The sequence below is a fragment of the Sturnus vulgaris genome, chromosome 1 (genome assembly GCF_052056855.1).
Source record: "Sturnus vulgaris isolate bStuVul1 chromosome 1, bStuVul1.hap1, whole genome shotgun sequence".
Taxonomy (NCBI): Eukaryota; Metazoa; Chordata; class Aves; order Passeriformes; family Sturnidae; genus Sturnus; species Sturnus vulgaris.
This window is the reverse complement of record NC_142243.1, coordinates 121,921,139-122,177,266: the sequence shown is the minus strand read 5'-3', so window position 1 is coordinate 122,177,266 and position 256,128 is coordinate 121,921,139. Positions and strand designations below refer to the sequence as shown.

Genomic DNA, 256,128 nt, shown 5'->3' with positions numbered 1-256,128 from the left:
CCTGTGCCGCCTAATAGACGTTCTGTTGTGAGCCAGCAGCCGTGGCCACGAGAGGCAGGATGTCATTTTGCCCAGGTATTTTGGCAGGATTCTACCTTTCCAAGGTGTGAAGCGCATGTGGTTACTGGAGAAGACAATAGGAGCGATGGCTGCTCTGGAGCTTGAACACTTCAGGGTGTAAACACCTCACCACCTTGGAAACCAGATAAACAAAATTGCCTGCCTATAACTGGGCTTAAGTTTGTGCCAGTAAGATTTTGGTCTTAGAAGCTGTAACATAAAAACCCAACATGATTATTTGTGCCATTAACTCCATGGGCAGGTTAAATATGCATGAAAAACATTATTTGAATTTCCTGAGGAGAAAACCAGAAGAAATACAGTATGAAAGGCTTTCATTTGTGCTGCTAGAGAATAGGTACTAATTGTATATGCTCTCTCTCCAATAGTTTAATTCAAATATATTTTAGTTTTGGGCACTGCTGTGTTTATATCTGTTTATTAGACACTGATATCCCTTTCAGCTTGGCACTTGTTCCAGAGTTATTTTTAAAATGACAATTTCCCAGATAATTTGTGACATGTGATGCCTGGTCTTAAGGGAAAGCCATCTGTGCTTCTACTTGCCAATAATTTATCACACAACTGTACAAGCAATAAATATCTCATCCTCAAATTTAAGCCAAAGTTCCTGCATTACTGTATAAAATCACTTTGCCACCACACTGTACATGTAACCAGAATATTTTCTTGTCTTTTAGTCAATAACTACAATACTTTCTCAGTTCGGTGTCCTGTAGAAGACTTTAATGTTTATTCTGCCTTATGACTGTATAGGGCTTGAATGTGAAAAATGCAGTAGAGCAGCTGAGTGTGTGCCCCAGGCATCCAGGGGCAGACCCGAGTTCTAAAGAAGGTCCCTCAGACTGCATGCAACACCAGTCTGGAAACTGTGCACTTCAGGAAAATACAAAAGTGAAGGATTTCATGGATTTCTGCGTGGAAATGAATACTATCCTCTGCATGCAATTGTTATAAATAACATTAAATTAAATGTATTATTGACTGTTTTATTTTTCAGTGTCTCACATGCTTCTTAAGTGTTTGAGTGAACTCCTGTACTCATTTGCAGCCCACCGAGCTGGAAATTCCCCTGTGTAAACTTACACACATTTGTCAGCAGTCCCATAGAAACAAATCGATTTTTCTAAGTCTTGCATTCATGGGAAATTAGTCATAGCTTAGTTAAACCCACTTGAAATCACACCTTTGCTTCGATTGCCTGGTGTGGACGAGAGCCTGGAGTCCAGTGGGAGAAGCTGCTGCAGCAGCTGAGCTGTGGACAGCTGGGGCTTTTGGCAGGGCTGGCAGGGAGCCTTCCCTGGCAGCAACAAGAAGATATTTCTCTTCTTTCCCTCCCTTCCATAGCTGGGTCAGAGGTGACTTGTGCATCTGGAGGAATCTGAGCGCCTCATTCTTGCCCTCCTAACTTTGAGTCAGCTGCCCCTTGCTCACAGCAAAACCTGCTTCTATAAGGGGCTCTGAATTAAATGAAGAAAACCATCCTCATCTGGCAGGGCAGGAACTTCCACCTTACTGCTCGGACAGAAACAGAGAAATTCTGGAGGGAAAAGCTGAAGGCTAGCACACAAAAACATCTGCATACGCTGATTTAGGGAAGGGGGCGTTGATGGCATGCAAAAAAAGCCATGCTGGCCCTTTGGAGAATGAACTGAGGCACCTCTCAGAGTGTCATGTGCCTCTGGGATGTGATTATTCCGGTGAGTTTATACCTACCCATGGTAAGCCTTCTGTTAAGTGAGAGGGTAGGACATCTGATACATCTGCAGAGGACATCTGGTGGCAACAAGGTGAGGGACAGTGTGCTGCTGTTTTTTCCCCTTTCTGTGTGCTGAAGCATGCTAACATGGAACAAGTAACAAACAGCACAACCAATAGGAGGAGTCAACGAAACAAAGATAAACCCACCTTCTGCAACCAGGCCTGAGCTGAAATATTTTTCTGTCAGGAACGTGTAGTCCAGACATGTGAAAAATTAATACAGGTTTTTCTGACAAGGTATTACGAACCACGGCAATAAATTATAGGTAAAGAAATGCAGAGGCTTGACCACACTTGTAAAGGCAGGATGAGAAGTGCCAGGAAAGCCACACATTGTATGACCACTCTGCAACAAGGAGGAAGAAAAGAGCCAAGTCCAAGACACTGAGGAGAAGCAGGTAGATCCTGCAGCTGGTCTTCAGCAGGGACTACTTAGGATAAATTTCAATTAACTCGCACTGAGAAAGAGCCTGGCACTCTCCTGTCTCTCCCTGGCAGCCCTGTCCCCCTCCGCTTCCTCCCCTTCCTCTCCTGCAGGGGAAGACCACCAGCTCACACAGCTGTCCACCTCTGAAGAGCCACCAAGTCAAGCCATCTCTCAAAGGACAAACAAAGGGCAAGAGGACTTGCTTTAACACTCCTCCTGGACAGAAAATCTGGATGTCTGCCAGCCATCACCAAGAAGAAATAATTTTATTTTCAGTATTGCTTGTCTGGGAGTGTTACCTGGCTTTGTTTACATAACCAGAACACTAATTCCTAAATATAGGCTTGCTTTTACAGACATTACTGTTAACTGCTCTATTTTGCAGCTGAATAATATCTTGTGGCCTGTGGAGCGATTGCCTGGAACTTGGAAAGCTGGCTGCAAAGCAATGGGTTTAGGAGAGGGATTTGGAGGAGGAAGGAGAGGTTGAGTGATGTCCAGGTTCAGGTTTCAATGCCATAATGACATCTCTGGGTTTTGCATTCAAAGAATTCCCCTCTGCAACCTCTTATCTTGTACCAGAGCTGTAAAGCTCTTGTGTGTCAGTCAGAAAATCAGCCCTGTGGCTCTCTTGCATGACTGGAAAACAAAGAGAAAAATCATATTTTGGCCAGAGGATGCTGACAAAAATATGCTCCCACATGACTTGCTTCCCCAACGAGCCTGCAGAGACAAAGTGCACTCTGCAAGGAACAGGCTCCTTGTCAAGGCATCCTGTCCTGGACATGATGGGTGGAGAGAAGCATCTCAGTCCATGGGGTGACAGTGCCTTGGCCTGCTGCCACCCCACATTCTGCCTGTCTTGGGGGTGAGCAAGCACCCCATCACCCAGCCCAGGAGTAGGCAGACCTCTACAGTGGCAGCTGCCTAAAGCAGATGGGAGCTGCCCATCTTTCCCTGGGCAGGGATCAACACCCACCCCCACCCCGCTGCCTCCAGTAGCTCCCCACAATCCTGAGGCTGGTGAGACTCACCTGGAGGCTTCCCACAACAGCCCAGCTGCTGGAAGAAGACAGAGCTGGTGGGTACCTGAGCAATACAACGGCCTAACAAAAATGAGATTGCCATCTCCAATTCTGCTCACCCAAATGCGAGACTTAGGGCAAAATGATGATGTATCCTTCCCCTCTCCCCATACCGCTAGTTCTGCTTCTTGTTCTGGCTGAAAAGATTTGAAATTTTAGCCAAGCATCCCTCAGGGAGGCTAGGAGAGGTCCTCCATCAATCTCACCTTTTGTCTGTGCCCATTTACCCTGCAGTGAACAGTCCCTCAGGAACGGGTGGCAAGCACCGGCATTCCCACCTACAAGACAGCTTGTTGCAGGGACTCAGATTTCACTTACATTGGCAACAACTTACTGAGCCGACAAGCCAGCTTTAAGATGAAGCCCTCCTACCTATACAAGTGCAAACTGCAAATTATATTTTGCATTTCATGATTTTATTGTGATCGATATGCATTCCATGATAAATACCGAGACTACCCTTGTGTGTGACTCAATTTATGCAGCCAAAGAGAGCCTTGCAACAGAGACAAGTGCTTTCAAAAACAGTTGCCTTTTGAGACTGACATTTTTTCCACTCAACACATATATATATATATATATATATATTTGTCTTTGTGTACCTCATATGTGATGACAGGCCATATGCGGTCAGTATTTGGAGACCTTCTAAAAACAGTCTGGGGGTTGGTTTCAGATCTCCAGGAAAACAAAGACCAGCACAGGAGAGAATGACATCTTTAGAAAGTTTCTTTTGCACATATGAAATCACAGCAGAAGAGGAAAGCTCAAAGCATTTCCAAGGGTGAGTCACTGGGAGCGCATCAAATGTATGGGACATGAGATTTCAGGAACAAGCTACAAAGACCAGACAGAGGGAGGATGTCTGCCCTTTCCTTTTTAATAGAGGATGGACACTGCCCTGAGTTGAACTGTGCTCAAAAGCAGCCTTCTCTGGGCTTATCCACGCTCAAGGACATTCCACAGTTTGCAGAAAACTGGGAGAAACATGGGATAAAAGGGCATATGAATTAGATAATAACTTCTGTTCCAAATTAATCAGTGATACCAACATAAGTTATAGCAGACAAATCTCAGAGATTTGGAGAGTCTGTGGACAAACTGCATCAAAGACTCATCCCTGCATGCTGTGGTTCTGCCATCATCGTGATACCAAGACATAAGGTCACTGCCCCACCTGTCTGCCTGGGAGAAAGAAGATCCTTTGGCTTCCTTCTGCCCTCCAGCAGTACCAGCAAGCCAGCATGAACCTGCCACCCAACATTAGGGGACACAGGGAAACAAAACCCTCCTGAAAGTCCTGGTTTCCTCAGAGTCCTCAAGGTCAGGATGAGAAACGGTGGTCAGGCCATACCCTTCAGACAGGTGGGGTGACCCTGCGAGGTGATTAACATAAGGCATTTATCATAACCTTGCAGTTAATTGTATTGTCTAAAGTCTCAAAATCAGTGAGCCTGGGAAGACTGGATGTAGGATAACAAACATGAGATGAACAGTTCAGCATCTGTCCAAGCCACATGCAGCTTTACAAACCTGGAGATTTCCAAACCATTATCCCCTCCACACATCACTGCTAGAAAGAGATCCATATTTCACAGCCAAGGCATAAAAGTATGTCCAAAGGACTGGAGGAAGTATTGCATGTGGGAAAGGAATAGCACTGCACTATTGTCTATCTAAAAATAGGTTCTTTCCAGGGCTAGGGACAAATTTCATAGATAACAGGAACAAGCTTGCTTTTCTACACCCCCAAACATACCCTGCAGTGAAAATGAGACATGAAGGAAGAAAGGATATAAGTAAAACAAAAGCAGTTAGAAAAAGAGGAGAGCACACCAGTTAGAAAAGTGGGAAAATCCCACTTCCTTTTGAAAAGTAAGCAAACAAGTACTTTACTATTTTAACATAATCCTCTGCTTTTCAAATGCACCCCTGACCCTTTCCCCTCTATTTTGCATCCCACAGCATCCCATGAGAGCCTGCTTGTAAATCATGGCTTGATGTCTCCCCTGCTAGCAGAAAGGTAGGAATGGTGAATCCTCCCCAGATACCTACATTTTGTGGAATAACAGGGATGTTTGATTCTGGAGTGCAGGAGTTGGTGCTGTGGCAGTGGGGAGGAACAGAGGTGGCACAGAAGGTGCAGTGCTAGGAGGCCTGCTAAGCATACCAGAATTTAAGGAAAAGGGTACTGAAGAGCTTTAACAACAGGAATTTTGACTGGGTGACAGATTTATTTTCTGCTCTGGATTTAACAGGCCATAGCACTCCAAACCCCACTGCTGCAGCCCCAGCTCTGTCAATAGGAAAGAAGAGTGATTTTCAGTAGAGAGGGACTTGTGTTTCACAGCACAGATCCAGCTCAGGCTTCCCAGCTGGCATCAGCTCATCACTTCACAGGGATACAGCCCTGTCCCAGTGTCAGGTTTCTCCCTAGCCTTGGTCTGCTTGACATAAACCACTCTTGATGCTATTTCAGTATGCTTTCCATTGCTCAGCTGGCAGAGCAGAGGACTGCAGATTTTTTTTTTCCGGGACAATGCACAGGTCCATAGTTCAAAAGAGAGACTGATTTTAAGTTTGTACTCAGCCAAACTTTACACCACTTCAGAGACCTGCTGAGACTCCGTCCCAGCTCCCCAGGATGGTCTAGGTTATGTTCTCATCCAACTCCATCTTGAGTGTCATTCTTTCAGGATAGAATAGAGATTCAGTGCTTGAAGATAAAGGGTCAAATATTTCCATATTACAGCTAAAGAAAAATACTGTGTATGGGGGCAGGAAGGTTTTCACACAGTAAGTAGCTACCAGAACCAAGGAAGTATCTCTTTATCAAGTGGCTGGTGTGAGAGGTAAAAAATGTTCTTAGGGTTTGTGTTGCTTTTTTGGGTTTTTTTTCCCAATTCTTCTGTTTTCTTTTTATTTCCTTTTGCTATATGCTGTGCAAATGCTTTCAAGGCCTATAGCAAAACCAGCATGATTCTTCATTCCTGAGTACCAATGCCTTTTTTTCCCTTTTGAAAGTCAGATAAGAAGAGAAAGTTTCCCTTTTGGCCATTTTCCAGTCAGGTTCTTTCACCCACTCTTTCACATGAGATTTTTGTGAGCATAGGGGAGCACAGCACTTGAGAGAGATGCAGGCATTTTCAAGGAAAACACTGGAAAAACCTTCAAGCCAGGCACTTTTAGCTATGATCAGGAATGCCATCCACTGTGACATTGTGTTCATTGTACCAAGCAGCAGTTTATTGCATTAATGTCCTTTTGAATTATCACTTCAGGAAGCATTTCAAGCACGTCGGCCCATGTCCACACACGTGGTGTTGCATCACCCCCTCTGCACACCAGGCTGCTCCCTAGGAGTCAGCCCTTCTGATTCTGGCAGAGTTTAGGGAATGCAAGGGAAGAAAGGGTGCACAGCAAGTCCTTTCACCATGGAATAACTCAAATTTTGTGTGTCTCCTAAAAGGCCTTGACCTTGCCACGGAGGGGACAGCTTTGCAGTAAGATTTGTATTGTGCCTGTTCTGCCTGAGGATGCACATCTCTCACTACACAGTTCTACCCTCTGCAGTCAGAATTGGGCAATATGAACCAGTAGTTCATGGCAATAGACAGCACCATAATAGTCTGATATGATGATGTAGGTTGAAGACAAAGAGTTGGAGCTGGCTGTCTTCCTCTCCTTCCAAAATTCTCTCCCTGATGCAGTCAACAGAGCTGGTCATCAGCCTGGAGGGTGACCCCCTCCCTGTGACCCCAGCCATCAGCACTAAGGGAGGCTGCTCCAGCATTGGATGTAAGGGAAGGTGTGCTGCTGTGAGCTGAACGTGCTCCTTTGTCCCACCACTGTGGTCAAGAAGCTGGGAAAAGAGGGCACCACTGACCCCACATCCCCTGTCACTGCCACCCTTTGGATCAGGAGAAGAAAACTGGGGGAGAGAGCAGGCATATGCAGGGCACAGGGAGGGCTGGGATGTGGTGGCAAAACAGAGCATAGGATCAGTGCCAGAGCTGCTGTGCATTTCCATTGTTACAGTATTTAGAGCTGCACTGCTAATGGAGCCTGCAAACAAGGAGGGCTTCTGATGGATCTGCTTATTGCAAGTTTTGATTCCTCATGTCGCTTGTGTTGCTCTTTTTATACTGCTGTGGGGGCAGCTCCCTTCATCTCTATCTTGTTATAGGGGTGCAGACTATCTTACTTCGGATAATCCTCGGGTGAGAGGTGACAAGCTGGAGAGGTACAGGGCCTTGTGCTGATGCTTCTGTTAATTCCAACGCCTGTAATGCAAACATGAGAGGAGTGATAATAGATTTATGTAAGAGTAGACTACAAATCACATCTCTTCCAGTTACCCACGTAGTATGGCCTTGGTGCTATTTCCATCCCTAATCAGTGCTATGAAGCACTTCACAGCAAGCCAAGAGCTTTGCAGCAGCATTGTTTTGTGTAGAAATTTGTATTCAAGGAGCCTTTTAGGCCTTGGTTCCCCATATCCCACAGTGATGCATCTGCTACTTGCCATCATACTGCTGGGTCTGGGGCTGCTGTGAGATCCTGCTGGGAGTTTCTCTCAGGACTGCATCTCTCATCTTTTGATAGCTCAGCTCCCAGGGTAGAGGGCTGCAGTGCTTTCAGAGTAATCCTTAGTCACTGATTCTAATTACAGCTCAGAGGAGAGGGGATTTTGGCAGAGGGAGAAAGGTTTCTACTCTCACTAAACTTCTTATTGGACCCTTGACAGACATATTGAGGAACCTCAGCAGTCACACCCAGAGCCTTCGTCCCATTCCACACCAGTGTCCACAGCTGCTTTTGCCAGCAGAGGATGCCTCTGCCATCCCTGACCTTCATCAAAGGTACTCACCAGGGACCTCATTCCTGCAGCCAAAATAGGGCAGGCATGGCTATCACTAACCTTTAGCATTCCAGAGAGCATGGCAAGGAGCTTGACATGAGCTAGGTGGCCAAAGGGGCCAGTTCACTGTCATTTTCAGCTAGCAATATCAGTAGGCAATCAGCAACACTGAAATCCCACTTAATCCAGAAGAGATGAAGTAAAAATGGAAATAAAATAATTCATCCATGACAAATCCGTTAATATCCACCCAAAATAGATTATATTTATGGAATACTTGAAAAAAGATACAGGCTCCTATCCTTGCTGATCTAAATTGGCAAGACCTCTTACCCATCACCAAGTATTCAGGTGATATTCCTGAGAAGGGGTGATGCTTCCTTAGAAGCCTCCTCTGCATGTAATATCTCAGGTTGCATTCACTGGGATACTCCTGATATGTCAGGTCTCATAGCTAGTTCCTTGGGCTCCTGGAATGTGTCCAGACAGGATGCTCATTCCCAGAACTGAAGTCATCCATCGTTCCCTTTCAGGGAAGTATGTCTCTTTAATAAGCCAGGTGTCATCCAGTCAGGCAGGAAGAAGATGCCAACTTCTCTTATCCTTTCTCTGGTGATTTGTTAATATGTTCCCATGTGAAATATTCTTTACACCTGACCTCACAAGGTACATGGAGATGGAAATTGAAAAATAGAGCTTCTCAAGGAGCCAATGGAGAGATCAGGAAGCTCCACCTTTCTTCATCTTGGTGTTCTAATTTTTAGCCTTTCTTTCAGTTTACAGCTTTCTTAGGGAAGCATGTCCAGCATGTGGGAGGCAGGAGAGCCTCTTGTCTCTGACCCAAGTCTGGTGTTGTCCCCCACTCCTCCCTCCACCCCTAATGCTGTAGGAGCCATGCAGGAGGGCAGAAAGGTGCTGAACCATTTCCTTCCAGTTTAGGGAGGAAACCGTGCTGCCAGCTGGCTAATGGGTATCATCTCTGTGTCGTCCCTGTGTGAGACCACTTTGGCAGGAGAATGTTTGCTGCGGGAAGTGAAAGATGCAAAGGGAAAAAGACACAGGAGGATAAGGAAGGAGACTGTGTGTGCATGTGCAGCAGTAAGTCTCGGGATGTCATCTGCATTGAACAAGTACTTTAAAAGTGATTTCTCAAGCCCAGCATAATGCCTTCACCTCCCCTGCTACTTCACAGCACCACAGCAATCTGCTTCTCCTGCTTCCCACATCAACCTTCATCTCCTTTATCCTCTTCCATGAAGGGGTGAACTGTCTGGCCCTCACCCTGAAAAGACAAGTCCCACAAACCAGGGAGCAGCTTCTGCTTGAGCAGGCAGGGACTGCTCCCCTTGCTTCTATTCCCAGCGCTAGCTTGAAGCAACACATCCCCTCCAAACCAAGGCTAAGTTCACACACTTTGCTATGCCCACCAGAATAATGATAGCAGGCAGGGCAAAGAAAAGATGTTTACATTATTACAGAAGAAAAAAAAAATAAAAGAGAGAAAAAGAAAATGGTGGTATTGAGACATCAAGCCAGTGCCTTTCCCATGACAGCACTCAGACTTAGCACTGGAGCCAAGGTATTGTTAGCTGGCCAGGTAATGCTAAAGGAATGAAATCATTCTTATTTTTGCCAAGAAGAAAGGTCGTCCTGTCTCTTGAATAGGGAAGAAATAGGAAGAGCTCTATACCAAATTAGTGAAATTCACAGGATTGGGAGAATTTGGGGTTCTAGAAGAAATTTTCTTAGATCATGAGAAGTGTTTTGTTCCCCCACAAGGAAAAGCTTCTTGGTCAACATGGCCTGAGGCATAAGGTGTGGACGAAGGTAGGCTGTCTGCTCCTTACTGTATCAGGAGGGCCTGCAGCAAAATGCCTGGATATGAGGGAATAGCCGTGCTGATTTAATCTTCAAAGCCGGTAACTGAAGCCTGGTTTTCTCTCATTTCCTCGCCTACTTCTTTTATAAGTTTATCTGTCTTGGCAACGGTGAGTATATGTTTTTATTTTCTTTTTGTCTTAACCTGTCTTGCATTAAGTATGATTTCAGTGTAATTGGATACTAATGACTTGTTCCTTGCCAAAGGATGTGGTAAATCTCCACGTAGAGCTTGGGGCACCTTACCAGCACCCTGGGTTGCCAGCTTGTTCTCCATGATACCCTCAGCATTGTGTGCAAATATCCAAAGCAATGTCCCTTCCTTCAGCTGCAGCCCCCCATGCTCTCCCTCAGACAATAGTCAGGCAAGGAAAAGTGTCTTCTAGAGATGTATTACCCCTTCTCATTTCTAGCTCTTACATGTATTCACTCCCTTATTGGTCCACCAGCCTGAATTGCCAGCTCTGGCTCCAGCTTTCTCCAGACATTTGAATTGTTTGCTACTTGACCAAGGCTTTGTCTCAAACCATTAGTCTTGGTTGCAGCCCTCTCTGTGGTTCAAGCAGGGCCCATCTCACTGGGTCCTGCTTTCTGAATTGCCAGACACCATGATGCAGCTGTTTTGGAATGCAGAACATGCTGCATTAAAGCAAAACAGAGCAGCCTTGCTTGCTCAGAGAAATTCTATTGGAACTACACAGAAATCTGAGAGACTGTCCTGCTCTAACACCATTCTTCATCCCATCACTGCAGGAGGGGTAGCATTCTTGGGATCTCTGAGCTCATACATGGAAGCCCTCTATCCTGCCTGGCCTAGGCATGCAGTGGATCATCCCATTGGCTGCCAACTGGAGGAATAGGTGCAAGTCTAAGATGCCCAAGTACAAAAAGCACCACCTCCATCCCTGCAAACTCTTGTTTGCAATTACACCCTTCCTGTTGTTGTACACCCACCACCCATTTGGACATGCTCAGCCACTTTCACTCACTTTGTGGTTTTTCTGGTTAATTCAGGGAAAAAAAAAAACATTTGCAAGAGAAAAGCTATTTGCAAGTCTTTGCTTATGAAGGATCTGCTCCTCCCAGTTTATCCCCTTGCACCAGCCTGAGGCAGTCAGGAAGAATTTGGCCTCATCTTCACTACCCACCTTATTTGGACCTGCACAAAGTAAAGTGAGCAAGGACAAAAATGAAGAGAGATTGGAAATAACAGGTATAAAGTGAGCTGTCTGTGGACACAGACAGTGGCTCTACCTCTCACCTACTGAACACATTCCCCACTTCTCACTTCCTTGCTCCCATTCCATGCCTTTTTCTTCATTACCTCAGCACAACACTCCTGTAGGCTGCAATTTTGCAAGCACCTGCAAGAGGCTGAGCTGCCCTGGCCAGCAGGATAGGGCAGCCTGGGCCCCTCACCTACCTTGGTGCTGGCCCTGACTGCAAGGTCTGGTCCCCTCATTAGCATCATCTGAGATCATTCACTTCACTGACCGTTGGAAAATTACCCATCCCACCCTGTTGGATTATCAAGCTGACTCAGGTGCCTGGAGTACCCACAGACAACTATAGCTAGGACAAGGCAAACTCTGTACTTGAGAGCAGTGGAGAAGAGGGGAGGAGAAGTGGGACCTCTTTACTTTGGAGTAAAGATCTGCCAAACTGGCTCATCCGCCTTTCAAACTTCATCCTCGGCTTCTTTATTATTATCCAGAACATAATACCTTCAGTATGCCACAATAGTCCATGACTTGAAGGAGCACTCAAGCAAGTCAAGCCAAAAGCCATCATTTATCACAGTAGTCAGGCAAAATCATTGCTGCCAGGAAGGAACAGTAGCAGTTCAAATAGAGTTGTGCTAATGAACATCTGACTCCAACAGCTCCCAGCATTTTCCATGGCAGCAGGTTGCATGAATCCCATCCTGCTTCTAAGGGATGGAAAAAAGCACCATTCACGTTCTTTCCCAAGCTCCCTAATGTACAACACTGGTTAACTGAAATGAATGAAACTGAAATGAAACTAGGGCTGAATATGCAGAGTTTTTTTCCAGTATCCTGGCTCTCTCTGGTACAGACCTGTTTATAAAAGCCTGAATGGACAACAGTCATGCCAGAACTCATCAAACAAAGGCTACCATGGGAAAGAAGCTTGCAGCTCACTGACATCAAGTTATTATCAGTGACGGATCAACAGATTTGACTGCCACAAGGTAAGCAAAGGGCTCAGAATAGCAGGGAGCAAATGTCAGCAAGAGGTCCTGAATCTGAATCCAAAATGTCACAAATCCCTGTTTCTTCTTGGAAAAGCAAAATCTATTTTGCATCTGATTGATGAGTAAAAACTGGAAAACAAGTTCTGTGACCTCATGGCCTCTGTGGAGCATATCAAGTGACCAAGACCACAGTTGCTGAGACATAGTCGCCTTTGTGAAGCACCAATGTGATTCTCTGTATGAATTCAGAGGCAAAGCCTGTTTGGACACTTCAAAGGGCATCGTATTTGGCAGCTGAGCTGCAGGAAAAAATTACGGGGTAGAGACCAAGAGTAATTCAGAGGTCGGGCCGACGTGAGCCAGGCGTGTTGTAACGGGAGAGGTATCGGTGTGACAGTGGCCTGGAAGATGAGGTGCTGATGCTGTCTGACTGCCTTCAGAGACGTCCTTATCTCTCGGAGCAGATCAGCTGTGTGTCCGTTCCAGCCCCGCAGGCCCTGTCTGTCTGGTCTGGGGTCCTTCCCGAGTGTAGAATGAAGGCTGCAAGTCTCGTCTGCTACAGAACCATGGAAGCAGCAGATCCCGCCTCCTTCTCCCACCAGCTGGGATTCCTCCTCCAGACACCAGGGACAGGCTCTGGTAGCCCAAATGGCTGCTAGGGGCAGGGGCACAGCAGGGTTTATGAGTGAATTTTATGACATCTGCCGGAATTTGGGAACTGGATGATGTTTTTCCTGTTTTCCTTTCAGCATAGATATGGCAGCAGGTGACACAATGGGACTTATTCTCAGTTTGCACTTGCAAAGCTCTTCATCACGGTGAAGCAATATCAGACATGGAACTTGGACACAGATATTGGGATTTCCACTGTGCAACCTCTGCATTTTGGCGGTGCTGAGCATCAAAGAGGATATTCCTGGGTCCCTATGTGAAGGTACAGCACCACCCTCCTGTAGCCCCCGGAACAGCTGGGGGCCAGTGGCGCAATGGATAACGCGTCTGACTACGGATCAGAAGATTGTAGGTTCGACTCCTACCTGGCTCGGTCTTTTCAGTTTTATACTCCTCGCCTTCCTAACCCTGGTTTTCACAGAGGTTCCCACCCACCCCCCATGCGTAGGTGGAGGGAAAACTGGGAAGCTTGGGTAATTACAAAAAAAACCAAACCACAAACCCCAAACCAAAAACAGTGAAGCGGTTCATGAGCTGGAGATGTCAATTTGTTTTCCTTTATGTTGATACTCACACATCCTGCTCAGCATCCTTGGGAATTTTCAATTGGGTCAACTCCACCTCCCAACAATCTTTTAAAAAAGATTTTATTACATGAATCTTTCCCAACCCCACTGGGAACTTCCAATATTCAAGCCTATTCCCAACAGCTTCCAGTCTTCCACTGTCACGTTTCAGCTTGGCTGACTCTGGAGGATGCTCATTTATTCAACTCCTCCTGCTGAACCAGGGCAGGGGAATGTCCTGAGGAGATAAAAATCATGCCTTAAGTGCTCAGGATGAGAGAGCTGCTGATAGCTGCTCATAGGGGTGACCATGAAACCCCTCACTTAGGTGAGGTGAAGAGTAGGTACAAAAAGAAGCATGTGTTTACAATATTCAAAATAGATACACTGACAAAGAGTACCTCAGTAAAGGAATAATACAGTTTCACGTACTAACAAAATCAGGAAAGTGGTCTCTTGTTTCCAGTGGTTTCCCACCTTTGTGATCAGCAGAATATCTTGTCTATGCATGTGCCACATATCTCACACTGCATCCGTCACATCCAGCTGTGCAGGAACACTTTCACCATCTCTCCTTTGAAATCCTTCAGGCAGACTGAAACCTTTTACCCTCATACTCCCATGAGATTTATTCTGTTTTCCTTTTCTCCAGCAAAAGGGACAGCTTTTGTTTGAAATACAAACAAACCATTTCTTACTGACAGGACCTGAAAATTTCCTTTCTGTTGCAGCAGATGTCCCCCCTGTACCCATCAGGCTATTTAAAAACCCCTCATCCCTTATTTGCCTGAAGTGCCGTACTCTGATAATCAAGCTAGTGCATCAGAGTGAAATGTTGTATGATTGGGGTTTTTATAATCTCTGGCACATTTCATTATTATGTGATACAAGTGATTGAATAGACTGTACAGACAGAGCTCATTCTTGGCCCTTGCTGAAGACCAGATACAAAAATAATTATGCACTTGCAGGTGACTGTCACTAATAACTGGCACGCATACGAAGTATTTCATAAGTTACACTATTAAGCAAGCACTGAATAGTTTGCTACTGTAGTGAAAAAAACATTTAGTACCTTTAGATCCATGAGCATGTCCTAGAAGAATGGGAAGCTGAGCCAAACAGCCACATGAATGGAAAAGGCCGTAGGTCAAGGGGCAGATTAGTTGCTTAGCATAAAGTAAGTCCTGATACCAGGACATTTTGTGAGGGTTTCTTTTTTCTTTTTTTTTTTTTTTTGTTTGTTTGGTTTGGGGTTTTTTTGTGGGTTTTTTTTTGTGTTTTTTTTTCCTTTCATTCTCCCTGAGGTGTATTACACTCTTACACAAAAATCATGCATGTCAATTCTTTCTGAGTGGGTGGGAGAGAAAAAAATATCTTAGAGATGGAAACAGAGGGAGAAAGGAGATGATCTCTTCCCTTGAAGTAAGTCTGTGTGTGCTTTTATTTTGTAAGCTATCCTTTAGGAGAAGTGAAAAGAGGTGCCACTTAACCAATGAAAAGGAACAAAGGAGTTTAGGGACGTTTATATAGGAAGGAGTGAATCTTGGGAATAAAATAAATCTTTGGTCCTAGATAGAGTCTGTGCCCTGCTCCATAACAGGGAATGGCACAGGGATGTGCATCTGGACTGTGGATTCAGATTTGACTGCTAGTGAGTACCAAGTTGTGTGGATAACAGATAGCTAAGGAAATTGATGTCTTTCCTCAGTTTGTGCTCACTGAGATGCCTCTGCTCCTTAAAAGGCAGGTTTTCATGCTTGGGTTCCTCATGGGACAGTTCCTGAGAGGAATACACTGCACCATGCTGGAAGAGAAGGGAGAAAAGAGTGTTGTTGGTGTCTCTGTGTGTGTCCATACACATGCACAAAAACATACTGATTAATAAAGAGGTGTCTGGGGCCAGGGACGTAATGCACAAAGAGAAGCAGTGTGCAGGTCTGACTCCTGCTGAGCTTCATGAATCTATTTCCCTCCTGATAATCTTACTTGTACTATATTCCCACAGAGAGTGGGTCTTCCTTGCTCTCATATCTGAAATCTACTCCAGAGAAACACTCCCACACAGAGAGAAGACTCACTAGGGGTTCTGTTGAAGGAGAAAACTTCACTTCCATTCTCCCCCTGCTATGCAGACAGATTTGGACACTTTCAGACACGTTTACCCTCTCCAAGCCAAGAGCTGTTGCCGAGCATGTTTTTCTGCACCCCACGTAGCACCTGTAATGGAAAAGAAGACTTGAAAGAAAAAGGAAACAATAGAACACAGGAGAGAAAAAAGGAGAGTATGAGTTCTGGCTCTCTTATTAACTATGTCTTAAGCGAGCCCACGTTTGTCTGCATTAAACCCCTTCTGTGACCCCTCTCCCTCTGCTCCACATTCTGCTAGAACATGCCATGTCACCCTTTTTGGCACATCCAAAGGACCAAACATCACATCTGTTGTCTTAAGAGAAGGTGGAGGACTTTTATCCACTCCTGTCAGCCAAGGTGCTCACAGCTCTCATTTATAAGGATTATCTGGCATTACAGAAAGGCCAGTTAATACAGATTGTTTGGCATCACATAAGGCAACATAGAAAATGAGGAGAGACTGTCTAGAGCGGAACACAAAAGATCACCACGGGAAAGAGGACCTAAAAAGATTAGCTAAGACTGAAATAAAAATGCTTAATTATTTTTGGCTTCACATAGGAGAATGCCAAATATATATTATTAAATTGAGAGGGGATGTCATTAAGTCATATAAGTATCTCAGAGGTGGGTGCCATGAGGCTGGTGCCAGACTCTTTTCAGCAGTGCCCAGTGACAGGATAAAGAGCAATGGCCAAAAACTAAAGCACCAGAAATTTCAGCTCAACATGAAGAAGAACTTCCTTACATCAAGGGTGGCAGTGCACTGGAACAGGCTGTCCAAGGAGGTTATGGAATCTCCAAACCCACTGGATGCACTCCTGTGTAAACTGCTCTAGGTGACTCTACCTCTCCAGAGGTCCCGTCCAATCCTAACAATTCTGTGATTACGATAATATATTATTTATTAAATCTCATTAAATGATAATTAATTATAGTTTTATTAAACACAATTATATTATTATGAAAAACAGCAAAGCACTTCCAAAAGCATCGCTGCAACACGTATTTCAGTATTTACTGCAGGGCTGCCACCTCTTTGAGGTATTTTCTTTTTTTTTGCTTCCCCTCAGGAGATTAAAAAAAAAAAAAGTTAATTGCTTGTGTATCACCCGTGTTTGTACACGGCTTTAGGAGCGTCTTCCTGAGCAGTAGCGAAGCCGCACTCTAGTCCCAGAAAAAAAAAAAATTTGGCGTCTCCTTCGAGCCGGAATCGAACCAGCGACCTAAGGATTCCCGCGGGGCGCGGCCTCTACAGTCCTCCGCTCTACCAGCTGAGCTATCGAAGGGACACGGCCGCCGCCCCCCAGCGGCCGCACAAGGCGCCGCCCCGCCCCGCCCCGCGCGCTCCCGGCAGCCTCGGCCCGCAGGGGGGCCGGAGGCGGGAAGAAGCTGTGGGAAGCGGGGAGCGGCCGGGGTGGACGAGCTGTAGAGGCAATGGTGAAATGGCTAATGGTAAAATGGTTATCTCCTCCAACTTTAAATCCGAAGATTGCACGTTCGACTTCTACCCGAGCCTTATATATTTTAGCGCAGCCGTGTGTCACGAAGCAATGGCAAAGTCCTTCACAACAACACGCACACAATCGCTTCCAAGTGTTAGCAGCACTCATGAGCTGCCGCAGTTATTTATCATCCGCCGTGAACCACTTCTTTGGGGACATTTGAATCCACTCACTGCTGCGTCCAGTTCCACAGGCCTCAGCACAGGACAGACATGGAGCTGACAGAGCGGGTCCAGAGGAGGGACACGAAGTGATCAGAGGGTAGAAGCAACTCTCCTGTGAAGTCAGGCTGAGAGAATTTTGGTTGTTCAGTCTGGAGGTGACTCCCGGGAGACCTCAGAGCTCTTTCAGTACCTAAAGGAGTTCCAACAGAGCTGGAGAGGGACTTTTTCCATGGGCATGTAGTAACAGGACAAGGGGAATGGTTTTGAACTGAAAGAAGGGGGCTCAGACTGGATGAGTAACAAATCTTTTACAGTGGGGTTCATGAAACACTGGAAGAGGCTGCCCAGAGAGGTGGTGAATGCCCCTTCCCCGAAAACATCCAAGGTCTGGGCCTCTGAGCAACCTGATTGAGTTGTAGATATCCAGTGTCCCTGCTCATTGCAGGAAGGTTGGAAGTAGGTGACCTCTAAAGGGGCTCTTTCAACCCAAACCATTCTATGATTTGATAACTGGTTACTCTGAAGTTGTGGTGTGCTCTCAAATCTAATCATTGGGAATGCCTTCCTCTCCTTTCCTGCTTGCAAACTTTTCTTTATACACTGCATAGCCTTTATGTAAATGAAAAATGCTTGGGTTTTGTTGCAAAATCACACATTTCATGCAACTGCACAACAAGGATGTCCTTGCATTTCTGAAGACTTAAGGGATAATTAGAATGTGAACAACATTCCTAACCACAGCAGCGTTGCTTGCTGCCTTCAGAGACCTGGTTGTTTTTCTTTGATGTCATCTGTGGGAGTAGAGTGTCAGGAGAGTGTCAGGCCAATGTGGAGTACACTGCTCCTTTCCCAGGGCCAGAAGGTTTGTTCCCTGTGTAATGTAACGGTGTGTTAATCGGGTTAATTTGGGGGAAAAAAATTTGAAAAATTTAAGCCTACAGTGGTGTTTTGTTTTGGGAAATACAGCGCTACCAGGCAGACAAACGGGGTTAAATCATAGAATCGTAGAACTTTAAGGGGTTGGAAGGGACCTTACAGATCACTCGGTCCTAACCCGCCGGTCAGGGACAGGGACAGGGACACCTCCCACTGGGACATGCTTACCTTGTTCAGGCTTTATCAGACCTTGATCCCGCCTGGTCCTGAACACTGCCAGAGTTGGGACCCCCACAACATCCCAGGGAAACCTGCTGCGGTGTCTCACTAGCCTGACAGCAAAGAATTTCTTCCTAATCTCTAATCTGAATTTCCCTCTCATTTTGTACCTTTTACTCCTTGTCCTGTCACTCCAGTTCCTGACGAAGCCAGGATGATGAGATCAGATGGGAAAAAGAAGAGAAAAAAAAGAGAAAAAAAAGAAGAGGAATGTAGGAAACCAGGATGGGGAGATCAGATGGAAAACCGTGCCGCCTTCAACACACGACGGGCGGCGAGAACGGAAAAAAAAATGAATGCGAGCCAGGCAGGAGTCGAACCTACAATCTTCTGATCCGTAGTCAGACGCGTTATCCATTGCGCCACTGGCCCCGCCTGAAGAGCGGGGTTCCCCGCTATCCTCTATACCCGAGACCGAGCTCGCGGCGCGCCCCGCACAGCCCCGGGCTCCCCTCACGGCCCCGGCCCCAGCTCGCCCTCCCGGTAGGGGGCGCCCTCGGCGTTCCCGCCCCGCGACCGGCCGCAGGGCCCACCCGACTGCAGTGCGTGCTGCGCATGCGCGAGGCGAGCCGGCTGCGGCCTTGTTGCGCGGCGGCGGGGTGAGGGGCAGGTCCCTTCGATAGCTCAGCTGGTAGAGCGGAGGACTGTAGCGGTTACGCCCCACGGGAATCCTTAGGTCGCTGGTTCGATTCCGGCTCGAAGGAGACGCCAACTTTTTTTTTTCTCTCCCTCCTATGCAAAGCGCTTTTATAACAATTCCTCTTTAACCTTTTGCAGATGCGGTTGCTTTTCTCAAAGAGTTCCGACCGCACCGCAAAACGAGCCTGTGCGCTGTGCCTCGCGCTCAGGAGCGGCTGTTCCTGCGGGAGCAGGGAATGCTGTGCCCAACGCAGGACTGCCAACACCTGAATTTCTAAAGGAAAACAAGATGTGTGTTCATACTCCAACTGCCACAAAGCAAGTCAGTGCAGGAGGATACCGGCTGAGATCTCTTTGTCTCATCGCAATTAATTAGGATGTTGAAATTCTGAGGGTCATTTTTCCAAGTCTCCTCTCTTCCAAATGTCTAGACGCTGTTTTTACAGCATAAGGCTGTATCTGTGCATACTGCCACAAAAGGAATACATTTTCTTATCCAGCCGACTGAAGTGTTCAAGTCCAGGCTGGACAGGGCACATCCCTGCCCATGGCCAGCGGCTGGAACTGAGTGATGTTTAAGGTCCCTTTCTACCCACCTCAGAATTCTAAGATTAGCATGTATTGACTCTCTCCCTCAGTCGAAAATTGCGTGTCTTTACCAGTGTTTATCTATTATAGGTGTCAGCCACCACACAGCTGTCCCGTCTTACTGCCTTCCCGACCCTGAAATGGGTGAAACTGGCATGGAGGACTCAGTCCTCTTGTACGAAACTCTGCACCCATTCATCTCTCAAAGTGAAAGAAGAAACCGGATGTGATGACTGAGCTGACTTCAGTTTGTGGAGGGAAGGAAGGGGGTTATGGTCTCTGGGGTCTTTGTCCCTGGTTCATAACAGCACACTCTTTTCTCTTCTATAGGAAATGATAATATAGAAAAAGAAATCAAAAATTTTAACTGTGCTCCGTTTAGCATGCTTCTTCAATTCTTTTTAATGATTTTATTCTACAAAGAGGCAGAGATGTAATTCTTTTGACTGAAATCATATCGGTATTCATTCTTATTCAATGTAGGCAATCAAATTAAGTGTCATACAATTACTTTTGAAGTTTTTTGTATTAAGCATTGTGGCTTATCCCACAAATTTGTTGTGGGGAGTAAAATGCACAAACTACCTAAATAACTAGCTACACGGTGGTACACCTGAATTGTCTATGCTGCCTCTTGTGTTTGGTGTTTTGAGTGAATCTGTGTTAATACCTAAGCACACAAAGGAACGGATCTTTGAGAATATACATAGCCCAAACAGTTGCCCTTATCTATTTTTCAAATGCTTGGGCTTTTGTGATCACAGAGACTGGATATCAACCTAGTGAGAAATATTCCTGTCTTGTAGCAGGTCCAGATTATCTGGCACTGTGCACTGGCTCTTGAACAGATGCAAAACTCCAGAGTGAGGTGCTGGAAGTCCCAGGATGTCTGCTGTTATCCTCAGCAGTGCCATGGTTCCACTCTCTGCACACACCTTTTGCTGGGAGAAATTGTTCCATATAGATGCTGGTTCCAGTGAAACTACTGTGTTGCATCACTTTGTCACACTGATGATGTTTTTTACAAGCATTCTGCATTAAGTAAAGGACTTAGAATGTGTGGCCATAGCTCTGGCTGCTTGGCATGGGCAGGCACATCTGCTGCAATCCAAGAGCTAGTTCCTCTTAGGGGAAACCCTGAGTTGCTGTTTGACACTTGCCAGGGTGCAAAGCCATAACTGTCTCAACAGCTTCTCTAGTTGTTACTGGAATGAAGTTGTTGATAGTGAGGCAAGGTAAAGGGAGTGCTACAATTCATACATACAACCTTTATTAGTCAGAGTGATTGACAGCCAGGGTAGATTTGAATATATGAAAGTTTACATATAAATAAATGTAGCAAAACAGAAAAAAAATGAGAATCTGTACGGTTTGAGAAGATTTCTCTGTGTGCAACTGAACTGTACACAAAACCATATAATGTTAGCATGTGTTCATGTTAGGAACTTTCCTGAAAAGCAAACAAAGGAGTGAAATCACATTGAAGAGCTAAGTCCTGAAATCCTTATTCATCCTTTCTCCACATGTCCTCAGAATAGCTGATCTTCGCATCAGTGAGAGACACAAATGCTCTGGTACTTTAAAAACTAAGTTTCCCATTTAAAATTAAGCCCTGAGTTCAGACACTCAGATCTTTAAGCTGCAAGTCCTGGACAACCTCCTCAGAGGCTTGGTCACTGGTTTGTTCTGTGGTTTTTTGCTACCTGAGATAATGTGTTATGGTTCTTCTATACAGAGCCCTGTGTCTGTAAAAGGGATTTGCAAACATGCAGCAGCTTGTCCATCTTTGCTTCACACTGTGAGATCGAGTTATAAATCTTTCCCAGGAAAAGGTTCTCGTTTAGAAGGTTTAAATAAGAACCATGTGACTTGCGGTACATCTCAAGCCCATGGAGAAAATTTCCTTGATTTTGGTGAACTTTGGCTCTGGCCCTCTATACCCATCAGAGGTGTTGCATGTGAAAAAATTCCCCAATTGTTTTTGCTATTATTGGATTTACTTCTTCCTCCCTGGCCTTTGGCCTGTTCTGTAGCTGTTGTTGAAATCAAGGGTGCAATTCTCAGTGATTTCCATAGGAAAAGGAGGATGGATTTCACATGGGAAAGGAATCCACGTATAAAATGTATCTTTACACCGCCTCTTTCAGCCTCTGCTGGAAATAGTCACTAGGTAACATTTGGACGTTTTCACACTAAATTTCTCTACCAGAAAATAAAATTTAGGAAATTACTTCACCTGCAGATTTGTTATGTACTATGTGCTCTCCCTACTCCTTCACTGGGGATAACATCCTACGCCAGAACAAGCACCCTGAAAAGGGGAATAGTGAAGAAAACCAAAAAAGGAGTGCGTGTGCTGGTGTCCACAGCACATACCCAGTCTCTGGGTGATGGCTCTGCCCATCTCACAGCACCCCAGTGCTGTCTGATCCATCCCCTTGACGGGAAGATGTGCAGCACTCACTACCGGTGGAAAGACATGCTCTGGGGTCATGTCTCCTCAGTGGCAGGGTGGTGTCACCAGCCCCCCTCTCCTGGCACCACTGGGTTGGATGGGCATATCATCAGTGAGCAGGTAGGATGGCAGTCTGGAGTTACATACATACGAGTGGCTTCCAAAATCATTGCAACTGAAGACAAAGAGGAGCCTGTGGGGTAGGAGGGAAGCGAGTGCCTGTGCACAACTCTGGCCATGCCAGGATCTTCCCTCTTTTCTGAAGCAGAAAACCAGGGCCATTTCTGAGGGCAATGTGCATGTTGGCTGTCACCAGTGCCTGCATCCAGAGAACAGATATATAACCTGAACAGGAAGTAAAGGTTTTAAAAATATCCTTGTCTTATGGAACTTTTAAAGAAACGTTGCAAGTAGTATGTCTTGACTTTGAAGTTACAGCTGGTTCTATAAAATATATTATTTTCCCATATATTTAGCTGAATGACTTTTGATGTCAAAGGTGAGATAATAATGTTTCACAACTGTGGGATCGAATTTTAAGCAAGGGAACAACACTTTCAGCTAGTTATATATTCACCAGTTTGTATAATTTAGTGGAACATTGTGTCCCCCAAAAATAGCATCCAAAAATAGCAAATACACAGAACTGACAATGATTGATGCAAAATTATCAATAAGGAGAAATTCGGTTGCCTCAGGCTTAAACCCAGTCAAAACAGTGAGGTGCTAAGCTTAAGATCTAAGAAGTATTCCTTTAGCTCTTACAAATTAGTGGCCTAAGTTTTTAAAGCCTCCTTTAGCCATACCTACATGTATCTCCACTGATTTGTGCAGTGGTACACCTGAACATCACCTCATTCCTGCCTCTTTATTTAAAATCATGCCTGGCACAGAAGGGAGGTTTCAGTCTTACCCCAGTGAGCTGGTGAGGAGGACGGTCACTCCTTTGCTGCTCGCTTTCCCTGCCAAGTCCTTGCTGCTCCCACAGCCCCAGTGCTGGTGTGATGGCTCCCAGCCCAGTGCCAGCAGGGCAGTAGGGCCACAAGCCAAGGGCATGGCAGAACAAGCCAGCTGGCAGAAAGCTGTTGGCTGGGAACCAAAAGGAGGAGCTTTGCCACAGGCCTGTGGGAGGAGGAGAGAGGATCTGGGACAGCTCAGGGCCAGCCTTCCACTCCCCATGGTTTTTGCCCACTCTCTCGAGGGTTTGCAGCTTTTGCAGGGGAAGACACAGAGCCTACATGTGCTTCTGGATGAGGCTTCTAGATTTGGAATGACCTACACTGTAACAGCCATTATAAAAATCTCCGAGCACTTTGTCTTGGCTCAGGATTTATAATTTATAGTTGCCGGAGCTGGGTCCCAGCAAGTCACTAGCCTGCCCTCCAAAGAGCACTTCTTCTCTGGGAAGGAGAGCCCCATCTGTCTTGCCACCAATTTTCTCCCTGAGACCTGCTAAAGAGCACTTCTGCACTCCCTCACAGGAATGTTTCGCATCCAGCAAAACTGCTGCATGCAAAGAAAGTTCCTGGGGCAGGGAGAGACAGCCAGTGTGTCCACAAAGGGACTAAAGACTGTGTCTGGGAGGTGAAACTACAGATGAGGGCAGGGAGAAGACCAGCTCTACCAAAGGGAATATTATTAGAGAGAAAGACAATTTGAAGCTGTGAGAGACCAGCATGCTCTGTACATGCCATAGGTATCTCCACACACAGTGCAGGTATCAACGTATTGGAAGAAGCATAGGGGGAGATTCTGCCTTGGTAGGAAATTACTCTCAGGTTACCCTTGATTAGCTCAAAGACAGCTATGAACACAGGCTGGAGAACTTATCACATGTTTTCCTCACAGTGAGACTCAGTGGGAAGCACCAGCAGGTCGCTGTCCTGCTCTAGGACTCCGTGCGATAGCTCCGATGGCTGTCCCCAATCAGCTGTGTCTTCTCAGTTACATTAGTCGGCTGGAGCATAATAGGAGTTTCTCCATCTAAATTAGAGAGGACAACAAAGATTACTTTAAGAACCCTTCACTTGCTACTGAAGTCAGATTTCCTGTTAGCACCACATTTCATTCTCTGTTCTGGTTACAGCTTAATTTCGTTTCAGACAGCTGTGTGGGTACCAACAAGGTGGCCCTGCCCACACCAAGCCTACAAATGCTCTTAGTTCTCATACAGTGGCAGATTTCTGGGTGTTGCTGCTGCAGTTAGACTGGACATTTGCTGTGCCTGGTGCTTTGCAGTCTAAAGGTTCCTGCCTGTTCTAAAAGCAAGTGCTTGTTCCTACAAATGGCTGAATATAATCAGTGCTGTTATGAATCAGCAAGCACTAACCTTGACAGTGTTTGTGAGAATGGGACAGAAAGGAGTCTTGAAAAAGGCAAAGTTAACAGTAAAAAAGAGGAGAGTTAAAAGGAAAAAATGCATGAGCAGTAATAGTAATACACTTAGAGAAAAGAAATCCTCTCTCAGGATATATATCCTGAAAGCCAGCTAGTTAAATAAAAATCTTAAATTGAATTTGAAGTCTTATGTAATGTATGTGCAATAGGACTCTGGAAATAACTATTTTAATAAATTTGGAACTATCAAAAACTTTATATTATCACTATATAAATCCTTACTGCTGTGTACTTTCTCACTCCTTGCAATTTTCTGTTTGCTTTTCCAATATAGCTATAAAAAGTGCATTTGTTGTAGAGTGGAGGAAAGTAGAAGTGAAGTCTTTACAGAGTTCCTTGATGGCTAGTGTGTTCCATCTGATAAAGAACAAGGTTTGGTTGCCCTTCTCCTGGGCCCTTTTCCAACCCACATGTTTTTTGGAGGGGGGTGGAAATACTCGGGTCTCAGAGACTGACTCTTCCAAGTTCAGCCATCTTAGTGAAGTGTTTCATATGAAAAACTTTGGATTATCTATATCTTGATACTAACACAGCCTTCACAATAATTGAATACAAATTATGACTTTTTTGCCAAGTGACCAAATGTTCAGAAAAAAATCTCGTCTGACATTTCCTTCTGTTTACATGACAGTTGATGGGATGAATCATGGGCAAAAGATGTAATGTACAGGAGTAACTTAACCCAGAGCAGGAATCTAATTGCATGCCATACGGCTTCCACTCAGTGGGGGTAGAACAACTTTGACTCTGTCAAGGTGAAAGGCAAGAATGATTAAATGACAAGCAGCTTCTCTGTATGGGCAATTCCATATTTAGATACAAGGTCAAAGATAGACCTGTTTCATAACTTCTAAAAGTATATGAGTAATTAATGCTTTGAACTCAGCTCAGGCTCATATTAGTTTGGCAGTTCCAATCCATTTTTAAGTTGCTCTGTGTTTTCTAGATTTCTGAGCAGCATTCCCTCCCACCCACTTCTGCCTCCAAATTGTTCATTTTCTGGAAGATTTTTGATGGAGGGCAGAGATTAGCAGTTCATTTTGCTGTGATACCCAGGTGTGCAACAGGAGAACAGGACCCACTGCAAATCTGTCACGTTGCCTCCAGCTGATCTGCAGACAGCTCTTAGCTGACACCCTCACCAAGCATTTTGCTGCTTGCACCCTTCTAAGATTTATGATAGGGTTTTTTAGCAGAACAGGGACCCATGGCATAATAAACCTTACAAATATAGTCTGCTAATGGCAAGCTGCAGAATGGAGGTGAGGCAGAATTCACAGTTTAAACTGCTTTCTATAGATAGCTCCTGCTCACTGTTCGCCTACATTTGTATCATATGGAGTGTGGAGGAGACAATGAAGTGATAAAAACTTATTGCTTCTGAGTTGGGAAAGTATTTCTCTACTCAGATTCTTTTATTCTTTTTCTTTTTTTTTTCTCTCCCAGAATTCATTTTCTGTAAAATAAAAGTTGGTCTAGAAATGCCTTCCTTTGTTCTTACAATGATAACCGAACAGGAGAGAACAGACCTGCCAAACTGCTTTGAGTGCATCGTTACAGCCTGAAGTACAAAGGCAATCCAAATTCCAATGCCACCTCCTCCGGGAACACAAAAGTTAACAAAAATTTTGCCATCAACTTCAGTGGATGCAAAATCTGTCAACCTGCCCCATGTGTGTGGGAAAGTGATGAAGTGTTGCACGTGTCTGTGCTGCAGACAAGCGAGTGATTCTTCCCTCTGCCAGTGCATTTTGACAGGTTACCTGTAACATCATGGCATGATACCATAAATTACCTTATTTTGCACCTTTCTAAAGTCATGTTTGATCTGAAACACTAAAAAAAAATCATGTTTAAAATGTAATAACCGCAATATAGCATTTAATTGTTGGTCTTTTTCTATATCAGGTCAGAGTCTTCTGGTACAAATCAATAGCTGTGAGGAGAAATCCTTGTAAGCTATGTGCCAGGGCTTGCAAACCCCTAATTTCCTTTAGTTCTGATATTCATGTTACCCCTGGAAGTAGATGCTGTAAAACGAGGCTCTCAAGGGAGACATTGAACTAGTTGAGCACTAGAACTAGTCAAATTTATTTGACTAAAACCTTCTTCTAGAGGAATATAAATTCCCCTAGAAATTCTCTTTTTCTAGAGAAAGAGCATTTCAACAGAATTGAAGCCTTTGGCATGACTGTGTTGATTTCAGTGTCAACTCACTTTGCTCTTACATTTTAGGGAATGGATCACTGAATTTTTGGCCTTACACCTCTTTCTTTTTCACTAATAATTATGTTTTATGGTATGATAGTTTGAGGAATGGAATCGACTGTGTAAAACTTTACTTTTGTTAATGAGAAATGTGAGGAACTGAAAAATTATTACAGTCATGTCAGTTCAATAGCTGAAGTGAAAATCTCAACTCTTTTGAGCAGTTCAACCAGCACCAGGCAGCTCCCACTGAGCACAACTGCTAAGGGCTCAGTCCTGGAGGTTTTTTTCATTAGGAATTGTGATGCTTTATCAGTGATGCATTCTTCAGAAAAGCAATGACTGATTAAAAAATATTTGGATAGTTTTTTGTGTGGTCTTAGCTTGAAAATCTATATTTTGACATCAGCAAGAAGTTCTGGTTAGCAATACTGTAGATGCTGGGGATAGCAGGAAGCAAATAAATTAATTACTGGCTAGAATGCTCAGTCTGTGCTCAGAGGGCATGCAAAGAACTTGGATCCTAATAGAATCTCCTCTTCCAAAATTAAATCTGCTGCACAAGTGATTACAGTTTGTTTCTGAATTACATACAGGAACATTTCTATTGTTTACCTAAATGAAGGCATGTGTATTAATTTCTATAGCTCAACAGTAAAAAATGCACAGTCTTTGCTATTCTAAAAGTCAGCTGTGTCTTTTTGGCCAGCATGCCTGAAGTTGGTACGACAAGGGAAGAAGCACACTTTGATCTGGTTGTCATACTTTTTTTTTTCCTAAATGCATTGCCTGTTTTCCTTTCAGCTGCAGAAAAGATGCTCATTTTACCCTTTGTCATAGTGCTTTTATTTTTATTCCTTATACATTGCTCTCTTTCAAAAGAAAGAGGATTCTTCTTTACTGAGACTTGCTGATTTTGATTAGGAGGAAAATGTGGTAAGACTGAAGAGGAGGGTAGGAAAGATTTAAAGATCTAGTTTTCTTCAGACCCTAACTATATATTTAATATTGTCTTCCAAATACTTAAAACATGAAATTCCACATTATGTTAATTTTTCAGACTAGTACTTTGCTAAGCATTTAAAATTAATTTTTAAAATTGGTCTCAGTGGGGCTCGGTGAGAGTGAAGGGATGTCAAGGGGGCCTAAAATTAAATTCTCGTACCTGTGCCAGAAGGAGAGAGCAATTATTTTTCTGCCACTTAGGAATTTTGTGCTGGATTTTGAGAGAGAAATAAAATTAAAAATAAAACTAAATAAACAAACATTAAGAAGAAACAAGTGAACAAAACGGGCAGAAATTAAACATTGTGATTCTTCAAAGTTCTACTTCAGACTTGGCTTTGGTATCACAGACTCATGAAGAGCAAGACCCATTTTCAGATTTGCACTTTTCAGGTGCCTAATGTCATAGAGTTTATTAGATTTGTATCAGATAAGGTATTGTGGTTATAAAGTTTTCACTAGTAGTTTTTATTGCCTTTGCAGAAACTAATCAAGTATGATCAATTTTTAAGCTGACTGTGTTTACCTTGATATGCCTCTAGGCAAAATCAATTTAAAAACACCACCACACGTTGGCGTAACAGTTATAAAAATAGCATTTGTTTCAACTACTACAAGTGTTTTGTTACATATTTATGGAAGGGTAAATTTGTGTGAAAAGTTGGGGGGGAAAATTTCTTACTGCTAAGGGAACATGACATTTGCAATCTGGCAATGCTATTTTAAGCATAATAAACGTAAGAATGTAACAGTATAAGATCTTCCAGAACAATGGAAGAGAAAAAGAGTGAGCTGACTTCTTAGGTCCTTCCTCATAAAAAAAACATAATTTTAATCATAGTTTATATAAATTTGCAACAGAAAAGTGTCCTCAATCTTTCCCTGGTACCTCGGGCTCTTATTGCTGGAGCAAAGGTCACTGCATCTCTCACCCTGTACATATCCATCCTGTTTGGGATGTTTCTACTTCCCCTGAATATGAAGGCAAAGCTGCCCCTCTTTGGCACACTAGGACAAAACTCTTTGTTCAAAGCATGTATCCTACACTAGTGCCAAATTAGGAAATCACCTCCATCATCCCTTGGCATAGCCAAAACCTGAATGTACAGCTGGGGGAATGCAGCAAAGCCAAAAAAAGAAGTTGACCTGCTGTGAAGGTCATTCTGCTGCCACAGGCCCATGTTTCTGGCTCCTAAGTTCCCTGTTCCTCTTGCCCCTAGGTTAGCACTTGCCTACTCTACCATGAAGCACACCAGAGAACTAAATGGGCCAGGAACTACACACATTTTTAAGAAGATTACTGTACACCTGGATTTTATCCAAGGCCTGGGTAAGGTAGAATTGCTACTGCCAGTGCAGAAGAGAGTGAGCAGCTTGAGGGCTGGATGGGAGGGAGACAGGACCATGGTAGCTCCCATGCATACTCTCCTGGATTACTGAATAACCTCACTGTTGGAAACTTTGCATCTTTTCTTGAAGCCTTCTCTTGAATGGGTATGATGATCCACCACAAGCAGGGATAAATTTTGCAGAAGTAAAGTCGGAATGACAGCTTATTCAGGCCAATCAGATATGACAGGCACCAGTCTAGCAGAGCCTAATGTATGAATGTAGGATCTAGGATACAAAGGAACATGAGCATGGGGGCTACAGGGTGAACATTGTCTCTTAAAATAAGCCCTAAGACTTTTATTGTGTGTCTCATAAGAGATACAGGAGATATTTAGTTGTGAATGCCATAAGTTTGATTTTGCATTAATACATAATTGGGAAGTTCACTGGATCGTGGTCTTAGCTAGAGTGAATTGGCACATCTCCACGGAAGTCTGGAAGCAGCCTCAGCGTTGTGAGCAGAACATCTGGACTACAGGCTTTAAAAATTGTTTTGAACAGCTTTGCCACATGGTAAGCCCCTACAATACACACCTCTTTCCATGTCGTTCTTAATTTGCTCTTCCAAATCTTCTGGAGACACACAAAACTCCTGCTGTTCTCCCTCGGGTGCCTTTGGTTTACACTTTCCACAGCAGCAGTTGAAGCAGCAGCAGAGGCAGCAGCAGAGGTAGCAGCCCGTCAGCAAACCACAGACTGCAAACAGGCCCTGGGTTAAACACAGCAGGGTGAAAATCCTGTCAGCACTGACCTTCCTCAAACTTGTAGCTGTCTCTTACAGCTGAAGGCAGAATATCAGAGGAACTCTGGTTCCTGACTGCTTAGCACTCAGAGGAGTCCACCTGCTGTCCCAGTGACTGAACAAGGCCAGATCTTCCAAAGCCCTCCTCACCCACTTGTCACTAAGGACCACATCCACAAAGAAGACACCAACCAGCAGGTCCCTACATGCTCAACATATGAGAGTCTCTTGTTCTGCTGATGGCCCTCAGAAAAGCCCTCCAGGCAATATGCAAAACCCCACCCACCTTAAAATGACTCATTTCCATCTTTAAAATGACTCATTTGCCCAAGATCATTTTTGCAAACACTTATTTACTGGCAAACTCTTGTCAATAACAAAGCTGAGAGAAAAAGAAGCAAAGACCCAGATGCATTCCACATAATTTTGGGCACTGAACTAAGGCATCCAGTTTAGGACTGTAGTGCTATGGACTCTCCACATAGTCAAAGAGAAGTTAAAAGCCCTTCCAGAGGGAGATTCAGCCATAAGAGTATTTGAATTGCCTATTGTGGGTATCTCTCCCTCTCCCCATTAGCCTGTGCAGGACCACACGGTGACATCTCCTGTAGTCCTCAGACTATGGTTTCTTGATCTGGGGACTCAGGTAGCAAGAAGTTCCCACCTTTGTCACTCTTGTCCCTATGGCACAAGGCTAATAAGCACAGAGGCTTCAGGAGAGCCAACACAATTGCCTGGGGCCAAGACCAGAGATCTTAGTAAGAGTCAGGAGTCAGAAAATTTAAATTTACAGAGCTTTCTTCCTGCAGATGAAGTCAGTGCCTGGGTCCACAGCACAGCTCCCCAGATGTTCAAGTGTGTGCAACAATGGGATCTGTGAGAGGGGAGCCTTTAGGCTGGCATTGCCAGTTTGTGCTCCATGGGGATGTGACAGCAGCCTGGCTCCTGACACGAGGTATATCCAGCACTACATGGAAATGTTTGTGACACAGAAGAAATCTCCATGGACATCTCTTCATGGACACAGTGGTATAAGAGCAAGGAAAACCAGTGACATTCCTGGAAAGCAAATCAAAGCTGATGCATAGAAATAAATGGGAAAAGAGTAGATTTATATTAGATATTAGGAAGAAATTCCTCATTGTGAATGTGGTGAGGCACTGGAACAGGCTGTCCTGAGAAGTTATGAGTGCCCCATCCCTGGAGGTGTTCAAGATCAATCTCTGAGCAGGCTGGTCTAGTGGGAGCTCTCTCTGCACATGGCAGGGGTGTTGGAACTAGATGATCCTTAAGGTCCCTTCCAAACCAAACCATTCTCTGATTCCCTGAATGTGTAGGTAAAAGCAGCACAGCTTTGTGGCCACCAGGTATATATGTATTGGAGGTACAACTAGGCTTTAGCATTACAGTTATCCAGTCTGCCCTTTGCTAACTATTTGTTATATCCATAAGACAACATGCTGCTGAGGAAGAAAGTAAGCACAAATGTCAGGATATTGTCAAACTTAGACAACGGAGCTATGCAAATAATATTATGTATGCATGTCTGAGCTAATGTTAGTAGGGACCGACTGGAGCATCTTTGAAAGTAATAAGACAATTTATATGCCTAATATTAGTATAAGCATGTATCTAGAGTGAGCAAGGTGGTTTTAAATGAAGACTTCGACTTTTAGTCATAAAATGCTTTCCTTCTAACAGACACCTGAAATGGTCCATAATCCCTGAAATAAGTTATTTGACTATTTATCATGTATGTCATAATGGAAAAAATATCACCACAATGTATAGAATCAGGAAAAAAAGACAGAATGAAAGGGTATAGAGGGGGAAACACATTGAGTTTATTCATGATACCTTTAATGTTTCAACATTTCTTGTGCTTATATTATCATAGTTGTTAAATAAAAAATCAGTTTATTGATGTCATCAATAAACAGTCTTCATGGCAGAGTGTGGGTTGATTTTTGCTAAGACAGTTAAACAAGCAATCCCTATGCCTGCCAGTGGAGAAGCAATTCAAGTTCCCATTACCCATGTCTTTATGTTCCCAGTTTAATATGCCTGCTAAAAAGTTTAGCACTCTGAAAATGAACCGTAATTTTCATTTTTCATTTCTCCTTTCATTTGAGTCCCTTACTTCTAATGATAAAACTCGCAACTGTCAGATTTTCCCAGTATGAGTGTGCTGGGAAGAGGAATGTTTGCAATCAATGAGGAAGATAACAAGTCTGTGGTCCCTACTGTCCTCCACCAGAAGGGAGGAAATCAGGGGTCTAGAGGTCATCTGCAGATGATGCCTCAGACTCAAATAGTATTATGATGACCAATATAAAAATTTCAAATTGATCCAACATTTCTGCATGAGTTAAAAACAAATGAGAAATAGCGAGCTCATCTTGCAAAAAATGACCCCAAAACACTTGGTGGCCTCTTTATACTCTGGGGGTGGCAGAATTTTGGGCTGGGGGAGACAAAGAGAGACCATCAATCCTCAAATGACTCTATACACATATTTTGGATTTTTTGTACAAAATTCTTGAAAACCAGGAAGGAGTGATTACTTTGCTCTTCAGCATGTCTTATCTCACCTCTGGGATACAGCTTGCTTGAAGCAATCCTCACATTTCTCCTTTAGTTGTTAGGGACTTATTAGCTTCTCTCTGCACTCCCCACTGCTCTCTTTATGAGTCAAAGCCATAGTGGTTATTTCTGTACCTGGTTTTATGACCCCAGAGGATTTTATACTCCGTAAAATCTCCATTAAAGATCACCAAATAAAAGAAAAATAGAAGAAAAAAAATCAACTGTGGAGAAAATCTATTTTACCAAAAACTGTTAAAGGAGCCAACACTGTTGCCCTTTCAGTGCTAAGGCCACCTAACTGTGACAAAGAGGCATGAGGAGAGGGTAGACAGCAAAGACAAAGGGAAATGATCCATCAGGAGATGACAGCAGCTATTGTGGGGTGTCTGACCTGCAGCAAGAGGCAGCTACAGCAGCTGTAAGCAGGCAGCATCCAATCAGCCTCTCGGGGGCAGCACCTTTGCAAGTTTAATTTAACACCAGTACTTTATTCATTGGTTTCATGCACTGTTCTGCATTTCAGCAGCTTCTGCCTCATCCTGATTCAGAAGTCAAATTACGGCTTCTCACACCCCCAAAGTGCCTAAGTGGCTTAAACGGGGAATGTGAGGCAATACAGCACTGGCCTGTTCCTTGCTGAACAGAGAAATCTGTGTTCCACAGTCCTCAGATAAAAACTGTCATTGAATGCTTGCTTCAAACAGTACAGATCACCTTCCCATGTAGTCTGTCACAGTCCAGCAGAGAGCTTTCCTGTGCTTCTGTGGCTGGAAACAGGTGGGGACTGCATGGATTTTGCACACTTGCAATTCTGTTTGCTGCATATCCATAACATTTCAGGATTTGCAGAAACACTTGAATTTGATATATTTAAACATCAGAAGACACCAATGTGATAAGGGAACAAATAAATCCAACTCCCTCATGACTAGAACAGCCCATTATGTGTTTTTTCTTGAGCAGTATGCAGGGGTTTGATGTACCATTCTCTTCCTGTTCTACTCTCTTCCTCCATTCCACTCTTCTAAGCTTTTATTTGAGTTGCTTTCTCTCACTCCATCATCAGGGGACATATATAATGCCATAATCACAGTGTTATGCATTATTATTGCTTACTTATGTTGTGTGCTATATATAGCAAAAAAGACAGCTGAATTTGTACCATAATAATTTATTAATTGGTTGTCACATAAATAGGACTTCTTGTGTTTGAATAATGAGTCATTTTTATTTAGTCATTACAGAAAAGAAAGTCAAAATTAACCTGGAGCAATAGATTCAAATCTAATTAACGTCTGAAAGTGTTACAAAACATGTACTATAATTATATACCAGGTTAAAAAAAGGGAAAACTTTCAATATTAGTGCTACTCTGAGCTTATGTTACATTCTGCCACTGTCGATTTTCCAAATAATATTGTTTTATTAAGTTTTTCATTTAGAGTCAGATCATACTATTTCTTAAGCCTTTAGAGAGATAACGTTTTTCAGGGGGTTCCTTGTGTGTGTAATTGTGTGCATTGTAACATTTGATTTCCAAAAGAAAATAACAGCTTACCTTTGCCCACCAGCTTGAGAGCATGAAGTAGGTGTTAACATTTTCCTCACCAAACTGTTCTGCCACATAAAGCCCTAATGATCCATACTTGTCATATATGTTTCGCTTGGACAGATCAGTCAGAGTTGCATGAGCACTGTTGATCTCTTTAAATTTTTCTGCAGCCTCTGGATTGTCTAGATTCTTGTCAGGGTGATATTTCAGAGCCAGTTTTCTTAAATATGTGACATAAACAAAAAAAAAAAACAGAGGGAAAATAAGTCATCTGTATATGTACATGTATACAGACACAAAACATTTCAAAATATATTTTCATAGCGTTATAATAATTCTGAACTGTGTGTTCAGCCTTCTTTTTTCCAGCTCTGATGTACTCAGTGGAAGAAAAGTAACACAAAGGAACCAAAGGACACAAACCAACCAACATGAAAGTTTTGATGAAAGAGGTGTGCCTATTACACTGAGAATGAACTTTGTATATTGATACCTAGTCAGCTACTGTGTTAAAGTAGACAGTGATATAAAATGAAGGCACAGATTGCAACATGATAATAAAACACAGGCATTTGTTGTATTATGATTGCCAACTCATTTGCATCATTTAGCAGGTTTTAGCAAAGATAAAGATTTTTTAAAGGTTGTTTAAAAACATGATGATCACACTGCTTATCCAGACAAGATTATTTTCTTTATAGCAAAGGAAATTCTATGTTCACTTGCCTATCAATAGTAGGTACATTAAAATGTTGTAAACAGTGTCTGTGTTTGCAGAAGCACAGAGAGTGATGATGGAGAACACAGTTAGGAGTTGGAATAGAAGGGAAGCATCTTTTTGAAGCACAAGGTGGAAAAGCATAATGAGTTAATCCCTGTTTCAAGTGCTTGCCTTTTGGCCTAATTCCCCACTGCTGCACTTCTGAGACAATCCTTAAAGCAGTAAAAGGCGATTGCCATGGGATCATCATAGGAACCATCATAGAATGGTTATTTTCATAGGACTGTGGAGTGGTTAGGGTTGGAAGGAACCTTAAAGATCATCTAGGTCTGCCACCCCCCACCATGGGCATAGACACTTCCACTAGACCAGGCTGTTCAAAGCTCCATCCAGCTTGAGAACTTCCAGGGATGGGACATCCACAACTTTTCTGAGCAATCTGTTTCAGTGCCTCATGACCCTCACAGTAAAGAATTTCTTCCTAATATCTAATCTAAACATACTCCTTTTTAGTTTAAAGACATTGCCCCTTGTCCTATCACTTCATGACCTGGTAAAAAATTCCTTTCTGTCTCTCTTGCAGGACTGTTTTAGGTACTGGAAGGTTCTCTAAGGTCTTCCTGGAGCCTTCTCTTGCCAGACCAAACAACACCAACTATCTCAGCCTGTCTCCATCTCTCTGATCATCCTCGTGTCCCTTCTCTGGACTTGCTCCAGCAGGTCCATGTCCTTCTCATCTTGGGGTGCCCAGAGCTAAATGCAGTAATCCCTGTGTGGTGTGAGAGTGGAGTAGTGTCAACTGGTTTGGGCTGCTTATGCCATTGGAAGCCTTTACTAGGACAGGGTTTGCTTTTTCCCCCTGACTGTACTCAGCACTATGGCATTTGAGGACAAGTACAGCCTGAATAGTTCAGTGTGTGACTCTTGGCAGTGGAGAAGCGCAGCATCGAGAAAAAGGGGTTTGCTTCCAACCTTCTTGAAGCACTGGTAGCATGAACTCACCCACACTTGCAAAACAAGCATAGATAGAAGTATATATTTTCCAAAATCACCACTCCCTGTAAAGAACTTGCAGGCTCCAGAACATTTATTTAATAACTAGTGCTGACCTCTAGTGGCACCAAAAGTGATTTAGTAGTGTTTTAAGCAGATTCAATCACAGCCAAGCTATGTTTCATTTTGTAAATATTCTCTCCAAATATTTTGAGAGCTAGCCATAACTGCTATGACCAAAAATAGCATTTGTGGTGTGAAGGCAATGTGCCTACATTTCCTCTAACAAATTTAACCTCGGAGTAGAGTCCCACTTGATTTCTTTCTGAAGTCCCAGTACAGGTTACTCCTCCAGTAAAAAGTAACTGCTTTGTTCCGCATGACAGTTCCTGCCTGGAAGACATTTTGCCAATATCAAGACTGATATGAGCCTGGGAAAGCTTCTCCCAACGATCTCTTCAATTCTGTTGAACTCAAATCACAGAATCATAGGTCATAAATTACTCCCTAAACATGTGTCTAATAGCATGAATAGGTTCATGATCATTCATATTTAATACACTGTGCATATTGCACCTTAAACACAAAGTTTTGGTCATGTTTAACATGTGCCCTAAACACAATAAAAAATTAAATACAAGAACTGAAAAAAACAAGCTAAGTCTTGCATGACTAATGACATTGTCATCCAAGTACTTAACTAAATTATGCAATCTATCTCTTCTCTTACGTGAAAACAAGCCCCAACAATTAGGAAATTTTAAAAAATGAAAGAGAGAAAAAAAAGGGAGAAGTATTACTTTCGAAAACCCATGCGTGTTTGCAGACATCAGACAATTTCCAGCCTTTCTTTCTTTTCCCAGAGACCCAAAGACATCTTCTGTCTGACCTACATCCCAAACAATCTTATCAAAATAAGAATTTGAAGAGAATGTAGGTTTTAAAAGATGAAACATATGCATATATGCACTCTCACTTTACCCAGTATTGTTTTAGACCACTAACAGGATTACTTTCAGCAATTAACAAATGATAATCTATGTTCTTATTTTGATTTTTGGACAAATGTTATCACTAAAAAGACTACATTACCAAAACAACTCTCTGCACACTGAGATGACATATACTAATTAGAGATGATTTAGCAATGGGAAAAAGATCTGTATATTAGCAGTGCAAGTCATACAAGTGAGACAAAGGACTCTGTTAGGATCAAGCCAAGAAACCATAAAAGTAAGGACAAAAAAATTATGTGACATAACACAGAGTACTAGCTATATGGTACTGTGGGTACCTGTGGGTCCCTGGAAAATTGACATTCCTAGCTATGTAATGAACTTGGCTCATTATGACAAAAAAGAAGAAGATGAAAAAGTAGAGAGAGAAAAGAATAAAGGAGTTTGGAGGCTACTTCCTATGCCAAAACCATGGGTTTATGTCCATTCATATTTTTCTCATGGTGAACGGCCTTCTCCTTCACCGCCTTAGGATCACTGCTTGCTGCAGCTCTCCACAGTACCAAGCAAACTTCGGAGAGAAAAGTGACAACAAACAGAGAAACAGCTATCCCACAAGATGGATAAGTGTGCCTTAGATGGATAGAGCACTTATGGAAATGAAGTCAGTGAAATAAACTCAAGACCTTGGTCAGTGGGAGGCTTAGGCTGAAAAGTTAGACCAAGCCAAACTCTGACACAGGGATGGGTCTGATGAGGGTGCTTCTGAATAAAAATACCAATGTTTTGAAGACAGGAAGGTATGCTCTATAGGGTCAAATATGACAACATTATGAAGTATCAGAGGATGTGAGCAGGTTGCCCCATGCTTCCTGCAATAGCTCAGCTGGTAGAGTGGAGGACTGTAGGCTCTCTGCACGGCCATCCTTAGGTCGCTGGTTCAACTCTGGCTCGAAGGAGTCACCTTTTGGCTCTGACACAAATCCTGCACTGGCACCACTGCTTTTTTCTTGTCCTGCACAGGGAGCTCCCCTTCAAAGGTCTGTCCAGGCATGAGCTCTTGCCCAAGGCTGGGAAGATGATCAGCCAAGGCATTTTTGAGGGCATTTCCCAAGGGCAAGGGAGGGTGATTCTGATGATGGAGTTATCAAAGATCACCTCCAACAGGAAGGTGAGTGTGTGGTTGTGTGAGAGTGAAGATCATTAAGAGGGGCTCAGGTTTTCTATGCAGGGCATCCAGGCTCAGGGCTGGGTGTCTGGGAGGGGAGAGGACCTTGGTCAGAGGCTGCAGGGTGGGGAATTAGCTCAAGTGGTAGAGCGCTCGCTTAGCATGCGAGAGGTAGTGGGATCGATGCCCACATTCTCCAGTGCTTTTCATTCCCTTGCCTGGATACAGGACCCTTTGGCAGGGGTCCATGTATATGCTGGGGGCTGTGGAGAGATACATAATGTGCCCTGGATTGACAGAGGAGGATAACATCCAGGGCTGTATCAAGACTACTATGGGCAGTTTGGCAGAAGAATTTAACTTCTCCCTCTTTCCTCGACAATTCTCAATTATCAAGTGAAGGACACAAATGGAATGGAGCAACCTCAGTGGAGGGCTACAAAAAATCTCAAGAAATTCTGTTTAAAAACAAGCTGAGGAGAGTAGGTGTTTTCAGTTTGCAGAAAGAGATGTTCAGAGGAGTCACACCTGATGTTCCAGCAGTCTATTACAGAACAGAGGGATGGTTGTCATTTTGTTTTTTCTTACGCTTGAGCAGAGGGCTGAAGACAGCAGAGTGAAAGGGAATCAAGGAAAAATGCAGCAGGATATAGGTAAGCTCTGTGTGGCTGTCAGGAAGCTCATCTGTAGAAGCTGATGTCCAAGGAGCTTATGGAACATTTCTGTGGTTTGCATGACTGATGGATTGAACAACGTTCTGTGATGTCTCAGCTGAGGCTGTTTGAAGCAAGGTGTGGTAACAGAGGCATGATGGTGCACTGTCACTTGGAAAAAATGCTGAGTGTATCCTGGGCAAGGTCTGCCTGGGATGTCCCCATGCTTCCTTCGATAGCTCAGCTGGTAGAGCGGAGGACTGTAGGCTCCCTGCACGGCCATCCTTAGGTCGCTGGTTCAACTCCGGCTCGAAGGAGTCACCTTTTGGCTCTGGCACACACCCTGTACTGGCACTGCTGCCTTTTTCTGGTCCCGCGCAAGGGGTTCCCCATAATGAGCTGCTCAAATATGAGGTCTTGCCTGAGGTTGGGAAGATAAGTAGACAAGACATTTTTAGGTGGGTGCTGGCCATGGGAAGTTGATTCTGATGACTGGGCTTGCTTGCAGTCACGTCCAACAGGAAAGTGAGTGCATCAGTTGGTGGTATGAGAGTGAGATTATTGGGAAGCTCAGGCTTATGGTTTCAGGGCATCCTGAAATTTGGGTCAGGGCTGGGTGCCTGGCAGGGGAGAGGACATCAGTTAGAGGCTGCAGGGTGGGGAATTAGCTCAAGTGGTAGAGCGCTCGCTTAGCATGCGAGAGGTAGTGGGATCGATGCCCACATTCTCCAATGCTTTTCATTCCCTTGCCTGGACACAGAGCCCTTTGTCAAGGCCTGGGGGTTCTCAGAATGCCAAGGGTAGGATGACATCCAGGTCTGCATGAGCAATTTAACAGAGGTTTCTCCCTCTTTGCTTGATAGACATCAAATGTCATCCAAAGTATTGTGTCCAGTTTTGAGATCTTCTATGCAGAGAAACAGTGAAAGAGAGAAACCTCTGGAGGCCACCAAGAATCTCAAGGAATGGAATCTCTTTGTGGATGGGCTGAGGAGAGAGCATATGTTCAGCCTAGAGAAAGAGATGTTCAGAGGGCTTATACATGACCTTTTGACTTAGAAGAGGTTTCAGAGTAGAATGGCTATATATGTGTCATGTGCTTGGGCAGAGAGCAAAAGAGAGCACAGGGAATTCAGGGAAGATGCAGCAGGACATGGGTGAGCTCTGTGTGGTCATGAGAAGAGTCCATCTTCTCATGAAGAAAATGATGTCCAAGGAGCTTATGGAGCATTTCTGTTTGTGGTTTGCATGACTGATGGGCAAAAGGGTTGAGCAAGGAGCTGTGATGTTGGAGCTGAGGCTGTTTGAAGGAGGATGTGGTAATAGAGGTGTGATGATGCACTGTGACATGGGAAAAGTACTGGGTGAGGTCCTGGGCATGTCCCCATGCTTCCTTCGATAGCTCAGCTGGTAGAGCGGAGGACTGTAGGCTCCCTGCACGGCCATCCTTAGGTCGCTGGTTCAACTCCGGCTCGAAGGAGTCACCTTTTGGCCCTGGCACACATCCTGTACTGGCACTGCTGCCTTTTTCTGGTCCTGCCCAGGGGGCTCCCCTTCAAAGGGCTGTCCAGCCATAAACATTTGTCTGACCTTGAGAAGTTGACCAGCCAAGTCATTTTTGGGTGAATCTTGGTCAGGAAATTGTGATTTTGAGGGCTGGTGTTGTCTGGGATCACAAGCAGTAGGAACATGATCAGTTGAGTTGTTGATGGTGTGAGAGTGATATGAATAGGAGGTCCAGGCTTTGGTTTCAGGGCATCCTGGGTGCCTGGGAAGGGAGAGGACCTTGGTCAGAGGCTGCAGGGTGGGGAATTAGCTCAAGTGGTAGAGCGCTCGCTTAGCATGTGAGAGGTAGTGGGATCGATGCCCACATTCTCCACTGCTTTTCATTCCCCTTGGTTGGATACAGGACCCTTTGTCAGGGGTCCCTCTACTCACTGGTGTTTTTAGGAGCTGTTTGTAGCTGGCTGCACAGATAACTAAAGGAACTTGAGTTGTACCAGTAGCAGTAAGTGCTGTAGACTGTGGTATCTGAATCTTCCCATTTACTTGGGATTAGATCAATATCCCTTGCCTACCTTTCTGCCTCCTGAAGTGAAGTCCTCTGTTATTGAGAAAAGCAAAATATCAATGTAATTTTTAAGTATGGTAGAAAGAATGACTCTGGGAACCACCAAGCAGTGAGTGTTACTCTACTACGATCACAGAAAACATCGTCCTGCAAATTATGTCTAGACACGTGAAGACAGGGAGGTGTTTAGAGACAGCCAGTATGGCTTCTCCAAGCACAAATCATGACTGACTAATCCAGTGGCCTCCTACAATAGACTGATTGCCTCAGTGGACAAGGAATGAGCTATGGATGTCAGCTACCTAGACTTCACTGAAGCCTTTGACATCATCCCACACAACATCCTTTTCACGAGATTGGAGACACGGGGTTCTGATGGATGGACTATTCAATGAATAAGGGATGGGTTGGATGGCCACATTCAAAGAACTGTAGTCAACAGTTCAATATCCAAGTGGAAACCAGTATCAAGTGGTGTCCCTCAAGGGTCTGTATTGGGACCAACGCTATTTAATATCTTCATCAATGATGCCATTGTGACTGGGATTGAGTCCACTCTTAGCATCCTTACAGATGACAAGGGGAGCAGTGCAGTTTATATGCTTAATGGAAGATATTCCATCCAGAGGGACCTCAAAAAGCTGGAGGGGTGGGTCCATGTGAACTTCATCAGGTTAAACAAGCCTGGTGCAAGATCCTGCACCTGGGTCAGGGCATTCACCAGTATGAGTACATGCTGAGGGAGGAATGGATTGAGAGAAACTGTGTGGAGAAGGACCTGGGGGTGCTGGTGGATGAAAAACTTGACATGAGCTGGCAACGTACCTTTGTAGCCCAAAAAATCAATCATATGCTGGGCTACATCAAAAGTAGCATGGCCAACATGCTCCAACAGGTGGAGGGAGGTTATTCTGTCCCTCTATCACCCTCTTGTGAGACCACACCTGGAGTGCTGTGTCCAGCCATGGGTTCCCCAGCACAAGAAAGACATGGTTAGAGCTGGCCCAGAATAGGGACACAGTACACAGATCAGGGGGATGAAATACCTTTCCAGTTAAGACAGACTGAGAGAGTGGGGACTGTTCAGCCTGGAGAAGAGAAGGCTACAGGGAGACCTAAATAGCAACCTTTCAATTGATAAAGAAGGCTTATAAGAAAGACAAAGACACTTTTTAACAGACTTTATTGTGAGAGAACAAGCAGAAATGGTTTTAAACAAAACAGGGTAGATTTTGATTATGTAAAAAAAAATTCTTTATGATGACAGTGATGAGGCACTGGAAAAGGTTGCCGAGAGAACTTGAAGATACCCCATTCCTGCAAAAGTTAAAGTCTGGTTGGATGGGCCTTTAAACTATCTGATGTAATGGAAGAGGCTCTTGTCCACAGCAGGAAAACTGGACAGCATAATGTTTAAAGGCCCTTTTCTACCCAGAATATTCTATTATAATACATGAAAGACAGGTACAAACTGCAGGCTTTGGATGAGCTAAGCAGAAGGCTTCTAATGCCTGTCAGGAGTTTATTGATTCAACTGTTAGACCTTTTACTGTGGTCATGGCAAGAGGAATGAGACACAGTAGGCCACAGCTGAAGCAGGACAAATCCCATTTTTTTCCTCCTCAGGTCAGACAGGCAGGAGAAAAAGGGTGTCCTGGAGTGCTGTGCAGTCTCCATGCTTGGAGGTTGATGTAATACAAATGGTTGAATCCTTGAGTCAGCCACAGTGATCCTTGAGCTCAGGCTGCTGCAGGAGATTTGAAAAGAGGTGTCCTGAGGCCTCATCCGAGCTGGTTGCTTTGACTGCCCTGTCACTAAAGAAGATCTTGTTTGTGTCCCTCCATTAGCTCTGCTGGTGGAGTGAAGGGCTGTAGGCTCCCTTCCATGGATAAACATCAGAGCTGTCTGGGTGCTGCCTGCCCTAATACATCTGAAAGGCCCTGAACTGACCTCATGTGCAACCTCCATCTCCACCAGTGGGTCCAGGAGCTCTATTTACATTAATCTCCCTTTCCATGTTACACCACAGGAGTCTTGGTCACTAGCTAAGTTAGAGCCATAACTTTGGATATGTCCAGCCACAAAGACTCTTCATGCATGCATTGATGTGCAGATGGATGTTCTGGCTTGGCTTCAACCCTCTTTTGTCAGTCTGGACCTCCCTGGAACACTGGACATGATCATCATTCTGACTTCTGCATTGACTTCCTTCCTTGCAGTGCCTGGTGGTGCCTTCTTCTCTGGCCTCTTACCTGGAATGAGCCACCATGGCTGTGTCTGCCCTAGTTTGGTGTTGTGGACATGAGATTTTCTGAGCAATGTGAGTCTAAGGCAAGGGTTTCTTTTTTCCTTCTGGACAGTTTCATGAAAGTATATGTACAGTGATATGAAAACTGAAAGGTTGTTTGAGTGTGTCATGGGCGAGGTCCAAGGCTTATCCCTGTAATTCCTGCAATAGCTCAGCTGGTAGAGCGGAGGACTGTAGGCTCCCTGCACGGCCATCCTTAGGTTGCTGGTTCAACTCCGGCTCGAAGGAGTCACCTTTTGGCCCTGGCACACATCCTGTACTGGCACTGCTGCCTTTTTCTGGCCCTGCCCAGGGGGTTCCCCATATTGAGCTGCTCAAATATGAGGTCTTGCCTGAGGTTGGGAAGATAAGTAGACAAGACATTTTTAGGTGGGTGCTGGCCATGGGAAGTTGATTCTGATGACTGGGCTTGCTTGCAGTCACGTCCAACAGGAAAGTGAGTGCATCAGTTGGTGGTATGAGAGTGAGATTATTGGGAAGCTCAGGCTTATGGTTTCAGGGCATCCTGAAATTTGGGTCAGGGCTGGGTGCCTGGCAGGGGAGAGGACATCAGTTAGAGGCTGCAGGGTGGGGAATTAGCTCAAGTGGTAGAGCGCTCGCTTAGCATGCGAGAGGTAGTGGGATCGATGCCCACATTCTCCAATGCTTTTCATTCCCTTGCCTGGACACAGAGCCCTTTGCCACGGCTTGTGGGTTCTCAGAAAGCCAAGGGTAGGATGACATCCAGGTCTGCATGGACAATTTAACAGAGGTTACTCCCTCTTTGCTTGATAGACATCAAATGTCATCCAAAGTATTGTGTCCTGTTTTGAGATCTTCTATGCAGAGAAACAGTGAAAGAGAGAAACCTCTGGAGGCCACCAAGAATCTCAAGGAATGGAATCTCTTTGTGGATGGGCTGAGGAGAGAGCATATGCTCAGCCTAGAGAAAGAGATGTTCGGAGGGCTTATACATGACCTTTTGACTTAGAAGAGGTTTCAGAGTAGAATGGCTATATATGTGTCATGTGCTTGGGCAGAGAGCAAAAGAGAGCACAGTGTCAGCACAGGGAATCCAGGGAAGATGCAGCAGGACATGGGTGGGCTCTGTGTGGTCATGAGAAGAGTCCATCTTCTCATGAAGAAAATGATGTCCAAGGAGCTTATGGAGAATTTCTGTTTGTGGTTTGCATGACTGATGGGCAAAAGGGTTGAGCAAGGAGCTGTGATGTTGGAGCTGAGGCTGTTTGAAGGAGAATGCGGTAATAGAGTTGTGATGGTGCACTGTGACTTGGGAAAAGTACTGGGTGAGGTCCTGGGCATGTCCCCATGCTTCCTTCGATAGCTCAGCTGGTAGAGCGGAGGACTGTAGGCTCCCTGCACGGCCATCCTTAGGTCGCTGGTTCAACTCCGGCTCGAAGGAGTCACCTTTTGGCTCTGGCACACACCCTGTACTGGCACTGCTGCCATTTTCTGGTCCTGCCCAGGGGGTTCCCCATAATGAGCTGCTCAAATATGAGGTCTTGCCTGAGGTTGGGAAGATAAGTAGACAAGACATTTTTAGGTGGGTGCTGGCCATGGGAAGTTGATTCTGATGACTGGGCTTATTCTGCAGTCACGTCCAACAGGAAAGTGAGTGCATCAGTTGGTGGTATGAGAGTGAGGTTATTGGGAAGCTCAGGCTTATGGTTTCAGGGCATCCTGAAATTTGGGTCAGGGCTGGGTGCCTGGCAGGGGAGAGGACATCAGTTAGAGGCTGCAGGGTGGGGAATTAGCTCAAGTGGTAGAGCGCTCGCTTAGCATGCGAGAGGTAGTGGGATCGATGCCCACATTCTCCAATGCTTTTCATTCCCTTGCCTGGACACAGAGCCCTTTGTCAAGGCCTGGGGGTTCTCAGAATGCAAAGGGTAGGATGACATCCAGGTCTGCATGAGCAATTTAACAGAGGTTTCTCCCTCTTTGCTTGATAGACATCAAATGTCATCCAAAGTATTGTGTCCTGTTTTGAGATCTTCTATGCAGAGAAACAGTGAAAGAGAGAAACCTCTGGAAGGCCACCAAGAACCTCAAGGAATGGAATCTCTTTGTGGATGGGCTGAGGAGAGAGCATATGCTCAGCCTAGAGAAAGAGATGTTTGGAGGGCTTATACATGACTTTTTGACTTAGAAGAGGTTTCAGAGTAGAATGGCTATATATGTGTCATGTGCTTGGACAGAGGGCAAAAGAGAGCACAGTGTCAGCACAGGGAATCCAGGGAAGATGCAGCAGGACATGGGTGGGCTCTGTGTGGTCATGAGAAGAGTCCATCTTCTCATGAAGAAAATGATGTCCAAGGAGCTTATGGAGAATTTCTGTTTGTGGTTTGCATGACTGATGGGCAAAAGAGTTGAGCAAGGAGCTGTGATGTTGGAGCTGAGGCTGTTTGAAGGAGGATGTGGTAATAGAGGTGTGATGATGCACTGTGACTTGGGAAAAGTACTGGGTGAGGTCCTGGGCATGTCCCCATGCTTCCTTCGATAGCTCAGCTGGTAGAGCGGAGGACTGTAGGCTCCCTGCACGGCCATCCTTAGGTCGCTGGTTCAACTCCGGCTCGAAGGAGTCACCTTTTGGCTCTGGCACACACCCTGTACTGGCACTGCTGCCTTTTTCTGGTCCTGACCAAGGGGTTCCTCATAATGAGCTGCTCAACTATGAGCTCTTGCCTAAGCTGTGGAAGATAACCAGCCAAGGCATTTTTTGGTGAAACCCTTGGCCAGGGGATGGTAGTTCTGACCACTGGGCTTATTCTGCAGTCAACTCCAGGAGGAAAGTGAATGGGTTAGTTGGTGGTATGAGAGTGATATGAATAGGAGGTCCAGGCTTTGGTTTCAGGACATCCTGGGTGCCTGGGAGGGGAGAGGACCTCGGTCAGAGGCTGCAGGGTGGGGAATTAGCTCAAGTGGTAGAGCGCTCGCTTAGCATGCGAGAGGTAGTGGGATCAATGCCCACATTCTCCAATGCTTTTTATTCCCTTGCCTGGACACAGGACCCGTGATTGAGGGTCCCCCCTGTACTCTGAAGGGAAACGAAACTTGGGGAGCAAACCTGGGAAGTATAGTAGAGGACAGCATCCAAGACTTCTCTAAGATTAGGAAGGCCTCTGGATTGAGAAAAGTTATTATCTGACTTTTCTCTTCATTGGATAGATGTCTTTTAGAATAGTGTACCTGTTCTAGATAGGTTTATCTAGGTTTATATAGCTTTTGGCTGCAATAGAGGTAATTTTCTTCATAATATCTTTGTTTTGGATTCAGATGTGAATAATGTTGGTTGCACATTGCTGTTATTGTTCTTGGTAAGCAGAGTTTATGCAAAGCCAAGGACTTTTCAGCTTCTTATACCATCCCACCAGCAAGAAGACTGGGGGACACAAGAAATTGGGAGGAGACACAGCTGGGACAGGTCACCCCAGCTGGCCAAAGGAATATTCCATTCCACATGACGTCAGGCTCAGTATATACCAGGGACAAAGATGGCTGGGGGCCCCTGCTTATAAACAGGCTGTCCAGGCATTGTTCTGCAGGTGTTGAGCAATTGTGTTGTATGTCACTTATTTTGTATAATTTAGTTCTGTTATTATTGTTTTTATTGATTTTTTTCCCCCCTTCCTTTTCTGTCTTTTTGAACTGTCTTTTTCTCAATCCACAAATTTTGCTCTTTTCTCCCATTTCTCTCCAAAAAACCTCTTGGGGGTGGAGTGTGTGAGCAGTTCTGTAGAGTTTAATTGCCTGCTGGGTTAAACCAAACCAGCCCTTTTTGGTGCTCAACATGGGGCTTGAAGGATTGAGATAATGACAAGTCTGACTAGAGTATGTTAAAACAAATTATTGTAAGCACTCATATTAGTTTAATAGTAGTAGCTAACCCTGATGTTGATTTATTTACTCTGAGTTGTTCTCTGTTCTCAGGGTTATGTAACATCTTACTTGCCCTGTATGTTTCCTGTTGTGCTGTTTATCACCTCTGGGGACTGGGCTAAGATTATCATGTTGCTGTACTTTGTAACACTGGCTTATGATATAATAAAACTGATGGTCACGAGACTAATTTATTTGTAATCAAATACTGTTATCTTCTCCATACTTCTAGAGCCATCTATTGGAAACTATTCCTAATTACATCCTATATCTTTCCTCGAAGAGCCCATCTGTGGGGCATACACTTCCCACATATTCCCCTTCTCCTCTAGGGTAATTACAATAGCTCTTGAAAGTTCTAAATATAATCAGGATGTTCAAACCAGTATGTTCTTATTGCTATGTCTCCTGATTGTATTTCAGGCCTTGTTTAGACTTAAACAGCTCTTTAAGGATACTGCTCAGATAACTCTCCTGAGCCTGAGCTATATAGAGGCAGGATGTGTGGAATAGTATAGGCAAGTATGTATGACAATGGGCATCTTGAATATTTTGGAATTTCACCTCCAAATAAGTTCAGAATCCTGAAAAACTAGTAAAATATTTGGAAGAAGTATGCTGCCAATCTGGTTATTTCAGAGAGAAACAAATTACTGCAACTTGCTGGAGCCTGGCCCATGCCTAGCAAGTCCTGTTCAACACTATTAAGTGCCCTCAAGGGGACAAGAAGGTCTTTGGATCTGATGACAAAATGTCGGGCACCCAGTCCCAACAACACAGTCCACATCTGAAACAAAGAACCCTCTTCTACTGATATCATCTTCACTAGAAGAAATACTGGAAGTAGAAGCTCCTTTAGTAAGGGATGAAGGAGCCTCTTCTAAGAGTCAGCAGCAGGAAAAAGTGGGCAAGGCAGACTACTCCAAAGCAGGGCCATTACAAGAACAAGAGGAGGAAGACAGGCAGCTGCAAACTGAGGAAGAAGAGGAACAACTTGTAAATGAGGTGATAACCGCCTGATCCCTATATCACAGCAACCAAGACCCCCTGATTCCCATGCATAAGCTGATTTGTCAGCTGGAAAGCCCTGGAGCAATCAGCAGGACTCACTCACCCTGTAACAGTTCATATGGCCACTGTGAAAATCTGATCAAGAGTAGAGACCAACAGTAGATTATAGCACCTTTAATGAAGCCATTCTGCTGCTAAGTGCTGCCATGCCAGACAGGCTAGAACTGCAATTTGACCTGGAGGCAGATTGTATCAAAGGCAGCCAAGTGGCCTGCCACAATCAACATCACTAGCATGTTTTTCTCAATCCCTTTGGCAGCAGGGCACAGGTCACAATTTGGTTTCACCTGGAGGGACGTCCAGTACACCTGCCCTAGAGGTGGAAATCCAGCCCTAGCATTTTCCTTTGACTTCACCAGACAACACTAGAACAGGAACACCTACAGTACATTGATGACATCATCATTTGGGGAAACACAGCCGACAACGTTTTTGAGAAGGGGAAGAAATTTGTCCAAATCTTCTGAAAATCAGTTTTGCCATAAATCAAAGTAAAGTCAAGTGACTTACACAGGAGATCCAGTAAAATGGCAAGATGGATGTCATTGTATCCCAATGAATGTGATCAACAAAATAACAGCTAGGTATCCACCAATTAGCAAAAGGGAAACACAAGCTTTATTAGGCATTTGAGGTTTTTGGAGAATATTTATTCCAAATTATAGTCTGATACAAAGCCCATTCTATCAACTAACCTGGAAGAAGAATTATTTAATCTGGGCCCTGAACAATGACAATTCTTTAAACAAATTGAAAAGGAAATAGTACATACAGTAGTCCTCAGGCTGCTCTGGGCAGGACAAGATGTTGAACATGTGCTGCAGCTGGGGAGAATGGTCCTACTTGAAGCCATTGGCAAAAAGCATCCAGGGAAGGCTCAAGGCTGACTCTTAGGGTTTTGGCATCAGGGACACTGAAAATTCAAGGCTGGCTATACTCTAACTGAAAAAGAATTATTGACATCATATGAAGGAGTTTGAGCTGCTTCAGACATGATTAGTATTGAAGCACAGCTCCTCTTGGGACCCTGACTGCCAGTGCTCAGCAGGATATTCAAAGGGAGAGTCCATTCTACATATCATGCAACTGATGCTATGTGGAATAAGTGGGGCACACTGATGAAACAATGTGCTTCAATAGGAAATCCCAGTGGCCCAGGAACTTTGGAAGTTATCGCTGACTGGCCAGAAGGCAAAGATTTTGGAGTACTGCCTGAAAAGGAGATGATGTGGGCTGAGGAAGCCCCATTATAAATTAAATGAAAATGTAAAGGAAATTGTTGTAAAGGAAATGAAAAACAACATGCCTTAGTGAGTCCTGTCATATTTTGGGAAAATATCAGAGGTGGAAAGCTGCTGTGTGGAGTCCCATATACATCACAGAAACAGCTGAATGACAAAGTGAATCTAGTCAGTTTTCAGAGGTGAAAACTGCTGGTGAAAGCTATCTAGCTGGCTTTAGACATTGCTGAAAAGGAAAATGGCCAGTCCACTATCTCTTATACAGACTCATGGATAGAGGCAAATGCTTTGGGGGGGGGGGGGGGCATTGAAATTGAAGTAGGTCAACTGGCAGAGCAGAGGAAAACTCACCTGGACTGCTGGATTATGGCAGGATATTTATGCTTGGATAGAGAACTTTGTTGTAACAGTACATCGTATAGTCGTACCCAAGACTCAGGTCACCGAGTAACATCAAAAATCTCAGCTGATGGGTCAGGATGCTAAGATCGAAATGGACCAGGAGATAGACTGCTAACATAAGTGTGAACTGTTCATAACTAAATGGGCCCATGATATCTCAGGCCATCAACGAAGGTGATGCATCATATGCATCACGTTCTGACTGAGGGTTGGACTTAATCATGGAGGCTATCCATGATGATCCATGAATGTGAAACGGCTTGAAATAAAGCAAACTAGACAGTTAAAGCCTCTTTCTAATGGAGGACAGTGGCTGAAATATAAACATTGGCAGATTGCTGGTATCACATTCCCACAAATGTGCCAATGCAAGCACCAGATGCTTACACTCACAGAACCATAGAATTATTTAGGTTGAAAAAGACCTTGAAGATCATCAGATCCAAACATTAACCCAGCCCTGTCAACTCCGTTGCCAAACCATGTCCCTAAATGCATATCTACACATCTTCTAAATACCTCCAGAGATGGTGACTCAACCACTTTCCTGAGCAGCCTGTTCCAGTGCTTGACTACTCTTTGCTTAAAGAAATTTTTACTACAACCTACAACCAGTTGGCTGGAAACATATTCTGTGCCTCATGCCATTAGCTGGAATACTATCCTGTGCCTTGAGAAACAAGGTAAAATGAACCCCAGGAAGAATTGAGTCAGTCAGACAGTGGTATTTATTTCAGAAGCAACCTGTTAGATACTTGGCTCAAACATCACAGCATTGAATGGATATATCACACCTTCTACCATGCAACAGCATCCAGAAAATTGGACAAATGAACTTTAAAGACTATATTTTAGTGAGCAATGGGTGCTGGGACATTTTAACACTGGAATACACATTTAGCAAAAGTCGCATGGTTAGCCAACACCAGAGGATTTTCTAATCAAACTGGCCCTGCCCAATCAAAACTTTGATGTACTTTTACAAAAGGGAAAAGTCCCTGTAGTGCACATAGAAGTGCTGTGAAAGACAGGCTGGGTTATTCCTACTTCAGGCAAAGGCAAACCCATCCATGATACTTTTTTTGATCAAGAACCTGGGTGCTCTTGGTGAGTAATGCAGAAGGATGGAGAAGTATGATATATACCTCAAGGGGATTTTATTCTGTGTGAGAACAGACAATGATTTGAATTGTATTACATTAATTGCTAACAACGTGTAAGTACAATTAATTGCATAACAATGTGTCACATTTTTGCTATTGTTGCTATATGCCATATCAAAATTATTACAATAAATATTTAGATTTATTAATCTATGAAAAAATAATTTTGACTAGACCAGGCTAAGTGGAGCAATGATAGAACCAGAACTGTCTTCACAATGCAACAGTCCAACATCACACATCACCTCCCCTGCCCAAAGGACTACTATTGAAGAGGAGCCCAAAGTCATGGACTAAATAAACTCAACTGACATTTTAGAGCCATGGTCCATAGGCTAAGGGAATGATATCTGCCTATGTATATACAAAGACCAGAAAAGGCACATTGGAACATGTGGGACCTTGGCATGACAAAAATGCTGTAGAATAAGGCATAAATATTGACCTGGTTTCAAATGGATTGAGTTAATTTTTTACTAGTAGCTGGTACAGTGCTGTGTTTTAGATCACGGAGGAGAATAATATTGATAACATTCTGATGGTTTAGTTCTTGTCGAGCAGTGCTTATCATAAGTCAAGGAATCTTCAGCTTCTCACCATCAAGGAGGCTGGTGGGCAAAAGGAGTTGAGAGGAGACAGCCAGGACAGTTGCCCCTGACTGGCCAAAGGAATATTCCATACTATATGGTGTCATGCTCAGCATATAAATTAAGGGGAAAAGACAACTGAGAGCTGCTGCTCAAGAACTCACTGGGCATCATTCATTGAGTGTAAAGCAAATGTGTTGTGCATCATGTGATTTGTATATTTTAGTTCTATTATTATTATTAGTTGTTATTATTATTGTTATTATTATTGTTGTTGTTATTTCACTTTCCATTTATTTTCTGCCCTATTAAACCATCTTTTTCTCACCCTGTGAATCTTACTCCTAATGTTGTGAAGGAAGTGAGTGATCAGCTGTGTGATGTTTAACTGCCTGTGCCCAATGACAGTGCCCAACTTTGTGCCTCTGTGTAGAAGACATGTGGACCATGTGCAGTGACCTCAGAAAAAGGCCATCAGGATGCTTGAGAGCAGATGATCCCACAAACAGGAAGGGACATCAATGAAATGGAGGAATCTCAGTGGAGGGCCACCGAGAACCTCACAGAGTGGAGGGAGTCCTCTACATGGATGAGCAAAAACAGTGAGAATGTTCAGACTGTTGAAGGAGAGAATCAAAGGGCTTAGGCATGACCTTCATGCTAGTAGGAGATTACAGAGTAGAGGAAATGCTGTCCCTTATCTGATACTTGAGCAGAGGCCTAAATACAGCACAGTGAAAGGGAATCAAGTGAAGATGCAGCAGGATGTAGGCAAGATCTGTATGGCCCTAAGAAGAGTCCATCTGTAGAAGAGGATGTCCAAGAAGCTTATGGAGCATTTCTGTTTGTGGTTTGCATGACTGATGGGCAAAAGAGTTGAGCAAGGAGCTGTGATGTTGGAGCTGAGGCTGTTTGAAGGAGGATGTGGTAATAGAGGTGTGATGATGCACTGTGACTTGGGAAAAGTACTGGGTGAGGTCCTGGGCATGTCCCCATGCTTCCTTCGATAGCTCAGCTGGTAGAGCGGAGGACTGTAGGCTCCCTGCACGGCCATCCTTAGGTCGCTGGTTCAACTCCGGCTCGAAGGAGTCACCTTTTGGCTCTGGCACACATCCTGCACTGGCACTGCTGCCTTTTTCTAGTCCTGCCCAGGGGTCTCCCTAGAATGAGCTGCTCAGCCATGAGCTCTTGCCTAAGCTGTGGAAGATAACCAGCCAAGGCATTTTTTGGTGAAACCCTTGGCCAGGGGATGGTAGTTCTGACCACTGGGCTTATTCTGCAGTCAACTCCAGGAGGAAAGTGAATGGGTTAGTTGGTGGTATGAGAGTGATATGAATAGGAGGTCCAGGCTTTGGTTTCAGGGCATCCTGGGTGCCTGGGAAGGGAGAGGACCTCGGTCAGAGGCTGCAGGGTGGGGAATTAGCTCAAGTGGTAGAGCGCTCGCTTAGCATGCGAGAGGTAGTGGGATCAATGCCCACATTCTCCAGTGCTTTTCATTCCCCTTGGTTGGATACAGGACCCTTTGCTAGGGATCCATCTGACCTCTGGGGAGGCTGTGGAGAGATTCACAGTGTGCCCTGGATTGACAGAGGAGGATGACATCAAGAGCACTATGGGCATTTTAATGGATTCATTGATTTTCTCCTTCTTTGCTTGTGTCCTGGGTAACCCAAAATGTTATCATATTCCATATCCATCTGTGCCCAGAATTGTTTTTGTCTCTTGAAAACCATGTGTCTGGAAATGGAACTGAAGTGCTGGGGCATTGCCAGGCCTTTTAAAAGCCAGGATCTCTCAGGCACATCTCTCTTTCCTCTTGGTTTTTGCTCTTTCTGTTTCGTTCTTGCAGAGAGAGAGAGCTGAGGAAGCGTGGGTGGAGGCTCCCCTTGGTTTCCTTTAGTTTTCTTTCCTGAGAGGTTTGCTTCAGGTTTCCAAGGAGCTGCATTTTGTGGTCCTGGACTGCTTCAAAGCAAATCTCACCTGTCTACAGTCACATCATCCCACCAAGAAAAGCACAACAGCCCCACTCAGTGTGGTTGCTCCAACCTGCCAGCAGTGCCCAGTGGAAGTGGGAAGGCACGGAGTCTGAGTCGTCCCTGCTAGCTGCTTGCTATTTCTCTGTATGAGAAGGGGAAATCCCTCTATGAGCTCCAGCCGGATCGAGTTCCAGCTGCTGGAGTGCCTTTTTTGACAGAGCTGCCACCATCAGAGTGATAGGAAGGGAATTTCTCTGGTTTTGGACTCTAGGTTTTCTTTTTGTTTTGCCCTTGTTCTCTTGTTGTTTAGGAGGAGTTTCTGTAATGGTGGAGGTTTGATATCTGTGTTGTTTTGGGGGCCTTTTCTCTCTGTTCTCTCTGTCCACATGCAGTTGAAAGAGAGGGAGGCTGTCACCATCTTTGTCTCTCCACACACAATCCTTCCTGGAGGGCATCATCTTGGGCAAAGGGTTTTCTCTGCCACTTTTAATTTTTCCTTGTTCCTAGGGGGTCCGTGAGATTTAGAAACTTTGTAACTAGAGATTATAATTGTTATTTTTCTGGCCTGTTGCTATTTCACATTTTTGGTAAACTGTTTTTTTTTCATTTATATCTACACTTCATCTGTGTAGATACACTTCTACAGTTCATCTCTACTAATTGGTGGAAGGGGATTGACTAAAACTAAATGGAAAGTAACTCATTTTAGAGTGTCTACCTCCTTAACTTGACTTAAAACAAGACAGCATAGCAGTTCTCAAATATCAAGCCCAGTACTGAAAAGGATGTCAATGAAATGGAACAACCTCAGTGGTGGGGCACCAAGAATCTTAAGGAATCACTGAATTGCTCTTTAAGGATGGGCTGAGGAGAGTGGGCATGTTCAGTTTACAGAAAGAGAAGTTCTGAGGACTCGCAGAGACCTTGTGGTACTTAAATGTAGGTCACAGAATTGAGAAATAGCTGTAATTTTGTTTTGTCTTGTGGTTGGGCAGAGAGCAAAATACAGCACAGTGAAAGGGAATCCAGGGAAGATGCAGCAGGACATGGGTGAGCTCTGTGTGGCCATGAGAAGAGTCCATCTTCTCATGAAGAAAATGATGTCCAAGGAGCTTACGGAGCATTTCTGTTTGTGGTTTGCATGACTGATGGGCAAAAGAGTTGAGCAAGGAGCTGTGATGTTGGAGCTGAGGCTGTTTGAAGGAGGATGTGGTAATAGAGGTGTGATGGTGCACTGTGACATGGGAAAAGTACTGGGTGAAGTCCTGGGCATGTTCCCATGCTTCCTTCGATAGCTCAGCTGGTAGAGCGGAGGACTGTAGGCTCCCTGCACGGCCATCCTTAGGTCGCTGGTTCAACTCCGGCTCGAAGGAGTCACCTTTTGGCCCTGGCACACATCCTGTACTGGCACTGCTGCCTTTTGGTCCTGCCCAGGGGGCTCCCCTTCAAAGGGCTGTCCAGGCATAAACATTTGTCTGACCTTGAGAAGTTGACCAGCCAAGTCATTTTTGGGTGAATCTTGGTCAGGAAATTGTGATTTTGAGGGCTGGTGTTGTCTGGGATCACAGCCAGTAGGAACATGATCGGTTGAGTTGTTGATGGTGTGAGAGTGATATGAATAGGAGGTCCAGGCTTTGGTTTCAGGGCATCCTGGGTGCCTGGGAAGGGAGAGGACCTTGGTCAGAGGCTGCAGGGTGGGGAATTAGCTCAAGTGGTAGAGCGCTCGCTTAGCATGTGAGAGGTAGTGGGATCGATGCCCACATTCTCCACTGCTTTTCATTCCCTTTCCTGGACTATAGATGTGGTGTCCTCTTGTGGCTGTGGGGAGCCTTGGGTGGACCCAGAGGCTCTATCAGGTGTAGAACAGGCCATTGGCATAGGCATGAGTAAGCCATTATCCCTCCTTGCTTGATAGTAATTAAATGGTATTAAGAGCACTGTGCACATTTTCTAATAAAATTCTTAATCACCAGTGTACCATCACACAGGTGTTGACCTTTTGGAGCAAGTCCAAAGGAGACACACCATGATGTTTAGCAGGATAGAGCTCCTTTCCTAGGAGGAAAGTCCAGAAGAATTTGGCTTATTCAGACTCAAAAAGAGAAATCTTTAGTGTGACGTAATTGAAGCTTCCCAGTACTTAGGGAGGGTTAACAAGAAAGCTGGAGCAGGGCTTTTGACATGGGCATAGAGTGATAGGACAAGGAGCAATGGCTAGAAATTGAAAGAGGTAAAGTTTAGGTTAGATATTACAAAGAAATTCTTCACTGTGAGGTTGGTGATGCACTGGAATTGGTTGCTCAGAAAAGCTGTGGATGACCAATCCCTGGAAGTGTTCAAGGCCACACTGGATGAGGCTTTGAGCAACTGGTATAGTCTGAGCAACCCTGGGCAGCGGGCTGGAACTAGATGATCTTTAAGGTCCCTTCCAACAGAAACTACTCTATGATTCTATGATTTTCTTATAAGTAGTTTATCAAACAGGATCTTTTGAAACTTCTGAAGAAAATAAATCCAGTATTTATCTCTCTGCATACTACTTCACTGTTGGACAAGAAAGCATAAGTTAAAGTACAGTTTCATTTATTACGCCAAAAAAAAAAGGTTCTAAAATTATTTTTTATTATATTGAAGATAAACAGATCTCCTTTGAAATTCTGCTGATTAAAAGCGCATTAGCTTTACTCCCTGATAAATTAGATTGTGCCAAACTCCAAATAAAATCACAGAGTCATGTCTGTCATGTTTATTAAAAAGCAAATTTTGCCCTGGGCTGTGGTAGTATAATTAACAGTGACTTAATTAATAATGGCAGGAAACTTAGAATCAGGTATGGCTGGTTTTATACCTTCTACTAAAGAATACCATTTCAGCAGCAGATTTTTGGATTAGCATATATTAAATTATAATTAAAGCAAATCTATGAGACTGACTCATCATTTTATCTTGCAAATATTTACAGCTACTCCATTAAAAGTGAATCCTCTGACATTTCCACTTTAGTCAGAAGCAGCCTTTTTTTTTCTCTAATTACTAATAAAGATGGAGTAAGCACCACTGTTACTTTTGCCATAGATCACTATGTAAATCATTCATATTCATGCTCAGCATTAAATAAAGTTAATTGCATTCTACATTCTTCCATGACAACTTTCTCCTTTGGGGATTTCCAGAAAATTAAATGGAAAAGCAACCAGAAAACATGAAGTTTGAGACAGAAGATGATTTCTACAGCCAGGCTGTACTACAGGGACACAGAAGGTGCAAGTCATAACTGAAATTGATACCATAGTATACTTTTTTCTCAGTGGTGTAATTATGTAATTATCCCAGAACCATGGGATGTCAACAGTTCTCCTTCCATTATATGAAGAGTTTGGACATTCACTACTTTTGCTTCCATTGAATATGTGCCTTTAGGAACAGAAAGCAGGAGAAATGCAATTTATTCAAAAACATGGAGGACAGAGTCCTGCCAAAATTCAAGCTAAACAATGATGCAAATAGATCTATTTCATAAACCTTTTTGAGTTCATATAGATTCTTACATTTGATAGGAAAAGCAAGCTGTGTTAAGTTTACCTGGTACAATACAGTGCAACCAACAATACCCTGAATGATGCTGTAATAAAAGTTTTACAATATTTATTAAACCTGCAAGTACATGTCTGACATATTTCAGTGTCAAGAACATCTATTTCACACATGACATTGAAATGTCTTTCTCTTTCAACAACAGCTGAGCACATTTAAGGGCAAAATTGCCCATAAAATCTTCTTGTCTGACTTCTAGGTCTTGTTACATCTCAACAATAAAATATTTGCCACCATTTTGATAACTTGTGTTTGACTCAAACTATTCTTAATGTCCTCTCTCCCTTTTCAATAGAGAAACTATCATTCCTGTCTGTGCCAGTAATTTTCAGTGGTTGGTTACACCCACAGTTAAAACCACGTATGTGTTTTTCAAAGAGGTATTATTCAGCTCAAATAATTTTCACATCTCAAGCACTGCTTTTGCTTATGCCTGCCTTCATAAAGTGAACAACTATCTCACACCTAGCAATTTTCCCCTTCAAGGACGTTACACACTATAATCAAATAATGTATATTTTTTTCTTCTAAATCTATCTTTTCTTCTAAATAATCTTTTTCTTTTCCGACAAGATAAACTGATTGAACTTCTTATGTCTCACTCTAAATCTCAAATTGTCATTACAGCACTTGCATTGGCTTTGCTTTTCAACATACTTCAGGAAAGATACTAACACAAGAACTGGGTGCAGTATTCAAAGAGCCCAGATTAGTTTATCCCAACAGTTTATTCCAACCTCTCATTCCCTTAGATTAAAACATTTCAGATGAATCACAGACTGCTTGTGCGATGAAATCAGTAGATCCACATTGCATCATCTCTGATTCTTTTCAGGCTCACAAATTAAAAAAAAAGAAAGGATTGTGACAATGAATGTCTACTGTGCAGGTAACCCAAAAGGTTTTACCATCATAATCATGCCAGACAAATAAGCGTTTTTAGACCTGTTGCAAAGCATATTTTACATACCTGTAGGACTTCTTAATCTCATCATGTGTTGCTCCCTTCTGTAGTGCCAGGATTTCATATAATGCTTCACCTGATGTTGACAAAGCACGTTGCCTTTGCTCAGCCATAACAGCAGTGCTTTACCAAAGCTGCTAATGTAGAACATAATTTAAAGTACCAGGGACTGCAAGTATATATAGATAGTATTTCTTATTGTTAATTCTAATAGATTTCTATCAGGCAGGAAAAGGTTAAAAATACAAGAAAGTGATCTAGAATAAAATCTCCTCTATATTATCCTCTGTTTTTTAATATATTTTACTATTTTATTTATATTAGCAAAAAATGAGAAAATGGAAAAGCAAAATCCAAAGAACAGAAGCTTTTGTGTTGGATAGCACTGTTCATATCAAAGTCTTGATGTTGCTGTCACTGAAATGAATAGATAAATTTGCCATAGCATTAATACCCAAACATTATATTTCCACCAAATTTTATTTGTGTTTGTTCACATTTATCTTTTCTAAGTCTTAGGAGAATTATTCCACTATTTGCTGAGGTTATTGACTTCTAACAGAAGGGTAAGAGCTTTGTATCTCTGAGTATTACCTAATGCAACAAAGTGGAGAATTTTTGCTTTCTCAGCGCAGGGTTCAGGATCAGCCTAACCAATTTTAGGTACTTAAATTGTGATTAAATTTGACTCTGAATCAAACTAGACTCCTTATATTGTCAACAGACGTACAGACTCCAAGAACAACTGGCCAAGTACTTTCTCCCTATTATCTCTACAGTGTGCTCAGGATGACTCTAGTGCTGAGTCCAGTTCTGGGCCCCTCAATTCAGGAAGAACATTGAGGTGCTGAAGCAAGCTCAGAAAAGAGCAACAGAGCTGGTGAGGGATCTGGAGTATAAATCTGATGAGGAGCAGCTGGGGGAGCTGGGATTGTTCAGCCTGGAGAAAAGGAGGTTCAAGGGTGACCTTACCACTCCCTACAACTCCCTGAAAGGAGATTGTAGCCAGGTAGGGGCTGGCATCTTCTCTTGGGCAACCAGTAACAGGACAAGAGGACACAGTCTTAAGGTGCATGAGGGGAGGTCTAAGTCAGACATAAGAAGAATTTATTCACAGAAAGAGTGATTAGATATTGGAATGGGCTGCCAGGGAGGTGGTGGAGTCACATCTCTGGAGGATGTGGCACTTTGTGCCATGGTTTAGTTGACAGGGCGGTGTTCAGTCATAAATTGGACTTGATGATCTCAGAGATCTTTTCCAACCTGATTGATTCTGTGACTCTCAACCTATGAACCTGAGAACCAATGGAGTGAATCTGGACCCAAGTGATGAGACTAGATACCAAGAATTGACCCTGGTATTATAAAAGTAATTTTATCGAAAAATTCTTCATGGGAAATACTGACATTGATCAGGGTCCTATCTTATTTGAGATACAAGACTTGGGGCTGAATTAATGATAAATTTAACATGGTACCCTTACAGTATAGTGCAAGCACAGACTGACAGATTTAGTCCACTTCAGATCTAACATTTGTTCCTTCCTTTATCACTGAAGAGGAGCAGACAAACCAGTGATTCTTCATTGAGTGGCTTGACTAGCTCCTTAGAGTGCACAGTTCACCCTTTTGGATTTGAAGAATGAGAAATGTTTAAACTAGACCTAGCTAATGCTAGGCAATGACACAAAGAAACTCAAACAGCAGAAACTCCTTCTAGCAGCTTTCCAGTACTTAGAGGGGGACTATAAGAAACCTGGAGAGGGACATTTTACAAGTACATCTAGTAATAGGACAAGTGGGAATGGCTTTAAGCTGAAAGAGGCTAAATTTAGATTAGATATTAGGAAGAAATTCTTCACTGTGAGGGTGGTGAAGCACTGAAACAGGTTGCCCAGAGAAGTTGTGGCTGCCCCATCCCTGGAGGTTTTCAAGGCCAGGCTGGATGAGGCTCTGAGCAACCTGATCTAGTGGAAGGTGTCCCTGCCCAGGGTAGGGGGCTGGAACCAGATGACCTTTGAGGTCTCTTCCAACTCAAATCATTCTGGGATTCTACATAAACTATAATCTAAACCACAAGACAGAGATAACTATGATTCATAAGAGAAAGCTACAGCTCACTGATGGCAGACTTGCCACACAAAATTCTCACCACAACTTTATTTCTTTGAATGTTGGATCCCTCTCCAAATGTTGAAAAGTGATCCCAGAAAAAACCTAAAAGTGAGCTGCAACCCCAGACATAAGAAAAATTTCTGTAAACCTGCTTTGTTAGGTAAGACTACTCTCTCCTTTATTCCACCCTTCGCATTGCTGAGCTAGAAACCCTATCATGGCATTATTAATATATTATTTACTATTATTTACATTTTGGTTCAGAACCAACCATGCAACACTTTAACGTTCTTTGGCATTATTCAGTATGAAAAAGAAAATCAAATACCATGTAAGTACACAGAGAAACATAATCCACATAGTTATTGTGGCACATAGCATTTACTTTGATATTTTCTTTTTCTGATCAACCAACTCACAATTAAGGGTTCTTTGACCTGCTGAAAAAAAACCCCACTTTTAAGTGTTTATAAACAATCCCTCAATTAAAAGTACTGAACTTGTGGTTTTAAGTTAACAATTAGAAAATGAAATTGCATGTGAGTATCTAGATTTTACTTTACCACCTGCAGTAGTTACCATGCTTTTCGTTCATGATGGAATGCCTAGGGCATATTTAGCATAATCCTGGGATCTATCCCAGCACTGGAATCATGCAAGGCACATGAAGCCTGTTAATGCACAAGATAATGGTAGTAAACATGTGAAGTCACAGATATACAGCATTAGTTCAAAAATCTTTGACATAATGCTGATCAGCTACATGACAGCCCTGAAGCATAAACCAAAATTAAAGTTATGAGGGATTTCATTTTGAAGAACTACAAAGTCATGTAATTTGTACTTTCTCATGAAATAATTTTAATAACCTAGTCAGCTATGGGGATTTAGATTCAATAGCCTATTCAGTCTTCTAGTGATTAATCAGCTTGAAGCTTTAACTTCAGCTATTCAAAATTATTTCTTACTTATTTAAAGCAGTCCTATAAAATACTAAAAGTTCAATGAGACAATATTTATCTAGAAAAAGTTAAACTCTCCTTATTAAGGAAGATGTAACAGCCACAATTTTAGTACTAGATACATTCCTAATGGCTGAAATTACATTAGAATCCTATATTTGACCTATGTATTTTTGTTCCAGTAAAACAAAGTCAAGAAGATGTTTTCTTCCTCGAATGACAATGAAATTATTAAAACACAATCAAATTCTGGTAACAATTCCATATCTCCTAAGAAGATGGGACCCCAGTTAACTTCAGCTCTTTCTGTGCCAATTTTATACTACCCAGCATTAAGTATCTTACACAGAGGTTGTAATAATATGCCTTTTTTTCCTTACAATACCCATAGTTCATTTGGATTTGCACTGAAAAATAAGGCAAAGTTATTCAAAGAACATACCTGCTTCAAAAAGAGATGGAGCACAGTCTGGCATGTATAAACTCAGAACATTTTGAGTCTTGATGTCTTTATGCCAATATCATCTCAAAGGGAAGAAGCAAGTGCCACCAGAAGCTCTGTGCCACAGAAAGCAGCTGCTGCTTTTCATCCTTCACAATCAGGGTTAAACAGGTCAGTGGAGTCTGATTACTTCTTTTGTTGTCCAGTATCCAACTGGTTATCTCTCAGGAAGATCTATGAAAGAGCAAATAAAACATTAATGAGTCTAAAAGCTGATATATCCAAGAGTTAATGACACCAAAAAATTTGGGACAACTGTGCATTTAGTTAGCTGTTCTTCTGTGCTTTATTCTTGATGGGGTATTGAGTTTGTCTTTTTTTTTTCTCCCATGCAAATATATGAAATTGTTTTAAATATAGACCAGTCTCTTGCTCTAAATTTCACTTCTTTAAGACCAGCTGTGTCTTAGGTTTACTACATAATCTCTTCCAAAACAGTATTAATCAAACAAGTCCCTAACTGGGACTTAGTCCTGAGTTCTTGTAAATTTTTATATCAAAACAGAAGATGCAGGATGTATTTTTTTTTTCTGATGGAGTTTCTCCTCTTACACCATGAAAACCTAGAGAGCCATTCCTTTCCATTTGATGTAGAGAAGACTATAAATGCTAGAGACTTTAAAATCCCAATTTTTCTTGGTATATCATCCTTGCAACCAAATAGTTCATCCTTTGTACTCAAAAATTTCCTAGATCACCCAATTCCAATTCCTTTGTCCTATGTTGACTTTGGCCGGCTGCCAGACCTCTACCCACCTCACATCATCCACCATCCCCCCTTCAACAGAATGGGAAGAGAGGATAAACTGAAAAGCTCATAGATCAAGATAAAGATAGGGTGATCCCTTACCCATCATTGTCGTGGGCAAAACAGACGTAACTTGGGGAAAATAAATTTAATTTATAACTAATTAAAAGAGATAAGGATGGTAAGAAACCAAGACAAAAATCAAAACACCTTCCCCTCACCACCCTGTTTCCAGGCTCAAATTCACTCCTTCATTCACATCTATCCCCCACCATCCATGAGCAAAGCCAGAAGGATGGGATTCATGGGTTGTATAGTTATGATCATATGAAGTATATATCTACAGATATAAGTATATTTATGATTCTATATACATGATATTATGATCACATATATGATAAAGTTACTGTCATATGCATAATAAAATATGCTCACACAGTTATATACATATATATGTATATAAAGTATATTTATGATTATATAATTATGACCACATAAACCCAAAACAACAACATGAGAGCTGATAAAAAACTGTTAAGCGGATGCTTTTTAATGTGAAGCATATGATTTTGACATTTCTCTTGTTCTTAGGTATATTCTTAATTTCAAACATTCCCTCGAATTTCAGCTTTGTATGGGGACAACACAAGGCATATCTCAATCTAAAATGTAACTGTTTTTCATAGTTATGAGAAGTCAAAATAGCCTAGTCAAAGTACCTTTCCCAGGACAATAACAACAGAGTAAGTATAGCTAATTCTATTGCATTGCATGAGCACAATAAATCAGATTATTCAATCAGCACGCTCAAGCTCTGTCTTTGAAATGGCTTTATCATTCTTGCAATACAAACTAAAACAAAACGCAAACTTTCTAATGGTAAGAAGAAATTTAGGGGGAAAAATAGAATCAGGCAGAAAATAAAACCACTCCCAGGTTATCCAAATCCCTTGTATTTATACCCATCCTATTACAAGATCCCTGTTCTGCATTCCTGGCACACACCGGCACTCGCAGTTTCGTGTGGATACAGCTCCCTCTGGCGCGCAGCGCCGGCACCGCTCTGCAACCTGTCCTGCTCCTCCTACAAGCACTCCTTATTTCTTTGAAGGAAACGGACACAATCCCAGCAAATCTAGGGAGTTTTTTCATTTTGGGAATTCTTAACACATTCTGAAGAATCTTTAAAGACTCAAAATTAGCTGAATTATCATAACTCTTTTGTCAGATCAGCTGTTCAATTTAGAAGAATAGCCAGATAATTTTATACCTGTTCACTATTCTCATTAATTTTTATTTTTTTGTATTGTAACAACTGATAGTGCACCACAAGACCAAGGTGGCAGGCAATGCAAAACTAAAACATGGTTCTAATCCCAAAGGCTCTTCTATCTAAAAAGTCTGGCTTATACTTTACATTTAATGTATCTATTGCATGTATTTCAAAACAGGCAAATCAGAACACGCCTGGAAATTCAAAGTTTAATATCAGACATAAAATTTGAAACATGGCCCAGACAAAACAGGAGGTCTGGGATTGCTTCAGAAGCCTCCAGTTACACATAACCAGAGCTAAGGACTGAAGAACTCTGAGTCACTCCAGTCCTTCCTCCTACCACTCCCTCCTTTTCCGGGCTCATAGCAAGTTCAAGAATTTAAAGCCTGGAGCTGAGAGATATATATGCATAAAGGTACTGGCGTCATTGCTTAACAGCGGTGTGAATTTTACCTTCCAAGGCAAGGAAAGACAATTTCTAAAAGCTGAATTATGTTCTTAGCTTGTTGAATCTGGTAGGGTTAATACTGACAACATCAAATCATGTAGGAGATACAAGTGATCAGATAAAGCACTCCTGACCTTTATGGAGAACCTACAGCTTTTGACTCTTTCTTCTAGTTGTGGCAGGGAAAGAAAATCTCAGATTTTCCTTTGAGAAACTTGGTAATTGAATTGATCGCTGACATGCTTCAGTAAAGGCAGCAGGTTAAGGGAGATAATCCTTACTATCTACTCAGCACCGGTAAGGTCACATCTGGAGTGCTGAGTCCAAATAAGGGCCTCCAAGGACAAAAGAGACATGGATATACTGAAGAGAGTCCAAAACAGGGCCACAAGGATGATGAAGAGAATGGAACATCTGTCCTGTGAGAAAAGGCTGAGAGAAATGGGACTGTCCAGAATGGAGAAGGCTCTGTGGTGGGAACTCACCAATGTGTATAAATGCCTGAAGGGAGAGTGCAATGAGGACAGAGCCAGGCTCTTTTCAATCGTGCCCAGTGCCACGACCAGAGGCAATGGGCCCAGACTCCAAACTCCCAAACATAGGAGGTTCCCTCTGAACATCAGGACACACTTCTTCACTGTGAGGATAACCCAGCACTGCCACAAGTTGCCCAGAGAGGTTTGGAGTCTCCATCTTTGGAGTTACTCGTGTCCCTGAGCGCTTTCCCCAAAACCTCCCTGCTATGATTACCATTATCTCTTCTGTGCCTCGTTCTACAAAAAGGTGGTCCACAAGGATGTTAGAATTTATACTGGTGACTGACCAGACATGTCAAGAGAAAGAAGGCAGGTGAGGATACTGGAACAAGAGCTCTTGCTAGCTGATGACTTTTCACTGGTGACTGAATGGCAGTCTGGAAAAGAAGACCCATGTAGAGCATGAGGATATAAGTGAAGTATGGTGGGCTGATGAGATAATATGTGAATTCAGAAAGGGTATATACAAGGGTAGTGTGTCCTAGTTTTTCACTCTCTGGGCAGGATTTTTCTTTTGTTTTATATTTTAATATTATGCTGTGGTGATGTCAATATTCGTAACATCCAGCTAAGCAAGATAGTCAAAAGGCAAAAGATAGAGACAGTAAAGAAAAAAATAATGCTTCTGCCAAGATGTGCTGGGCCTCTGGCTAAGGCATGGGGGTTGATTTTTTTTTTAAGAAGGAAGAGTACTTCTGAATTGCTATGTCCGCAAATACTCTTCTTGTAATTTCTTTTTTTCCAGTTATGTTTCACATGCTCCTGGACATCTAGTGCCCTGTCTGAATTTTACTGCATGCTGTTAGATATTCAAACAATCTCCCAAAGAAAAGAGCATTGGATTAAGGTCCCTTCTTCAGAGAGAGACTTTGACATCAGTCAAGGCCAACAATTCTACAGCAAGATGTTACATTCCTATTGCCACATTTCTCTGTTACAGAATAGTTACTGTCATTATGGCTTCAAAAGCAATAACAGAATTGATTTAAATAATATGATTGCATTGCATCCATTTTTAAATACATGGAACTATATTTGAAGGAAGGTATTCCATCTGGTAGCCCATCTGCAACTCCATCTATACGAGAAGTAAGTATTCATAAGAGAACATTCATATATTTGAATTCTCTGAACATATTGTGACCTTCTGTTACTATTCACATAGAATATCTCAATTTAAATATATCTTGGGTTTTTAATATCTTTAACTGAAGTACTGGAAAAAAGTAGCAAACTCAAGTAGCAGGAGCCTTAAATGAACAGTCAGTTGCATATTTAAATTTCTCATGCCTTTAGGTGGTCACTTGGATACAAAGAAGCAATAGAGACCTATAATCCAGACCTTCCTAGCTCATTCAAGTAAATTCAATTCAAAGCCTTGGCAGACCACCTAAGTGACGTGATAGAAACCTTTTTTTTTCCTGGCAATTTAAACTAGAGCCCCCTAATATGATGTTTTAAGTAATAGGAATAGATTTAACTTTTTCAACAGGAAAAACACCAGGTGTTTCAGGAAACACTGGGAATTTTATTTTCGTCTGTGGGTTATGATAAAATGAGTTATGGAGGTAACCTTAACTAAGATGTAAATCACAATAATCTATCTTTAAATTAAATTACTTTCTGAAAAGCAAAGGCTAGGAAGTTTATTTAGCTTTGACAACTCAGAGGTGAGTTTTCTAGGTCTTTCAGTAAAAGTGAAGTAAGAGAGTTCCCAAATTCTTTATTTAGGCAGTCTCTTGTTAATTTATTTTGCAAGCAGCTGTAGTTCTTTAAGACAGTATTCTACTACCTCTTATAGTAAATTTACAAATCCACAGTTCTGGTAGCAAGGTTATTCATTTTAGCATGTCCTAATCAGCTACAGCTCAGAATCAGGAAGATTAGCTTGAACAGTATAACTAAGTGCTTTGACCTATTTCTCAAGCTATTTTACCAGAAAGAGATTAGGAAACAGCAGTACCACATCTTTTCAGTACCTGCTCTTTGGGAACCAAGACTTGCTTTTTGTCATTCCCACCAAATACATTTCTTCAGCACCAAACGGTTCTCTTCACTTGCTCCTCCTTCACACAGTTTTCATAATTCACCCTCTGACATCTCCTGCAGTCTTTGTCTACGCAATTTCTCTTTCTTGAAATCCCCACATAGTCCTCAGTTCTACCCTGCACCTACCACTCAACTATTCTCTCCAAAATTCCTGCAAGCTGGCTGCTTACCTACATAATTCTCAGGAGGGAGGGGATGCAGCAGGGGAGATAGCAGGCAGTAGCCATTTCTCTCTAAAGCTTCATTAATCCCCACATTGGATTTATTGCCCTGCCTTAGAAATGCTCACTTAATTGATGGCTGAGAAAGGTAAATTCTTTCTAAAGTGCTGATGAGTAGCTATCTTATCTAGATCCAGAAAGGAATGCCTGTTCAGTGGTTGAGTTGCAAGTCAAAGAATTAAAGCAAAATTCAATCCCAGTAGAGGAATTACAGATTAACAGATGAGAAGACAGAAATCTAATACATTTTCCTTTCCTGAATGTTACTTACTGTCAGAAAGTAAAAATTCAAAAGAAACTATTTCATTAGCATAAATATTTCACCAATAAAGTAAATAAGCAAAACCATAAACATGAATGCTGTTATGCACATAGCCACTGGAAATATTTTGCAATGGCCAGAAGACTAACATTTCAGTAAATTAGTAGCTTCATTGTTAACCATTTATCACAGCTGTTCTTAAGGGTTTTTTCCTTACCTTGTTATGACAAGACCTTTCAGCTGGAAAACAGTCAGAGCTGAAACTCAAACTCTGAACCCATGGCCTCACAGTTGGTTCAAATTAATCTGAGGGCTGCCAGCAAAGGAGCAGTCCAAACTTTCACTGATTTTCTTTCTTACTATTGTTTTTTTCCTTAGTTTTCAGCAAAATCAGTTTTCTAGTCTGACTCACTCGACAACTGGCATCATTGCTAGAGCTGATGCAATGGAAGTGGTGACATCACACCTTCTCAGCAGCAGCAAAGCTTTCAGCTCACCACAGAACTGCACCTTAAAAAGGATATAGGGGTCAGAACACCATACAAGCATAAAGCACAAGCAAATTCTGTGAAAAATAGTAAAAATAAGGAGAATTAAGACTCCTCTGGACTAGTCTATGGCTAAAGGACAGGCCAATGTTTAACTATGTATTAAACACATTGGAGGACTCTGCTGCCAACTTAACACTGCCATGGGTACGTGACACAAGGTGCTGTTCCAGTTGAAACACACTCTGCCAATTCAATTTGTTCTAACAAAACTTTGGCAGGTTACCTTTGCCCCAGCAGGACTAGTGCTGCAGCAGGTATCCATTGCCCACACGGCCCTAACCCTCTGTGGTTTGGGCACAGTGCATTTCCTCTGCAACCAGGATAAAAGCAGACAGGCGGCAGAAAATCCTCACCAAGCGCTCTGCTAATTTGACAGAAATGTAATCATGTGCCCACACCTGATCCAGATCAAATTTGTACTGCTGGGTGATGTGGCATGGCCCAGAGCCAGCGGTAATGATTGTGGAACCACAGCGCTCGGCTACGGCTTCTCCTGCAGAAGGAATTACCCGTGGAGGAGACTGCAAACACAGAGTGTGGCCTATCACTGTGGAAACAGCTTGTGCAGGCTCCCCTGAACATGCCCCGATCCGCACAAAAGAGACATAGCACAACCCCTTGCCAAACCACCTTTCTTTCTGCCCTCAGAGGCAGGCTGCTGGGTTAGCTTCTGACTGAGAGCATGAAACACGGGAGGGGTAAAAAAAAAAAAAAAAAGGAAATTACATGTCTGAGGTTTTTCTTTCGGGCAAGTCTCTTATAAAAATAAAGGAGCGTACAAATGTCTTTGTTTCCCTGCCAACTTTTATAAGAACTAATTAAGACCGAGAAGAGCTTCACTTTCCTGTTTATTTCATAGAGAGAACAGCTAATGAATTTAACCTATTGATGATTTTGCAGCTGCCTGCTTTAATTTGCTTATGATTGGGGAACAAAAAGTTAGTGTAACAGCAAAGAGCTGCCAAAGCCGCGGAGCGGTCACTGGTGCATGACCAGTGATCCAGCTGTGTGATCAAATTTCAATTAGGCAGCTGTGACAACAGAGCACGGGCTGTCCTTCTGAGCAAGAAAACAGTGTTAAAATTATGGCCACTGCTTAGTACTTGCTTATTTTCAAGTCGGCTGTTTTGCCCGTAATAAGGTCAATATAACCATAAAGGTAGAGGCTGCTGGCATTTATTCTCTGCTAAAGAACATTCTGAACTTTTCAACTTTATGATTTATCTATTGATTGCAATAGAAACTTCAGGCCACAAAATGCAGTGGTAATTGCTATCAATAAATGAGAAATTACACTTCACCTGAAAACAATTTTCAGAGGGAAATATTCACAGGCCTTAACATTACTCCTGTTTCTTAGTTCAGGCAAGTGGATTACGAGGCATTTATTAGATCAGGGAGTCCTGTGGACTTTATGGAAATTATCCAGAATTCAATAAAAAAATTTATGATTGCTATAAACTCTACAAAATAATTTTTAGCGTCCTTTTGATTCTGAAGGTGAGATCTCAACCCTCTACAAATCAGTGACAGAACTCACGATTGAGACTGTCAGAAAATAAGCACCCAATAATTTGCAACTCTTATTTATAAAATTTTCCATAAATTTCTGTACATGACTGGGGAACCTAACGGGTTTTATATCACAATAAACTTTACAGTGTGGTTTGTTTTTTGTTTGTTTTTTTTCAAAAGTGGTGAGGGGAGAATGATTCACTTCAGAGGAAGTGAGCTACTTAATTTTCTTGCTTTCCTTAAAAAACATCTCTTCAAACTTTTACATGTTACTTCAAAATACTATTTCAAAACAATTTGCAAATATAAGCCAGGGATTCCCAAACTCTGGTATCCAGACTACCTAAGCTACTTAAGAAGGCCTGGGAACTACTCCTGCCCTGCTGCACCATCAGTCCCCAGCCAAGGTTAACCCTGCATCAGCTTCTGCATGATGCTTTGTACAATTCTAACAACTGGAAATTAGACTACCAAATAACAGCTTACTGTCCAGATTTCCACTGATAATTTTATTCCAAAATCATAAGTCTGAGGATGTGAAACTTTTCCTGGGAAGCAGGGCAAAACCCCTTCTTAGAGCAAGTAGAAATCAGCTACCAGAACACTCTGGCTGGAAGGTAGCAATATTATAAAGATTTATACGGCGTGCATGGAGTCTGTGCCATAGAAAGGGGAAATGGGTTGCTGCAGAATGCATGTCAAATCCGAGCAGAACAGGATCCATGTTATGAATTATTTGGTAACAGTCAGTATATGCTGCTATTGTTGGTTCACATCGCAATCTCTTTTGCTGGTGCCAGGCAATAGCAGATTTCACCAATTTTCCTTTTCCTATTTTATTTGAAAGTCACATGAAATTTAAATCAATGTATTGTTACAAATTGCATACAAAACAATGCTTTTTCCTACATTTGATAAGTAGCAATTATGAATAAGTTTGCATGATGAACATTTGTTTATTTTTTTCCAAGTAGTGTTTAGAAAGATCTATTTCTTCAATTGTTTCCATAAATGGACATTCATGCATACAGACATAATAAAGCGACAAGAAAACAAAAATATAACTGAAAATTGAATTATAAAGCAGTTTAAGCTTTCAATTTATTTGCTGTTTGGGAGCACAGCTTCACACTGTACAGTTTTTCCTCATCTTGCAATAAACCAGGCACTTGTAATACAAATGGTATTGACGTGCAGTATATTAGTATTAATTCTGACTTCTAACAAATTAAAGTAAATTCTTCCATTATCTGGGAATTGATTATTTTGGCTACAGCTGCAATGACATGTCATTTGCCCACAGATCATCTATTTCAAGATCACAGCAAGATAAGCAATCTTTCGCCAAATGAAGCTTTTTGGGCCTGTTCTCAATTCTTTGTAGTCTGCAGAAATGTCAGCATTTCTATTGGGGTTTTACACTCATTCAGTCTTTTAAGACAGGGCTTTCTACTTACTTTGTGTAGTCAGAAGTTGGGTGTGTAAGTAAAACCTCCTGCATGGAACTAAGCAGACGTCATGCTTTTTGCTGGTTTTAGGTGCTCTAAAAAACACATTGCCTTGCAGGTTTTGAACAATTTGCAGACTAGTACATTTGTTCAGATTTTATACATTTTAGTAAAACATTTCTTACTAAAGAATTATATTTACAAACATTCCAAGTCCAAGGTAAGATGAAATATTATAAAAGCTGCTTATTTTCTTAGGCCTATGCTTCTATAAAAGCAGTCTACAAATTCCTAGTCATGTAATTTAATCTAGAAAACTGCTGACATGGTATTGATTTATGTAGATTTAACTGATGTTCTGACACGACTAGAGGGTGCTCTCCATAATCCCAGCTCAGCAAAGCATGTAAGAACATGCATAAAATTGAGTATATGCTTTGTACCACTAACACTTTGTGCCACTTAACCCATATTTTCCCCACAATTTCTGTCTATCTTGTATCATAAATATATTACATAAATATTAGGCATATGTAATATATTCCATCCATACATTATGTATTACTCTTATCTTTATATATTTCAATGTGTTGGTCATATATTCCAAGAAATATATTTTTGTGAGATTTTAAAACTAGATTTTCTAAAATGAAACACTTTTTGAATTACATAGTATCTCAGTAATTCCACACATAATGCTGATTTACACCATGTAGGTGAGTTTTTATGATACAGATGATGTGCTCTAACGGGGGCTGACTCCCATTGCTAGTTACATACCTGCACCTTGAACCAACTGTGCTGTTTGGCTGGTCCCACATTTTCTGGGGGGAGAGAAAGGGGGGGTGGAGCTAAGAGTAATTTTTTTACCAGCTTAATGCTCTAAAACTCTCTCGGCTTACCCTAGAAGTGAGCACCAGTACTGGTAGGAGCAAACAGTGAGATGGAGGGGCATGGCCTCTCTGCACAGCAGGACCTAGTTTAGCACAGTGCATATTAGCAAAATGTGTATTTTGAAACCACATTTCCAGCGAGCTCCACACCATTATGGGGCTCAGTCTCTGTGTTTTACTGCACTACTCCCCACTTCCCCACCCCCTCTCCCATTCAGCTTTTAAAACATGAAACTTGTCTCTAATTAACTGTAAAACTGCTTTTAAGAAATTGGTCAAAAACTGTTCTCCTAATACTCAGACTTTCTTTTATCTGAACATAAAAGTTTATCAGATCTAATCCCTTTAGTATGCTCTTGACTTACAAGAACAATTTTCTTTCATTTGGTCAAGACAAAGGAGTTCAGGAATTTCTATAAACTAACCCTCCCATCACTTTGTTGTATTTTGTTGATATATTGGCAATATTACTTCCAGTTTTAATTGCATTAAGCACATAGAAATTTAGTGAGTTGTAAATGTGACAGGATGCCAGTTACCTTTTCGCAATTGTTAAAAACAAAAAGTCTGGCAAAAAATAAACCTAAACAAAAGCAGAGCTAGTCTCTTGAAAGTAATGAAATCTTTTCGCTCAGGTACTTAATGGGAAGACTGGCAGAATGACAGATGTTTTTCCAGACTTGCAGGAAAAGTCATGCTAATGCTAACCCTGACACATTCTTTCCTTCACAAAGAAATGTCAGGATGCTACATGGTGGAAAAACAAGAGTGGCTTCAAATATTTAATCCTCACAATTCTATTCCGGAATAGGATTACGTTCTATTGATGTAGGTTTTGACAGAAGGGCAATTCCACCAATGAGATGAAAAGGAAGAAAAAAAATGAAAATCCTGATTAATTTCGGAAGCAAGTTCAAATTTAATGGAAAAACTGAAGTAGTATGCTTAAGCATTTTTTGAACAGGCAAAAAAATAACTGCTTGGAATATAATGAAGTAATTTTATTTGAATACTAATTAGTATGCAGTTTTACTACTAATGTGATCCTCTGAATGAGATTGTTAATTCTAATAGTAGTTAATATTTATTTCAACTTAACTCTTTTGTGAGGGAATAATTGCACACAATAGCCTTTCAATAAAAATAAAATTGAATAGTAAAAAAGCCAAAATACAAGAAGAATGTAGGTGTAAAAGACTGTAGGCCCCTGTACGTAGTCATCCAAATTATCAGAAGTGCAAATGCTGCAAGTTACTTCTGTTCCCTTTTCTGATTTGCTGCACACACCAAAGGGAGACTATTTCTAAAGTGTCCTTTTGTTGCTAGAAATTTTTCATTAATTTTAGCATATATAAAAAAGCATCTAGTCTCCATTTTCATACAAATAAGCTTCTGCTTACAAGCAGAGTGTACTGCAACAAGGGAGCATGCTCATCTTTAATACAACCAGACATAAATTAAAATGTTCTTTGTCTGAAGAAATTCTAGTGTTATTGCCAGCACTGGTCCTATAAAAACCAGGACTAGTTAAAGCTCATGTTTGATTTATTTATTTTTTAAACAGGAATTGCATTAGCTGTTTCTTCTGTGGGCTCATTTCTCTACAGAACCTTCTGCAGAATGAATTCAGAGGAAAGTCCCTTCTGCTCTAGAAGGCAGGACCCCAAGAAAGGTCTAATTTTTGACCAATAAACAGCAAAGTGCTTTCCTTTGATTTTTAAGGACATAACACAATGAGATTAATAAAACATTGTTGCCTCAGCCTAGCTGGTAAGCAGCAATTTTAGCTCATTATTTCATTTCTGTCAGTATTTTATAGTCTCAGTTTCAATATTACACAACATCTTTAGTCTATATCAATAGACTAGTAAAGCATCAGCTGTAACATCGGGAATCTTTTGAACTTAAACATGACTTCCAAATCCAAACCTAACTCTTATCCCTAATTATGGAAAAACTAAAAAAAAAATAAAAGTCAAAATTGCTTTAGAAAATCCTTGTAAAGACTGTGCTAAAAATTACACCTTCACGTACAGAAATTAAAAAAGGATGTCCCATTTTAATGAGGTACTGAGGCAGTATCTAAAACATCAAAAAAAAAGGCTGCCAAACCAAATAAAAATAAATCACTAGATTACCTAAAGATAGAATAGGAGATTGATGCTCTACAGTTTATCATGGAGGCTACCAGGTACTGTACAGCGAGTGGCATGCTAAGAAATGATTCAGCTGGTGAATGTGCAATGAATTCGTTACATCTGTTCATGGGGCTCCAAACCCACCTCCATTACCAACATAAAAAGCTGCACATTTTCAGATTCTAATAACACCATTAAACTTGTAAGCTGCACCTCAGAAACTGCACCTGGGGTTCTCATATCCTCCCACTCTGATATTAAAAATATTCTGCACGTCAGCTGTAATTATTCATGTAAAAATGACACAAAGAGAAGCTTTCTCCACAGGCTTATACTGACAACCAATGCCCTTAGTCATTTAAAGTGTAGTGTGAGGATTTTTGTCCAGGTAACCCTAATCATTGAAAAACCAGAACTCCAGTGGCTGAGACCAGTTAAGCTGTTTGCACTCTAGGCAAAGCTTTTTAGAAGTGTATTTAGAAAGAATTATTCCAAATAATATCTTCAATGGGGTTAGAAAAAGCTGGCTTTGAACACATATCAAACTTGTGACAGTCTGTAGCTGGGTTTAGAACTGACTTTTGTTAGCCAGTTTCCACAGACAGTCCTGTTTCTGGAGGCTATAACTTGTCAGTAAAACTTCAGTCTTAAATTAAGCATAGAGGATGATTCTTAGGGCTGGAAGAAAAAACTTGAAATGCTCTGGGATCACTCTTCAGCTTTCTGCTCCAGCTTGCTGGTATTAGCAGAGAATTGGTACATATCTATTAGTTGCTGTCAGTTTAGTGAAACTGAAGTTATTACAAATATTTAAAATATTCTGAACAGGTTTCAATATAATATTTAAAATACCAGAAACTGAAGCAAAAGCAAACAAGCAGTCTGCCCAGACAAGTCAAACCGACTTTATCTGCCTCTCCAGCAGAGTGACAAAACCTGTAGCTAATGGGAACAGAGCACATGTGACTTAGCTTCTCTTTGCTGACACTGTCCTTTTCCATGGCCCACCCTGACACTGCCATAAACACCATCTCATATCCCACTTCATCTGATTGAGTTCACAGACACTAGCTGAAGCACACTTAAATTAGGAGAAAGGTTACACCATGTTCCCTCCTTTCAGTGAAGAGAAAGGCAACTTCAAAGTACAACTTGAAGGGCCTGCTGTCTTTCCCTTAATTATTGACTAGGAAATTAGCCTTAGGCAACTGTTCTCCAGGTTAAGCCTCTAAAGTCAGGAATGATGAACCTGGGACATGGAAAAGATAAAGCCACTGCAATATGGGTGCAAAAAATGACTGTAAAACATTCCCAGAGGAGTTAGCATGAGTTGACAGGATATACTAAATACCATTCTTTAGATCTCTTCCAGGTCTTAGACTAACTCATTCATGGAATTTTAACTGCTGAGCAACTGTTTTGAGAGTATGCTTATTAAAACTGCAGATGACAGAGAGCTAAGAAAGTCTGGAAGTATATTGAAGGACAGGACTAGTATTCAGTCTTGACCAACCGAAAAAATGGGTTGAGGAAATCACAATACACTCAGGCGAAGGCAAGTGCAAGTTACTGCACTCAGGAAGAACGAACACACTGAGGGGACGATGCAAAGTTCTGCAGAAAACATCCAGGGTACAGGGGATGTCAAAACAAAGAGGAGACAAGATAGTTGTATTGCCCAACAATTCAAACAAGCCCAGTGCAGACCCAGGGTCAAGCAGAAGAAAGGGACACACCAAACAGGGAGAGAAGTACATTTCAACTGAGCTGCCAGATGTCTGAAATTCCTATGGAAATTTACAGTATTCACTCAGACAATAACTCCGGGTAGAAAAAAAAGGACTATCTGGTCATGTGCTAAAGAAATGCCAAAATCAATGTCTAAAAATTAAGTCACTGGGGATGTAACAAAGAGACTTTTTACTTGCTTACAGAAGAACTCTGATTTTTATACCACATAACACCTTCAGGTAAGACGAAAAGTTAAGGTGTCTTGTGCTTGTTTTGATCATGTACCTGTACAAATAAATATTTCCTCTGTTCTTAAGATGTTTTCAAAGTACAAGCACATTATGCCTTTGAGGATCTCTATTTTCCATTTCGTACAGAGAACATGGGAAAAGCATCCTCTCCTGTTCAGACTGTTCAGTTCTGCTAGTGTTAGCTGGGTGTGCCCCAGAGAGGCACTCCATGCCATGAGATAATCCTGCAGAATATCTTGCTGGAGCACCTGTGTGATTTCATCTTCTTTTCACAGTGACCAGGAAACTAAACTAGCTCTGATTTTGTGATCTACCATCCCTCCAGTTTCACAAGTGCTGTTCTTTGTGATAAATCCAACCATCAGTAATACTTCTTCCTTGCTAGACAGCAAGCACCCTGAAAATAAAAATGATGTGTAAGAGACATTAACTGCAAATGTGAAAAGAAACACTGAAACATTATTAATGCTCGCTAAATTTGAATATTCTAATTAATAGCTATGATAAAGAATTCACAAGACACAGGGTTTGCATGGCTGAAGTTTGGCACGTCACGATATCCTATGATGCATTTAAGACATGCACCACCATGGTACACAAAAAACTCCATGGCTGAAATTTAATTCAAACAAAATGCTCTGGATAAACACTTCGGTGTTGTTATACCTCTATGACAAAAATCAATAAAATCCTTTTTCCTTTTCTACAAGCTCTTAAGACTGTGGCAATTGAAGACAACAGACAGAATCGGCAGGATGTAAGTCACAGAATATGCATTCTTTTTGCAACAAATATATTTAGGCTGAAAATATGTGACTTACCCCATAATTTTAAGGCCTTGTCTGTCATCTTGAGGTAAGACTGGGGTTTGGAATCAGATGATATTTAGGGTCTCTTCCAACCCAAACCATTCTATGATTCTCTAAGAGTCTTCCTTGTAAATTCACTCAAGAAATCAACATAATATTCATAACTTTCGTATTTGTGTCCTGAGAATATCACACTTATGGAAACAGTCACTGCCTGGAAAATCTATGTTTACTTCATAATAATGTATTTCAGTTTCCTTAAAGGTGTTTATGTAACATTAATTAGAGATTAAAGATAACCTGAGGGACAACACTGGTTATGTTATTTAAAACTGTGCTGTCTCAGACTGCAAATTAAAGTGTCTTTAAAGAACTAATTTCAAATAATCAGATGGAAAGTATGCAGAGGTGATAGGAACCATAAACACACTATCAATAATCTTCATTTATAGTTTGACCATATCGGACTGAAAAATACACTACTTACATTGTGAAAATAAGAATATACTTTTTCCCCCTAAAAAACATGACGTATTTTTTATGAATTGAATTTCAGATTGACTAGAATAAAAATCCATCCTACCTGAGTACAGAAAACAAATTCATTATTAGTAGAAAAAAAAATTTTTGGAAAATTACCGGGAGAGGGAAATCGTGACACCAGTGAAGCTGGTGGAGCTCTATCAGTAACTCAAATGTGCTGCTGATTTAATGTAACCAGGCTAAATATGAGTAAACTGTCAAAGAATGCAGAAGAAAACCTGACATGTGTTAATTACTGGGGAAAAAAAAGCTGAATATGTTATTTTACTTTGAACTACCATGTGCTTTTGAATTTTTGCATGCATGCATGATAAAATCATACTGAGAATGCTTGTGAGATTTTTATTTTTTAAAAAAAGGAGAAAAACAGCTGAAAAAAAGCTATTAAGACACAGCAGTTGATCCAGTGTCCTCCTCTTGTGTCCATATGTTCTTGTGGCTATCCATGAGACAAGGTGGGATTACATTTCTGCAAAAGAAAGAGGTGCATTTGTTAACTTCACAACTCAAGGTTACATGGCCATCAGTCCCCATCTATAAAACTACTTGCTTCTAGAACTAGTTCAAACAGATGAAAATCCTCCATACAAACCACCTATTCTTTCCAAATGGGTTCCTCCAAAGCTGTGTCATTGACTATAAATAACCACTATCATGTGAAACCTAAACCTTTCTGCCAGTAAGCAAGCACTGAGAAGAACAATGTATTATGCAAAATTAAATCATATGAATCATTTTGCAAAATCTGATTTTTAAGTGGGTACAGGCACTTCATATATTATTCAAAGAAACGTTCCCTTACCTATCATGCTATATTTAGGATTTTTTTTAATGATGGAGAAATAAAAGAGAGAAAGGATGGAAAAAAAAGCCAATGCAGAGAGACAAAGGGAGGCTTAGTCCTAAAAAAAAAAAAAAAAAACAAGCAAAGTATATTTCTAGGTGTCCCAGCTAATGTGATGATGTGATGTACATAGCTATGGATAAGTAGATCACATCATGAATTACTCCTTTTCTCCCTTAAAGGGCAATTCCCGGAATTTTGTGGTCTGCAGAACTACATAATTTTTTATGTTAACAAAAATTACATGGTTTTACCTCTTTGTCTTGCAAAAAAATCCCAGTTCTTCCCACTCTAAAAATGAACCACAAAGGTTCAAATGCAAATACAAACTCCCTAGTGCATTGCATTTGATTAATGATGCATTTTGAAACAAAACTATCTTTCCATGTTGGATTTTCAAGCAGCTGCCCAAGCAGGGTGTTCAAGGCCAGGCCGTAATGACTGGTGCCCAGCCTCCTGCAGGAGCAGCCAAAGAATCCGGATCTGGCCCTAGCGACACCACAGTGCCTTCAGTGCTGCTCCCCCAGCGTCAGGGCACAGCCTGCGGGGACAGGGATGGGGAATGGGGAACTGAGGGCTGGTAGACACATAATTGGAGTTGGAAGGGATCCTCATAGTCCAACTCCTGTCCCTGCTCGGCAAGACCATCTGCAAGAGTCACCAGGTGGCTGAGAGCACTGCCAAACACTTCTTGAACTGTTAGTCTGAGGCTGTGACCGCTTCCCCGGAGAGCCTATTCCAGTGCCCAACCAGCCTTTGGGTGAAGAGCCTTTTCCCACTATGTGACCTAAACCTCTCCTGACACAACCTTAAGCCATTCCCTTGGTGATGACATGTTATGATGTGGGGGTACTCATTCAAACCTCACATACCACCTTTCTGACCTAGGGGTTTCAGGACCCCTTGGGTCTCACCCAGGCAGTGCTGCATCTTAGGTATTGAGTCCAGTTTTGGGCCCCTCAATTCAGGAAGGATATTGGGGGACTGGAGCAAGTCCAGAAAGGGGCAATGGAATAGCTGAAGAGTCTGGAGCACAGATCTTAGGAGGAACAGCTGACAGAGCTGGGGATGTTTAGACTCTTGGGAGAGAAGGAGTCTCAGGGGTGACATTATAGCTCTCAACAGCTCCCTCAAATGAAGTCGTAGCCAGGTGAGGGTCGGCCTCTTCCCCCAGACAGTCAGCGAGAGGATGAGAGGACATAGACTTAAACTGCATCATAGGAGGTTCAGGCTGGACATTATGAAGAATTTCTTCACAGAAAGGGTGACTAGATACTGGAAAGGGCTGACGAGGGAGGCGGTGAAATCACCGTCCTTGGAAGTGTTTAAGGAAAGCCTGGACGTGGTGCTTCGTGCCACGGTCTACTTGACATGGTGGTGTTCGTTCACAGGTCGGACTCGGTGACCTCCAAGGCCTCCCTCAACCCCATCTGTTCCGCGATTCTGCGACTCTGAGAGGAGCGGGAGGGAGGGAAGGACGGCGGTGCCGCCCCTCGCCCCTGCGAAGGCGCGAGGGGGAGGGGGCAGGGCGCATGCGCGCGGCGCGCGGGGCCCGCCGAGCCGCCCCTGCCTGGTGCGCGCGGACGGGGAGAGTGTGGGCAGCGGTGACGTTATGACGCCGCTGTGCGCGTGTCGCCAGCCGCGCGACCCACGCACGGTCCGCCGGGCTCGTGCCTGCTCCTCCAGCCGGGCCGCCGCGCGCGGGCGGGGCGGAGGCGCCATCCCTCCTCCTCCTCCTCCTCCTCCTCCTTCTCTCCGTTCTCCTCCTCCCCCTCCTCCTCCTCCTCCCCGGGTCCCCTCTCTGACGGCCCGGCCCCTTCCCCTCGGCAGAGCGGCGCCTCCTCCTCCTCCTCCCGCTCCCGGCTGTGCCGGACAATAGGGGCGAGAGCGGCGCGTGTCTCCCCCAGCGCGGCCCCCGGCTCTCCATGCGCGGCACCGGGCAGCAGGGCTGACAGCGGCTCCCGCCGGCGGCAGCGCGCCTCAGGGAGGGAGCGGCGGCGGCCGCGGGCTGCGGGCCGAGACTCGCCGCCCCGGGCGCTGACAGAGCCGTCCCGCTCCGCCGCCTCCCCCTCGCTCCTGCCGGCGGCTGCCGCCGGGCTTTGGCGGCGGCGAAGCACAAAGGCGCGGGGCCCGGCGCGGCCCGGCCCGGCCCCCCGGGGGGCGCGGGGGCGGCGAGGAGGCGCCGGGCCCCCGCGGGGCTTCGCCGCCGGTCCTTCCCCGCTGCGGCGAGCCCTGCGCGGGCAGGTGCGGCGGGCGAGGCCGCTGCCCCGCGGCGGGCCGGCGCACGGAGGCTTCGTCAATGGAAGTATGTTACCAGCTGCCCGTGCTGCCGCTGGACAGGCCGGTGCCGCAGCACGTCCTCAGCCGCAGAGGGGCCATCAGCTTCAGCTCCAGCTCCGCGCTCTTCGGCTGCCCCAACCCCCGGCAGCTCTCGCAGGTAGGCACCGCCGCTGGGCCCGCCGCCCTTGTCCGCCTGCCCCCGAATACCGGCGGCGGTGGCGAGAAGATGCAGCGTTTAATATTTTTATGGCTAGTTATTGCCGAGGTTATCTATTTAGCATCACTCGCGATGCGAGCGGTGAACTCTCTGGGGTTTAATTCCACAGCCAGTGGGTTATTTGTTTCTCCTGTAATTTTTAAGCTAGGGCTGTTTTTTAGGTCTTTATTAGCTTGGGCTTTCTTTAAAGGGTCCAGATTTCCTATGGGGTTGCCAAAAGCTGCAGCGACTTTACTGAAATGGTGAACATGCACTGCAGTGTTTTATTTGGGATGCTCTGCTTTTTCTCCCTCCAACTATTGAGGCTTGGCAATTTGTCTAGAAGGAGACAAAGATCCTTGGCTTTTTCGTTTCCACGGTATTGTTCCCAGCCCATATTACATCAGTCACAGTGTGAACTGTACTGTATTTTGTTTCATCTGATCGTGTTGGAAATACTGTGAAAAAGGTCATTATAACTATCAAGACAAAAGGCAGGTTTTCCTTGTGAACACTGCCCTAAATTTCTGGATGTGCGTTAGTATGGTTTCCCAGCACCCAGTGATAAAATTATATTCTGGCGGAAGTCTCTGGAGAAAATCTGGAATTATGGTGGAAAGCATATGTTTTGGTGGGGAGTCAGCCCGTTTTGGCTTCGAGGGATTTCCTATGTCGAGATTGAACGGTCTGTTTAAGTGCTCTGAAGTATGTTGTCCTTATAAAAGATGTTGTCTTTGCATGTGTAATGGTGATTTTTTTGTTCTGTACATTTTTGGTGTATCTTATTAAGTTATTCTACTTTTTTTTTCATGCCTTGTGCTACACATACGTCTTTGTAGAAAGTAGAGAGCTGCCAGTCGCTTTTGGCTTTGTCCCCTGTTTGGTAGCAGTGAAGCTCTGTGTGTGAGCATTAGGCACATGTATGTTTGGACAGGAAAAATCAACAAAATACTCTGTTAATGATCAGGAACTTGAATGCATGTGGAAATAATTATTAGCAAGCAAATGAAGATGAACATATGTTGACAATGCTTCCTTCTCTGAGTATAAAGGTAATAATTGACAAAAACTTTGGTTTTATGGCAAATTAATTTTCCATGTAGCAACCGGGTTAGGATATTTTCCATTTGTACTGTTTGTTCTGAGCTGTACTTGATGATGGTGACTTTTCCATATGTATAAGCCGTCTTGAAAGTCCAACCTGATATAGCACGCTTTGTTCTGTGCAGATAACAGAAGAGTCTCCCTTGTTTGAAGCATTCCCGGTTTTCTGAAAAGGAATAGGCAGAATGGTCATGATGATACATAGTATTCCTTTCTTTATGGGCTCTCGAGCAAGCTTACCAAATTAGATCTGGTATTGACATTTAAAGTGCTGTTTTCTCTTTCAAGCTTCTCAATGGATTTCTTATTTTCTGACCAATATGCTGTAGGTATATTAGTGAGTTCCAATAAAAGATAGTTGAATAACTTGTAAAAAGGGAAACTATATGTGCTTGACCGAGTAGTATTTTGTCTGCATAAACCAACAAATAACGAAGTTTATGCATTAATAAAAAGGAATTAGGATATTTAAGTGAGCAAGCCTTTGCTGTTATCAGACATCTGATTAGAGTGCAGCTTTACTATTTTTCCCCCTTTCCCTCAAATCTCCTGCAAACAATAGGATGAAAATAGGTCTACCAGACCTACAATCACAGGTTGGTGTAAATGATGGAATAAAAAGCATCACCAGTGAGATTAGTGATCCTGTGCATCTCCTAAACTCAACTTTGCCTTACAAATCTCCTGTAAGACATTCCAGTTTCATTCCTGTCCAAAGAGAGCTGAACCCTTAGCAGTTTGTCATTTTCAGTCTTCTGCTCCAGCTAGGTTTGAGCAGTAGGAGTAACACTGGAGATATGTACGTAAGGAGCCGGTATGTACAGCCAGTATTTTACAATTAATATGCTTTTAGTAGATTTTCTTTAAAAATGTAAGGTCTTGAAAATTACATTCCCACTTAGAGATTAAAAGTGACATGACTGAGTCATAAGATGTTTTAGGCTTATCCTTTCAGCAAGAAGGTATTTTACGTAGGAAACGTACATGAGATAAATGCACACTACATTAGACATACCATTTAACTGGAAAGTCCTAAGCAGGCAAATATTTATCCCTTAATTTCTTAAGTAGAATTTCAATTTTGTTGAAGTTTCTCTACATGGGTTCAAAATGGGCCATATGTTGCTTTTTTAAAGCTGAAATAAAGTGGTGCTGGAAATGACCTCGAGGATTCTGGTCTACTCCTCTCAACCCCAGGAAGGATAAATTGTACTTACGGCATTATTGGCAGATGTTTGTCTAATCTGTTTGCTTAATCTATTTTTTCAGATACAGTATTATGAGATGCACTGAGTTGACATAACTCATTATTGCTGAAGGTTAAAAGCCCTGACATTGGGCACGTGTTATTACTGCTTCCTCTATGCCATCTCCGATGCTTGTCAGGTGTTTGCTCATTCAATTCACTAAGACATCAGAAACCTAACACAAGCAGGAAACTTGGTAGCTTCCTGCCATCACTTTGAATAAAACAGGCTTATTGAAGTTTGACAGAATTGATTTAAAGGAAAGTATAGTACCACTAGGCTTTTGAAAGTCATAAAAGCTTTAAATAATAGAAATTATGCAATCTCACTAGTCAGCTGTTCTTAATAGTTCTTAACTGTTCTTGTCATAAAAGAATTATTTCTTAATGCTGAAATTAAAGTCTTTCTTGTGGTGATTTGCACCTTTTACTATACCCAGTAAATGCAGAGAAAGGCTTATTCCTTTTTCCTTGTAGTTTTCTTTTATGTATGAATTATTTCCCTATAGTCTTTATTATTGTTAATTTTTAAGTTTTTACAACAAAAGTAATAAAGGTAACATCTAGAGGTTATTCGTGATATTTATTGTTCAAGTCCAGTCAGGGGAAAAGCTGCTGTTGAATGGGTATATATAAACGTTTCAGTTACTAATCATTTTATATATGAAATATTTTTAAGTGCTAATGTTAATAGCTGTTTTTAAGGGTGTTTGATTGTATAAGTGTTGAAATTACCAGGACATTTCACACTGATGAGATTTGAATTTAGGTTCACTGTGAGATCAGGTGGATAGTTAACTAGTATCTTGGATCATATATTCAGGGTGTTCATTCCATGTGTTAGAAAATTATGTTTTTCAAATTAAAGCTGGGCTTTTGGAGAACAACTTTTGATTTATTGCCTCAGCTAGTTTTTAACTTGGGTTGTTAATAGCAGTAAAAAAATTTCTGTACTTAGTGTAAAAATTCTTAGTCTGCGTTTTTATGAATAAGGGTTTATAATGAAAACCACTTCACAAACGTGGCTGTGAGCTACTTTTAGATTGTCCTGTGTTGCACTCCTCCTCACCCCATGTTGAATTGACATAAACATATCACAAATGAGTAAGAAAACTTTGGCCTAACCTGCTATTTTTGACTCATTTCCATCTCTCTACTTTGTAACTGGTTCTGCGGCCTCTTCAGTTCCTCCAAATGGCATCAATGGTATCTAGTAGCAGTGTCTAAATAGAAGTAAAGATCTAGCTTTAGCCTTTATGCATTTAAATGGTTGAAATTGATGATGATAAAGATGTCTCCTAGTGACGAAATTGCATGAAGAGGAAATGGAGCAAATAATAGAAGACTCCATTTGAATCTCAGAAATGTAGGTGCCATCTCCACCTGAAGTACCAAGTACTGCTGTGTACCAGGCAGTACCATGTCCTGCTACCTGGTATTTGATAGCCCAGTTCAGGATCCTTCTTCATTGCATCTCCATTTCATGCCTTTAAGCAATGTAGTGTCAGACTTGGTGGCTCTCATGCCTGAACAATAGATTGTAGATCACGCATATGGAATCCCAGATTTGGCTTGGGGGATGAAGTGGGGGAAAAAGTCACCAACAGCACCTGGAAGCATACTGCATTGGTTACTTCTCCAGTGAAAGGTGTATACTTCTCTTTCCACATTAGCGAAGTGCTTAGGTCACCTTTTGCTGTCTATTTCTTCTTGTTGCTGTCACCTGATGTGATCCAAACGTGTTTTGCTCTGCACATTGCATGGTAAATTAAAAGATGCAGTTGAGAGGTGTGTTTGTATGGTCTGGACATAGACATCGGTCTTTAATCCCATGGTTGCACCTTTTTGCTGAGAGAAGTGTTGGCATGACCTATTTTTCCTTTGCAGCTGCTCATTTCTAGTCCTGCATCTTCCTCTTAGTTGTGTCAACTTCTTTTTTTTCTTTTTTTCTTTTGATCAGGTTATTTTTCAGCCTTGACTGACTCATAGTACAGTTTCATAAATGATTGTGACTGTTAGTAAGGAGGAAGCAGCACACCGCAGTGCTAGACCAGGAATAACGAGCAGTGGAGCAGCAGAGGGAATGCCTTGCATTGGCCCTACTACTGAATGCAATACCTTCCCCTAAACCCCTTTCTTTTCTTATCCACTATTTTTCATAACTTTTCTTCTATACCTTTCTAATCCTCTTCATCAGTGCTTCTCAATTGCTGGCTCTTTCATTAGATTTCTCCTGCCATTTCCCGTATCTCTACTGCATGAATAATTAACAAGTTAAAATAATGAAATAATTTTCATGTTGTGATTCCTAGCCTCTGGAATTAATTCTGTGTTGCTGCTATGCTTGCCATTCCCTTCATCTTGTATTTATTGTGTCTGGTTGCTGAGATTGCATCTATTCATATGAGAGGGAGAGACTGACGCTGACTCTATGCACGGCACAGACAAGTTCTGATTGAGGCTTTCATACGCTACAGTAATTTTATGTGGCAGTTCATTTTTTAAATGCCCTGAGTTTTATGACCAATTAACTTTTTCATATGTTCTAGTGTAAAGCAACGTTGGTACATCATTCAGCAAAAAGGTCATAGCAGCTTATTTCGTGGCCTATAATTGTCTATGTAAGATCTAAACAGAATAATAGTTTAAAGTCTCCATTAATTAGATTGTCTTATGTCACCAAAAGTCAATTTTTCTTCGCCCAGATGGTGTAATAGTATGTTTTGTGCTTTGTATGAACCTCAATTTTTAGATGCTATCTTTAAAGAGAAATTGATTTGAAAAGAGAGATTATAGCTATGTGCCCAAGTTGAGAAATATTGAATTTTAACCATAAAACCATTTTACAAGAAGCCAGCATTAGTATATGAATATTCAATATTCTATATGAACTAATTATGCAGCAATAGCATGCAAATACAGGTTGTTGGAATTCAGAGTGTTTTCCGTAGGTGTCTGTTTCAGCAGCTTTCCTGAAAAATACCCGTATTTGCTAGGTAAATCTGTTTTTCTAGGTTGCTTGAGAAAAGCAACAGTATCCAAACTTGATGAATTCTGAGTCAATAAGCTCAGTTTTGAGTCATACAAACAATGTAGTTTTTCTCATGCATCTGTTCTACAGTTTTGTCATGTGGAGAACAATGCTGAGAACATCTGCATTTCGAATCTTTATTTCTTCAGTTCTTCCATTATCTGAATAGCCTACAGTGGAAAAAATGCTGGTAATATAATTGGTTAGACCAGTTCTCTATCATGTCAATGACCATTGGCTTCTTGTTTTGTTGTGTTTCCCTCATCACTTGGTATCTGCAACGTTTCACTGGTTTTCTGCTAAAATTGTAGATTTCTACATCTACTCAGTAATTTTCTTGCATTGAAGATCTCAGATTCATGACTGAATTTCCAAGTCAGGCCAGGTTATGGTCCACATATATCAAGCGTCTTTTGGATTCCCCTAAACCTGCTGCATTCACTTTCATTCACTGCACCTGCATGGGAACAATGAGTAATTTGACAGCTCAAATTAGTTTGGTGGTTTGCTTTTTTTTTTTTTTTTTTATTCTCCCAGAAATGTGAAACCAGAGTAGCTTGGTTGTCCTTTACTGTGTAAATTTTTGTTAGCACGTGTCAGTATTTTCCAAGTGAATTTATACAGTTGTATGTATGAGATACAAATTCATGTATCTTATGATTGAAGGAAATGTAGTGTGTTCTACTAGAATGCCTTTTCTTTGTAAAGGAAGGCATGGACATGCTAAAAATTTGAATCTTAATCTCGGTAATCATACTACATAAAGCATTTAGTGCAAATAATCTTTTGTTTGCATTCACAGCTGAATTAAATGTTCAATTCTGCTTGAAAAAAGTCTTACATAAGCAGACACAAATGCATGCTGTGGGCATGCACATGCATGTAGGGTCTCACAAGAAGCATGTGTCTGAGACCAGGAATTGAATACAGACCTCTCAAGTTCTAGTTCAGACTTATACACAGGATCCTCACAGGAAACCTTGAAAGAGTTTGAGTTTCATAAGATTTGAAGTTTTCTTCAGTTTGTTCTGATTATGTCATTAACAAGTAACTGCAGTGTAAATAAGCACCCTGTGTAATCCAACAAGGCAGCCTGCCAAAGACAAAATATCTTATTATAAAAATGCAATTCTGGGAAACTAGATTTAGGGGTTAGTTGGAGTGTTGTTTGTTTGTATGTTTGCGTCCTGGCTGTATTGTAAGGAATTTGTAGCCAAATATTTTGTTTTCTTTCTGGTTGAAAATAAATTTGTGGCTGTTATCTTGCCTTCCCTGCCCTCCTCCCTTCCATACCCTGAGAATTTTTTACTTCTGTTACAGAAGCCTGACTCCGGTTTTCCTCCCACTTCCCCCCTCTTTGTACACCTTTGATATGGCAATCTGATTTATTATCTTCCTGACCACACTCCCACAATAATTATAATTAGAGATTCTTCGAGTCTGCTTTTTATCGCAAGGTAGAGGGTGAATTCTTTTCTCAGCTCGTAGCTGAAGTTATAAAGGAGCCAAGATTTGCAGTAGGCCTTCCTTCTCTGTCTGCATGAGCATCAGAAAGAGTATGCAGCAATGAGAATAATAAAGAAATGTCTGTGTTAGTAGAACAGTTTACTTTTTCTTCCTCTTCTTTTTTCCGGATGAGATACGTGGAAAGACAGACACTGTTTCCTTTACCAGTCATAGGGATTCTTTTCCTGTTTCTCCCCCCATGACAGACATAGCTGGAGGCTACTCTGACTAATAAAACTGGATGTTTAGTACATGTGAAATACAGCCTGTTGCCCCCTTTAGGGCAAGGGGTCAATTCTATCCCACGGGGTAAAGAAAACCAAAGGAAAATATAGAGAAACCTATTCCAAGGCTGTGAGGGAAAAAGTTACAATGGGAACTCTTGAGCCTTCAGTAGGTGGATCAGCCTTGGAACAGGAAGGATTTAGAAACTTGGTGTGAAGTTTCTGTCTGATGTGATGGTTCTTAGTTGTCTTATAAGAATGGAGGTACATATGGTGTTGGGATGATAGCAAGCAAGTAATTTCCTGAGGGACTCAGTTATATCTAGATCAGAAAAAGTTAACACTCTAATAACAAAAAATGCTTTGAATAGCATAGTCTGGTGGTGGAAGAACTGTAGCTGTCATGGCAGGAGTGGCACTGGCCTGTGTTATTTCTTGCTTTGTGTTTGTAGCTAATACACCTCGTATATTGATGCTGTAGTGGATGGGGGGGGGGGAGCATACTGAGGAGGAGATTTCATGCTTAGTCAGGCATGAACTTGCACTTCCATTTTCTTAAACTTTCCAGTAAAGTTCATGTGCCACAGTAATCTGAAATGTGTATGTGTGGCAGGGGTGTGTGTCTTATTAGTAGTGCCTTGTCTTTTCTTTTGCAGAAGTAAAGTCCTGTAACCAGTTTTCAAAAAGCCTGTAACATTTGAATTTCATTGATTATTACGTGTGGAATTTTAGACTTCAGCTGCAATAAATGGGCTTTTTCTGGTGTTGGGCAAAGAAAAATCTGTACTTTTTTTATAGCTGCAGAAATAGTGTGAAGCTGCTAAATAATTAATGTCTATATATGGATAGTAAAGGTCAGGTTTTTTTGATGCTCTTGTTTATGATGAGATGTAGACTGTGCATTTGTTATGGAGTTCTGCCATTGTTCTGTTTCTTCTGTTGTGAAGTCTGAGTTACATTTCTTTTAGCATGGTGATAATAGGAATTTCTGCACTTTCCTCTGAATTTATATTTAATAAGCTTTTCCTAACTTGTTTTCATTTGGACAAAATAAACTGATTACATTTTTGTCCAGATAAAACACTTAAGTATTTAGGTCACAAATTGGCAGACGAAATGGTAAAGCTTTATAACCTGAATTAAAAACAAAAAATAATCTTGAGTTTTCAATCTTGAGAAGCTCATAATGTCCCAAAAATTAAAAAAAATTTGTTGTCTCCTCAGTGTTTTTTCCTTCTCCTTTTAAAAAGGATAGTGGTTGTCCTCTACACCTAGTCCTTCTGCTTATATCTTTGTTACTTCAGATTACTGCAGGAGTTCTGCAACCTATCGTAAGTGAAGACTAGAAGTCAAACCTAGCAAACTTCAGGTACTAAATTCCTGAAGTTTTGTGTTTGGCTTGTACTTTGTGATCTGTCTTGACTTTTAGGCTCTTTTAAGGAGGAGAAAGGCTACGTCTCCATAAGAGTGTTGAATGGCTGAAGCTATGGTTACCCTGTGTTTATGCTTTTTCTTGTGCCCTTCCATCTTAAGTTGAGACCTGAAGGAATTTTTTCTTTTTTTGTTTTAATCAAAGGCCGTTGGTTAAAATTCTCCACCTATCACCTTTTGATACAATAGACTGTAAGTGAAACAATCAGCTGTGCACTACAAGGCTAATCCATTTTCATGAGCTTTTTAGGAAAGATGATTTGAGAGGATTAGACAAGGAGCTATTATTCATGATTGACTGAATAAATAGGAAGACAATTAAGACTAATGAAGTTTAAGACATTTTTCATAATTCTTAATATTGTTGTATTTATATGAGAACATGGGAAAAAAGCTACATGCTGAAAAATATGATTGTGTTGGAAGCAATTTCTTCGTCAGGAGATCAAATTTTTCTCTTATGCTGAGTGTGGGTGACAAAGGGTCTGGTTAAGGTGGGAGAAGAAAAAGGTTGATAAGGCTAAAAAAAATCTTAAGATCATTTCTTGGTGTAATAATCCATGTTACAGAAGGTTTTTGTTTCTGACATTCCTAAAATTAAGATTGTTAAAGTTAAGAACAATGATTTTTGTGTTTAATGTGTCATGAAAAATAGGAGGGCAGTTTTTAAATTCTGCTTTGACACGTAATGCTGTGCTTGGTGCTTGGAGAGGCTTTGTGGTTGATGATTATTGTTGACAGGAGCCATAGTTTTTATTACTAATATTATTTTAAATGGAAATTCTTTTTCAGGTAGTAGTTTTATTTAATGTCTGCAGTCATAGTTCCAGGGTGCTTTTGGTGTTAAATATAAGCAGTATTGCTTGAGCGGTAATTGCTTTTAGCTGCCTATCTTTACTCCTGCTCTAGTGCTGACAGTTGCACTCTTCTGACCCTGTGGAAAGCTGGTTTGCTGAGCTGCAGCAGTAGAAAGCCCTTTAATTTTTGTAGCAGTAATTTTCTGCTCATTTGTCTCTCCCTGGTTTTCTTGCAGGATCTGAGGAGCGTTGCTGCAAGGGAAGGAGCAGGGATATGCAGGCAGAGGCCACCCAGTGTGTGGCAACACTGACTCAAGTTGTTTCCATTGCAGCTGGAGGAATGTCCAGAGCAGCTGAACTGTGTGGAATTATTTTATTTTCTCAGCAAACAAGAGTGGGCTGATTGATTCCATGGTGTTTTTCACATTAAGTAATGCACTGTATTCAGGTATTTAGTATTTCCAAAGAGGTGTTGTGCACCCTGTGTCTTTTATATATTACAACTCACACAGCTTCAAAATCTGTAATTTCATCTTTATTAGCTGAGTCCATGGTTCTGTGTGTTTCAGATATTAGATAGACTTGACTTGATAGCACATTTTAAAAGGACTATTGATAACTTTTGAACAAATGCTTGATTAAGTACATGAAGTCAAAAGAACTTATTTTTTTTTTACCTGTAAAGCATCCAATTTCAAAATTTGGGTTTTTTGACTTCAAAACATGGAAGTTTTTAGTTTTCTTGTCTGTATGAGTAGTGGTTTAGAAATAATGTACAAATGAAAGGTTATTTTAATGTGAAATTGAAGTTGTTTTTAATGAAAAGTAGCTATGGGTGCTACAGTTTATAAACGAAGTGTGTGAGAACCTGAGGCTCAATCCTGTCATTTGTCTTTTGGAGAATTGTTTAGCATACTTTAAAGGCTTGCCTAGTGTGTGTTTGTATGTGGGAGTGCATGTGTATATATAAATTTATAGATATATGTGAAAATGTGGTAACTGAATAAGTATGTGGTGGGTGCTGCATTGATTCAGAAAAGTGTAAAAAACGGTATTCATTGTAGCATTTCCTTCCATGTTGTCCTATGTCCATCAAGTCATGAGACAAAATAATATCCTAAAGTTAACAATTTTGGGAATATTTGTTGCTCTCACCTGAATTTCTAAATAAGAAATTTATACTTATTAGATTTATCATTTATGGTGAGCTTTTAGAAGCTTTTGATCAGAATGACACATTAGTTTTACAGTTGGGAGTACTTCAGGATGATGTTAGGTAACTCTTGGGATTCTTCTTCTTAGTCCTTTTGGTTTTCCTGTTTCCAGATTACATGTTGTTAGATATCTCCTTCAAACTTTGTAGAGCTTGCCCTGAAGCATATCTTAGGCCAAGGGCAGTCGTACCATAATAGCTGTTCTTTATGTTACTGAGTTGCCAAGTCAAACAAATCTGGATTGACTATGTATGTGTGTGCGCAGTTGTTCAGCCATCCATTTCTGCTGAATTTAGTAGAGCACACAGTATGCCGATTATGTTGATTGGCAGAATTATTTTGAATCGTGTCCTGAAGTGCATTCAGTCCTGTGGAGATATTTGTGTGTGAGTTCATTAGGGGCCTGTGGGGAACTCAACCCCTGGCCTAGGAGTAGTGGCCTTGAGCAAGTCGGGATGCCGTACGCTGTCTGCCCAGAGCAGCACCAGGAGAGCATTCCTGGAAACTGTCAACAACATACAGGAGATAAAATAGCCTGTACTGCTGATATGTTTTCTGGATCGTGATGGAAAAGAAGAAGCTGCAGCAGTAAATGTATTGGCTTCCATTTCACGCATGCTGGCATTTGAGAAGAGAATGGGTCCGTAGTAGATGATGACCCCACAGTTGAAGTAAAACTTGAGGATGGAAAAGGTGATGTGCATGGATCTCCTCTCTTACTAGCTCTTCATCTTTGCTGTAGAAGATACCTCATGAAGGTTATGCCTGAAATCTCCTTTATAGTACTTGTGAGAGCAAAGACTGAGGGCTGACAAAAGGCAGTATAAGAGATGTGCCACCAGTACCTTTTGAGGTTTGTGCTCCCCTTGGGAGAAGGTGAAGATCAGATAATTGTGTGATGTGCGTGATAGGAGAATATTACCCCTGCATGAGATTGTTATGAAAACAATATGGTTTTGTTGAATGCACATTGATCTGCATTTGTTTCATCCATTGTATCCTCTCCCCTCTGCTGCTTGCTTTATAACATTGCTTTCTTAGTGTTCCTACATGGTGGCTTAAGCCCAGATACAGTCTCTCAAAAACCTTCTATGAAAGTTTTAGATGTCTTTATGAGGTCCGGTGCTTTGCTTCACTCTAAAAGTGCCAATGGAAATGTTTGGTAAATAAAGAAGATTTATCTGTTGTGCAAGTATAAATTATTTGTAATATGTATGTAAAATATACATACATATTAATATGTAGAAAGGTTTTAAGCAGGTCTCTGCTCTTTAGGGCTTCCACTGATCACTGCTTTGGGAAACAGGAAGAAGTGGCTCTTGTCAGGAAGAGAAAGCTGTGAGCTTTCAAGTCATCCGCAGACACCTAGTCGTGTGTGTTATGTAATGGTGGTGTATGCTTTCATCCCTGCTTCTCGTGACCCAATATTCTTTGCAGGTGGGTATGGGCTGTGCCACTACTCTGCAGGGAATGAAAAAAAAGATTGCATGCAGAGTATGGCAGCGCCTACACAATAGAGGCCTCCAGTGAGGCAGTAGTTGCTGAGTTACGGTTTCCAGCATTGAGCTTGCTTCTCAGTTGCTTCTTCAGCACCTCTGTATTAATTTTCTCACCTGTGTTGAAACCGTATAGTAGCCTCTAGCACTTTCAGAGCAGTGTGACAGATTTTACTCTTCTGTTCCAGTAGTCTTTTAGGCCTCTCTTGGATCCTCACAAGGATGTGAACTGCTTCACATGTGTCTGGTCCATGGTGATTTCTTATAGGTGCTGTTATTATCTGTGCCTCCAGTTTGGGCCCCTGTCTTGAATTGCAGCAGATGCAGAACTGCTGCCTGCATGCAGCTGGGTTAAAGGGGCCATAATTCACCAGCATCTTCAGCTGTCCTGCTTCTGAATGAGGGGCTGACTTTGGGTGAGTGCAGATGTGAGAACTGTGCTCTAACTGTTGAGCGACAGCATCTTTCAGAGTGTGGTTGTTAAAGTGCTTAGTAATTTGGGAGGAGGGGTAGTTTTTACCTGGGGTTGAAGTGACTTGAAAAACCAAGGGCACAGGGGAAGAGAAGCAATCTTGGTTTTGGAATTGGGCCACATTCTAGTGAAGGTTCAGATGGAGACTTTGTTTACAGTTTCTATTTTCTGTATTTTTTTCTGAAACCGTACTCTTCTATTGACTGCTGTCTCAACATCTAAGTCAACCAGTAGAGAGTACAGACCTGAAATAGCTTACAAAGGGAGACTCTGAAAATGTCATTTTGTCCTTAGTCCACGGATCAGTGATTGGAAAGGATTTGGTAAAAGGGCAATGATATCCAGGGGAAGCTTCTGGTACAGGTTAATTAGACCCATAACAAACTAAAATAATTCGAAGTCAAGTTTCATTGTTAACCTGGCAAAACTTGGTTATATGAAGAAAGGGAATTAATATCATATCATGTCACTGCAGTACTTTTTCAATACCTTCTCTTTTTTTATATTCAAATCTAGGCATCCTGCAAGTTTTCGCTATTTTACCAGTCCATGGTCCTACATATTCTTTCAGGAAAATGAAATACATAGTGAAAATTCCTTGGTGCATTCAAGAATGTAATGTTTGGGTTAAACAAAGATGGGAGATTTGCAGTTTGCAAGGCAGATGAAATGGTTTTGCAGTTACAATAGACAATTAGTGAAGTGATTATGTTCTTTAGTTTTCTAGTTTGCAGGTCTAAACCTTATGTATCTAAATACTTTTTTTTCAGTTTGCATTTCTGAACTAGCTAGTTACACTTGGCCAAAATGTACATGGGTTGTCTGCATTTTAAATCTTTCTCAGTACTATTCTGAAAAATAATGCTGCAATAAAATTAGAAGTCAAAATACTGTTAAACCTCTGTTCTATGGCTGAGAAATTGTACAAGGATTGTAGGTGAGATAAGGGACTTAATTTCCTCTGCCCCAAAAGAAGTGATCTCTCATGTCCTGTGTGATCTGGTTGAAAGGCACTGCTGAAGTCATCTTCTCCAGCATTTCTGTTCCAGCCTCAGCTGTGCAGACACACAGAAGCATATCCTTTCACTTAGATGTTTCTGCAATCTCTTCTCTTTCATAAGTTCCCTTTCCTTTTCTTAATGTCTCTCCTATAGGTTCTTTTGTCTTCCACAGAAAATGACAGTTCTGCTCCTATACTTTTGAGGGAAAGAGGGACTCATGCTTAGGGAAGAACGGTCTGATTAGTCTGTAATCCTTGATTTGATGCTGCTGTTTGAGATGGAAAACGGTTGAGAATGAAGGTAAATTCTTTGAGTCTGAGCATGGAAATGGGGGTCTAGAACCAGTAATGCAGAATTACTGGTACAGATAGTGCAATAGGCATTAGTTCTGGCCTCTTTGGTGTTGCTTTCACTTTTAACTGCAGTGTATTGCTTTTTCACTGAATGAAATGAATATGTTTAGGCTTATTTGTGAAAAATTGCTGTTAGATAAGGACATGTCTTTGATGATAGCTTTTTAATGCTGTATCTCCGAGATTTATTTAAGCCTCCAGCAGCAATCGTGGGTTATTCTAATTACTGGGAATATTTTTTGCTATGGAGAGCAACATGATATCTTCTTCTGTTTTAGACTAGAAAGCATCTCTGCTTTTAAAACAAAATGTTTTCTTAGTATTCCATAGACATTAAGATACTGTTGGCATGATAAGCAACTGCATTTATCTTTCATGAACGTTCACCTTCCTGTGTATATTTCAAGTATTTAAGTATCAACTTATTTTTTGACTTATTAGTAATCATTTTGAGGACAGGACTGCGAAGCTGCTTGGTCTTAAGGTTCTCAAGCAGTGTTTGAATGAAACTAGCTAGCGGACAGATGCAAGGTCTGTGCTTGATAATGCTTCATTATGTGTGTGAAAACTCCAATAATTTGTCCTTCTTATTCACAAGATGAAGCACATAAATTTAACATCTCATACTTTCTTGTCTAAGAATGCTGGTTTGTCTTTTTTTTAACTTCACAACTTCAGCTAGAATTCATCAAGCAAACATGGTTTTTAGAAGTGCGAGCTGTACTTTTTGATATTAAAAACACAGAGGTAAAATATTTCAACAGCAGTGTGAAGGAAAAAAAAAACTGAATGTGTAAAACTAGTAGGAAGGCCAAGCAAAAGGCATATCTGAGCGTGTCATTTAAAAAGAAAAAAAATAAAGGTATGGAAGACGATTTTCATGGATAGATGTTTCATGTATTTGAGATGGGAGTTCCTGTATAGTGATGTTGAAGAACTATGCATTCTTTGCTTTTGTCCTTTAATTCACTGTAAGGGTACAGAGGTGGCCCAAGTGCAGCCCTCTGGTTTCTGTTGGCGGTGGTAAAGGGACAGACAAGGTTATTTATTAATTGTCTCTGTCAGACACACACTTCAGCAAGAAATAAAGGCATTAAAACATGGTATATGTGGATGGACAAGTGTTTTTTTGTTTTTTTTTTTAATTAAGAATTTTCAGGTTTGCTACTTTAAATTGTCTTACAATCATGGGTCAAATTATGGCAAAAAGGTACCTTCTAAAAGATGATTAAGGAGTTTTAAGTATTCCAAGAGCAGCTCTTGAGGCTATAGGGCACAAATTAATTCTAATTAGCCCATGGTGGAATGTGTCATTGAGGTTTTTAAAACCTGTTCTATATGGTAGATACACCAGCATGTTTTTCGAGATGTTTCGCCATGTTAAAATCCACACACCACCTGGAGCGTTCTTCTTTAAATTGCCAGTCTGCTTTGTGATGTGTATCTCCAAATCCAGCTGACAACTCAAAGTGTCTGAACATCTGCAGTGACCACATTACATAAATGTGCTGGCACCGCTGTCAGTTCCTCCCACGCATTCAAATGAAGCTGGTATGGATGTACTGTATCTTTTTAATCAGCTTTGTCCGGCCATCTAGGTGATTTGTCTTTGGGAATGATGTCAGTTACTTAAGAATTTGTGGTACCTCATGTATAGGCAAGGAAAGTGCGATTATAACAGACTGAGCAGGAAGAATGAAAGCTGAATAAGCTGGTGATTAAGGTATTTTCTGGCAGATGAGATCTACATGATGTTTTCAGTATTGTCTCTTTCTGAAAACTATTTTCAGGGTATGCAGGTAAGTAAAAAAAAAAAAAGAAGATTCTGAAGTGAACTTCTAGGCTGGTATTTTTTGGTGGTGTCTGTTATTTGTTGTTTGGAGAAGTGAAATAACTGATTTTATGGGTAGTACTATCTCTGTTGGTGTTGTCTGGAATATAAGTATGGCCGTACAGTGAAAGTTTACAGAGCAGCATTCCAGAAATTGTATCTGGACTGACAAATGTAACAACTCCAGTTGCAACTTGAATTTTTTTTTTTACTAAGAGTTTCCAAAGTCACATAAATTAGTTAAATGCTTTCCTTTGAAGTTAACCCTTATACCTGTTATGTAATATGATGAATACATTATATTTGCAGATGATAATGATGTAAATAATTTGATTTTAAAAATGCTTTGTGTATCATGGCAAATAAAAATTATTTTTGTATCCTGTTGCTTTCATTCGAATACAATAGGTACATCATAATTGCAGCTTTTGGAATTTACCTTTTTTTTTGTGCCTAGGCTGTTATTCATAGTAGTGGAGGTCATAGTTTTTATCCAGTTCCTCGTTTTTTACCTTTCATTTCAAGCTTGCATGTTTTCAGTAACTTAATACTTCAGATAAAATTCTCAATATTTCTGTAACAATTAACTTTTGTTAGTGTTTTTCTGTTGATTAAAAAAGTGGAAGTCAAATGCCTTTAAATTGCAAATGTTGATGTTGTGTCATAAAATTAATGGATGATTATTATGTTTTCAAATGTTTTGTGCTTTTAAAAATAGGTTTTTATCTTAGCCATTCTGTTATGACCAAGTAAATTATTCTGATAGTATTTTTTTCATGGGTTGGTGCTATTCCTGAAAGCAGTCCCTTGACAGGAGATTTCTAAGAGACTTTAAGGATCTTCACTTTCAGGGGTGGCCAGGGGATGGAAAAAGCCTCACTAATTAATGCCTGACTACATTTTTTCTGTATTGTAATGAAAAACTTTTTGTGGGTATTAATAATGTCAGTTCCATCTGTGTGTCAGCACACAGAGTGTTCTTTTGCCAGCACAATGAAGAACTTAATGTAAAGTCATCACACACCTTCAGAATCTGGCAGCCTTGACATCTTGGAGGCCTTCATTGTGTCATATGAGTTCAGCTGTGGGCTGTTGATAGTTGCAGAAATCTAGACAGGAATGTGAGAGAAAAAAGTTGATGCCCTACTTGAGTGGGGTTTTGTAGATTTAAATGGCAGCTATATCAAGATACTGAAGATAGTTTTATCAGTTTTGTTAAAGATTAAACTGTCTTTATAGGTACTGAATTATCCTTTTACATCAACACATGTAATGGCCATGCTACTTCACTAGTAATAATTACAGAACTGTTTTGCCTTTTTAGAGGTATTATAGTTCTTGGCTATTTGCCAAGCTCAGGATTCAAATCTGTGTAATGCTTGGCATTATGCATTTTTAAATTTTTTTTTCTCTTGATTTGGTGATTTTTTTGAAACTTGAGTGTTGAATACTTTTTGGTAGCTTGCCTGTCACTATTGACCATAGATACAAAAAAGTGTCCTAGAAAGCAGGATTACCTTCCTCCCAGCTGTTTTTCCATGTGTCTTCCAACCCACTCCATAATTTTTTCAGAAACGTGTATTGGCATCAAATATGCCAAGTTATTATTAGCCAGACTGTTTTCTTTTTAAGGGACATCACTAATATGACATTGATTTGGTCTGATGGAGTTTGACACCACCTGCATTTTGGAAAGAAAGTCTCATACCTACATTGAAATCATGCAAGTGCATATCAAGGAAATGAATCACCTGGTATTCTCTGCCAGATAGAGGGGTTTGGAATCAGAGCAGCCTCCTGCACATGTGTAGCAGGCTTTGACATGCACGGATTTAACACATACATGGAGGCAGTTCCCCTATTCTTAAACTGAGAGTCTGTTCTACACTTTGTAGTATCAAATGTTCTCAGTGCCCAGAACTTGCTGATGTGCTTGGCATGATACCAAGTTGCCCTCTGAAGGTTTTTCATGTATCTGGCACTTCAGATTGATAAATACAGGAAAATTGGATAGTTACTTTTAAAAAACTTTTCCCAAACTGATGTGCTGTTGCATATGCATGCCAAAATGGTAAATCAGAGGTGGAAAAATTTCTGCAAGTTGCTTGTTGAGGGAGGCAAGAGTATGCCTGTCTTCACTTCTGGTTCCATGTTTGTGTGAGCTGTGGAGCTCAGGTTTCTTCTGGATTAAGCAGGTGGTGGTGGTGATGCTTAGCTCTGACCCACAGGTAGTTAATTGTCATCAGCTAAAGAAAAGTCATGTATGTCGTCTTCCCTTTCTTAGAATACATGTGCTGTTGACATTTATAGATTTAGGAATTCAGTCACTTCTCCCAGCTGCTGTGAAGAGGTGAGTTACTCTTCTGGCTTTGCAGAACGCTTGCTTCTCATATTTCAGGAGAAGTTCTTGTGCCTCACTACAAGCCAGAGGTGGGCTTCCCCTGCTTCGACAATGATGCAAATCCAAATCTGGTTCCTTGAAAATTATATTTCTGTCTCAAAGATGTGTTCAGACTTCTATCATCTCCCTTTTTTTTTTTTTTTTCTGTCTTAAGAGCAAACAAAATTAAGTAATGTTGGTGTTAAACTTTCTCTGCTACTTTTATCCACATTGTAGCAAGGAGGCTTTCTGTTCAGTTGTTCATTGGGTTTCTTGTGTTTCACCCTTTATGATTTAAATAATAAAAATACTGGCAGTTATGGAAATCACCACCCTTTCAGTTTTAAAGGGAGATTATCAAACTGTGGCACATGATTTATACATAGTCGTTAGGAGAAAAAATAGCAAAGTATTCTATCAGGGGAGTTTGTTAGAATGTATTTTAGGTACAGAATGTCTAGGAAAAATTAAAGCAAAATAAATAAGTATTCTGTGATATTTGTGTAGAGAATAAAAGCTAAATTCCTCTTTTGAGGAGTTTGTGATGTAATTTAATTTATAGATAGGAAGGGTTTGGGTGTTGCTAAGCCACTTGCATAATATCACCTATGGAATTCCATTTTATATGGAGTGATTACCATGAAAATATTGTGAGACTTTCCAGTAATCTCGTCTGGAAAAGTAGCTTATTGTCCCTTCATGTGGTTTTGTGAGGGATATTGTTGTGACCTTTATAACTTTGCATTCAAAGATATTTTTTAGATTCTAGTTGTCTTTATTTTTTTCCCTACAAAAAGGGAAGGTATTAACATAAAAAAGTACTGCTTGATGCAAGCTAGAATGTATCCCGTGCATTTCACAGATGTACACTGCTTTTCAAACAGTATTTTTCTGTAATAGAATAATAAACTTGCCTTTCTAACCCTTATAGAAGTTAAAATTCTGATTTCAAAGCTGTGTTTTTGTGGTCTTCCAACATTAGTTGTAGAAAATATTTTTTTTCCTCCAGTTCCTCATTTCAGGAGCCTTGCATTTGTATGAGCTTGTCCCACTCCTCCACAACATGTCTGGATTCAGGAAGAGGTGGAATGATACATATTGCCTTAGGACAAGCTATACTTCAGTGGAAGACTGAAAGGTGTAGAGCTGAAGGGCAGCGAGCCTCCTGTACCGTGTGCCCATGGTATGGGGGAGGTTGGATCCAGGAAAGGAGTTCATCTTATTAGTCATACTTCTGCTTCTCTGGTGTTGAGTGTTACATTGAAACCTGTCTTGCACAATTCGGAATGAAGATACAACAGTGTCCATGCACTGAGGTGCCAGTCAGTGCCAACCTTGGCTGTTGTGCCCCATGCTGCATAGCAATCTCTCAGTTCAAGGTGGGCTGGAAGTACTTACTTGAAGCACTCTTGTACCACTAAAAACAAGCTGTAACCTGAGCATGAGAGGCATCAGTTTTTCAGATGAACTGTGCTATACCTGGGGATTTTTAAGACATCAAGCAATTACTTTTATTAAAAAAGGAGACTTAAGCAGTGTTCAATTATAAAGGAGGCAGCTCTTGAGCACTCTGCAGTGCTCTTGTGGCTAACCTGTTCAAAGCTTTGTACAGTGTTGGATTTTCAGGCTCAAAGGCATTTTTGGCATGAACTCTCCACTTGAAAACTTACTGTCATCATTAAGGACAGATTGCTTTATGGCTAATGCCCTGTCCACACTTAGCCCTGATTACTACATTACTTAAAACCCTAGCCGACATTGTGTGCCTAGAGGAAACTGCTTCAGACTACTTCTAAATCCACAGTTTGAAAGATTTTTAATGAACTATAGGGCTTGTAGATAATAGAAACAGCCAATCCAGTGTTGAAAGTTAACTTGTTCCTGGAAAAGTGTAAGTATCTCAGGTCTAGAAGGATAAAAATATATCAATTTACAAAGCTACCTTAATTTTTTTTTGCATTGTAGTATTTTCTGGAAAAAGTTTGTACTCACTGATTAAGAATGATTGATTGCTTTAAATTTGTGCATTTGGTTCCAGCTTACATGCTGAGTGTATTTGTATATATCTATATAAAGACTTATTTTTATATTGCTCAATATACATTTTAAATGTGTTAGTTTTTTAAACAGATTTTTGTTTTCTATACTTAGAAATTGAATTATATATGTACTTTATATCTTAAAGCACCAGAAATGGTCTCTGAGATGATTGTAGAGTTTTTAATTTCTCTCTTAAGTTGTATGAGTAAAGTATATTCTGACCAATAGTTTCATAGTTTGGTTGTTGGTTTGGTTTTTTCTGGGTTTTTCTGGTTTGTGTTGTTTTTGTTTTTTTCTCCAATTGAAGTAAAACAGAAGAGCTGTGAAATAAGTTTTCTTCCCTTTTGGATGTAACTCTACAATCACAGCATTTAGGAAATACGCATTTCAATTTCCTCTGCAATCCATGTTAACATCCTTACATGAATGCATTGTGAGATTTTAGTTTTTAAATGTTTTACAGGAAATCTCTGTGTCCTTTATTGCTAAAAATGCACTTGCTTTTCTTGTGAAAAGCGTTTTAACCACACCTTGTGTTTTTTGTCTAAGAAAGAAGGATTGGATGTATTTAAAGGACAGTTAAATGCCACTCTGGAGAAAAAGATGCTTCTTAAGCTTCCATCTTGTAATTTCTTATTAGTATAGACATGTGCATCATGATTGTATGCTTCTCATTTGTTGAATGCTTGATGTGAGATCTTGCAGCCTGATTTGCCTTTCCTACCCTCTTCCTCTCCTCTACCCACTCAAAAGAGGGAGATGCTTAGGCTGGGGAGCCATGCTTATGTGTAGGCCATATGTGATTAAAAAAAAAAATTAAAGAATACAATTCTAGCAGTCTTAAATTGTGTACCCAGAAGAACTGATGTCTGGGCTCTGATCTTGATGCTGGGCTGGAGTTCGAGGATGGATACTTATCATAGAATCATAGCATGGTTTGGATTGGAAGGGACCTTAAAGATCATCTAGCTCCATCCCCTCTGCCAGGGGCAGAGACACCTTCCGCTAGACCAGGCTCTTCAGAGCTTCATCCAACCTGGCCTTGAACACTCCCAGGAATGGGGCATTCACAACTTCTCTGGGCAACAACTTGTGAAGTGCTCTGATAGTTTTGATGAATGCTTTAGAGAAGCCGCTGAAAAAATTAATTCTTCCTTTGGAGTTAGAGCCCTTTGCATTATGTGAAGCCTATTTCCATTTCAGACCTTCCATTTTTTAAGTAAAGGATTATGACTTAGTTATGGGAGCAACAACCTGTGTGCATAAATTGACTTGGGAACTCTGTGAAAAACTGGAATGGAGTCTTACTCTGGATCTGTTAAACAACAGCAAGTGTATGCTGTTGGAGAATTGCTAGTAATTCTTTTTTTTTAATATATTTTTGAGGCGAGTTTAAAATTAAGGGCATCATAAGTACGGATTATAATAAACAAACTGTTTTGGATAATTATTTGTTGCCAAGTATATCTTCAATGCAGGATATTTTCCAAAATGTTTGTATTGCTTGTTTAGAAGGACATGTCTGAAACTTCCTTGAAAGACATAAAAACTACTTAATAGAAATATTTGTGTATCTCAAAGCAGAATAAAAAGTTCAGTGTTGAAAATAAATTGATTATTTTTAGGATTTGAGAATATTTTTCTCTTCACAGTTTGGAAAGGAAATGAAAGACCGAGAGTTGGGCTTTTCACTGGTGATTTCAAGGAATTCTCTGGTGTGGTATGTTATTGGACTAATGGGTTAGCCACAGTATGTGCTACTTTCTTTTCCTATTCTCCTACACTATTTGGTGAAATGTGATGCAAAAGAGGGGACAGTAGTATGAGAATGAGTTGTTTGGAAAATTTTGATTAGAGGGATGAGGACAATTTTTCATTTTGTGTAGGAAGCAATAAGGAAGATATTGAGGTAATTCTGGTGGCGGTAGGTTGATTTATAGCATGGGAAGTGAGGTTCTGTTGTGTGTGTCACAGGTTGGCTCCTCATGGCACCTCCAAAAACCCAGAGATCTTGAACTGCAGGCTGGGTTGCATTTCTTTCTGTATTTCTTAGCTATGTGTTTGGGAGTAGTCTTTGCACTTCCAGTACTGTTCCCTCTAGGAGCAATAACATCCATATTTAGTAACTTATTCTAAAGCAAAAAAATGTTTTTAATGTTTTCTACTATTCTTTTGTTCTGCATAATCATCTCTATTTCCATGAGTCTTAAAGTTCTGTCAAAATGAGAAAGGCTTTAATTATACTGAGGTCCTGTGTCTGCCTTCCATCATCTTTGGAGAAGTAACTGACAGCAGATCCTCCTCTCCCCTGGAGAACGGGGCGTGTGGTGCTGTGTGCCTTTTGATCTGTGACAATGATGAGAAGCCTGGAATTTTGCTGCAGTCATACAAGCTACTCCTCTCTTTCTCATACCTCATTTTCCAAATGTGTTTCAGGGGCTGCTTGTCTAACTTAATTGTTTTGTCCTTCTGCTCCTTTCCAAAAGTTCCTCTGTAAAATTAGTTGACTACATTAATAAGGTAATTATGATCCAATATTACAGATTTCCCCTTTACTGCCTAAATCATGTAACATTAAATAAATTGATTATGTCTTGATATTTTTAGTTTGTTGTGCAGACAGCACAAGTTTAGTCCTGCAGATAATCCCGTAGCAAGCTGAAATGGCTTCTTACAGAATAACAGATGATTAGTGGTGTGTATGATTAGTGATGCCAAATTTGAAGACAGCACTGGGATCTGGTATTAAAAATGTCTGTGATTTCCACATACCTGAAATACATACTGAACTACTGGTCATAATTCTTGGTTAAAATGTAAGATTTTGTCATTAGCTTGTGTGCAGTGAATACAGCAAGTGGACTAAACCCCAGAGTTTAAATAACAAATTCACCCAGAGTAGCTATCTGTTGCCTCAATTAGATACAGCTTCAAAGTATATGCTAAGATTTTTCCACTACAGCTTTTTATCTCTTCCACAAGTTCAGCATGCCCTATACAGATGCTTAATTTGTATGCTGGGCCCTGTGATAAAGCTATTTCTGTCGATGAGATTCCAAAATTGTAGGCACTGATGTCAATGCAGATGAGGTTAGCCTAATTTGGTCAAGAGAGGGCTATGCCATGCAAAATCTTCTTTACATGGGCACATAAAGGCCAGTGCCAATACTGACAGGTGTCCAGTGGGTGGCAAGGAGCTTCAGAGATAAACATTCTTGTTGGTACTGCTACAATTCTTGCTTCTTTAAGAAACAATGTAATAATTATATGGCTGTTTTGAGCATCACGGCAGGATAGCTAAGTAAAATGGAAATGGAATGTAATTTTACAAATGTAAATCTTTTAAATCCTATTGAAATAACTTCTTTTCTATGCTTAATTCAATTTCTATTTTGTATGAAAATCTTGACAATTAAAGTAGCTTTTGTTACATTCAGAAATGGCATATTAAATTCAGAGGTGTACTTCTGTGAATTCCCTGTAAGAAAAAAACCCTTTCAAGTAGTTTTAATTTTAGGAGGTCTTGGAATGTTGCAAATGTGATAAAGTGCACACTCAGGTTGAATAATGAGGTGTACAAGGACATAATACTTGAGAGAAGGCTGTAGAAGGATATTAGTTGTAGTTGGAGAAGTCCCTAGATTTTCTCCTCTAACTTTTCACCTTTTCTTTTCTATGTCAATGTGTTAGCAGTGAAGTGTATCAAAAATTTATTAATCTATTAATAGAACACTTTCTTTGTATCCTTATTTCCATACCTTCTTCCATGACTCCCCTAACACGATTGCAATCATACATATTTTTTTGCCTTGAAATTTTTTGAGTTTTGAGCCTTTGTCAGCTACTTCTTTCTTAGTACTGACCTTTTAGAAAAAAACAAACAAACAAAAAATCCTCTTTCTTTATATTTCTTACACTGACATCTCCTTAATGGAATGCTGAGCCTTTTCAGTGTATTTCAGTCTCGAGCACAGTAGCCTTTTTCAGTGCAACACCTGCAGACATGAGGCACAACACTACTGAAAAGCTCTCTCTGTTTCAGGGTCAGCTTTATCTGTAGTGGGTGAGAAGCTGAAATAAGTATATTTGGATTTTGATGAAAAGTGTTTGGATGCATGGATTGCTGACGCCCACATGCTGACAGAATATTAATGCAAGGCAATAACTACATGTTTAAAGCTCTGTAAATGTCTATAAAACATAAAATTTGCATGAAAATACCTTTATTAAAACTTAATTAGCAAGTTTTTAAAGCATTTGCTGTAAGAAATCTGCATTGGCTACAGGTCAGAGAATGAGGGTTTAAAAGTATGTGAAAAAGGGTTGTATAGGTAGCTCAATAAAATGAAAAGTGGGAAGCTGGCAATAATATATTATGGCCTGGAAAGTGAGGGAAGGTGTTGAAATGGCAGGTGTGTGGCATGGGGAAGACTAGGATTTTCAGCTTACTGTCTTATTAGAGCTTCTTCAAGTTTAAGGGGTTCAGGTGAAATTGGTCAGTTTATCCTTAACTGGAAAACTAAAAACATTTTTGAGTATGGTGGGCAAGCAAATTCTGAAATAAATATTTAGTGCAGATGCATCTCTAGATAAATTTCCTCTAGGGAGAGCATTGTAGCAGAAACTGTAACTGCTGTGGTTTGGGTTTGTATACAGTGTGTGGGGTTTTTTTCTTGTTTGATTTTTATTTGTTTTAGGTTTTTTGTTAGTTTCATTTGTTTGGGTTTTCTTTAAGCTTGAAATGTTAGGATTTCTGTTTTTGAGGTGAAAGAAGTTGAGTGTAGTTGGTCAATCTTTGCTGTATTTCATATACTGTACCACGTGTGACTTCTTACTTTAGTGCTTTGCCTTTTTGTGATCTTTCTTTCACATCCTTTGTTCTTCATAAACTCTGTGATGACTTGAAGTTAATTATTATTTTCATATTCTACCGTATTGTAAATTAAATACAATATTGATTTGTGAATTTGACAGCAAATGGTGTAACCAGTTGCAGTGTTTGTCCTCTGTAGTTCTTCAGTTACTTTAATGGGAATAATCAAAATAGAATGAAAGCCAGACTTGATTCATTTCAGATGTTCTGTTGCTGTCTCTGCTTAATTTGTGAAAGTGAATCTTCCAGCTTTCCCCTTGAAATTTAATCTTTTTTGACAACCTCATATTTTTGTGTGATGGCTAGCAAGGAAACAGAAACAAAGATGATTTTATTACTGCCTTTCTAATATTTAACATACTGTTGAAGCTTTAGCATATGCCAGTGTGCCTAGGGGGCTGCTGAAATGTGTTAGGTTTTGCTTTGTTTCTTTTTTCCCTGTGGTAATCGTTAGTTTTTTTAAAATGAGATTTGAAAATTGAAAATCCTTGCTTAAAGTAAATGGTAGCTGTGTTGCCTGGAGAGTCTCAGCAAGCGTGAATATTTTAATTTTGTAAAAACTGTTCTTTAAATGCTTTCTACAAAGTGAATTGTGCGTGAAGGGGTTAAAGGTAGCTTTTAACAGTGCTGGATTAGGAAAAACTTGCTAGACAAGAACCAGGCAGGAAGATATTACTCTAGGCTTAGAGAGAGGTGAGCCCTCATAGCTATGGGAGTACCCATCACTTAGTCAAATAGAGGCTTAGTTGTTACTATAAATTTTATTTATTTCCTTTTCCTTTTCATGTGTGAATGAGAGAGAAGCCCAGGGAGCAAGGGAAAAGGAGTATCTCACATTGTACCCTGACCCTGTGTCTTTCAGCCTTCATTTATTGCACTGCATTGCTCTCTTCTCTGAGTTCATGAGCTGGACAGACACATCTGTAGGAATTCATACATGAGCTGCTGTGTGGGGAAGGCCCTGAGTGCTCCCCCTTTCCACACACGCACTTCTGGAGGCTCTGAAGAATCGTGGGTGAGCTAGTAGTGTTCACATAAGTATAAAAGTTATTGGGAAAGCTTCTGTCTAAGGCAGAATGCTTAGACCTTGAATTTAGAAGACAGACTTGTTGTGTCCTTTGTGTCTTCCGTTGATAATTTTTAAAGAATTATAAGATACAACTTCTGTGACTTTAAGTTCTGTAATTTTCTTTGCTGGTTGTTGTGATGTGTTGACAGTGTTGCTGTGCCTTTCTGTGAGATTGTAAACTTCAATGTTTTTTATTTAGATTGCCATTTAAATATAGCACAGTAAGATGATCTTTCACTGTTCAAAGGATATGCTTTAGAAATAGAACATAATTTTTTTTATTCCAAAGTCTAAAACATTGGTAGCTTTTCTTGTCACATGTTACTGTTCAACTGTTCTCACTTACATAGCCGGGTTACTTGGAGTATGTGAAGTACGTGGGAATTGAAATTGCTGTTTATTTTCTTTCAGTATACCATTCAGTCTTGGCTGAAGGTGTATTTAGTAGTGAAACATAGTAACTTAGAGCAGCTAAAAGTCAACTCCGTGCATCTCAACTTCAGAACAGTCTGCCTCTACTGAGTGGATTGCATTCTTGAGACCCTGGTGGAACTTTGTCTTGTAATAATGGTACAGTTCTTTAACTCTTTGAAATCACAGATGAAGGCATTTGTATTGAACTCTAAAACTGGCCCAGTTTCTTACTGTGAATGAGCAGGTGGCAGTACCTGCCAGCAGGCGTGGGCAGGTACAGACTGCCACAGATCAGTCCTGACTGAGCATCTGTACAACTGCTAGTATGTTCTCTGTCCAAGGTGATAAGACTCGCTACATCCAAGCGTTGAAATATGAATAGTTCCTAAAAAGTAAATGACAAATACATGTGTGTCAAATTTGTCCTAACTTTTTTTTTTTTTTACTTTTATTTGCTTGTTTCTTTAAAGAGGTTTTGAAAAAAGTGGTGTATAACTTCTTTTCAAAATCTCTTCTCTGAAGAGAAGCACAAATCTTAGTTCTGTGAATTTAAAAAAAGGCCTAAATTGCCATAGTAAGTAAACATCCTTTGAAAACATATGTCTGCATAAATCAGAGGAAGAATACTGTATTTTAATGATGGGATTTGTTTTACCTAAAACAGTACATTTTAGAATTTCTACATTTAAATGATCTAGATTGGATTGCTTGTCACTGAGCCAGTTTATACCATATAACACCTTTTCTTATGAAAACACATCTAGCTAAAGAGCTGAAGTTCATGATATGACAGAGGCACTGAGTGTTCTAAGTTGTACTGCAAAAGAATAATTTTAAAAAGTAAACTGTTTCAAGGTGTTTAATCTCTGCAAAGAAGTTTAAAAAGTGTTCTTATATATCCCTCAACTACAATACGTATGGTTTTGTCTTTTTCAGTGTTACATGTCCATTTCTGTTAACCTGCAAAATCATGATGTTGAGCAAATAAGAGGAAGGGTTTAAAACAGTGAACAGAAAAATGCAATGTTTAATGATGTGCTTTTTTTGGACAAAGATTTATATGATTTGTTTATAAAATATAGACTACCCCTTACCCCTTTTAGAAACAAAGGACGCATAGCATGATCCTGATAGTTTTCTCTTGCTCTGTTGCAGTAGCAATAGGAAATTCACAGAATGGGTGATGGTACAGAAATGCAAGTTGTTGACTTCTTTCGTTCATTGGTATTGTATATTTTCTAAGGGGGGGTTTCTTTCCTTTTCTAAATTACTGAGGGCTGAAGTGGAAGATTTCTAAAGCTGAAAAGTGGTTTTTAAGGGTATAATCTCTGCCCTCTGGATCCATAGCTGCCCTTGACTTTCAAAGTTCATGTTTTGGAGTTCTCAGCCCTTGGTTTAAGATCAACCAGCCTTTTGGGCTTGGTTGCAATGAGTTAGGCAGTGGCAATGGTGATTTATATGGGATTGTGGTCCTGAAGGTGAATTTTGCTACGTTTCTTGATTTTCATGTTTGCTTATGGCTTGCTAGCTGATATGTAGCTTTGTTGATGAGTCACTGTCCCTGGAATTATTCAAAAAATGTGTAGATATGGCATTTAGTGGTTTAGTGGTGGACTTGGCAGTGGTGGGTTAGCGGTTGGACTTGATGATCTTTCCAACCTAAATGATTCTATGATTTTGTTAATAAACAGCTAGAGTAGTTGGAATCTTGTATCTATTGCAACTTAAGCTAACATGGCAAATCTTTTAAATAAGTAGCTGAATTTGAAGTTAAATGCTTAGATAACATTTTAAATTAAGATGTAAATAGAAGTAGCATTTGTAAAGGTTGGTCATTGTATATACATTGTGAAATTCTAGAAGTTCTGCTCTCAGTATCTATAACAATAATAGTACATTTTCTTCTTTTTTTTTCTCTTGAGTGCAGTGTTTAGTGGTTGGGTTGGGCTGCAGCAGTAGCTACCCACACTTGTTACAAGAATACTCGTAGATTACCATTTAATTATTTTTTTTAGTGAAGTCTGCTGGAGAGAGAGATCATACATGATATATAATGAGACAGGGAGAAAAGCAAAGAAAAGATGGAAATTAGTGTGTATTTTTCCCCACTGTGTGCTGATGAATTTGTAAATGACAGGCTTATTCCTCTACTGTCATTACATGCTGTTAGTGTAGTAAAGTTCCCAGACTGGTTCACAGCAAGTAATAGGTCAGTCAGGAGCGTATCCTAGAAATCAAGCCTCTGTTCTAGAAGGGGGTGTTTGAAAGGCAAAGGAGACTCCATGGAGATTTCTTTTCTGGGCCAGGTGTACAAGTGCATGCACATAGAAATCAGGTCATTCTGGCAAGTAGGAGTGATAAACAACAGGCCTCCAACTTCAGGATAAAAAGTCAGTGATGGAGATGTACGAAGCCCTGCTGTACTTAAAATGGAGCATCATTTCAGACCTAGTGGTGTTACTGAAATCTGGTGCTCTTGCTTCAACTCTGGATTTCTTATACGTGTAGGTATTACTGAAATGGGTTTTTCTGGGGGGGTTGGAGCATTTAAAGACACTTCTGCACAAACAGGAGTTACTAAGCTTTCTAAGGCAACCCTGAGTCATTCCTCAGGGCTGATGAACTTCAGGAAAATAAATAAAAATAGAAAAGTATTGGAACAGATGGGTATTAGAAATATACAAGTGAAATTGGGATCCTGTACTTGGATCAAACAGTGGAGTACGTAAAAGGAAATAATGGGTTTCCACATGGAGCCTTGCAGATCTCTAGGATTGTATATGGAAATAATTGGAGCCTTACAAATCATCATGGTGTGTTAATTAGGGAACTACTTTGAATGGGTAGGAGCTGGTCCCATGTGATTCCTGTTTCCCAATGAGAGCAGACTCGTATCTTTAGCAAATTCCTTAGTGGAATCTTTGTAACAACTGTTGCAAGACCCTAACTGCTTTCTCCTGTATTGATAATGCATGCTTTTCTTATCAGGAATAGCACAGAGAGATTTGTTCAGTAAATGCAAAAATTGTAGCAAAACGTGCCTTTAACTGCTTAAATGCATCTGCAGTGCTGCATATCATCAAGTCTACGTTGAAGCCATTGGGATATTTCTGTTTCTTTAGAAATGGTAAGAGACAGTAGTTGTACTTGGACGTGTGAGCTGATGGTAAGGAGAGAGGAATAGGTAACGATTTGTATGTGAATGTTACGTACTGTAAATCCTGCCTTACTAAACATGGTGTCTCTGCAAACATCAAGAAAATGGGTTTTAGAAAATCTGGAAAAGAATCTGTTAGAAAGCAGTAAAGAAAAAGAGAAGAATTAAAATGAAGCAGCATTAGCAACTTTCCCAATTTTTAAAAAATACAATGCAATGTGTGATAGCTATTCCTTTTGGTTTGCTTCTTAGTTTCAAGATGAAGCTGAGATTGATGGTGGTGTCCACAGCTCTCAGGGTCCCTGCAGTCCCAGAACTGAGGGAGTATAACAGGGAGTATGTTAACACAGGGGATTTAGTATTATCTCATTTTTATGTAGCCTTCTGCTTGTGGGTTTACCGTATATATTAATAACCATAAATAATTTCTCCCACATATTTGTAAAACGTAATTTCTTTCGCTTTCACCTTGGAATTATTAGTGGGGTTATTATTCAAAGCAGCTCTTGTTCCAAAAGAAGCACTTTAGCTTCTGTGTTGATTTCTTAAACTTCTCATACAACCCAGTGCATTTTCTGATCTTATGCTGTCCCCAAATTCAGAATTGTATTCCCAAAACAGTCTTTACATTTTCAAGCCGTAATTAAAACAAATAATGGTGTAGTGGTGCTTAACAGGTGGTCAAATACTTTTATTTCTGTGTTCTCATATTAAACTTAAGCATGAGACAGTTTTAAAAAAACTTTCAGTCAGAGAAGGATTCTTAATTAAACCACTTAATGGTGGAAGACAAAAGAGGAAAGGGTGATCACTTTGTATAGCTCTGTTTACTAAGGTAATATTTTATTTCTGAAACTGGTGGAAGGAAGTGTTCCTCCATATACCTGGGGCAAGACCATGCACACACTCCAAGAACATCTTCGTATGTTTTGAGACAGTGAAACAGAAGACTTGTCAGGGATTGATAATAATGATGACAGAGAGGAATGCTTGGTATTTCAAAAACTATAAGGCTATTTATGCTGGAGTTTTATTCATAGGAGAGTTCCATCTTGAAGTAAATCACCTCATTGTTCCTGTTTGCTGTGCCCATTTGGTTGTTTTCTGGAGTGGTTTTGGTGTATGCTAGCCAGGCCTCTTCCAAAAGAAATGAAATAATTTCACTTGTTTTGTGCACCAAATGTGCCTTAACCCTCAATAGTGTTGTAGAGATTTGATGAGTTACTGGGTCATTTTTTGGCAGCTTTGAACCTCCTGTGGTAGAGTCTGTTTCAGGAAGCTGGAGTAAATATGGCCTGCAAAAAAAAAAAAAAAATTTAAACTCCTGGACTTCATACAGTATAGGTGTAAAGTTCTGAGTAGCAGCTGTGTTTTAATCTGCTCCAGTTGTGCCAAATTGTAATGCAAATATAGCCTGATGCCATTTATTGTGGGTTTGTTTTTTTAAAGAAACATCGACTAGTGGTGATTAATTGTCAGGGTGTTTTAACCTTGTCAGCTGTTCAGAGGGGTAATGTTTTTAAATCTATTTCTATTACAGTTTGTTTTTTATGTCGAACTTGACAGACCTTTAGATGAGTGCTGCATTCATTAAGTGAGGTACCAAAAGGCCCATTCTGAATGTTCTGGCTTTTGGTTTTGATCTGACTGGTTTTCCAGGGCATGGGGACAGGGCAGAAAATAAATGGTTGAAATGTAATGGTTCTGTAGGGATTCACTGGTTGTGCTGAGACCATGATTAATGCTTAAAAGACGTTATAAATATTTGGACTCATGATATAAAATAACAAAGAACCCTATCCCACTTAACAAATCTTCTCCTTAATTCAGTAAACGTCCAGTGTGGTATGTATCCTCTTTTCCTGTGAGGAGAGGAAATTAGTTTCTTAATGTTAAAAAACCTACTCCTTCGGTGATCTGTGCTATGTTTTGTGTTTTGTGCACATATTGGAATTTGCAATTGATTGTTTTGCAAAAAAACCAAAAAAATTATGGGAAGAGCAGACTCTCCATATAATTTTGCTATCAGTTATTCAGCTTCATCCTTTTAAGCTCCTCATTATCCTACACTGTTCCTTTTCCTCCCCCACTGTAGCTCCTTTTTTTCCAAAGTATTTGAAATTTCTTTGTATTTATGAAACGAAACACTTTTGTCAGCTTAAAATGACAGAAATTAGAATGAATATCAAGGCTGCACCAAGCATGTAGGACCACTTTGCTGCATAATCTGTGCTCTTGGAGGAAGTTAGACTGCTTTCCAGCCCTGGAAAGGGCTAGGGAGGCTGTAGTTAGGTTTAACCTTTGGAGCAATAAATGAAAGCCCCGTGCCAGTTCAGGCATGAGTGTGAATGGCTAGAAAGACAGTAGGAAGGATGGCCTGGTATTTAGTGGGCAGAAGAAGTTAGATAATGACCATTGGTTTGAACAATTGCACGTATTTGGTGCATTAACTTTCATTAACGTTATTTACAGTACATTGCTACAAAAGCAATTTTTAAATATGTTTTGAAGCTCAGTTCTTAGCAGTTTTCCGGGTGGCAGAGATAGAAGGAACTTGTGAATATCACAAGTGGTGGAATCTGCTGCAAACAGGCTCTTCATAGTATTTGAAGGCAAGGCAGTATCCTGACTTAGCCCGAGTGTTTTGTCTACTGGAGTTTGAGCCTATTGTCTGGCACACTTTGCTGTATTTAAAGAGGATGAAAGGATGTAATCGTGGTTTTATATTTCCTTTAGCATTTCTGTGGGGTTTAGTAAGGTTTTACTGATTGGCATGTCCTCTGGTTGTAAAACTTTCTTGTTGAGTCCGGCGTTGGCAGCGAGAGAGGAGTGGGGCAGAGCACATTGCAGGGGCTGTCAGGTGACAGCTGCCGCCTGCCTTGTGCCTCACTGCTGTGCCCTGCTGCTTTCAGCACTGGCCGCCGTCGGGGGGAGAGTATGCTTCAGGTATTTGGGGTGATCCAATGGGAATTGCATTGATCTGGTGTTTAGCTCTGATCCTTATCAAATGGATTACTTCTAAGGTAGGCCACTTTTTAAATCTGTTTTGACTAACTGGGTTTATAAGTAGTCTGAGAGAGAATAAGTCATTAAGAACTTCACAAGTACTTATCTTGCCTTTTAAAATCTAATTTGTCTTGGAAACATAATTTGCCATTTAAGATTGTGTTTCTTAAGTGTTCATACATGATTTTGTATCTCTTGACTTTTGCTTGCCTTGAAGTGGGAAGGAGTGTGTTTGTAGCAGTGCCAGTTAGGAGACGGGGAAAAAGGGATCTGAAATGGCTTCTGAATGGCAGGAGTTGGCTTGTCTCTGTTTCTAATAGATTTTCAGTTTTATAGCACTTTAAAGCCTTTGTGAAAATAAGGAAAAAACAATTTTAAACATAGAGAGAAGAGTGCAAATTAGTATTTTGCTTCCTGGACAGGATATCCTTTTTGTATTGTTGATTTCAGAGTTGCAGGAGTGGAAATACCAGTTTTGTTTGCTTATGTGAAATATCTACTTTACTTACTTTGTAGCCTTTCCATTTGAGATCCCTGTGTTTTGAAAAATGCATGCTAATGTTAGGATTAAGTTTTTACTCTCTCATTCCAAAGAATCTAAGTATCCCCATAATGGATATTTGTGCTAGCAAATATAGGTGCAATTGGTGTCTGGAGATGAGACCAAGCTCTTCTCAGCATATCTTGCTGCATAATCTGGAATTAATTCCAAAAGGAGGAATAAATTTAAGTGTAGGATTATGAAGGAGAGCCAGAATCATTGGAGAGAATGAAGGAAACTGAAAAAAAAATAGAGTTCCTACTTTTATGGATACATTTTTTTGTTGTTGCTGATAAATGCTTCTAAAATTTTTGTACAATTAACAGGAGAATATGAACAAGCATGAATTTGAGTTTGTTGTGAAAGCAAGCTTTGCCAGGCATCCATGCTTGTACTCTTCAGTCATTGCCAATAACGTTTCTAAATTTATTAAAAGCAAAAATGGTCAGGCTTAGTTGCTAGCACTTGTAACAACTTTTGTCAGGATACCCAGTGAATGTTTGCTTGTGACTGAAGGCAGATTAGCACACAGGCTGTAAATCTGTGGAGACCAGTACATCATCTGCATTTTACTGGTATATTGTTGAACTGCTGGCTTTTTGGAACTTGACATAAAAAACCTGTTCAAGGATTGTCTAATCCGGTTTGGTCAGAGATTGTTTTAAGGTGGGAAAAAATAGGAATTCCAGGTAGCTGACATAATTCAGTTAGGCATAATATTCTCTGCTATTTATGATTGTGGTTTTACATGTGCTAGTGGTGGTTTCTTTTAAAGAATTAATATTTTTGTGTTCATCCTATTACCTATTTTGCCATTGCTATTGAGTCTTTCTGCTATTCTGATTTAGTATCCTTAGGCAATACCCCTGGGTGTTACTGTCCTCACTTAAACCAATTGCTTATGGGTTTTTTGGACTGTACATTCTTTCAATTGTCAAGCTTTCATTTTGTATATTTTATGTTGATAAAGCTTTAGATAAATCTTATACCTCATGATATACCTCTAAGATATATAAGAGAAAATAGCTTACAGATGCTTGTGAGATATGTGTCACTAACATTGATAACTGTCATTCAAATGATAGCTAAATTAAAAAATGGTTGCCGTCTATCTTGGAAGGTGATCATGTGAAATAGCTTTATATGGAAGAAAACATTAAAATTATCACATTTGAATATTTGAAGGAAAGATGTGGTTCTTATTGCTGATTAAATTTCAGGAAGGCAGTATTAATGGTATTTTCTTACTGCTGGTTTGATAAACTTTCAGAGTAAGGCTTTGAACTGCAGTGAATTTTTTAAATAGTTGTACGACCATTTTGCAGTGACTAACCTGAATTTAGTGTCAATTTAAGTGCTTGTAAAGAGCATTTTTCTGTGCTTTAGTGAATTAAAAACTTGATGGTGCCTTTTGGAAAACTGTGAAACTTAGCATGGAACTTTTAAATACTTGAAATTTCAAGTCTAAGATACGTGACAGTCTTGCTTTTGAAATTTAGTAATAGTTGGCGAAATGAGGTCTTAACTAGTTTATCTTAAGACTTCTAGTTCATAAACTGTCTTATGATCTTAAATGCTTTCCAAGTGTGTATGTTTGAGACAGCATAACCAATACATTGCAGTTGCCATGGTATAACAGCTTCTCCATGCTTGTCTTCAGAGCAGTTGAGACTAGTGCTCTGATAGTTCAGCAGAGAGCTTGGACTGGAAAGTCAAGTAGGTAAAGACACCTGCCTGGCTGTGTTGCTCTCTGTCCTCTGTCTTTTCTTTCCCAGCTTCTGAAGAAACAACTGAGTAGCAAAATGAATGTTGTGTAGTCCATCAAAAAGCATGGATGGTTGTTTCTGATGGATGGTAGAGAATTTTGAAGGCCAACAGCTCTAGCAAGTTTTGTTAGAGAATGAGACTAGGAGTTGTTTCGCTAGACAGTCCGCAAGCTGGCCCTTGCCAAAATTAAGTGCCCAGCAGTAATGCTGATGATGTGCTCTCAACAAGATTGGGAAGTCCATGTGATAAAACTGATACATCAATGGAAACATTTCTGTTTGACACAAACAGCAGCAGGTGCTCCGTTTCCAAGTGGTACATGCAAATGCTTGTACTCCCAAGCATCACTGAAGCGGTTTCCCTTTGAAGATGTATCTGTGTACTATTTTGACATGTTGTTCCCATTGCATGGCCTTTAATAACTTTCTGTACTCTGTGAAAAGATGTTCAGAGGGACCTGACTTAAATCTAAGTTCTGGTAGATACTCCCTTTGCAGGTTTTTGCAGAGTCCTTGTATCAGTGTTGTTCTTAGAGGATTAATGGATCTTCCAATTTAATTTGAACTTCTTCCATTCACTTTACATAAATATGTCTCAAAAGATAAGAAAAAACGAAACTTTTTTACTGTGTTGCCCTTTGGAAGAATAAAGATACTCTAGCGTGAAACTGAAGTTTAAAGTGAGGCTTTGAAAGTGGAAGTCCTGTATAAGCAATCCTTCCGAGTCATCTTTCTGACATCCATCTTCACTGCTGAAGCAAAACAGCCCATCCAGTTCAGGTGGCTGTGCTCGTGCCTGGAAAGGAGCAGAGCAGTTGAGACCCAACCAAGTTGTCCTTGTGCTTGAAAACGGAACCTGCCCAAACACAAACACATTAGAGTTGTCTTGTCTTTGGGCACTTGTAATTCTGCCTGCTTGCTGGAATGATGCTTATTTGTTTGATCAAGGATCAATATTGTTATTAACAGTACAATCTTCAGGTAGACTGAAGAGGTGATGCAGAGATTTAGAAATTAATTTTTATGCTAAGTGAGTTAAAAATATTGACAATAACATGACAACAAGTAATATTTCAAGGTGCCAGAAGCCAGTCTTAATCCATGAAGATTTCTGATCCAAGGTGTCTGTAGAGTGATTCAGTGTCTGATATGGTTGTCTCAACTGTGTAAGTAAGGTGTATTTTTAGGATAAGTATAGTCTTGGTGCCTTGGCATAGGCTATAGAGAGTGGGCCTTTGATTAGCAATGAGGAGAGTGGCATTTTTGGTCATCAACAAGGGTAAAATCCTGCTGATTAAATGGTTTAAATGGCTGAGTGCTTTACAGTAACTTTAGTTCTTCAAGACACATTTGCCTTCCTTCTTATGAATTTGCTGTCTGTCAGATCATATCACAGTAAAAGGTGAAGCATTAAATCTAGTTTTTCTGTTTGCTGGATTTAAATAGTGGAATCTGGGCAGTATATCTTAAAGAACCACACGCAGGGTATTTTAAATTACTTCTCTCTTTCTGCCTTTTTCCTTGCATTTTTCTAGAGTACTGTAGGGGTTAGAATAACAAATGCACTGACTGTATTATTTGAAGTGGAAAAATAGGTGATGCACCACAACCTGCAGTAGATTATTTTGCATTTGCAGGGTAAGCTGACGCAAAGCAGTCCATGTCTGGATGAATGCAATATTATTTGTTTATTTATCACAAATTGCTAAAAAACCCTCTGTACCATTAGCTTTGTCCTTTGTCTCTGACTGCCCAGCACAGTGCTCAACCACGTACCCCACTTATTTGCCTGGTCTAAAGATAGAAGATCTGACCACTCATCACCCACCCAGAATCTGTTCATGGAACTTGCTAATAGGTGTTTTCCTCTTATCTATTTTATTTAACAAATTTCAATGAATAAGTATCTTTGAGACCTCAGTCCTCTTAGCAGAATTAGCTGAAATTGTCCTACTATTTGTGTAGTATTGCTAGTGAACTTTATACAATGAATTGTCTCTATTTTTCCTTAGAGAACCAAACTTTCTAAGGTAATTTTACTAGATTTGATTGTTTCAAATATATCCTTGCAGAGCAAAATCACTTGTCTGTATAAGCAATTATTGTATGTTTTTAAAAATGTGCTTTGTATTTGATATCATACATGGATGCACTACTTTATATATACTGCTTTATCTAACAATATTTTATTTTAGGGAGCAAGTAATAGTTTAGAATCAACATATCAAAAAGATTTATTGTTCAGTAAATTTTTGTATATTGTTTTCTTTCTTGGAGACTAATGCTCCAGTTGTACGTGGGTCTTGTAGCTACATGTGTGCTTAGGTTTCTCCTGTATTAGATTACAGAACTGTACTGGACATGTCCAGAAATCTGTGATAGACAGGTGCAAATTGCAAGTTAGCACTAAATTACATCACTGATTGTGCCTAGTCAGTGATATGAAATGTTCTAGGCTGAATATATTCAGCTGAGATTTTCTGAAACTCGGAGGCAAGTTTAATGGAAAACATTGAAAATGTTAGTGAGAAGTCAGCATCATTTTCTGGCTGATGAGTTGTATTTTTGCCTTTCCCATTGGGACAGGCATAATGCTGTGAGAAATGCTGTACCAACACATATTGAGGAATTATTTGCATGGTTTATGATCTTCCAAGGAAATATAGAACAAAAGCTAAGACAAAATATCAGTTCTGTACAGGGAGTTCTTCCTTGTAGTCTTTGCAACAGCTGTTATTATTGGACCCCATTTGGAGCTAGGTCTTTTGGTCACTTCTATAATTGCATATTAAGCTTACTTTTGGGAAGAAAACCCCAAACTTCTACAACTTCAAGTGTAATGTTTTAATTTTTGTTTTGGGATGAAAAATATTTTAAAAAATAAGTGTAACTTATTTGGAATTTAGAGTTTTAGCGCATCACTTATATAGATCACAATGATTGAGGTTATGCATCTCTAGTCTGTATTTGAGTTCATTCAGGTTGTTCTGTAGATACATATCAACAGTCCTGCCTTTTTGCCTTTCCATGTAATTTTTATTTCCTTCAGAATTCTTCTCAATAGCCAACATTATTTTTCCTATCCTATTTCCTGACATTGTTTGATTTCTTATCTTTTGAACTTGCACATTTTCAGGCTGTGTTGTGTGTCCATGAGGTAGTGTTTCTGATGCACAGATGAAAAAATGGGTGATTGTGTTTGCCACCAGGCTGACTTTTTTCTGAAGTTCTCAAAGTCATGTAGGGACTCTTGGTGGCATCAAGGACTTCAGTGTCCTCAGTGTAAGAAAGTAGTATGGTGTACAGAGAAAGGTCATAGGAGTTTCAAATGTGCATCTCCCACAAAAAAATCTTATTTCTGTAAAGAATGAATGTTTTGAACTGTCAAAATGGAAATCTGATTGTGAAGGGGATGCTCTAATTCTAGGATTAACAGGTTACATTAATGAAGGCCTTAGGAAGGGACAGAAGATGGTCAAAGTACAATAAAGCCAAGATGTGGGGCTGGATGCTAGGTGGAGTCATGCTTTGCAGACTGTGTGATGCCAGTGAGAACATGCCTCCGATTTTTAGCTGTTAGAGGACCAGTTTACCACTTTGTGGGAGACTTCCTGGATTTTAACTACAGCAGTTGCTGAGTGTATATGAAACATATGTGTCCCATGTAGGTGAGAAATGCAGCTTATGCGGGAGTATATTGATGTTGTACATGGATGACTTGATGACTCTTCTGAACTTTTCTCATCAAATTTGAAATACTACTTTCTGGCTTTCTCTGAAATACCTTTTTGTATAACATCTTACCTCAGTGATATCTTGCTTTGCCTACAAGAAAATACAGGGTAGAATTAAAGTAGCACGTGGCATCCTAGGGCTTCAGTAATGGTGTAATTTCAGTTCTTTTACATCTTTTACCTTTGAAGATGGAAATACCCCATAGGTAAAAGTAGATATATAAACCAGGAACTGCGAGTATTTGTTTCAAGTATGGTGTTCTAGAAGGCCTTGAGAAGCACTTTCTTGTGTCTGTGTAATCTCGTTCTATGTCTTTTCTATTGTGAGGAATGATTGAGGAACATTGGAAAGAAATATATGGAGGTGTTTTTTACCACACTCTGATCTTGCTTTTCATAATCTTTTCACTACCAATTACTATCCTTCTTTTGTCCCTCTTAAAGCAAAATCAGTAGATGTGTATACTTGAAAGATGCATTTTGCATGAAAGACACAATTTCTAAAATTATTGTGAGAGGTAAAATGGAAATAGTCAATTAATACTTTAATTTCAATTAAAAGTTATTTGCTTCTAACTTGCTTAAAATACACTTTTTTTACAGAGACGTGGAGCAATTTCCTATGACAGCTCTGATCAGACTGCGTTGTACATTCGTATGCTAGGTAAGCATACCATTTTCTATATTGCAAGTTCCAACATTTATGGTTGATTTAAATAATAGCATTTTTATCTGTCTGTTGAATTAATAAACTTACCATTCTTTTTCTCCTGGGTAATATTTTGGTTAGAATTTTTACAAGAGTGTGAGTTCTTTTGTGTTGACTTGGGTTTTTTGGTTGTTTGCCTTCTTTATTTTCTTTTTTCCTGAGTTAAACATTGTGTAGGATGTTTTACTCCTATATTAAAGAAAAAAGAAAGTTCCTATAATTAACCCAATGTGTTTGGTAGAAGGAAAGTTTTCTAAATGACTCATAATTGATCTTGCTGCAATGGAAGTTGCCACCTCTGCCTGGTATCTTTCTAGTTAAAACTGACTTAGAGAACATTTGTTGGAGAGTTACTACACACTCTTGAAAATTTCAGTACTGAGGCCATGAAATGTATGAGGTATTCTTGAAATAATGATATGATTTAAAAAATATTTTTCTCATTAATCCTAGAAGGTGACTTGAGAAAGGAAAGAGTGCTTGACAGGGCAGGATAGTTCAGTCGACTTACTGAGGAGTGCTTCCAGAGTGGCAAGGAGATTAAAGGTTAAAGCCAAATTCAAATGAAAGAATGGCATTGGAAGGGAAAAGCATCCAGGGGAGACCCTGTGTGACAGTGAGTGCAGAGAAGGAGTTGAGGTCACTTGCTGAGAGGAGATGCAAAGCTCTTGCAGATCTGGCTGCCGGATCCAGGATTTCCCGCACCTCTTCTGGAGGCTGCTGGTGGTGCAGATGGCATGGGGACTGTGTATGTGCTCGAAGTCTGTTTCACTGCTAAATGATGCCATTTAATTTAAGCCACCTTGAGCTGTGAATTTGTGTTGAAATGGACTATGAATGCTTGCATGATGTCTCACACAGCTCAATGAACACCAACAGCTACTCTTGCAAATTCTTAACCATATCCAGCTAAATCAACCAGAACATGTCTTTTTATGCCTTGAGTCTTTTCAGTTTAGTTGTATATTGTACATATTAAGTCCCCAGGAATTCATAACTGCATTGTCTAGGAATTTAAAGTTGTAAGCTATATATATATGTATATGTGTGTATATGAATTTATAGTCCTAACCTACATATGTAGGAATATGTGGTCATATATACATATAAATCCAGTTTTGATTTAGCAGCTTTACTTTTTTTTTCTCAGTTATTTTGATTTTTTTTGCATTTGTGAAGTTGTTAATACTATAGCACTGACTGTCTACTGAAGGAGTTTTGATCAGAGAATTAAATTACTTTGGGGATTTGTTAAAATGAGAACAGAAGATTCTGGTTCTAAATGTTTATTGAAAAAGCTGCTGGGTTTGTTGTTGTTGTAAATAGATTTATTTTATTTTCAAAAGTTAAAATTAAGTAGTTAGGCCCATCATTTCTGCAGAAGGATTTGTAATAATGCTCAAGTAATTCTAGAGAGAAGCAAAGCATGGCTTCCTCTTGGTTTTGGTATATACATCTGAATGGATTGAAAATTCTAATTTATCTTGGAAATCTTCCACTATTCTCATAGGTAGAACTGGAAAATATTCAGAACATGATGTTAAGTAAATTAATCTTTCACTTGTACTCTCATTGGAATTAATTATTACATAATGAGATTGGTGCTTGTTATGAATAGTATAACTCTTACTGGCATAATTAATTCATGCTGTTCTGCTATTCAGAAGCACTAAATATTTTAAAGGACTGACTTCCAGCTTAGGTGGGGGAGGAGGGTACCAACAAGCAAACAAAAAATTAGTCATGGCATGTTTGAATCATTATGTGATAAATTTGTGTTATTTTCTCACTTAATAGAGATCACTTGGTTTTCCCAAATGTTATGTGTACTATACTGTACAAGTTAGCAATTATTTACACATTTATTATTTTTGTAAATGGACTGTAAAAAAGACCAGCCTGAAAGCTGAACAGTTGGACTCATCGGTATGTAGAACCATTCATATCAGAGTAGATTCAAGGGTTAATATATTCCATTAAAATTTTTTACAAAAAAATGTGAAGCACTGCATTTCCTACAGTAGAGAGTTTTGGCTTTGTTCTGTTTAAGTTAGTACACTTGAGCAGAATAAGTTATAAGGAATCCTCAGCTGTAACTTAATGGGAAGTTAGGCACAGTCATGAGAAGAGTTGACTTTTACTTGGTTGGTTTTATTCCATACAGACTGTATATACTAACAAAATATACCTTAATAAGTTGTTTATCTTAGCAGACCAAAAATACAAGGCTGAGAGTATTTACAATAAGTCTTTCTGCCTTTGTTTAGTTGTGCTGGCCATGAATTTGCTTCATTCAATGTTTTCAGGCTGTTCCAATGGAAATTCATTTACACCAAGTAAACAGGAATTCCTGTGGTATAGCAGTGTGTCCAGGTTCAATTTAAAAGACCCTGTTTTAGGGGTATGCAAAATAAAAAGCTAACTCCTAGCTGCCTTCATCAGTGTGTCGATATAAACAAGCAGCGTTGACTGTAATGACTCATCTGTCATACCCCATTCCCAAAATATACACTAAGCCACTCCTGAGTGGCTTATTTACTATTTTAAAATATAGATACAGATGCAGCATTGTAGAATTTTTCTTTTAAGACCTTGGAGAGGCTAAAACATCTGCATCACCTCAACCACTTTTCTGAGCAACTATGGGGAATTCTCAAAATATCTTGTAAGTGCTTCTGTGTAGTCTTGATACTTTCTTGATTTTTCTATTGCTTTTCTGGTTTCTTTTTCTTATTGCTTTATATTGACAAAGTTTTTCTGCTGTGCATGGGGTAGAAAGTGTGGGGCACTGATTGCTTGTATTGATGAGCTACCTCTCAGCTACAGTTGGAACATTTATCTTCCTTCAGAGATCTTGATCATTTCAAATATGAAACATGGGAGAAAAGCTACTGTGTACTGTGCACGCTCTTCTCTGGTAGTGGTTTTTATGCTGTATTCTGTTTACTTTAGTTCTGGCACATTCAGCTGACCTGTCATCTGTTTCTCCAACAAATTTAATAGGAATTTTAATCTGTGAAGTTAGTAATTCTGTCTGAAAATCCTGCTCTGCACAACCTCATGGCTTTGACTTGAGTCCTTTACCTTGAGGTGGCTGTCGCAATTTCTGCTCCCAGCTGTCCTCCATGGTCTCTGAGGTTTCTGCCCCTGCTCCGGATGGCCTCAGCTCCCCAAGCAGCTGCTGCATTGTTACTGTGCCACACTGCAGTGTTAGGGTAGCACCAAGTATGTGCTGGGTAACCCTAATGTCCAGGGATGTCAGCTGTGGCATTTCAGCTGCCTCGTAAGTATCAGAGCTGTCCTTGTGGTGTCAGCAGGAATCTGAGAGAGGGGCAGGAGCTAAACAATCTGTTTCAAGGTAAGTTTTGTTACAGCCCTAATTTATTTTCAGTTTTCTCTTATAGCTGCAAACCTCCCTCTTACATTCCTTCTTCCATGACTTATATAGTTGTCAATTAAATTTCTGCCACTATGATCTTTGTCTTAAAAATGCAAGTGATCCTGATCATGCATTACTGTTCTAGAAGAAAGCATAGCTAAATACTCAGCCATCAGATAGTGTATCATTTTTGTGCTCAGAATGAAGTTTGCAAAGGAAGGCTTCACATTTTTTACATCTTTCTCTTGATTCTTTGGAATCAGCAAAACTCTTAAGGAGGGAAAAAATTGTTCCTGGAAGTCCAGTATCATTAAGATGCTGGACTTGAATGTGTTCCTTAAAGGTAACACGGGAGTCTTTCCAGTGTGGCTGAAAGTGGCTCAAGGAGAGACATTTCATATAAAAGCTGTCAGTCAGCTTGCTGCCACTTCTGTGCCCTCCCCCAAGGAAATCTACCTCTAAGCAGACTGTGGGATCTGATGGCTTAAAAAGACTGTGTAAGCATTTTGATGTGTTTGTAAAGGTCTAAATAAAAAAAAACTATTAATAAGTTATTTTGTTTTAGATGTTAAATTTTAATTGTCTTTCAGCTACCATCTTAATGATTGGCTCTGAGATTGGACTTCTGTTGCCGTTTGAAGGAATTATGTAACGGTGTCCTTTTGTTTGATAAAAGTAATCTCAAATCTGAGATATCTTGTGCTTTTTTGTCAAGCTCCCTGTGGAGATAAACATGTCCCTTCCTTAAAATTAAATCCTGCATAACTTCAGAGTCATAGGGTTGCAAAGCACTTGTGAAGAATTTCCCAAGCAAACTGATGTGAACCTTAGGTGAAGGTACAATGAAGTGGGTGCATTTGGGATCCATTAATTTTCTGCAGGTTACATTAACCAAAGAGTGAATGCATAGTGATGATCCAGTATTTCTGGATGTTTTGGAACTAACTATACGTGTACACTAGAGATTAGTTTCACTGTGCTAATAGCACATTGTTTTATAATGTGCATTCAGTTATTCCTTTTTCTGTATATTTGGAAACTTCAGATGGATGGATGGTATCATCAAATTCCACTTGTACCAATATTTTTTTTTTTTTCAAGTACATTTATTGTCTGAAATCTTGAAAAATGCAGCAGTTCTGTAACATGATAACGGAGACGCCTCTTTTGCCTTTGTTCTGGCACAAGAGAATTTTCTACTTTGCTGTGATGAATTCCAGTCCTGTAGAAGGGGTATATTTTTCCAGAATAAATCCAGTTGTAATCTAAAAAAATTAATCCATTGAGATATTGTTTTAAAAAAAAATAGTTTCTTTTACTATGATTAGGGAGAGAGAATTTTGTTCAATAACTATATAATGAAAATATTTAACTTTCCTTGCTGGGAATTTCTCATTTTATATGTATGCGAGTAAATACACTCATTTTAGCTTTATCTTATTACAGTTGCCTTTTCCTTAGTTTGCCATGTACATTTTTAGTATACAATTCCTTCTTTGGCTAAATATTCCTGTAAATAAATATTCTAATAATTCCTGTTTAAAGTAATGTAGTCAGTTGCACTTCTTCATTTTCCTTACAGACAGTTTTTCTCAGCACTGCAGGCATTTCAAGGGTACCAGGGATACTATTCTGGCTCTGCTGTTAGTCAAGGGTACTAGTAAATGAAAAAGAATAAAGCAGAGAGAAATTTTCTTTACATCATTTATCAGATGAACTTGCTCATTTTGTTATTTGCAGAATTCCATGTTGATCTTCAGGTATTTTTCTGTGAACTTTTCCTATTCTTGACACTTAAAACAAATTTTTTGCCAAAACCTAGTTATACACTGGCTGAAACTATTTGCAGCTCATACTGTGGTTTGTAAATTCTAAAAGTAAAAAACTGCATTTAAAACTAAAAGTAAATCACAAAAGCTGTATCATCTTTTCTGTAAAAAAATCAGCTCCACTGAAAAACCTCTTTTATTTTCTTTTAATTTAGCTGGTGAACTCATTCACACAGCTGTAGCTATGCCTGATTACCCAGATAAATATGAGTGAAAGGTAATGAAAGTTGAATTTTCCTCCATGTACACTGTTATTTTCATATACAGCTACTAATGCATTCGCCCCCTCTCCTCCAAAGTTTCCTCTCTTTTTCATTTTTATTAATTTATTTTGTAAATAAAATTCACCAGTTGCTTGTGCCTAACAGAAGAGTTCTACAATTTGCTGCCTCTGTATTGCCTGGAAGGAGACAAGTCTCTTGCACTCTGCTCAAATGAATGCTTGAAGCCTTTATAAGTAATATCTTGTAAATTGTTTGAAAAATAATTGCAGATAGTAACTGGGTTGCTTTCCCTTGCAGCTTAGTTAAGGTTTTCAGTTAAAAAAAAAAAAAAAGGATTAATAACTGAAAGGCACACGTATTTACTAAGTTTTTACTGATATGTAGACTTTAGGGGAGTCCTGGGCCTGCTTACCCTTTAGTCCTTCCAGCATGCCTCACAAGATAACATTCATGTAGAGTGCGTCACTGCAGACGTGACAGTGTTTATAGATATGGATCTCTAGAAAGATACCTGTTAAGTATTAAAAGCATACTACTGAAGTGTGAGTGAGTCAGTACCTTTAGCTATTTTCTGATAAGTTGCCTACTTCAGCATTACACACTAGCAGGTTAGGAAGGAAAAAAATGGTCTCAAGATGTCTATCACTTGATGAACAATAAATAGCTATGTTTTTTAGTTCTTATAAACTCAGTCATAGTGCGTTTTGTTATTTACTTATTTTGGTTTCATATGGAAAATGCCGTGTTTGAAGTGAGAAGAATACGACACTTGACGGATTTTTCATAATTAGAAACCACAACATTTGCACATCTTAAATTTATCTTTGTTAGTGTTTGAGGAGGGAAACACTATTGCATTTGGGCCTCGAAGATTTCTCCAAATTTGTAATTGCAAAAGGATTTTAAGTGAAAGCTTTTAATCCAGGTGAACTGCTTGTATTAATACATACAACTATCTAACAAAAGAATACTGATCAGCTTTCGGTTGGTAAAATGCATAAGTAGAAGTCAACTAGCATGCTAAAAGATTCAGGTTGAAGCTGATTACAGTGCAAAATAGTTTGATCAAATTTTAATACTGAGTTTTGGTATTTTAATAGGCTCTTGTGTAATATTCAAACAGCTGAGCACAAGTAAGTAAATGCTAGTGGGAAAATATTATATACTATAAAACCATATTGTAATTAGCTTATTTGCTAAAAGCTGCCATTTCTAGAAATTGAAGCTTTTTTGTATTCTACAAAATGTTATCGTTGTATGTGTGTTACTGAGGAACAACAACTTTAAATGTTCTTGTTTTCTGTCATATTAAGGTGCATTTTTACCATACTGGTGTAGCAAGCTCTTCCTAATTTCATCTGAATGCTTATCACATGCTTCTGGCAACGTATGCTTAGGCAGGAGAGATTTTGGCAAGAAAGCATGTGATTGCATGTTTAACAAGTCTTCAAACTTTGTTTTGAATTTCACCTTTAAAACAAAAAGCATTGAAATAGGCCTATGTTTGAATTACTCTCCTCCATTAAGTACATGAATCTTTACCCCTCCAGGCTATGTTCATTTGCATTTTATCTCTGCCACTCTTCCACACTTTTATTTCACTCTTGACCCTGTTTCTAGGAGATGTGCGAGTAAGAAGTCGGGCAGGATTTGAAACAGAGAGAAGAGGTTCTCATCCATACATTGATTTCCGTATTTTTCACTGTAAGTATTTAAAAGCAGATAAATGACAAATAAACAAAGGCATCCATCAATTTTAACTACTGAGCCTCTAAAATACAGTAAGTAGCTCTTATAGCAAGACTATTTTTTTTTATACTTCTAGGAAAATCATTCTAGCTTGTTACCAACAATAGAAGAGGAAAATCTTCACTGCTAAATTAAAAAAAAATTATATAATTTTAAGCTCATTTAGTTTAGACCTGAGTCTATATGGAAATGAAGACTTATCTTCTAAACAGTAAGCTGCTGATGTGTGTGCTGTGTGCTTGGCAGACACAATCAGTTGAGAATACTTTTCTGTTTTTGTAAAGTACTAGAAAGGCTCTGTCCAGAATGACGCTTGAACAGAATTACAGTAATACCAATATTCTTGACCTCATAATAATGAATTAACGTTTACATCTACTCAAATATATAGCAAAGACTTATATTTTTGGACAGAGACAAATCTTGTATAAAAGTTAAAGTGTTAGGAGAAAGCTGTAGCCTAAATTTTTTTATTATGTCTTTGAGGAACCTTTTTTTCCAGAAGTGCTACTGGAAGAATATTTTTGTAGATAAAGAAGTAAAATTTTCCATCTATATTGTTAAAACTAAATTTGTCAGTAGTTGTTGTAGTATAGTTTCAACACCACCAAACCAATATGCAGCAAAAGTGCGGGCCACCTGAGTCTTAATTAAATTATGCCAATAATGAATGTAATAAGTGTCATAAAGCATTGTATCAGCACAATTCCAAGTATTCTGAATGCAATGGAGAAATTTAGTAAAGCCAATTTCATGGTAGTAAGTGTGGTTGTTGTAATTACCTTATGAATAAAAATGAGTGGCAGAAACTGGTCTTATGCTGTGATCTTAACTGAAGTTATTCTTTTTAAAAGTAAATAATTTCTAAAATTCTTAAACTTTTAGTTTTGTTCAAAACTTTCATAAAAATAGGTGAGAAAACAAAGTTTGAAGAGTGTGCTATGTAGATTTTTTCAATAAAGAGGATAAGAGTTTCATATCAAGCCCTGATTGAGTATAATAATTTCTCAGTAGAAATAGCATGCAATTTATGAAGTACATAACTGTCTTTGTGTATATCTATGTGGCATTTCATGCTGATATAGGAAAATACTAACAGAATTATTAAAAGAACTGCATGTTAAAAGGCAGCCAACGTATAATATTATTGCTGTTGTCAAATTAACTATTTTCTATGGTCCTCATCCTGATGTTTCTTTCCATACTGATGACTGTGCATCAGACAGATCGTGACTAGTGAGGAAAAGGACTTTCACACCCTTCTCCTTGCCCCTACTTGTTCAGACACAGCCACCAGCTTTTAGCAACATTACCTGTGGCGTCTGACAGCAAAAAATATTGCTAGGAGGCCCAAAAAATTCTTTGGCTTTAACTTCTCTCTCAAGTCAGCTGCTGTGTTAGTTTTCAGAGTTGTATATTATAGTCAGATTTTTTTGCACTTCAACATTGTAGCTTGTTGCTCTTTGATTTCGGGCTCCTGCCACATTGTGGAGTTTCTTTCAAAGTCAGGAATTCAACACCATCTCTCACTGTATCAATAGGTTATCTAGTAATTTACATAAATGTAAATTATTTTTTATCCATAAAAAATTTTCTTTCTCTCTGCAATGCTAATTTAGTCCTGATCAGTGTTTCCTTAATTATTTTAAGCCAAAGAGATTTACTAATGCACTATAAGACTGCCAGTAGAGAAAAGTTGCAGGAATCAGACTTGACCTACTTTTTAGGATATTCTCCCTGTCCTCTCCTGGTTACTTCAGAAGGAGTTGGTTTTGCCACACAGAGGTAAATGACTGAAAAATATTCACCCATTTGAGCAATAACATGTGAGAGAGTCAGTCACCTCTTCTTTCCTTGGGGCAAATACAGAACTGGAAAGGGTCTCTTCTGCAGCTAAAGCAGACATCTGAATGTTGCTTTTTTTTTTTCTTCCCACCACAGCTGTATCCTGAACATCAGTAATGCATGGACATGCTTCCTCCATTGTGTTTGTATAGTTTCACTGTAATTTTCTTGTACTATCCACTAGCTTTATTCTGTGGTTCTAAATATTTTGTGATGAAGATTGCTAATGTGTTTTGCAGAGGACCTATGTAGTGGCTGTCAGTCACGGTGCATTAGTGCTGTTTTGTATTTTGCTTAGCTAACTTTGGTTGTTCAGCATTGTTTTCTTTTTCTGTCAATTATGTTTTGAGAAGAAGTTGAATGTCTTTCAGGAGATTTAGGTAATAATATGCTACTGATCAGTCTCTTTCCTAATATTTTATTGATAGGCTCTTAACCCAGTCTTTTACTGATAGGTTTGAAGAGTACTGAATTTTAAATGCATTGCTTTCCTTCATAACACTGTTTAATCTTGCAACTTCAACCAGTGTTGCCAAAGTAAAGTTTGTCAGCACTTATTTCTAAAGATCACTTCTGTATCTTCTTATGCATTATAAACTCGGCATCTGTATCTTCATCCCAGAATTCTGTAATTGATACATGAATATTCAAGTTTCTAACCTGTCTAGAAGTATTCTTAACAGTAACTTTTAGAAAATTTGATTTCAGGAAGATGGTTGGAAAAATATTGTTGTTAGAGTCAGTGGAATGGGAGTCATATCTGAGGATTATTAAAAGCAGGATTTGACTAATGATCAAGCTAACTTTGTTGGATAGTAGTTTTCCTTCTACATTATCTGTTTTTCCAGAAGTCACCTTTTTATAGGTAATTGCAGGAACTACCAAGAGGAATAGCTCAATAAACAAATTTTTGTTTTAACAAGACTGCTTCCTGGTGAATGGGGCAAGTCAGGATTATGTTCTTGTTGGTTGGCAGTTGGTTAATGTTATCAGTTAGTAAGTTTTCTGTGACTGTGTTCTGTTGGTTATGCCTGTGTGGGATCATGGGCATAAAGTCAAGATAGCATCTTAAATTCACCATTTCTGGAAAGTAATGAGCAGCCACACAACTTTCGTCCTCTGAATTCACTGTTGCACAGTAAAATGCATACACTTTTATTTATGTTATTTTTTATTTATGTTATATTTTATTTATATTATGTTTTATATTATGTTTTATTGAATTCACTGTAGAACACTGGATCTACTTTTCACTCCATGAGAAACAAGAAGGGAGTTTTACAGTTCACTGTGAGAATGCAGCATATACTGTTTGGTTTTCAGGGAAGTGATTGCAGTGGTTATAATTACTTTCTGACTTCTGGTTTACAAGTAGGCTGTGGTTTACATGAGTACTTCAAAATTTTCTTTACATTACTCAAGACATCATAGACAGTAATTCATTCTTCAATGCTATCAGAATATGTTGATGAAAGCTACTGTGAAACAAAGTCTTTGGTAGAAGAATTGGTAAGTGACAAGATAAAAGTATTCCCTTTTTCAGAAATAGTAAATCAGCAATAAAGTTTTAGGCTTTGTGTTCTTGCGACTGAGAAGTTGTTAATGTCTATTTTTTATATATAATATGTGTGTGTATATACACACACGCACAACACTACACTTAAGAAATTTTGTTGTTGGAGGTGTTTCTAGCATACACAAACAAAGGCATATATAATGTGCCTTAATCACTCTGTTTCTCCTGAAAGAATCCCCAAACAGTGAGTGTGCACAGTGATACGTACAGTATGTTGTAGTGAGGAAGTGTAAGCCAAAATGAAAGTAGATCAAATGAATAATTAAGATAATAGAAAAAAAATACTGAGAAGTGTCATATGCAGATACAGCTGAAATTAATGCTTTTTTTTTTTTTTTTTTTTTTTTTTAGGGAAGGGTTGTTGGATATAGTCTGGAGGAGCCAGATAGAAAAATGAATACTTTGGTTTTGCAGAGAGGAAATGTTTTACTTCTTGCTTTTCCTGTTGTGTCTGGCCCAGAATAAATAAGATCTTGTCAAAAGGTTTTTAAAATTCCCTTGTGCCAGTCTCATCTGAGCATGCTTCTACAGGGAGATGATGATGTTGCCTACACATGGGGGCTCTGCTTTGTGTTTTATAGATAACTGACTCTGTCACATCTGTGAGTTAAAATATCTTAGAAAGACGAAGGGATTTTGAATTAATCAATATGTGTTTGGTAACATTCAGGAATGCTCAATTTTGAAGAAAACAGTTCCTTGCATACAGTATAATGGTACAGTATAAAACTTCATTGAGACTTAGATGGTTCTTCTCTTTAGCTGTATATACAGCCTTTTTAGGGGGGAATGGAAAGAAAGGCAGAGATATTTTTATAGGATGAATAAATCTAATTGTCTTTCTTGAGAGTGCAAATATGTGATGAAATTTACCTTTATTATACAACCTTCAGACTGTTTACTTGGAAATTACAGTTTGTGGAACATATTATACACTATTCTGGTATCTGGCAAAAATGTCAACATGTGCTGTTTCAATGATGTTTTTAACTTTCTGCTTCTTAGCTCATGAACCATTGGAAAATGTTTATCTTGAACAGTGAATTTAGACTGCCCTTGGCTGAGAGGCCAGAATTTAAAGAAGATACAAGAGTGCAAATCCAAATTGATTGCCCGAAACAATTTGAAAAATCCTTGTGTAGCAGCAGCTAATGATGCTTTTGATGATACCATCTAGAGATTGAGATAAACTAAGCAGAGTCCAGATGAATTTCAATGCCCTTTTTTGTTTCAAGAAAATAGAGGAATTACCTATTTGGTTATGTTTAACAGTAATTGTCTGTCTTGTTCAGCAGTCTACTGTGAAAAAGGGCGAGTTTCACAATGAATAAAGTAATGCAAGAAGATGTGTGATCATAGCTTGAACTATTTGTTTCCTTTTGAAAATACCATCACTGAGGAGTAAAAGAGCTTGTACTTGAGAGATTTCTGCAAAAGCTGCCTTTCTGTGAATGATGCAATTCTGAAATTGTTTTCTAATTATTCACAGTTCAGGTTATTCAAATAAATTGTGTTCCACAATGTGTGAGAAATTTTGACTTTGATTTAGTTTGGAGAATGCAGTAATACAAGGGGAAAACACAGAAAATGCTCTAAATGCAGCTGTATTGGCCAAATGAAAAGAGTGAGCTTGAAATGAGCTTGGTTAAGGAAGATTTGGGGATGAAAAGTGCCAATTGAGAATACAGAGCAGGTTTGTTTTTTCTTTAGTTATTCTAGATGTTTGTTTTACCTACAGTTTATTCTTTCCAAGCTACTGTAAAACAGCATGTGTGCTCTGGAGTCCTTCACAGTTACAGGCCGCTCTGTATTTCATTGCTGACTTATGTTTGACCATAGAAGAAGACAGAGATATATTGTAATTTTTTCCCCATTTCTCTTGAACCTTTCCAATGTGTTCTTTCTCCAAGTACCTTATTTGGAAAGGGTTTTTTTTGTGTTTTTAGGGTTTTTTTGTTTGTGTTTTGTTGTTGGGGTTTTTTTTCTGGACAATTTGGTAGAAAATATGTGAGAATTCTTTAGTTTTCATCTCTACTCCCAGTTGACTTTCTGTACTGGCCATCGTATAGACTGGTAAAGGAAATGCTTGTTCTGCAAACCATGATGGGTTACTTTTCAATTTTGCTTTTATTTCTGGTGCTGAAAAATTGACAAAAAAATGAGTTGAAGGTTCTGTCATTCCTTTACTGTAGAACTGAAGATTTCTAGGACACCAAAGAGAGGTGAGTTTTTCTGGGAAGACAGCAAGAAAATGATCTGGCAACGATCTGGAATATATTATCCTTTTGGGAAGAGTTTTGAACCATTATGTGTCGTGTTCTTCAGGAGAATCAGTATCTTGATTAACATGGCATAACCCTTTTTGTAAAGGCTATCTTTGTATATATTTTGTATATTTATGTTCTGATGATATTCCTCTAAATATTTAGCTTCAGTCAGGTTTCTTAATTCACAGTATGCTGTTGTGAATTGCAGATTTGCTGTGCCAAATGAGTGCAGTCAGGTTAAAAAATCCCCAAAAACACAACTGCAGGATTGCTGGGCTTATGATTCAGTCAGTTGGTATGGGAAGACTGCCTTGTTTATAGTTTCCTAGTTCTGAGAGGATTTCAAAATGTTATTCATTCTAGCACAGAAATGGCATTGTTTAATTCACTTAATTTTGTATCTTTCCCGAGGCATTTACAGAAATGCTAAGATGAGCCAAAATTCAAAAGAGATAAATTAGTAACGTCCTGTAGATTTCATTATGGTTTTTTTTTACACTTCTGCTGCTGTGCAATGGCTTAACAGTGCCATTGGAGAATTGGCACTTATTTCATACTGAAGTAGTCTAGTCCCTTCACTTTGAGTAACTTCTCTCAAATTAGCTCTGCTTTGAGCAGAGAATTGGACTAAATGACTTTCAGAATTCTCTTCTGTCCCTTCCCACCTAAATTATTCTGTCGTTCTGTGGCTTTGTGCTTTGCTAAGGCAGTGAGATCCTTTTGCTCTGTAAGATTCTTCCGGAAAAGTTATCTTTGGTGGTAGTAATGCCTAGCACTTCCCCTCCATCAGGGAGCATCTGATGAAAACCACTAGTTTTTAGTAGAGTCGTGGTACTAATAGAGTTTCTTGAAACTTAAATTTTTTTTCTGATTCCACTCAGTCAGACACTTGCAAAGCCACGTTTATTTCATTAATCCTTAACCCAGCATATTTACCAGCAGTTATTATTATTTGGAAAATAATGAAAAACATTTGGAAAATAAAAAAAAATTATGAATGTGTATATAGTTATATATAGTATATTAAAACCAAAACAGTATGGCTTATTTTTTTTAAGCAGAGCCTTACAATGATGCTAAATGAGGCTTCTAAGTGGTTCTAAGGAAGACAGGAAGTATAATGAGGTAATTTAGACCCCAACAGTCTAAATTAGTCTTTTTATGTAACTTTAAAATCCTTACTAAAATTGTATCTTCCAAATGAAGTCCTAGTTTTATATAATACTTGAGTACTGAATGTCATAAAAATATTTTAAAATTCAAAGCATGTGTGGTAAACATACAGGAGAGTTAAATAGCAGGACTTAATTTAAAAAAAAATGTTCATGGATCTAATATAGTGCATTTCTTAGCAGTCTGATGGGAATAGATGTGAAATTAGAATGCTTATGGGTCCCTCTAGTGGTGTGAAATGCTAGATAATACTTTCAAATTATTCAAAAATTGAAAATTATTTGTATCCTGGAAAGATGCACCTTTAGAAAGGTGCATCCTTAGAAAGATGGCTTTAATTGGCATGTGAAATGGAATATTTCTTTCCACCAAATATTTATAGGTAGTGGAAAATTTCAGATGATATGTCAGGTTTAATGATGTTATCTGCTATGTAAAAAAGATAAATGTGCAATTGGGTTAATATGGAAAAATCATGAGAGATTGCTTCCATTAAAAGACAATAATTCCTTCATAGTTTTGGAGGAAAAGCCTCCTCTGGTAGGCCTGTGCACCTCAAAGTTCAGGTTTTACATTCAAACATAGGAAGGATCCATTGTCTCAAATATATATTTTTTAAAAAAATATTTTTTAGTGGCAATGATACCCAAGATCTCAATTATGCTCTTTCTATTGGTGTGTAGCAAAGCTCTGCTTTTTATAATGGACAGTTTTCTATTTGCCTTTTGGGCTATAGGAAGGAAAAAATGGAGGTAAAGTTCTTATTGCTGGATAGCCTTGTTTTGACCAGATTCCTATCAAAGAGTGTAAGTCTATCTTTGGATTATAAGAAAATTGAAAGTATATTGCTAACATTTAAGATTCCATTAATAATTAAACCAAATAATAACTGTCATTCTTCCTTTATTCTTCCTTTTGTGGACTGTCCTTATACAAAAGATACAAAAATTTTGAGAGTAAATCCATCAGTATATTGTGATCTTTTACGTGATTGTCACTTGTCTTTACTTTGGATTTTTATATTGGCATGAGAAAAATAAATACTTAATATCCCTGTGAAATGTGCTAAAACTTTTTTTAGGTTTTCATGAAGTTAAAAGATGGGGAGTGGGAAGAGATTAAAATTAGCGTCTCAGAATACAGATGAAATCTGTTGCATGAAGGCGACTTGTGTTATTTTATTGCTATATATGCATCACATTAGCAAAATAACTGATATTAATAACCAGAATTACTTCTTTTTCTTTATTTTAGAGAAAGGAATTTTTTATTACACCAGCATCTCGCTTAAGATGCTTAGAAACAAGAATATAACAATTTTAATTGAACGAACAAAATGCCCCCAAATCTTGGATTGATACTTTGGATGATACCTCTAATTTACAAAGGAATGGCAAGAAGAATGTCATAGGACAGCTGCTGTTGGGTAGGCACTAAGGCCTACAGTTTGCCTTCTGGTTCCTTGCATCAAAAGCACTTCTGTCCTTAACGTGCCCATCATCCCAACTTCACTTTCATTCTCTTTCACTTCACAAGGCTGTCTATAAATGTAATATTTATTTTATCATTCTAATATGTTCTTAAACTGTCCTTGAGAGCAAATGAGATGTCCTTGAGAGCAAAATCAATTCTGGAGATTAGAATGGCATTTAGCATACTGACGGCTCCAAATGAAAGGAAAGATGTTTGGGCTGGAAGGAGAGATGTTTTTATACCATGCTTATTCATGAGCAAATGCAGTGCACTCTTCATTCCTCACTGTCTTTCCACGAACCTTGGTTTGGTAGGGTCTCTGAAATTAGCATCTCTTTTCATGACTCGTGATAGAAGAGGAGAGGTTGTCATTCTCATATTAATCATGCATCTAAAGGGAGTGAATGTGCTAGGAGGGAAATGCCAAGTTTTCATTGCACAACTGTGTAATTCATTTTACCAGTCTTTTCCATTAACTAGCCTTAGCTGGTCTGCCAAAACCACAAAGCACTTGGTTTTTGTATTCTTAATAATAATTTATCTGTGAGGAAAAGAAAAGGTAGGCACAGTAGCAATCAGTGTTCCTGCAGCTGAAGAACACATCTTCCTCTCACCCCCTTCCTTGAAAGCCAGCTATTTTCTGTTTCAGCCTCACCTTTAAATTAATAACCTGTCAAACCTCCGCATCTGACTCGCTTATTCTGAATTGTCCTGGGGTAAATGTTTAACTGTTAAAGAGAGAAATTTAGGTTTTGTGCTGGTGTAGTCCCCCAAATCATGTGCTCTGGAGCTGCAGAGGGATGGCAAGGCTCAAGATCTCTTTTCTCATTTGGAAGTTACTCTCATCATTTCAGATCTAAAGGATAAAGACATTTAGTCAAGGTGTTACTGCCTAGGTTGGGCTATCCGTGTGCAATAAAGAATAGCTCAAAGGCAAGTGCAAAGCCCGGCCCATGGGAAGCAGCAGCCCCAGACCCCAGCACAAGTAGGGGGCAACCATCTGGAAAGTGACTTGGCAGAAAAGGAGCTGGGCCTTCTGGTGGGCACCGAGTTAAACATGAGCCAGACATATCTCCTTTCTGCAAAGAAAGCAAGTGGTATCCTGGCTGCGTTAGGAGGAATGTTGCCAGCAGGTTGAGGGGGGTGATCCCGCTCCTATATGCAGCACTGGAGAGGCCTCACATGGAGTCCTGGTCTGGGCTCCCCAGTAAGAGAGAAACATCGACACACCAGAGAGAGTCCAGCAAAGAGTGAGGAGGATTAAAGGCGTGGTGAGAAAAGGCTGAGAAAGCTGGGACTGTTCTGCCTACGGAGGGCTCAAGGGGAAACTTCTCAGTGCACACAAATGCCTGAAGGGAAAGTGCAAAGGGGACAGAGCCAGGCTCTTTTCAGTGGTGCCCAGTGTGAGGACCAGAGGCAATAGCCACAAACTGAAACATGGGTGGTTTCTTTTGAACATCAGGAAACACTTTTCCACTGTGGGGGTGTGTGAGCAAGTGCTGGCCCAGAAAGTTTATGGAGTTTAGCATTCTTGGAGATGCACAAAAGCTTCTAGGAGAGAGTTCTTGGCAGTGTGGTCTAGGTGACTCTGCTTGAGCAGAGGAGTTTGACCAGATGAACCTCATCTGGTACTTTCCTACCTCACCTATTCTGTGATTCTGTAATAAGCAGCATTGGTACTAGGAAAGCTGGAATAATGTAGGCTTTGCTTTTTTTCTTTTAACAAGCAGTAGAAAAAGTAGGATTAATGTGTAATAGTAGCGGTTTACAAACTATGCAAATTGGTGATAATTTAGAGAGTTTGAACATATTTGTAAGATGAATAAGTGTCAATAATGTATTGTGAAGAGAATGATGGTTTGGCTTCACAGAAAAACAAGTAACTCATTTGCCTCTGTACCTCTATCATCATCAGAAAAAATCCTGAAGCAAGATGATGTGCAGCCCCTCCTGAATGACATATGAATACAAGCATAGGTGGAACACACGCTTGTACTGCCCCATTATTATATTTCTGTGTTCTGTTGTGTACTTTGCTGCCAGAACCTGCTGTTTTACTTGTAGTACCTACATCATACTGTTCTGTCCAAGATTAATGGGTGGTACCAGTGACGGTGAAACTTAATTTGTAGCATGACAACAAAAACAAGTTTGTGTTAACTTGTAGATCTGTAGAAGAGTACTTGAGAACAAGAAAATTATCTATGCTTCCAGAAAAGTGCTAATTTTCCTACCTTAAATATTTTGTTTTATTGAGATTTAGTGAAGTTTCTGGCTTTTGTGGATGACTTTTTGGATTTTTTGGATCATTTTATGACGTAAATATAACCATATTATATTACTTTATTTTCAACCAAATAATTTCGGTTTTGAAATTTGGCTCTTAAGGAATTGGATCAAGATTGAGGGGGAAGAGCTTCTTAGCCATATCATACATTGCATTAGCAACAGCAGCTATATTGCTCCCTGCTTCTCTGTTCTGCAGGCTGGCAGTGCTCAGACTGTAACCTCATGGCCACAAATGTGCTTAGAAATATTGGTAGAGTAATGTAGCATAACAGAATCTATTTATTTTCCTGCTATACACATGAATGTTGCTTTATAAGCAACCTTTATCTTATGTAGTACATCTGTTTACTTTATAGGTAAACTGGGATATATTATAGGTACCAGTGTCTTTAGAGGAAGAGTGCTTGGCCTTGAGAATGGTAGGATACTTCATATGGAGATGTCTGTGTTAGCCCTGAACTTCAGCGTATTGATGAAGTGTTTCAGGCATGTCTGAAAGAACATTCAGTTGTGTCAGTTTAATCTCTGTTCACAGAGATGGTTGATAGGAAATGGTGCTTCATTTGATTAGATACTCTGTGATCATGCCACTGTCAGCACTGTTTTATTTAGAGGTGTTTTATTAGTGTGGTTTGGGAATTAATATGTTAATTTAATATTGATATATTAATGAGCTAGCATAGAACAGAAAGTAAATTGGAGCTTCTGCAGGGAGAAGAATTTAAATGGATAAAGATTTATCTTATGTAGGATTAAGCTGCTGTCACTAGGAATCCCTGAGCCTTTTAGTTCAGATTGTCAATAGGGCCACACCTTCCTTTGTACAACATTTTAGACTGACTTTAAGAACAACAGTTGTAACTCCTTACTTTACCAACTTCTAATATGCCTTGTTTTTGGAAGGACAAGAGATACATGCTACAGAATTGTGATAATGTTGTTTTTGATGATCTGTATTTTTGAAAAACATGTTGGCATTGACTTCTTTACTTAATACCTCTTTTTAGAATTTTATTATTTAACATGAGTCATTTCAGGCAGGTTGAATGAATTTCAAGATAAGATTATTAGCTTCCTGTTGGTTATATAAGACTACTATTGTGGGGCACTGTTGAAAAGAAAGTAAAGGCCAAGTTTGGCCTAATGTATTTCAAAATGAGAATATCTGGCTTGCTACAAAGGAACTCTAGCTCAGTGTAGTTCGATCCTGGGGTTTCTAAAACACTTCAGGCATACCAAATGGAATTGGACATAAACTACTATCAGTAATTTGTATAAATCAGTTAACCTATAAAAGTAAAACAAAATATTTGGATTAGTATTTGAAAAGAGGCTGAAATAATTTTCTGTTGTGTTTTCACCATACTGGGAAACAGAGTTAGATAGACTGTGTATGTAAATGCCATAATTGTTTGGCAGAAGAGTGTAGTTATTAGCAAAAGCACCAATATTACTTGAGTGTGTTTAAAACTTCAGCACAGTAGAGTTAAGAGGTTTTCTGAGCTCTAAACTGTTTAAAAGTAATTTGTACATGCTCAAAGCCTACTTGTGTCTCCTGTATCAACGCTCAGTTTCTGATAATCTCATGCTGGTGTACATACCATCGTAGGTGATCTGTTAGGGACATGGATTGGACGTGTATATATGACAGCAATTTTCCAAAATTAATTTGTTTGCAGTACTGTCTGTGTTTTTAAACAATATCTGTAATATTTTTGTTCTTTCAATAACAAGAGTTCCTTAAAAAGATAAGTTGCAGCTATGATTTAAGTATTTGTTTTTCTTCACAGGATGCTTACACAGAACATATTTTTTTCTAATCCATGGCTCTGTATTTAGTATTATTAAAAATATCTGTATTTGTGCTGAAATGTTTGATACTCAAAAAAATTGCATTATCTTTGTACCAAACATCCCTGAGCACTTGTGTTTTTGATAAAGGTTTTTTAGAGAGAGTGTTTATTTTCTTGTTTTTTGTAGCAAATTCTGAAATCGAGGTATCTGTGTCTGCAAGAAATGTGAGAAGGTTGCTTAGTTTCCAGCGATACCTGAGATCTTCCCGTTTTTTCCGTGGTATCACTGTTCCAAATTCTTCAAACATTTTAGATGATGATTATAATGGACAAGCAAAGGTTAGTTGCTTGAGTTCTTTTTTTTTTTTTACAGTATATTTATCTAAATGCTTGCTAGTATATATAACTATATCACGTACTAAAAGTGCAACCAAATACCAATTTTAAGCAATTTTTAATGTATGCATGTATGTATTTTTGTGTGTTTATGTATATATATACATATATATATATATATTGTAATGAAATCCAGAAAAAATTTCATTGTTTGTAGCAAACTCATCTACTGCCCGCAAGTTTACTTGGATGATTTATATGTGGCTAGTGGTTTTTTTTTTGTTGCTGTTGTTTTGTTTAATTGTTTTTGTTTTTGTTTTTTAATAACTGGTGAATTAAGGATGCCCTTGAATAATTGAAGGAAAAAAATGAAGAGACGAAAATGTATTTGTATTTAAGAAATGTAATGGAGTAATTTAGACAGCTATTCCCTTTGATTTTTAGGCTAACCTCACTAGTGAACAACTGGGAGAGTGACTGCCTAAATTCAATAAAGTGTATTAAATGCATTTCTCAGGACATAATTACGTCAAATTGACCTTTTCTTTGGTAGGCGCTTCTAGAAAAGAAATGTGATAGCTGTAATACACTTGTGCAGCACTAAGGCAGGGAAAGCAGATACTGGGAAGAGAGTTGGTGCTAAGGGAGCAGCTGCCTGGATGAAAGGCTGCTGTATTTGCAACAGAGGATGCACAGTGCTGAAGGGGACTGAACAGGGAAAGATTATTCAGGTTATTCAAGATTCCAAAGGCTGTATGACTGCATGTAGTGCTTTTTTGTCATCTGACACAGAAAAAGAATATACTTAGAATACCATGGATGTATCCATGCTGAATATGATCAGGCTGTGGTGTAGGAAGAAATCTGATAATCTGGAGAATGGATTTTAAAAATATACCTGTAATTTAATAAGAAGAAGATATTATTAATGCTTTTGTTTCTTCTGATAAGTTTTAGCAGCTGGTAGATAAAAAATGGAACCTATAATTGGAACACAAAATAGCTCTACCAATCTAATGAGAGTAGGAGAATATAGGAATCTGTTGTAAAATGTGCTGGACAGGTATTTCTGATACAGGTAAGGGAAGCAAAGATTGGGACTGCTCAACTTTGGTGAGGCTTCTTGCATGTTTGGTGTTCTTGCTCATCCCTGTTGCAGGAAGAACAGTTCATGTGGAGCAGCTGTGATAAAGACATGCTAGTTCAGTGGGGTGAAAAGTCTAAAGCCAGGTTCTTGAATTAAAATGGTCATACAATGCCTCAAATATCTAGTGAATAATCTAGATACTGTTCTGTAAGCAGGGGAAAAAAGGGTAAAAGACTACACAGATTAATTTGCTAGTCTGAATGCGCAGTTATTCTGCCATACTATTTCTGATTTGAACCTAATTGTTTTAAATTGTCTTTTGAGAAATTGAATGAAGGTTGGAAGGAGGATCTCCAGCCAGTTCTGTCAAGACACTTCTTGTTTGGTTTTTTCCCTCCAGTCTTTTTATTTGTAAATGTGTGATGTTTTTCAGCTATCAGGCAAATTTAATTATTCTTTTACTATTATTTTTTTTGTATGTAGAAATTCTAGACTTAATCTGTCTCTGAAATCTTAAATACTCCTCTGAGCTACAGGAAGATAGACATACACTGATTAAAAATGACTGCTTCTGTATTTCTTTTCAGTGTATGCTGGAGAAGGTTGGAAATTGGAATTTTGATATTTTTCTTTTTGATAGACTGACAAATGGTGAGTTTACTTTTGGTATTTCATTTGTGTTGTATCTTCTAACATAACTGTTGGACTTATGTTGCAGTGTTGTATGTGATTGTTCACTAAAGAGCACAAATGCAGGTAGTATTTTTTGATTTAATAGTCTTTAATCTGAGTCCTAGTTTGCCTGGTCATTCCATTAAAATAATGATACTGTCAGTACTTATACTAATCATTGATTTTTAGAAGAGGCCCTTGATGTACTTTGTAGGTTGTTGTTCTCTCTTAGTAATTTATAGTGGTAATTTGATACAAATTAACAAATAATTTTATGATCTTGTACTTTTGTACTGGGTAATTTTTATGGTTCTATGGTTCTATCCAAAAGGCCATTTATATTGAACAAGTATTTTTCTGATAAATGTAGTGTTAGATAGAATAGTTCTATTACATTATAGTGCTGTAAGAGGCATGTTGGTGTTAAGCCATTATAATTATGACATAGAATACCTGGAGAATTGGGAGTTGAACAGAGGGAAGCTGCTGTACAGATAGCTTGCACAACATAGAAAAAGGAAGAGAACATTTTGACGACTTTTATGTGCTCATTACAAATAGCAGTAGGAACTACTGTAGTAGTTGGAGTAGTTGGTTAGAAAAAACTTCTAAGTATTGTTCACTTATAGGCAGAAAAGAGATCTGTAAATGTACTGGGAAGAAGGAGGGAGTGCTGCTGCAGTGGGTAGGGTGAAGTTTTGCATTATAATCTCAGCAATGGCAGGTGGGTTTTGAACAGAATGGAAAGAGGAGACGAGCAAGTCCAGCATCACAGTGGTATTTGTGCCAGTGTGGGAAGAGAATGGAGGGCAGCTCTTGCAGATTTTGCAGCAGTCATGTGGAGTAGGTAGCAAAGTTGCAATTAAAGTTGCCAGAACAAGAATTTAAGTTCAAAAATAAGAATGTGGCACCAAAAGATCTTTTTCTCTTCTGTTTCATTGAAAGTGTACAAGTAGTAGCCTCACAGTTATATTTAATACAGAAGGTGGATAGAAAAAAAATGAAAAGAGCAAGGTCTTGTAAAATTATAATGCTTATATAGATAATGATAAACTTTACATAACTGAATGAGAGAAAGCTATGTGTACAAGTTAACATGTAAGCATAGCTTCTTTTGAATCAGTTTCTCAAATAGGAGAAACCTGAAGTCATCCTTCTCACAAGAGCCTTCTCTACCTTTTATATATGTGCTTTTTTCAAATACATTTAAAGTACTACCAGAAGAGCTTCTATTGTGGAAGCCTTACAATACCATCATCCATTTTGCATCCTAATTAAATCATTTTGGGAGGACATTTTGATCAGGCAGCCTTGTTCTTGAAAGTTTGTAAGGGCAGAATGCTGTATATAAAATGCTGCTGGATGAGCTGCACTGGATGAACCTCTACAGAAGAATTTCCCCAGTACATGTTGTTCCAAGAATTGCATATTTATTGCATTGTGAAGATGTGGCATGTACATGAGAAGACATTAATTCTAGCCTAGTAACAAGTTTGATATAGCAAAAAATTTTGTCTTTTTGTACTCAGTTTCTGTCTGTGCTAGGTTCTGTAATGCTAAATGAAGATTGTCATTCATGACATTGTTTGCAGAGCAAATAATGGACCAGCTATTTCAGATGAACATTGTGGACTGTCTCTCTTACAGTTTTTACTTATTTTACCACTGCAAAAGATTATAATAAAGCTATGAGTAGACAGCATATATTATACACTTGTAAGAGAATACATTTTTTATAGAGTTCTGAGTGAGCTAAGTCGAAGTCGAGCAAATATATGATAAAAATAAGAGATTGCAAATATGCTATGTGCTCTTATCAATAGTGTTGTCTAGCTTTTCTCTTTGCCTGATTATATTTGTATTTTGTATATGTGTTTGTGATAAATATAAATATAATTATAAAATTGAATATCATTATAATGGATTTGCATGTTGAAGCAGGTTAATTTTTTAATGTTCAGTAACATTTTCTTCATATAAGTTGTCATTGGACAGTTGGTGAATGCATTAGAATTAAGCAAAACCACTAGTTACTAGAGACAGCTAATGGAAACTTGTCATGCAGTAAGATTTAAATATTTATGAATTGTTGTAGAATATCATGACTTGGTGTAGAGAAATTTGCCTGTAAAATTTTTGTGACCAGTTTGTTTGAAATAATGCATTTCTTATGGAAGAGTCACTGATTTAATGGCTTCCAATGAATTAGTATTTTCATCTTATTTTTAGGAAACAGTCTAGTCAGCTTAACCTTTCATCTGTTTAATCTACATGGACTAATTGAACACTTCCAGTTAGATACGATGAAACTTCGTAGATTTTTGGGTAAATATAGCTTTTTATTTTCATGAATATTGTTGTTTATCTGCATTTTTATACCTTAAGTCCTGGTTGTAGTTCAGCAATAAGGTTTGAAGGGTACTGATGCAGTCTACATTGTGCAGTGATTTAAATTATATTAATTGAGACGATCGCTCAAAGTTTTTATGAGTATAGAATTTACAATGTTAAATCCAAACAAGTATTAAAACGTTTAATAGTTTCATAGCTAATGCTGTATTCTATCTATTAAACAATCAGGAATATTTGTGACATTGTGTCACATTTGTATTGGGAAGGGCTAGACAGCTCCTTTCTTTGTTCTGATTTTTAGTTCTGTATTGATCTTTACTTTTTCCAATGGTATAGTTCCCTAACTGTATGCAATATGTAAAAAATACTTTCTGGTGCCAATTTGGTTTTATCTCTGGCTTGCTCAAATTCTCCTATAAGTAAGCATTGTATTGTGAACATATTTTCTGTATAAAGTGTAAAGAGTACAGGACAATTTTAATTGTGTGTCTGGGCCTGTGTCACTGAAATGCTTCTTTGGAAAGAATTGTAAATACAATGTAGAATATCCAAACCAAGTGGTACATTCACTCAACAGAGCTGTCTGCATCCCAGTACATGGACAGGTGCTGGTATGAGACCTCCTTCCTCTGGTTCTTCTGTGACAGTATATTTAATTTTGTAAAGTGGGATGATTTTTTTAACTGAGCAGGAAAAACAAGTTTCTGGTCCCTTTTAGCAGTTTTTCACAGTTTCAGAGAAAACAATTCCGTGGTTACAAAGCTTGTCACTTAACAGGGGAGCAATCACATTTGGAAGTCTCTTCTTCCCTTTCGAGGAAGAGAATGTCTGTTTTCATAATTTAGTTCTCTTTCAGTTTTAAAAAAATCAGTTCTGTTTTGCGTTTCATGTTTTTTTAAAGTGGACTAAATTTTTTCCAGTCAGGAATGTTAATCAGCTGATCTTAATGACTGATATTTGGAATGGAGAAAAATGATTATAGAAACTTGATTTTAGGCTTCTTGAGTTCTAACTGAATGTGGTTTGTCTTTCTTATCTGGTTAGTTGACATTATGCAAATGATAATACTTGAAAGAGCAGTTAGAAATTGCTGGTCTACATAACTGGTCATCAGAAGATGAGAGTTTTAACTACATGTGACTATTCAAAGTCATAATCCACTAAAATGAGATTATACTTTGAAGAAGGCAAATTTTATTCTAAATTTGAAATTCAACACCTTTCTCTTTATGTAATGCCTTCTACTTAGTATCAGTAAAAAGCTCTTAGTCCAGTGTAAAATCTAAGAACCTTTCTTCCAAATACAACTTCTTAGCATGAAAACAATTAATTCTTTTCTGTTGCTACTTCTTATACTCTAATCCATAGCAATCTGAAGATCAAATTCTAGAAGACTAGGACAGCTCAAATGGTCCACTGCCACAAAAAATTCATATTATATGAGAATCTACTGGAATCTTTATAAGTAGAGAAATCTTGATTTTAGTCCCCTGTAGGATCTTAACTTTTTTTTAATATGTGTATATATACATATATATATATACACACATCACATGCACGTGTGGTCTTTCAGTGATTTCCATAGTCTACTTGGAGAGCTGCATCTTCTTACTGTGTCTTTAGAGGTTCTTATTCCAGACCTGAACCAGGGGAGAGAAAATGCAAAGTAATTCCTGAAATTCCTGAAAACAGGATTGTTGTTCTATCCTAACTCTGGCAAACTGTCATCAAAGTGTTGACCTAGGTCTGTTTTAATAAAATAACTAAGTTAGGAAAATTGTAAAGTTCAGGTAGCTGGATCAGCCTATGAAGCCATTAAAAAATAAAAGATAGCCAGGGATATATGCATTTAATTCACTTGATGTGAGGAATAGATGGGAGAGAGTTCTACTGCAGGTTAATGAAGCCCAAAGACATTTATATTGATTTTCATTATTTTTCATATGAGCTGTCACCTATTCATTGAGTACTATAGAGATTACATGGTGGTGACAGTATTTTGACTTTTCATGGACTTCAGCTCTTCACAAATACCATGTCAGTAATGCTGTAACATTGCACTCACAATTACATGGATCCTTTGGGCTTGTAAATTGAGTAGCAAAGAAGCTTGTGGGCATGTTTGTTTGGTGGGAGTGATAGACTGTAGTCAGACAGGAAAACGTTCTTTTGAAGTTTGCTTGGAAGAACTAATGTGTTGTGACACACAGAACTTTAGAATATAGTTTGATTGCTGTGCTTTAGATCTTCTTCCCCTCCATCCTTTTTAACATTATAGTTTTTTCATTCCCTCTACTTGAGCTTATGTTGATGCCCTTTAGAGAATTCTGCCTATAATGTTTGAAGACAGCCAGGAAGATGGAGAAAAGAGGAGGAAAGCAAAGAAGTTAAATAGGAAACATTGACTCTAGGTAGTTATTCAGCCCATCATCTAAATGAGATTCTTTCCTAAATTGTATATGGGCTTATATTCGCCTGAGTACAAGTATGAGAAAATACCTAAAAATATATAAAGTTGACTTTCCATGACCCCTTTCCTAAATGGGAAAACAAACCACTTCATATGACAGGAAAGCAGTGCTTAATTCCTCTAAAATCCTATCTCTTTTCAGGTCATGATATGAAGTCATCCTAATGGTTTGGTGAATATCATAATTTTCATTTTGTATTTAGTGTTGCCTCACCATTCAGACAGATTGTAAAAGATAGCCCTCCCTGGGAAACTCTTAGAGTATCTCAGATTATATATTGATTTCAAGTTGTTTAATTTTTGTTCTGAGGTGACTTTACATGTCACCTTACTTTACTTCACTTACTTACTTTACTTTAGCAAACACTTTCTTTGCATAAAAATCTTACAGCTGCATCATGGTTCAGCCGATGATTTATTGACTCTGATGCTTTCACGTGTATGTAACTTGTGATATCACATATTTCTGTGCCTAATAGGGGCATATAAAATGGCCCTTGAAAAAATTGCAATTTTATTTAAATGTGGATTTTTGTTATTTTTCTGCAGTTATGGTTCAAGAAGATTATCACAGTCAAAATCCTTATCATAATGCAGTTCATGCTGCTGATGTGACTCAGGCCATGCACTGTTACTTAAAAGAGCCCAAGGTAAGGCAGCATTCTCACTTTTACATCACTCATACACACAGAAATATGTGTGTTTGTGTGTATATGCATATGAATGGATTGTGTGCACGTATCACAGAACCATTTCAGTTGGAAAAGACCTCTGAGAGAGAGTCCAGCCTGTGACCAAACACCACCTTGTCTGCTAGACCATGGCACTGGGTGCCACATACACTTTAAACACCTTTACTTAAACATCTCCAGGGACAGTGACTCCACCACCACCCTGGACAGTCCATACCAATGTCTAATCCTTTCAGTGAAGAAATTGTTCCTAATGTCCAACCTAACCCTCCCCTGGCACATCTTTAGACTGTGTTCTCTGTGCTGTCAATGGTTACCTGGGAGAAGCAGCCAAACCCCAACTGGCTACAATCTCTTTTCAGGCAGTTGTAGAGAGCAATAAGGTCATAGGTCTATATATAAACCTACATGCATACATATATGTGTATATGCACATGCAGGTTTTATCAAAAGTAAAGAAACCTAAGAACCCAACAAGAGACACTTTTGAACTCTCCCTTGCCCACCCTGTTGCTGAGGCTGTGGATTCACACTTAGCGTGTTTTCTTTTTATCCCCCTGACATGGTCTTTTGTGTGACTTCCCTTTGAATTACAGCAGGGAATTAAAGTTGCAGCTGCCTCAAGACATTTATATAGAATTGCAGCCTGAGTCAGAGCTGGCAACAATAAACCTGTGTACTTGTAATCTGGGGTGGTTTCTTTCTTCCATAAATTACCATTACCCTCGCTTTGCTCATCTTTGCTGTTACTGGACAGTTTGCTTCTATGAGAGGCAGTTCATAGCAATACATCAGGAGTTCTCTTTGGCTTTCTTTTTAACAAAGGGTAGAGTGACAGACCTTAAGGAGCTAAACTGAGTGTTTATTCCTCACTACTTGGACTGCTGTCAGGCTGCTGTAAGGGATGTCTTGGACAATTTCAGGGCAAAGTCCTGTCCTTTATTAAACTGAAAGAGGTAATGCTCTGTAGGTAGGTGAGAAGTTACCTTCCTTGATGCAGATTATCACCAGTCTGATACTCCCTTGAGTAGTGTGGCTCCTTATTCTGCTTCTGAGGTAAAACCAAGTAAGTTTTGGCTCCATAAAGCCTTTTTCAGAGGCTCTTTGCCCACTCCTCCCACTCAGTTTCTCACTGCAGCTCTCAGACCAATTGGTGCTGTGAGCCTGATCAGAGCTGATACATGATGAGCTTTTTTTATGGCATTCAGTTGGGAAGCTCTGAGCATTTTTAATACTCGTGATGGAAGTTTTGTGAAGCTTCAGATACAAGTATAGACTTTGTATTTTTAGTAACATATACGGCTATAATTCAATGTACTGAGCTACAGCTCTGTTGCACTAAAGTGTGATTTAAACATGTGAGGTGTGATACATGGCAAATGCAATAGGGAACATAAACTTCTGTCCTTGCAGGGTGTTTGCTGCAGTTCACCTTTATATGGGCAGAACTGTCCTCTCTGTTTTAGTGCAAGCTAGACTTTATAACTGAGTTAAAACTTTCAAACCTCTCAATCACAAGCAAGACCAGCTATGAACAGTGAAAGTAAGTCCATGTAGATGCATCTTGAGTTAATTGACAAGCACATTGAAAATATTTATTTGTGGCATATGTTCCTCCTTTGGTTCTGTTCCTGGTAGACCTTGAAATACAATTTTGCATAAGAGTAGAAATACATCCAAAATACTTCTAAGTCTTCCAGAGCATTAGTTTCTTCCTCTTAGGAGGAAAGGTTTTCATGCTTTTTGAAAGTATGAATTTAAACAGTATGAATTTAAAGAAGAACAGACACATACAAATGGATTTGGTAAATGAGAGGAAGAGCTAATTTTAAGAATTTGCTGCTTTTATGGGGTCTGATTAGGAAAAGTGCTTCATTACTACACACAAAAGATTTTTTGTGATGGCATTTTTTAAGAATGAACCTTGCCATTCAGAAATAATAATGCTTAAACCATTGTTGAAATTTTGTAGCTTTTTGGGGGGAAGTACTGTGAAAAGTCAGTGGAATGTTAGTTTTACATCTTCAAGATTTTCTCCAAATGACTATTGGCTGTTAGTTACTGAAAACCAAAAAAGCAACACTCATGCACTTTTTCTAAGACCATATTGCATTACTAACTTTTGTTGGGTTTGCCTTGCAGCTTTCCAAATCTTTAACTCCATGGGATGTCCTGCTCAGTTTAATAGCAGCTGCCACACACGATTTGGATCACCCAGGTGTTAACCAACCTTTCTTAATTAAAACAAATCATTATTTAGCGACTTTATATAAGGTAAGGATAAAATCAGTTGTTTTGTTAAAACCAGGTTTGGAGAGGAGTATAGAAAAGGAGTATAAATTGTTATGTGTTTAGCTAATGATAGGATTGAATGAAGATTTTGTTTCCATGTGACTGGGATAAAAAATTGTGCAAATTAACTAAGTATTCAGGATTTGTGGGTTTTAACCTCTGGGAGAAACAAAAAAGAAAAGAAGAAAACAAAACATCAACCCCAAAACACCACCAAATTGTATATAGTTTTTCAGTTTAAGAAAAAGACATTGACTGATATATGTTACTCCCTTTTAATTCACAGAATACCTCAGTATTAGAGAACCATCACTGGAGATCAGCAGTGGGGTTGCTGAGAGAATCTGGTTTATTTGCACATATGTCATTAGAAAACAGGTATGTTTATAGCACATAATATAGATTAGTTTCAGATAGAAGCAATCTGTCAGCTAAGACAGCCCTGCAAAACTAGATAAGTTATTGCACAGCACTTTTGAGTACAAAATATGGAGATCTATTTTAAGAATTCCTGGATACTGTGCTGGTAGAGTAGAGCAGTTCATGGTGCAACGTGATACTCGGAAAATAACATTTATTGCAAGCACATTGAAGGAGTGTATTCATGTAGTCAAGCACCTGTTCAGACTAAACTTGGCTGTCTTTTCTCATTCTGCCACCACAACTGTAGTTTAAAATAGACCATCTTCACCTACTCTTGACAAGAAATAATCTTGAGACAATCAGTTCGTGCATTTTTAAGGAAAAAAAAAAAAAGGGAGGGGGAGGAAAAAAAGCTAAAAGCTGTTCTAGTCTTCCCGAAAACTGCCTGTGAAATATTCTGGTATTTCTGTGAATTTTGCAAGAATTTTTAAGGAAAAGAAAACAAACAGTTCAGTGAAAATGCTTATTAAAAAGCTTCTATTTGTATAATAATAAATATGATTAAAAGCCATGTAGATCTAGTGACGACTGTTATTCTTAACCGATATACTTTTGAATGTTTGGTGTCCCTTATTCAGGCAGCTGATGGAGAGCCAGATAGGCGATCTCATTCTTGCCACAGACATCAGTCAACAAAACGAGTACCTGTCCATGTTCCGATCCCATTTGGATAGAGGAGATCTATGTTTAGAGAACGCAAACCATCGTCACTTCATCTTACAGGTGATCTTGCTGCTCTTATTTTTGAAAACAGCGTTTTAGTGCAAAAACGAATTTACTTTTAAATACTAAATACTACTTCTGCCAGGCCTTCTCCTCCTTTCAAAATGAAGCAGAACTATCTTTTAGTCCTGTTCCATTGCAGCCTCAGAACTGTGAAATGCTTTGTCAGAATGTATTTTGGGGAAGGAAAGCACTGCTGTTGTGAGTCAGTTTGCAGTTGTGCTAATGAGCTTTAGCAAACTTTAAAAACAAAAGCCATGAGAATCTCCTTAGGTTTGTAGGCATTTTCTTACTTGGTTCATATTGTGGGCTATAAGAGAAAGTGGACAAACAGATGAGAAGTTCTGTCTTATGCAAACTATTGCTAAAAATACAAGCATGAGAGCCAGAAATGGAAACCACTGCTTGCTTGCTTTGATGCTTCTTTTACTGAAGTTATTTTTGGCTCCTCTACCAGTGAGTATACTAAATATAGTGGGCCTGAAATACTTTGAGTTGACTGAATTTCCATATTACTCAGGGATGATCGTGAGATCTCACAGTTCCTTGAGTGTTTTTAAAATATTACAGAACATAACTTTGGAGCACAAATGGTAGGTAGGTTTGTTATTCACAAAACCTAAAATAATTTGCTATCAGGAATTAAGTAATCCCAGGCACTTCTGTTGAAGGAAAGGTGATCTAACACTGTGTGTTAACTTGTTAGATGGCTTTGAAGTGTGCAGATATTTGTAACCCCTGTCGGACATGGGAGCTGAGCAAGCAGTGGAGTGAAAAAGTAACGGAGGAGTTCTTCCATCAAGGCAAGTAAGAGTAGAAGTATCTGTTAGTATTTAATGTATTTAGGTATTTAGTGTGGACAGAACGTCCATGAGCCCTAGTCCATTTATATTTAGCACTAACAGAGATGTACAGTGTGGGATTTTTTTACTTTCATGGGTTATGTTTCCTGCAAAAGGTCAGTTACTAAAACTCAGCAGAGAATCTGCTTAGAATCTGAACCTAGAATGGCTGATGCAATACATCCTTCAGCTGAAGGGGGCTTCAGATTAATAATTATGGCCACTTTAAAATTGCCCTAGAGGTTTCAGCAAATTATGGCATATGTTCATAATGTGTCTTCAATATTTAAATTTCAGCTGTGGGGCCTGTTGATAAGCAGGTAAGAGCCAGGGAGAGTTTTAGTTACTGTGCAGTTTAGACTACTTATGTAAGCAGTTAATAAAGCCTTTAATTGACAAATGGAGTGAATTTGCTCCATTATTATTAAATTGTTTTATAATAAAATTAAGGCTAGCTTGGTGGACTTGAGACCTGCTAATTTGCATGTGAATATGGTAAATGGGGAACAGACTGCTTTATTTGGTGCTAATCATGTGAGACTTAATCTTAGATAAAGGTGATGGGGAAGCAGAAACACAAATTGCCTATAGCGAGAAAATTCTGAAGGCTAAGCTGTCCTCTTCCATATTGCTGAAGGGGGATTAATTTGTCATTTCTATGACAGTATAGGAGGCTTTGCAAGAAAGGATAGTAATCCTTCAGGAAACCTGTGGTTCTCTAGGGTTTCTGTAATTACTGTTTGGTGAAACATACCAAGTATTTAAATACAGTAGTTACAAATATTGTTAGTCTGACAGATCTACTTGTTCTTTTGGGAGTTGGGAAGAGAAGTAAATGCATTCCACCAGCTGCATGGTAGTGTCCTAGTTAACCAACACTCACAGCTCACTTCTGTTAGTGCTTGATTTGATTGGGACTTGATGATTTAATCGGTGCATTATACTTTTGTTTCTTTAGGTGATATTGAAAAAAAATATCACTTGGGTGTGAGTCCACTTTGTGACCGACAGACAGAAACTATTGCCAACATCCAGATTGGTAACTGCAATTCAGTTCATTTTAGTAGATTTCTTTCAGCATGCAATTTGAATACAAGCACCTTTTGGATACATTTCCTAGAGGCTGAACATACTGTGTGTGTGTGTGCATGTGGCAGCACTTTATTATAAAGAGCAATTTTATTTTTATTTGCTATATAACATCTCTGAAATTGTTTATGAACGGTGCTGCCCTGACAGTCCTGGAGCCCCTGTGTTGCCTCAAAGAGCAGGTACAGCATGAGAGGCAGCTGTCTGACTTCTCCCACACTGCTGCCCAGAACTTTCCTCATCTGAAGGGTATTTTGGGAAGGGGAGGGTCCCTTCCCCTTGCCATGTGATCTCGGGTGCCTTTTGCAGTGAGCTTGTCACAACTGGGCATGCTGGGTTTAGCTTTTTGGAATGTCAGCATTCCCTTTAAATGCAGCCTTTAATGAGGGTGATGGGCAGAGATGTGATGAAGAATGGTGGATAGCCATTATATTAATAGTTTTTGCTAACCTGACTTGGATTTAAATAGTAAAATGTCTTTTTATAGTTAATTTTAATCAAAGTTGAATATGGAGGTGAAGTGGGACTCAGTTAAAAACATAGGAAAAGAAAAGAACAAATTTAACAACAAACACCGTATGAATTAATGCTTCAGACTCAACACATCAGCTTTTGTGTCAATCAGCTGCACTGTTAAAATGTAGAATGCCAGGAAGTAATATTTTTTAATTAAAAAGCTCAATTTTGGCTATCTTACCACTGAATTTTTTGTTTCATGGAAATAGACATTACAAATAAATGAACATGTGCATACACACCAAGTACATCACTGTGTTATTTTGTGGCCTTGTTAAATTTCTAAAATTTGTATTTTAAAGTATTTTTAGTCACCCTAATATTGTGAAAAAATATATTATTTTTCCCCCTCTGTAGTATAATTCAGACCCTCTGTGGAGCAATCAATTATAAAGTCTTTCAGAAATTTAGGTTTTCTAAATCGTATGACCTAATTGCTGATGTTTAGATTTCTCTCCCTTCTCCATATTGTCCAGTATTTGTTTCCATTTGATCATGGCTGTGAAAGAAAAAAGGTTAATTTGTAATGCAGTGTATTGCTGTTCTTCTGACTGATTAGTAAAATCTTTTACATTTTGAGAGATTTTTTTTGTAAAGATGCCTGAAATATCTAAATGAATGTTTAAATGGCACGTTGGAGAAGAGTAGTTTAGCACGTTTATTAATTTGCTACTAAATGCTATTTAAAATATTTGGTTTGAGTATTTTAATTTTTATCTGTATTTTTTTTTAATTTCATCTGCCTCTGTTTGCTTGTTTTTGAAGGTTTTATGACTTATTTAGTGGAACCACTGTTTGGGGAATGGGCCCGGTTTTCCAACACGAGGCTGTCACAGACAATGCTTGGCCACCTGGGACTGAACAAGGCGAGCTGGAAGGGAGTGCAGAGGGAACAGTTGGGCAGCGGTGACGATGTTGATCCCACTTTTGAGGAAATGGACTCAGACATTTTACCTCAGGAACCTCGATTGTCCTGACCTCAATCTCCATGACAAAACTGCCTCTTCCCTCGGTATCTGCACGGTTGGATTAAAGGAGACACATGCCAGCCCAAGGTTTTGGTAAAACAGTAAAATGATGCCAGCATTATTTATTTCCAAGTTTTCCTTTGACACAGACCATTTGACCCAGAATTTTTTTAAGCCACCAGATCTGAACATAAGAGCAATATGCACCCGCCTCAGTTGGTTGTCGTTCGGAACCTCGAATATGCAAAGCACAGCAGTGACTGAGCCTTGGAGCAACTGGACAAAAGCTTCATTGTGCCCCATGGCTTGGGTTTTCTCATGATATTTGGAATACGGTCTTCAAATCTAAGACTTGACATGGGTTGTTCCACTCCCTTGCAATTTAGCAAGACTTGCATAAATGTGTTCAAAGCATACCTTCCATTCAGTCCCTCTTTTAATACGGAAATGTGAAGTGCCCATCCTCTGCTGCCTCTGGCAAGACTTGATGTTTACAAATGTACTCTGAAACTATTGGTTCTAGACTTAACCTTTGCGCATGGCTGTGAAGGAACCACTAACTTGGGTTTTTTGCTTTTTTAAAAGATCAAATCTGAGACTGCAGCTCTTGTTTCTTTGGATGCCAGAAAAGCCTCCCATTTGCCATAATTTTGTTTGTGCACTGGGAACTGAGCATTCATCATAGAGCACAGCCAAGCTTTACTCCAGTGCTATATGGGAATGCAATTTTTTAACGGCGAAAAAACACTTCTGAATCTGGGAAGGGAAGGGAAGGGGTGGGGGGGGAAGCGTCCGAACTGCATTGCGATTCTGCAGTGGGAACATCGCATGTTGTTCTCACTATTGTACACTTGAACTGCACATGCAAGAAAAAGGTGGAATGTCTAACACCATAATCAGCTCAGGGTATTTGCCAATCTGAAATAATGTGGGATGGGAAGCGTGTCCTTCAGAACAAGGGTACAAATGCCCCTTTCGCTGCAGCGTGTGTGTATGTGTGGGTGTGTGAGTACGTTTGGGACGGGGGAGGGCGGGAGGGCTCGGGGAAGGGTTTGAACGGCAACATTTTTCCTTTTTCTTTTTTTTTTTTTTTTAATTTATTCTTTTAGAATGTGACAATTTCATGAACAGCCACATTGGGGAGGAAACTGTAACAAATTGCTACAGATGCCTTAAACTATGCACAAAGCTAAGTGACCAAATTTGTTTTTGATTTGAAAAAAATTTTAAAAAAAAGTGCATTGTTTACGTATTCCTCCCTCTACTGAAACATTACCCACTGATGGGTTTTTGATGGGAAAAGGAGAAAATGTTTTTTAGGACAAAATTAAAGGACTAATTTTAAACTTAAAACATTCCATTTTTGTAATTTGTTTTACATTGTTTTAAGTACAGTAAGCACAACTGTAATCTAGTTTGAGAAACTGGTGCTTTCTTTTAGTTCATTTGTATTTCCCTGTTATTATTGTAAAAGACTGTTTATTATTCTGTTTACAGTTTGTTGCAACAGCCATTTTTGGAAGAGAGCTTCAGCGTAAAGCCATTTGTAAAGGCTTTGCCATATTCATTTTAATATGTGCCTGTTGCTGTTAACTTTTAATTAATAAAACAAAATCTTTTCACATTATGCTCCTGTACATTTAAGTTATGACTGAGTCCAGCGTTGTGGAAAGGTAGCTAAGGTTGCAGTCAGCTTCCACTGTAAAACTAAGCCAACTTTTGGATTTGAAAATACTAGTCCTCATATGCCAAAATTTATTGCCTCTTGGAGCTTGGCCTTTTACTGTTTGAAAAGCAAATCCTGACTTACCTGATTGTTTCCCTTCTAAATCTGTTTATTATTCTTTCATGTTCCCTGAAGTAATATCATTAATCTCAAAGTGGCCATGTTTAAAGAAATAAATTTCTAATGAAACCATTCTTTTGAGCCTGCGTGAACTTCCTTCCTTCACTGTCAGCGCAAGTTCTTGATGTTGACTCCAACAGCGCAAAATCAATGGGACAATGAGCTCTGGTTGTAATTTTCAGGAGAGAAGAGCCATTTTTTAACAGGTTGCCTTTGAAATGGTGTTTAAAGCTGGGAGAACACAGAAGTAACAGCTGTGTGTAACTTACTACAGAAAAACAGAGAAACTTGCTACAGAGCAACACTTATCTGAGTTAAATGTGGAAAAGTGCTGATTACTCTTGGACCTTTTTGAACGAAACATAGGCCAAGCCTGCAGCTATTTTCAAAATGACCACTGAAATCAGTATCTGATAAGGCCTTCTGTGACACATTTGTAAAAAATGAAACTTTGCTTAAAGAGCATCAACTGCATTTTAAGTTTTGCTACTTGTTACAGGCATATGTTAATACATAATTTTAATGAAAATTAAGATGAATACTTTTTAAAATAGGTATATAGAATATTTCAATATAGTATTTATAAAGAGCATGTGATTTTTAACATTGTGCAAACTTGCTGTCCTTTGCTCTGACAGGACCCAGAAGAGATTATCAAAGTGTAAAATAGAAGTAGCTTTGTTCTAAGCCACCCTTCCTGGAAAGTGGTCTCTGTCTTTTCCAACCAGGCTGGATTAAGAAAGACTGGTTCTAATTCCATCTCCTCATGCATGTGGAAGCATCTGCCATTGGGCTTGAATTAAAAAAAGAAAAAATGCCTTTTCCGGGCTGGCTGAAATGCCTTTCTACAAATGCACACCAAACTTTAATGTTCCTGCAGCTTCAGCATTTCATGTGAGAGCCGAAAGCCCACACATGCTAGGCACAGGACCTGGTGCCCACGGCCACCACCAGCCTCTGGAGCCCAGAATCCTGCTGGGGAAGGGGGCCAGGCCCCCACAGCTGTTCCATTCACAGATCTGCTCCCAGCACTGTTCTGGGCAGACAGACACAAAGGGGCCTCTGGTTATGTCCATGGGTGACCTTAGTTTGAGCACTTGAGGTGTTTTTTGGTGGGCAGTGCATCTGTAAAAAGATACAAATTAATATACAATATAAGTTATTTGATGGCAACTTTGTGATTTTATTTTCTTGCACAGATGACATTTTTCTTGCAGTAATTTTACATCACCTAAAGCTCACCTAATTTCTAGTGCTGGATACCCCAGTTCAGATGGGGAGTGTCTGGTGTGGGTGATTCTCATGCTTTAGCCTGGTTTAATAGGTCAAGTGCCATCCTGAATTTTACAAGTCAGTGATTTAATTGGACTGCCAGAGGAACTGAATGTACCAGGAGATGGAGGGGCTGTTAAACAAGTCCCTTCCTGCTTTCATTGTGGTGAGGCATAAACTCCTCACTGGTTCTTGAGAACCCTTTTTTTTTGTTTGTTTAACCAGCATGCACCTGAATTCACAGTGCAGGGCTGTTTTACAGCCAACCCTGCTGTTACTCCTGCTGCACAGCAAGGTAAGCAAACCAGCCCTGGAGGACATGCGAGGAGGTTGTCACCACACTGATTTATAGTCACTGTAACAGAATAGGAACTGACATTATCGTGGCTATCATTTGTAGAGTACCACAAATCAAATATGCCATGTTTATTTTATCTGCTTTTAATTTTATATAGTAGCAATAGAGCATAAAATACAAAACTTAAAACCAAAGTTAACTTTCACAAAGGTGTTTTAAAGGCACTTAGAAGAACTGAAGGATTGAATGACCAATCAGTAGGACTGATGGCAGAGCACTTTGGAAGGAAGTTACATTGTGTATGTATTAATACTATTTCAAGTTCCACACCAGAAATCACAGCTCCTCCGTGTACAACCAACATTCCAGTTATAAGCAGCAAAGCTTCCCTATCTTCAGTAACCTTGTCAGAGCTATTCAGCTGTCTTTATTAAAGAAGTGCTGTCTGTGTCTTTTCCTAGGAAACAGAAGCTCCCACAGGCACTTGTACTTGTCCCAGTAGTCAGGATCAGCTTAGAGCACCAAAAATACTCAGGACTCAGCTTTTTCAATGCTCATCCATGGTCAGAGCAAACCATGGCTTTGTTTCAGAGTGTACCAAAGCTGCAGCTCTTGGCTCCTGAACAGCTTTTTTCACCCTGACTTGTACTTTCAGCTTGAGCCTTTCTACACCTGTGGCTGAAGACATGAGCTCTGGTTATGGGTTATGGGCAACAGCTTATCCTATCTCTTCCCTGCAAATGGCTACTGCAAGCCCTATCTGCCAGAAACAGACCCAGGGAGCCAGGCTGGGGAGGTGTCCATGAGCATCTCCGAGAGCAGCAGAGATGAGCTGCTTTTGGCAACTTGCACCCCACAGTACTTTGTACCTTTGTTTTCTTACCTACAGCACTTTATGCTAATTAACTGACATTAACACATACTCTTTATTATTTTAATCTGCTGCTATCTACTGCCTATTTGAAATTCCCTTGACTACCTTTTGACAGAGGCTCCCAGAGCATGATTTTACTGTTCATAATGGCCACAGGATGATACAAGCAGGTTTTATTCTCCTACCCTTGCAAGCTCATGTGAAACAAACAAAAACCCCGCACAAAAACGTACTACTATGTAAAATTTAGGTGACCTCTGCATCAGGTTCAAGTTTTCACTTTGTTTCAGTAAGAAGCAGAGTGCCTCCAGGTTTTCTTTGGGCTAAAAATTTGCTACAGTTAAGTTTAAAAGAAAGACTTCAACATGAAGATCTCAGTATCAAATTACACATTTTAGTGCAAATTATAGGTAGACCTCACATAAAACTGGTATTAACTTAAGGGTGTATCACTGTCATTAATAACATGTACACAAATCTTTAAGCTGGTCAGTTATGCACAAAAAATGTTGTATATATAACTTAGTGTTAATAAACCAAACCCATCACATAAATCTGAGTGGAAAGCCAAGCTTGAATACAAAATTAATACCTGAGTATAACGGTCCAATTTATTCCCTTTGATAAATCACATACATACAAACATGTTTAGTGTCTCATTTCTGTATTTCACATTAGGTCTTTCTGTGCTGTAAGAAAAGAGACCTCTCAGTACTAGTGCTATTTGCAACATAAAATATTTTATACAAAGCAGCTTAACAGTCTTTTGCAGAATAATCTTTAACACTAAGATTTTTCAATTAAAGTCTTCATTTTTCCTGTAGACTTCAGCATGTGTGGTCCAAACTGGAAAGAAAACCAGAAATATGTTCAGATTGCTTTCAACAGAACCCTTACTGAACTACTCTCTATCCAAGTAGTAAAAGCAAAACTTGGGCAGAAATAATTTCCTTTATCACCGTTTCTCTGCATGTGGATGTCACAAAGAAAACTTGTGTTAGCAACAGCTAAAAGTGCTCAGAGGAGGGAGCCAACGACCTGCTAGAGCAAGGCTGGAGGCAGTTGGCTCTACCACAGTACAATAAGGAGATAGACTCAGTTATCGTTACACCTTGGCAACCAACTGCTCCTGCAGCAGTTTAACAGTGCTTCTGCTTTTACTCTACCCTGCATTTCTGTGCAAGTCCTTTTCAAAACTGTCATGCAAGTCTGAGCTAACAAAGTTAGATACGGTTAAGTAACTGATGGACAGATTTTATTAGCTCATTATGGATCAACATTCTATCATTTAATCAAAACCTTCAATTTTCTTAGCTCTTGAGGACTTGATGATTCTTTACCTGAAAAGGTGAACTGTAAATTTCAAAACTGGAAAGTCATGAAAAAACCCTGTGTGAATAAATTTGCCAACTCCTGTTCTTTTCCTTAATGCACCAGGGATGCTGAGGAAATGTGTTTAATTCTTGGGAAACATCTAGCCTTTTAGTTGAGATTGAGTTGAACATTACAGAAATATACCATTAGAGGCCAAAAGGCAAGTAAGCCAACATTAATTAGTTGAAGTACTCAAAAGTCCTGAGATTTTTGGCATGGAAATGTTATTTTCCTTAAAACTTAGTTCAGAGCAGAGCCAGATTTTGGACTGTTACGTGCATTTTTTCAATTGCACAAATGAAAAAAAAAAACCCTCTTTACTCTTCCTCTCTGGTTCCATAGCACAAGGTTTCAAGGATTGCTGACAAACAGAACTGATCTCTACCAGGCTGGTTTTTAAGTGTACATTGATAGAGACTTGTATTTTCAATGTTCACTGCTTAAAAACCAAATTCAAATCCATGTGAAATAAACTAAAAGCCACTAATAACTTGTGCCAGGAAGTGGATTTTAAATACAACTTCATTTTAACATTCTCACACTATAAAGAAACTGCTTTCATATCCTCAGCATTTCCAATTATTAGACGAAACTCCCTATACCAAAGAACCAAGATCCAGCAGGCATTTTGAACAATTTATTTTCCAGATTCCTAAGAATGTCTGATATGTTTCAGGATCTTGCTTCAAAGTTTCACCTTCAGCAGCGGAATGGTTAAGGTTGGTAGCTACAGGCAAACTCAGTTCAGACTGGATTCAATGTGAGCCCTTAGCAATGGTTTTCTGAATATCAGATGCTTGTGGCAAGAGAAAACATTTTTGTTTTAAAAAAATAACAAAAGTGTAACAGGACTTTTTAAAGCTAGGGCCTAGACAGAACACAATCCTAAGACTTGCCACTAAGAACATGATTGCCAAAAGCCCTGGCATATCAGCAGTACTTCACAGGGTTTTGTGGACCTAAAAAATGATGCTAACTTGTGTAAGTAACATCTACATACGTTAGCAGAAAGATGTAGGTTGATTTGCACAATTATAATTCAGTCCACAGATGTGTTCAGAACCACAATACTCACCAGCACTACCTCAGTCTGTGTCTTTGTTTCAGACTTAGGAATCACTTTTTCTGTTTCACCTTGGCTATCATTTTGGTATCGATATGCAAATTTCTTTTTGAGAGCTTCTGCTATTAATGTTGCAGGATCTGCAGGCTGAGACACTTTAGATTTTGTACTTTCTGAGGATCTAGAAAAGAAAATGGCATCAGCATGTGTCTCACCCTGAAACAGTTTTGAGTCATTAAATCATTAATGCCAATCTTGGTACATTGACATTTATTACCTTTTCACTGAGCGTAGTTTCACGCTGTTCATGTCTTTGAGGATTTCTAGCATGTTTGGTACTTCAGGCTTCTTTGGCCCATTTTCCACCACATTCTGGCCAGCGTTCATTTTTTTGTTTTTCCTTTCTTTAATGAGATCAACTGCAGACTTTCTCTGATCCAGACCTGAGGGAGGGGGTGGAGGCAGAGGAGGAGGTGGTGGTGGTGGAACAGGGGCAGCAGCTGAAGCAAGTGGACTTGGCCCAACTACAAATAAAACATGCATTGCCAGTCAGTTCACTTGTAACTCCCCTCCACGTGTCACAAATGCTCAGGTGAGAAAATCACTGTAGTAACTTGAATTGTGTCCCTTCTGTCACCTTTATATTGTCATGTAACTTCTTCATTCCTAAACCACCTAAGCAGACTCAGCCAAAAAGCCACATGAAAATCCTTATGGAAAAGTTAGAAGCATCCTTTGAAATTCCAGTCCTACGAGGTGCATTTGTGTCTATACTGCAGTGGGACAGATGCCATGGTATCTTTTAGTTACGTTCTGACCCTAATGTTACCAGTATTTCCCTTTCTTCTCAGGGGCAGCTACTGAGCTGGAAGTCACCATCTGCCACAGGAGCAGTGTTTCTTCCTACTTACCATCACAAGTAAGAAATGACCATACAAGATTTTAAAATGCAAATTTCAGACCTCAAACAGCGCTTAAATTGAAGTTTATTCCCGCTGTCCGAGGTTGAGGACTTTTAGGCCAGCTACTCATCTGTCTCTACTCATAGGGATTCTCACAATAATCTTGATTTTGAGTTCCATGTATACTTTAGGTAAAAATTGGTGTTTATTATAATTACAGTATCAGTAATAACCTGACAAATAAATGAAGAAACCTCTGTTTAATCGCACCTTTAAGAATGAGAAAAATCAGATCAAATCAGACTTTTGAGGCTTGGAGTAAAAACTGTTTATAGAAATAAAACAGAAGAGTCTACTCCGTGTACCTGTAGGCAAACACACAGCGTCATTACCACGTTCTACCAGAAGAGGGAGATAAAGATGATAAAATAAAAATTTAGTTTCCCTAATAAATAGAGAAGGGAAAAATTAAAAACAAGTTTACAGTTATTTTACATGGCCCCACCCTCCCCCCCCATAATTAAAATTCAAGAGTGAAACCAGGTGATCCTTAAAACTATTCCATAATTCTGAATACGAGCAGTTCAGGAAAACAGTTAACAGTTAATCAGTTAACAGCTAAAGGAGCATCTGAAACATCAGAATATGATTTTATACACAAACACAGGCAAAGCTGTACTTGCTAAGTGACCTTAGGAAAGAGTGACAACCAAATGCCTGTCATCTGCAGCCGACAAGGGCCATCTCCTGCTAATCTTTGAAGATTTAAAACTGAAAGGAGTCAGAAGTGATGGAAAGAGGAGAAAGAAATTCAGGAAAAGAATTATTCTGTTTACTATCAGAAACAGTGCACTACTTTTGCTTCCATATGGACAATGTGTCTGGTCCCAGAGATGATTGCAGTAAACAATTAATTGCCTTTTCTGTTACTTGAGATGTATATTACATATTCCAAAAGCATAATTAGCATCTTGTATGAATACTTAATGATATCAGAGAGCCTATTTCCTTACTGAATGGAAAGACTTCAGTGTCAGTAATTAAGTTACATTCTTTTAGTTTGGTTTAAGCCATCATGTTTATCATGAGCTTTGCTCTGAAAGCTGTTTAATACTTCTTTACTCATTCACAGATTCAGAACTCTGGCAGATTTACAGAAAAACGTGAAGACTTTAGGAATATTAAAAAATACAGAGAATCTGGCAAGTCTCTTGTCTTCAAGACCTATTCTGTACCCCTTGGTTATTGTGCCAAACTAACCAAAACAATATGGAGAAGTGCTTGGTGTTGCAGTATCTCACAAAAAAGAATTAGCATAGTATTAGTTATAAAAGGGACACATTCATTAAGTCATTTTTGCTCAGAGTACAGCAAATTTAATACCTGTTGTCAAGTTCTGCTGTTCTTGCAAGGTTACAATTTTGGCTATCTGTGCTCTTAAGGAGGCCAGTTCATTTTCTAGGGCACTGATCTTCTGCAGTGCTTCTTCATTTGCCATCACTGCACTCCTGGGCACTAGTTCCTCTCCTGACGGGCTTTGCAAGGACGTTTGTCCGTGTGGAGACTTCCTGAAATGATGGGCTTCGCCTGGAAGAGGCTGGGTTGTTTTTGACCAAACTTCTGACCTGTGACAAAAATATCACAACATATTTTGAAGGCTTTGAAATAGACAAAAACTAAACCAATGTTACATGCAGATCAGTGGTATGAGTTGAAGACCTGACCTCAAAATTGTCTTTATAGAAATAACTTCCATCAAGACCTTAAATAGTTTAAATTAAATAAGAGCTTCACATCCTTTCTGTTTGCACCATGAGCTCTGTTTCTTCTCTTCCCCCAGACAGCGTTCTGTAGAATCCTTGATTTCAGCAAAAAAAAAAAGGAATACATTTTCCCTTATCCCAAACTATTTTTCTGCCTCAAACCTATTTTATACTTTATTTGAATTAAGACTTAATTTTTCTTCCCTTAAATGCTACCACTTTTCCCCGTGGGAAGCAAATAGCTATTTGCAGTTGATTCCTCTGAAAAAGTTTCTTAGTTCCACAGGATTGTTTTAGGTACTGTTTGGATTACTTGAAGGACAATCCCCAATTTTAGCAGCATTGGGAAATATGGAGTACATGAAAACAGCTTAGTGATGCAGAGACTGATTCTCAGTTGACAGAAAAGCGTCTCATATCTAGTTTTCTAACACAATAATTAGAACTACAGAGAAGGAAATTTTAGACAGTTTTAAAGAATTCCTGACCTTCCCTCCACTTCTCACAAGAAAATGCAACTCTGTTGCCTTCCCTTAATACCCACCCAAAGCTCAAGCCATATTAAACACTAAGGAATAATTGAGCATCTGCTCAAACAAGTCCAATAAGCCCTTACAAAGACACCAGCATTTTAAAGTCGTTTATCTCAAGAATCTGAAGACCCTTAGAATCTGAGGATCAAGTTAAAGATGTCCCTGCTCATTGCAGGAGGCTCGGACTGGATGGCTTTTAAAGGTCCCTTCCAACGCAAGCTGTTCTATGATGTAAGTAGAATTGATAAGAACTGATAACAACAGATGACCATAAACTTTAAAACACAAAATATGGCCACGTACTTAACTCCTCAATCCTCCTATACGTCAATCCCCAAACTTCCCAGGCATGCCAGGATTCCACTGTTTATTCAAACACGAGAGTGAGAACAGGGCCTGGGAAAAGGACTTTTTGAAATGGGTAGAACGGCTCCAGACTAACTCAGCCCAAGTGCCCCATCACTCTGGATATGTGGATTAGGCTACTGTGGGTGCTCACCAGGTTAGATCTGCAGCTGTGCTAGACCTAAAGCAAGAGCCAAGATTTAAGGCTAGAACAAGCCCTGTGCTCTGATCACATCAAATCAGGATTAGATACACATTTAAGTCTTCTATGACACTGACAAAAACCGTCAGCACAACTTGCAGAAATTTGATCAAGGAGAATTGAATACTATCATGGATGATGAAATTTAGGTGCTGTTATCTAGACAGGAATAGAGAGCAACTAAAGATGAGAACAGGATACCTCCTATGGCAACCACCTCCTTGCTGCCTTAAGTAAGGTGGAAGGAGCCAGTGGTCACTTCAGTCCTTAAAACTGCCTTCCAGAAACTCTTTAAAGGAGCAGACTAGCTAAATAACAAAGGGTATTTTCTGCTCAGAGCAGTAATAGAGTTTTAAGGCGATGTCTTGACTGGAATCTAACACTGTGGAAAAATATTATGTCCAAGTTGTCACTACTGCTCTGACTAGGGCAGAAAAAATGACTTGTCATTTAGTTGCTTCCTCTATAAAACTGTATTCACAGAAAAAAACCGATGTCTGCAAGACTGTTTACTAAATTTTACAGTGGATAAATATTTAACAGTAACACCTATGTGATCCTGTCGAAACAGAGAATTTCAAATGCCTGGAAAACACCTAATGGATACCAGCTCCACTACCAATACTGTGCACAGACATAATAAACAGTGCACACTGAAATACTCATATTTGCTAAGTAATTCACTTCCCATGCTCCATCATAAGCTGTTTGCCTTAAGGTCACTATGTATCTGCAGGATTATTTTAGTTCCATCCCACATCCATCTGTCCCTGCTCCCCTCTTCCCCTGCTGAAATGCAGACGTTTCAGCAAATATGCAGTCCTACATCTTTCATAATAGGTTCTTTGAAGCACCAAAGAGCCATTCTCCCTGTTGTCTCCATTAAATGTAATAGCTTTACAGCTCGATCCTTAAACAAAATACTTCTTTTGCAAACAAAAGTAGTATCGGATGTTTAATTTCCTTGTATCAAACAGACTTCAGGAATACTGTTTCCCAAGCAAGTGCTGATTCTGTGACTCCCCTCTGAGTTTGTGAAATTAATGTAGCGGCGCCAGAATGTTTGTTATGCAAAGCTTCATTGTAGCAAGGCATATTGGAGGGCATCTAGGTCATTACTAACCTATTTTATGCTTTCAAATGAAGAACAGTATCCTTCTGTAATATCTGAAGCCAACAATCTGTGCCCTTCTCTGACCGATTAGTTTGTTTAGATGAAAAACCTCCTCTGCACTACAGAACTGTACTTTTGTTTCTGGATAGTCTGAGCAGCAACCTGAGTAGGATGGAATAGAGAACTTCATCCCTTCTGCAAACTGTTTCACGTAGTGACAGTGCTGTGTAGAACCCTTGGTCCAACACAACAGTCCCATCATTCTGGACACAGGTGCTCACATGCTTCCCTGCCAGTTTTTGTTATGAAGATTAAAGATGTGAAACACAAACCACAATTTTTTCACTGTACTTAACAGACTGTGGAGCCTTAACCAGAAAGGTGAAAAACAACATGCCAATTTTACTGGATTGCCAGAATTACCACTGCTGCTAATGAGGAAGCTGTACAGTTCACTGCCCCATGGTAATGACAATCTCAGGAGAACTGGAGAATCACCGTTAGCAATTGTGCCATAGCACAGCAGACACTTTCGTTGCTTGAAACTATTGTGTGTAGTTCTTTGCAGTACATAAATAAATAAAATCCAGTTTTCCTTGTGTAATACCCATCTCCTCTATGTTTTCCAACGAGTCTTGGTTTCATAATCCTGTTAGTCTAACCTCTACTACTTCTTTTCCAGACCCTACCTCTGTCTCCCAGCATTCAAGTGCTCTCTGTTAATTGTAATGCACAGTAGATTCTCACTGGAGAGAAGTGAGGTTTCTTCCTCTCAGCTCAGAAATTCAGAGAGATTTCAGAAACATACCTGAGCCTTGTAGAGACTTCACCTTCTTCTTCAGCAATCCACCCCACATCAGCAAAGGTGGCCACTGCATCTTCTCTGAGCTGAGCAGGACTGTTTCCTTCCGTGACACGAGAAATAAGCTAAATTTTGAAGGCAAGATTGAAGGTTTTGGAGTCAATACTCTCAGCCCAAGCCACATTTATATTACCCAATACTTCTACTGAGGCTACATGTAACTATTAACAGATACATGCACAAAACCCATCCGTAGACTTGAAACACTTATTTCTGTCCTGTGCTCAGTCCAGAACCATTTCACTGACTTCAAACTGTTCAATCCATTCTGCTGAACACTTTGCAGAAGTTCATGGCTAACCACATACACCATCACATGATGCTAATGAACACTAAAAGTCCAATGCAAATTGTTACTTTTAAGACAAGCAAACATCAACATTCTCACACAGTTTTCTACATTAATTCAAATAGTACGTTTTTAAATTATATTCATGACCAGTAGTTAAAAAAGACATTAAGGCCGCCAGTACTTCTTAAGTACTTTGCTCTGACTTAGTATTATTTTTAAAGTGAAATTCTGCCAAAGTTTCCCTTTCCCTACAACTTCCGAATTTCTGTACAAGTATGTACATTGCACAGGGGAAAAAGCAAACAAGCAAGCAACCCCAGGCAGAAAGCCAATTCTACCAGCTCAGTAATCACAAAGACTTTGAGTGAGAGGTAGGATGCAATCATAACATTATACATTACGTGCTAACAATCTTATTTTACAACATGCCAAACAAATGGACCATTTTCCAGCACGATTCTGGCCATTAGCTTTACAGCTGTTTGAAGCCAAAGGTGAGCAAGGCTTAAGAGACTGGAACCTTTCTTCAATTTCCAGTTAAGCGATTTGAAAACGGTGATTTGAAAAATTGTTTGGACCATCAATACTTGCTCCATAATTCCAATTCAACAAAATGGTTTCAGATCTATTTTGAAATACTGGCTGCTTCCCCAAGTCAGATGAGGGCATGTGTTCAGAGTCATTGGACTCCTGAGCAGCTTGGGTTCAGTATCTCAGCTGATAAAAGCTACTGAAACAACTTTCAGTAATTTGTTCTGCTCAGCCTTTCACCTTGAGTTCCGTATCTCCAATGCATAAACGCCCCAGATTTTGCTTGTATTCTACAGAATCACAGAATAGTCAAGGTGGGGAAAGCCCTCTAAGATCATTGAGTCCAGCTGTTAACCCAACACTACAGATAAACCCACAGCCAAATTTGCATGAGTTGTTGCAGCTGCTCAGGTGCTGCCTGTGGCCAGCAGTGGCCAAGAAGCTGGGAATACTGACAAAGATGGTGGCAGTGGGTGCCAGTCTGTGAGGACAGTCTGCATCCAGCCCATTAGCACTTAGGTCACTTTTCAAGGCAACCTCACTCTTTAAGAAAAAAACACTATGAAGTGTTAGCATTAACCTGAATTTGTAGCTGACCTATCACAGTGGGACTGCAGCCTGGATGAGGTGAAACCATTCCAGAACATCCACACATATTTTAGTAGTAGTCTCTGATACAGAAGTCTCAGGAAGAGAGAAGTTGTGGGCTTGGGGCTCTTTTTTTCCCCGGGAGTTGTTGCAAACAGCCTTAGAAATTGAGATTAGTTGCCTTCACCTCACACTCTCACTAGTATGAGAGTCTTTATCACAGCTCCCAGGAGTGTGTATTGGCACCATCAGATCATTTGGAAACAACAGGGTTTTTTCCAGGTAGCATCAGCACAGATGGTAATATGTTTATCACATTAACAGTTGTGCCTAATACCATTACAGTCTGCCTCTCTTTAAAGCAGTCTAGAGAATACTATATTGCATGTTAGGATTTTTGCTGTTTGAGGTTTCCTTGGCATTTTTCTTTTTAAAAATGAATAGAAATTTTCAGGACCACAGCGTTTGTATTAATGGTAATTTTAAAAATCCATAACACATTAGCCACTTCTTGCAGGTGATACAGATTTTTCTAGCAGTAATACTACCATTAAAAGATTGAAGCCACTTTTAAATAAAGGCACCACACATACTTGAATCAAAAATACTTTTCTAAATCAACAGTAAGGAATATATTTACTACTGCCAGAATTCCTGCATCATGAGATAAATAACTTCTAATCCAAGATTTATTAGTAAGCCTTCTGTTATATTATGATACAAGTTTCTCCTTAATTTTAATTCGTATTTATATGTAAACAGAATCTGCTTGTTATCCCATATACAGATGTTTCTTTTCTCCATTCCTAAAAACAACAAAGCCTTCCTTCCTCAGTGGAATTTGAATTCCAAGTTAATGCAAGATTTTTACTTTAATTTAAAGGTGAAAAGCCAATACTCCTCTCTCAAAACCTTCACCTGCCTGTTAACACCTCTGTGACTACCCTATTCCTCCAATAAGTCCCAGCAGAAAAAAACCTGAACAACTGCTCTGTCAGCACCTAAAATGGAGAAGAGAGTACCGAAAACAGAGGCCCAGTTCTACTAGATAGCAGGAACTGAACGAATCAGTGCTGTAGCCTGCTTTTTTTCCTCTGGAAACTGTGTGGTTGCTTCCCCTTCTTCCTTCACAGGCTTTTTGCCTACCTTAATGTGCATGTAAGCTGCACACTCAGACACACCTGAGGGCTGCAGACCCACCATGGATTTCTGATGACTACACAACAGTTCCTGTTCTGGCACCTCAGGTTGGAAGGGACACGTAAGGAATCACCGTGTCCACCTCCCAAAGAAAAGAGTCAGCCTGGCCAGTGTTTCCGCCCGGTTTCGAACCGGGGACCTTTCGCGTGTTAGGCGAACGTGATAACCACTACACTACGGAAACGCCGCTTGGCAGCGCGGCAGGGCAGGCTCCCTGCTCTTCTGTTTGCTCCACAAAGTGCAAAGCACAACAGATATTTTTATACACTTGAGGACAGAATCTAAACCTCGTTTCAAATTACTAATACCGTTATGTGTTAAACATTTGGAAACACTTCAAGTAAGACAAACTTGCTGGGATTTTTCAAATTAACCCAGTAAATTCAGATGTTTGTTACACGCAACCCAATTTATTAAGAGACTTTACTGAGTTATCAGGTATCCATCAGACAGACAGGGAGAAGCATGGGACTAAAACAGAGATGCTGTAGCTGAAGGATAGTATCTTGAGAGACACTACTGTAGGTGTGGTTGAATCTACCTAGGCTACACTGGTATTTTATTTTCTCCTAAAGACTACATGTAAGTCTAAAAAATATGACATACAAAAGATCTCAATGAACTGTTTTCATTTGTTTATGCCATATAGAGTACATGCCACCTCTTACTGAATATGTAAGCAGCATTTTAGTGTTCAGCAGTTAATTTAAATGTTGACTATGGCAAGATTCACAGAGCCAGCAGACCTCAAACACCAAAATGTTTGGCTACTATTTGTTTTTCAGACTAGCTGAACAAAAGCATGCTAGAAGCTAAGTATGAACATTACAGAGATTCTTTCAATGAGTTTCATCCTTTATCATAAGGAAAATGCAGACCTGTGGAAAGCCTGATGCTCTGGGGTTAGAAACACTGATTAAATACATGCACCCTCAGATGATGCAAGTAAGATTTGATCTTTTTTTTTAAATAGAATGACTTACAGTAAGGTTCAGTTCATGGTCCTTTCATAATAGAGCTAAAGCTGGCAAGAAAGAAAGAGGAAGAGACAGCTATAGGAAAGCACCAGTTGCAACAGCATGAAAACGATCAAGACCATTATTGAACTTCACTATAGAATCTTAATGCTGAGATAAAGACATAAAAAAACAGATGTTAGCAACACACTTAACATGTTCAGCAGTTCATATACTAAAATAGTTTAGAGTCTGCACAAACCATATAAATTTTAATGTGTTTCAAGGCTCAAATTTTAAAATTCCTATTTCTAATTAGATTAACTCTCACAACTGTACTTCTGTTTTCAGGAGTCTTTCCTTTCATCTCATATACTTAGTGCATGCACAAAGCTGAATGAATGTCTCTTTAAGAGGACTAAAAGGCAAATATTATATTTATTTTAACAGAATCCAGACCAAAACATATTTATGTGTTTATCTGCTTAAACACTAAAAATAATGACGAACAGATTCCCCAGATATATTTTACCATTCCTTGCAGAATGGTAGAAGAACACAAACCAAAAACATCTTCTTTAATGTACCATATTAAGAGAAGTCAGTATTAGGCTATCTGCAAATGAGCATCATCATCCCTTCTCTGGCCTTTACAGTACAGAAAATCAGACACATAGGAGGACTTCACTATCTTTTTAATCTGAGGAGCCTTCTTGCTGGCAGAACACCTAGTAATTATATATTCAAAAGTTTAATCCAGCATGCCACTTGTTGTCCTCACCTACACAAAACCCCACATGCCTTTATTTTTTTTTTCAGCAAGCCAGTAGAAATGCAAGATGCCTACCCCTAGTTTTCTCAATGTAATTTTTCAAGAGAGGCAAAATGTTAGCATGGCTGTACTCTCACACTAATAAGGCTTCTATGGTAATCTGAACTATCTGGTTTTGCTACTGTAATTTCAAGTCTAAATACTTTTCATTTATGATAATGAAATTAATTTAAACACTGAAAAATTTAGCAGTGTGGAAATTACTTTATCTTAGTGTGGCAGCTGATTCCCTTCATTCATCTTTACACTACCCGCCCTTGCTCAGCCCACGAAACATTCCTCTCTCAGCTTGAATTTCTCCAGCTATATTTCTCTAATTCTATACCCACCCCCTACCCCTAACACCAGAGCTGAAGAGATTATGTGTAACAGCTTCCACTTTCCCATCTGTTCCTGAAAGACTCATTATAGAAAGCATGGGTCTTCTCTTCCGTAAGCTTTTACACTTGCTCTTTACCCTACCCTTTCACCTACACAGTGCTAGCCTTGTATTTTAAACAAAAGCAAACAGGGTACTCATGTAATCTTGTTACTAATATTTTGATTTCTGATAAAGTTGTTTATTTTCCCAAGTATTTTTAATACTGTTCATCTTTACATGCCTCTTAGGCCTAGCTTATAAGTACTGTTTAGATAAATAAGTTTCAATAATTTTTCTCTTTTATGAATATTGTTTTCAACTTTCTTATTTGGAAAAAATCTTTACTGGAAGCAGAGAGAACTTAAGTAGGCTAATTCTCCTATGTATAGTTTATGATATTCTACCTTTACAAACCTTCTAGTCAGGAGTAAATCCCTTTATCAGTACAATGAAACACAGATTATGAACTGCTGAGGACACCTACCTGAAAGTGAACTCTTGGACATTGTATAAGAGAGAGGTTAGTACCAATTTTTCTTACAATACTTCGAGATGAACCATAAGGCTTGCTTGACCAAAGCACCTGCATGGGAAAAACAAAGAAGCCAGCTGTTAAGGGAGCTGATTTTTGTATCATATTGTAATAGTTCTCCCTTATTCTTCCATACCATGCTTTTGCTAAACCTATTTAGTAATTCTTTTCATGCTAAAGTAGGATATCATGTTTATACACTGAATTCTGCCCCAGTGAACTCGTTACATTCTATCCCCAAACTGGCACAAACACATTATACATTATCAGTACAATATAGGTAGGGCTGCTTAAGGCCAAGACATCCCTTGTATTAAGTCTAAAGACAAAACAATAAATCAGGTAATGCACAAGACTTCAGGACTTTCAACTCCTTCAAAACACAATATTCAAATTTTCAAGACAATAAAGAACCTACATTCAGTCAGACACCTCTTTTTATAGGGTTTCAAGAAAAGCCACTCAATCATTAAAAATCCATAAAGTCACGTAATTCATTTCTCAAAACACCTTTTTTCTTTTTTAATTAAAAGCTCTTCTAAAACAGGAATAGTGTTTACCATTCTTAATGAAAATAAATATCAGCTACAATAAATATGAAACTGTAACTGTGAAATTAAAGAGCAAAGGAAAGTAAAAAGGAGAAAATAAGATGAAATTTTTGTAAGCCAATAATTTTGTCCCCTGCCCCAAAAAATAGATTCACCTAGAGAAAGCTGCCCATAGCAGCTCAACACATCAGGCTTCATTGTAACTGTTTCTACTGCAATTTATATTTCCTCTATGTTGTTTCAACAGGGATTAAATTTGCTTCTTTTCGCTGTGTTTAGTATTTACAACAGCCTTATGAAAGGAAATAAAATAGGAGCTGAATCCTAGGAGAATACTACAGAATGAGCCAGAACAGAAGCAAACACCCTGGAGAGAAGTAGGAAAGATTTCAGCAAAGGCAAAGGCAACAAAAATAATGCAAACAAGAAAAAGCATAATGAAAAGACTAACACGGGATACATTGTTAGTAAACAATAAGAACATTGTATGGTAATTTTTAAAAGTCGGTCAGTGTTATTAAAATTAATTATTTAAAATTAATCAAATATTAATTTACTAGTCAGACCTTAGTTTTGAAAAGATCACTGCTTCAAGCAAACTTGACATCCTGGTAGAAAGTTGCTCAACAAAGAAAACAGGAAAAATCCAGACTATTCTGAATTGGCAATGGCAATATTGCCTGTATGATGACTGTAGTGGTGCTGTGGGAGTTGCATAACACACAGCTGAATATTTTGATATACTATGCAAAAATCCCTACTTGTAGATGTTGAAGGTTCTATTAAAAAAGAAAATTTATGTAGCATAATATTGATCCCCAGATTATTTCACAGACTTCACACAAATATTTTGCCTATTTCTAACTTCTATCCTTCCTTCCTCTGGCTTTACTGGAATGTAAAAACTTTGACAAAATAAATGTGTACTGTACATATGCTATGCTACATCCTCACAACAGAGCTGCAACTTTGCCATGAATCCACTCAGATCTATCTTGTTTCCATTCTATAAAAAATACCTTCTCTTGCTTAATACACTGCTGAACTGAACACAGATTTTTCAGTGCAGAGTAGTCTATTGATGCTGCATTTTGATTGCCTCAACAAAGACCTCACATTTGTGCCTATCACCTTACTGTTTGTTTACATGTCTGAGCAAACAGCAGGTAGATCAATAGCCTTCAAGAACAAGTCACTGACAAACAGCACCACAGTAATACAGTCTCATTATTCACAACTGATTCTGATTAAAGCAGAACTGTTGGCAAGAGACTCAAAGAGATGGGGTATTTGAACAAATAATGCCAGTCAAAGGAAGGCTTGATTAGTTGCAGAAGTGCTTCCACAACAGCGAGTCTAGACTACATGCTCTATTACCAACACAAGTGCAATGCATTTTAAACAAGCAGCAAAACTTGTTTAGATATTGCTCCGACCACAGACAAGTTGTTGACTAGTACTCAAAAATATCTGGTTTCCAAATGCCCTTGGGGCTCTTCAGCAACAGTAGCTTGGTGCACCAAAATGCTGAATGACTCAGTTTTGGAATACAAGATATGCCAGGACGTTATTTTCATAAAACTTCATGCAAACTGCGCTACAAGGGATGCAAGTAAAGTCAGTTCCCTGCTCAGCTGAGGCCTCAGCATTGCTCTAACCAAGTTCACACAACTTTTTGTGCTAGAAGTAGAAGCACTGGCTGAGCAAGTCTGCAAAATGTCACTTAATCATACACTCCTATTGCATCAGTGTTTTGCTGTTGTCCAGAACAGCTGACATTTGGAAATTAACTGCATTGTCATAAGCTTGATATAAGCAGAGAATGGGGAGAAACAGATTAAAAACTTGTTCCTCTCCCTATTTAAGCCGAAATTGCTGAATTACCCGTGCCATAATGCAACATTCTTGAACTTTGAATTTTCAAAGTTACATGGGTCCTCGGATCAAAATTCAAACAAAACCCTAAAATACAGATTCTTGTTGTCAATTTTAATTTACACTGTAAGAACAATTTGCTCTCCACAGATTCCCAAGACTGATAAAAAGTTCTACCACAATAATACTGACTAAATACTACCCACAGCTGTTAAGGATTTCTCCATTCTTAAAACATTAAAATATTTCAAAAACTTACAGGGATTACTGCACTGAGGTCATTTGTACTCAAAATAGCTTCCTAAAGGTCCCAGTGACAGAGCAGTTGATGTGTAGCAGCTCTCTGTCTCTCTCTGCTAAGCATTCAAAGAAAACTCTCTATATAGTCTCTTCCAAGAGGACAGCTATGCAGGCCAATTCCTCTGTTTACACACTAAAGAACACAGCTGCATTGCTCTCATGTACTGTTACACCTCCAGAAGAGGTAACTATAGCACAGAAGAGGTAAATGTAACATAATTATAATAATCTCAGTTTCATGGGGCTTTTTTATCTCCAAGGTAAGAAAAAGAAATAAGATTCTTTTTTACCACTATTAAAAATAAGATGAAATTCTCCTTCAGCTTCAAAACACACGTGGAAGTCCAGCATGAAAAGCAGTGTTTACAAAGCAAACAGTTTATTAGAACAAGAAGGAACTGCATAGTACTTTTAACAGATTTATTACTCAATATTTCAGTGTTCAAGTGATAAACCTTATGACTTTTCAACAAGGTGGAATCATCCCGGTATTGAGTATACTTGTAGTGTTCTTGCAGGTAAGTACAAACTAAAAAACATGAAATACCTTATTTTCTGAAAACATAAAGAAAATTTGAAACACTTACTGATTCCATGTTCAATCCAATTTGTTCAAAAGCCATCCTAATTAAGTGCCTGAGCCAGCAAATCATCAGGACTGGAAAAGGCCTTTCTGAACTTGGATTTAAGCCTTCCAAACCTACAAGGCTGCCAAGGTTCCATAGTAGTTCTGAAATGAGACACATAAGAATTTTAGATGCATGACATGGAACATGTACAGAAGTAAACTGCTACATTCCTAAATAGCAAGCTTTAGATACAAGACATATCAGATGACATCAGTACCTTGTACTGCAAAGCAAAGGCATTCAGAAGGCATCTGCTTAATACAGGTAACAATGACTTTTTAGTAGTGTCATTTTTATAGAATCATAGAATTGTTTGAGTTAGAAGGGAGCTTAAAAGTCATCCAGTTCCAACCCTCCTGCCATCTGCAGGGACACCATACACTAGATCAGGCTGCACAGGGCCCCATCCAGCCTGGCCATGAAAACCTCCAGAAATGGGGCATCCACAATTTGTCTGGGCAACCTGTTTCTGTGCCTCAGGACCCTCATGGTGGTATGAATCTAATCCAAACCTATCCTCTCTCAGCTTAAAGCCATTGCCCCTTGTCCTGTTACTACATGCCCTTGCAAAAGTCCCTCTCCACATCTCCTGTAGTTCCCTTCAGGTACTGGAAAGAAATCCAAGCTGTTGTAAAGTTAACGATTAGAAAGTTGGGGAAATGACTGCTCGCTTGAGCTTGGACAGATGATGGCGTTCAACAACTCCAAGTGAGCATCAAGCCCTATGGAACGCCTGCAGATGGGGATTAGCACTAGGATTGAAGTGCCATACCCATATCTAAAACTCATTTCTATGCAGGAACAGACTGCAGAAAGCTGATCACCTCTCTTGATTCACATTCTCTGACAGCTTTGTTGTTCCTTCCTTTTTCCTACAACTAAGGAGAGAAAGGAAACATGGAAAAATGACTAATGCAGGAAAATGACACAAAATACTGTAGATGTAGGACATGAAAATATTCAAGCAGTTTATAAAATTAGACAGATTGCAAATTTTGTCTATTTACATACACTTCCATGCAGTTAACTCAAGATGGTTTTACTGCTCTGCTAGTGAAAATAGTGTACTTTAACTGTGTTCTACACCAGCCATAACCTGGACACCACTGAGAAGTGTATGCCAGGAAAACCAGAAAAGGAAGCCACAGATTCAGGTTTAGTTTGTATATCAAGCTGGACACAACGCTGTTGATCCACTGTGAACACTGTATTCACGCTGTATGAATAACAATGTTCCTGAAGCCACTCAAATACAGACAGGGATGACTGAGGCAATGCAGCAGCAAGGAACTGGTACTTGAGAAGCTTGAAAGTCAGGAGATGGAAAAGCTCTGCTGTTAGGAATTGCCCACAAGCCCTACAATTAAACCGTCACTGTTTCCATTAAATATTTTTCAACGGTTAACAGTTCCTTAGTAATAACATAGTTCTTGTGGAAACTTGGCAGAAACAGTACAATCTTACAGTTATCTTTTTTTAGACAGGCTTAAAAAAATTATATTAGTTTCTCATCATCACAGGATTTTCTTTTGTTTGTGACTAAGCTCGGAAGGAACTATTAATCTACACCAAGAGATTAGAATGAAAACTGCAACTGTTATAAGAAAAACAATAGGGAAAAATAATGGGCTAGCTACCCGTCATGAATACAAGCTACATTCATTCATAATACATAAATAAGTAACGGAGTTCTTTATGGAATGCTGGAGAAGCCTATTAGAGAAGCATTACCATCTACCGGATCTACTATTCCTTTAGGCATCTGTTATTCTTCCCTTACACAACCTACTGTATGGATCTTGGCTCTCACTGCATGTGCCGTGTTCTTAAAACAGGAAGAACACAATGCCCCACATTGGATTTGGCATCCTATCTGGCACTGCAGCATGCAGAGAGAGGAATGCTCCTTTGAAAGGGGAAGCTTGTTCCAAAGGTGTGATTACACATGATATACTCCACCTCATTCCAAAGTCCAGACTTGTTCAACAAGCAGTGTGGAAATCAAAGGGAGAAAAATGAAAGCTGTATCAAGACAAATTCGAACAAAAGAGAAAAATGTAGAGTATTGCTGAGCAACTGCAAAGACAGGGCTGGCTGAGAAAGGCAAGTGATAGGACTAAAAGGAATGACTGTATCCTGATACGCTGGTCTCTCAGCCAGCACATACATTTAAAAGAAGTCAGTCATGTTTTCTTTCAAGCAGAGAAGAAAATGTATGATTTTGTTTCTGATCAAATGAGAAGCCCGAGTCTAACAACAAGGACAATTTGGTCTGAAGTGGAAAGTGAGTGTTAGAACTTCCTCCAAAGAAATCAGAGCAGGTCTAGAAATTTCGTTTCCATGAATTTAAGAAACTTAAAGGCAAACAGGTAAAGGAACTACACAAGAACTGACAAGATAACCAATTAAAAGCACAAAACCAGATGTAGAAAAAAAGTAGCACAAGATGAGGATGACAGAATAGTATAAATATGAAGCAGTAAGCTAAAAAGGCAGGCTACAAAATGGGTTCCATATTACAGGCATAAAAAAGTCCTACACATATTAGCAGTAAGAAGCAAGAGAGATAATCATGATGTAAGAAGAAAGCAAGCAGTGAGTGATGTGGATAGTCAGTATGTATTCAGTGTTTTCACCTGACAATGGCAGATAAAACAGACAGATGTTAGCACAGATTACAGACAATGCTGACAAGTTACAAGCATCCAGGACAACAGTACCTAGTGAGCTTCACCTTGCAAAGTTCAGAAATTTGTCAAAGCAATTTCTGAAATATTGATAATTAATTTCAGAAACTTGTTCAATGGGATTCAAAAAACCCAGGAATAAAAGGAGCATGATGACATAAAGCATTGGAAATAGTCCAAAACACTTATCCTGCCCTAAAATATTAAGGTGACCCTTTATTAACTCTAGATTCTAAGACTTTGATGACTGAACACAAACGAGCATTCATTCAACCGAACAACTACTCCAGCAAAATGAATATTTATAGTTCACTTTGTAAGTCACCATTTCCTGCTGTAGCCGAAATACTTAAAAGTACCTGAGACTGCGCTCATCAACGCCTTGCTCTTGTCAATGACCTGTCTGTTTTTGCAGAAGAAAGTGACTGAAATCAGTCTGTAAGAGAGCAGAGTACCACCCAGTTCCTGGATTAGCTTACTCAGTTTGTGGCACTAAGGAAACCACCACGTTTGAACAACCTCCAGCTAACCTGTTATCTAAAAGAAAAATGCTTCTAAGTACATCAGATTGGTATTTTTATATGATTATGAGTTTACAGAACTATCTCCAGGCAAACTTCATACTTATTTCTTTCAGACTATGTTGCACTATACCTTTCTTCACAAAACTCAGCTATTTCATAATTGTTTTATGTGCCAAGAACAGACAGAGTTCATTCCAAAAGAAACTGCTGGACAGCAAGAATGAAGGCATTAACAAATCCTTCTCTCATGCTCTGTGTACATGCCATTTTCAGAAGCATGAGTTAAATATTTATTGCTTTTAGTAAACAGAATAATACCTGTTTTAAAATATTGATGTTTGTGGTATTTATCCTCTATCTTCTTGGTGCTACCAACAGTAAAAATAGTTCAATTCTCAAAAATTTCCATAACTCAGTTACTAGAATGAAGATCCCTGAGTGATAGCAACGTTGCCATAAAAAGTGGTCCTTCTGCTCTGCCTCAGCAAAATTATTACAAGGATGAGCAGCAGCCATAGACAAGATTACCGAGATGTCCAAAGAGCAGTAACATAAAGAATTACATTTCACTGCATAAAGCATGAAGGGGTTGGAATTTCATGGGTTCATTTCAATGAAACCCAGAAATCAGCAATGCTGAAGAACTTTCTTACTGATACAGAAGTATGAAGGAATTCCTTGGCTTAGAAATGAGGAGGTCTACATTTCCAAGCCACCTGGAGCTTGTTTGCCTCTACTTATCCCAACAACTTTTGCAAGCTCTGCTCAATACTCTCACATCAAATATCAAGTCTACAAAGCTGAGAGATAATACCACTTATAAATTACAAGGAGTTCATTAAATAAATATAAAAGCTCTGGAGTCTGTACACATAAGGCATAATATCCAGGAATTATGAACAGAAGTCCTTTGCCAGGTTTTCTAGTGAGTCCTACACATGAAAGATTAAAAGAAAGAGAAATCAGATGCAACTGCCTTCAAACTGAGATTCTTCTACGAGTTGTTGCAATGTTATATTTATCCAGGTCCCTTTCAGAGCATGAGTTATTGCTCCTTAAAAGAAATATGATATTCACATTTTTTTACTGAAGGTTTATCTTGTTCACTTAAGATCCATATAAATGTAAAAGAGAATGACTTAATGGGATTGATGGAGCAGATTAGCCTTAACAAATCAAAAATAAAGGCTTGAAATATGAAAAATGAAAGGTGTAGTTTCTAAATTGAAAAGGCATAACACTAAGTATAAAATTTTCAAAGAAGCATGGGTTCAAAGGAATACCAAGCACATAAAAATCAAACACAAAAAGATCAGGCTCCTCCTTATTTTAGCAAGAACTAGGGCAAGCAGATCTCTTCGGTCTTTTAAATTGCCACATGACCCAAGTTCATCTAATAAAATTACATCCACGAGGAAACATTTAAAAAGTAATAAAGGAAGACAAAGTAAAAAAAAAAAAAACGAAAACAAACCCACGATTATCACAATAGCTAAATAGGCAGGAAGAATCGTCTGATAAAGGACCAGACTCTGTCCCAAACTGACATAGACATAAGTAAATATGCGTTTGGCAGAGGTCATATAGCCAGAAGCAGAAGTCCGTTTTTTGGTGTGGATGCTGCAAATAATGAAGGACCTCAGTACTAACAGAAACACCTGTTTGGAAAGATATGAAGAGAGAGATAAAAGGCAGAGATACTACCTGGACACTCTTAATACTACAGGGACAATCTTAAGCTAGTACTGGTATGAAATTTAAAGCAGGAATTGAAAATCATACATACTTGCAACAGAAGTTGCTAAAACTTCCTTAAAAACATAGTATCATATTTACCTGAACGTGTATAACGTATTAATCAGATTTCATTCATGCTATCCTATCTTGCAAACTAAGGTCAGAGAAAAAAAAAGCAACCATGTTTCAGCACTAGTTTAATCAAAAGCCTTTGCTCAGCAATGATTATACCTGCACAGTGCAGTGTGATACCACTGAGAGGTAAGTGAAACCCTTCAACACCTACAGACCACAAGGTATTATATGATAAGAGACACAACCAAACACCTACACTTCCCTGCCAGACAGACAGACCTCCCCACCACCTGCTGTGAATGTCACTCTGTCTGCTACAGCTCTGAGAGACAACAGCAGGTAAGTCTTACAAACAAAAAGGTGTGTTTGCCTGAAAAAGCATTTAAAATAATTTCCCCCCAGATATCCCTCTGTGTAATAATGTCAAGTTCCTACAAACAGTAATCATATTTTAGCTAGTAACCCCTACGAAGCATATTATTTACATTCAGCAACAAGTAACCAGAACTTTTAGACCTGATATGCAGATAACTCAGCTGCCTCATTTTTATCACCTAGGTAAAAGCCAGTGTGGATCAGATCATATAATTCCTATTCACTTAGTTTTTGTAATCTTGCCTTCACAAGAGCTGCAGAGCACTCTTGAGGACAGTATTTTATTATTAATGAAGTACTGCTGACCCTGTCAGGCAGAGATCAATGCACTACGATTGATTTCAGCATTCAAACTCTACTCACCCTCAATATTTGGAATTTCAACAGCTCGTTGAACGAAACGAAAACACGCACTCAGCAAGTTATTTATTTATGATCACTACAGAAGAACCTGAGCACGGCAGCAGTATCACTAAAGGTACACAAAGCAAGCAGTGTAAGTTTACAGAAAACAGAAATAAAACCACCATGCCCCTCAGGGCTCATTTTTCCTCTTATACACCAACTGTCTATTTTAAAGCCTCCTTAAAAAACTTCCTTCAAACTCCTCCATATTATTCCACATAATTTTGTATTTACATTATTTCCCGTGACCTGTCACCTTCTCATCACAGCAGTTCCTCTGCAGGAACAAAAGCTTCGGCCCAGCACCCCGAGGCGCTTCCACGGCCCTGCCCAGCACCTGCCCTGCCCGGGACAGGCCCGAGAAAGGGACGGCCCTGCCCGGGGAAAGCAGGGCCGCCCCGAGCGGCCTGTACGTGGTTCCAGGCAAGCTTCCCCCCACCCCTCACCGTCCCTCACCCAGGATCGGCCGCGTCAAGAGGGGCTGCCCGGGGGAAGGGGAGAACCGCGGCGGCCACCGCCGCGGCGGCCACCGCCACCGCCGCCGCCGCCTCCTCCCCTGCCTCGCCTCACCCGCCGCCGCGGCCGCCGCGCTGCCTCACCCGCTGCTCGCGCGGCCGCTCGCGACCCTGCCCCGCCGGCCAATCCGCGGCCGGCTCGGCACCGCCCCGGCCAATCGCAGGCCCGGCGGCGGGCGCGGGAGGCGGGACGTGGCGCGCGCTGTGGGGGTGAGGCGCTACCCGGCAGGCGCCGAGCCGGCAGCGGGTGGGGGCGCGGCCCCGCCCTCCGAGCGGTCACGTGAGCGGGACCCGCCAATAGGGGCGGGACGCCGGCCGTGCAGCCGGGACGGGGAGTTTCGGTCTCGGCGTTACGGCCGTGTGGGGTCGGACTGATCTCCCTGGCAACTAGCGTAACAGGATAAAGGACACAGCTTCAGGCGGTGCAGGGGTGGGGGGTTCAGTTTGGACATCAGGAAGAAAAAATGGGTGGTTAAACGTTGGAATGGGCTGCCTTGGGAGGTGGTGGGGTCACCATCTCCAGAGGTGTTTAAGAAAGGCTGGATGTGGCATTCTGGTCTAGATGACGGGGTGGTGTTCAGTCACAGGTTGGACTCGGTGACCTCAGAGGTCTTTCCCAGCCTCGTTGATTCCGTGATTCTGAGGCGGTGGGGAACGGCAGCTGCCTTCCCTTGTCACCGCCGGGCCAGCGCTGCCATGTCCGCCTGCAGCCGCCCTCGTGCAAATATGATTCAAAATAATGTGCGAAGGTGACGTGGAGGAACGAGGAAACAGAAAACCTTTGCGACTTGGAAGGGATGGGGACCCTAACCGTCCTAAAGGATCAAGATGTTGAACCTGGTGCAACAGAGGTTTTTTCCAGCCTTAACGATGCTTTGATTCTATATTAAACTAAATTTAATCGTCGGCCTCTCATAGGGTAGGGAATACCAACTTCGAGTTTCGAACCAGGAGATGGGCACTCTCTGTCCATACAGCATTAGGTGTGGTTCACACTAGATTGTTTTACAGTACATGCTACACTTTATTTGAGCAGTAAATTCAACTCCTGGTGATAACCATCGTCAGAGGAGAAAAAAAAAATAAATCCAAAACAAATGGAGCTGAGCGAGGAGCGTTTTTCTGGACTACAGCCCTCGGACTACATCTCCCGGGCTGCACCGCGCCTTACCCAGGAACAAAGAACTTTATGATTGGGGGAGAGCCACGCTCTGTAGGCGCCAATCGCGCTGCGCGGTGTTGCGTGGTGCCGGGTCAGAGCGGGCTCCGGTGGGTGGTGCGGTCGCTCTCGTCCCGGTGCTCTTCCCGCGGTTCTTCCCGAGCCTCTTCCCGTGCTCCTCCCGCCGCTCTCCGCTCGTCGTCCCGCTCCGCGGGACATGGGGGCGCGGGGCTGAGCTACTAGCCCGCCCAGGGACGGCTTCTGCGACGGTACGGCCCTGCCGGGGAGGGGAACAGGCCGCGCCGGTAAGGGCCGTGAGGGGGCGGCGTGTGCGGCCGAGAGTCCCCCTGCTTTCCAAATACATCCCGGAGCTTCTCTTGCCCGATGGCTGCGGGGCTGAGTCTCTGCCGACCGCGGGGCCTGGGAACTGAGTCCCGGGGCCTGGTCCCAGCCGGGCTGAGGCCTCGGCTGCCTAGGGAGGGCTGGCAGCGGAGCTGTGGAGGTTCCTCTCCAGGGCCCTGGCGAGAGCACAGAGCGTAAGGGGAGAATGGCAGAGAGATAGGGCTGCCGTGCTTGGGTCAGACTTTGATGTCAAACCTATGAAATGGAGACAGGATCAGGCACCTGGCTCGCTGCTCTGCCGGACTCCTGAATTCTAGACATCTTATTATAACTTCTAAGACCACCTAATGTTTTTATTAAAAAACTATAGTAATGGGGCGGTAGTGCGAGTTTTGATGGAATTGATTGTTGCAGGTCATTTCAGAGTTGTCTCCAGAGTGGAGGCTTAGGAGAGATGGAGGAGGGTCTGAGGAATAACAGAATCAAGTAATGTTTTGGGTTGGAAGGGACCTTGAAGAGCATTTAGTTCTAACCCCCCTACCCTGAGCACGGACACCTTCCACCAGACCAGGCTGTTCAGAGCTCCATCCTAGCTGGCCTCGAACACTTCCAGGGATGGGGCGTCCACAACTTCTCTGGGCAACTTGTTCCAATGCATAACCACCCTCACAGCAATTTCTTCCAATATGTAATCCAAATCTGCCCTCTTTCAGGTTAAAGGCATTACCCCTTGTCCTATCGCTATGCCTTTGTAAATTGTCTCTCTCCATCTTTCTTGTAGCTCCCTTCAGATGAGTGTAGTCTAATGGAATAGGAAGGGGTGAAATGATTGCATGGGTGGTTTTTTTCAGAGGATTAGAAAGAAAAAGGCAACAAGTGGTCAGAATGGAAAGAGTTACAGGAATGATCTGGTGCTTAGGACACGTACCTGGAAGTCAGAGACTTTGATTAGCATCAGCTCCACACCTGACTTGATTTTTAAGTCTTGAATAGTAAGTTCCTTTCTGTACTATGGAAAATAGTTAATAATACCCAACAGAGTTGCTTTGGCTTTGTTTGTTTTGTAGTTATGTTTGCTGAGGTTTTTTGTTTTAGTTTGGAGTTTTTTCTTTTGGGAACACGTGTGTTGATTGAGCTGCTGTATTTCCTAGTTGATATATTTTTGATTTCTGATAGTCAAGGGAACTAGTCTGGAGACTATCATTGGCCTGTACTTTTCACTCTAGCACTCTCTTTCCTGAAGTAGGAAGCATTGACTTAGAGGTTAACAGCATTTTTTTCTATGTGAAAATGTCAGAAATTATCATATTCCAAATGTGTATTTATGGTTCATTGTTTTTGATGAGTGTGATAAATTTATGTTCCTCAGAGCCCAACCTTCAGTGAGGAAAAACAATATGATGTTGGCAAATTTTGTTAAAAGAATGTGATCACTTAAAAATTGTATTTGTTCTTTATTTAGGGGAAAATGAGTGATTTAACAAATTAACAATATGTATTCACTCCCACTTTTGTGCCTTAAATTACTTGGCTGAGTTGGTGCTGGCAACAACTAGGACTACAGTTAGCATTTAGTAGTTTCAGAGGCATAAAGAAACTGGTTTTTTTACACCAAGATTTTAGCATTTTTTTCTGAGCAAACCTATGCTTTTGTTGCCTGTTAAGTAGTTATTATTAAACAACTCTGCAATCTGATACTCTCAAGCTAACATGTGTCTCCTTTGAAATTGATCTGGTGGCTTGGACTTAGACTGGAGCAAGGCGTGACCTGCTTGCTCTCTTTTTGTTGAGGGATACTCGTGAAAAGGAGAAAAAACAACTCAAACCCAGCCTCTAAAGCCCTTTCTGCCTTTGAATGTATGGCATTACATTAGTTATTTGATATATAGATAAAGAATAAAGCTTAATGTTCCCTGTTCTTGATGCACTGGTAATATTCTGTTGACTTTTGTGGTTTATTTTCCTGTAAAATTTTTTAATTGCCAAAACTACTCTGAAAATACTTTGATTTTGCACCTTTACACAGAAGGATGTTTATAGACTTCTCGGGTGCCTTGTGAGAAAACTGGATTTATTGAAAACATTTGTCACTAGTTTAAGGGAAAATAAGAAACAACAGAAGAACAACAACAGAATAATCCCATAAAGATTGACTAGTCTGAAATGACATATAGGAAAGAAATAAAAACCTCATTAACCAAATATATCTGTTCTCTGCATCGCAAGTTTAGATTTTCAGTTTAAATTTCAGGACCCACGTCCTTATCAATTCCATCCACCTTTCACGAATTCTAGAACAAATCATTCTCTTTGTGCTTTTTTTTGGTCTATGTTTTAATTGATGATAAATGCTGTGAAAGTAGTAATTTATTTTTTTTCCAGCAGGTATTTTGAATGAATGGTGCAGAAAAGATGAATTCTGCTATGAGTGAGGAGCCTGATGCACTATCTGTAGTTAACCAACTCCGAGATCTAGCAGCTGATCCACTGAACAGACGGGCCATTGTTCAGGATCAAGGATGCCTGCCAGGTCTTATTCTGTTTTTGGACCATCCCAACCCTCAGGTTGTTCATTCAGCTTTACTAGTAAGTATTCTAGAGATAAATTTCTCTGTTGGTAGGACTTTAAATTTTGTTAAACAAGTTGTTTAAACAAGTAGTTTACAAATGAAACTCTTTAAACAATTTGTTTGGACAAGTAAAAATGTGAAAATTAATGCCTGGTTTTATGTTATGTTCATATTCATTGCATGTTTTTTTTTAAAAACCATGTATTTCAAAAATGACAGATTGTTCTAGGGGACTTTTTAAAAGATATTCATTTACTTTGCATTTTTTCCCTAATACAGCTATTTCACTTTTTGTGTGGAGGGAGGTAAGGACCCTTAAATCTCTTTTATAAGATGAAGTCATAGAGCTTGGTAAATATGGATAGTGATTTGATATTCACATTATAAAAATCAAAATCCAATCATGAGATATCTTGGGTTAGAAACAATCTCCCAAGGTGATGTAGTCCAATCCCATGCCCAAATTGGGTGCACTCAGATCACTACTCATGATTGTGTCTGCTTGATCTTGAACACATTGAAGGATGAAGATCCCTCTCTGATACCCTGTTCCAGCATTTGAACAGCCTCATGGTATTAAAAACAAGCAAAACCCTCTCAAAACTGAAAGAACCAAGCAACCCAAAATCTATCAGTATCTAGTACAATATGTTTCAGCTTTTGTCTGTTTCTTCTCATTCTAAATCATAAATGCAGAAGTCCTTATTTCTTATCCCGAAATGTAATATTAACTTAAAAATGTATTTCTTGCTTAGAAATGGGAGAAACAAAAGAATTTAAGAGTTGAATTAGACTTCTAAGATTTTAAGTTACTGAAATTTATGTGCTGCTCTTTTTTTTTTTCAATTATGTTATTATTGACTTGTAAAGAATGTGAAAGAACAAAGAGCCCTGGCTTTTACATGCAAGTGTGCATTATTCTTTATATCACTGAGACCTATCTGTACCATAATTCTTTGTTTTTCCTTTGTATTGCTTTCATCATGGACATTAGTGGATTCTTGAAATTACATTAGTGACTGTGATTTCTTTTGGGTTTGGGGAGGGAGGTCCCATAAGCCACGAAGCCAGTGTCCTGCTCTTAGTTTTTTAGGTTAACCTTGCCATAGCATTTGACAGACTATAATTTTCTTCAGTAGGAGAACGTAGATTTGAGTTTACTATTCTTGGAAATGTGTTGCATTGGTTTTCTTCCCAGCGTAGTTTCCTTAGGCTGTGAATTTAAAAGAACATCTTGTTTGGATGTCCCACTGTCTTTTTCCTTCCTTTCTTATGTTGGGCTGTGTATTCTCATGGAAATCAGACTCTTGATCGTGTTACAAAAATTAATTTTGTGTAAAAGGACTGGTTTTGTCAAGAGTGATGAGGACTAATACAGTTTGCAGTGTGGTTCCACAGCCCCTGATAGTACTCAAGTTGTGTTGAAAGGAAATCTCCTTGGGTGAGGATGGGAGGCAGATGGGTTGTTCCATGTAGTGATAACCTACAGTTAGAGTGGATTAAAAATCAGGATTTAGAGATCGGGATTTGGCTGCAATGAGAAATGAATCAGTTTATTGTGGAAATATGTTCTGGTCTGCTAATCAGAGTCCTTGTGTTCATGAGTTCTTGAACTGCTTCGGTTCTGAAGGTTTAAATATCTTTGCTGACAATTTTTAGACTTCATGTTTTATATTTTTCCGTTCTGAAAAGTCTTTTTGTTTTTGTAGTCATCCTGTTGGTCAAAAAGGGCTTCCATTTGAATGGGAATCATTGAAAGTAATGATATTCCATTAAATGTGTACCTAATGAAGGGATGTGCAGCACTGATTTTAAATTTCTTCTTGTACTCCTCTGCAATTCCGGTACCTGAAATTGTAATAATCTGTGTGAATCATATATTTAATCCATAGATAAATCCATATTTAATTTTTTAATTTTTTTGTGTGTTGTAAAACTTTTCAGGGTGGGTGTTTTCTCCCCATGTGCAATTTCAGCTCAGTCATTTCTTTGTATCTGATGAAGAATTGATATATACTTTCTGTATATTTCTGGTTGTCTCTTGTCTTGAGTTCAGAATTTTTTTATGATACACTTCAAATGCTAAAAGTTTTGAATTATTTAAGTTAAAAAAATCAGAAGTAATGCAATAGTACTTTTTTTTCCTCCTCTTAAATTTGGGCTAAAATTTTATAAAATAGGACCCTGAAGTTAAGGAACTACTTTAAAATTTCACATAAAAACCATCAAAGATATCATTTTATTAAGATTGGCAGCAGTGTATTTTGTATTAAAGTATGCAGATAGTCCTATTCATTACGATGAACTTATCTTAAAGCTAACACAGGTAGGTGTTTAGCTGAACAGAAGCTGAGCCAAAGTTCATAATGCTAACTTTTCCTATGCTTTCAGTATACTAGATTTAATAAGTGTAAGTGATCTCACTTCTTTGAAGGTTCAGACCTTTGTGTCTCCCATGGGAGGCAGGAGAAATGGGAACTTCCTAGTGTTGAAAAGTTGGGTCAATTAAGTTGGTCTCATGACTTTGGTCTTATCTGAGCTGTGACTCAAAAAATTAGCTGTTAAGGGAATAGGTTTTTCTTTGTCCAGCTGAGTTTCACCCTTACTAAATTGCCAGAATAAAAATGAGAAACTTGTTAAACCAGCAAGGATATATTCCATAGCGTGCAAGTTAGTTGAGAGCTATCATTTAGGTATTTCCCCATAGCTGAAAAATAAGATAATAAATGTATATACCACATTTATAAGTCGCAACTATTGATACTGGTCTGCATCAGGAAATAACAAAAATCTCATCTAAAGTTCTTACCATGCCAGACAGCAAGCCAGAGTTTCTTGAAAGGCAATAAAATGGTCTTGTGAATTTTACCTGATAGGTGCTGAAGATGACTTGGAAAAAAACAAACCCTGATGATTAGTCCTCTATTTCTGAACGGATTAAGGAGCATGTTATTTTTAAAGCAGTTACTATGCAGTGTAGCTACAACGTGACTATATATAGAGTTGATGCACTTCTAAACCTTGTGTCACAAACCCCATTTTATAAATCATTGTATTTGTGTATTGCAGGATTTTTCAAGTGCAGTTCTTGTACCTACATCACTAGAACACCTTTGGAGGCTCCTTCTAAGAAAGCTTTCTCAGCACAAACAATAGGGAGATGTCTCATGAAAAGAAGAACTGACATTTTAATTGGAAGAGTGTTAAGCTAGGAGGATAATGTGAATATGCAGTTACTGACTGGGGTCAACAATGTAAAACTGTGCAAAGAATCTACCTTGAAAGTCAAGTAAACAAAACCTTGGGCAACAAATAAGTCTAATTTCCCAGTTTAGGTCACAGTAAGCTAAGAAGCTTGCTGCTGCTTGTATTCTTATTCCTGCATGGAATGATGAAGTTGTAATTAGTCTTCGATAGCTTATACATGTGTTAGACCTCTTTTTGTGGACAATAGGAACTTGGTAGTGGTGAGGTTTCTAGTACTGGGGGAGCCCACAGAATTGATGGAAATTATACTGGAAGCATCATGTATAAAAATTACTTTAGATCTCAGGTCACATAAATATTTATTGGAGGGGACTTCTGGAAGTCATTCACTTCAGTTTCCTGTTTGAATTGGGACTTTCACCAGCACTCAATCAGGTCAGTTGTAGCTTTGTCTTGTTCATTCTGCAGTTCCACTAGGTCATCTGTTCCAGTGTTGTACTACCTTCAGAAGAAAAAAGCTTTTTATAGTACCTGATTTGAACTCCCCAAGCTATAGTTTGTGCCTGTTCCCCCGTCTGCTGCTGTAGAGGAAAGTTGGGCTCGACCATCTTTGTAAAGGCTTCTTGCATAGCTGTAGACAGCTGTTAAATCATCCCTTAGGCTCTCAGCTGGTATAAACAAACACAGTCTCTCAACCCTTTCTCATAGATTAGATACTCTGTGCTTTCTGTGTATTTATAAAAATAAAATAATTTTTTTATGTTCTTAGTAGGTGATAGTTCTTTCTCTTCCTGCTAGAACTGCCTCTGTGACTGTTTTGCAGATGTGCACTAACAGAAATGACAGATAATGTCCTGGATGTATTGCTGATCTGCTGTGGTCCTCTTTCTTTTAGGCTCTCCGCTATTTGGCTGAGTGCCGTGTCAACAGAGAAAAGATGAAGAGTGAATTGGGCATGATGCTCAGCTTACAGAATGTAATACAAAAGTAAGTTTACAATGGGATGTTAGATCCAAGCAGTGTAAACATATAATTATGATACAAAGTAAAACTTGGACTGAACTTGTATACTGAGTTTCTGATATTTTGTTGTTGAAATCATGTGACTGAAAGTAATCAGTGATTTTCATTTTATGGTATTTTGAAATAGTCTCACCGTAGCCTACAAGAAATATTAATTTGCAGATCATTTGCTAAACAACAAGTCTTCTTTGCCGTGTTACAAGATAACTAATATTGTCCCTTTCCTTCAAATTCTCTTATAATCCTTCTCATCATTGTATAAGGTTGCCTTGCAGTAGTGCATTTAAAGAAATTGCTTGGCATCTGCCACATTTATTCTTTGAACCCCACCTTTGGGTAGGGAATTTGTTTCAGTGTATTTTTGGAAGTAAGTATCTGCAGTTCTGTGTTAAGAAAACATCTTACAGATGGGGTAGAAATTAATGAGGTTTGTAAGGGTCTCTGATATCTTTGTACGAAGTGTCAGATGGGTTATGTCTCTTAAAATTTGAAACTGTTGAATTTTCTCAAGATTTATAACTGCTGAGTGTTGAATACTGGAAGATCTCTGTGTACATGCAAACTGGAGATGATGCACATGTGCATTTCATCAACAGAAATTTATGTGATGAACTAAGGTGAATCACTATTCAAAAGAAACCCCAACAACCTCCTTCAAAGAGTCGTAGTAAAAATTAACTTGCCATCAAACTATCTGAAGGGGATTATTTTACACACAGTTTGGTCGTGCTCTGTTGAAGCTCTGGACTTTGAAGATGTTAGGAGCTGTTCCGTGGGGTAAGAGAAAAGCCATGTTGCCGCATTGAGATGTCTCAGATGAATCTTTAAAACAATTATCTAGAATAGGGTAAAACACGAGTGAAATTGTATATTAAATATTCAAGTATATAGGTTTTTAATGTTTTAATATGTTAGTTGAACCTCTGTCACTTGTGCTGTAGATGTACAGATGTCTTTTAGAAGAAACACAAAGCTAGACTTTACTAGTTCCTTCATCCCACAGCCCTGCCAGTTCTTGGCAGTGTGTATCTTATTATCATAGAATGTTAAGGGGTTGGAATGGACCTTAAGGATCATCAAGTCCCTACCCACTAGACCGGGTTGCTCAATGCCTTATCCAACCTGGATTTGAACACTGCCAGGTTTGGGGTACCCACATCCTCCCTGGGCAACCTTTTACAGTGCCTAACCACCTTCACAGTAAAGAATTTCTCCCTAATATCTAACACTTTTCAATTTGTGCACCTTGTCCTATTGCTCCAGTTCCTGATGAAGAGTCCCTCTTTGGCTTCCCAGTAGGCCCCTTCAGATACCAAAAGGTGACAATGGGATTTCCACCCAGCCTTCTCTTCTCCAAGCTCAACAGTCCCAGCTTCCTCAGCCTGTCTTTGTAAGGGAGGTGCTCCAGCCCTCTTCTCAGCTTTGTGGCTCTCCTCTGGACTGGCACCAGCAGTTCCACGTTCTTCTTATGTTGGGGGCGCTGGAACTGTGCTCAGCAGTTCAGGTGGGGTCTCACAAGAGCAGAGTAGAGGGGCAGAATCACCTTCTTAGACCTGCTGCTTTTGATGCAGCCCAGGATTCGGGATTATTCTTGGGTATTACAGGATTGTTGTTGTATTTCCCTTTGTCTCACGCTCCTTATCAATATGTGTGAAAATGAAGGAGGGGAAATTATGGTCAGTACTCAAGTTCTGTGTGATCTAGGAAATATTACTGCTGTTTACCTTTAAGTACTTCATTAATTGTGCTAAATCTAAAGACAGTATGTATTGGCAAGGAATTCAGCATTATGCCTGAATATCATCTTGGATTCCCCAGTTACGCAAAACACAAGTATTTAAAACGTGTCTTAAAAAGAAAAATGAACAAAGCTACTAGAATTTAGAAGAGATGTCAATTTTTAAAAAACAATGTAATAATTATAACTTTTGAAGTGATAGGTTCCAATATGATGTATGGAGAGAAAAATGGAGTTAAGTCTTATAATATTAACCCTTTCTAAGGACAAGCATAATTAAGTGAAATATACAGAAGTCTTTGCTACTTTTATAATAACAATGAGACCTGAAATATTTAGATGATAACAGAAGGGCATGTTTCAAAAGAACTTTTTTTTAGTATAGATTGCGTGCCTATTTATAGTGCAGAGATGCCCTGAAAAAGTTGTTGAGAGGGGAATGGTAGTTCATTATCAGTCTCTGTAGCTTGCAAATATTACTTGGGAAACATTAAAGAATTTTATGGAAATCTCTTCAACAACACTTTTTTCTAGGTTTCAGTTTCAAAGGCCAAAAGTGCGAAGTTCAGATACGTGCAGAAAATGAGAGATAAGTCAATGAAAACTGGAACTCTTGTAGGTGTTTCTTTTTTTTTTTTTTTTTTTTTTTTCTAGAAAGCTCTCTGGCAACAGTAAGAGCATACGTTTGATTTGTATGCTGGTAACATTTGGAAAGTGTGATATCATGAAAATTTAAATACATAGCATCTTCAACCACAAGACTTTGTCATGTGCTTGTCAGGATTTTAGGTTTTAATGTTGACAGGAAATGCTGAAGTTAAGTTTTGTACTGCCTGCATAAATATGGGGAAAGATGGTAGAAAAGTGCCGAGAAGATAAATGTAGAATTACTTTTATCCCAATTAAGTTTTGGGTTGTGGGGTTTGTTGTTAGAAAGTTTGTAGGGCAGAAGACAAGTCTTCTGTCTTTGATTTGCTTTACAAAATGCAGGTTCTAGCTTTTAATTGATTTCAGTTTACCAGAAGATATTGTAGTCTGTTGAACTGAAACTAGACGTTAATAGATGTTTTGGTCTAAATGACTTCATGCTCTCTGTTCTTGTGTACTTTCCAGAATCTGTGTATTTAACTGATTACTCCATCTAAATAGTTTTTTATGTTTTTCAGAATTTAGTTTGGGATTTAAATTCATTTTTGGTAACGTGTTACAAAGATGCAAACAAATTATACAAAAAAGATAGGAACTTCTGTCAGAATTATGCTTTTCCACTTTTAGTTTCTTTCTTTCAAGCAAGACAGAACCCAGCATCTTCTCGACCAGAAGTTGTAGTCACTGGCTTTTTGCTCCTGACAGATGAAGCACATCCTGTCATCTGAATAGTTTCTTTTCACCAAGGATTTTTCAACTCTTGCTGTCCATTTTCTCACTTAACTAAATATTCAGTGACTTTCCCTGTTCAGTACTGATTTATGACAAAATGTATTCTGCCACCGATGAAGCTGTGGTATGTCTTCTCAAGCAATGAGATAGAGCCCAGGCAAATCACAAACTGAGTATTTGTCTCATTTCACACTTAAGTTTATGTTCAGCAGTGCTGAACTGACAGTATGCTGGGAAGTTGAGGGTTTTTAGCATTCTAGTTCTCTTTTGCTTTCTGTTCCACAAATCCTGAAATTTGAGGGCTTTTCTCATCATGTGTCTTTTTATAAGCCTTGAAGGTTTCTGTGTTAGAGACATCAAGTTCAGATATGGAATTTCTTGTCATAACCTAAGTGCAGCTAACAAGTCTAACAGATCCTTAAATGGTCAATGCCATCAGCTGGAAAGTGGTTGGAGCTGGTTTTCTATTGGTGGCTTCTTGTAGTAGTACATGGGAGCCTGAGGCACAAGCCCCAACCCTTTCATTGAAAGTAGTACACAACCAATGGAAAAAGATTATACTGCTTACTTAAACTCAATATCATGATGGCAAAGTACCATTTCTTTCATGAAGGCTGCTGAGGCTGAGAGTTGAAATTGAGTGCCAGCTGTTTATCCAATCATAGAATGGCTGGGTTGGAAGGGATCTTAAAGATCATCTAGTTCTAACTCCCTGCCTTGGGCAGGGACACCTTCCATGCTCAGAACTCCATCCAACCTGACCTTGGACACTTTAGGGATGGGGCATCCACAGCTTCTCTGGGCTGCCTGTGCCGGTGCCTCACCATTCTCACAGGAAAGTATTTCTCCTGTGCTAGGGACCTCAGTGATAAACAGTAAATTGCACTGCATCATGAAGAATTGGTAGGAAATATTTGAGACAACTGAGTTTGACTGTTCTTTGAGGTACCTTCATGTCTCCTTTCATGGATTATTAGTCCTCTAGTATTATCTGATTAACTTTTTGGTGTTTTGCTTATTCTAAGTGTTAAAGCTCAGTTGTCAAAATCATACTGCTACTCAAAACTAATGTCTTGCTGACTCCTTAGTTGATACTACACTTAAGGGACAAAGGATAGGTTTCAGGTTCACTGTGACTGATTTTCAAGGTGTATGAACACTAGATTTTGCTAATAGAAGAGTAACAAATTTTAAACGTAGATCCTGGAAGTTACAGGTTCTATAGGAGAAGTATGGAATGTCAGCTCTAAGTTCAGAATGAAACTTTGATGGCAGCTAGATATTTTTATGTTTAGGATTTGTTTTCTGACTGAACTTGATTTGGAGCACATGACTTTCTAAGCTTCTTCATGTGAAAGACTTTATATACTTTCACATTTTCTAGGACATATGAAGAGCTGTTTCAGCTTTCATGAAATACTTCAAAACATTTTTCAAGTATAAAAATTTCTGATTCCCTTGTCTTCACTTGCTGCTTTTTTCCCTAGCAAGGGAGATTTTTTTTTTTCTTTTGTTCATCTACATCTGCTTATTTTTAAGTGAAAAAGATGCATTTTTCCATGTTACAAGCTAGGAGTAAGTAACTGTGTTGGGGAGATATCAGGCCTTTAAAATCTCTACCTGGAGGTTTACAATTCTCTATTGGAAGGAACATCTAGTTGGAGGTTCCAACTTTTCTATTTTTTTATGGCTGATACTACAGAAATGTTACACTCCCTTGTCATGTGTATGGGCAGAAGTGATTGCATAAATAGGTTAAAAAGAGAGAAGAGATTGAAGCTCTTTGAATACTGGTGTCTCATTGTATTCCAGCAGTCATCAGCAGTTATTTAATATTGAAAACTGGTTTAGTTGCTGGCTTTATGAATTGTGTAGAGGACTTAATGTGTCCATATGGACTTTCTAAAATGTTATTAGCAGCTTCTAGAATTAAAATTAATTAGGATTTATTGCCTACAAGGAAATAAACTAATTTGTGTTCAGAGCGAAAGTGTCTTTTGATGGACAATAAAGGTCAAAGTTCATAATTTTTCATGATCTTTATGAGCAGCATAATGGTACTGTTTCAGTATAACTGGTATGTATTAAAAAAAAACCACTGATGAAGAGTCAATATACTAAATAGCTCTTATTATGGAACAGCAAATGACTGAGAGTAAAATTCCAATTACTTAGCTAAAAGAGCTTTTCAAGATAGTCTTCCTTTGCCAGGTTGTCAGATTTAACAAGCTGAACTAAATCCAGTGCATTAATCAGCTCTTCCAATTTATTACTTGCCTAAGAAGATTAGAGCAATTAATATGTGTTTAATTAGAGTCCCTTGCAGATCTGGTAAAATACATGCAGTCTATAATTGCTGACTTCTTACTCAGTTTTAATTTTTGGTAGTCTTAATTACCTGCACTTTTTGAAAATTTAATTATTCATTGAAACCAGCAAAGTTTAAATTTATATCTGACAAAAAAAAAAAGGCAAAAGCCAAGCATTTCAGATAGTATTCGTTGAAATTAAAATAGTAGGGATGTAGCATCAAAATAGTTTTATAGTTTTATTTTTTGTTGTGTGACATGCTGTTTTTTCTTCCTTGTCAAAGGATGAATGGTTGGGAAAAGACAGGGCAAAGGCCATATATTAATTAGGAAGTAGGCAAACTATGTATTTAAAGGGATATCTGATGATTAAAGGGAAGTTGCCATATAGCTAGTTTCAATATAATACTTTGTGAGAAGTTGCAATTGAAAAACTGTAAACTTCTTAACATTTAATGCATTTATGTTATTAATTGGAATACATACATTCTGATCTGAAAAGGAGGAGGAAACAGCTTTTTAGAGACTGTAGAGATTTTATTTTTCTCTACCTTAGTCACTTAGTAATGCTGTTTTTTTAATCTTTGGCATGTGGGGATTTTTAACACGTCAAAATTGAGAAACAGTTGAGACTGTGTAATCGGAAGCATGATTCAATTGCCTGATTATTTTTGAACTCTACAGTACTTGTGATTCTGCATTGAGAAGTTGTGTTTTTGGAGAAAAATACGATTATCCTAGGCCTTGGATTTTCATGTAAGCAGTAGGTTTCAAAAACTTTGATTTAGTCATTATTTCCAAATTGTAGTGTATCACCTGGAGGAAGAATAATACACACATCTGTCTGTTCCGTGTTAACTTTCGTGGCCTTCCCTTTCCTATTATTTTTCCCAATAAAATGACACCCTTGATTGCAGGTGAGTGGCTGGGCTGTGGGGCTCCAGTGTATTTATTGCTGGAGCAATGTGTTTTTTAATAATAGAAGGTCACAGCAGGAAGACGCCTGCAGGCTGTTCTGTTCAGCATTGTTAAGCAAAGTAGCTTAATATCCCCCTCTCTCCTAGATACCCTGAGTTTCTTTAAAGAATGTTTTTATTGTATTGTATATTTTCTAAATGTTACAAGTTTTGGGACTAGATTGTTTCTTGAAGTTATTTTTGAAAAAGCCTCCTCTGCCCCCTTCCCCCCAAAACAAAACAGGGAAATATTACAAGATGTAGGAGACATCAGTATGTCCTCTTTAAAAATACCACTTTATTTGTGAAAGCTCCTTTTGTCTGTCAAAAGCTTTGTTATTTGAAGGAGGTTATATCTAGGGGAGAGGGTTTAATGTAGTGAGCTACCTCAGTTAGTTAGGTGTGTTCTCAGTATAGATTCCTACTCTTTTTGTTTCTGGATCCTGGCAAACTAACAAAAGTTCAGACTTCTGTTCAGCAGTCTTTGGTTCCTCTAGTGTATTTCAGTGTTAGTAACCATATAGGAAGCTATGATCTCAACACAGAGATGCATGCACAGGGACACATGATAACAAATAAAACACAAAAAGTATTAGTTAAAATCCTACTGTTATAATATTGGTATTAACCTAGACTTTAGTCATAAAGTAATAGGCTTTCTGGGAAAATCTCATGGCTGTGTGAGGTAAGGAAATAAGGTTCAAAGTCTTGGAAGGATGGATGTCATTTGTAAGACTAGTCAAAGCCTGGACCATCAGCAATTCAAATGTAACTAGCAATTTACATATTGAAATGCTACTGTGAGTTTATATTTTGCATGCGTTAATAGAAATTAGCAGTTATGTAAACAACTGTTCTAAAGGTTTGTTTTGAGAGGTACAATTTAGGATAAGCTTACTGGTTGTGTGTGTACAGTTCACAAAAAAATACCAAAGCATGGCTCAATGAAAGGGTCTCCTCTGTGCCCTTGCAAGATGTACTTTTGATGTTAGTGAGGTTCTTTTTGGATTTTTTGTCTATCTCAGGACCTCTCTGTAGTCAGAGACATTACACAGTCACCATTTCTACTTGCATGCGACTTGCTTAGTGAGCTCTACATAATCAGTACTATTTCTGTACTCAAGAGTTTAGGTGTTTGTTAATCTCTGGTTTTGGATTTTGTTTTCTTTTTTTTTTCATTCCATCGTGTATATAATTGCAATTACAATATTTTTGACCGCAGTCAGAAATATAGTTTAGTTTTGCTCTTTGTTCTCCAAGCTACTGCTTTTCCCTCACAATGTTCCACTTGGTGTCTGGCACTTCTGTCAGGACTGTTGGTTGTGCAGCTTTGCAGTGCCTGATGGGTCTCACTGTAATCCAGGTACTGTGCTTCTATGGGCATTTCAGAGTACCAGTTCAGTAAACATACTGCTTTTTTACTACAGTACTACAATAGAGCAGCTTTTACTGTGCTTCATCAAAGCATTTGCACACTCCATGAAACAGCAGAACTTTTGTTACTGGTTTCTGTGCTGCACTTGATTGCAGTTGATGCAAAACTTTCTCTGACATGACAGTGCTTGCATTTCAGCAATTTCTTTTGCCTCTTTTCTTTGACAGAAATGTTCCATTTTCTTGGCATTTTGAGAATTTCATGTTAACTAGTTGACAAATAGTGAGGTAACAAAGTAAATAGGTGTTACTGCAGTGTTTTCATATAGAGTACCTGCAAGTTCTTCAAAATAATGGCCTTTGGCTGTTTTGCAATGACTGCCTTAAGAATGTAATAACAAGCAATGAAAGTAGTTACCTCTCCATTGAGGTGCCTAAGTTCTACAGTGGTGATTTATGTACAACTACCAAATTGTAGGTTCCTAAACATGGAAAAGAATTTTCAGTACCTGTTACAGAGTAAATAGGCATTATTCTTGCTTTTCTGACAGAGGGAGAGCCACAATCGCAATTGCTTTGGGTGCTTTCGGTTTAAATGGGGAAAAAAAATCAGTTGGGAAGTTAAAAATGGGCTTGTTGCTTTTCACCGTAGGCAAGAAATATTGTGATGAGTATTGCAGAATTTAAAAAATAGAGAGCTTTGAAAAACTGAGAAAAGGTTATTAAGTACAAAATACCTTTAATAAAAACACATCTGTTTAAAAGCCTTTTGTGCTCAACTGTCTTAGTCAGTTTCTTCTTTTTTTAGAAATTGGCTGAAATGGGGAGTTAAATATTCTAGGAAGTAATTTAAGCTTAAGATATCTTTACTTCCTATTTTTTTTCAGACTTTATATTAAAACAAATAGGGAACTCCAAAGTGTTGATTATTTAAAAATGAAGTGGTTTACAGAATGAGACACAATATTATGATATGTTAAAAAATAGTAGAATCTGAGTATTTAAATAACTGCTGACTGTAGGATAGGAAACAAATATTCTAATATTGAACTTAGTGCCTCAAGATCTGCCTGACATGGTGTGCCGAAAGGCAACTTCTTTTCTTTTTGTGGTGCAGTTCTGTACCTATGTGGAAGGGTAGAGATTTGAGTGGATTGGCAGAAGAGTCAGGATTAGTAATGGCAATGCAGGATGCCTTTAAGGCTCGATAAACCTTGTCATCAGCTGGTGGTGAAAGCATTTCAGGAATACAGTGACCTTCTCTGGTTGCTATTGAGTTTACAAGAAAAAGTGCTGAGGTAGGTTCTTCAATATGCTGACTTTTACTGATGCTTACTAAAATTAAGAGCTAAGAAGGCTTAGGATGCTTTGAAAGTAAAGTAACAAATTGTGTGGTGAAGTATTTAATACTAGTGCAGGTGTGGATTGACAGTACTGTAGGCTGGAGTAATTTACTTATGAAAAGGAAATTCATACATGCTTAACACTGTGTGAGGTTTCTCATCTTCCCCTGCCAGTGTCAAATGTCTACATTTGGTTTACAGTGACCTTGTCCACAGGTGGTATTTGTCCCTGGTCTTGACGTTCATGGCAAGCATCCCAAAAAAAAGCAGATTTTTTTTTTCTAAGAAACCATAAGTGGAGTTATTGTTCTTTTTTCTTGAGTGCTGCTTGATCAAAAAACATAGTAAGGTGCTAGTGTGTGATTAGAACTTATATAGTTTTAGATGGGTATTACAGGCAGTAAATGCTACAAAGGGAAATGCCTGGGAAGACACTAATGATGATACAGCCTTCATTAGTAGTTTTCTGGATGGAGCTATTATTTCAGAAGAAAGTGAATTTTATTCTGGAACAGTTAATGTTGAAGTCTGTGATTCTCAATTGGATGTATTTCTGTCCAGGAATATGTTTTGATACTTTGTTTTGTAGTACCTGCTATCTTTGTAGTATCTGATATCTTTGGGCAAGGATTTCCATTTAATTTTGCAGTAGAAAATCCTATCTAATAACTTGAAACAAATTAAAATTGTTAGCACATGCTGTATTTATACAGTACATCATCAAGTTCCCACAACACTTTTTTTAAACCTTGTTGTATGCTTCAACCTGTTTTGCATGGGGACTGCAGTCCCTTTGACTAGAAGTGAAGCTGCTAATACTGGCTTGCTTAAAATAAAAAAGTCAGTTCCTTGCTAATAAATAGTTTAAGAGTAGGAAAACAAGATGTTATAGTTAACCTACTTCAAGTCTCTACTGAATTGCTATGAACTATATTAGCAAATTAATCAAAAACAAAACTTAGACATAAGTATGCGTATATAGATTAAACTTGCTTTATTTTTTTCCTCTGAGACAAGTTGCTGCTGTAGTTTAATTCTTGTTCATACAGGCTTTGTTTAGGGAAGCCTGTATCTTAGAGCTTTCAAGCCCCCCCCCCCCCCCTTTTTTTTTTCTTGCTGTTTTTAAAAACTTTCTCCCATAAATTTCAGGGAAATAATCAGATGAACTTTACTTTCAAAAACTAAAATAAACAGTGGGGATTTTAAGATATAAATGGATTTTTCCAGATATTTATGGACTATAATCGACTATTTTTGTTATCTACTTAGTGCAGTTAGCATGCTGATAACACATGAAAGTGGTGTTTGGCTTCCTTCAAGATGTTACTAAAATGCTTCTGTGCTGAGCCTGATTTCAGCACTACCAGTACTTCTACCTCGTCACCAAGCATCATTCCCAGGAAGAACTGGCTTTTTAATTCCAGCATTTTATAGCTTTCATTGAAAAGGACCAGAGACAGCTGTTTCCCTTAAGATTTTTTTTTACAATTTATTTATTTATTTAGCCCTGATGCGATTTGTTGAAACCCTATAATAAACATGATTTTTGCCATCCATTAAATTATTACTGTTCATTAGCAGGCAAGATGTTGGAATTAGCTACTGTGAAATTCAACATGGAGTTTGTCTGTTATGTGGACTCTTGTCTAGCAAATGCTGCTATGGAGCCTTTTGAGTTTAGTTGAGTTAACAGGCCCTGTGTTTGGTTTTTTTTTAATGTAGAGTATGTCCATATGGGAGATACCAATCTGTGGGAGATCAAAAGTTGATTTTCCATTTAGTATATAAATAGCAAGAGTTAAGCAAAATTGGATGAATAGCTGGGTTAAGCATATGGCATATGTTCAAACCTGTTATCCCATCCTTGAAAGTTCATTCTCTTCTTGTGATCAGAGGACAATAGAATAAATCAAGAACATTTTCTAAATATGGTGTCGTGGGTTTAGCGTTGGCCAAAGTAATTAATCAATTTGCTAAAATTTGCAAAATCACAGCACTGATTTTACAGCAGTTAATGAGATTGTACTGTGATTTTATTCTTATCTACAGCTCATTTACTATTTAGGCATTTTTGTTTGTTTTCAGCAGTCTTCAGAACATCCCAGCATTTACATGGGGTTTCTGTACATCCTCAGAATCAGCAGGTATATGATGTAAACTGAGCTGGAATTGGCATTGGGAAATCCAATCCTCTCTCCTAATTTCAGTGGGGTATGTCTTGTTAAGCACAAAATCAACCTTAAGACATCAGATTTCCTTGTTCATGACAAGCTTTTTAGTTTAGTGTCTCCTGGTCAAATTGTCTCGGCTATCAGCATGAGTAGTATCTGGAAGGCTTTCCAAGTGACAGGCATCTTGCAGTTCTAGAGAGCATTCTGAGAAAATGTGTGTGACCTTGCCTTGTTTCCATGGTGCAATTTCCTTGGAGCACTTGGTTGATACCACTGGAATTTAGGCACATAACACTACTGTACTCAGGCTGTGCATAGGTTCATTGGGCAGTCTACCTGCTTGCTTTTGGGGTTTGAAGATCCATAGTGCTGCTGCTTATTCTGTCACTTAAGGCTTGCCCGGTTCTACAGGTTCTCTACAAATTGTTTTTCCTGTTGTTAACCCATTTGCTATGCATACTATATTGTTATTGACCAACATAAGAATCCTGATGTCTGTATTCTTCAGGATTTTGACTTTGTTCCTTTCAGGAAGCAGGTGGTAATTTTGTCAGCTGCTCCATAGTATTATCTGGTCTTTGCTGTGTTTTGGGGCTAGAGGGAACTGAGATGTAGCCTGGTAGTAGCACCATACTGTGACTCTAAGAAGGTGTGCAGTAAAGTAATGCTGCTCTTCAAGTTGTTTTCAAATAATGGGCCTGCTGCCTGGAATGAGCTAGGAGAGCAGTCATGTGCTTATGAGTGAGACCACCGTATCATGGGATGCACTAAAAACTTACAAGAAAGAGCAGCATTCTTGGAGATAAAAAAGAATCTTGCCCTGGCACTGGAGCAGAACAGGCAGAAAAGTAGCTAGATCAGATAACTGTCTTGAAACAGATTGCTTTTTCTCTAATACCATGCTCTTTCTTTAGGCTTGTCATTCATGCTCAAGTTTTCATCAAAACCATGTCAATCACTGTGTTTCACTTCTAAAATCAAGGATTAGTGATTTCCCACCCCCCTTCTTACAGAATGTAGCAACTCTTTGCAGCTTACTGCTCCCTTTAGTTGCTGGACACAATTTCTGTCTTTAAGTATGGGAAGAATGTATTCCAAAAGAAATTGTTCACCTGGAAACAAATACAGTGATCTTAATGCATAGTGATCTGAGTATATGTTGATTAGCCATTTGTTAACCGTGACTAAATGATAAATCTCTAATACTGTAAATGATCTGATGTGCCTAACAGTGATAAAATAGAATGATAGAATTTCACAGATTGACACGAATTCTTTCTTGTGCTTTTTGTATCGTACGAGGCTACTGTATGCATTGCCATGAATGAAGTTTGTTATGGAAATAAAATATCACTACTTAAGTTCCTAGGGAAAAATACAGTGACAGTAATTGCATATATGAAGAGGATTGGGATCAAATGAAAATATCTGCTTCTATGTGATGATAGGCTTTCTCTAACTTTTTAGGAAGGTGCTTGCATCACTCTGTAAATGAGGTCTCTCAAACTAGTGTTTAGAAGGAAAAATTATGCATTCATTCCTTTGTTACATTCAGTGATTTAGGATTCTTCTGTGACTGTAAGTCAGAGTTTTTGCTTTTAAGTTGAGTAGGTTATTTAGGATGGCATTCACTGGCCAAATATTGGAGCCTTAACTTGAATAATGAAGATATTTTTCTTCTTCAAACTCGTCCTATTTGTTAGACTTGAATTGTGTAGTGGATTGTTTTTACAGATCTGCACTTGAAGGTACTACTTTCCATTGCTATGTAAAATCCTTGAGATGTCAATACAGGACATTTTACCTGAACTAACTTTAAAATGTCAAGATCTGTTTCCTTAGTTTTGTGTTTATAGTTTCTCTTTCCTTCACCACTGTTAGCTACTTTTCTTTTTACTTTTACAGAGCTGCTCTTTTCTTTGTGTTGGTTTCCCAAGTATTAGTGAGCAAGAGCACAGTGATGAACTATACAGTGCAATTCCACCTTTTCTGTTTGTCTGTACCACAGCCTTTGTCTGTGATTTGTAAGGCTATATGTCATGCTCTCTTACTGATGGGGCCATGCCAACTGAAAATATATACAGTGCAAACACCTTCTGTGTGAAAAGTGTTGTCATGTAAGTGATGTACTGCAAGTGTACCATTCTCCTGTATTGTTTTCCTTGCTTGGATCTTAACAGAGTTCTGGGGTGTGAGTTCTATCATAGAGTCTACCTCTGGTTGCCCTCTTCTCACAGAGGTTTCTCAGTTTAGACAAAAATTAGCTGTAGCTCTTCTCCATGTCTCCTGAGAATCGTAAAATATCCCGAGTTGGAAGGGATCCACAAGGATCATCAAGTCAGCTCCTGGCTCTGCACAGGACAGCCCCACAGGTGAGCCTTGAGATGCAAGTGATGCCCAATTCTAAACCTAGAAGCTGAGAATGGTCTTGCTGTCTTTAGTTTACTTGCTCCTGAGCAACCCTGGGGAAGAAAAGACCCATCAGTACAATGCTGAGATTGGTCCATAGATTACAAATTGAATACTCTTGAACTGCATCAGATTCAGATAAGAGAGTAACAGTGTAAACTACTGAGTGAGCTTATATATACTGACGTTTTGATCTATGTTGTGCAGTTGAGATTAAAATATTTCTTTACTTTGGCTATGTGATCTCATCTTTGGTTTAATACTCTTTGTATTCTATTTACCAAATACAGTTATTGCGCTAAGTAGAATTACAGAGAAATTATATATTTTGAGTGAGAAACCTGGGAGCAACGTTCTCCTAAAATCAATGGCATGTTTGAAACAGTGAACTATTGGACTTTTAACTTTTGTATTAAAAGATTCTAAGTTGTTATTATAAGGTGTAATAATCTGAATAGTTTTTCTGTGATGACTCTATGTAATAAGATCTTGCTGAAAGCTAAGGTGGAACAGATTGCTTAGGGAAGTTTTGGATGTACCACCCCTGAAAGGTGTTCAAGGCCAGGTTGGATGCAGCTCTAGTTGGTCTAATTGAAGGTGTTGCTGCCCACAGCAGGAGGGTTGGAACTAGATGATCTTCAGTGTCCTCTTCCAACTTTAACCATTAAAGGATGGTTCTGTGAAGTTGAAGACATCAGCAGTACCAACTGACAAGTTCTAATGACTTTGAGAACGATGCCTTCCTTTTTGCATCTAGTCTTGCCCTTTGTTCATTATGCCTTAAGATAAAACAATTTAGGACTGAGCAGTGAACTAAGTCTAAATATGAGAGCAGAAAATTTCTGAAATCAGTCTTTCTAATTGTGAGATGCATTAGAATTATGTAAGCTGTCATGTAGAAATCTTTGGAAGACAATGTGTAAGGAAAGTGGTTGGCAGGAAAATTAAATAAATTTTTGCTGTACTTACATAAAAGCCTATCTTCTAAAATATTCTTAACCTGAAAGATTAGAGATTCACAAGTGGGTAAAAATGGATGTGCTCCATCTATGTTGTTGTTTGAATTTATTTAAAGACTTCTCAATAGGTGTTCAGACTCACAGGGTGAGTGACGTTGAAAAGGATCTCTGTAGGTCATGGGTCCAGCTCCTGGCAAAGACAACTAAACCACATTGCCCAGGACCATGTCTAAGCAGCTATTGAGTATCTCAAAGGATGGCAACTTTACAACCTGTCTGAGCAGCTTCTACCAGTGCTCAGTCGCCTTCACAGTGGAAAAGTGTTTTCTGATTTTTCAGGTTGTGCCTGTTGCCTCTGGTCCTGGCACTGGGCACCACTGAAAGGAGCCTGGCTTTGTCCTCTTTGCACCCCCTTCAGGTATTTATGTACATTGATAAGCTCCCCCCGAGCCTTCTCTAGACTCAAGCATCCCAGATCTCTCTCCCTTCTCTCATCAGCCCTGTAATCATCTTCCTGACCCTTTTCTGGACTCTGCAGTGTGTTCATACATCTTGTGTACTAGGGAGCCCATACCTGGACACAGCACTCCAGGCGAGGCCTCACCACTGCTGATGAAAGGAGTAGGATCACCTCCCTCTCCCTGGTGGCAGCACTCCTGCCAATGCAGTCCAGGATAACCAGTAACCTTTGCTGCAAGGGCACATTGCTGACTGATGCTGATCTTCATGTCCAACAGGTTCTTTGCAAAGCTGCTTTCCAGCTGCTCATTCTGGGATTGTGCCTGATCTGAGTGTTTCCTGGGGCTGTTCTTCCCAGATGCAGGTCTTTGCACTTGCCCTTGTTGAACTTGAGGTGCCTGTCAGCCCATTTCTCCAGCCTGTTGAAGTCTCTCTGGCACAGCTGTTGGGTGTATCTGTCACTCCTTCTTGTTTTGTGTGTTCTGCAGACTTGTTAAGGGTCCATTGTGCCCCAGATCATTAATGAAGATACTGAACAGAATAGGACCTGGTGTTGATCCCTGATGTACACTGCTACATCCTGACCTCCAGCTGGGTTTCATGGCCTCAATCATCACCTTCTGGGCCTGGCCATCTAGCCAATTTCCAGTCCACATCACAATCTGGTCAGCCAGTCCACCCTTCATCAGTTTCTCAGTGGGGATTGTGTAAGGGCCAGTGTTAAGAGACAGTACACATTTGCTCTCCCATCCCAGTGAAGCCAGTCGTTTCATTGTAGAAGGCTCCTGGGGCATTCAGGCCTGACTTTCTTTGTGAATCTGGCCTCACTCTTCCTGGGCACCTTCAGATTTGTTCCATCACCTTCCTATGGGTGCAGAGATTATCAGAGCCTTGAAATTTCATGAATGGACAATTAACTTTGACATTTTATTGTGGGTAGTAGACGAACTGAGCAAGTGCATCCAAAAGCAGAATTACTACAGAAGTGAAACTTCTGGAATTAAATGACATAACTCTCCTTTTGATAGAGTCTGGGATGTAATGGAGTCTTGGGTAAAGAAAAATCCCCTTTTGTTTGGAAACCTCCTGTGTCAAGGTTATAAACTCAGTAGAAACACGGTAATGAAATGCTGTTGTGTAGTGTGTTTGTTACATGTTTAGCTAATGTGTCTTTAGAGCACAATGGGTGCCACTAAGGAAAGGCAAGTAATAGTTCCTGTGCTTGTGCACAGGGTCTGCTCTACTTTGAGCAGGATTACAGTTGCATGTTTCCTCTGATGCAGTTTATATGTAATTTACAAGTATGTACACATCTTTATTTTTTAAAAGAAGCATAAAATAATATAGCTTAAAAAAGGATAAGATTATATTTTACACACTCATGCCCTCATGTATATATTTATAAACTTATTTTTGTCTCGCCCCTCTCTAAAAGGGGAAAATCACTATTTTAGTCTTTCTTAGTCTTTGTGCTTCTTCTAAAGGAAGAAACTAGGTCTCTGTTACCTTTGCATCAGATGAAGCTATGCTGGGAAGGTTGTCATGCCCTTCTAATATCATTTATGATGCTGTGAGTGTACTTCAGTCATGTGCTAATTGTACAATCGTAATGCTGTACACCGCTTACATGTTCTTTTCAGGCATCTGTACTCTGCCCACATCACACACCTTTTGGAGTTGTAGCCATTAGTGTTCATGTCCTTTAAGGTTAGCTAAAACTTAAAAAATTCTTGCTATGCTAATAAAACCTCTGTAGCATTTGGGCCATGTTTAAAAAGTTATTTTTAATAGAGTAGAAAATGAGAACTATTTCTTGTATCCTCTTCTGACAGATACAGCACGTGTCACTTGGATTCTGTGTTCATATTTCTTATACAGTCAGCCTTGGGTGAACATAATGGAAGGACAGGCAGCAATCTAGGATGACAGGAATTCAGGAAGACAGTGAAACTAAAGGATTGTGTTTTTGACAGGCATCTTCTGAATCTTGCTGAAATAATGTAAGATGTTACCGCCTCTGAAAGAGATGGTAACCAACTCTTGCCAACTGTTACTCTGCTCTAAGTATATGCTACCATTTCCTTAGCAGTATAGCAGAACACTAGTCATAGAATCACAGAACAGCCCAACTTGGAAGGGACCTCAAAAGATGATGTGGTCCATCCAACCTTTCTTGGGAAAGGGGACCTAGATGAGAGATTATCTTGTGCCCTGTCCAACTGTATCTTGAAAACCTCCAGCTGTACGGTGTTCCTTGGTGAGATTGTTCCAATCACTGATTGTTCTCAAACAAAAAAAGCTGCACTGTGGCTTTATTGAATGCACCTGCACATTCAGTGGTAACTGAATTGCTATACTGGAGTGGGAGAGGGAGAAAGAGCAAGAGTTCCCTTGTGCTGCTCTGATGGTGGCAGGAGGCTGGGTCAGACAGCTGTGGGCAGTGTTAACTGAAACTACTGACACACAGGTGCTGGGAGGGCTGGTGTCATTGCCCTCAGAACTCTTCTCCTACAGTTTTCTCATTTTAGGAAACAAAATTGAACATCATTGAACATCACCTTGGTTTTGTAGCCAAGAGGATTTATTATACTTGCTTCCAGATAGATGTTTGTTTTTTTTTTTTCCTTAAAGATCATAGATTAGTTTGGGTTGGAAGGGACTAGGTCCTAGTTTGGACTAGGTCCTTTAATCCAAACCCTCTGCAATGAGCAGGGATATCTGGGACTGAATTGTCCAATTTGATGCTGAATGGTTCCAGGGATAGGGAATCTACTGTTTCTATGGGCAATCCATACCAGTGTTTCACCATGCTCATCATAAAGAATTTCCTTTTATCTAATCTGATGTTAGCATATAAAGGTTTATATTATTTTTACAGCTGTTGCAGAAATTGCTTTAATGAAAGAATAACAGGTTGCTGAAAACTTGTATTCACTCATTATACCAATATTTAAAATTGTAGAAGGTTTTCTCAGGAATTTTGGCATCTTTGTTTAACTGAATTGCTGAAAGTGTAGTATTTTATTTCTGCAGAGTAAAATTGATGTATACCTTCACTTGGGATTGTTTTGTAATCTGTTATTTCTAAGTGGCAGCCATTGTCCTTGTAGTGTAGTGTCTCAGTTTCTTGCTGCTTTTTTTATTACACAGTCAGTTGCTTATTACTGATTCTCTTTAAATAAGATTAAAGTCTTGCATTTGGGTTTTTTTTAAAAGGTAATAGGGGTAACTTAGTGGTATCCTCTGTTTGGAAAAATACAGGAAATTATCTGAGTATCTTGTTTGAGTGTGTGTGTATATACATATAAAATTTATCAATATAGACTTGTTTTAGGAAGATCTTGGAATAACTGAGTCAAATAAGACCCAATTTACTTTTGTGTTTTAAAGTCAACAGGTTGTTTCAGTTGTGCAGTTAATAGCAGGTCATTAGTTTTCAAGAAGTGTGCCAGCTATAATGTTGGGAGAATAAAACATATGAAAATCACTGTTGATTTTTTGCTTTTAGGCATTTGAATATTTTAGATTTGCTGACATAGTGACAGCTTTAAATTCTCTTTCTTCTGTGTAAGTTTGTATATATATGCACATATATATTAAGGCAAATATTAAGGATGCTTTATTTCTCATTTATCTTTCTGACTTTTTTAAACTCTGTGATGCAACAGTACAATTGTTTTGAAGCAAAACCCCTTACTAACTTCATAGTGGGTGCTGGAGGTGGAATAGTGGCAATAGTGGCTTAGTGAGCTGTATTTAAACTTATCAAAAAATAAAACTCCTCTATTATAAATCACTTGATATAGGTAGGATTGTTGTTGAAATAAATTGGCAAAACTAATAGGTGGATTAATTCCTTAATCTCTTGATAAGCTATCACTTTAGCAAAAGCTGATTTATTATTACCTCAAGACATCCAGTTGCATGGCTTTATCATCAGTTCTATTACTTTATCTAGTAAATTATGGAAGGATGAAGTTGAAATCTTTGAGTTCCCAGCACTTGTTTCTGTGAATTAACATAAGTGATTTTTCAGTATAGGAAAGAAGAACATAAGCATGTATTTAAAACTGAACATATGTTGGAATGCTTTCCCTTTCTAGGTCTTGGTTATTTGCTTATTACCACTTTTTGCTTTTTCTTTTTTTTTTTCCCTTTGAATGTTGTTACTCTACTGAATTATCACAAGAACTGACATTTTCCTTTCCAAATGGGTGCTGTTCAAAACAAGGTGCAGAGAAGTTAAAAAGGCTAGCTGAGACCCCCCACAAGCTGAGAACTTCTAACATGGTTGCCTTAGTGTTCTCTCTTGTCCATATGGTAGGATGGAAAATGTGTTTAATGTCTAGTAATTAAGGAAGTCAAATGGAAAAAAATAAATCTAAAGGTACTTGTTACTTACTTAGTGTTTGCTAAACAAAGCAGCAAAGCTGTCATTCATAATTTTAAGATTAATTGCAAGTTGATGCAGTAATAATTTTGTTTCTACACAAAGCTTTAAATCACTGGCATAATTAAAACAGGGCTGAATTTGAACAACAGATTTATATTAGTACCTTATTAAAATTAGTTTTAATTAATCATAAGAATTCAATGTATGTTGAGTCTATTATCTACTTTTTTCTATCCAAAAAAATGCTCTCATATAATTCATACCATTAATTTTTGTCTAATCAGAAATAGCCCTTTTGATTTTTCAAGAAAAATTGTATTTCTGCTATGCTGCTGATGCTCAGTAACTTTGGAGAAGAAAACATTGGGAAAGATGCCAGTTCTACAGAGAAATTATTTTTATTATGTAGCAAGGAAAGTGGGAAACAAAGCGTGTCACAAGACAATTGGAGAAGTTTTGTTATTAAAAAAAGTAAAGTTCAACACAAAGTAACCCTGGAGCACTGACCATGTACTACCGTGTTTGTAGTTGTCAAACTGATGTAAACTGTGTTCATGTTATTTGAGAACAGACCTGTTTATAATGAGCATGGAATCAACAAACCTACATAAAAATTAGAATCAGGAAAAGAAAATAGTTTTATACCATTTCTGCTCTCTTCACTTAACATTTTTGCCATGTCTTGACTGTACCACATGGAATATTCCAGTTGCAATGATGTCATCAATAGCTTTTTGCAGTATTAACGTGAAAACAAATACTTGGAAATCTTAATCCCTTTTTTTCTTTAAGGACCACTACACCAGGAGAGACTAAACTTCTGGCTTCTGAAGTCTATGATATCCTTCAGTCTTCCAACATGTCAGAAATGGACAATGTGAATGAGATGAACTATCGTCGGCGGAAAGCACAGTTTTTCCTCGGCAGCACAAATAAGCGTGCCAAGACTGTGGTTCTGCATATAGATGGCCTTGATGATTCGGTAAGGAAACCTTCAGAGTTTGTGTAAATTAGGCATGCTGTACTGGGATTTATTTGAACCCCAGAAACTCAGTCAGGCTCCTTATGTGACATCATCAATTGTCAGCAATTTCTGTGAATTGTATTTTGAAGCATGAGATATGTATAAAATCTTGCATAAATTAAGCTTACTCAGAATACCTAAAGATGATGTTTTAAGGCAGTTTTCATGATGGTTTTTCAAGAAAGAGCAGAATAAACAAGGTGCCTTCAGCATTTTTCACTTAAGGATCTCTTGTGGTTGTATAAGTGTGTTTATCTAAAAAAAGATAAGATTCCTTTTAGTTATAAGAGATTTCAGACACTAGGCTGGTTTTTTTTAAATTCCCAAATTAGAAATGCTGTATTTTCTTTGAGTTGGTTTTGCTGCATCGTCTCATTGTCTGTGAGATCTTTTGTACTGTAGTGACCAGAATGGCATTTGAATTAATGAGGTCTCACTGAGTCTTTATGTAATGTCAGAATAACTTCTACAGATTTATCTACCATACCCCTGTAGATAATACCCCAGGGCCATGTTTGCCTTTTTACGGCTGCCAAACAGCATGTAGGCTGTTTAAGCATGTTATCCACAAGTGCCCTCCGGACTCTGTATCTTTCAGTTTTGTACCCATTTTAAATGATCAAACCTGATCCTTTGCTCTGTTGCTTTACGTTCTGCCAAGTAAGCATGTCCACGGGCCCAGTTTGCCAATAGCATACCCACTGTTCTGTTTTCATAAGACCATAGTTAATTCCTTTAGAAATAACATGCTGCTCTAGCTCACTTTATACAAATATTTTTTACACTTTTGGCCTTCCAGCACTTGCTCTATCTAGAAAGGCAGTGCTTTGTCAACACTGTTGGCTTTTCTACGCTGTCAAATTTTTTAAATTCAGTCCCATAAGTTGTTATTTTTAAGCTTGTAGTTGATTTGTTTGTTCACAGGTATCTCCAAGCAAGAAATTTCATCCACTTCTACTTCGTGAGTTTAGATATTTTGCCTGTAGTACAATTATATCTTAAAAGCATGTCTCTGTTTTCAACAAATGGAACTTAGCAATATTTGTGAAGTTTTCTCTCTCCAATGCTTAAAGGTGTTGTGAAAAACCATTGAGTATTCAGATAATCATCACTAGACAGCAAAACTGCAGGTAGATCACACCAGTATGTTTTCCTAGCTTCTTGTTAAGGGAAAATCTGGCTGTGCAGAGACTGAGAAGGCTGGTGTACGTAGCTCTGTATTTCATCAGATGATTAAAGAAATGTTAAGAGGTGCTCACCAGAAGTTGAACATCCCTGTAATGATAAGTAGGGATTGGGAGGATGATAAGGCTTGTGAGCAAGAAAAGCCATTTAGTTTCATTCAATAATTTATTCCTGACTTAAGTAGCAGAGAATATTAGGTTGCATGTATGAGTTTGAGAAGGCATAGTGAGTAAACACAGAGCTTTGGACGTGGTGTTCTCAGTCATTGACATTTGTAAAGGGAAGCTGCTGTTAGGAATGGTTGCAGATCCTACAAACGCTTGTGGATTTCGAAACCTCAAATAGTAGATATTGATTGTTTTAGGAAGAGAGGGGAAAGGTCATTTTTTTGTTTAATGTGGTGTCAGGTGTTTTAAGATCTACTAATCAAATTTGGTGATAGAGGTAAAAAACAAGGCAGTAACTCAGGAGTTTGTGGCATGCCCCTCAGTCAGTTTTCTAGTCTGTACATTTCAGTAGTATTTGTGAGGGGCATGGTAATCAGGGTTTGGTGTGTAAGGAATTAACCTAAATTTTGCCTGTGCCCATGTGTCAGGAGTACTATGCAGAAAGATGTTTAGTTGTGTATTGCTGGGGTTTGTGGCTACCTGCCAGTCAAATGTCTTTTGCAAAGTATGTCTGTGCAGCAAAGCTAGTGGCTGACAAGCTACCAGCTTTTTAAAGGAGTTTGTGTGGACCTTAATAAGTTTTGTCTTTTAAGAAATTATTCACCAGTTATCTGATCACTGAAAGCCTCATTTCAAATTAAACTGATGTGCCTGTGATTCACCTGGGATCTTAAGAGTAAAAAGCTGAATTCTGTCACAGAATTACTGCACATCCATGTATGAATATATTTTTTTTATGTTAAGAAGCTGTGAAAGGGTTGCTTCCTGTGTCCAGAAGTAGGTTTCAGCTTTCACTTGTGTAAGGCAGCCTATCACATCAAATATTTCCTTTGTATAATAAAGGTGGCCTGACAAAGTTATTTTTTGGAAAACACAAAAATTTTAGCTGTTTCAATACATAAACAAATTAATTGTTTCAATATATATGCTAAACTGCTAAAAAAAAACCTCAAAGTGCATCAGTTTGTTCTTCCCGAGGTTAAAAGAATTTAATTTGCTTGTTGTGCATATAGTGAATACTGACTAGTGATTATTTGGTAACTAATGCAAATATACTTTGAAATAACTAATTATTTAAAACTTTGCAGGGGAAAGAAAGAGTTAACGGTATCATTATTTTAAACCTGTGTAAAGGCTGTCAATTTATTTCTGATACAGTCCATCTTTTTTATCCCCTTCTGTGAGTCTGTCAGTCTCTCCAGATAGACTTTAATTCTTTCTGTTGCAACCATCTTGTGCAAATATTAAAAAGGGGGGAAAAAATTGAACATTGTAAGGTAATGTAGCAGATGCAACTAGTATGGGTCAATGTAATGTTACAGCACAGTAGGTGATGTCACTTGCTTTAAACATAGCACTCTGTGTGTTATCAACCAAATATTTTTCCTTTAAAATAAGAACTAAGCGTTTGCTGTGCCATGTCTGTGAGCTGCCACAGATGAAGCAGCTGAAAGGTACAACAGCTGCTTTGATGCATTCAGTCAGTATGGAGCCAAGGTGTCTGATAAATAGCAACTTAAACACTAACTACTCATCAATGAGCACTTCAGTCAATCAGAACTTAACCAGAGGGGACTGTTTAGCTGATCACACGGAGAAAACATTCTTTGCTTTTCAGCACTTTTCTCTAATTATTTACAGTTGATTCCATCCTTCTTTGATTTCTAAAGTGTAAGCAAATTTTTCTTTTGTGGCAAGTGTCTAATATTTGTGCACTAAAATGTAAGTCTTAGTTTTTCTGTTACTCAACCACATGTTTGTAACCATGTGTCTTGAGACATACAGGAACACCTTAACAATTAATTGTGAGCATTTTCACATGGTATGTTTTTTAGTTGTGGGACTCTTGTTTGTTTTTCAGTCTCGAAGGAATCTTTGTGAAGAAGCCTTGTTGAAAATTAAAGGTGTTATTAGTTTTACCTTTCAAATGGCTGTTCAAAGGTGTGTGGTCCGAATTCGCTCAGATTTAAAAGCAGAGGTAAGTGCTTTGTAACCCTCCAGATCCTCACATTATTGCATTCTGTTGCACTGAGCTCTTGCTTTTTTTCTTGGTATTTGTAGGCTCTGGCAACAGCAATAGCGTCAACCAAAGTTATGAAGGCACAGCAAGTTGTGAAAAGTGAAAGCGGTGAGGAGGTAGGATCTGTATCTTTCTAAATATCAACTGTTACAGCTCAGTTGTATCTTACACATTGACACCTCTCTGCCCATAACATCTGATAGATGGTAGGCAACGTTTTTTAAGTGTGAGTGCTACACATTCAGTGTGGGGAATCACACACAAGGAGAGTCAAGGATGTCCCATGTCAGAAAATGAATCCATAGAACAGTTATACAGAAATTACTGATCAGAAGAAGGACAAAAGTACTGTAATTGATTATCTTCATAATGATATGAAAAGGGTCACAGTAAACGTGGTGAGTTTTCTTGGTTGGAATTGCTGATGTGCTTTTGTTTCACAACTACACTAAAAGGTAGTCTGTATTTTCTTGATACTTTCTCTATTTCCCTATTAAGCCAAAGCTTTTCTTGTGTACCTTCTAAGCACAGTAGGTTTTATTTATGTTCTTGCTCTATAGGGCGATAGGGAGGAGTCTCACAACGTGCATACCTGTCACCCTGAACATGTATATATTTTTACTTCCATTCATTCTTTTAAGTTACAACATTTGACATAATTTTATCTGTTGTTTTACCAGATGCTAGTTCCATTCCAAGATACTCCAGTGGAAGTAGAGCAGAACACAGATCTACCTGAGTATTTGCCAGAAGATGAGAGCCCTACTAAGGAGCAGGACAAAGCAGTGTCTCGTGTTGGGTCACACCCAGAAGGTGCAGCGAGCTGGCTCAGCACAGCAGCAAACTTTCTATCACGATCTTTCTACTGGTGACTTGTATTTGGTGTTGAAAGACTGTGTGAATGAACCAACAAGGGGGCCAGTTTTCCATTGGTTTGGTGAACTGCCAAGTGCAATTTTTGCAATAAATCATCACGAAAATTTTAGATAAGCAAATGTATGCTGCATTTTACATTTTATTGGACGTTTAGACTGACAGGGCAGGGGTCAAAGGACAGAGGCCTCCAATCAAATTGTTCCTTCATTAGTTTTTCATGCAGATTTTATTGCTTCACTTTTTAAAAATGGGTCCACTGTTATATACCAAATGTTTATGCTATTCCTATAGAGCTTTAAGTTTGACTTCACGTGAAACACATGGTAGAGAGAATCCATTCAACTCGTCTCAGGGCCTCTGTGAAAGAAAATTCCTAATAGCTCCAGTTGTACATTGAATGAAATGCCCTTTTCATTTCTACATCCCTTTGGACTAACATTGTTTTGTTCAATTTTCTAGATTTTGACTCCAGAGAAAAAATACAGTCTGCCTCTTTTTTTTGGCTTTTTTTGCCAGCCGTGTTCATAGCATGAGCACGAGGATCCCCTTTTGCTGTTAAACTAGAATCACTACAGACTTGAAATGTGTAATCCTTTTTGTGTATATTGATCTTTTTCCCAGCCTGCCCTTAACCATTGGAGTGCTTAAGATAAGAAAAAAAGGGACTGAAATAACACAAATATGTATACATACATTGTACAGTAAATAAACTAGAACATATTTGTAATGATGGGTGTGACTGACTGATATATATATATATATACATATATATAACTAATAAATACCACTGACTGCTGTTTAGGCTAGCTGGGAAGACTAGCAGAAAAAGCTGTGGTCTAATGTAGTGATGACCCATTGCAGCTCTGCCTGCAGAGAATAGAGGAATGTAGACTATATTTGATTAAGGAATGGTGTTTACTGTTAGGAAATATTTAATGGTTACTAAAACTTTAAACTTGAAGTATAAAGCAGGACAGAATGCCTCTTTGCCACAGTGCCACACTCGTAAATTTTGACTCTTTTTTTGTTTGTTTTCCCTTAACAATCCCAATATGCAATTACTGTTTCCTCCTAATGTCCTTCAGACTCCCATGAAAATACATCAGCTTGGCTTAAAAGCATATGCAGACAATTGGCTTTGCCCTGTAACTTACAGACAGTATACATTTAAAGATGTCTTAGTAATTCCTGTGAGCAGAAGTGATAATAAAAGCAAAACTTCTGTAGGTAGAGAACAACATATATCTGAGCTGTTAGTAAACACTGTGCCTGAGAGGATTCGATACACAGTGCTTGAAAGCTGCAATGCCCCTGCTTTGTTGCACCAGAGAAATACAGCTGAGAACTTTGAAACATGTTATAAACGTCGTTATACAGTGCTTTTTTGTGGTAATGTATTTGCTATAATATGAATCATATTTACCACTTGGAGACTCAAAAAAAAATTTAATGCATCAAAGTTATTCTCCTGTGCCTATGCACAAGGAATAAATAAAAAAACCCACAGGCTGTCATAGTACTACAGAAATGCTGAGGACATGATAATGTAAAATAATAATAATAATAATAATGCAGGTCAGAGTTCACCCACCCAGGTTAATTGTTATTCAAAGAAAAAAAAACGAAATCTTATTGGCAGACTAGATGTCTCATGTTTTTTACTATATCTAGTTTATTTTTGATTCAGGTTTACACGCACAGATTGAAAATACAGGCTTTTCAGGGCATGTATTGCTTTAAATATGTAATGCTATTCATATTGCTGTCTAGAATGTTACCGTACCAAATGTGTTTGAGAAGTCCTCTGTTCTATAGCCATGAATGCAGAGTTTTGTTTTTCTGCATTAACATCTGTTTGCATTTGCATTACTGCACATCTATTTACTAAAAGACTACACCCTTTGGATATTAATGGTTCAATACCAGTAGGTATTACAGTTCGTTTGTGCATTCGGTCTGTAGGTGTGCTTTTATGACAGTATTGCAGCTCTTGTAGAACAGTTTAAGGCATCTGTAAAAGTTTTTGAAATACATTGTAAAATAATAAAGGATAATATAACTAAACAAAGCATGACTGGTGCCTTTTTAAATGTCTAAAGAAAATCTGGTGCCTTCTTAAATGTTCTGGCATTCTTTTAAGCTACTTGTTTTAGAAGTGTATTCATCTTTAATTTGACAGAGAGGAATGCAGATGTCCAGTCATAGTGAGTCCTTTGCTGTATGTCACAACAGAGCTTTTGTATATGTGTAGAACATGCTTACATTTGAAACAAAGGCTTTTGTAAAAAGTGGGTAAGCAGATGATTCTTGAGGATATTATCTCAAATTCATTCTTAAGGGGGTTTTTAGACATTAGCTTTTTTTGTTTTTTAATGACTGGTGCTATGTAGGTCATATTTCATTAGGGAAATTAAGAAAAATCAACACATCTGGAGAAATTTCTTTGATAAAATGGGGAGGGGGGAAGTCATAGCACAGACTCATTAATTTTATGCTTGTACTTTTTCAGAGGTCAGATGAAGAATAAGAAGACCCTTTTGCTCTGACCTAAGGATACAACAAAAAAAATTTACAGCAAAAGTAGAGGCTTCTAAAAAGAAGCTGAACTGGGAGACATGGCACTGATACTGCATTGCAAAGTTGCCAAGGAAGTCACTGCTTACATCATGGTGGAAGCTCCTGAATTGTCCTAGGGGTTATCGCTGTGTACAGAAAAATGGAATAATCACTACCATGTTTCCTCATAATAAGATTAAATGCTGATGGGATAGGTAGAGGCAAAATTGAGGTTCATAGCTGTGCCCCTGTGAGCAGCTGTCAAAGCACTGTAAGCATTCTGCAGTACAGTGAAATACATTATACTCTGGCTTTCCCACTCCAAGTCATCTATGGCTTATTCTGTACAAAAATAGCTGATGTGACTGAGTTTTGCCACAGGCTGTGTAAGCTGGTGAGGGGGGTACTGTGTGGAGTTAATTTGGAAGAAAACATTGACTACCTAGGCAGATGCAAACTGGCAGGTGTGAAGTACTCCTGTAACTGCCTGCAACGTTAAATAAAATGTGGGTGTGCCTTTTTGCCTCTGACAACGTTCTAGCTGTCAACTAACAGCGTTTAAAAACACACCTAATAAAAATTAGCAGCACCACTCCTTCCCATATTTCTCTGGCAGAAGGCTGAATTACATAGTTTTTCCTGTTTCTTTGTCTGTACCTAATTGTTCTGAGTTCCTAAAAATGTTAACAACCCCTGTGTGTTAAGATTAAGGGTTGAAAACAGAGAGATGACATTAATGTCTCAACCCATCTCTGATGCTGATTGTAATTCTTCAGGAAATGTTGAAAGCACATGATTTGGCAAAAGGGAGTGAGTGGAGGGGTCACTGGAGACTTCTTCAGTGAGGTGTAGGATCTAATTAGCCCCAGGCAGGTGACTGCCTGTTGAGATTCCTGCTCTAAAGTTTAGTATAAAGCTATTAGGAAAAGAAATTGTAGTTTACAGAGGGCAGGCAATGGTCTTTGTTTAGCCTGTATTGCAGGTTTTGAAAAGGGTTGGAAAAAGCTGATAGTTGCAGTACTTTGCATGTATATAGATGAACGAATGGACAGCAAGGTCTAACTGCAAGCTGACACATGTGCCACATCAGAATGAAACTGTTTTAAAGTTTCTTCAAGATACTGTTCGTTTATGTATATGTTGCACTATGCAAGTGACTGCAAGAGTTAGAGCTTCCTCTGTGGAATAAATTAAGATCCCTTAAAGCAGTTAGTCTCAAGATACAAACACATCTCAGAGGAGGTGCACACTTTTAACAGATTTTTGTGCCAGTTGTCATAGTATAAGTTGTTTATTATGTTCGGATCTGAAGGCTGCTGTCTGGATCAAGTTCCCAGAAGCTCTCTCTCTTCGTGTCTACCAAGATACGGAACTTAGTTGCTAAATAATTTCTGCACTGTTTAATACTTGCCCAGTGGCTACAGTTCAGGTTGATCAGCCAGTGCTGCTCTGACTTGTTTCTAAGGAGCAGAATAAAATCACAAGTGAAACCAAACTTCTTATGTCAGAAGCACTTCTGTGCCAGCAGTGCATTGCAATATGTCTGACTGGCATAACAAAGGTCTTTTAAGTAGCAGTTGTAGAAATCTGAATACCACAAACCCACCATATGACAAGAGTGTTGTTTTCATTTCCTGTCAGAGCACCGAGTTAAGTTTGAATACAAAAAGTAAGGGGGTACTGTTTGAGGTAATACTTTGCTGTTTCAAACCTCTTCTCTTTGAAGTCCTTCAGGATCATGGCATACTAACCCACGGGTGCAGGGAGATGCTGTGTCAGTTTCTCCATGGGAGCTGCCCCTCTGGGTGTTTGCTGGTGGAAGGGGAGGGCGAGATCCCTCGTGAGCCCATGGCAAGCTAGCAGGGAGCAGCTGGCACACTGTTTACACCTAAGATCCCACAGACACGTGAACATATATAACACACAAAAAAAGGGTCTTTAAAAAAGAATTTTTCTACTGGCCTCATTTTACAGACTGCACAACAGAATCTGTTTACTCAAATTGCTCAGGAATCCTGGGAAGTGCAAAATTTTGTGAGCTGTGAGCTTAGATTCTTAGTTCATGCTTCACTTCATAAATAAACTGAAATGCTTTCCATTTTAAGAGGGACCTTTGCACTGTCAACTTCTCTGGGCTGGAGTAGGAAAGTCAAACCTGACACAAGCAACTTTCCTTATTGGGTTATATGTTTGCTGCATCAGGATGTTGAAAGGCATGGTCAAAAGCCAATTTTCATTTCAAAATAGTCCTTACTGATTCGTTGAAGTTCTAGGTAGCAAAGAACTTTTGGTAACAAATACCCTTTGAATTGTTTAAAAAGAAAATCAGTTATCTTTGCCTATGTTATATTTCAAAAGTTTTGCACAACATGGTCTATTTCAGCAGTGCTGCCTGCATAAGGTGCCCAAGGCATCTGCTGCTTTCACTGGTTAAACACCACCCTGACTGTGGTATTTGTACTCTTTCCAGCAATCAGTGTTATTAGTGGGTTTTAATCTTTAACATTTCTCTGAGGAGGTGTTGTCTCCTTTCTAGACTCCCCATATACACAGTATTATATATCTTATATAAATGTGGCATTTCTTTTTAATTACTTGTCAAGAGCACATTTGGTTAAACTCCCTTCCTACCCTTGTGTATAGTACAGATGGAAAGAGATAGGACGCTAAAGTGTCACTTTTGTGGTATGACCTTTTGGCCATGCTTCCTTCACTGGGCAAGTATCCATGGTGTATTGTTTTGTATTTAACTAAAGGGTGGGTAGATGACCCAGCACAGGCAGTCCTGGTTTTGGGAAGGCTTGGAGGGAGTGGAAGGAAGCTGGAAGGCAATTCACAGGCAAAGAGACTTTTCATCCACAAAAGGCTGCTCCTCCTGGCCAAAGGAGCAGTGCTAATTTAGCTTTACATGAGACTATCTAAAGGTGAGGATTTAATTTGCACTACTGCAAGATTAATTTTTTTTCTGAATAAAAACTTAAACTGCCATAATGGATTTTTGATTGTAAATCCCTGTATTATTCATATGGAAGTCCCACATTCAATATTGACAATGCCATTCAGGTTCATAATCTCGGTATAAAACTAGAGGCTTATACCTTGTCCTTGGATTTCATGGCTTTACCTCCTTTGCTACAACAAGTATGTGCTGTAATGTTTTAGCAAATAACCATTATTGTTTATACACTCTAATTCAGTGGGATGTAGTAAATGGCATATTTTAAGGAGTCTATTTCTTTGCATATAAAATACCTGTAAAGCTTACTGAAGGTGAAGAGTGGCTACTACTTAGCTCTCAATTGTTGGCTACATTACTGAAACAATGAAGATATATCACCCACTATAATAGGGAAATAGCAGCCATTTAACATAGGTGAGCATTAACTCTGTCATTTAGGCTGCTGAAGCAATCTTATTGTTATAGTCAATATAGCTGGTTTTGTTTCTCCATATGTGTAGATGTTCTGGTGTATAAAATGCATTGCTGTTTGTAACAGTAAATTACATGTGCTTGAAGGATACTCCTGCTGTTTAAATGAAGTTATATCCAAATCTTTCAACAGGCTAAGCAAATAAAAAATAACTAATGACTGGATTTTGAAGCCTTTTTCACTATTATACCTTCAACGATGAAAATTCTCTGCCATTCTGCAAAATTTTATTCTAAGAAAAAAATAGTTTTTTTATATATAAGCCTTCACTGTGAAAACAGCTTCTTCAAACATAATTTCACAGTGATTATTATTAAATAGGTGTGTGTTACCCTCTTCAAAGCTAGGAACCTGTAAATGAAAGCTGTCAATTGCTCGTTCTTTACCTGAGATGTCTCAGAATTCACACCTTCTCTAATATTATGTTTGTGGTTCATATTTATGTGGCTGAAGAAGTTAAGAACGCCATATTGTGCTGTTTTCCTTTTTCCTCTTCCTTCCACACACCAACCCCATTATAATGAACCTGATGCAGGTAAAGCTAAATAGTTAGTTTCAGTTCAATGAATCAAGGGTCTAGGATTTTATCATGAAATTGCAAAAAGGAAATGGTAGTTATTAGGGTAAAGCACCAAAAATAGCTTTAGAAATTTTAAAAATTATAATGTGTCTAAATTTTAAAAAATACTCTTTTGGGACACTGTTCATAATATATGTAGGGAAGCACGATGCAGACCTGTCTGTAAAATGGGTGGATATCTGGTTAACTACAGTGAGAGCTACTCCTGATTATCATTTGTGAAGACCCTGAATGTGTGAGAGTTTCCTGCATCGTTTAAATTAATGGGGTAGGAAGAAGAAAAGGAAAAAACCTAATACCACAAAATGAAATGAAAGCTTGAATGTAACCCAGCCCTTCCGGGTCCTTTTCTGTCCCTCATCCCAACACCAGTAGACTGCAGCAGGGTCTGTAAACAGAGATGTGGGGAGGAGCAGACCCTTTGCTCATGTGAGACTGGCACTAAGTGGAAAAAGTTGTCATTCCCGTTATCTCTGAGGTACTTCCATATTCCAGCAGTGGTAGCTCATAAAGACCCAAATTCTGAAAATGAGCTTCTATCTTTAGAAACCCATTTTTGACCAGCCAACGTGCTCTAGGACCAGAGTTTCTTCTGCAAGTTCAACGTCGTACTCTTTTGGCTAAACAGCAATACAGATGTCTGTGTCTGGCTTGCTGGACACTCAGCCACCATTGGGGAAGAGAGAGAGGGTGATCTTTAAATAAATTCTCCTTTTGGAGAGCTGTAAGGATACGCAAGTTTAGCCTTCATCTCTGTGCTGTGTGCCTTCCTCTAAAGAGATGTGTGTGTACTTAAATGCCATTCCTTCCTTTAGGATAGGAACAGCCAAGCCCAAAATGCCTCACTGAATCCTGAATCCTGAACCCTGAGCCAGCTCTCAGCTGCTGAGTGATGGGTTTAGGATCGTCTAAATGGATGATAAGACCAAACTTCCAATATCTGGTCCCAGTGACTACAGCCCATCTCAAATACCCACCTACTCCTAGACTGAAACGGCAGCTGGCATCAGCTACTCAACCAATCCAATTTACTTTCAATCACACCATTACTACAACCTCCCTCCTCCATCTGTGTAAACATATGTCTTTGTTAAACACCACCATTTGTACAGGATAAAAATTGTCAATGCTGACAAAAATGCCCCCACATAATGCTGTTGTGATTGCAATGTTGTCCTTAAGCTGATTTTAAAGAAGTCTGTGAGCTGATCAACATCTTCCACTGCTATCAGTGGGAAACTTTCTTTGATAGGAATAAATAATGTAAAAATGTTTTTATTTCATCCATGGGAGATGTGATATCACTTTCCTAAGACAAAACTCTTACAAGCCACTTATTATCAGTAGCAGTTTGCAGTGCCACAGTAATACCCCAAAGCAATGGCTGTTCCATGAATAGTTTTTTCTAATAATGGTGTCTTGGCAAGAACATATTTCCTTCATACTTTTCTGAGGCTGCCCCTTAAATCTGGCAGGCAAAAATTACAAATCTAAAGAAAGTTACTGGTGATGGCTCCTTGCACCAGCTTTTAAGAAATGACCAGTACTGCCTCCATAAAGGAGATTTTCCTTTTTCCTATAGTAAAGTGCAGTACTACTATGACTGTCCTACAAGGTAACTGAATTCAGAATAACCAAGGGCCTCCACTCTCTTAACCTGAGAATTATGAAATAATATAAAGTGGATGAGGGTATCTGTTTACACAAAGAAAGTTGCTGTGTGAGGCATCAAAAGGCAAAACTGAGAATCAAATTTGTCCCCTGCCAAGGGGAGAGCTGTTCAGCAAACCAGACATCCACCAAAATTGTGCAGTACTTTTTGCTGCACAATCCATCCTGCAAAATGCTGGCTTGATCAACATGAAACAGCGAAATTGGTTTGGATTCTATGACCTGAGCTTCTTACTCTTCAGAACCTTAACTCCAGATACTTAAAACTAACAGTTCCCTACATAGAAAAAAAATAAGTCCAAGGATGTTGGGAGTTCCGGTCTTGGTGCATCTATCAGCAAAGTGTGAGATCCTTAAGCAAATAAGTATTTTTCTTTTGTACAAACCTTTTAGTGCACACTTTGTTCCTTGCTTTTGCTTTTATTACAATATTCCTGTTGTCATCATCATTGTAGTCTTTCATCCATTCAGTCCTTATAATTCTAAATATGGAAATGTAGTTCCCACAAGAAACTGAACTTAAATTCCCTGAGGATTCAAACCCATTAATTTTGTTTTGTTTCTTGCTTGTTTTATCATCCATGTTTGGGTATGCTAGAGTGCAGTTCCATGTATTTTTCCCTTCGTTTCTGCAGCTGTGAGGATTAGGGATGCTTTTTTTTTAATGAAAATTGAGACTTTGTAGAATTCCTTTCCTTACAAATTAGGGCCTTGCATCGGAAAAGCGAAACAAACCAAAAAGCTAAACCAGTTTTCTACCCTTCTTACTTTGCTAATTCCTCACTGGCCTCAGCTTCATTCTGCTATTTCATGCAACCTATTCCTGTTTTCCTGGCTTGGTGGTTTTGAAGCATTCAGAGTTTTCTGGATTGCTTATGTTTTTCTTTGTTTTCTTTTGCCTGCTTTGCTTGCCATAAGTCTGCATCTCACTTTTCAATCAAGAAAAGCTGGATAAGAGGGCAGAGAGTTTCTGCTCCTTTGGGATTTGGTAAAGTGAAGTATTTGAATAAAGTTGGAGAGACTTGACTGAGCTGCACTGGGCCAAGACACGAGGGGGTTGTTAGTAAATCTCACCCCAGACATAGGAAATCACAGAAATTGTCTCTAGGATGCGAAGATTATGAAAAGAAGCTGTATCACCTCCCCTCATGGATGATTCTTGTATAAATGAAAATGTGGAATATCAGGAACTCCTTTCTTCTCTGTTTGTAAGTACTGGTCTCTCCTCCTCCAGGGGCCTGGGTGGCTGCTTGTGCAACTCCCTAGCACAGGCAGGAAGGACTCCTGGACTTCTACTACCACCAGTTCAGGTGTTCTTGGTAGTTGCTGGTCTGGCCTTATTCCCCAAGTTGCTGCTTAGTGATTGATGACTGTGTAAATGTTACGAAAGTTCTAAAGATGCACTTTCTAAAAGGCACTTCTGATGCAAAGGGAAAATTCTCCTCACCTCCTCTTCCAACCTCTGGATCAGCAGTGCTGGCTTGGCTGATGCTCCATCTCCATCTCCTCGGCCCTGCTAAACCTCCCCTGTGAAGGGGCAATGGGAAGGAGGGACTGGCTGACTCCCCACATCAACAGATACTTGCAGCAGCACCTAGAGTTAACCGAGCCTTTTTAGGGTCCTAAAGTCCTAAAAGGCCTGCATGGCCATGCTGGTCTCCTGCTGCATGTGAAGAGATTTTAGGAAGAAACTCTGCTTGTGTTGTATCTCAGGTGTTTGCACATCTGTCGGCTGCTGCTGCCTGTGCCCATTCCCATTACTCATGGATCTGTGTCAAACATCAGAGTTGTATCCTGGGCCTCAGCAATGCCACTGAGGGCTGTTCCCCTTGGCTGGCAGCTGGTACTGCTACCTCTGAGAAGATGTTCTGTCATCCTTTTGAAACCCCTTCTGCACATTCAGCAAGATGGAAAGTTAATAAGTCACAGAATCACAGGTTGGAAGAGACCTCTGAGGTCACTGAGTCCAATCCATGACTGAGCACCACCTTGTCAAGTAGACCATGGCAAAGTGCGATGTCCAGTCTTTCCTTAAACACCTCTGGGGATGGTGACTCCATCACCTCCCTGGGCAGCCCATTCCCAATATCTTATCACTCTCTCTGAAGAATTCCTAATGTGTAGCAAGAAGTGCAGCTTAAGACTGTGACCTCTCGTGCTCTCCACCTGCCTGCGAGAAGAGGCCGAACCCCTCCGGGTACAGTTTTCTTTCAGGGAGTTGCGGAGCGCAGTACGGTCACTCCTGAGCCTCCTTTTCCCTGGGTTAAACACTCCCAGCTCCCTCAGCCGCTCCTCATCGGATTTGTGAGTCCAATGAGCTCCGGACCCTTCCGCAGCTCCTTTCGTGTCCTCTGGCCCGGCTCCAGCGCCCCGGTGTCCTGGTGTCCTTCCCGAAGCGCGGGTCCCGTCGGTGCCGGTACCTGTTGCGGTTCGGCGGGCGGTGCCGGGCGCGGCGGGTGCGCAGCGGGGCGGCAGCACTAGATGGCAGCATGGACGTGCCGATGGCCGGGAGGAACGGGAACGGGAATGGGAATGGGAATGGGGAACGAGGGAGGGAGGGAAGGAGAGAGACAGGGAGCGAGAGAGCGGGCAGCCCGCCGGGGGATGCTGGCACCGCAGCTCCCGGAGCCTTCCCGGCTGGGGTGCGAGGATCAAGGTGTCTTCCCGTCTTCGACTCCTTTGCTTTTTGTTTGTCTGTTTCTTTAAAATGCATTCTCTCGTGCCGAAACTTTTCTGCCGAACTTTGTGTGATTTTTCCTAGATTACACTTTCTTTGTTCTCATATGGATCTCACGCTTACGTTTCATCAATTTTTAGTTTTGTTTGGGTTTGTTTTGTTTTGCTTTGCTTTGCTTTTTTAAGAAAAACTCCTGGAAGTGAGTTTTGTCTTTCAATAAAGACCGCTGTTTATTTTTTACAATTAATTTATTCATAACTGCATATAAAGTGCTACAGACGATCTTAATGACCCATGAAATGGAATGGATAGCGGGTTTTGTATGTCTGTGTGTAAATATCTGCAGATTTATGCTCTGTGTACCACCTGCTTGAGTGACAGAAGTCCTGAGCTGATCTACCTGACAGCAGTGCAAGCACAGGATAACTTAATCCTAGTTTTATCCCAAATGTAACACAAATCAGAATTCAGCACAGGTTCTTTGCAAGTAAATGCCGCCTTCTAGGTCATGCTCTGGTTCCATAGCAAGGGACGTTCCTTTGGTTTCAACCTCCAGATCCAGGTTTGAGCCAGGCCTCAGGTATTGCCAAGGAGTTTGTAGGTTTGTAGGTTTAGTTTGCATGAAGAGTCACAGAGGCTGATGGTCAGCTCTCAGAGCTGCCCAGCACATGGCTAACGCTGTTGTCATATGCTTTCACTCAGTGCCCCATCACTGTCATTGCTTCTGGCTGACTTTAAAATACAGGAATGTGAGCAGTTCCCCTCTTCGTCATCTATTCTGGTGTTTTTCATGGTGATACATATTGGAAGAAGGTCTATCTAAATGAGGAATTAGCGAGAAGCACAAAAAAGTGTTTGCTGGAAGTGGCTAAGGTTTTGTCTGGGGGTGTTTATTTTTTCTTTTGGACTGTGTTGTGCCTCATTCAGCACCGTGGGCAGGGATGGCAGCCTGGCTCCTCCCTTCCTAGAGGGAGCTGATTCCCCTGTAACAATGGTGCTGGCTCCACAGGAGCCTCCTGGCTGCTGTGGCTGTGGGGTTGGTCCATGGCTGTGTGGAAGGTTGAGTGAGGCAAAGGAGAGGTCTGCACCCTTTAGCTATGCTGGTATACATGAAGTTAGACCCAGGTTAATGCAGCCAAAATTTGAGCTCCTTCTTTAGAAAGCAATACCTTTCCACTCTGTTTGGCTTAGCTTCTAAAAAATAGAGGAATTAACTGTGAACTTAGAGGAAACTAGTGCCACTGTTATGGAAACAATCAATGCAGAAGGGGCACAAAAAGGCATTTTAATTTAGAACCTAGAAGATCTTTTTCACAATGCCTTGTATGCACTTTATTCCAAAATACAGAAAGCAGAGACAAGGATTTTTTACCTGTTGTAGGCCTTATTTAAAATGTATTTCTGGAAGATCAGTTGACTTGGTGGATATGGATTCTTATATGTGTAGGAGAGAGAAATGTTGTGCATATTCGTTCAAAAGGCTCTTTTTGTTACCTGAATGTTTCTGAATAGACAACAGTCTGTTTATAGACTTCCTTCTGCCACCCACATATTCATTACCATACCCTATGTTATATACAAGTAAAATGTCATAAAATTGCTGCAGGTGTAAAGGCTTTGATATTCTAGCAGTGTGTAATACACAGAATACACGGTTGTGGTTATTTCCCTCATGGGACCTTTCCAACAGAAGTCTGCTTGGTCTGTGGCCAAGCTGCTGACCAAGAAGACCTGCCCACAGAAATTTCAGGAATAGCTTTGTGTTATGGTCCTATCTGACCTTGTGTCAGGCTCTGGTTGTAAGTGCAGCTGAAGATGTTGGTGTAAAGTCTACTGATGTTTGTGTCGTGATGAAGTTCCCTTCTCATGTCTCTAGGATACTTCCTTGAAAAGAGTCTGACATATTAGTAGAATGGACTGCATAAAAGTAGGAATCCCATCACTGAAAAAAAAAATTGGGATTGAATAATGTCATTTAAAAGTGGATGATGATACCAGTATTCCATAGAGAGAAGCAGTAAATGAAAGATGTGGGTGTTACTGACTATGCTACCAAATATTTTCATACCAATTAAAATGTAGTGCCACTAGAGATGTTTTCTTCATAATATGAGATAGAAGTACAAATACTGACTCAGAGAATGACAGTGGGGAAATGAGCTTGTGCCACAACAGATGTATAACAGGAGAGAGGCACATATAGCAGAGTGATTCAGGAAAAAAAAAGGCACGGGATTGCTTGTTATAGAAAGGACAGAATTTGAGGTTTCTGTTGTGGGGACAGAAAAGAGAACTTCTCTTGACAGTCAGTCAGAAATGAGAATTCACTCTAGGCCTTGAGAAATGTTCCAAATGGCTAGGCCTCATGGCAAGCCTAGATGATTGTGATCCCATGACTTAGGCTGAGTGAAAAACTTGAGGGATTTTATCTTTTCATAGTAAGTCAAACATAGCTGTTACATGAAAACCTCCCAATTTACTATGGGGTATTTTGTCCAAACTGAGGTTCACCATTTGAAGCTCAAGACTTGGAAAGTCTCCTGTGACTTTTGTTCATACAATATGGACATAATCAAAAAGAAATTTGGGGGGTTTGAATTCAATTTGGCTTTAATTGGACATGTTTCCAAGGTGCACTCATAGAGGAAAAAATGTGTTCATGTCAGCCTCTGTGTTGTCCTCTTCACAGCATACATTCAACAGTTCAGTGCACAAAGACTATTAGTTCTTTGTTTTACCTCTTGCTGTCTTACCAGTTAGATGAAGAAGCAACAGTGGGAACTGGAAACAGGAACAAGCTATTGAAGAGAGGCGTTTTGTGAATCCAGAAGCAAAATGAGCATGTTTTCTTTAATATTTTAGCAAAACTGGATTCTTTCCCCATTTAAAAAAATGCTATAAAATATCACAGATCCAACATCTGCTGGACCGTCATTAGTTTAATTGTTACAGTTAGATTTCATGAAATTTTAGTGGCAACACTAAACGAAAGTAAAGAGGGTGCTTTTTCTACAAATACTTTTGTGCAATAGAAACTTGTGCCCATTTCCTGATGATCTTTGTGATACTACTTTAGGATTAACTCTTATTGATTTTTCTGTCTCCAGACAGAAAAGTTCTTTGTTGTGGACAGTGATTTTTGGTTGGTGATCCCAGGGCTATGTTTTCTGCTGTACCTGTGTGGCTTAGGGAAGTCACCCAATGTTTCACCCTTTAGCTCTAAGCTGGGCAAATGAAGGCATCAGGTTTTGCCCCAGGGTGGTTAATGGCAGTGTTCTAGCCTGGATGTAGCTGCCGAGGGAGTTGTGCCATCTCAGCTGAAGTACACACACCAAATAGGGAAACCTCAGCTGGAGGGCAAAGCCCCTTGCAGCAGCGATCCCATTAAGCCCACACATACCGAAATGAACACATACTTGTACAGCTATGCAGATCCTGTATCAATTCCTCAGACTCGTGCCTGAGGATTTGTTAAAGGTTAATCTACAACTTTTTTTTTGTTTCTTCCTTAAATCCCTGCTAATTGGATCAGACCAGTCTTAATCTTTTTCTTTCCAATTGACCCTTGAGATGATTAGACACACTAGATACTTCCAGAGACTAATCTTTTTAAGAGACTGCGACACTAGTGACCTCCATAGGAAATATCACTCCCTTTGTTATCCTAAATGGCTATTTAGTGTCTAACAGGGACAAGCAAATTATGATCTTGGCACTGAGGAACATGAGTTCCATTGGTGTGACTGTGTATCCTTCATGTTGTGAGCAGAGGAAAAGGAGGGTGATCACACAGCTCTTCAGTCAGACAAGTAACAGCCTCTCCCTCCTTTTTTATCACTCACGTCTTCCTTGCACCAAAAGTTCCGGAAATAGTGTTTTTAAGGTATTCTTGTGAGTTAAGCTAAAAAAGATGGGCTGAGATCTGGAAGTGCAGACCAAATCATGGTACCATGAGAAGTCAGGGGGAAAGGGAGATGAGTAGCTACCACTGGGTTGCTGAAGGAGGTAAAGTCAGTGGATCAGGATACCTCAGTGTTAAAGATGACAGGATGATGTGAAGTATCTGTCACATCCCAGCATTACTAAGTTCAGGAGTGCTTGGTTAACTTAATGTACAGTTAGCTGCAACTTGGAGAAAGGGGAGGGGGGTGCATTTGTTACTGTCAATTCTCTCTAGACATGCTGAATTTCACTATCAGGATCAGCTATTTTGTTGTGGTTTCCTCTTACTTAGAATAGCCTGTGAGCTTAAAGGGTGCTACTTATCAAAGTAAATACATGGAAAAGAATATCAAACATTGCCAGAAATAGGGCCAAGAAGTTCAGCCTTATGGAGCTGTGCAGTAATGGTATACAAAGAAATGTCAGAAAAGACAAAAGGTGGTGCTCTGATGCATTTCTGTTCAGTGCACCAGTCAGACTGCATATCTGCAACCATTTGAGTATACAAACACCTTAAAATAATGTGGAATCAAAAGAAACTTAAACTGACCTTTGCACTTGGGAGACGAGGAGATGCCTGAAATGGAGGATGGGATATTACCATACAATTATTAGTTCTTTTGCTAACTTTGTGCCTGGATGAAAGAGATTCTCAGAATACCAGAGTCTCATTAACTGCTTGCTGATAAGCTGTCTGACTGCTTGCTTCTCATTCGGCTGGGAGACAATTCGTTTCCCACTGCTTGGCTTGAAATGCTGAGCAGTTGAGCTTATTAATTTTTATCAATATACCACCAGTGGCCTGGAGACCCTTTCTCTCAATACTTTCTCTTTTTAGAGTCTTGACAAATGCTGCTGCTCTGGCTTGCACAGCCATACATCACAGGGTCAGAGGTCTGGGGCTCACATAGGGACAGGATTTTAATAAACACAGAAAGCAACGCTAGGCTGTCAGTAGGTGGTGTGCCAGCATGGAGTTGGGTAAGGCAGAACACAAGTGAAACCCTTTAGGTTTAAATTCTTCATTACCCTTTGCAAAAGCAGAAATAGAACCAATATCCTGGTTGACAAGCTAGACCATGGAAATAAGTTATGTGCATGTGCACGTGTGATTCCTAGTGTAGTAATGCAGACCTGATCTGCAGAGTAAAGGCTTCCATGCAGCACACACAGATCCCATAGCCATGCCTCTAATAGGTAGAGTGTTGGACCACTTGGTTGAAGAGTCCTGTGCATGTGTCATAATCACATAAGTTAAATTCAGCTAGCTGCTTGTAGAGCTGTCAGCCTGAATGCTCTTGAAATTAAGCTTTCACAGTTTGCCATCTGGGTCCTGTATGAAGGCAAAAATGTTTCCCATCTCTAGTACCATGTATTAAGAGACAAAAATTGAAGTTTTCTATACACCTGCCAAGCCCACATCTTGGTACCAATTATGGTCTAGAGTTTTCTTGGAAAAACATCCATATTACAAAAATGAATCTTTTTTATAGTGTACTGGATGCATTTAGTTTAGAAGTTTATGTTTTGTATGACTGGAATTGCACGCTTGCCTTCATAACCGTAGTCAAGGCTTGATCTCTTTACTCAGTCCTCATTCAGGCAAGAATCCCACTCACCTAAGTGGTCTGAAGAGGCTGGTAACTCTCCTACTCAGCCCCTGTGAGGCACATCTGGAGTGCTGTCTCCAGTTCTGGGCTCCTCTGTACCAAAGAAACAAAGCTTCTGGAACAGGTCCAGTGAAGGGCTACAAAGATGAATAAAGGTTTGGAGCATCTCTCTTATGAGGAAAGGCTGAGGGGGCTGGGCCTGTCCAGCCTTGGGAAGAGACAATGAGAGAGGTCCTCATCAGTGTATACAGTAATGGAATGGGGAATGTCAAGAGGATGGATCCAGGTTCTTGATGGTGCCAAGCAATTAGGACAAGAAGCAATGGGCAAAAACTGATGCACAGAAAGTTCCATTGGAATATTGGGAAGCTCTTTACTATGCAGGTGACTATGCACTGGAACAGAAAAGTTGTGGAGTTTCCCTCACTGCACATATTCAAGAATCATCTGGATGTAATCCTGTACCATGTGCTCTGGGATGACCAGGTTGGACCAGATGACCCAGATACCAGATGACCCTTGAGATGATCAGACACACTAGATACTTCCAGAGACTAATCTTTTTAAGAGACTGTGACACTAGTGACCTCCATAGGAAATATCACTCCCTTTGTTATCCTAAATGGCTATTTAGTGTCTAACAGGGACAAGCAAATGGTGATCTTGGCACTGAGGAGCATGAGTTCCATTGTGTGACTGTGTATCCTTCATGTTGTGGTCCCTTCCAATCTGACCCATTCTGTGGTTCTGTGATTCAGTATTTAACCCTCCAATCATTAGGATACATTTGCTGATGAGATTTAATTCAGGATGGCTTGGCCCACAGTGGTGATTTTAAATGAGCTTAAGAACAATGTAAGGTAACTTTTATGAGTTTTTATATGAATGGTTTGCATCTACTAAATATAATAGCATTTTTAAAGAAATGAGATGATTGGCAAGTGTTTTGTTCAAATTGTAACTGTTCTTCTGCACTAGTCTCCATTTCCATCTACAGGTGAACTGTAGTCCTGTGTTTGTTTTGATTGTGTGACCAGCATTAACTTTTTGAGGTTGCTGGGAGATAAGGTCTCTACACAGCCCTAAGTTGAAGGAGGTGGCTGCAATGGAGCATGGCACAACACTATGCAATCCTGTTGATAACTGTGTGCCTAGAGGAAAGAAATTATCAGAATATTAGTCTGTCACAACTACACAACTACAAAAGGTAGCTAGATAGGAGGGTGAATATAGTCACTGGAGAGCATTAGGGTAATAAATTTCTTTTCCTAACTTAGAAACATAGATTTAGCTCTGAAGGGTGAGGTGAAGTGTGTCTTGCTTCACTACAAGCTATTCTAGTCCCTCCTTGCAGACCTTGCAAGCTGAAGTCCCATAGCCTTGGTATAGATAGATGGGAACCAGATAAATGAATGGATGGTTAAGACACACTGATTTCCTGATTTTGGCTGTCTTATGGCTGTGATGTTTATGTAGAGGTTACTTTTCTGGGTGCCAGTACACAGCACTGACACTTCTCTTTCTCTAACAGTGGTGCCATGTCCTCTGCATGACATCAGGGCCCTTCTAAAGGCTCATATCCCTCTTGTTTCAAGCAAGTGTCTAAAAATACTGAAACCATTGCTGGGGTGTTGTGCATTTTGTGATTGTGTATTGGAGATATTTTGGTAATTCTGCAAGGGACCTCTCATTTTTAGTTAGTGAGTTTTTTGTTTTATTATAGGGTTTTTAAATTTGTTTAGCTTTAAAAATTGTATCTTGATATTGTATACCCGAACCATAGCCCTAATAAAATAATTGGTAATATCAGCAACTGTAGTTTCAGAACAGCTACAGCTCTAGAGGTCTCTAACACATCAGTGATGGTTCTTGCAGATATATTTGCATCTGGGAGAGATGCATAAGTATTTAGTTGCACATTTGTGTCTTTGCTGGTGACAGCATATTAATAAACACTTATCTGTTTATGAACAGAATCCTGTTTTAAATCAAAAAGGAAGAAAAAGCAACCAAGGCTTATGTGCCTAAACTTTCTGTGCTTAGCAGCAAAGAAGCATAATCAGAGAAAGGAATAAGCTTATGAATGAGTCCTTAATTTAAAAATAAGGCAACATCATTGCATAATAATATTTTTAATTATTTGACTAATTATTGACTAATTGACCATAATATGTGAAGACGGTGCTAACAAATCATGGCTTTGGGAAATGTTTACTTTCAGGATCAGTATAACATGTATTTGCACAAACAGTAATGCCAAATTGAAACATCTAGACTGCCTCAAATCTGGATGTGGTTGGTAAAAACAGGAAGTGAATCTCAGTTGGTTTCTTTAGATCTTTCTTCTGCAGCAAATTCTTAAAATCAAAGCATAAAGACTGGGAGAAATAACAGTTTTGATTTTTCAAATGAATATATTTTTTTCAGAAATTATTATGGTATTTTTTTCCACACCCATTTCTGTATTTTTTCTAGAATTCTTTGTGTAGATAATATAAAACACTGTGACACTATTCTCCACCTCTTTTCTCCAGTAGAATATTTCACTGGGCTTATTATCACAACTATTTTGCTATATTCAATGAAATTAACATTGATTCCATTTGTTGAATTCATATGGAGACTGCAACTGCACTCTGCCTTATTACCAAATGAGTACAGTTTGCCCTTCAATAATTCTCTAAACTCTCAAATGCCTGGGAAATAATATGCTGGAGTGTTACCCAGCTGTGACTGAAGCACCATTTGTGCGAAGTGTGACAGTGCAGGAATGATATTCCACAATAAAAGTTCAAATGACATTAATCTTCCACAGAGGTTCATTGACTGGGTAGATGCCTCAAATACAAAATAAAGACACTGTGGCTCCACTTCACATTATTTCTGAGCAGTTCCTCTGTATCTGTCCTTTGCAAACGTGCACATCAATTATTCTGCTACATACTTAAACATAACCAATGAGAAATTAAAAAAATGTAATAAATTATATCATTTCTGCAACTGCATTAATGAAAAATTTACATTTGCTGCAGAGAAATCCTCTTGGCGGTGGTATCATTAAGAATGTAGTGGCAGTGTAATCCACCCAATTTCAGTGTTTGAGGATGATGGTGTATAACTCATTTTGTGGCTTGATTTCCTTCTGCCATTTTGTATTACAGCAATTCCTTGGGTGAAAAGGTGACCACTGTTGTTTTCTCACTTTGTAAGATCCCAGTACAGGGAAGAGAAAACAGTGCTAGCTAAATGGAGGTTTAAATTTACATGGAGATTTAAGTCATGAGTCTTGGAAATGGAAGGAATGACCTTTGCAGGATTGTGAAACTTGGTGGTAGGAGTATGGGACTGGGACAATTGCTTATTCTGCTTTCAACCCCTTCTCTTTTACTTACTTGGTTTTTGTCCTTTGGCAGTGTTCTCTCATGTTTTACTTCCCTCCCTGGGGAGCTGGAGGTAAGAGGAGCATTGCCCCTGGCGTCACATATGTATTTGAGAATCAGTTACTCAACACCTGCACAATTTTGTGGTAAAATTTCCTGAAAACTGTCTTTAAGCGTCCAACCTTGACTTGAAGAACTCAGTTAGTGGGGGAAATGTAGACCAGTGAGGTTGTGATCCTGCAGCATAAATATCAGCCCCTTTTTTCCTTCCCTGATTTTCTTTCCCTGATTTCATTTGTTTAGCTGATTCTGTACTCTTTTGGAAGCCAAATAAATGACCCCATCTAAACTAATCAGTGTCTTCAAAAGCCAGAATTCACCTTTTGTGGCTGTGATTTTTCTGGAAATAGAGAGAATAAACCCAGGTCCTGGCAAGTGTGCTTGCTGTTTGGTCCAGCAGTCCCTTGCTCAGTTGTTCAGGGCCTGAACAGGGAAACAGCCCCTTGGGACCAGTGGAATCCCATCCTCATCTAGGACTAAAAATTGATTTTCATTTATCAGCAAGGAAATTGCTTTTTTTTGGGGCTGTGATGAACCAACCTGACATCATGTCACAGATTAATTGCAACAGACCAGAAGGGACTGCTATGACCATCTAATCTGCCTTCTTGCATAACATAGACCTTTGGACTCTTGCTAAATAACTCACACTTGAAGGCCAGTGTATCCCCAAGGAAAACAGCCAGTCATGATTTTACTGCCAGAGCCCACTGCAACTCTTAGCACATTTTCCAATGAAGCTCTCTGTTAACTATTTTGTGGTCTTTTCCATGTGTGATGTGTTAATTTAATTTTTATTTTTTTTCTGTTTTAATCAACAGCTAATCAAGGAACTTTCTCAATGCCTCTATGCCATCCATGAGGAGGAGACTCTCTCAAGGTCATCTGCTTCCTGCTCTAGGAGGCTTGGTATTTTTCTTTTGAATTGATGAGGGCCATTGAATGACAAGCAATCATGAATCAGATCTCTCTGACTTCTTCTGGGTGGTGCAGGCAGATTCCCTGTCTGTTCTCTGGTGTTATGAAGTGTGTAGGGGAACAAAAAAGGTACAATTTTAAGAAAAGGAGCATTCTCTCCTAGTGTGTAACCTTGTACATCCAGTACTCCCAGGAAAATGAGATTTTGATGGAGTGGATGCCCTCAGTCTGAAGTAGAGTTCAGATTTTAAGTCTCCCCTCCCTTTGGGGTTGGGGATCTTCCACCACATTGTTGTGAAGAGGCTGGGAATCATAGTGGCTGCTTGATCCATCAGAAGAATGCCTGAATTCCTGACTCCTGTCTCAGCAGGTGTGGTGTGAAATTTCACCCAGCTCCAGTACAGGCCTGCTAGGAACCAGCATTCCCTCCCAGGTGGAAGTAGAAAGCTCCATATCTGGGAAACCTAGAGGACCAAAGGGAGGAAAAGACATTTCATGGCTTGAATCAGATTCCCCCCAGACCAGCTGAGGAGCCTTTGCTTCTGAGTCATCAGACTGGGACCAGGCATTTGATTTTCAGGAGTTGTAACCCTCAATATTGAGTGCCTGAAGTAGGTTATCAGAATACAGCCCATGTCTTGAACTCCAGTGATTCCAGGGCAGTGCCACAGCAATAGCTGTGAGACGTCTGCTAGAGCAGGACAGCTCTGGGGCCAGATGAAGGAAATCACAGAACAAAAACAGAAGCAAGAGGATGTAAGGGTAATGGCCAGGCTTGCCTGTGCATAATCTTTTCATGCAGCTGAGTCACTGCCCTGTTAGGGCTTCTGCTTAGTTGGAGCCCCAGGCTGTGGTGGTGCATCTTCTGCTCATTTATTGGTAAAGACCATCTCTGCCCACACTCTACAGCCAGCTGTATTTGCTGCAACAAAGATTAATAAGCTACTGGGTGATGAGTAAATATTTAACAACATATTTCTTTGCTTTGCTTTACATGTAAAATAAATATATTTGCAGAATATTCATTTTCCCTAGGTCTGGCAGCTTCCTAGAGTCTTTCACTTTTGACTTTCAGCAGATATGTTCATATGCTGTATCTAAAAGGATGGTGATGCAATCTTTATGTTTTGCACATAGCAAACATTATGTTTCATCCTCCTTTGAGAAAATCCCTTTCTGAGGTTTAAACTAAATGTGTCTCATCTTCATATTCAGTATGGCTCCACTTATGCTGCATCTTCCAAATTATGCTAACCCTTGTGTGCCTTTTTTTAGTAGGATTTTTCAAGGATTTTTCAAGTTCCATTTTGTTCCCAGAAAAATTTATTGATGAAACAAAAGGCATTCCTGCTAGGGATTGAAATAGCAATAATTTTATCCTAATCTTTATGTTTTAGTCTATAGCAGAATTTTTTATTCTCTAGGTTCTTCCTCTATACCTGACTATCTATTATAGGAAGAAGCACATCAAACAAAATATTCTGAACGTGGCTTGGAAAAGGCCTTGTAAGAGATATTTGTTTCAACTTCAGAGGAAATTATTGCCCAGAACTGTATTTGGTCTTGCCACTGCTAACTAGACTTTATCCTTCAGCTGTTATATTTGCTGCTTTTCTTCTTCAGAGTCTTCTTCAGCTGAATTCCTTGGTGAGCTGGTGGCAGTTTACTGATTCCCCATTGCAGACTGGTATTTGCTGAGATTGCAGGTATCTATAACCTTAACTGGGTCACAAGATTAAAATTATGTCCATTGTATCTTTGTTAACTACCTCACTTTTATAAAAAGCAATTTGAAAGCGTAACATCCATCTAGTGAAAATAAATAGGATACCAATAAATCATATTCTGTGCTTAACCTGTACTAATAACATAACCATTGTGGAGGAGATGCTTCTTATTTTTCAGAAAGAAAAGAATAGTTTTGGGAGCTTGAATACCATTTTTCACCTGATAATCATAGTCTTTCTTAACTCTGCCATTAACAGATGAAAGCAACCTCTGTCCCCCAGATTTAATAGTATGGTGTAACTAGTTTGTAAGTGCTAGTCAATTGTATTCAACTGTACAGTTACTCAGCTGTAAATTTTATTACATGGCAGAGTCATTCCTGTTAAGTTCTGCCATTCTAATCAGTTACTTCTAGCTCTTTGTTTTCTAAATCCTTCAATTACCCTATGTAATCTTCTCAAAGTCACCTCAGTAGGGAAGGGGTGGATGTGTGTCCCTTTTTGCCCTTTCTGTCTCCTCACACTGTTCTCAGTATATATGATTTCTTTTCTTATATTTTCCAGGGGGAACAAAACAAAATGATTGATGCTTCAGGTCTCTTGGATAGCAAGCAAAACGTCACAGAAAACTTCTTTGCACTAATACAGGAGGAGAACAAAGCTTTTGAACAAAAGACTCAAATTCCATCTGTCATTTCCACCCACTACTAAATCTACCAAAGTTTGAACTTTTATCCAACTGAGCTGAATGCAGTGATATCTAACCGTGGTGCCACTGATCACTGCAGAGCATAGACCTGACTTTCTAGCTTTTTGAAACTGTTAACATAGATTTAAGTGTAGCAGAGGAGGCATGAAGCCATGAATGTTTTATTGGAGAGCTCCAGATCATCTCTCAGCAGGTGAGTCCAGTGCCATCACTAGAAGATTAAGCTTCTATCTCTACAACAGCAATTACGACAGGAACTGCCTTATTAGGTAAAACATATTAGATAAATTAAAATTCTAAGTCTATTGACAAATTCATTCAGTAAAGCTGACCTCATGGCTCCCAGGCTACATAGAAAAATCTGCAGTCTTTTTCCTTTTATGCAGAGGGATTATCAACCTAATGAAGAATTAGTGAGTGTCCCTGTGACTTAAAAAGCATATTAAGAATGTGTCTGTTTTGCAAATGTCTAACCTTGCCATGTACCATACAATCTTTGGGGTCTCACTTCAGCAGTCAAGCTCAATAAGACATAACATGTGTCCCTTCCCTTTCTTAGGAGGAGTTTGCTAAGTAGCCATTCCTCTGAGGCAGCTCCTTCCAAAAGTCTTATATTATTTCTAAGCTTGATTTCAGCTTCATTATACCCTGGTGCATTGAGCAGGTACAACATTTCTGCACTAGGGGAGAAAATTGAGAAGAAGGGTCGTTAATATCCAAGATTTCAAAAGCAGTGGTGCATTTTCATGAGTTCTTTGATCTACTTGACTCTCCTCACAACCAGTGCTCATGGAAGCACAATTTGGCTGTATCTCCAGATAAAATAGTATGATTACAGTGGTAATGCTGGTTGATGGTTGGACTTGATGATCTTAAAGATCTCTTCCAACCTTGATAATTCTACAATTCTATGATTCTATGAATCTGGAAGTGCTCAGTAAGTCAAAGCCTATGGTGTGTCATAATGTAAAAAAAAGATATCACCATGGAAAACACAGGCCAGCGTGATTAGGCTTGGGAAAGATGAAAAGTCTTTGCCAAAGCTGAGAACCTAAATGCTCCTTACCTGTTCTACCAATAGACCTGCAAGATTACATTTTCCTCTTGTCTTCAGGCAAAAACAAGGCAACTATTTTTTCTCTTTTTTCTGTTTAGCAGGACAGACCATATTATTCATCAGCAGTTGTCTCCATAGAGTATTAAAAGTTAGCATGATGTTTTAGAAGCAGCTTAATAATGTGACTGTTTTGTGAGTTTCCTAGTTTAAGTCATAGAATCATAGAATGGCTTGAGTTGGAAGGGACTTAACTGGTCATCATCTGGTTCCAGCCCTGCTGCTGTGAGCAGCTAGGTTACCACATGGCAGTCTCCTTGACCAGCCTCATCCTGCCCCTCTGCTTCCCCTCAGGAGGCTGAAAACCACCATGAGGTCTCCCCTCAGTCTCCTCCACACTAAACAAACCAAGTGACCTCAGCTGTTCCTGAGGTTTCCTCTCCAGGCCCTTTACCATCTTCGTTGCCTTCTTTTGGATGCTTGTTTATAGCTTAATGTATTTTTACATTGTGGCACCCCAAACTGCACACAGCATTCGAGGTGAGGCCACACCAGAGTGATGCAGAGTGGGACAATCCCTGCCTTGCCAACTGGTGATTCTGTCCCTGAGCCCCCCAAGGCTTGGGTGGCCCTCCTGGCTGTCAGGGCACTGCTGACTCACATCCAGCTTGCCATGGGCCAGGATCCCCAGGAACTTTTCTGCAGCACTGCTCTTCAGGTCACACCTAAGCTGTTTGTCGTGAGTGGAAACTTCAGATGATAAGTTTTCTAGGGAAAAAGAAAAAATTAGGTGGTTCAGATGGGGTTGGGAGTCTTCTTGGTGGAGGTGGCAGGGATAGAAAGGCTGGGACATTGATCAGCATAATGAATGGCAGAAGGAGCATGTGGGAACAGGGACAAGAGGACCTGGAGTGAAGATGTACATAGTGCAGTGAGTCTTTTATACCACATAACTTGAGAGAAAAGAGCCAGTATGACAGCAGGAAAAGGGTGTACATCTTTTATCTCTGCATCTGATGGAAGGAATCATTTGTCTTTGTCTTCCTGGGGACTCCAGCTTTATTCCATCAGCTCTGGTGAAACTGACATACAAGCAGGTTTTAAATGAACTTTCAGAATCTCGTTCTGGGTCTGATAGTGTTTTGCTCTGCCTGTAGGGGCAGTAAGCCCTGTCTGGCAACTGTTTCTAATGTGGCATTGGGTTGTTTGTCTCTTGGTTGAGGCGACACTGGAAGTGTTAGGCAGATATTACTGCTCTAGTGCTATGTGTTATTACAGGAAATTTTCACTGGCCTAATTTATTGTTACCAAGTGCTAACATCCCAGCTTAATAGGGAAGGATTTGAGTTACACAATCTTTAAATGGCTTGCTGAAGACAAGGCATAAAACCTGTGCTCATGGAAGAATTTGGGTATTTGAGGTCCATTGAAATTAGTGGCACAGGACACGTAAAAATGAATTTGGGTATGGCCCATGAGTTTTGATAGAAGAGAAAAACAAACCCAATGCCACCTGACTAGAGTTTCTGCTGTGACTATACTGCTGTATCTGCAGTAATCTTGTCCACCTGTTTAGCACCTTGGATTGCTGGCATCCTGAGATGGCTGCACATGACCACAGAGGGGTTTGGAGTACCTTCACAAATGTTGTTCTTTCTCCCAGGAAACCCTCCGTATGTCTCTGGTTTATGGGTTGAAGCTATACTCCTAGTGCCTTGCTGGATTTGTGCTAGCATAAATGTCTTTTATAGGGCAGTGAACTGAAAAACTAGAGACATAACAAGTTATAGACCAGTCAAGCACCAGGCTTCTCCCTATAATTAATTCGTGAGGTGTGAGAATTGCTGTTTGTGTAGGAAGATGTGTGACAGCCTCCATGTACCATGTGTCTAGTCAAGCCTGTCCATGGTTGGTTTGCCTGGCTATCAGAACATCTCAAAGTTTTTCTTGGTACTCAGTGCCACTGCATGAATATGTCTCTCTGCCTCATCAACTCTCTCTCTTTTCAAATCTGATCTTGAAACATATCTTTCCTCCTTTGCCTATGTCTCTTAATTTTTCTTTCCTTCGGTCATTGGCCTTACGACTGAATGGCTTAATTTATTCACCGTGCAATGTCTTTATGATACTGTTTTCTGTAATTTATATCAGATACAAGAGAGTGGACAGTGTTATTTAATTCTATAAGGGGCTTTAGGATGCCATTTCTACAAAAAGTACTTAAGAAATAAAGTCATGAATCCGCAAAATACTTACTCATGCAAATAGTTACATTAAAATTGATGGTGCTGCCTGTGTGAAGAAGTTGTTTCCAGGTTGGAACCTCTTGTTTTGTATCTGGATACTTAAGCATCCAAAATGGATTGTCTTCTAAAAGTCCTCTTGGGAAGATAAATTTTCTAACAGCTGCTTGATTCATAGCATGGTTTGCCTCCAGGAAGCTTCTATTTTATGGTCACATTGGGCAATATTTACCCCAGCAGACTTTAGTTGTTCTGGGGGGGTGTGTGGCGTGGAGGTTGGTCACTGCACAGACAGCTGCCTTCAGCAGGCAAACCAGAGCATGCACGTTCAAATCTTGCTTTTCCCCATGGACTTTAAAGCAAAATTCCCCTGAAGCCTGATCTCCTTGATGGCCAGAAAAAAACACTTTCTGGAGGCTTACTGAGTCTTGGGAGCTCTGCTTTATCTTGGGAGAATTTTCCTATTATGTCATTGTATAAAAACCCACTTGCATAAAATTTATTTTAGAGCCAGTGCTTTTGAAATCTACTGGTCTTTTGCTTAATGTTCTTTTTTTTTTTTTTTTTGTGAGTAGGTTTATCTTCTATTAGGTGCCCAGTGTGTATATAAACGGACTAGAATTACAGGGGGAAAAAATTTACTCAGAATATAACAGGAATAGAAAACTCCAAGACTCCTATTTTTTCAGTGTCCTTTCCACATTAGACCAATCTCAGCTGTGTTAAAATATTCTGTACTGGCATGTTGCTTCCCCCAGAATATCTCCAGTTCACTAGGCTCGAATTATGACATGTATTCCTGAAAATGAAAGCTTTTGGCTGAGCCTGAATAAGCTTTCTGGTAAGACAGATGTTCACTCTTTGGATATGTAATAGAAAACCCATCCAATGTCTCATCAGTACAAAACTGATGATGTGATCCAACTTCAGGTGCTTTGTCTCCTACAGAAACTTTTATATCTATTACCTGGAAAATGGCATGATGATTTCAAATTGGATTCTAGACGCTGATGGAGGCTGGACCCTGCTTCACTGACAACACCAAGTCTTTCAATTTGTTATCTCTCTGTTGGTGGTGAGGGGGGCAGGAAAGCAAAAGGAAGATGGAAACCCATCAGTTGCATTTTTTCCATTTTTTTTATACCTTTCTTTTTCTTAATGTTTCCCTTGTCCTAAAGCAGACACCTGTTTTTTCACTCTGCTGCATGATGGAGGGGCAACTCCATCCAAGCCCCAAAGCTCCTTTTCCTGACCCTTGCTTTTATGTATCTGTTGTCTCACAGGTCACTTGCACTGTCTTAGAACATCTTCTTAATCACACTGATTGTGCTAGCTAGAATGCATCAGGGATGGAAAGGTAAGAAGAAAAATTTAGCAGCTCAGAATAATAGATCAGGAACTGCACAGACTTCCCATTTCCCTGACCACTGAGCCAGATATTTTGTGAACCAGGTTTTGGGGATGGCATCAAGTAATCTGTTCAGTTGCTGGACTGTTGTCTGAATCTTTTTCCTCTCATAGCTTCCTGTTTTAAGATAACTGTGAAAAATATAAATTAATTCTTTACATTTTGAAGTAAAGAAATATTGAGCAAGGTATGGTTTGCTGAGGTTTAAGGGATTTTACAATGTCCATTAAAAAATGACACCTTTCCTTCAGCAAGCAACAGTGACATCGTGGCACTCAAAAGGATGCTTTACGTGGGTGGGCATTTTTGTAGTCTATGTTAGTCCTCACATAAGAATTATATCTAGCCATGACATATAGGTGTTTTTTTAGATAACTTTTAATGCATTCTGCTTTCATAATGACTTGGCTATGAAAGCTGGTGGAAAGGCCAATTTTTAACAACCGAGGTTCATGTCATGTAAACTTATTTTGGAACTGGTATATTTTGCCGTCTGAAAAAAAAAAATCTCTCTTTTGAGCAATACTCTGTGTGCCTTCTGACACAATCTCATTCAGCTATTCCTTAAAATAGCTCACTGAGGAAAGGAAAATAAGAAATATTTCAATTAGGAGATAAAAATTACAGTCATGGAACAGAGTAATATTTATGGTGAATCTTTTACATTCAAACTTGGTTTCAGGGGATAAAGAGATTGGCTATAATATATAGAGATAAAGAATGTGAGCTTGTAATTTGATTTAAACAACGAGGCATTTGAGTGTACAAAGTGGACAGAAAGCAGCTCTTCTTTGCTGGGGCAGACAAGAAGACAACCCATGGGGGAAGAAGGTGTCCTGATCCCTTGTGCAGGCAAGTGTGTGCCTTGGCAGTAGGGATGCTGAGCAGTGTGGGTTTGGGAGGAGTGCAGCTCGGTGTAAATGAGTGCTAATAAGACCAATATACCACATGTTACCCATGCCATTGTGCCCTGTCTGCTGCTCCGAGGAGAAAAGCAAAGTGGAAGAGAACAAAAGGGTGGGAGTGACAGGGAGAAGAAAAGAAGGCTGCTGCTGTAATCAGCATTTCACTCAACTGTGAATTTTAACAGTTTCTCTGTAGTTCAGATTGTAATTTCGTCCACTAGGTACCTGTACAAGATAATGATGATGGCTGATAGAATATTGCAGTACAGCTGAATTCTCATGAACTTTGCAAACAGGTCTCTTGTCCAATATGCTTCAACCTATATGATCACAGCTTATTCATATTGCCACATTGTTTTTGATGCTACATTTAATTTTATGAATAAACTGGTTTCTAAATTGCTAACCAGTTGTCTGATTAGCTGCTACAGGTACAATTTATTCTAAATGCTCAAGTAAAGTGTAACTGCTGCTTTTATGACATTATCAGTACCCTTGTCATGTCTGTCTAACTGGCATTTGTGAAACCTCTGGTCGTATGATAAAATTCCTCTAGAAATCACTAAAGAAAAGTATGAGCATTTGTGAGTAAAACCAACTGTTATATTTAATTTGTTGTAAATAGTACATGTTATCCTATGACTTAATGGTTGGTTGAATTTCAGTGTAGAATCTGGCAAACTACGAAGTATAGGAATAGATCACGTATCTTTCATTCTTTCTCTTCAAATATCTACTCTTGATTCTCTGAGAAATCAAGGGTATATTTTTTTCAAGGTTTATTTTCCAGCCCCCAGGAAGTGCTTATTTTAGTATTTGTGGGGTACAATCTGAAAACATACGACTTAGCTTGCATTCAAAATGAGTTTCTGCAACAAATTTAGATGCTGATTTTCTAGAGATCTGCAATTTGTTCTGTGAAAGCAAACATTATGACCCCGAGTCATGCCTGCAAAGGCAAAGCTGATCACCTGAAAACATGCTGGAATACTTTCAGCTGGTGAAGTAGGTCTTGCCACCCATTCTGTAAAGTAGGGACACAGGAAAATGAAGTTTGTCATGCATGGGAATGTGAACAAAGCACTGTAACACAACGATAATGGGCAGGTCCTCACACTGCCCAGTGAAGGTGCCTGTGAGGTGAATTATATCCAGAATGGAAAGAGATAGAAGCTCCTCAGGAATCTAAGCAAGCCTTGTGAAGCCTGGTAGAATAAAAACTTCCTGATCTCATACTCTGTTGGCAGCTTTTTCATAATTTAGAGTTAAGGGACATTAGAAGAAGACACAAGAACCAAACAGAAACCGTATACTTTAATAAATACTACAGGCTGGTCAGGGAGGATGCAGCCTTGAAGGATGCTGGACAGCATTGCAGCAGGGCAGCTGCTCCCCATTGCAGGATGTGGAGTGTGTTGTGAACCAGCAAGAGGTAATGTGAAGGACATCCCCTCCCCTGTCCTGTGTTAAATCTGTGCCTACCAGCTATTTCATTTCTCAGCTTATCATATGTACCTTTGGTCTTGCAGGCTCAAGGTCAAAATATTGTCAACACATGGTAGTGCACAATGTGTGTTAGCTTGTACTGTTTTTTTTCTTGCAGGGGAGTTTCCTTTTATCACTGTGTAAAATGGTTAAATGTGGTATTTTGCCTACTTATGTCTAGAGCTCTTGTGCTTGCTTTCTATAGTTACCTGAGTTATTTTCCATCTGTTTCCTCACATCACTTTCAACTGGCTTAAACCTACTGCCTGATTGTGGCACCTTCCACGATGCAGTGTAATTAACCACAGGCAACTATTCAACATATTAGACATGAAAGGAACATAGCATGTTTTTTTCTGGCTTCATGACATGTGAAGGCCAAAAGAACAGCTTTATTCTCTCCAAGCTTCTCTACCTTTGTTTGGTGTGTGATCAGGATATTTTTAGATGGCCATGCAAGTATACAGATATACCTAGGACACCTTGCAATAATATTGCTTTGGCCTCATAAATACCCCCTCCACACCAAAAAGAGGGGACTGTTGGCAGCTGGTTAATATGTAGCAGAAGAAATTAAATGCCTCTGACAGTAATTGCCTGAAGAAAATTCAGAAGATGAGATAGCAACAACACAGCAGACACAAAATAACTACATTAAGAGCACAATAGCCATATGTCAACATTATATTAAGAAAACAGTGCTTAAAATGGTTAGGTCAGATCCTTTGCCAAGAGCCTGACATGTGGTTGCCAAACTAGTTTTGTCGGAGAAAACAGTATATGGAAAAGATGCAAAAGCCATCTACCCCTTCCAGACCCTACAACTTGAAGTCTCAGTGGGTCAAACTGAAACTGATTGACTAGGAGTATTAATGGGAGAAGGAAATGTTAAAAAAGCCAATTCTTTTTTCATTGCTCAATCTTCTTCAAAATTATGATTCTAATAAAACAAGATGTAGTTGGTTAACAAATTGATTTTCCCCCCATATAAATCTTGACTCCTAAAACATTTGTATTATGTTATGATCTCTTCCTAGCTACAACTAACATGAGAAATAAACTGGGAGTGCACATTAAAAATTAAGCTCATTTTTGATTGTGCCTTTCTGACAAGTCTCAGTTTGCTGATATCCAAGGAGGGGATTTGGTTTCAAACCTCCTTACCTTTCAATTAAATATGGTGAATTGCCCTATTCAGTATAAACACTGATTTCTAGAATGTGTGAATAATGAGGCCATTGCATTAGTACCATTTTTAGAACAAAGACTCATTTCTGGTAACACTGGGTGTTATATATATTAGTTAACCTCTCTAAAATTCTGGTATATTTGGTAGATTTTTAAAATCTCTGTATGCCCAACAAGTTTATTCTTCTTGTAAAGATTCAATCTGAATATTGGGAAACACTTTTTCATTGTGAGGATGACTGAGCACTGGCTGCCCAGGAGGGTTGTGGATTTTCCATCTTTGAGGATATTCAAAAGCTGTTTGGACACGGTGCTGTACAACCAGCTTTGGGTGTATTGGACCAGATGACCTCTGGAGAGCCCTTCCAGCCTTAGCTCTTCTGTGATTCTGTAAAATGATGGCTGGTGCAAAGGGCCTATTAATGATCCTCCCTTTTTTGGAGGGGAGCTTCTGGTATATGCCTGGGCCTACGTCATCTGTATTATTTTGCTAAGAACAGATAAATATGCAGCCTGCTGCAAGGTGCCATAGTTGTACAGTTTAGCCTGTTTATTCTAGCTGGAAACCAGGAAAAAATTACCAACCCAACAAAGAACCTCAGTGAGTATAAGGTACCTGGGCACAGATTTCACCACATCCACTTTAGGTCTTTTAAAGGTAAAACTGTCAGCAAAATATCACACCCCGAACTGACACAGTTTTACCAGTGTGAATTTTCATATGTAGGCCAACTCTTGCTCTACTATATGTAAAATGAATCACAGGCTGCAGTCCAATTCCCTTAACAAAAAATAATTGGCAGAAACCTCTGCTGCCAGATTTGGCAGTGCAGAAGCTGTACAGGCATGCAGGCTGATTTAGTCTTGTTTTCAGAGGCACTTCTTCAGGACAAAGTTACCCTATGTGAGTGAGGCATCATTAGAATCTTGCCCTGCTGTTGCCCATTTATTTAAGCTATTTAACTCTGTGTACACTTGACCACTCTCACGGGGGCTATATACCCTGATGCTGGATATTAACCTGGATATTAATCCATGAAGAGCTCAGTAGCATAAATTATATTCCCAGTCTGCCTCATCTTTCTTCGCAGGTGCTGCAGCAATGGTACCACCTGGATTCCCAGCATCTACATCCTGGTGTGGATACTTTGAATATATGTATAGTCATGAGCTCTGCCCACCATACAACACAAAACCTGAATCATTTTGAACACTGTGTTCTTTTTTCCTTTACTGTCTGTTTTCCTCATATCAACTCTTTTTTTTGTTAAATACAACCCCTAGAATCGTACCTTTTTGCACACTCCCCCAAATAAAAAATGAAATTACTGCCTAATTAACTGACTGTAAGAGCTGAGGTTTTATGAGAAAAACAGAGGATTCATTAGAATTCAAAGCTTGGCATTATTGCAATGTATGCAAAATCATTTCTGTCATTGGTTAAATTATCACTTACTCAATTTCATCTATCTTATTAAAAGCTACATTGGAACAGCCTGTTGCTTAAATGAACATACCTCCCCATGAATATGTTGTTTTGATTCCATGATCCTTTTTTTATTAAATCTGTTTATGAGCTGAAGGAAGTGAAAGACAAGTGGAAAAAATTAGCAGCTGATATCCCTGGTTCTGACTAGATACTGCTATGTGTTTAATATTTAGTTGATTTTAGATTTACAAATAATCTTGATATGTATGCAGTACTGAAATGGTAAATATTCCTTTGCTGGGTATTTCTCAATAAAAATAACAGTGAATGCAATGTTTGCAATGGTTGCTGATTTTTTAAAAGGTTTTCTTGTCTTTGAAATGCATAGGTCACTACTTGGTTTAATAAAGTCTCACTGTAATTAGTGGCACACACTTAGAAGAAGCTGAAGTGTTCAAATTCAAGCCATGTTAAGACTTTCTTATGTTTAAAATCCATCCATTAGATTAGGTGGAAGGGTCATAAAGCATTCTGTGAAATCCGGCACTGATATATCAGTCTTGAAGGGTGTTAATTTGGTTCTCCAGTTCTGATTTGTTTGGAAGAACATATTAATTGCTTGTTAGACAGAATTAAACCATTTTCTGCTAAAAAAGAAAAACGGAATTACTGAGAATAAAAACCTGTATCTTTGCAGAGCTTTTTTTCATTCTGAACAGAGCAGCTTGTTTCACAAAAGGCAGAACAGGAGGATTCTGTCTTTTTGGATCTTTGAACAGCTCTGAGAAACAAAGGCTGATAGAGCTGAGAGATGCAGAAGAGGGAGCACTTTATCCCTGCCACAAAAAGAAAATAAAAATCCTTAAGGTCACAGCACTATGTGGTCTGCCTCAGCATCTTTCCTGGCTCACAACTCAAGCAGCCAGGAAGATGATTGCAGAGAAGCTCTTTCCCTCAAAAGCAAAAGTGCTTGGTTCTATTGCAGTCACAGATTGTACCTGGGGCCTGATCCTGGCTCTCCTGGGCCACGGCAATCCCCTTAAAATTTATGGAGAATAACTTGGGCATCGGGATATGCATGGATTAAGTCAAGGCCAAAGTCATAACCACCAGAAATCCAGGCAAAGGGGTCTCTTAAAAATGATATTTTGACATGACAGTGTCCAGTTCAGAGTACCAGCCACTTCAAGCCAGTGCATAGGTCCATGTTCTGCGTGTGGCATGACTGTAGAGGAGACACTGCTGGGACAGGCAACAAAGTGAAGGATTAAATGTCCTCATGCTCTTATAAATGTCTCTTTTTTAGAAAAATCATGGTACTAAATGAATTTTCTAGATATGGAATTCACGTAAAACCACATAGAACATAACAAACACACATTCCCACAGTAGGATTGTAAGTATTCATTTAAAAATGACAAGGCAAGGCTGTCCCTCTGCTACATTGCCTGATGTATTCTCACGAGGGCTACCCTTTCCATCATGTACTAATTTGATTTTTGCAAAAGAGCTGTATGGAGGAAGGACCTGCCCATTCACATGAGCCTGTGCTCACCCCTCTCTGTGTGTGAACATAAGTTCCCAGTGTGATCAGTGCAGAGTGGGACAGAAGGCTTGACAGGAATCCTTAGTGAGTAGGATGCTTTTCTAAGGAGGACCACATGAACATGAGAAGTGGTCTTGATTATTCCCTGCAATAGCAGTTGATTTCTAGTGTGTTGTGTCAATAATAAATTGATCTCTTAACAGTAGGTAGATGAAAAGGAAGCAATTTTCTGTATCTACCAAATGTACCAAACACCTCTCTGTTTCTGGGACTTGATTGTTGAATGAACTGTGATTCCCTAACTTTGCTATTGCATATTTTGGAAGGTTTTTTATTTGTTTTTGTAGAAGGTGATTCTCCTGTGTTGGTTTTAATTTTCCTTTTGTTTAGTTTGAACCTCCAGCTTCTTAGAACACATTGTATTTAAAGCTGAAGGGACACTGGTCAGCTTTTCATGATAAATTCAGATAAATTTGTGCTCTCAAATGGATACGAAGAATACAAGTGGGAATATTTTTAATTCAGTATTTGTATTCAATAGATTTTACAGAGTTTAAATACCCCTTCCAAATCTGTAACATATTTGGGCATAGTTACAAAACTTGTTGCAGTGACCTTGCCATATCTTTGCTTCAAATTCTTATGGTTTCAGCAAAGAGCAATATTGGATATTTTATAAATATCCATGGAAGGCTTCCTTTGTGTAATTTCCTTTTGCATGCCTTAAAACCAGTGATCTGAACCTTGTGCTTAGTTGCTAACACGGGTGTTTTTTTCTCTTTCCTCCTTAACTTTTTAGCAGCCAAGCAGACCTCTTGTTTTGTCTGCCTGCTGTATTTCTGCCTTATCCTCACCCCCGAGCTGCCAGAGTCAGGATCTCTCACCCAGGCTTGACACTGTCACTGCAAGTCACTTGATCTGGGCTGTGAGTCTATGCTAGCAAGTGCAAAAAAACCAGCCAAAAATACAAATCCATGTATCTCCTTCATTAGGTTTGATCGTACCCTTAGCCAATGATAAATATTTTGGGGAATGGAGTGGGGCATTTTTTTAAGCATTTGAGATATTTGTGCTTTAGGAATGATGTTGTATTGGCCATAAGGGCTAACTACTAACTTACATCATCAAGTTTAAATTAAAGTGGTTGGCTCTAGGACAAACACTGGAATTTCTCCATTGAAGGCAATAAAATAGTGTTTGGCTTTTTCTGAATTTCTGTAACTTTGTTTGTGAAATAAAGGTCATCCAAATTTTCATATTCAGTTGTCTAAACTTGTTTTGTCCATCTGTTTTTGTCCTGGCATGCAAACCAGTAAATCCTTCATGTGAGTGCTGTTTCATTGTTCTTCCAGAACAGTGAGGATGAACAATCAAGAATATTATTGTTCTCTAAGTAAAACAGAATTGTTCTCATTTTCTCTAAATATCTATTAGCAAGACAGTGTTGTGAAGGCCATAGCAAAATAGTGATAATATATTTGCTAATAATCAAGATAAAATATCACTTCATTTTTAAAATGCATATAAGATACAATGAAACAGCATAGATGTAAATAATTAAAAATGTTTTAACATTAATGTTTGGGGTTTTTTTGTTCTAAATTTCTGAGGGACTCATTCATAGGCATCTTCAGATTTGGCCACAATTTAGTGGGCATGTATTTCAGCACTTTGCAATGAAGTAATTTGCTTAAGCTTTTATCTATTTATAAAATACATATGAATTATAGATATTGTATAGATTTAACACTATAAAAAACTAATAGTCCTTGCTTTTGTCATTGCAATGGGTAGGTGAAAATAGTATAAAATTTATACTGTTTGTTGATTCAATTTTTTTTGGAGTCAGATTCGGATCTATATTTAGATTTGCTAAATTACAGAAAAGTATCAGTGAGATATGACTGCCAGAGGCTTACATGCTGCTTCAGAGAAAGCTGAAAACGGGAATGCCTTAAATTGTTAGAAACTAATGACAGAGTCAGTGTGGGTGAGCACTGAACAAAGACAGAGATAAAGCAGAACCAAACGCTTCAGAAATGTTGCTGTTTTCTGGCAGCAACACTTTTTGTACCTCTGATGGGGAAGGATGGCAACCCTGTTGTCACACTAAGTTGTCACCACGGGAGCAGTGACTGCGACTTTCAAGCAGCATGGGCTAGGTCGGGGTTTTACCTGAGGTGGTGCATGAGGATGACGATGACAGGCAAAAATAGTTCAGCAGGGCACGGCAGAGCTGCCACCAAGAACTTAACCTTCACCTGGCAGCAGCCCTGCTGCACTGCAGAGCTTCAGCTTGTGCCATGGCACAAGGCACAGCAGAGCCTGACTGCAGTCAGTACTGTCAGTCCTGCAGGGAAATGCTAGTTGGCTTGATAAAGTATTGCTCCTTTTTAAGGAAATAATTGTACTGCTGAATAACTGGTGTTCCATGTCAGCATTTGAAGCGATGCAAAGGAAGCTGCTCTCTAGGATGCCTTTGTGAGTTCTCTAGAAACCAATCAACTAGGAACTAAAAAGGTACGTTAAAAATCATAGTATTTGGGTGAAAATGAGGTAAAGACAAGCAAAAGACAAGTTAATGCATCAAAATTATTTGTGTAATGCAGCAGCAACAATTTAACATAATTTCCACGGGAGAAAACATGGCCTGCAAATTTTCCTTTTCCATGTCAATTAGCTTTCCTCATGCTTCGCCAAATGCCTTTAGCAGCACCTAGAATTATTGTGATAATGGAAGTTTAACTTGGCAAGAGGCAGAGGAACTCAGTCAAAGCCAGAATAATGAAACAAGCCCTTCACACTGACAAGGGAGTAAACACCCCTCTCTCTCTGACTCTCATGTGTCTGTGGCACATCAGTGGTCATGTTCCCCCCCACACAGCATGGTGGTGATTTGGTCAGTGGGCCATTTACAGGCTACACTGGCCTGGACAGACTGTCCTGCTGTCACACTCACTTAAACTAGTCTGGATTCTCCATTATGTGGACACCACTACCATATATCCAGTTTTCCTTGAAAAGAATTTATTTTTGTCCTTTGTTTGGCAAGAAAAGAACACTTTGCCATTGGCTCAGTGTTTCAGGCTGTCTGATGTCTGCTCAGGCTACTGGTTCTGACCAGACTGTGCACTGGAGGGCACCTGGGCATGACAGATGAACTCTAAAGGTACAGCAAGCCTCGAGTTCCAGGATATATTGGTCTGTCCAAATTTGCATAACAGATTTGTTAAGATTCATATGCATCATCTGCGTTATAGAAGAATCAGGTTCAGAAGTATGGCAGCCCTAGACACAGACACCAGTTTGCATGCAGTTAATATTCCATTGCTACTCTGAGTGGAAAAACAGCAATGTATGTTGCTCCTAGGATTACCTTCAGAAAGTGGTCATACCAAAAAATTGCCTAAGTCTTTTTGCTTTGTTGTATTCAGGTCTTGCTATGCCCATGGGTTGTTGCATACCAGGAAGAATTTAAAGGATATTCCACAGGCAAGAATCCCCCCACCCCTCCAAAAAATGAAACAAAAGTGATACTGCCTCTCATTTTGCTTATAATGGAACACAGCCCTCTAACCTCATCTTGTAAGTACTTTGAATTGAATCCTCAGGTGGTGCAAATTGTCTGCACTCCACAGAGGAGTGGTGTTTCTGTGTGCCAGTGTTCCTGGGGATGTCAATGAGAGCTCTTCATACTGAGCATTCACAAACGCAAACCTGTGGCAAATGAGCCTGTCTTCAATGTGTTTGTGAGCATAGACTGATCCTGCCATGAAGCAGAGAACAAATTTTATTTGAACTCTGTCCCCCTTGTAACTTTTTCTTTGCAATCCTCAATATGTTTTTGCATTTAGGGACTGTAGAGACCTTCTGTAGCTGTGCTAACACATGCCAGTTCCCCTGGGTTAGACTAAAAAGCTGTTTAGCCTGGTAAAACTCCTCACAGCTGTTAACCAAAGATTGTGTTGGATGAGGGGCATGCCCCATATGTCAGAGGGTGCAGAGTTCACATGTTGATAGGGTTTCACATTTTAATTTTGCTTTCCAAACCCACAAATAATGAAGACTGAACCGCAGAGCTCCTGTGGCGGAATGATTGCAAATAAAGCAAACTATGATTGATCTGAACTTGACAGTGAAGTACTGTTTTGTCTACCTAACCCAGGAGCACAGAAGTATTCACTAGAGAAATGAGTGACCTGCCCCATCTTTTCTATTTTAAAGTCATTTTGGGCACAGTTCTGCAAAGACAACTACATGCTCAGCTTTTAATGTGAAGACTGTAATTAGAAGCAGCTTTGTCTGTTCCTGAACAAAACTGGTTACATACACTTGGACATGAACACGTTTGAGCACACATTTGAGCACACCACTGAATTTCAACACCTCTGCACAAAATGACCCATCCTCTGCATATTGTAATAGATAGTGTGTAAGATCTCTATTTGCCCACTGCTTCCAAAGTAAAATGTGCTATTTAAACTGTTTTCCTAAGATTTGAGTTGCATTATGCTTTTTCCAACTTTGACAACACAATTTTACAGAAATTTATGCTTTTTTTTCCCCCAGGATGACAATATATGTTATAAAATGTTTATGATTTAATTGAAGAGTTTTTGTCCCCTTTTTAGAAGATCATTCCTTTTATAAGTAATTCAGAAGGTTACTTACTATAGAATGACAACAGCAGATCTGAAATACTGATTTATACCAACCCAAGTGTTTTTAAATTATTAAAAAGAAACACTGTTCAGGGTAAAACAAAATTATAAATATGTCTGTGTAAATATGAGTTAATTCAGACTGATTTGGAAATGAAAACTTCCATGTGTGAATGAGAAAGGCAAAAGAAAGCCTAAAGCTTTCCATAAAGTAGACAGCAGCTGTACTGAGCAAGCCCTCTTTCAAAAGCCAGTGGCTTCTCTCTCCAGTGTGGTGGCTTAACAACAAACTCACAACACAGGTAGGTGAGCTATTGCCTTAGGTTTAAGAGAAAAGTGTGAACACACCCAGTGTACTGGAAGTAAATATTCTGGAATCTTCACACAGGCTTTGTTGGAACATGTCAGGTTCTCTGCAGCATGTAAACACCAACAGAGGGGTTGATTCTAAACTTGCCAAACTTCCAGCCAAGAGTGGGTTTTCTGAGGGAAGTCACATATGTCATTACCCTACACTGATTTACAGCTTGAGGCCCCTCTCTTAGTTCCACTGAAAAATGAGAGTGGTGGAGTCACTCCACTGGTCAGGATTCCTAGCAAGTGTTCAAGATTAGTCTTTGAGATTTAGTATTGTAAAATTTTACATGCAATATTAAAAATTAAGTGATTGTAGATGCAGTAGAGTGCTATACATTCTTTATCTCAATTCCCTTAAACTTCACCATGAATGGTAGTGGTGGCTGCACAAGGAAGAATGGTTAAAAATGAATCAGGAAGAAGGGGAAAAAATGGTCATTTCTTCTTTCCTAACTTAGGCTTTTCAAGCCTAAGAAGACTTATTTTTGTGGTTTAATTTAATTTATGTATCTGACTGCGATCTCATAGAGTCATCTAAATGAATCCTATGAGTAAAAATAAGAGGTTTTATTTCCATTCTTCTTTTTCCTAAAACCAAAATTATGTCTAATAAAAAGCAAACAAGATTTTAAATATTTAGGAGTTTAGTTTAGAGTGGCTATATACACAAGGTTTATAGGCCAAAGTTTTCAAATATTTTGCTTAATTTTACATTCCAGATTTGTCTCTTCCATAAAAACGCCACAGTAGCTTTTGGCATTAGTGGAACATACAGGCACTTAGTGGTTTTAAGTCAAACCAAATGTGAGTCTGGTCACTTAATTATTTCTGAGTTTTGCTATAAATGTCCAACATTATACCCCTAAAAAATAATGTTCCAGAGCACCTAGCTTTTGGGGTTTACTGGCTCCTGAAAGCCTGCAGCTCTTCCCTGGATGCTGAGAGTGATCTCCTTCCTGGCACAGCCAGTAGAGCTGCTCTGTTCCCAGCCCATACCTTGGCACAGCACAGATCCAGCAAGACTGGTTTGTGGCAGTGCTTGGCTCCTTCTCTGTGAAAACAGCAGGTGCCTACTGAAATGCTGCAAGGCTCCTTCATGCAGGGCTTAACCCCCTTTTTTTGGGTGGAAGCTGTAAGATTAATGTGGGCTGGGGAGCCTAACATGGGCTTGGAAGCCTGCCACCCGGAACTGCACTTGGGAACTTTGGTCCAACCTTCATCAGGTCATTCTTGGATTGCAGATTTCTATTTCTGCTTTTAAAATTAGCATTTATATCTGTGTGATACATAAACCATGAAAGCTTTCTCTAAATTGGTTTTTTACTTGTAAGTATGGCATAAACTGCAGGGTATTCAAGAAATTAAATTCACCAAAGGTAGAAGCAGTTGGAATTTAGGCACGTTGTGTTCCACTCCCTACATGGACATGAGGTTACCAGTGCAAAAGTAAAAAGTGCTCTTACTGCTGTAAACTCTGCATCCTTAACCTTTTAGCATGGCAAGAACAAAAGACACAATACATTACAGGAGAGCAAAGGGGGAAGGAAAAAATTTTCCACGAGTTACTACAAGGAACAAATTGATGGCTGAAGCTCAGTCATGATACCGATGAAGTATTGCAATCTTACCTTGAATTTAAGGATTAAGCTTTCGACAGGTTGCTGAGAGCCAGACTTTAAAAAATTCCTTCAGATTTTGGTTAATTATTTTTGGATCATTTAGACCTAAATGCACCTATAAGCTGAGACTTCAAATGCTGATGAACCATATATGGTGGCTGCAATGTTACACTTCAGCTCATCATCAGGACTCAGATGGAAGTCAAGTTCTGTTTTAAGAAGTATTGTGAAGAATCTGTCATGGTTGATTTTGTAAAAAATAAAAGGCTGAGTCTGTAGACATTCTAAAGTTAATGAAGAACTTTATTTTAGTGCAAAGCTGCTGTGTTACCATTAAAGATAACTAAATTTCTGATGTTATAAGCTAGAACACTCTTTAGACTGTAATACAAAGAACCTGGCTCTTAAGGTATATAAACAAGCTAAGATGTTACCAAGGCAACATAATATATAGTAAACAAGAAGTAATAATCATTGCAAGATTTAAGCAACATGCTAACATATGTTAGAATCCCTAAAAAGTATAAGGAGTCTGATCTGAGTCAGATCAATTAACAACATTGTTTCACTTTAGTGGATGTTGTGGAATTTGATCCCTGATGATTCTGAGAATTCTGAAACTGATTGTTATCTGGAAATATTATGAGGATCCAATAATTAATTAATTATATCTGTTGTGTAACTTCCTCATAGTCAGGTACTCTTGTGTTCTATTAAACAAAACCCCACCAAATACACACCAAAATATGCTTGACATGCAGGTGGTTTTGACATTATTAGTGTATTTTCCTATGAATCTTTATTCACAATAAAGTGGAATCCAAAACTATTTAAAAAGAAGATGTCATATGAAGTCTGTACCCTTGTATGTTTGCATGAATGTGTTTGAAGAGCTTCTCACTGACCTGAAGA

At 39.5% G+C, this 256,128-nt stretch overlaps 4 protein-coding genes and 19 non-coding genes across 32 annotated transcripts; 18 read left to right on the top strand and 5 right to left on the bottom strand.

Annotated features, from left to right (window-relative positions):
* Positions 1 to 13,280: 13,280 nt before the first annotated feature.
* TRNAR-ACG (transfer RNA arginine (anticodon ACG)) lies at positions 13,281 to 13,353 on the top strand. The gene has a single exon. It is a non-coding gene; the product is annotated as a tRNA-Arg (tRNA).
* A 3,524-nt stretch (positions 13,354 to 16,877) lies between these two features.
* TRNAY-GUA (transfer RNA tyrosine (anticodon GUA)) lies at positions 16,878 to 16,968 on the bottom strand. The gene is given in 2 exon segments: positions 16,878 to 16,913; positions 16,932 to 16,968. It is a non-coding gene; the product is annotated as a tRNA-Tyr (tRNA).
* Positions 16,969 to 18,802: 1,834 nt separating this feature from the next.
* On the bottom strand, positions 18,803 to 18,875 carry TRNAR-ACG (transfer RNA arginine (anticodon ACG)). Its single transcript has one exon. It is a non-coding gene; the product is annotated as a tRNA-Arg (tRNA).
* A 241-nt stretch (positions 18,876 to 19,116) lies between these two features.
* On the top strand, positions 19,117 to 19,207 carry TRNAY-GUA (transfer RNA tyrosine (anticodon GUA)). Its single transcript is given in 2 exon segments — positions 19,117 to 19,153; positions 19,172 to 19,207. It is a non-coding gene; the product is annotated as a tRNA-Tyr (tRNA).
* Positions 19,208 to 23,793: 4,586 nt separating this feature from the next.
* On the bottom strand, positions 23,794 to 57,924 carry DNAJC5B (DnaJ heat shock protein family (Hsp40) member C5 beta). The gene is made up of 4 exons (XM_014873003.2): positions 57,818 to 57,924; positions 34,074 to 34,287; positions 29,722 to 29,896; positions 23,794 to 24,168 (listed from the first exon to the last, which is right to left on the bottom strand). Exons 1-4 carry the CDS (start codon positions 57,922 to 57,924, stop codon positions 24,074 to 24,076), a joined length of 591 nt encoding a protein of 196 aa, XP_014728489.1. The 3' UTR covers positions 23,794 to 24,073.
* TRNAA-AGC (transfer RNA alanine (anticodon AGC)) lies at positions 38,032 to 38,104 on the top strand. Its single transcript has one exon. It is a non-coding gene; the product is annotated as a tRNA-Ala (tRNA).
* Positions 38,788 to 38,875, top strand: TRNAY-GUA (transfer RNA tyrosine (anticodon GUA)). Its single transcript is given in 2 exon segments — positions 38,788 to 38,824; positions 38,840 to 38,875. It is a non-coding gene; the product is annotated as a tRNA-Tyr (tRNA).
* TRNAA-AGC (transfer RNA alanine (anticodon AGC)) lies at positions 39,217 to 39,289 on the top strand. Its single transcript has one exon. It is a non-coding gene; the product is annotated as a tRNA-Ala (tRNA).
* Positions 39,951 to 40,038, top strand: TRNAY-GUA (transfer RNA tyrosine (anticodon GUA)). The gene is given in 2 exon segments: positions 39,951 to 39,987; positions 40,003 to 40,038. It is a non-coding gene; the product is annotated as a tRNA-Tyr (tRNA).
* Positions 40,365 to 40,437, top strand: TRNAA-AGC (transfer RNA alanine (anticodon AGC)). The gene has a single exon. It is a non-coding gene; the product is annotated as a tRNA-Ala (tRNA).
* On the top strand, positions 43,507 to 43,579 carry TRNAA-AGC (transfer RNA alanine (anticodon AGC)). Its single transcript has one exon. It is a non-coding gene; the product is annotated as a tRNA-Ala (tRNA).
* On the top strand, positions 44,252 to 44,339 carry TRNAY-GUA (transfer RNA tyrosine (anticodon GUA)). Its single transcript is given in 2 exon segments — positions 44,252 to 44,288; positions 44,304 to 44,339. It is a non-coding gene; the product is annotated as a tRNA-Tyr (tRNA).
* TRNAA-AGC (transfer RNA alanine (anticodon AGC)) lies at positions 44,682 to 44,754 on the top strand. The gene has a single exon. It is a non-coding gene; the product is annotated as a tRNA-Ala (tRNA).
* Positions 45,428 to 45,515, top strand: TRNAY-GUA (transfer RNA tyrosine (anticodon GUA)). The gene is given in 2 exon segments: positions 45,428 to 45,464; positions 45,480 to 45,515. It is a non-coding gene; the product is annotated as a tRNA-Tyr (tRNA).
* TRNAA-AGC (transfer RNA alanine (anticodon AGC)) lies at positions 45,841 to 45,913 on the top strand. Its single transcript has one exon. It is a non-coding gene; the product is annotated as a tRNA-Ala (tRNA).
* On the top strand, positions 52,278 to 52,365 carry TRNAY-GUA (transfer RNA tyrosine (anticodon GUA)). The gene is given in 2 exon segments: positions 52,278 to 52,314; positions 52,330 to 52,365. It is a non-coding gene; the product is annotated as a tRNA-Tyr (tRNA).
* Positions 52,691 to 52,763, top strand: TRNAA-AGC (transfer RNA alanine (anticodon AGC)). Its single transcript has one exon. It is a non-coding gene; the product is annotated as a tRNA-Ala (tRNA).
* On the top strand, positions 54,539 to 54,626 carry TRNAY-GUA (transfer RNA tyrosine (anticodon GUA)). The gene is given in 2 exon segments: positions 54,539 to 54,575; positions 54,591 to 54,626. It is a non-coding gene; the product is annotated as a tRNA-Tyr (tRNA).
* TRNAA-AGC (transfer RNA alanine (anticodon AGC)) lies at positions 54,950 to 55,022 on the top strand. The gene has a single exon. It is a non-coding gene; the product is annotated as a tRNA-Ala (tRNA).
* Positions 57,925 to 79,937: 22,013 nt separating the features above from the next.
* Positions 79,938 to 155,501, top strand: PDE7A (phosphodiesterase 7A). Of its 3 annotated transcripts, XM_014873030.2 has the most exons (14): positions 79,938 to 80,090; positions 119,419 to 119,479; positions 126,057 to 126,089; positions 126,577 to 126,660; positions 139,309 to 139,460; positions 141,132 to 141,195; positions 143,446 to 143,541; positions 146,588 to 146,688; positions 148,873 to 149,004; positions 149,309 to 149,400; positions 150,024 to 150,168; positions 150,875 to 150,971; positions 151,969 to 152,049; positions 153,381 to 155,501. In XM_014873030.2, the coding sequence occupies exons 1-14, from the start codon at positions 79,953 to 79,955 to the stop codon at positions 153,590 to 153,592; spliced, it is 1,488 nt and encodes a 495-aa protein (XP_014728516.1). In that variant the 5' UTR covers positions 79,938 to 79,952; the 3' UTR covers positions 153,593 to 155,501. The 3 variants fall into 3 exon arrangements, with proteins under 3 accessions (XP_014728516.1, XP_014728513.1, XP_014728514.1); XM_014873027.2 differs by lacking the exon at positions 126,057 to 126,089; XM_014873028.2 differs by lacking the exons at positions 126,057 to 126,089; positions 126,577 to 126,660.
* Positions 155,502 to 157,126: 1,625 nt separating this feature from the next.
* On the bottom strand, positions 157,127 to 181,122 carry MTFR1 (mitochondrial fission regulator 1). Of its 5 annotated transcripts, XM_088175697.1 has the most exons (9): positions 181,081 to 181,101; positions 180,440 to 180,548; positions 174,637 to 174,779; positions 171,276 to 171,374; positions 165,978 to 166,096; positions 162,596 to 162,837; positions 160,588 to 160,834; positions 160,323 to 160,491; positions 157,127 to 158,719 (listed from the first exon to the last, which is right to left on the bottom strand). In XM_088175697.1, the coding sequence occupies exons 3-9, from the start codon at positions 174,700 to 174,702 to the stop codon at positions 158,660 to 158,662; spliced, it is 1,002 nt and encodes a 333-aa protein (XP_088031823.1). In that variant the 5' UTR covers positions 174,703 to 174,779; positions 180,440 to 180,548; positions 181,081 to 181,101; the 3' UTR covers positions 157,127 to 158,659. The 5 variants fall into 5 exon arrangements, with proteins under 5 accessions (XP_088031823.1, XP_014728523.1, XP_014728521.1 ...); XM_014873037.2 differs by lacking the exon at positions 180,440 to 180,548 and having other exon boundaries at positions 181,081 to 181,122; XM_014873035.2 differs by lacking the exon at positions 180,440 to 180,548 and having other exon boundaries at positions 181,052 to 181,109.
* TRNAV-AAC (transfer RNA valine (anticodon AAC)) lies at positions 168,754 to 168,826 on the bottom strand. Its single transcript has one exon. It is a non-coding gene; the product is annotated as a tRNA-Val (tRNA).
* Positions 181,123 to 182,232: 1,110 nt separating the features above from the next.
* Positions 182,233 to 216,128, top strand: ARMC1 (armadillo repeat containing 1). 4 transcript variants are annotated; one of them, XM_014873042.2, is made up of 7 exons: positions 182,233 to 182,460; positions 184,880 to 185,083; positions 189,170 to 189,261; positions 209,581 to 209,770; positions 213,026 to 213,142; positions 213,226 to 213,300; positions 213,865 to 216,128. In XM_014873042.2, the coding sequence occupies exons 2-7, from the start codon at positions 184,892 to 184,894 to the stop codon at positions 214,054 to 214,056; spliced, it is 858 nt and encodes a 285-aa protein (XP_014728528.1). In that variant the 5' UTR covers positions 182,233 to 182,460; positions 184,880 to 184,891; the 3' UTR covers positions 214,057 to 216,128. The 4 variants fall into 4 exon arrangements, with proteins under 4 accessions (XP_014728528.1, XP_014728527.1, XP_014728525.1 ...); XM_014873041.2 differs by having other exon boundaries at positions 182,235 to 182,460; positions 184,883 to 185,083; XM_014873039.2 differs by having other exon boundaries at positions 182,248 to 182,424; positions 184,883 to 185,083.
* The last annotated feature ends 40,000 nt before the right edge of the window (positions 216,129 to 256,128 follow it).

Bases quoted from the DNA above. Each gene is read 5' to 3' on its own strand.
- DNAJC5B (XM_014873003.2), bottom strand. From the start codon at position 57,924: ATGGCTGAGCAAAGGCAACGTGCTTTGTCAACATCAGGTGAAGCATTA. The intron at 34,288-57,817 runs GTATGTAAAATA...CACATATTTAAG, and splicing joins GAGATTAAGAAGTCCTACAG to AAAACTGGCTCTGAAATATC. The intron at 29,897-34,073 runs GTAAGCTGTTAT...TGTTTAACCCAG, and splicing joins TCTCAAGCTGGTGGGCAAAG to GGCCTGTTTGCAGTCTGTGG.
- PDE7A (XM_014873030.2), top strand. From the start codon at position 79,953: ATGGAAGTATGTTACCAGCTGCCCGTGCTGCCGCTGGACAGGCCGGTG. The intron at 139,461-141,131 runs GTTAGTTGCTTG...ATTTCTTTTCAG, and splicing joins ATTATAATGGACAAGCAAAG to TGTATGCTGGAGAAGGTTGG. The intron at 149,401-150,023 runs GTATGTTTATAG...TCCCTTATTCAG, and splicing joins CATATGTCATTAGAAAACAG to GCAGCTGATGGAGAGCCAGA.
- MTFR1 (XM_014873032.2), bottom strand. The intron at 171,375-174,636 runs GTAAGTGTTTCA...TTTCCCATGCAG, and splicing joins TTGGATTGAACATGGAATCA to GTGCTTTGGTCAAGCAAGCC. The intron at 160,492-160,587 runs GTAATAAATGTC...TTTCTTTTCTAG, and splicing joins AAACTACGCTCAGTGAAAAG to ATCCTCAGAAAGTACAAAAT.
- ARMC1 (XM_014873042.2), top strand. From the start codon at position 184,892: ATGAATGGTGCAGAAAAGATGAATTCTGCTATGAGTGAGGAGCCTGAT. The intron at 185,084-189,169 runs GTAAGTATTCTA...TCTTTCTTTTAG, and splicing joins TTGTTCATTCAGCTTTACTA to GCTCTCCGCTATTTGGCTGA. The intron at 213,301-213,864 runs GTAGGATCTGTA...TTGTTTTACCAG, and splicing joins AAAGTGAAAGCGGTGAGGAG to ATGCTAGTTCCATTCCAAGA.